Source organism: Helicoverpa armigera, chromosome 21 (genome assembly GCF_030705265.1).
Source record: "Helicoverpa armigera isolate CAAS_96S chromosome 21, ASM3070526v1, whole genome shotgun sequence".
Lineage (NCBI taxonomy): Eukaryota > Metazoa > Arthropoda > Insecta > Lepidoptera > Noctuidae > Helicoverpa > Helicoverpa armigera.
The window spans coordinates 191,791-480,148 of NC_087140.1; the positions used below are offsets into that span (position 1 = coordinate 191,791).

Sequence of the window (288,358 nt, forward strand, 5' to 3'; positions counted from 1 at the left end):
GTATGACGAGTGACAGAGGAAAATGGAAGAGGATGACATATTGCGCCGACCTCAAATAAAATTGGGAACAAGAACAAGGGGTAGGACGAAGAAGAATCTAGGTACCTGTAATTTTTGTGATATTAAAAATTTCTTTCCTAAGATGTACTAAGGAAAATGTCTAGTGGTGGAGAAGAAATCTGAAAAAACTGATGACTGTGAAATTTTTTTCTTGATACAATAATCTGGTTATACAAAAAAAGATTTAATATTAGATGTGTTATCGGATTACTCAAAAAAAAAATCAATATAAGCGTCGAGTATATCCACGTGCAAAAGTTACATAAGACACGACACATACATAAGTAGGAAATAATGTAATCTTTACATTATTCTAATTAAATTAATTGAAGCTTCTGAGATAAATAAACTAGTTAAGTCATTGCCACTTAATTGCTAAACAAGGTGTGCATTCAAGAAAAAATATATAAACATACAAACTTTTCCCGCGGCTTCTCCTGCGAAGTATAACACCCACGAAACAATTGTATGTTATTTGTTTCAGCTGCTTCTAAAATTCATCTTTTTTTTCTACCCATTTCTTCAAGACTATTTTCTAAAGCTTCTCAAAAGTTCTCTGGTGGATAAAAAGTACTTACCATAATGTATCACTTAAAGAGTTCTAAGGAGATAAAGTGCCCTTCTTAGCAGTCGGGTAAAAATACACATGGATTCTCCCATGTTATAATCTTATATCATAACCTTCTCACACATTACGCTACTTATCAGAGAAAACCGCATGAAAATCAGTACTTTTTAAGCTTATCGCGAACAGACAGACAAAACTTTTCGTTACAGTAAAGATCAATTAAGTATTTTTTGTGTTATTTTTATTTAGATTCAGATGGAATACTAGCTTGTTTGTTCGGTACTGGAACTAGTATTACTGGGTGTTTAGCAATACTTGTACTTCCCTGTTAATGTTTTAGCTAACTTGTTTGTAAGCCTTCGGGCGAAGCCGCTAATCTTTGTCTGTGTGAAACTAGCTTGAGATCGTGGGTCCACCTGCGTACCTTGTTAAATATTAAAGCATCTGAGTAAGAAGGCCTATGTTCAACAGTGGACGTCCTATGGCTGAGATAATGATGATGATGATGAAGAAGTAGCTTAGACTAAAAGCCCACCCCGCGGGTTAAGGTTTTTGTCTAGATACGGCAAGTAGTTTCCACGGGAGGGCTTGTTGACAAGAGTTACCGCAGCCCTGGCACATAAAGGGCTTAAGAAGGAACATGATGGGTTTTAGTCAGTAAGAGTCTGACTCTCCCCTCACGGTGCATCTACAGCAGAGGGGTCATTTGATGGGAAATCATCAACACAAAAAAACTGCGGGAAACCGCCTGTGATACTCTAATTAATTGTAAGAGCATTTTTCGTTTTGAGTGTCTCGGTTAGAAAACGTTGCTAAAATGTTATAAATAAGTAAAAAAACATAGGGTGGAACCGTTTGTAGGTCGACCACCCACTGTAAACTTTCAACGTCATAACAAGTCGATATTTAAAATTTATTTACCTACAAAATAAATTGAAAATAACAAACAGAACTCCGGAACTGCAGTATCGGAACAAACACTAATTAAATTAGGAAAGGTCGTGAATTTTAATTACACAGGTACATACGTCATAATCAAAACGTGTCAGGTGTCACCTCATTGTCAAATTCAAAATGTAAATAATTGATCACCGAATTATAATAATAATTCAATTAATTAAAAAAAATTAAAGGTTAAAAGCTTTTAATTATACCTATCTAAGTATATCAAAAAGTCTTGGTTATCTGTTTTGTTTATTTAAAGATAATACAAACATCAGGGCAGGACCTTTATAAGGTCGTCTATCCACCTTGTTGGTGGACGTTCTAAGCTGCACTTGCTAGTCCGTGGTCTCCACTCCAGCACTTTTCGACCCCATCGCCCATCTGCTCTGCGAGCAGCATGGCCTGCCCATTGCCACTTCAACTTGCTAATCCGGTGGGCTATATCGGTGACTTTAGTTCGTCTACCGACCTCCTCATTTCGGATTAGATCTCGTTTCAGTACCTACATTTAAAAAGTATTTTCCCAACTGTTTTTTTCGGCTTCCAATCCAACCCGATGCAGCAGAATGCCAGTGTTCTACAAGAAGCGCCTATCTGATCCCCTGAACCTAGTTTCCTAGGCAATCCCATTCCAAAATTTTCGATTCTTTAAAAAACGCAGATAGTAATCTAATATTTACTTAATATAGTTAATGAACATATGTTTCCGCGTGTTAACACGACTCTTTAGTCTATATTACATTTATCAATTCATCAGGAAACCAAATTATATGTTTATTCAAATACATAAAGCTTTTTGATTTTATTTACTTAATTACTAGGTGATGTCAATTTATTATCTCGTTGGATCGCCATGCTGATCCTTTGTCCGAGGTAATAGCCAGCCTTTTGGCCACGAGAAGCGTCAACCAGCCGCCTAGAGAGATCTTTAAATAGGGTGCTGGCATTGGGACCTCACGACTGCCAGCACCCTATTTTAAGAAAATATAGTGAAAATATTCTAATGTCTACTTAGTTCATCTCGATGATTCTCAGAATCCATCGCAAAAATCCAATTTATAAGGTGTAAATCCTACTAGGCACTATCTCACTGTGGATTCGGATATTATATTTAGCTGAAGACTTTGTTTGTGTTAACCTCAGGACTCACAAGCGCCAGCAGAGCCCAGCAGGGCCAAGGCCTGTCGGGGCTGCGGGATTGTTCGAAAGAGTTACCGCGGCCCTGGTACATAAAAGACCTACGACGGAACACGAAGGTTTTTAGTCAGTAAAGAGTCTGACACTCCCTCACCGCTGCTAACCCACAGCGGGAGGGGTCATTTGATGAAAAAAAAACAAAAGGACTCACAAGCGTGATTTCAAAAATTATTTGTTATAGTTAATTCTTAATACCTAGTATTAAGTAACTAAGGAACGTGGGACTGCATGAAAATACGAAACAACAACAAAAAGAAATATGAGTACTTGCTTGTTTATTCACTATCAAAATAAAAGTTTTTAATAGCTTTTACGTCATAAAAAGTCAAGTTTATCGGTAAACTGTGCGGTTAGTGTGCTAATTATTGCAATCAATATCTTCAACAATAATAACTACACCTAATTAAGTATGCCAATAAATATATACATTCTATTCAATGATGACTTTATACTACGAGTATATATAAAACATATTATGTTCTATTTTCTACCACTACTAGGGTAGCAACTTCTAGAAATAGGCTATCAGACAGAATTATAATAATCTAAGAATTTGGTTTAAAATATATTCGAATTAAACACATTATTGATAAATAATAGATTATTTTCGTCATTCTGTTACATAAATCGGTCTAGATTCGAATCGTTTCGATTCAAGCAACAGCTGATTACTATTTATCTGTCAGATAATATTAAAGACAAGAAGTTTGCAAAATGTTTTTTTTTTAATATAAAATGTGATTAATGCTTAATCCTTCTCCGTGTGAGAAGAGGCCTGTGCCTAGCAGTGGGACGATAAAAAGGCTGTAACTGTAAAATGTGAAAGGTCCAAAAACGACTGAATAAAGGTATGTACATACGGCCGCGGAACTAGTCCTAAATGGATTTTCTATAGAGGCTTACTTACACAGTACACGTCAGTGGCGGCCCCTTATTGAAATAAGTCAAATCGGCCTAAAGTGTAAACGCCCTTAAGAAAGATATAAACAGTTAATCTGTACCTTTTAAGGTAAAGTCATCGCTCTCAAGAGAAAAATGGCTAAAAACCCAGACTTCGGGAAACAAAAATTAAAAAGCCGGGTTTCTTGCAAAAATCTAATTTGATATTATTACTTAAACGAAAGACACACCTAATTTCTTAGAATCCGGTTATAAGGATACCAAATTGATTATTTTTTTGGATTTTATATAAAATGCATGTGCATTTTACCACAAGGTTCGATGTATTTCCTTGTGTAAGCAATCGAATTTTGGTATCATACTAAAACTAAACCTGCTGAACATAAAGCCTCTAAAATGAGGTGCTAGAAGTGGAGTGGATCCGTTACTGAACCGTACCGTACTGTTTTCTCCAGTGGTTTCATCCGCCTCCCTTCGGAAGTAGGTACCTATCTATTTCACAGCTTTCGAAATATGATTCGAAATATATTTTTTCTAAGTCTACTAACTACTCTTTACAATGAAAAACATAATATTAAATTACTAGTTGGTAGTTCAACAACACTGATAATTTATCGCCAGTAGGAAGCTGTCATTTAACCATTCGTATGGCAAATTGTTCCATAATTATATCATTATCTGTAATTTATTAGTTGATATATGTATATAACTTGAGTTAAAATACAATGTGAGCAAATCACAATGTGTAACCTTTGCACCTCCAACTTTGTGCAACCGAACAAAAAGTATCTGAGTAGCTTTCATCGATAAATGACACTCTTTTATTTTCAAATCTGACATTTATGCGATCAACTAAAAAACTCCTTAGCTTTGCCACAATGGAAACTTTGACGTAGTATTGAAAGAAAGAGTAGGTACCTATAGCGACTTTTTATCCGGCTGCGGGAGGTTGTAAAATATTCACAACCTACAATTAATTTTGCTTCGTCACTCTATGCTCCTATTTATTCACAGAACATTATATTCTACGAAATTTTCAATCTTGGGTGATTTAATTGGTTTGTCTGTGGGAATTAAAAAAGTACCGGCCATCGGCCATAGTGCAATACTGCCATGGAGAACCAAATGACTAGCCGAGATGTCATAACGCAAAATCTCCTAAGAAAGTAGTGTGCCAAAATGCGGGTGTTTGGGGAACGACCAACTCGCTTTCTATGGTACTCGTCGCTCAATATTTTCAAAATAAAACCGCCAATCATTGAAAACCAATCTTTGTCAGCTGTCCCAAAGAACCCGAACGCCTCGTTATTTTAATAGTACCTAACCAACTGATCATTTTGGTCACGCCTACCGTACGTTGCTTGACCTACAAGAAGACACCTGACCTACCTTCCTAATGGCATCTCCGCTATCTTTCCTTGATCCGTGGTAATACTGCATTCTTTATGCACATTGATAAAATGTCAACCGGTCATGAGTCACTAGGGTTTTTCTTTGTTTATTATTATTATGAATGAATGGACTGTTGTACGTCTCATTCAAGTTCACGATTAGTGAATAAATATTGACTTGATATCACATAAAAACTTTCTTGATTTATCCCACTTGAAAATTTTGGCAGTATGTATTTCTTTTTTGCTGTTAGCGTATGATCTTCCTTTCCTCGTGGCTTTAACCACTTTAAACTACGTCATTGGGCTTGAAACGGTAAATGTTGACGTACTTATATTTTGTTTAGATATCAACCAGGAATTTCACTTTTTTTCAACGCTCATGTATTGACGTCTTGAATCTCGGTAGGATTTCAAGACTTTCATTTGTTACACTAGCTACTGCTTCAACTGATTAAAGAGATGAGATGCCTGGCTCACCTAGGCACATAGGCCCCCAGAATGATCACCAGATTTGCTCTTCCCCCTGAATAAGTATACCCATCAAAAATCAAACCTTGCATGACCAACTTAGCCATGAGCCTTTCTAAACCAAACCACTTCATCAACTACAATCCAGAAGTAACATTATCACCTACGCACTAACTCTAACTCTCAGACTAATTAACAACAATCAATAAAATTGCTTCTAATAAGCAAAATGATCAAGTCTAGGTAATAAACGGCTTTTTTATGACGTCACAAGTTACAAGTTACCAACATTTACTCGTCACACATTTCCTGATCACTTACAATATTCTTAGAATATAAAGCTAAGTGACGTATGGACTTCATTGATTTTTTTGTTTGTATTTATTACTAGCTTCTGCCAGCGGTTTCACCCGCATCCCGTGGGAACTACTTCCCGTAACGGGATAAAAAGTAGCCTATAGCCTTCCTCGATAAATGGGCTATCTAACACTGAAAGAAATTTTCAAAACGGACCAGTAGTTCCTGAGATTAGCGCGTTCAAACAAACAAACTCTTCAGCTTTATAATATTAGTATAGATTTTGTTTTGGGTTTTTACGTAACTCAAACGGGAGTGCAAAAAAGTTCATAACACATTTGATTGATTTGAATCATAGTGAATGGGTACCTATTGAGGAAAAGTGTCATATCATACTTATGTGTAGAAAAAAGCAAAAAGTTCCATTTAATATTCATAATATTTGTGCTCGAATTTTCTTAGAACAGCTAGATACTTACGCGTACAATCAATATGACATTACAAGAACTGTTTTTCATTCATTAATTTGTGGTATTCCCTACCGCATGACGGTAAGTACAGTAATTGAACCTTGCACTCAAATATTGCATTTAACTGTTGCACTTTAAATATTGGTGTTACAATCCAGTATTTGTTTGCGGTATTGCTTGTGATAAATGAACATACCTGCTTTAAGAGTTAAAGCAAAAGTTTTTTTTGGTTCGAAATAAAATGGCATTTTGATGGTGATGGTGTAGTGAATGTTAAAAAAATATTCCCAGGTCACCAGGTTGAGTAGGTCAGATAGACGGTTGCTCAGTTTGAAACACTAGTGCTCAGTTGTATCTGCTTAGAGTGGAAGCCGATCCCGTGAGCCAGGGAGCCGAGACGGGAAAAGACGAGGCCAAAATGGGAAAGGATATTAAATTGGATGATTTTTTTAGGTTGCACATTGCCTAAAAACACAAATTCTCCACTTTGCATATGTATGTAAAACTAGATAAATAAAACATTGCATAAAATTACCATATCCCATACAACAAACAGCCGACGGTTAATCTATAAATAGCCAACTATTATATAAATACATAACTAATAAAAAAACATCGCTAAAACTACTACGGCCCAAGTTTTCCGACAAAATAAACGTCCGTTTTTCTCAAAACAACCGTTAAGTTTAAAAATTTAGCGTGAAAATTCATAGTCATCATCTCCCGAGCCTTTTCCCAACTATGTTGGGGTCGGCTTTCAGACTAACCGGATGCAGCTGAGTACCAGCGCTTTACAAGGAGCGACTGCCTATCTGACCTCCTCAACCCAGTTACCTGAGCAACACGATACCCCTTGGTTACTTAAGACTTCTGGCTTCTGACTACTCGTAACGACTGCCAAGGATGCTCAATGACAGCCGGGAGCTACAGTTTAATGTGCCATCCGAAGCGCAGTCATTGGTGTCCGAGATATACTTAGAAAGTACATACAAACTTAGAAAAGTTGCACTCGAGAGATTGGCTCTTCACCCACTAGGCCACCACGACAATGTCAAAATTCATTGTATATAGTTATCGGCACGAATCTTGAGCTCTGACCTACATCTGCGCAGAAGTGATTTATTAGCAAAAAACATTGGTTTTTTGTGTGCATGTTCAGTGGCACTGAGGGCCAATTACCGCTTTAGCCCGTCATACCACAAAAGGGACCAATAAATTACTTCTGCGCAGGTGAAAGTCAGCGCTCAAGATTCGTGCCGATGATTATATACAGTTCATTTAAGAAAACAGACGTTTACGTTGTCGATGAATTCGGGCCTAAAGAGTTTTTAATATTAGCTCAAAGTATGTCACCACGGTTCAAGAGTCGGAGAGCCTTGGGTACAAAGCATTGAGCACATCAGAGGGTCAAGCGACCAGTGAATAGTAAAGGTTGCACAATTTGCCGACCGTGGTGTATGTATAATCTACAAATGGACAGACTAAAGATGGTACATGTGTCTTTTACTTTCGCTCTATTTGTAATTGGTATTATACTTTTAAATTAAATTGGCTGAGCCGATTAATTTCTTTAAGTCAAAGTTTTAGTTGTACAGACGTAGTGTGCTGCACGGTGGACAAACAATAAAGACAGCTCAGTCGTTTTATAGCAGTAGAGATCTCAGGTAGGTACATCCAGCTGCGCAGGACATGCTATAGTGCATAAGAGATTGTGCAGACACAAGTGCACTCACTATACCAACGAGACAGAGCGCGTATTGAAGCCGGTGATAGATATAAATTTAGGGATAACTAATCAAGCCTTGGAGCTTCTACCAAGTCTTCCCTTCTGCCAGGACTATTTGTAGCAAACTTAGTTCTTTGCCAAAGATTTATAGATTTCAACACAAAACAAACAATTTTAATTATTCCAATTCAAAGATCATAAATCAATGATCTCACAATGATGTAATTCCCTTTAATTATAAATCATTAATAGCCGTTATATAATTATTTAAGTCAAGGCTTCTCACGCCACGCTGAATTCAACTAACTTTGAGTAAAAAAGGTAATGAAAAAACAGACTAAAAACCTCAAAAATCTAGATTGTAATCTAGATACAAATATGAATACTAAAGCCTTTTTTTACAGTAGATATGCATGCGTCTGTCTGTCCGGTTTTCACGCCAAAATGGCTCAACTAATTTATGTTAATAGGTGCACAGATGGTCCAGCTAGAGTCTTGAGAAGTTGCCTCGGGATGTAGATAGGACCGCGTTGAACAGGAATTAAATGGCTAAATAAATGAACTAGTTAATTAACATCGGTATATAACAATAAACTTTTACGATACAGTCGTTATCCTTGAAGTACTCTTAACAGGATTATCACGAAATCATGATAGTTGCATAGAATTTTAATTTGCAGAACTGCAGTTTAAGATTTTATATTTTCGTCATGTATTTGGAGTAAAGGGCTCTTTAATAATGATTATGGCCAGGAAAAGTAAGTGTTAAGACTTTTTTGTAGGCTGAAAGTAGATCTTAAGATCAATATCATCACTTATATCATATTATAGAATATAGGAAAAGGCGTAGCACTTTATGATATTCTATGGCGAATTGTAAAAAAATGACCTAATCCATTCAGTGGTTTAGTTTTCAATAGGAGAGTTTCAGTTACGTGGTGTTCTTATTCTCGCACATTTGTATTATTCTATTTACTTTATTTAAAAAAAAGCATTTTTTTGCATATATTTTATTTTAATATTTTATTTTTTCTTTGTGCTAATCGACATATATTAACCAGTATATTAACGTATTTAATTGAGCCATGAGCTCCTTCTATTGGCATTGTAAAAAAAAACATTAACAGAACAACAAAAATCTCCCCGGAAATACACTCTTACACGTGCCTCCCATTTTTTCTCAAAAACAGCTCGACCTAGAATGATAAATTTTGACTGCTACAGGAAATGCTGGCTCAATTAAAATACTTGGTCCATGTAAGTACTTATACGAGTACATTAATGTTTATGTACTCACACAAGTACATATAAGTTATATAACCTGTAGTGCTTAAAACCGGTAAGTATATACAACAAAATTACTTACTTATGTACTTGTTTTTATTATTATACATCTTATACTTAGTTCCTATTCCGGTTCCGATATATTTAAAATTCTAGGTTTTTTTTTTATTTTTATTTTTTTGTTCCTAACTGAGTTCTGAGAAGTATGTGGTGAACAAGCTTTTCTTGCGGTTTCAGTTGCCTTTAAATCATCATCTTCCTGCCCCTATCTCGATTTTTATTTCCATACTCTTCTATCTGCCATCATCTCACAAGTAACATTTTTATCATATCACAATCCATTCATCGTTTTTTTGGTCTTCCTCTTCCACTATACCCGTCCACATTCATACCTACTCTCATTCCTCCGCATCACATGTCTTTAAAGTTTTGTGTTTTTATTTATTTATAACAGAACCAGCTTCCTCTAGCCGTTTCACTCGCGTCTCTTAAGAGCTACATCGCACTTCCGGATTAAAAGTAAAAAAAATCGGTATCCTCTAAAAATAGGCTATATAGTATTGAAATAATTTTTCAAATCAGTCCAGCAATATCAGAGATTAGCGCGATTTAGAAAACAAATAGACAACCAATGAGCTAAATTGGCAACTAGTACAAAATGTAGTCATTACTTTTGACTAGAAGTCGGCACCATTCAGCAAATGATAGGTTTATTTAATAAATAAAAACAAAAAATATTAAAAATATGTAGTACTTACCTAGTTATCCAATTCATGTCATGGTCTGTCTAACCAATTTCGTATTCATTCAGCTATAAAACTGTGATTTGTAAGTTAATATTTACTGAATAAAAAAGGACTTCTAATAAGCTACGACATTATTTTTTGTCCTCATAGATTTAAATAAAAATCTGACAAATGGCATTTTCTAAAACGCGTGCCAAACGTTTTAGAAAATGCCATTTAAACAGTGTCTCCAAAGTTTGTTTTCATTCAACAGTTTTCGCGTTTTCTTCTGAACCGATATAAATGAAAGGAAGACACACAAAAAGTTTAGAGCCTGAAAAGGATATCTTCTTCCTCCTGCCCTGATCCCAGTTTTATTTAGGGTCGGCGCAACATGTTATCGTCTTCCATTTTCCCCTGTCACTCGTCATACTGACACTCACTCCCTGAAAAGGATATAGGGGACTATTTATCTGGATATTGCAGAATAACTCTATGAAACAGCTAGTATCTATAAAAGGCTAGTTTTAACCTGACTGCGGCAGTTAGATCCCTTAGGATACAGGGAAAACCTAACATCTAGCAAACACATAAAAAATAATGGCTACCATCCACTCAAACATACTCGTACGTGACCCACAGCCAATTTACCTAGGTACAACTCTTATCATTCCAATCTGGCTAGCTCAATTCTAGGTTCGAGGGTCCCACAAGGACAGCAAACTACCAACATCCTAATTAGTACCACAATTATATTGTTCCAACCAATCACAGCAATTACTTAATTTACTGGCCACTGTCCCTTTCTGATTCACAGTGAAAAAGCAAGACGAAAGATGTAGGTCGAATAGCCAATTTCAAAGATTGCTTTCAAGAGGGAACTTTTGAATTTGGTTTTTAGAGTCTGTTTCCGTGTTTATTTTTGGTTGTTGAGAGTCAATTAATGTATTTGTGTACTGAGATATACTTAAACTATTAATGTAACTGGATAATAAAGATATAGAACAAGGAAATCATCGATTTTTTTTCAACAGGCTACACCATAGACAACAGCAGTTTTCATACCTCGCCCAAAAAGTATCAACAATAAGGAAAGAGCTCTATGGTTCACATTTATTTTTCGCCACGGCGACGCCGTTTCCATAGAAACCACATAAACAGCGGAGCACCGAGACCATAGGCGATTTTTTAAACTGTTTACCTCAATTTTAGTTTTATTATTGTTTGTTAATATTTTTTGTGTCGTTTCAACAAAGTTTTAGTGTTTCTTTTCAAAATGGATGAAGAGGAAGAATTTGGGGCGGCGATCACTATCGGCTCGGAGACCACCGAGGCTGAGAAGGAATATGGAAAAGTAATTTTCTTTGTTATATGATTTTGCATATTTATTTATTTAAACAGCCTTATCATTCGAAGTGTTATTAGACTATATGTATCAAATGGGTAGTCATGAGAAACTATGAGTACCTACCTACCTATATACATAATCTTCTGCATAAATATCATTGGGCTATTTACTGTGCCACAGGAGGCAAATGTAGTTTTCTCTAGCAGAGAAGGTTGGAGAACTCAATTGTTCAAGTCAGGTTGGCGACAGCTTGGACCCCCGAATGCCATTGATAACTTCACCCAAACTTGCCCTGGACTGCATACAACAATACTGAAAAAGACTTTTTACCGTTAACTATTCTAGATAACTAGATAACGTAATACGGTTATCATGCTAGTGGGATTAAAACATCGTTAACGGGATTTGAAATTAGTCTCCTACATATACAGAGTAACGAATTATAGGTATTTTTATATTTTACCCTCGACACAAAAAAAAGGAATTTTATAGATGTCGCTTTTATGTGTGTTTATCTGTGGCACGATTTTTTGTCCAAGAACTTGTAGGGTACTTATTAAAAATTAAATTCTTTACCAATATTTTTTTCAGGTCCTGGAACAGCTACGCGATTCAGAAGGCCTAAAGTTCATCACCGATGTGTACACCAAGCTTTATGACACCTATTACAAGCTCAAGGAAGATAACGCACATCTGTGTGATGAGAAAGAGAGTCTTAGAGTATGTATACTACATTATATTACAGTTCTACCATAACTATTTGATACCATTACCATTTCACGAAAGACTGTACACGCTAAGCTTTTCAAGATAACTGTTTCACATACATTGTACATTCTAGACTAAAGTCCAGGTTTCCTCGAGACGTTTTCCTTCAACATTTACTTAGTTTTAGGTGTGCAAGATATTATTAGGATGTAGAAAATACACTATTATTTAGAAAAGTTACAAAATTGCCTTACCTAGGGGAGAGTTTTTAATAGAAAACAATAAAAAACGTTTAAGTAATACTTATTTATTTCAGAATAAACTCGGACGTTTCGATGACATGGTGACAGACTATATGGCTGAAATAGCTGAAAATCACAAGCAAATCGAAAAACTACGAACTGAAATCAGTAAGTCACTAATTTTATGTGTAAACTTACTTGCGGCGTCAATTGGCTGATGATTATATGACGATATATAAAATAGAATGCATCAAAGAACACGCAAATATATAGCCATTCCTACCAATTTATAAGACTAAGCTTTTCTTTAAAAGGTCTTTCCTGCACATGTATAAAAAGAGTCTATCTGTTATTCTGATATTTATACTTATTCATCAAAATCCATCCACTTCACACACTTCCATTTTTGCGTATAATATCTACAAATAGTGTATCCTTCCAGTTCAGTTGCATTACCTACTTGAAAGCATAACAAAGAAATAATGAAAGTTTAAATAAAAGTACAAAACCAAGCATTTGCAATTGCAACATTTAGGACAACTCCAATCCTGTGTTCTTAAATCACACGAATACTTGTATCTCGACAGAGGAAGCCCAAGCTCTGGCAGATGCCATGCACGCGAGAGAGCTCAGCAGCGTGGAGAGCTTGGAGACGATGAAGAAGCAGGTCATCCGCCTCGAGAAGGAGCTGGATGCTAGGAAACGTGCTGGTGAAGAAGACGCGTGAGTATATTATGAGTAATACCAGCGAGTGGGTAGATTTGGACGGTCAACTTTGTGACTATTGTAACAAACGAGTCTAAAAAATTAAACTAAACAGATATATATACAATGCTTTACAGCCGAGTCTAAACAATACTGAAGTATCTAGATATAAATAAATGTTTTAATGTACTAGGTTTTACCCCAAGGCTTCTTTTTATCCAACTGTGGAAATTGCTTCTGCAACATTGCATCAATGCTGAAGTTTTGGGGTCAAAGCCACATTGTTAGACAGAATTTATTTTCCCATTTATATTATTAGTAAGGATATTTCCGTCCAGTACTACTAAAGTAGAACTGACAGTCACATTTCCCATAACAAAACCTAACCTCCTTTTTCCTCAAGTGGTGCAACATCAGCCGCAAAAGAGAAAGAGAAATTCGAAAAGGAGAAGGCTCGTCTTCAAGGAGAGCTGGATGCCCTCAAACAGAGGCTCGCCAACTCCGTGCAATACGTCGAGGAGTTGGAAGCCAAGAACCATGATAAGGAGCTCAACATCTCCAAACTTGAAGAGCAGATTGAGGTCAGGACCCAAATTTTCTATAGGTCTCCTGTTTTGGGATGCCCTTGTATGCCGATGCGCAGATCTACGCGATCTAATTAGCTGCATACAAGAGGTTACAATTAAGGTGTAAGTTGTATTAAGACTGCAACTGCCAAGAATACGTATAGGTACTGTATGAATGATAAAATCATACTCGTAAAATCCATTTAATTACATCTAAGAAATATAATAAATGTTGAGGAAAACTTGATTAAACCATCAATAGACACAATGTCATCAATATACAATAAAAAATATTTATAGTTTAAAAAACTAAAAAACACGCCTTATACAACGTGTCTTAGTTAGTCATGTATATCTTGTCATCAGAACTCAGAGCGTGTGCAAAATTTCATCCTCATCGAAGACCGGGACATTTCCCGGTCTTCGATGAGGATGAATGATTGGAATCTTAATTTGACCAATGGGTCAAATTAAGATTCTACTACAGACCATTTAACAAATTATACATACCTAGATATGTACGCCTGGGGTAACTACTTCAAAAACTCAAATAAAAATGTCGGTAAATGCACATCTAACAATGAAATCGGACCAGTAATTCCTGACATAAGTGTGTTCAAAACAAACAAAAGTCGAAATCAAATCATTCATTTAGGCATTTACAAGCACTTTTGAACGTCAAAAATATAAATAAGTTTCGATTCTAGTTGCCCATTCCAAAAGTAGCTTCCTATGGAAAAGAATGGGCAAGAAATTCCATGGTTACTCTCAAAATCTACAGCTTTTTCATATTAACTTATTGTAGGAAGCAGAAAATAATGCAGTGCGTCAGAACCGCCTGGTAGAACACTTGAAGGCTGAGACCAACGGCCTGAAATACGAAGTGGACGTCAGAGGAACTAATATAGCACAGCTCACGGAAAAAGTAAGTCTTTCAATAGAAATACTATGTAGCTTTCACTAGCAACTTTATCTTCGACGGGAACTACGCACTCGAATAAAAAGAAGCGTATCTCTGGCCTTTAACGAAAAAAATCTTGGGCGAGAAGAAGTCTGACAACCAGGCTTACCAAGAAGTATTGGGTTTTCTGGTCCCTCTCTGGGTTAACAAGGTCAGATAGGCAGAAGCTTCATGTAAAACACAAAGATTGAAATTGATGTATGGCAGACGATGTATGGTCTCCTGTCAAATACATAAAGCTAGACCAATTTTTCTAGTCGCTGGTCCACCCTTTGTTTTTAACGATTTTTTATTATTAAAACACCCAAAATATAAAATTTTTAAATGCTTCATTTTGAGGATTTATTTCCGAAATTCCGCAAACCGTTGACATTTTGAATTTGTGAAACTCACGTGCTTCTTAGCCATCCCAATTATTTCTTCAAAGAAAATATCCCTCCATTCCACAGTTTACGAAAGCAGAGAAAGCGATAGAGCGTCGAGACCGTCAGCTGAACACCATCACGACCAAGCTGGAAACAGCTCAGGCTGAACAAGAGGCAGCTTTCAGTAAGAGTGCTCAGCTAAGGGAACAGTTGGAGACTGCCAACTCTGAGCTGGACAAGACAAAGTCACAGCTCAGTAATACTGCCAAGGAGCTTAAGGTGAGCATTAAAAAAATTGTGTTTATCATGCTACTGGCTTAGTATTTAAGTTTTATTTATTACTAAATAATAAATAAATGGATCATAGTTATCATAGTTTGTACATCTTTGGCAGTCATTACGGGTAGTCAGTCGGAAGCCAGTAAGTCTGACACCAGTCTTGCCAAGGGGTCTTGGGTTGCCCTGGTAACTGGTTTAAGGAGGTCAAATAGGCAGTCGCTCCTTGTAAAACACTGGTATTAAACCGCATTCGGTTAGACTGGAAGTCGACCCCACCATAGTTGGGAAAAGGCTCGGGAGATGATGATGTTACTATAGGTTCCAATCGTGTATCTGTAAGCCTAGAATAACGGAGCATCCTTTATAAGTAATCCGACAATACGCGAACCACCAATGCCTATTTTCTTATTAAAGTCAAGTTTCATGACAATCAATCGATTTAGCCGTCTTATCCTGCAGTTTCATATTTGTCTTACCGTCTTTAAAAGCTGCCTGATCTTTCTCCAGTCGTATTTGATTGAGGTAACATCGGACTATGAGAGCAAAGGAAACGCAAAGACTTAAGAAATTACTTCTGTGCCTATGCAAAGACTTGTGCACTATAATGATATATCCTGATCTCTTTCTGAAGAACAGCCGCCATGGCCTTCAATCGGTCTGGACGCCGTTATTGATCAAAAGCTGCTACTGACTTCCGCAAACCGCGATTCACAACTATCCATTCACAATTATTTATCGCAAAATCACACTTTAAGTTGCAAATTAGGCTTAAACATACACGTGTTGATCATTAATAAATTACAATATTTATCACCTACAGCTATAAAAAGTTATTTATGACTTTAGTTATTATAAGAGAGCTTTAAACTTCCTTAAATTCGACCGTGATTGCGAAATGTAGTAACTTATCGAAGCAACCAGATTTGTTTTTTGTTTGCAAATACTTAATTGATCTTCAAGTACTAATAAATCAAGAGACAGTGACTGCCAAACCTACGATACTTTATAAAGGTTAAAACACTCGGTTTTGTTTTAATATCTTCCAATGCTATATCAGTCAAATTTCATCCTGTCCACTGTAGGATGGATTGTTGTTTATCTATTGTTAAATCAGAACTTTTCAAACGTTAAAACCACTTGTTTCACCGCTTCCTTCGTCTACTTCACCACTTCCTATGTGTTTTTGCTGGGGAGTTCTATAACTTCAACATATGGGTATCGGGCTATTCAGTTGGTAGTCAATTTTCAACCTTCATAAACTACTAGCTCCCGCCAGCGGTTTCACCCGCCTCCCCTGGGAACTACTTGCCACTCCTGAACAATGAATCCCATAGCTTTCCTCGATAAATGAGCTACCTAACAACACTGAAATAATTTCACAAATCCTAACACTATTTCCTGAGATTAAAGCATTCAAGCAAAGAAATAAACTCTTCAGCTTTATAATTTAGTATACCTAGATCTGTCAGTTACGGGCTCTCGGTCTATAACTTGTTACTGTACTGGTTGTAAGAATGCTAAGCCTACTAAGGTCTCGTATAAGATTTGTTTTGCTCGACCTTGAACTCAAATGTTTACAAAAAAAACTTAGTAGGCTGTAGGCATTAGGCATGAATTTATTTGTGCACCGGTTCACGTTTGTGATCGCAGGCATGCCAAATGAAAATACATAAATAATGTGTTACTTTGCTCTTTGATCTTCAACAAAATTGACAATTACCTATGTAACTGACTGGTAAAAGTTTAAAATACTTACACTTGTGCTCAGAATTTAATAGTGGATTGCTATTGACTTATGCGAAAACTATACCAGAAACGACTGCTAAACTCATTGATCGAAACAATCAGATAACACTTCAAATAAAAATAGAAACCAGAAATCAGTAAGACAAAAATCTCAAGAAGATACCTGTCACCATACATGAAAATATACCCTTGCACTCGGAGACATTTAATGGTTACTTAAGCCATTCCTTAGTGAAGGATTTCTTGTACAAGAATGGCTAACCTATCGTGAGATATCTAGAACATCAGATACTCCAGTTCTATACTCAAAAGTAAAATTCCAAACTGCAATGTCTGTATATCTTATAATTTAACATATACCTATGTAAATAAATTCACTGTAAATTAAACTACATATAACAAATCTGATAAAATGTAAATTAGTTTACATTATGCTTATACTTTAAAAGTCTAGTTATAATTTAATATTTTTGTACTGTTTTATGCAATGCATGTTGGTAAATGAAAGTATTTGTACCCACTTAGTCATAACAATAATTATTATTGTATGCATGATGTGTCCTTCTGTTATTAAAAGAATACACGTGCTAGATTATTATCTTAGTTTTAAAACTGTGTTGTGTAAATTCTTTGTTGGAGGTCCTATAAATATTGTTACTGTTACAGACTTTTTTATCGTCCCACTACTGGGCACAGGCCTCCTCTCACACGGAGAAGGATTGAGAATTAATCACCACGCTTGCTTAATGCGGGTTGGTGATTTCAGACTATATAGTCCAGGTTTCCTCAAGATGTTTTCCTTCACCTTTTTATCAGCCATTGGTGTCCAAGTTATACCTACATAGAAAATCATACAAACTTAGATAAGTTGCATTGGTACTTGCTTGACTTGGAATCGAACCCACACCCTCATCCTCGAGAGGTTGGTTCTTTACCCAAGGCCAACACGACTATAAATGAATAAATAAATATTTTCCTAGAATACCATCGACGATAGCAACAAAATACGCAATGAAGCACAGAAAATGGCCAAGAACTTAGTTGCCCAGTCCAAGAGATATCAGCTTCTAGAACAGAGCAAAGCCGGCGTCGAAACTGATCGGTGAGACATTTGCAACTTTGATTACATACAGATATGGTTGATTAAAAAAGTATAGCTGTAAAGGTAAATTCAGTTGTAGATAGATAGTATTAATTTGGAAATGAATTTCACAAACAATTTAATTCCTATTCTACAGGCGTGCCAACATAGCTAAAAGTGCCAACAATGTACCCACATCCGAAAAAAAAGCATAGTTAGATCTGCCAGTAAAGGAAGTGTTCCTTATCACGTAAATTGTTCAACCCGTACTTATTTTCTCCCACAAACGAATAAATAACAACGGAGATACTAAGAACGGCACTATTTGTTAAAAGAAGATAAATTTGAACGCTATTCGTTAGGTACTCTCACTTTGAAACTCGAGAATGGTTGGACCGATTTGGCTTATTTTGGTTTTAAAATGTTTTGTAGAGATCTAGGGAAAGTACAAATGATACGAATTTTGTTGGGTCAGCTAGTTATTAAGAATATACTTTTTACATGTGAAGTGAGCGTCTCCGGCAACAAGTCTCAGTGATGGAGCGTGATCTGATGTTGAACAAAAAGCAAGCCGAGTTCGACAAGAGAGACATCGAGAACTTGAAGCGAGAAAAGGAAATACTTACGAAAAACTTGCAGAAGATACAGAGTGCGTATTTCTTGGATTTGGCTAAAATCGTTTTGTGGGTTTTAGAAACTTTCACTAAGCATCCCGGAGTTCTAAAGTTTGTAAATTCGGTGCCTCCGATTGTTACTCAGTAGCAGTCCTTATGGTGTTTCACATTTAGAAATAGTCATACACCTCAGTCAGTTAAAAACAAGGATGTAGTAAGGTATAAGTAGGAAGCTTCTCTAGTAGACGCATATTTTCTTCGAGATTTGATCTTATAATATACGGGAGATATGTTTTGCCAACCAAGAATCTACAACTCATAAAACTTAAAACCTAAAGGAATGCTAAGTTTTAAAGCATTCAAAATTCCTGTGGAATTAGCTATGCACTATTTGTGAATGTGAATCGTGAATAGTACCTACACATTTTAACCAACCATCCGATCTGTATATAAAAAGACATTGAAACTATAACCCGTCTAACTAAACCATTAACTTCCAGACGAGGCCCAAGAAAACCTGACAATGCTGGACCTTCAGGAACAGAGACGCAAGCAGCTAGAACACGAGCTGGAGATCAACTCCGCTCAGATACACAAGCAGCGCCTCATGATACGCACCTTCGAGAAGGATAAGGACAGGTCAGTATCGATAGAAACAGAAATGTGTAAATGATAGGTACAAGAAAGATGAAGTTACAAGATGAAGGATAAGAAAAAGGTAAAAAAGAAGTAATTTCTAATGGTAATTGACTTAATCAGGTAGATTAAAAAAATAAAATTGAGATAGAGGCAGGAGGATGATGAGGAAGATTAAAATGAATTCTACGTTTAATCATAAAGTGATGATAAGGTGTGTCGTTAAAATATCTAATCATAAACTTGAACTGCATATACATTTTTGTGGTTTTCTGATTTGCAATAATCTTACAGGATGTTAGAAGAGACGATCGCTCTAAACGAGAAAATTGATGAAATAACAGGTAAGTCCCTTTATCTACATAACATTTTTGTAAAAATACATTTTTGACACATAATAAGTTCTAACATGGTGATAAACGCTCATTCTTTTTATATTTGAGAAGAAGCCTGTGCCCTGAAGTGGGACAATAAAAAGGCCGATGGATGATGACAAACATAATATTATACAAATAGCTATAGGAACCTCTTGAGGAAACCTGGACTATAAAGTCTGAAATCACCAACCCGCATTGAGTAAGCGTGGTGATTAATGATCAATCTTTCTCCGTGTGAGAGGAGGTCTGTGCCCACCAGTGGGACTATAAAAAGGCTGTAACAGTAAAATAGGAACCTAGTATTTTGAATGACCCCAATGTAACGTCACCCAGAGGAGGTTCGTCTACGCACGGCTGACATCCTGGACTTGAAGAAGGCGTTACGCGAGGAGACCATCAAGTCCCGCAAGCTATCCGTCTCTCTGGACGCTACAAGAGCAGAGAGAAACATGCTACACAAGAACTATACCGAAGCTTTAGATGAGATACAGGATCTTAAGCAGAAGATGAAGGTAGGAGAATATTTCATAAGCCGGAGATAAACCATTAAATTAATGTTTCGAAATTGTGCAAAATTATATAAGATCTGATTGCAGATTAAACTATAGACACAATAAGATGACTACAGAAAATACGCATTGTAACATCTCGATCAATATACCTCTAGCCAAAAGTCCAACAAATAATGCCAAAAAATGTAGACTTTGGAATTGCGCTACTAGCTTTTTACGTTTCGTAACAACATAAGTCTATGTTTATAAAATAAAAAACTTTGACTGGTCTTTCATCCTAATGACCAATCTAAGGATCAAAACCTTATATAAGACCTCAATCACCCTCTACTTCCGAACAGATGTTAGCATATCAAATAGAGCAGCTCAAGGAAGATATAAGCGGCAAAGAGACAGGACTGAAGTCCTGCGAGGGCTTCCTCGGCAAGTGTAACAAGAAGAACGAGCAGTTGCGCGTGGAGATACAGTCAGGGCTCGTCAAGCTGTCTGAAGCGAGGGCCGATATAGCCGCCTTGAGGCAGGAGGAAGCTAGGCTTAATAGGATTGTGCAGGTAAGATCTAATTTGGTCAATGGGTCCTCTCTTTAATTTTGATGCCGCATTTAATCTCAGTGATAAGGCAGGCCAGGTAAGAATTACCACCATTCTTTGAACTTCCCTTTTTATAGGTAGCTCGGTTGTGGTATTGATATTTGAATTATTGCGCCTAGATTGACAAAATATAGTCGAGGCATGGTGATATACATAGGTCTGCAAGCAAAAAAAATACAGAGTTCCAGAACTATCTCATTTTCTCCAATGAATCTTTAAAATTGGATAACCCTAATCGCACTAAAACGTCTGCTTTCCTCATGAGTTTGCACCACGTAACTATAACGATAACCACACCAGACCGGTAGTCAAATTGAGACCATTTGTTCAAATCGGCGACTAGACGGGCAGTTATATCTAAAACAGCATCTTCTATTTAGGAAGGTGACGCAGCCCGCGCTAAACTGATGAAAGAGCTAGAAGGTCTGATGAACGAGCGCGACGTGGTGGGAGCTCAGCTAGTCAGGAGAAATGATGAGATATCACTGCTGTATGAGAAGATACGCATTCTGGAGGTTACGCTGCAGAGAGGTAAGTTTTAAATGGTACCTGGAAGAAAACATACCTTGAAGTTGATGTGAAGGGAGCAAATGGTGCAAATAAGGCAATAGAAACAAAAAACATCATAAAATAAAGCCTTTCCAGAGGCAAAAACAATTCTTTCATAATTTTTTCTTCCGTTTTTATCCCTCTCTGTGTGAGAGGAGGCCTATGCCCACCAGTTGGACAATAAAAATGGCCGATGGTGATGAAATCTGAAATGAAAAAAAATATTTAGTTGCAAGACCAAGTGTAGCCAATCTTTAAAAAATCTGAGGTGCCATGTCTTCCTAAATATATTATTTTAATATAACAGCATTTTTACATCTTTAATTTTTGAATCGTTTCAAATAACTATGACTTGAAGGTGAGCGCCAATATGAACAGCGCGTGGAAGACATCAGACTACTGCGGCTGGAGATCATCCGACTGCGCAAAGAGAAGAACTTGCTCTCTAAAGGAATTGAGAATATGACCGATTTGAGACTTGAGGTATGTTCTTGTAATTCTTACATGATTTTGTGCATCAGAAATGTCAATATAGGCACCCCTTTTCATAGTTCACTGCAAAAACATATATTTTTATTTAATTTCTTCTTCGCAAAGTTCATCGACATTGCTCTACCCATTCTTAATTTCAGTCCTAACTTTGAGTAAGTGTAAGTTTGTATCAAAGAGCAGATAATTTATATCCTGAAGGCGAATTGAAAAGTAAATAGAAAATGTGTGAGGACATTGACTTATGATACATTTATGCCTAAAAATAAGCGGTTGCACTGTAGGTAGCACTTTGTGAATGCTTAACCCTTAACAACCCACAAGTGCCTCGCGGACACATTTTTGCGTTTATGTTTTCATAAAAACGAAAGTATTTATTTTTACGAATTGGCCGTTTATCTAATTTATCTCCAATGTTTTACGAATCTAAATGTGTAATGAAAATATTTGTAACATGAATAGTTTATTATTTTTGGTTAATAAACGAAAATAGTACTTCATCAACCCACAAGTGTCCAACAGACACAGTAATATTTTGATTGATTCGAGTGTGAAGGTAGATTGTTTTTTATTTACATTTACTTATAATAATCTTATGGTGTTAAGTGCCATGCAAGATGTTGCAGGGTAAAATCGGGAGGCTACTCAATCATCTGAACCTGCTGCGAAAAGAAAGAAGCGTTGTTATATTTGCCCTTCGAAATTATCAGGTGCTTCTAAACAGTGTTGTGATAAATGCAATCACAATGTCTGCTCTGAAATTTCTGAACAAAAAATTATTAAAATGAATAAGTGTAACAAAACATTACTGAAATACATTATACTGTCTTTTTAATTCAAATTAACTTTCTTTTGCTTTGTCATACCTTACCTACATTTATAAAGTGTCTGTTGGACACTACTGGTCAGTTACGTCACAAAAGCATTCTGGATAGTTAAGGGTTAAATAAAACTTAACACCTAGCCTATATACAAGGTTTCATGAAATTCACACTACATTACGGACATAAATACATACTTGTACATAGGTATTGTCATTTTTGTCGTTCCGATTTTTTCAAAGTCAGAGTCATAAGTTAAGTATAATAATAGTGTCTAACAAGTGGTTAGCAGTTTCATTGATCTAAGTATGATTGCTAGGCTAGATGGCTTCAAGCCTTAGTTAATAATTAATCGTTGATATTGTACGCTGCATCATTGACCTCCTCTCATTTGGAACGCTAAACTAGTCAGGTATTGTGTCTGTTGTTTTATTATACCGGTAAAACTAACGTTCTGTTTATCTAAATTAGTAGGGTATATGGGCATGCCCACAATCTTAATTTACCTGCTTGTGACGTCTCAAATTCTCAATCATTTCTCCTTTTCATGTCCTCCCCTTATGTAAGTGCTCCTCTTATTTAGTCCGTTATGTACTGCCTTATTTACCTACTCTCCTTATCTACTCCCTTGTAAACTTTTTTATGTACCTACTCCCCTTATTTTCTGCCTTAGATACTTTATGTCCTGTGCTGCCCCTATGGACTCCTTTGTATACTACCCGTGAAAGAAATACTGAGCCGTCCAATCAGTAAACGAATGAAGATGAAAAAGAAATGTTCCTAAAATCAAGAGTCAAAACACCGGTCTTAGAAAGCAGTATTACTTTCGAACCAGCTTTTCAGCATTCAATATCATATAACTATCAGAAGATCAAAACACCAAGTCTAACCGAATTTCTTCTACCCAGGTATTCAACTTGGAACGCGAATTGGGTAGAGAGCGTCTACGCGTGAGGGCGCTAGAGGAAGCTCTAGAGACGCCTCTGAACGTGCACCGATGGCGCAAACTGCAAGGCACGGACCCCGAGAGTGTACGACTTACGCAGAAACTACGACTCACGCAGAAGTATGTATTAGTTCAGGTCAATTCACTAGATGTTCAAGTAGACTAGAAGAACCCCTAGAACTTACTTTTATCGTCCACCATTTTGAGATAAGTTATACATATATAGGTATTCTAAGTTGTATGTATTGTCTGCCGAGGCTATGGGATTAATGGGATTGAACGAAAGAGTTACGGCAGCCCTGGTGCATAAAGGGCTTAAGAAGTAACATGATGGGTTTTATTTCGTAAGAGTCTGACACATCCTCCCTCACGCTGCTAACCCGAGAGGAGACATTTGATGCTTTCCCATAAAAAAGGTAACTTATATGGTACTGTGAAGTAAGTGGGTTCCTTCCTACCAACTCGTGTATCTCTCATACCATTCAAAAGTTGCTCTGTCAACCTTTGTACAAGTTTGACGTTTCAATGTTCCTGCGCGAAGTCGGATACGCGTTAACGTCCGTATATAAAAAGCATGCGTTCCGATTATCATGACAAAGCTACAATCCAAAATTTTGCCTTGAAAATCTAGCCTTGTATGTAGGAAAACCAGCCTAACCTCTTGAAAGAACTCAGTATGTAGTACGTAGCTTAGTTTACGTCGCCGTAAAAAAAGTTTTCATTGACCTGGTTTTGTGTGACGCTTAGGTAAATTATTAGCCGTTCAGTCACAAAAACAACAAAAAGTTAAATCGATTACTAATAGATTTAAAATGAAATAAAAACTGTTTATTATTTTATTGATTCTAATGACGCAAGTAGACACATAAAACGGTAAGACAGGAACAATCATGCGCTTGAGTTGACGATTTCAAAACGTCAAAACAAATACATAGTCGAAGACCTTGTTTCAAGAAATCTCTACTTACTAACCTTATTATAACAAACACTAATTAATTATTAATGAGTAAGCTTTAAATCGCACGCAAATAATTTGAACAAATAGTACGAATGGGTATCTCCATTGAAAACATCGCATGCATCATACACACATAGGTAGCTTCGTTTTGTTTGCTTAACGCTAATATTTTGTGGATATTCCAATACGGATATTTGCATATGATTCGGTAGATAATTTATAAGATTCCAGTTAATCTCTAAAGTGTTTTAAAGGTACTTTTGAACGTCATTGGTTAATTTATAGTAATTCTTTCAAAGTAGGCTTTTCCCAAGATTTTCATCATAGTTTTCCCGGATGCTTAATACTAAGAATTTGTAGAGCTATCATTGATTGAAGTAATTGGACAACAATAGTCTTTGCTAAAGCTAATTTTATGAATATCCTTAAAGACTGACATAGATCTGCAAAGACAGACGTCATCTGAGGGTGGCCATTTTCCACAGTTGAACCTACAAGAACAAATTCATTACATAAAAAGAAATTAAATGATGATTCAACGTTAATAAAGATCATTAAATGAATCTAAAGCTACGTCATCAATAATTAAATTCAAAAATAAGTCAATAAAGTGATCGATGAGTATCTGACACGCATTGTATCGTGTCGCAAACACAATGGATGCTGTGATCAGTCAATTTAGACAATTACTAGTGACAGGTACGGCGCCGGTGACCGAGAAGTCAAAATATCCTGCCTTGAACGTTCTATGGTCAAGATTGCGCATAATTTGTTAACTAGGTACTTTTAATAAGGTCTCTTTACTTGTTAGAGAGCTCTAATGTATATTATTTATCTAGAGATATTTAGATTAGGTCACACATATTACCTAATTGTTAATTACCATAGTAGACGAATAGATATGACAGTGTAAGACGCTCTGTAGCTACCCAGATATGGTGAGATTTGTAAAGCAATTGCTACAAGATAGGTCTTAGCAAAGACTAATGATAAATTGATGATACATAGGTATGCTAAAGTTGTTCCTACGTTAAGTTTGAAAATTACCGACATTACCTAGATGACATTTCTGTGTGCAGTCGATTGGTACCAAAACTAATGTTTACATAAACGGTCAAATCATTAAAGCTATAATTTTCCTTATTATTTCAGTATCAATGCAACTTGTCCTCACTTCAGAAACACAGCAAAAAATAAATACCCCATCAGTGTTGCAAGTAAAAATAAACAATACTTACAATTTTATAAAACCTTATTTTATCCTCAAATGTCTAAATCAGGAAAATAAATAGTGAATGGAAAAATTGGTCCTTGGCTAACTGAACCACGGCTAAATTGATTTACTTCTAATCTGACAATAGCAACTAAATACCTATTTTAATTGGCAAGGAGAAATAACGTCTAAAATAATCAAGTTAGATGAAGCTTGACGCTACAAAACAACAATTATTTCTGTAAGACAATATAGTAAACAATGCTAATGAGGACTGTTTTGTAAAGAATGTCCGTTATTTATAACTAATTATAGTTTTAACATTGATCTTCGAGTAAGGTTTCAAAATGGTGTCGCTTGTTCAGACCTTATAGCGCTTAAAAACCTTGTAATTTAACTGAATATATTTTTTTGGGTTAACCTTCTCATTCAACAAATAAAAAGGTTCTATTTTGGTTCTCTTAACTCTTAAAATCCATATTTAACCCACGCTTGAAAGTGTTTCAGATCTCAATTAATTCGACCTTTCGCCGTTTTAAACTTGGATAAAAATAAGACTAATTATTTTAAATAAAAACAGACCTCTAATTTGGCGTGTAATACCTACCACTTTAACTAGCAAATCTACACTTATTATAAAACTGAAGAGTTTGTATGTTTGCTAAAACGCCTATTTATCTAGGAAAGCCACAGGCAACTTTTATCCGGTTGCGTAAAGTAGTTCCTTCGGGACACTGTTAAAGCAACTAGCGGTTACTAGTGAGTAATGAACGTATGTAAAATGACCCATCTTTACTAACTTGCGTTTTAATCAAACTTCTTACATTTCAGAAAAGTGTTAGCACAGAGTGAGATGCTGGTACTAAAGGATCGAGAGCTGAAGGAGACTCGGAACCTGTACACCGCCGTCAAAGACATGCTGGCATTGCAACCCAGTCCTGAAATACAGGTGACTCAATGACGTTACAGTTAAGCAAGTATCAGTGGAAAATGTAATCTATTTGTTGATGGATTTTGAACCATATTTTAATGGTATAAGGTCTTAAATTATATTCTTGGAGTCGTTACAAAAGCCAATAAATGCAAACCTCTTGTTAGACAATTTTCTAATAAAAGTTCCCATGTAACGAAGGACTGGTAATCATAAGAGTATATTTTCAGATAACACTAAATCGCACGCAACGTGCACTGTCACAAAGGACCACTAAGATGAAGTGTTTAGTAGCAGGTAAGTATAATTTCGACTTTCAACTAGGTACCTAAAAGATGACAATCATCTAATCATATCTAATACATACCGACAGAGTCACTGCTTCGAAAAAGCGAATGACTATTTCTATAGGTACAATAATTAATAAAATCCTACCACACCATTTCAGAGCTAAGCATGCGCGAACGTCAGGTAAACGACCAACGCCTAGAATTAGAGCGAGTAAACTCGGAGCTGCAATCCTTCAAACAAAAGTACTACGAGATGAAGAGAGCTCTCGACGCGGACGAAGCCAGGAGGCTGAAGGTAGCTACGCCACCTACGCCCACGACGCAGAAACAATAGGGACCTATAGATTCTAAGTGCCCTATAGGTGCTGCGATGGTACAATACCTATTTTAAATGTATTGAAATCTATCTAGGAAGATCATGGTCAACGTTTTTGTGGCCAGAATGGCAAGGTGTGTATGTTACAGGGTCGGATTTTCAGACTTATATTGCTTTATGTTGACTATACATCAACTTGGCTTGTTGCCTTATGTCTACCAATGAGGCCTTATTGTTTTTTTACAAATTGTGTATCCACCACTGTAGGGGTTTCCCTACAAAGATGGTGGTAGACACTTTTTAACCTCTCGTATGTCGCTGATTATAAAACGATAGAAAATCAATTGTGTCTCGCGTATATCTGCGATCCGACGTACATTGGGTTAATGCTGTATGTGACTAGACCTTTCAGAACAACATTTCCTAACAGTTCCCTTCCAATATTACATGTTTGTACTTATTTCTTTTGTTGTAGGGAAATAATTCGATTTTAACTTAATTAGCAAGAAAATTTACTTTTATAATAAAAGCAATTAGTGTTGTCGTAAACCGAATTTATCAAAGGCCTTACTTACCAAGTCTTGCATTTTTTATGTGCATAAAATATTCTAGTATTTTTAATTATGTAGTAGCAGTTTTAACTATTTATAAAATTAAGTTTCTTGTTTGTTATAGCCCCGAAATGTTAATTTATTTATTAGGAATAATATACGTGCCAATTTATACTAATGATCTCAGTACTGCATGAAATGTTATATTTGTAAAACTTGTGTTTTTAAAGTTACAAATGTGAAATATAATGCAAGTACGCCATGTTATCGTAGAAGTGTTTTAACGTTATAAGACGGTCGAGATATATCTCAATATTTTGTTATGTATTAGTTCTATATTGGTTGTATGTAGCGACGTAGTCAATCAGAACTGAAGAGACAGGTTGACATTTGTTTGATGATCGTAATAAATAAAACACCCAGGTAATTAATCCGAAAACAATAGTTTTATTTAAGAACTTTTCACTTTCTCATAAAATATACACATTGTTTTTGTCATTAAACTAAATGTAAGTAAATACTAATTTTTAAATACCAATTCTCACGATTGTCAAACGGGTGCAGGGCGGGGCGACGCCCCTCTATTGCGTTTCGGTTCTAAATTTTATATCATGGTGTTCTTTCATGTTCATGTACAAATTCGTCACTTAAACTCTATTTAAAAAAAATATTCAAATGAAAGGATGATTTTGTACATTTTCAAAGTAAAAAAAAAGAAACACGAAGACATCCGTTTTCTCGTTAATAAAGTGTGATGATAGAATTCTACAGTCCTTTTGTTGATTACTTAAAAATAACAGTTCGAATGCATGCGCTCGGGCCGCGGCCGCGTGGGTACAAACAAATGCGATCAAATGCTTATAGACCAGCTGGGACCATGCATCGAACGTATGCTAGTACACAGTATACTCCAGCGCCGACACTCTCCACGATACGTCTGAATAACGCGATAATATCTCACTGCGACACACTCACTGACAACTTATTTGCATACAACATTAGCGTTTAGTCCATTTGTACATTTTAGCTTGGTATCACAAGCTATTCTGCCGCTGACCGGGTCAGGGCAAACGAGGAAGCATGCTTTATTCAAGTTTACATTAACGCCTTACAAATATCGATAATTACACTAGTCTATTTACTTTTTGCACTATCATTATTAGGCGTTGATGTAAACGTGTACCTCTTTATTATGCAACAATAACTTATCAATCGACTTTAACTGTCCACTTGAATACATCCAACATTGTCTTTGAGCAAAAACTTTACAAAATGCCGATTACAAATTCGGCCGCTAATTTAACTGTGCGTGAAATATGATGTTACGCAAGCGTAATGAATCTCATGTACATTTATTTCTTTTTTTTAGTCTAACTATTGACATGGTGAAACTACTCCACACAGTGGTTCATTGCCTTTGTCAGCTGGAAACACCCTGTTTCACTGAACAACTGAGCAATGCTCGACTGCGTGAAGTAGGCTGTGGTATCGACATGTTATCGCATTATTTACACGTACAAGAACACTCTGCACATACACGCTTCGGCCCGCGATCAAAACACGCATTTTACCATAACAGTATCTATATATAGCTGTCCCAACTTACCAAATACAAACACAGAATCAAGTATTCGCTCATATCGCGCGACGTTTGCATCGAGACGCGCGTTTACAAGGAATCTCATAATCACACTGAAATAAAACTGTGTACAATCACACGCAACATCTCTGCAAGCCGTATGCACTAACTATATTATTTGTCTCATTTACCAGACGTATATAAAACATGTTCAGCGCTTATCACCAGTGCTTCTTATTCAAATAGTCGAATGTGTCGAAATCTTTTGCTTTCGTCGCTTTATTGTCAGTAACATGAAATCGACTATGAAACCACGAAGTTGAAAACAATTGGAGTGCCATAGTTTTCCTTAGAATCTAGTTTAGTTAATTAGTGAAGTTTTGTCACTGTGTATTCCTTGTGAATGTGTATCAAGGTCAGCTATTAGCATTCCACTTGTGCACTCCGTGACAGGAACATATTTGACTATAACAGATTGCAACAGGACAGACAGACTCACTCGCCGCGGATCGTACGGACGCACTAAGACTCACTAATTTACTATTTAATATAATAAAGCGTTGTGTCGCCTCTATGCAAACGCCGCGACTACAATATTATATCACTCGTTGGCTTACGACATAGGTACTTATGACATAATTGCGATGGAATCAATAAAACTATTGTTTGTTTGTATGTTTGTTTAGTCGGTCGGCGTGATCACGGTACTGTAACGTAGCGCATCGTGTCGCCTAGTGGACGTCGGAGCTCTCCTGCTTGTTCAACTGGTGGTTGGCCGGGTCCGACGTGTTGATTGGCTGTAACACACAAACATAACCGTTGATTATTCAATTCTTGTTAACATTTTACTGAACGACTTCATTAATTTGACAAAAGGTCCATAAAAATACTTTAAAATTAGGAAATCCATCGATAGTATGATAATATTGGAAACAGCCATAAATGTTAATAAATAATGGTGAAGATTGATATAATCTAGGAAATTTTTAATAAAAATAAAAAAAAAAATTGTTGCCTGGCTGCCCATACTATTAAGCTGAATATTTGATTGATTGTTTGCACTTAATAGGCTACGAATCTACCGAACCGATTTGATTAATTCCTTCAGTGTTAGCAAGCTACACTCTTATCGCTGGACGTGGACTATGTTTCATTTGGGTATGGGAAAGATACAGCGGTGAAATGAATGTGGTTAATCTTAAACAGTAAAGTAGTAGAACAGCGTAAATACCTGTCAATATGTCAGTGTAATTGCTCACTCACTGGGGGTTCACATAGCCGTTGGGGATTACTTACATAAGTATTCCAATCTCCCGACGCAATTGCTCAACGGTACCAGGATAGCACAACTTACGTGAAGTGAATCCCTAGGAAGGCGGGTTTAACATTGACAATGTTGTTTACGTGGTAAAAGTCGCTCTATTTTAAAATATTGGTATTTAGTATCACGTGAGATTGGAAGCCAACCGCAATTGAATTGGGAAAAGGCTAGACGGGTGATAAAAAAATAGGTTGTGGTTCCAATGACGCGAAGCGGGGCAACGGTGTGTCACGATTCACCAATCGCCTGGCTTGAAATACACATCTATTACCTACTCCGCTTCAAAGGAAAACAATATCTGGGTGAGATTTTTTCTCTCCGCTTCGCACAGCATCGCACGCGCGACGCTTGTCGGCGCGCGAGTTGCGAGTGCATCTCGTCGAAGGAATATTCAGTGGGACAAAGCACCTCTGCTAGACTCAGCTTCGTTTCGTTTCCCTGGAAACTCCTACCTTTTTACACAGCTCAGCCTCGCTCTGCTCTGCTCCGTCTGGATGGGTTGCTAGGTTCTTATGCGACATGCTGCGGGAGTATGTAGTTGAGCGCATTACCACGGCACTGACCAGGGAGATGGGCGGCTGCGGCGTGTGCGGCGCGAGCGGCGGGTGCGGCGCGTGCAGCGGCGCGGGCGCGGGCGCGGGCTCGTGCACGGTGGTGGAGTGCGCCGCCTGCGCCGTGTAGTAGCCGCCGTTCATGCCGTCCGCGTAGCCCGCGCCCGCCGCCGGCGCCGCCAGCCCCGCGCCGCCCAGCACGCCGGGCAGCGCGCCGCCGCCCAGGAAGTAGTCCTGCACCAACACAACACAAACGTTACACATCATGAACCACTACAACGCAAAGAGACAATCATACTTCTGAGCACAAGACTGACGGGATGACGTTACCTTGTTGACACAGTTGCGCAGACAGTCGGGGATGCGGCCGACGATGGCGCGTCGTATCTCGGACGCGGCCATCTCGCGCAGCTCCTGCGCGGACGCGTCGGAGTAGAACGCCGCGTGCGGCGTACACAGCACGTTCGGCGCGTCCTTCAGCGGACCCTGCACGTAATAACAATGTTACAATAAAATAAAAACTAAAAATACTCGCTTTTAGCACTCACTCATTGGTTTGAATTAATTGAATTTGTAAAGAAGTTTGTGCAAAAAATGTTATCCTAATCGACCGGGAAGTGGGCCAAATTAAGATTCCAAATTTTATTACATATATGTAGTTACAAGTGAAGCTAATATAAGTGTGTTAATGACTAGCTTTTTCACGGGGTTTCACCCGCGTCCCGGGGAAACTTCTTCCCTATACAACATATGGCTTCATGTATATAATATTGGTGTAGCGTGGGTGTGTACCTGGAACACGTTGAAGGGCTCGTTCTCGTGCACGTCGAGCGCGGCGGCGCGGATGCGGCCCTGCTTGAGCGCGGCCGCCAGCCCCTCGTCGTCCACCAGCCCGCCGCGCGCCGTGTTCACCAGGAACGCGCCTAAGAATGCAAACATACACCTTATTCCATGGACGATGGCACCAATAAAGCACCAAGACGTTGAAGAAGCAGCGCCGCTCGTAAAGTATGAATGAGATAGCGGCCTAAGGAGTATTAACCTTGTACCATGAACTCCAGTCACATAATAGTACAAACAATATGTACAGACAGTTGTGTTACTCGGATGTTTGTTCTTTGCCACTTTTTTTGCAAGTGGCGAGGTGTTTTTGGGGGTGCCATCCTTTTGCAACTTTGATGTGAAAAAGTGCTAATCTAACTAGCCTAGTTTCAATTAATGATTTTGAGCTTCAACTTTATGCTACATGCATAAAGTTCATCATGTCTCTCACAAAAATACTTTTATGTTTGAAGGGAGCAAACATTGATATTTGATTGAATAATTAAACGTTATTCACCTGGGCGCATCTGTTTGATAGTGAACTCGTTGATGAGATGGTGATTGTGTTCGTTTAAGCTGCAGTGCAATGATACACAATCACTCTGGAATAATAGGTCCTGGAAACAAGAAAATATACACGTTAAAACAAATCAGTTTCGATTGCATAGAATACCAACAGCATGTAAAAGAGCTTAAATAAAGAGCGATTGAAGTGTACAAAAATAACACATTTTCTCCGTGAAATGATAGTATTCCCAATATGATATGACGGCAGTTGGAAGTAAAAAAGATATGTCTCCCCTCCAATAAAATTGGCATAAGGGCAGGATGACGAAAAAGGTCGACACATCGACATGTATTTATTGTTTGTGCGTCGATTTAACGTCTAGTCTGAATTTAACTACTTCTCGAACAGGGTCTCCCCTTAATACGTCTTGTTGCTTTATCTAGTGCTTCTCATTTTCTCATTCACTGACAAAAATAGAAGCCTATTTTCCAAGGGGTATTTCGTGACTCTTCGGCGATGCCTTTGAAAATGGTAAGGTGTTCACCTGAAGCGTATAGACCCTGGTGAGGCCGAGCGACTTCTCGATGCCGTCGGGCAGGTAGGGGTCGTAGAAGATGACGTTGAAGCCGAAGGCCTTGGCCCGCAGCGCCACGGCCGAGCCGATGCGGCCGAGCCCCACGATGCCCAGCGTGTCGCCGCGGATGCGCGCGCAGCCCGTCGCCGCCTCGCGGACTTGCTCCGGACCTGGAATGTATTTTATTTATTTATTTAATACTTTGTATACATTTTGTACAATAGGCGGACTTAACGCCTTGGACGTTTTTTCCCAGGCTACCTTTGGGTGGTGGAGAAATAGCAGTGGTAGAAATGTACCATAGACTCATCAGCATTAGCAAGTTCAGATATCAAGTAAACATTATGACTTTAAAAGCAAACATGAACGTGTCCTCGGCACCAAGTCCCGAACTTGTCGGTAATGTGCCGGGCGCATTTCTTAACATTTATACATGACTCGTAGGACAATATATCAATAAAAACGTCAGTCTACGTTTTGTAATAAATGTCTCTTGGAAACGAAAGTGAGCAAGAAAATCAAAAAAATATTGAATTCACAAACAAAAAGGGAATTAGCGTAAGCGACTTGTTTACACTTAACCCACGTTACTCATATAACAAGCGAGTTTCGAAACCGCAAGATTATTATAAAAAAAATACATAATCTAGTTAACAATTACTACAACAATGTTGAACCTTAACGAGTGCTTACTATAAATAAACGTAGAGTAAATATAAAAATAGCTTGAAGAATGTCTATTTTAATAGCCAACACGTGTGGAGCACGTAGTAAAGTAATTCACAACAATAACGCATTGCCATTCCAATTCAAGGGCAATTTCTGTCACGCGCTGTCTTAGACATCGGTTTTATATCAAGTGTAAATAAGGATTATACATTATTTATTACGTATAGTCCCTATAAATATAAGACGAGTATTAAACTGTCAAATACAAACGACAACCAAGAACTAGTTCACCAATATCACCGTTATATCGTTTCCCCATGTATTAGTGAATTCAGTTAGTTTTCCCCCTGAAATACTGGCACACATTAGCTGTGCAGTTAACAGTAAAATTCTCGGATGTTTCAACATCGACACTATAGAAAGTGAGTGACTATGTTGATTGTGTAATTCATTTAATAACCTATCTATAATCTACCTGATTTGCTTACTGTGAATTATAACAAAGGACCCATCCCTGTTTAACGATTGGAGATTGAATTTTAACATTACTCGTGTCAACATTCTATCTATAATGAGCAAATCTACATAATAAATAAGGTGTACCTGTGAATTTTTTCCCTTCCCGCACCATGTTGGCGAGCCAGTACGTCCGCCGGTACAGGTTGAGTATGAGACACATGGTCGTGTCCGCTACCTCCTCCACGCCGTAGCCCGGCACATTACATACCGCTATGCCTGGAACATTTAAACAAGCATGTGTTAAAGAAGAACAAAGACAATGGATAGATTTGGGAAAAAGAGAAGTAGATAAGCTTAGCTCATAGTTGCCAGATTTTACATTGGCAGAAGACTAAATATTATTTGAAATATCGGTAAATATTTACATGAAACCATAATGTACTTGAAAATCTCCAAAGGGAAAAATACTATTGGATAAATTATTTCTCTGTTTGGTAGCCAAATCATCACTCCTGTCAGGTCGTAGATTATCCTTAATTCAAGATACAGTAATTATTTGACAATACATCTTTACAAGTAATCGTGCAGGACGTTAGATCAGACAAAGTTCTTCATTAAAGGAAACGCAGTTATTTGACATTATTCTTGAGTATTTTTAAATTATAACCATTTCATAACAGAACCTTTACACAATAAAATAAATGAAATGCAATTCCAAACTCACCTAATTCCCCAGCCGCTTTAACATCAATATTATCAACTCCGGACCCAATACGGACGATGATCCGTAACGCCTTGAACTTCTCCAGGTCCTCCTTGGTCAGTATGATGGTGTGCCACATGAGGGCACCCACAGCCTCGTTGAGCACCTTCTCGTGTATCTCCGAGGTTGACTGTGCGTCGCAGAACGCGACTGTCGCCACGTCTTTTAGTATCGGCATCTCGACTGTACAGTCGCGTCCGTCTAATAACGCCACTAGGGGCCTGGAAATTATAATAAACTTTATTTAGCAAAATCATATACATTCATAAAGAGTGAGAGAAGGTATGCTCCAGAGACCTCTAAAGAAATAGGGCAAGTTGGAATTAACCTTATATCACTTAAATAATTATTGGAAAATTACCATGTATCGTAGGAATTTTACGGAACTTTACGGAATAACAGCAGAACTCAGTCAATATTTTTAACAAAAACGGTTCAAATAGTTTAAGACAACAGCCAGGTAATATTAAAAATGTTTTATATAAAAAAACTTGTTATTTAACAATTTCAACATTATTCAAAACTAAGTTCCAACTAAACTAAAACCATTTTCAAAGATAACATAACATTCTTGAAATGTTATAGTTGTTTCAAGTTCCAAACTTTGATAAACTTTGAAAGTTTTCAGTTTGCTCAAGTTAAAAAATATGCGAGAACTAAATGCATAATTTATGATGCGGTCTCACAGAAAATGACTTTACCTGTGTAGTTCTTTCTTCATAGTATAGGAATACAATGTAGAGAGAAAGTATGTTGATAGCAAGTAACCCAAAAAATAAATAACATCGTAAAACTTCACAATGACGCAGATATTGCATAAAACGTAAAAGTGATAAATGCATACCTAGTACCTACGTAACGCTCGCGAACATTATCAGGCAATAATGTTTTACTGACATTAATAATGTAGCACGCTACCAACCAACCATTCATACTCATACTACGTTATACAATACATACGTACGTGATAAATTAGCTCACGACCAATACAAAGCAAAAATATAATAGGTACATAACTCCGTCAAATACGATGGTATTCCAAGAGTAAGTAAGTAAATTAAATAAAGATCATAAAAAACAAGAATGAGCTAAGTAGCACAGTGAATAGGAAAGACAAAACGGAAAAGAAAAGTCAGCAAACAGAACTGCAAAACTGAAATGCAGTCGCCAGAATAAACATCTTCTGAACTGGATGTGATAACGTTAGCTAGATTAAATAAGATAACTATTTTACGTTTCTTTGTTGAGAATGTAATTTTGTTTATACATATAAGTTGCGTAAATGTAAGTTTAAAATATTTCAGTTTGTTTACAACAACTTTCTCACGTCAAATACGGTAACCCATTTCAACTATCACCCCTTTCACGAACCGAACTCAAAAACTGATCAACAAAAAGCGTTAACAAACAGAATTCAATTATTTCCGCTCTTAAATCAATAGCACCAACCTAAATTGACCGTTGACACGTGCAAACGCGTTCCCATTCTATTTATAACGGGTCGCCATTGGAGCTTGGCCGTCAATTTCACGAACTTTTGCCGGTGGCTGGCAAAAACAAACGAAGCCAGCTCTTTACACATAGCTATTAACACTTTGGATTATGCCATGTTGTTTTACCGACGGAATGGTATTAGGTTTATAGGTTAAACAACTTCCTGTGAGGTCGTCTATTTTAATGCTCACATTGTAGATTTAAGGGCTGTGGATTCGATTGCTTGAACTTGGTACTACCTGGGTTTTTCTATATAGATTTTTGATGCTTTGCATTTAATATGGACAAACGTATGGAATAATCAAAGACATAGTTGAAATCTACTTGACTTTGACTTTCTTATATTTTTTTTAACAACCATGTTTATTGCGAAACATCGTAGGGCTATGATATTTTATGTACAGGAAAGAAGTATCCTTCCCAATAATAAATTATTCTCAAAGAAATTAGATTTCGTTTATCGCGATATATTCAATATGTAGGCGTACAAACAAATGCGCATTAGGAGTTACACAATGAATGAAGCGATATGGAACGAAGCTATTTCATTTGTAATTAACTAATTACAGTCATTCATTACTCGACGAGGTACTATAAAGAAACATTGTGATTCATTGTTAGCTGCTCAATACTTAAACTTATGACTTTTATTATCTTATTTTGTCTTTCATGCTTGTTTGATTGTATGTATCTTGCTATGTCTGACAGGACAGAACAAACGGAAGGTACGACAAAATCTGCCTGATCAATTCTAAACCTATTTAACATAATTTATGTATCTTTCTTGTGATTATGGATGGTATATCATTACATCAATTTTAAAATTAGATATCAATCTATTAATAATGCTCGTGTGCTGTCAAAATAAGCTGCGACTACAAAATAAATTACAGTATCGAATATCAATTACGTTTCAAAGTGGGATTTAATTAAAAGTTATCAATATAAAAATATTAGCATGTAAATGTTTACTAATCGGCGTGATATTAATGCAAACTGCTTTTTGTGGTTATTTATATTCTGTTATCGTTTGTATAATAATTTAGATGTCTGATTGACGCACGTCTATCTCAAAAAGTCACTTTCTATCGATAGCACGTAGTTTAATTAGAAACCAGAACAAGAATTTCAATGCTTTTTTCGAATACTGACAACTTTAAGACCGCTATCTTTTTGGACACTAAACATGAATAGCTTTTAGTAATTAAACGGAATAATACTACGAAATACACAATAAATCAATCGATAATACCTAGCAAGGAAATCTGCAACACTAAAAGCATTCAAGTTTAGTACTAAATAACTTGGGTACTCCAATTTAGATTAAGAGATACGCCGAACAGCAAAATTACAAGTTTGTAACTGCCAATTAGCTTTAGTAATAGACAAACCAAAATTAATGGACAAATTAAATTTCTAAGCAAACCGACAAATATTGGAAACTAGGAGAGATTGGGATAGCAGTCGGGGACAAGTTGGCTAATCACGACGAGAGGACGTGCCCCCGGCGTCGCCCGGACCCCGCCGCGAATAATTAAAGCACACCAGTACGATTAAACTAATAATTTAAACTTTCGTCATAGCGGAGCGGAATTATTATTATTGCCGGGGAAAGTTTCGGGCGGCGAAACGGGAAAGTAATTCCGGGCGGGTAAGGAGGGAGTTTTCAGAATTCCAACAAACTTTTCCGGGGGCAGACGAAAACAGATTTTGGTGGCAAACAAAGAGGTCGGGCCAGTGGTGTGGGGGCGGGGTGGCAACCCTTCGGGCAAGTTTTGATGGAAACCAAATAGGATTAGCGCGAGAAAAGAATAAGTGGAGTGAGCCCAATAGACGACGGACGTCGCTTTGTTAAGTTGCCACCCGCGTTCACTCGCGACGAGCTTACGAATTAGATGAACGACTCGGCTAGATTCGATCTTTGGTAAACTGTTTGAGTTTCTGATTGTGGATTGTGATTGAATTAAATCAGTGGCCGCTTCTACAATTATGTGATTTCATTATACGGAGTTAGTTTGGGTTGTATACTAAATTGTTATCTGTATTTGGGCATGTTAACATTGTTTACGTATTGAGGGGAACTAGTCTCTTGTATATTAGAATGACATTATGTATCTGATCGATGCCACTCGGCTAGTTTAATTTGAAATGAGTACGATATTCACCTTGACTGCAAGGGTCCGTTGGCGATGGGACCCCGCATGCTATCCATACGCGCTCTCTTTGGCAGCATCTTGCGTTTGTCCATTTAAAGCGGCAGAGCCGCTTTAATCACCGCTACGCAGCGCGTCACCTGGAACACACAACAGAATCATAAGCAACAATAGTAAAAGATAAGGAAGATAAATAATTATTCTTCGATATTACCCTAAGCAAAGGGACGAACAAACATATCAATGTTTTATTTTGCTACGGAATTCAGCCCCAAAGAGTTGTTGAGTTTACGATCTCTTTCATATTCTGCAATTAACATTATACACAATACTCTTACAAATCAATAACATTAAAGCGATGAACATACATGAACATTTGCTAAACATACAATATGCAACGATAACAATTATGGCACTTTTTTATATGTATTTTAAATGTTTTTTATTATTATAGTTTAATATTTTAAAATGTAAATAATATGTTGTAAAATAAATAAATGAACTACCTCATGATATTAAAAAGTTAATTGAGTCATATCATTGCATTTAAGGAAATGCATTTCAAATATTTTGGTGGACGCATTCTCTAGCGACATATCTCAGTAGCGCGAGATTTTGTGAGAACGGAAACTAGTATTTCAGTTAAAGTATTTAATGCGCATTCGTAACTCACTTTGTAGTTACTTACATGGACCTAATGTATTGGAACTAGAACATAGCATTATCGATAAGTTAGAATAGTTAATAACTTGTTAATATTAAACTGTAGCATCACTATGTATACAAAGTTAGAAACATGTTTTAAAAATGTCTGTTTTTACGATTATTATTTAACCGACGTATTTCATAAACCTTTTCATAACAAAATTCAAATGCATTCATATCCGTATAGACAACTATCAAAGGATCTCATAAAACTAGAACACAATTAAAGTATGTAAAATCAAATATTCTAAAATCGTAATTTATGTAGCATTGAATTGCTGTCCCCGCTTTTATAATATTTATTATGCCTTGTATGCACCGGTTACCGAGTCTCAATGCAAGGGTTAACACGATACGCACTAGCCTAGGTCAGTGCCGTCCTAGAGATACCTTCTATGCATACTTTACACTGCACTTCATACCAGTTAATACAATCATGTTAATCGTATACACACGACTACAAGGGCAAAACAATATCTTAACGTGTGAATAAAATAAATATAGTGTAGGTAAAGCTACCTATTATAAAATCAAAGTATTTCAACACGAATAAAGTACAAAATAAGTTAATTATTGTATAGGTCAACCATACAGTGACCTAAATGCGAAAATCAGTTAATCAATAACATCAAGCAACTAGACAATAAAATCGCGTTACAAAAAGTCTAGCATGGGAGTATGCCAGTTGGACTACACTGAAAGAACTCTTCAAATCGGACCAGTAGCTCCTCAGATTATTGCCTTCAAGCAGACACTCTCCAACTTTATAATATTAGTATCTAAGATGAGATTAATCACTCAAAAAAGTCCACTATATATTTACTATACCAGCTTTAATGGTGGCCATATACAAATTTTTGATTAGTAAATAAATGACCAGCAACCTGTCCGAACGCTATGGTTTTGAGTGATAAACTCGTCTAATGATAGGTTCATGCACATAAAAGCATGGCGGTTGTTGGGCAGTCATTAGCTGCCGGTTGGCAGTTAATAACATGTTATTAATAATGCTATGTCTATGTAATTTAGGATATTGATGGCTTGTAAATTGTAAACAAGATGAGCTATGAGATATGCTAGAGTTCAGTCACGGGTCATAATATCTGCATTAATACGTTGATTTCATTCAAGTTTTTTTTTTAATTATATTAAGCAAACCGTATCCGGTGATATTCTCGTTCTCTGACTACATTAAACTACAAATACATAAAAACAATGGAATATAAGAAGCCTATTCTATGCACTAGATTGTTCGTACCCTTGAAACAAAAACCAAAACACTTAACCGATGACATACATTGAAAATAGTTGCAATAAGTTGCATAATGGTGACAAGAGCAACAAAAGCATCCTACCCACGTTGAATGGCTCGCTTTACGTTTAAATACAATGCATTATTGGCAGCAGTTTGGTTTATGCGTTTTGTTTTATCGTGAACGCTTGACATTAGAATATAAAGGCGCATGCTGTGTGAAAAACCGGTATAATAAGAGTAGCATGGTTCTTTTGTAGTGTGGTCGATGGAATTTCTATGGGAAATTGGGTAAAACAGCTGGTCGATCGTAACAGCTTAGGAAAACATTCTATACAACATTAAGTTTACAGAAGTTTAAAAACTCTCGCTTCGTATCCAACAACAACAGTTTGCTGGCCAGATATCAATGATTATTTTATCTATGATCAAAGATGCCAATTGGATTGGACTGGATTGGAAAATTAAAGAGGAACTTTGTCCTACTTGTTAAGTAAAGGCTAATATTAATTCAAAACTTTTACAAATATTAGTTTCCATCGCGATCTGATCTCCGAGCTGAATTATACCAATTGTAAGAGGTTTGTACATATAACACTAAGAATTTACATACCTATGTAAACTGAGACACTAAACTAAGATATAAATTATAGATCCACAAATTATCTAAACACCCATTTAACATAGCGGTTAAGTGCTTTGCTCTATATGTATATACGATCGTAGCAACAAGGTTGGTCTATACATAAATAATACATCCTTTAACATGTGTAATATGCATACGCTTCTAGTTTAATAACTTCAAACACACAAAACATAACAAATCTCAGTGGAAAGGGCAACTGAAATCGATTGACCTACATTCGAAACTTCTGAAAGACAATCGTATATAATAAAAGTAAATAAATAAAGCGAAGATAGTGGAGTAGACTTCCTCACAAATTATATAGGCAAATCGAAACCGCTGAAGTTGAGAAAAGTTGATATCGATTGAAGATTGTTGAAGAACAACGACCTGGGACTATTTGACTTCTTTGTCAGCATAACCCAGTAGGAGTTGGGCAAAACAGTGTAAAATACCAAGTCACATAGATAAACAGTATTACAACTAAACAAACGTAGTAGCGATCAAAATGCGGAAGGTGAACGGAATGCCAAAGGGATTCAAACGAGTTTGTTTAGTATACAAAACAGCTGTTTACGTTCCGTGTGCATCGTTGCTGATAAAATATAATGTCGGCATTGCATAACTGTTGTTGCTGCATTGAATAACCGATTGTTTATTTCTGCATCATTGATGTTACGGTCGTGACCTAGCCAGTTGATGATCTGACGACTTCAGATCTGCCAATAAAACAGTTGATCTTATTGCAACTTTCTTAAACTTACTTTTACGTTACGACAATAAGAATAGATACAATAAGTTCACAAAGAGTTCTTCTTCAAAATATTTTTTAAGATTTAAATCCATGTTAATGAAATGGTATTACAGAGATTACAACTATGGTATGGAGACACATTAATTATGCGGCTTACAAAGTAGCTATAACTTAGTAACGTCCACATCATGTCGTAGCCTTATAACGAGCCCTGGCAGCTCAGAAAACCACAACAAAATAAAATGAACTGAACCGTGTGGGACCATCACTTTAACGGTAGTGTTACTAATGTCTTCAAGATCGATAGCGCCTGTAACCGATCACATTTATAATGATCGTGCGATCGCCAAAGGACCGACAATAATGTATCGTAAACTAGAGTAAAACTATCGTATATCGCACAAGGTTAGCCGATCTCGAACCCGGGGCGGCGCTAAGTGCCCCCAGCGTAGCCGGGGCTCTCGGCCACGCCACCACATACGGCAATAAGTTACATTTAACGATCGCAATACCACATATGTTGTAGGTGGCTCACTGGCTATGTACCGAGAGCTGTACCATCCACATTGCCCGAATTGATTTTATTACGCGAACGAGATGGTAGGATAATTCTTTGTGGAACAAGTTGAGCGGATATTTAGGTTGTCAGTTTATATTGATACACTTACTTTCAGACTTAGGTCTACGAGATTCTTAGGTAATTTTTTACATGTAATTACCACCGTCTATTAATTGTTTTGTGTGCAAGAAAACGTTACTTTAAATATTTATGAATTGAAACAACTTGAATTGAATTATAAACGTATACGTCTGTAAGATGTGTAAACTTTGTAATAGAAACACAAACCCTATTAGACACAGCGTCTACATCGTTTGTTATCATTCTGTTGAAGTCCATTACGCTGTAGTAGAGGCTAATATTAGAATTAGTTTGAAGTTTAATCATTGATCTAACTAAAGTGCATTCATCGATAGCACGCCTTCAATTCTACTTGGCCGTTGTATTCTAATTAATTTTGTTCTACACTATTCACATGAAATAAAACGTAGGTAAGTTCTTTTACAATTTATTGTACTTTATTGCACACTTAACAATAAATTCACAAGGATATACGCCAATTGGAGAAGTAGATTTAATAAAAACTGAAGATAGTTAAAAATAAAAGCTGCTGCACACCCTCATTCATACATGATTCAAGTCATATTTAACAGGTATTAATTACACAAATACTAGTATAAAAGAACTAATAGGCCGTATAGTGCAGTTGTCTCATGTCATGCGAGTGTGTGACTGACCTTCGAAGCCGTTGCATAACTCGATGCGTGGCTGATATACGTATGACAGTAGAACTTGGTTCACACAGCTTTTTAGGATAATTTGTTGTATTAATGACCGTGAGACCTTAGTTATGGTATAATGTACGTTGATAAATATGTTCAGAAATTATTGTTAAAAAACATATTTAAACGGGAAGGATATTTAGGAAAGAAAGTAGCTTAAAGGGAATATATTTCACATATCAATCAATTTAAAAGATCAAACACTCTCGCGAATTTTACCTCCACAAATGCCCACAAACGAAGCAGTTCTAACACTACCCGTTAAATCATCAATTTAATACCGATGACCATAAAATGCAAGCATATAAAAAGAAAAAAGGTCTTTATGATCATCAGAGCGCTATTTAGAAAGACACAGAAGGTGCCGCAGGACTTTGAAATTCAATTAACGTTTGATGGCATGAGGCGCAGGCACTAGGAGCTAACATTATTTATGCGAGAACGTAATCTATTGGGCCAACATGTAATTTTATGGGCTTTGAGGCGCCGACAACACGTGCTAAGTTGACACGTTAAGTAGATTGTGTTTTTTTATGTGAACTTGATGTGATAAACTAGATAGGCTGAGGTGTTGTGGCAAGAAATTAGTTTTTGGTTCAGAGGTAACAACAAAGATCACAGAATATTACTGACTTTTTAACAAGATAACAGGAGGATTAAGGAATATCGTACCTAGACTAAAACCTCCAATCGTCAAAGGTAAAAAAAGAATTTGGCACTATTGTTCACAAAACTATTGATTACCCTAGCAACTTTGAATATTTCACAACAACACAATTTATTTATTTTTTTCTTTAAACAAACCAACAGTCAGAGAAATATTCCTTAAGTAAATCGTATTTTTGATATTCCTAAGCCACAATAAACAAATCTGTCTACTGTGCATTACTACGACCATTTATCTCCGCTATACCTACTAAGACCAAACTTTCTACCAAAACATCACACACAATCTAGTACTTTCCTATCTAAGCAAGAACACCAAGAACCTACTAGCTATCGAAACAGTATCAGTTCACCGTGTAAGTAAACAATACCGAAGCACGGTGTCACATACAACGGCACATTTTCATGTCAATAAGGAAGCCACAGCGTTTCCCTATCGCCATGGGAAAGATAGGAATCGTGTCAGCTGCTTTTTCCCTTCGAGTTGCGATTGTGAGTCAACAGAGGAAATAGATTGGATTAGTTACTGTTTGTAGGCGAGAGAAGTAATAAGGACGTGGCACATTACAGCAGCACCGCAACAGCACGGCTCCACACCAGCATTTAAGTTGTCATTCAATTTAGAGCATTAAATCGTGTATATTATAATATATTTCGTAATGTCAATATGAAAAAGCCAACGGCGAGCAGTCAGCGTGCTTACCGCTTCCACACAACTCGACTCGCCGCCCGCGTGCTGCAAGCGAGCGGTCCTCATGCGTACAGCGCGCCGACGGCGTGCTAATTGCGCGCCGACTCCGAGCCGGCAGCGAAACAACGTCATTACGTCGTGTTCAATCATAACATCAATCATAATCGTCTTAAAATAATATTGAGTTTGCGGTGACAGCAAGCTTACACCTCGCGGCCGGCGCGCGGCCGGCGCGCGGCCGGCGCGCCGACGGCGAGCGGACGGCGAGCGGACGGCGCGTGGTTGGCGCGCTGTCCGCTCGCCGTAGTCTTAATTCGAGGCGACGCCGTGCTGCAGCCGTGCTGTTGCCGTGCTGCTACAATGTGCCACAAGCTTTACTGTGATATTATTATTGGGATTTGGAAAGTTCAGATGATCGTAAGAGAAAATCTTCAATGCATAGGAAATGCCTAGAATATAATATTGGTACTTAAAAAGAATGCATAACGATCATGCCAAAAGTAATGAAGTGTAATGGCAATGTTGTTCAAGGTCAACAAGCCTTTTTTAAAATTATTTACCCTACAACCAGCTTCGGTACTATCTCCGCTAGAAGGGTTGGTACTTATATGGGTCAAGGTCAAACAAATGCATTTTTAAAAAGGTATGATCTGGCGCATTACCTTTTAAATCGCGTTCTCAGCTGGAAAGAGTTGTTTAGAGGTCAAGGCGAGCTAGGTGAATAATAAAAAAGCAACTTTCACGATCCCCTCGCCTCGGTACGATACCATCTGCGCTATTACACCCAGACTATTGTGAGGTTCTAAGAAACTATTGGATCATTTGACTTGGTGAAAGCTGAAAGGTACGCTACATTTTTAAAAGAAATGAACCAGTTTAGTAAAAAAAGGTTTTATTACATAATTCTCGCCGAAAATTTCACTCAAATTACACAAAGTGATTAATAACTTTTACACTATTTTATTACTTTGACCTTGGTATACCTCCAAACCTACGAAGCAGGTGTTAGAAAAAATATAAAACAGCGATTTGACGTTTTTATAGTCGACCATGAACTCGGCCTCAAAAGTTAAGGGAACTATTACACGCTAAACGTTGTGGAATTAACTAAAAGAAAAACTCGACACTCGTGTTCCCACGCAGAATTTTTCCGTACATTTGTAAATTAATCTTTGCAAGTTCTAAACGAATGTGTAGTCTATGTAGGTCACCAAATATTTGTTCCGATGTCGGACGACATGGTGCAGAATGCGGACGTTCTAAAACTAGTTCAAGTGGTCGAACAAAGGACATACCAAAAACGTTTTAGGTCAAATATTTTATTTATTCGACTGTCATACTCAGATTCACTCACTTTTGTATTACAGCAAATATGGGGTAGTTCCAGTAATCCGTATTTAGCAAAACTATAATTTCTAACATAGGATAAGCGACCTTCAATTAAGCAAATGGAATTTACTCATTTTAATAAGACTGTCTTGTTAGTTCGAATTATCATGATAGTTTTGCTAGAAATAGAAAATAAGGACTACGAATTAGTTTTAATTAAATTATAAATTCATCATGGAAAGTGGAAATTCTTTAGCTAAGTTTTTCTATTTAACCAAGGTTGATAAAGCTCAATTGAATAAACCAACTTGTGAAATATAATTTTTAGCAAAACGAGCAAGAGAAGCTCTTTGGAAACTCATAAAGTATCGCAGAAATTCTCTCGTGTTTTATCATCAAAAATATAAAGTACTCCGCTCTTTGAACGTTAAGTATTTTTATAAAAGACCTGCCTTTGGCGCTTTGATGGTTTATACTTGCGATATTTTATCCCCCGTGGTCAAGAACGCCGTATAACCGAGATTTTTCTCTTGTATCTCATAAAGAACGTTGTCCTTGTATGTGAAATATTTAGAGAGCTCTCAGAGCGTGGAACTCGAATAAATTCAGGCCAGCGAATAGCGATGGGAAAATGTGTCCTGCAGAAATACACGAGATACTTGTATGTTGGTGAAATATTTTATCCACTGGCACTCTTGTTGATTATCACACGGAGTAGTTATATCGATATCGGTTAGCAACAACACACTGTACTTTATTTAATACCAATTATACAGTCACAGTCACTGATTAACGCATGTGATGTGAATATAAACATGAATGAAAATGTATAGATAGAACTTATAATTTATTACTTACTGCGCATTTATTCAGTCCGTTCACAAGCTAATGCGATATAAATAACTATCGTACGTATTTTGGATAGCACGATAAACATCATATCTTGGTAACTCAATTGAAATATTTATCAGACAGGATGTTAAATCACAGGTGCGGTGTGAACTAATTAGATTTGTATTCTGTCTGTGTTGGGCGTTATCTTAAAAAGTGTTACGAGTAATACAATGATAATTATGTCAAATGAAAGGGAAAACGTGTCTATCGGGTGCATACGCTTTAACGATTTGAACGAGAGCTGCCAACTCGTATTTGGCACGTGCTGTATAATAACGGTAATTGGTATTTAATAAACGTAATAACGTAGCACTATGTGGGAGTGTGATATTGTTGGATATTTCTGGCATACAATACATTTGAACGTGTAAAGAAACATTTGGACTAAACGATTGAGTTGTTTTCTTTGAATAGTATCAGATATTTTTGTCACACACACGTGGAAGCCGTATTTTCAACAAACCCTTGGTTATTTGTTGGCAAAGCCATAACAATAGTAACCATCACCGTTTTAAAACGTACTTGTATGTATAGAAATCTACATAATGATTATTAGACGATGGAACAAATCCAATAGAAACATTTCTACAACTAACTTCTATTGATTCGCTAGTAGACAAGGAGACTCCCGTAGGCACAGCCGGCTATCTTATCTCGACGCGATATTTATAGAGTACACGAATGCTCGTTAAATTGCACCTGTGTCGTCTGTTTATACGCCACGTTTATTATTTATTATGGAAAGGTCTAGTGCCAGTATCGGTCTTTGTACCGAGATGATGCATTCAATATTAAGGTGACTGCTTATACAAACATACCGAGTATACAGATGGTCGACGACAAATTCAAGCAATTTGTATGTTGCTTTTAAGGTACACGTTATTGAAGTTTTGCATTATGTATTTTTACAACGCGAACTGTTGACATGTACTTATGATGAAAGTATAATCAGTCAACACTCACTTTTACGTCAAACGCTTACATTTTACGATTCCGTAACAAAATATTTTTATGCAACCGGCTGTCAGAGCAACTCTCGCATTAGTTGCAGATTATTGCAGCCGTCATGCAATATTTGTCGACAGATGAAGCTATTTATTGTGCAATAATTTAATAGAATTGCACTGCATAGGACCTTAATGACTTTGCAGTCTGCTGCGAATATCACGTACCCGTGCTAATTAATGCAATTATCATTTAAATACAACACAGCTTAATAAACGATAAGGTTATTACAATGTCTCACAAGAAAACTGATAATAAGCTCATAGCGAGGAGACAGAATATAAACACGCCGTGTGTAATAAATAATAACACGTTTTTTATCGTGTGTGGTGAGCAATTGCTTCATTCAATATTATTATCGTTTGTACCTCGTGTACAATAAGTTATCGTTGTTGAGGCGTATACACCAGACTTGCCAGGTGGTACATGACTGGATGGGGCTGTTTCACAAAGCTTGGGTGAATGTAAAGAATGTAGGATTAAAGATAACAAGTGAATAATTTTACTGTCAATAATAAGAACCAAAATTGATTCTAGTGGAGCCGAAGCCACATTTAGCACAAGATAAAGAGGACCAGTTCGGACTAATGCGTTCGAAACATTTTTATTATTAAACTATAAGAAACGTTTAAAAGCTTATTAAAAATTTACTTCACATTGTCATTCATGTAAATAGTTGCCGTGACTCATTGTTATGACTTCACAATTACTATAAGGAAAGAATAAACTACGTTTCAGATATATCCTAATAGTGAGAACCTTTATTAGGAGGTAAGTAGGTACTCGTAAGCTCTTAACATTTTTTTCTCAGACTATCATAATGAGAAACTTGTTTTCTTTAATAGGGCAGCTAATCTTTTAGCCGTTAATGTGATTGATTAAGGCGCCTTCCGTTATGATAATATAATAAGTACGTAATGTGTCAATTAGCCGTGATTGAACGCCTACATCCTTAATCAGACTCGATAATGTTTTTGCCTAAAAAGTCGTTGAACTATTGGCTCTAATAACAATTTAGAGCTTAATCGAAATGTGTTTGAGCTTTTTAAAGATCTTATTTTGCCATGTGTTTCATTGCGCGTTAACATAGCTTAGATCAATTTACGTCAATAACTTCATTAGACCAAGAATTTGGCTTTTAAAACTGACTTTAGGATCACACACTTTAGGATCACCCATACCATAAATGATTAGGCTCTTAAGCCTCATCTCAGTTTAAAACGTGTAACTACGATAGTTACGCGGATACCAAAAGCGGGTATGAAGTTGTTTGAGTGTAATTTGATGGCATTAAGCATAATAGCTGCCGACAGGCGAGATAGTTAGTGGTCACCGCCGTTAATGGACATAAATATGCAATACTAGATGCATCGTAAATGCGTTGCCATTTCAGAGGCAAGCTTAAAAGGATCGGTATAGTGTTTTCTAGACAAATTCCTTTAATAGGTGTTTGGCTATCAACTTGGCAGCATGTTGATGTGGAATGCCAGATATCGAGTACGGTTTGGTTTTTTGTACGCCTCCTAACATGTCCTTATCCTAATCATTCAATGTCTGCCAATTCAAGGTTGGTATTGAAGACAACTATAGTTGCAACACTCTTTGCAATTAGATCTATTACCTAACTAAGCATCGGACTTCGGACGGACATCGTTTTAAGGGCTGAGCTAATCCAATAGCAATCCTAATTGCTTTGTTTGATTTCTGTCGTTCTTTACCCAATTTTGTACAGCAGTAAATAGGGGTAACTAAATTCCTAACTCAACAAGATTGAAAGTCCAACTAACCAGCGCTGCTCTTGTGATGTAGTCAGTCCGCGATCACCGCTCCATCGGCACACCGGCATTGACTTGACGCCTGCGTCGGCGCCACTTCGGACGCTCGCACGCACACACACACACTGGCACTGTCACTGGCACTAGGCAGCCGGCACGCACACACGCACACCACACTGTATGGACACACGGCACGACGGTAGCGGCGTTGCTTATAGCAACTTCACTGATCACTGCGTTTCAATGCTTTCACTGCACCTGTAACAAATGATAGATCTCGTTAGTTTTTTCGGTTATTTATTTGGAGGCACATATTAAAATTAATGGTGATATTCTCTCTGAATAGAGCAAGTCGAATCAAATTCGCGAAATTTTCTAGATGCTACAACGCTTTAGCTAACCGCGATCTGTACGTCGCGTCGTAAGCAGATCTTTTAAAACCAAAGGTAAATCCTACTAGATATATTTCGACATAAAGGATGCGTCATGTCCAAATACCTTCATGGGAAAGGTTAGCAAAGCGATACTAAAGGTCACCGCAGAAAGTATAAAATGATACATAATAACATTAAAGTACATTACGCTGGTGGTCTAAGTCGTTATTTAGTTTAACGTGGCCGCGTCTGGCCGTAGCCGGGATCTCGTCGACGTAATATTTTACGGTCTATAAACAGCGACCGGCACAACATTGTCGGTTTAGTGCCGCGGGGCATTACCTGCATTGTTTCCCTACAAACTTACACGTACAGTATTACGGCATGAATGCAAGTATGTAAACACGGTAAGCGATTTGGTGCGCTATAGATGGTGAGCCGACAAAAGGGGATAGGAAATGTGCGTCGTTAAAATGGGTCTTTAAATACTGGCAGACGAGCTGTCTTTCATGAAGACACTAGAACTGTCATACTTTATGTCCTTTTAACATTTTAAAGCCATCAAAACATTAAACATACAAAAGTCAGAATAGGACCCTCCTGAGAATTACGAAAACAGAAACATTTCATTAGCTAAATTAAAAACTCCGTCGGGTCTTTAATGTTAAAATAACTAATGAAAAGATATCTGACAGCTACTTCAACTGATATTTAGTTTACAAACATTATTCAATTACAAAATTAAAACCTTACGTTTCATCAATTTCGAAATTGAAAGACTTATGAGCAACATACACGAAACTATTTTTAATTACCACCCACGGCTATGTAAACATGAAAAACGAGCGCAAACTACAAAATTAATCAGGTCAAGCAACCAATCAAAGAGATCACTTCGTCCATAATCCCTCTAAACTTCGTATCAACTTCGCTTCGGAACTGAAAGTTTGTGTGCGCGACTGCACAACTTACGGAGCGGAGGCGAGCCGTTGTAACTTTGTAAGCCTGAAGTAATATACTTAAATAGCGTCCAAGCCATTTTACAAGCACAAAAACAAGTAGAAACTACTAGACTAAACAGGTCAGGGTAGCAAGCAAACTGCAAACAGATCACCGATTCATAAAATTCCTCGCGAAGTTCTCATCAACTTCGCGTTGCAACTGAAAGTTGTGAGCGGGAGTGTACTAGAGAGGCGTGTACATCTGAGCCAAATGTGCCGTTGTAATTTCCGTAAAAAGCATCTGTCGAGACGAGGGAACAACTCGGCTGAACATTGCAGGCACAACTGTACGACAAACTTTTAATTGAAAGGACCATTGATCGCGTCACGTGTCACGCCATAGGGTCACTGCGTAATTAAACTTACTTCTACGACAATTGGGATGATAACAGTCGTTTTTAGACATAACAAACGTGATATTACAATAACGTAGCGTACGTGTCTACCAATTAACGGTCTACAAATATAATCGCTTGGAGGTCATTATACGAATAAGATATATCACAAGCGTTCTACAGCACACCTAGATAATGATGTAAATTCACAGAAATGGCTCTTTTAGACTCATTTTCAATTCCGAATTCAGCGTTGTCTAAACGCATATCGCTTCCAGATTGAAAAATAAAACTGGATCTAGTGTAAAAGTTGCGAGTTTTATGGACTTTTTATTCAGTCCGATTTTATCTTCAGTGGAAACTAAAACTGCTTAGGTATCTACAGCTTATTTACGTTGTTTGGGGAATGCTAACATTAGCATACAATCATCTATCTTGAAGTTGATGCAGAAACGTATTTTAAAAACATTTTAGTGAACCTATTTAACAATGAGTTTTCTAAAAGCTTTCCAAAGCTTTCCTTTTGAAGCTAACAACATAACGTTTTAGAAACTAAGTGCCTTTTATAACGACTCATGTTTGCTACAGCACATTAGTGGAACATGACAACTTTGACACACGACTGAGTTGATCAATCAGAAACAGTTTTATATGGACAACCCTGAGCCATATGCGGTGTAAGATTACGTACCGTTCCCAAGATTTCAACAGTTAGTCAGTTAACTGTAAAAACATTACGTTCAATTATAAGATAAGTGCTGTTGATAAGGATATTGAGCTGTCAGTAAAGCCAGCTGGTTGAGTAATGGACTCTGTTATTTTCCAATTTTACAATGAATCAGTTTGAGTGGCCTGCCTTTTGTTAGATGTGAAGATAATAAGTACTTCCGTGTGTCGGTCTTAAGAGACTGGTTTTCTCAATTTCCGTATTGTAATAATTGTACTTTCAATTATCGCGGTAATTTGCGGTTGACGTACTTTCTTTTCGTGTCCGAGTTTATGAACAAAATAAAATTACTGTGAATGTGACTGTTACAAGTAATAAAATCGCGAGCGTTTTTGTTTGAGCTCGCCGCTTTTATTCCGTTACGTTTAGTTTTATTCCGTTCGTCAATCTCAGTGGAACCGCATCCTGAGGCAGTGTTTTATTTGCTGGCTACTTTCAAAGGAAAAGAAATCTGGAATGTAGTGAGAATTTCGAGTGAACTGAAAGCTGCAACTCTTCGCTCCTGGTCGCATAAAGAAGACCGCATGCATCTTCAACTGTGGAATCCACTCCGGCCGAATTGCCATCCCGGCAGATAGATGTGTGCAATCCACATCGCTATCTGTTTAATTAACGTTCGGAAAACGTTTTCTTATCGTCGAATGGCGATGGTTACTTGAAACCGATAAATTGTTATTGCACCTCGGGTCGTTGGACTATCGATTGCTGAGGTTGGCTTTGCGAACTTACTGTTCCAAGAGACAACGCCGACTGGTTTTGGCAAGGCTTACTCTGATGCTTGTGGCTTTCCTTTTATGACATCACATAGACGGATATTAATTAATAATATAAGATTATTTTACAATTAATATGGCACGCCAAAACGAGTATAATAAATAACGGTCGCAATAAATAATTAGAGCCATGTGGCTATCCTGTTAGGAACTTAGTTTAAGCAAAAGCAAACTAAACTGAACTAATAACTAAATTACACATGAAACTGAACTCAAACAAACGCTTACGAAATCGATCATTTTAAGCGAAGCCATTTTCCATGAACGTCAAATAAAACCCCTTTCACCGGCAACATCGGAGATATACGAGCGCTTTGTCCGACCACAGCGAACTAGTCGCCGATATTATCAGATGAGAGAGACACAGACCCGTTTCCGAAGTAGATACACTGATTCACCGTGTACGGCCCTGATAGCATTTTGAGGGAACACTGTACTGTAAGCCTCAGTTCGTTAATTGGAAAGCGATGTTTAATTACAGATATCTGTGTTCGTCCTTCCGAGGGTAGTCGCACAAACATGATAATTTACTGGCGTACGATAATCTTTGACAAGCGATCCCTTTGAGACGGTATTGATTGCTTTGCTCCCAGGAGTAATGTAGGCGGATAAGACAATGACCAATTACCATTTGATTAATTACGCTAGACAAGCGTACGTGCTGAGGTTTTATTGATTCAATACACGGTGGTGATTGACTGATGAAAATGTACTTTTTCTTGGAAATTCGCACGTAGTTTGAAAGGGTAATTATCGTAGTAATTAAGTACGTTAATGGGATAGTAACCAAACGAAGCTGTTTCACGGAAATCGTTAATTACAGTCCCATAATATCGTAGAGCAAATGTAAGTTCAGAATTACACACTTTAATTGATACAATCATTCTCCATTTCTGAGGTGAACCAACGGTTAACAATTAACGTTTTAATGCCACAGGAGGGCCAAAGTATGTACCAGCATTTCTACATCATTTGGGAATAAATAATATACTAACGAATTCGAGAAAGTAGGTCGAATTCCTAAAACAGAACAGGTAACTTTCCTGAGAAACTGTGTCGTACCTTTTAGATTGTCCAAAAATACAACTGCTCAAACCGACGAAAATTTTAATGTTATACAGCTCAGTACTCTTGGATAACAGAAAGGTGATTCCTTCCTGACAGAACACTCGAATCAAAATTCCGTACAGCAAGATCCCAAATTGGATAACACACATCAAATACTTTGATTACTGATCCAAACGGCACCATCAGTCCATGTACCACACACCTTTGATGAATGGAACATAATTTCTCACGATAGAGATTACACGGCGACCTATTTCCGAAGTTCCATCCGAATTTCACTCCATCACGGTAGGTGGATACAAGACGGATCAATTTGAATATTCAACGGTTAGCGAACAAGAGTTTGATAGTCTGGAAGCTTTCTGTTATAGACCAAGCAAAGATACAGGCAAACTTTCGCCTTAGCTTGTTAGTGGGTGCAGACGAGGTAATTCTACATAGTTTGGCAGTTTGTGGCGTGCATTCTTGAGATTAATGAAGTTACATATTGATGCATTGTGCTTGGTGCCAACAAGTAAGTATCATGGTTGAGTATAGAGGAGAATAGACGATAAATAGAGATATTTACTTTCGTTTCATGCTATAGCCGCATTATGTTATTCAACTGTTTTCGGTTAAAAAGAAAAAGTTTACAAAAAGCGAAAAATGTCATATTTTTCGTTACGTTAATGGATGTTGTTTAAATCTTTTGAGTGATTGTATCCAAAGAAAACAAAATTTGTAAAGAGGGAAACCAGAAAAACATTTTGAATAATCATCAAAATGAAAAACATAATTTTCTTTTGCGATACAAACAGGAAAAAGTCGAAACAATACGAATTAATTACAATAATAATCATTCATAATTAACAAAAAACCTCCGAACAAAACTAAAGTACCGCAAACTTCGTTCACGGAGACGTAACAAGAAAAAAGTTGTTTACTCGCTTGTTTGTGTAGGTCCGAAAGTCTCAAAACTCGGGGGTAGTCGGACCAAAAGTCGACACGCCAGGCGATAACATTATTTCCCCTTTACATTTACCATTCGCCTCCACAAGTTGAAACGGTAGTTCGATAGTTACACAGCGACCGACTAACTTGCGACGAGAATGGGCAGAAAAAACGTACTGGAAGCGGCCACGCAAAGAGAATTTTATTGGCTTTTTTGTGAAGGTAAAACCTAATAGATCAATTAGTTTTTGTTTTACTGGACTCAATAAAGATGCTATCGCTATAATACAAGATCAGTGGGGGCATAAAGATACTATTAAAGTTTCACGAAACTATTTAAGTAAAATCATGTTCAGCAAAGACAAACTACAGAATCGATTCAGTTATGTTATATTATGTATGAAGCTTCAAGTATTAGTGTAATGGTTAAGATATATCTTCAATACGTATTCATAATAGCTATAGAACTCGAACAAAACCTCAATACCAACAAAGCAATGAACCGTGTATCTCATCTAGCAACACAACATCATAGAATCTAGTTTGCCGAGTGCGGGGCGGACGAACTTGCAAACTGCGCAGACTGTAGGGCGAGGGGAGGCGAGAGAACGAACTCGCCCGAGTAAACTTTCTCCTCGAGGCCAACGGGTAACTTGTGACGTGTCATAATCTTACTGCTCCTTCCATACCACGAAGCATGAATATAGCAGAAAAACTGTGAATTTCCATCTGTCACTGTTGTCATGTTATTTGTTTTTCGGAATTGGGATTTTCACACGGTGGAATCCCCGTGTACAAAATCTGTCTAAAACCCATATCTGATAACAAATTTTCCTCCATTCAAACGAAAGCCAAGACGATTTAGCTGAATATAAACTATATGCTACTGATTATGTAAGAGTTACGCTCGATTGACCCTCAGCGGGGACATTGAGGCTACTTTTTATCAGGAACCGATTAAGTGGGTGCTCCAATGGCGTTGGGCAGAGCTCTTAGATTTGGCGGAGGTCCAGAAACACTTAGACCCTACATAGTAGTGAGACTGTAGATAAAACTAGACCAGATTAAACTTATGGTTATTGAGGGTAGTGTGGCCCGGTTGATTGGGTTTGCAGAGATCCTTCTTGATTAGCTTCGTCCTTACGATCGATGAGTTAATGCGGCTCAACGATTTTCTTGATAGAACTGTCAAATATCGAATTGAGTGGAATTTAAGACCGAGCATTGGAAATACAATGCCTGAGATGAAGCTGTAGCCTCATTCGAGTAAGAACAGATATTGATTTAAGCCCCGCTCCATTGTTTGCCAGTCGGTTCTGATGTATTGTTTTAATTAAATCGTAGTACTGAATATTTGGAAGGGAATAACACAAAATATACTCAAAATTCAGTGTGGCACAGTCTACGTTCCTCGCAATACATGTTCAATACTAAGCTTTTATTCTATAACTTGTTTGAAACTATCGGGAATCGCAATTACATTTCACATTTGTAACAAATTGTAGTTTGCAACTCAAGACGGTTCAACTTTCAAGTGTTCTACAAGGAAGGAAGCGGGCAATAAATTCTCAATATTCTCGTTAGCCGTATGAATGGTGACATCAGTCGTGTGACACGTTCATATTATGTGCATGCGCCGCGCTATAATGCGCCGGAATAAAAAGCCCAGTCATTCCAGATACTGTATGATTCACAGTGCGATTATGCTAATTCAGCTCTCAAATGGCTTCAATGGATCTTTTATGGCTGTGAAGTTCATGTGAAGAATGGGGTAATTTCAGAATCTTAAACTGAATGCTTGTTTTTGATACTCATTGACAGTTTTCCGAACCAGTGGTTAAAACAGAACAAACTGGAACATTGAACATAATGAATGACACTTATCATACACAATTTTTGACACTCCAGCGCTCATTTATTCATGTGTATAAATGTGTCATATTTTTCTTGACTAAACACTCTTTTGAGTTTAAAAAATAAATAAACTAGACCCTAAGCTCGTGGAGTACACAAATTAACATGGTTTGTGTTTGTTATTTCTAAGGTACATCAGACAATCAAATTATAGGTAAAACAAAAGCATATTCTAATACGTACGTGTTCTCATAACATCCAAGTAGTAGTCCCGTGAGGGAAATTCGACATAATTCGTACAAATTAGACAACAATCCTCGTTTAAAGGCATTAAGAGAAGAGAGAGCTTCGCAAAGTTATAATGAAATTCACGAGCAATAAAACTTCCCTTTTGACTAACCCCTAGATATACATTTGAGAACAGGGCTGTCTCTTTGCCAAAGATATTGCTAATTTACTAGAACTTGAACATCATTTTACTGTAGAAGATAGTGCTTATAAAGCTAAATTGATAGTCGAAACAAACCAAAAACATTATACAGCGACAACTAACACCAAATATGACAGGAATAAAAGTTTTTCACAAACGAGACTACACATACACACTATACATTACCTGCAACGGTCAAAACTCTCATATTTGCGCAGAGTGCACACGAAACGTTGCAACAAACAGTACAAATGTCACAAAAAGAAAATTGTTATTTATTGTCCAGCAGCCCTGGATTCGCGTTAAGTTATGAAACGGGAGCGGGGCGACCAGACGAGTGCCAAACTTAGACAAAGAGAGACTAACTTCCATTAAATCTTTTGCAACAAAGTTTACCGTCCCCGCTGACTCTTGTGTGTACCCTACCTATCTATGTACTTACTAATAACATATAATACAGGAATTTCATGAACTTTCCAGTAGTTGGGAACAAGTTTCTCATAAGGTTTCAAACAACTTTGTGCGTTTTCAAATGTGTTATTTAGGGGTTTCAAACTGCAGATAAGGGATTAGTCCTAACTAAAGCATTAAGGAGGAAAGGTTAGATGTATAATTGCCAATTTCGATATCTAAATTGGTACAGCGAAGGGTTAAATGGTTTAAAATTTGCATATTTCAGCGATCATTTCCGTCCTGAATCATTCCTAATGTTAATAAGTTGATAGGACACGTTAACCACATACGTAGTAGTATTTGTATTTGTATGTAGTATTTGTACGCGTAACCGGCATTTGTAATTACTTTTTTCGTACTTCGCGTGCTAGTTTCTTCTAAGGGTTTTTGTTCTGTTTATATTAAAACAATAAATGAGATAATTTATGTAAGGAAACATGGATATCCGCGCATTATACGAGAATTAATTATGTAATTCAATTTATATGCTGCCGATAAAGTGCGATAAGGCGGATGATTGGATAACTGTTTGCTTAACAAGCGCTTCAATATAAAACGTTTATCTATTTATAGTTATGACAACACATAAATAACAAGGAAAAATGGAGGGAGACTCTTGAAGATTAGTAATCGCTATGACCGTTGAGTTATTGCATGTAAATGTTATTATAAAAATATTGAAGTGCTTAACTAGTAGACGTTTTAAGTACATACTATAATTTAACTCTTCAAAGAATGTGTTTTATGCACTTTAACGACTGTCATAAAAAAATAACTATTTATATTCATTATTACATTCACACGTAAACAGCATAACTACTACATGCCCCAACAATTAAGTTGCCTATTTAAACATAATCTCACCTCTCTTAACATTAGGACCCCACTACGGATTTCACTCCACTAACATACATCTAGACACACGGCAGTGTGTCCGCCAAGTTCGAGCAAAAAAAGCGACACACCGGCCGTGGGTTATATTACACGAACCATTTCGGGCCAAATTCGACCCCCCTGTAACTCAAAATCTATTTTATTTACGCATATCAATTTTCTAGTATCTGTTGAGACCCCCTCACTTATCTAAAATATAAAATTTCATTAATATACCTATTGTAGGTCTTGAGATATTGACGTCAGAAAATCGCTATTTTTACTATACACTCACTGACTGACTGACTGACTGACTGACTGACTGACTCACTCATCAAAAACCTAGACCACTTCCAATGGTCGTATTGACTTGAAATTTGGCATGGAGGTAGGTCTTTATGTCAAGGTAAAGGGAAAAATCTGAAAATGGCCAAGTGTGAGTCGGTTTCAAAATAATGAAGGTATTTTATACCCGGTGTAAATTTATACCCCTAAGGAACTAAAACGAACTAAATTTATCTGTATTTATATAATATATCTTCGAATGGTCGTACCGATCTGAAATTCGTTACAAAGGTTTGTATTTAGTCAAAGTAAAGTAATAATCTGAAAACGGCCAAGTGTGAAACTTTCGAAAATAACGAATGTGTAACTTTGATCCACGAACATAATATATGATAACATGTCATGTCAGTCAGTTGGTAAATCTAGTCCATTTAGTTAATCTAGTTCATTTCTTTGTAAGAAACATAGTGCATATTAAAAAATCTGAAAGATAGTATAAATAAGACATTTCTTTAACTAACTTCATTATAAGAAAAAAATAAAATAAACAACCTTACAAAAATAAATGAAATCCCACCCAAAACAAAAATGTGAAAGACTGCCAAGTTCGATAATATGGGAATGCTTCGCCTATAAAAGAAGTGAGAAGTGAGATCTAAATAAGTACCAAGTTCCATACACATACCTCAGTTAAAAATAGTTACTTTTTAATGATGTTACTTGGCAAGTTTTAATAGAAAATTAAATACTTGATTCATTGCGTTTAGTAGGTTTATAACAAGGTGTGTGAAAACTTGCCAAGTAGCATCATTAAAAAGTAACTATTTTTAACTGAGGTATGTGTATGGAACTTGGTACTTATTTAGATCTCACTTCTCACTTCTTTTATAGGCGAAGCATTCCCATATTATCGAACTTGGCAGTCTTTCACATTTTTGTTTTGGGTGGGTAGTATAAACAGAATCAAACTCCGTATGTATAGAGCAAACTCCACATACAAATTCAGTGCAAAGTCTTAGCCGATGTAGCTCGGTGTAGGGAAGCTGAAATTTGGCCAAAACTAAAGTAGTTTAAGTTAGTTAAAACTGTTGGATACGTGTACCATGTTTTTGACGGATTACTTGTTCGTAGAGTTTCATAAAGTCGACTTTGAACTGGCGAAGTTGCGAAGTTTACGCCGGAGCAAAACTGTGTGCATGTGTATTCATTGTGGTGTGGTAATACACTAGTTGGGTATTTTGTAGCCTTGTAGGAATATGATTGCAGGAATTATGCAAACTAAACATTGAATGAAGACGACGATTAGTTTTAAAACTTAGAAAAAAGCTAGACAATTAATGTAATTTGCTATTAATTGCTAGAACACACTCTACATTTAATACTACAATAACAAAACAGTCTTCTAAACCCATTTCATAGAGAGAGAGGACAGCCATTACCAATAATACGCTATTACGTAGAACAATACAGCGAATAGTCGAAACGAGTTCAATAGTCGCGTACACGTAGCTATGAAACCTACGTACGTATAATATAATAGAGCATATCTATTATATGAAGTGTATAGGAATATAGAATATCTATTATTGCGCCGTTTGGACGAGGGCGCGCTTTAGATAGGCGCAAGCGACTGTCTGTCTGCAATTCTACGGCGGTTATCATACCACATGTTAGAAGGAATTCATAATATGCATTCGAAAATGTAAAGGCGGTTCTTCTGTTTTAAAAAACCCCAGATTTGATGTTCTTTGCAAAAAATAATATGTTCAAATCCAACTTTGTTAATTTGCTTATTGCATTTTATTAGAAGCTTAATACCGTTGAATGTATTAAAATGGTGTAGTGTGACGAAATTGTGGAGCCGGTCACTCTATGGGGTTCAACCGAACCTGGGTGTACAAAATAAAGGATAACACCTTCTAAAAAGCTCACCTTTAAACATTTGGCTAACGTAGAACATGCGACACGAAACTGCAACAACACGAATAAACAGTTTGCACAAACTTTACTACAACTTTGATAAATGAATTCGAAATATTTCGCACGGATTTATGCGGTGCAGTTTCCTGGTTCACTACCTAGTTTTTTTTTTTCTTTTTTCTTTTTTTGCTTGGACGCGAGACAAAATTAGGATAAATCGCTTGCATACTTCTACATTTATTTTGGTTAAGTGTTCCAGTGCGCTGCTAAAACTTGTTTTATGTCGCTAAGTTTAGCTTGCACGATACTAAACGGCTGTTTTCGTGTCAACTTCGACAACAATAGTCTTTTCTCGGCAAATTTTTGAAAGTTGTCGAAAAAGGTAATTACGGTAAAAAGTGGTGAAACAATCGTAGTATTTGTGCGAGTCTCGGCGGGTACAGTAATTTGTCGTGTAAAGTGGGACAGGGCGCTGGGCGATTCGAGCGGCGGCGTGGCGAGCGGTGAGCGTTCGATCGCGGGGACGCGCAGAGGTCGTTCACCCCGCACGCTCGCGCCGGACCCGACGGCCACGTTGCACTGCATTTTAAACGCGCTTCATTACTTTCCGATCTGTACGGCTGTTCAAGTGTTAGCAGATCAATAATGGTATTGTTATCATTATCACCTCGACTCGACACCCACTATTGTAGTTCAATAGGTATCTATTTGATAAAGTGCTTGTATAAGGCGCGTTTCGAGCAAATTATCATATTAACGACCTTTGTAGTCGGTTTATTCCACCTATATTTTAGCGCGTAGCCAGCAGAAATGCCACGCATAAAGTATGATTAAAATAGACGGCTATTTTAAAATGTGCGCAAAATATCATATTTTTAGCCTGAAAACGAAACTGTAGAGAGTTTTGATAAATTATAATTCTGTGCAAAATGTACGGTGTACACGAGCGAGTGACGATGATAAACTATTCAAGTAACCGTTCAAATGTACAAATACGTTTTACGCGTGTCACATTCACGTAATAAGCGGTAATAAAAACGCTCGCAAACGATTTTTCCTCATGGTTTATTTACACGTGTAGCCAATTATTATGGCGGAGGATTTAATTGTAACGTAGGGAAATACAAGCGTTACGGAGACATCGAAATTAATGTTTGCGTAAATACGTCCCACGTAGAGACGCGTGTCTTGGGCCCGGGGAGGGATCGGAGACGCTGAATATTCACGGTGGATGAATCTCAATGTAGATGCGATGAGATGGAAAACATCGCCAAGAGTCCTCAATTTAGATGCGTGTCACAATTTTTATACGGAGAAAGAAACAGTCCGTAAAAGACGAATAATAGTATCGACGACCCTCGTTTAAAATTGAATATCCACCCTTCTATTATCGAACACAGAAACAGCGCATTTAATACATAAAGGCTCCACAAACCCATTGATTCTGTAAACAATAGGCAATAATGAAAAGCGGGTCAGAGTCAGACAGGTGGGCGAGGGGTGATCTCGGTGCTTCCCCATCGATCCCCATCCTAAGAATGGACGCACGTGTACTCCACGCCCTATTTCAACTCTACATTACTTGAATGAACTTATATTTGTGTTCATTTGCGTTAGCTTCATATGAGGTAATATAGTTGTCGATGCGTTTGAAAAATTAATCGTGGATTTAGCATATTGTTGCTGTATTTCTGTTTAAATCATTTGTTAGATGGTCGAATTTGATCCAAAATACTGCAATGTATTTTTGGTTGGCAACAGCACCTGGCAATATTCGTTGGGTATAATAAATTATACAGTATAAGTATACCTCACCTCAGTCGCGTTGGTAGTTAAATAACGTGTCCAATTTTACGCAATCAATGAGTCAATTGGAAATACGTCGGTTCGTTCTACGTACGTGCCTATCGATGGACATTGGCCCCGTTTCGAAGGCTTTTGTGCCGGCGTTAAAACTTTTTTTACTTTTCCTGGTTCCGCGCGTGAAAGCAGCCGACCCGTTATTAAGGGTCTGCTAAAGCCGAGATGAATTGACCGGAAGGCGACGTGTAAAAAACCTGGCAATAGAAATAGTTAATCGATTTCGAAGCTGCTTAGAAATTTTCGCATGAGTTATTTTATTGTGTTTTTTAGAATCTAAACTAATTGAAAGGTTTGGTCTGAGGCGAAAAAGTATTTAAACGCCAGATTTTTTTAACAGAAAAAAGCTTTGTCAAAACGCAGCTCAAATTGCGAAACTTGTAAAAATAAACAAAACGCAACTAAAAAAATGTCATAGTAAAACTAACATTTATATTCGGCATCCGTATCTATATAGGTACAAGCAGCGCTGACACGGTCGCGTACGTTTTTTCCCGTGGCGTGTTGCGGCCAAACAAAACGAAGCCAGTGAATCCGGTGATTCCGTCCGCACGGACCGCACAAAGGAGGCACTAGGCGAGCGCACGCCATTGTTTGAAATTGACCAATTTTTTGTATCGCCGATTAGAGATAAATTCTGTGCTTCTGTGTGCTGTGCCTAATGGCACAATAAATTCGTGGCCAACAATTGCGTTGTGTATTGTCGGTCTATGCGGTAAATAAATGCACCCTTTTGTTTATTCCATATTAGGCATGCTATGCAAGAGTTATTGTCAAATGGAAAATCCCATATCTGAAAACAAACGAAAGTCGATGTATATTGTTAAAGCTTAAATGCTAAATTCATCTTTCTAATGATTCCGAATGCAGCAAGAGCACTAATGGACGTTATATTTCCACAATTTACACTTGTAGTGTGCAGTGTGGAGTTTGTTTGTGCAGAGTATTAGCCATGAACGACACAAAGCGGTGTAGTTTTGCTAGTTGCACTAGCTTTTTGCGCTAATTGCCAATGTTTACTACATAAAAGGCGTTGTAATGACATGCCTGAGAATCTTTTGTCTTCGTGCATTCTCACGTTTGTTAAAGATCGCAGCGCAGCAAAATATAAGTGTGCCGATATAGTTACAGTTAATAATGTTAATCTGTTATATGCGGTGTAATGTTCGAAATTGGATGCTAATGAATTTGAGCGGCACGAAAGTGTGCGTGTAAGCAGAATTCTTTGGAAATGTATTTTTTAAAGAGGTATACTGTTACAGAAATGGCTACGCAGGCATGAATGCTGGCTCAGCTTATGGCGGGCGTAAACAGTTATGGCCCTATCGGTTGCAAGGCCGGTTTTAGGGCGCACGTACACGTTCAATCTTATGGACGTGGCGTCACATCAATATTATGTTATTGCACCCGTGGGTGCGATCTAGTTTGGACGTTGCGCTGCTCGTAAAAACCTACACTGTCTCGTCTCTTGTATGCAGGCGAATGGAAAGTTTTGCACAAACTTAACGCAGTTAGGAAATAGCTGGAAGAAGTCAACTTTAATACATCAATGTTATGGCGAAATATCATGCTTCGCATTTCAGAACAATCAATAACTTGTTGATTAAATTTTAATAGGCTTTCGAGCTGTGTATAAAATGTCAAGCTAAATGGATTTAGATTGCTTTGAAACTGTGTTGGGTCGGAGTGCAATCAGAACCTGTTAGCTATTATAGAGATTAATGCGAAATTGCTTCATCCATATTTCGCATTTACAGTTATTTGGCATTTTGTAGCTATTTCTGAGTTTTAGACTGCTAACTATAAAGTTTTATTGCGGAAAACAGGCATTGAGCTATTTTGTCCAAGTTGAGAAGCGTCAGTGCGGAATGAGCGTGTGTAAGTGTCCTAAGGAGTTTCATGCCCGCGAGCAGTATCAGCATTCCTCTCGAGCGAGCTAAGCGGAAGCGGGCGGGCTGTCTTTCAATATTATTATTGCTTGGAAACTGACTGCGTTGGAGCCGTACTATGAATAACCGAGCGATTTGCAGCGCAAGTGAAATATGGGCAAAAAAATGCACAACCGTTATGCGGACTGCGCGCTTTTATTGATAGTTTGCAATAATGTACGTCCGAGTTGGAAGAAATGTTCTTTTAGTTTTACATAACAATGTATTACCTTCCATTGTTACAGCGTAGAATACTTCTAGCATTCCTGTGTGAAAGGAGAAAGGTTTTATTGAACGTCTGTAATTTGTAAGTGTTTTTGATAGAAATGTTTTCTTACACGATAATAAAGACGAGTGGGCGACACGGAAGGCTTCTAAAGTCGTTCGATCAAAACCGCTTTTTGGAGAGTGCAAAATTATCACTTTCTAGTGACGACGTTTGAGTTACGCAAGTCAGTATATCACTTTCGTAAATAGCCGTTTAAGATTACATGTAATCAGTCAATGATTTGGACGTGTAAATACTGGTTAAACACTTAGCGCAAATTAACTTTAGAGGCGGGCACTGGCGACTAGACTGCGGTCATTTACCTATGACCTGCTTATTATAAGTTTGTTAAAACTATAAAGATATGTTGGTAGTGCGTCATTAGCTACTGGAACTAACCAGAATTTTTTTTCCTTCCTTGTCATAGAAACTTTGCCGACCCCGTTCTAAGAAGCGTTCGTTGTCGTGCAAAGGTCACGATCGCGGCCCCCGAAACATGCGTTACTTGGTTTGGTTATGGTGAATAGCTTTTGGGAACATGATGAAAGTATTGGATAGTTATTTTGGTCCAGAAATTATGACTGATTAATCGAAATTAGCTTTCAAAGAGCTATTTGGGAGACGATAAATATGTGTTTCTCAAAATAACCATGAATGAAAAACATTATCACACCACAATCGAACAACTTAAACTTACTACAAACGTAAGTTTCGCAGACGTTCTCCGTCGACGCGATTACTTCCATTCATCACCCGCTTGTATCAACATTGTATCAGGGGTTCATAGTCCGTGATCTCATTTCACACACACACATGCATAGCTCGTTGTGACACACGCACACTAATATAAATCACGTGGTGTAAGTGGCGTGAATTATTATACAAGGCGCATTTATCACTGGCTATGTGTGCGTAAGTGAACTTGTGTAGAACATCAAAGGAGTTGCTTGTAAACTTATTTGCAGATAACGTTGATGTATTTTTTGGAAATAACGTTCACATTTTGTACCAGGTTCATTGAACGCAATGTAGAGCTCTACACTTATCTTTGATCTCTGACTAAAACCTTCGTTTAGTTACGTAGCCCCACCCACCGCTAATAAAAGACGAAGTATCTTCATTACAGTAAAATCTAACTACAATCTTATGGCCGGTTTCTGAGCACCTTTATCGGTGGTTTATCTATTCACTTTTAAGGAGACATGAATAGATACAGCAACGATAAAGGTGCTCAGAAACCGGCCATTACTTTAAAACATGAAGAGCAAGTTCGCAGTCCAGTTCTTTTACATGCAAATGCATTTGAAACTACAGAACAAAGTGCAAAGATCACACAACTCCAGCAAAATCAACACGAACTGCAAACCGGGTTCGAGTTGTAATATAATTTTTATATGAATGTAAAAGGCGCACTCACCCCTCGCATAACCCAGTTTCCACCCCAATAAAACACCCGCATATCTTGGTCCATACAGTACGTTGTATGAAACAGTAACAAGTGCTGAGAGCAAAGATCGCATTGGTGGCACCGGCGGCGCCAGAGGGCGCGGGCCACGGGTCAACGCACAGGTCACGCAAACACGACTAGCTAGGAAATAAGATGAAAGTACTGCAAAACTAAAACTAAGAGAATGGTGTTCGCTCGTTAATGTTTAGTGCTATTGTGAGGTTCATTGCGGGGTGAGATGGCGGTATTTGATGATAATTGTTACTGTTATTAGCCTTTTTGAATCTGTTCATTTGAAATTTTGACATATTATTTTGAATACGCGCTAGCTGACTAATCTGGCTGTAGAATCGAAGAGCCGTTCATCATACAATCCAAAAAACCAGACAGCATTAACAACCAAAAAAAAGAAAACAACACAAAATCGTCAATTTTGGACAAAAACCTCCGTAATCGCGTTTTAAAACCGTCCGATGTGAGGGAAATGACTAATAACTTAATGACAGCAGTGTCGCAACATCTTGCGGTACATCGAATTCGACCAATGGTGTGCGGCCACGGTCGCTAGTTGTTGCTAGGCGAGTCTGTTCACTCGTACGAGAAAGCAAATGAAAGCGGATCGCTTTCCAGCTGCGTTTGTTTGCCATACAACGGTTAGGGTGTTGCTGGTTCGATGTAAAAGGAAACATACTTTTTAATTGTAAGCCAACTTCGACTATAAACTCGTAGGTGTTTATGAGATGATTTGAATTAATGACGATATTTCTTGGAAAATTGAATTGGTCGGTAAGGAAAAGGATGATTGTTATCCGCCTCACGGCATCGACTCGACATCAATATTCAGTGTACACAATGTTTAATGTTCACGGCACACGTGGCAAAGGCATTGAAGTCGCTTGGGATTTCCCTAATTCTCTCCACAAAAGCACAAACAGCACACAGATCATTAATCTGTCTTATAACAAAGTTGCCAAACGTATTTTTGTGAAGTAAAAACCTTGTCAAATGTATGTAAAGCCTCAATTTACATTGGCATTACTCGATATAATAATGCCATGTTTATTAATGGTGTCCCAAATAATTAATGTGTACTGTCACTTGAAACCTTAATTAGTAAAACTAGTTTGCGATTGACGTCAATGATCCGTGTCAATGCAAACTGTACAAAGAATTACACACGGGTGGTATCATGTACATACAATATTATGAAAATTAGTGCCATATCTAACAGAGTAAATGTTACTTAGCATATTCATCACGCAATTGATTGCTCACACTATGAATTATTTATGTCTCTTTTACGCAGAAATCAGTTTTTATTAGTTGCTGTGCTATCGTAATGATATCGCAACAAAAGTTAATTTCTCGTCATTTACTGGGAACGACCCATTTCGCTAGAATTGAAATTAAAAGCGCACAGAAATAGCTTAGGTATTAATTTGTTAAGTAGTCATTGCCATTTCAGGAAAGTCGGAAATGCGGAAAGCTTTTAATGCAAGTAAAATGTAACAAAGACGCAAACGTCCTCGTAACTCTGTTTTCCGTTCAAATATTCGAGTCTTCAACAAAAGCCACTTCAAATAACCCCAAAATATTCCATTCAACGTGGTTCCTTTGTAAGCTGGGTCAGTTTCAGCATAATCTCATCGCAAAGGTAAACGGCCGAGGCGAGCTCTCGGCACGGCGAATTATTTTACATATTCCAATCCGACGTGTCCCCGGAACAGGCGAAGCGTACTCGTGTTCAATCGCAAGGAAAGCCCGCGCAAACGACCTGCAATTGGACTCGTTCGAATTTTAGGGTTATGTCAAAATTTAAACCCCATTAGGGCTTTTTCCGCGATCCAAGAATCACTCAACTACTGAAACGTGCTTTGAGCATTTCGTCGAATTTAATGCCGGGCTTGTGAATTGCGATACGAGTGTGCCGACACTGTAATTGCCAATTTCTCTGCCTGTGCCATAAAAATCAAGCGAATTTATGGTTCAACATAACGATTTTGTAGTTGGAGTCGATGGTAGAGTCACGGATTGTTTGAGGGTAACATTTTACACAATGATAAATTCTCAGACTCGTTGTCGCCAAGCGTACATTTGCAACAGCAAGCAAGACGTAACCGATGTTGCTGAGCTCGTAAACTGGGTTTATCCGAGGCGGCCGTCGGAATACACAATGCGGACACACCTCGTGGCCAGAAAACGCTCGGACAAACATCTGCCTACGTAATGGTCAATATGTAAAGAGAATATAAGCACGCGCTCAGCGTCAAGTCGGGATAATTAAGTTAGCACCGTTCTGCTACAAGCTGACTCAACCACGCTGACTAGAATTGATAATCATGGATGTATTGGATACAGATTGGATAGCTGGACATTTGCAATTAAGGAACAGTTAGGAAAACGGGATTCGAGCTAAAATTAGGACGCTTCAAAGAAAACGCTTTGATTCTCTGAATATAAAATGTCTGTCCAATCAGTTAATAGAGGTGATTTGTAAGACCTTACGTTTAGTTAATTAATGACCGTTCTGTGGTCGCTCCCTTTAAGTTTTTGTTGTAACAGAGATTGACAAATGTGTATAATTTATGGAATTTATGAACACACACAAGACCTCAAGCTGTGCACCGCTGAATTTATTAGCTTCGCGCTTGTAAATTAGGATGACGAATGGTCACATGTTGGAAGCAGTGTCCAAGCGCTACGTACAATAACCCCGTCGTGCATTCGTGAAAAAAGGCCATGACATTAAAATGATAAGTAGTCCGAGTCTCCTTGTAGGAACCGGTTCCGAAGAGTATCTGCATGTAATCAGAAAGCAACTAATCTGCCTGAAGGAGGTAATTGGAATTGTTTACTACAGACAGGTACATTCTACGTCGATTACTCGGAAGTTACGTGTTCGGGGCGATAACAATGGATAAGAGGTGAATACTAAAAGCGATGCTGTTTTAAATGGGCACGCTTCCATTTTGTGTTCGAATTAAGCATCAAAAATATTGGTCGTGGTTAAAACAGCATTCATTCATACACAGGCATTGTGTCAGATTTTATTAAATGCGAAATCCAATTACACGACACACGTTGCATAAATATTCATTGAGTTTTTTCCTTGAAACAAACCGACGAGCGGACAGGAAAACATCAACATACGGCGGTAAAACTTCCTCTAGTACTAGTCCGTTTGCCAACATCCGTCGGAGAGTATTATGACTTACATTTATTATTGTTCTTGATAACGACCTTATAAATAAGAACAAGTTTCGCTGAAAGAAGGTACTTTTTCTGTATTACGCAACAAGGATAATCTTGTAGGGATGGGAACATTCCAAAAGCTAATTATTTATGATCCTGAAACCTAATCAGGAGTCAGATTTTCTGTAAGAATCTTTCCACGTGTCACTGCTGAGTTCCCAGAAATGGTGTTTATTATAATGGAAATGCTTACGGCACTTATAATCATGTCTCCGTGTTTACAGAGCTCTCATCTGCGAAGCGAAGTAGAAAAGATTTTTGTTGAGTATTCGTCTCTCGCGTTTATTTGCTTTGAAATATTTTTTAGACAAACTTGTTGATCGAATTAACGTTTCACGCTTTTAGTAATACGAGGAAAAAGTTATGTTTTGGTTGAATAAAATTTCCCTAGCAACAATTAGGTACTGACTTGAAATAAACAAAGTGTTTGCCTGTTTGATTACTTTAATTTAAGTATACTTATTTTCCTAGAATAAGTTTTACCAGTTCTCCTAAACCTTTAACGATTTAACGACGATTGTATTTTTTGCAGCTAACCAAATTCACCTATAAGCAGGCAAATCAATCAATATACTCGAAGCCTTATCTTCGTATGACGCATTTCACCAGCCGTTATCAAAACAATTGGTCACACCTTTCTAGTTCTAACTACGGGTTATTTCAGCTCGCAATCGGCCAGTGACGTAGAACTTGACATGAACGTTTAGAAAGTGCGTTCAGACACGTTCTGATCGACATGCGATTGTAACTCTGTAAGGCGTTGTAGAACAAAGGTTTATCGAGCTCAGTTGGCTACAAATAAGGAAAAATGAAGCTTTGCTTTGTGAAAGTCGGTCATAAAACTGTAGTCTTGATGGGTCAAGTTAATTAATTTGCAAGTTTATGAGTCTTGATTTCTAACACATTTGCGTAGAGACAGGAAAATAATTTCACTATTGTATTATTTCGCAAACTAAATAACAATAGAAAAGTAGTTATCGTTAAATTAAAGTGTACCAAGAAACATTACATATATTCACAAACTCCGTAAAAACTGTAATGAATCAGGTGTTTATTTTCCTGAACAATCGGTGAGTCATTGAGAAGAAAGTACTTTACCGTGATTCATTGTATACCAACAACCACTTCTGTTGCTACTCGGCCATTATATACTTACCTGAGATAACTTGAACGACTACAGAGCATTAAAGTTACTATAGCGATAAGTCTAGTACGTAAATGTGCGCAGTTGGCAATACGAGTTTTAGAAGCCACGAAAAATGTCTGCAAATATTTAGCCATGTCAGCAAAAAGGCTGGAGCATTATATACTTTACAGAGCCTAACTGCAGCACTAAGTGGTAGTTTTTTTTTTAGCTACGTCACGATGGTATCATCAGGAGAACTCTCATTTACATGCATTCCCGCCCGTCGCCGGGACCCGGTCATTCACTCTGCAACGCTCTAACCACCGCAGCGCAATTAATAAAATATTTACCAGTAGTATAACTTTAATGAAATGTGCAATTACGATTCTATTTTATATTACGTTAATGCTTATTTGATATCTTAATGCCCTTTAGACAGGTTACAATCTGGTGTAATTAAATAGGATCATAATTAATTTTTAAATAGTCAGTTACGTCAGTACATAAACTAATCGTAATTTATCTCCTAGTAGATTGAATAAGATGGAGGTTTACACGAATACGTAGTCTGAGAATCGGATACACCTCTATAAATTGATTTAGTATGACGATGTGTGGAAAAAACTGCCTATTAGCTACCGACCGTCAACCTGTTGCTAAGGAAAAGATCATTCCAATAACAAATTACTTTTAAAACTTCAAATTCAGTACCCAAAAGATGTTAAACTTGGGTATTTAACTCTCGGCAAGCGTGTCAATCGATTTGCTTGACGACGCATTGCGAAAGTACCGTTGGTCTAAACTTTTTGTTCCGACTCGCACTACTGTCTTTGCCGTGTTATTGAACCGCAGCTGGTACACAATTTTGCTAGACTTAGTTCGTATGTCAATCGGCATGACCTCGTTTCTCATACACATGTATGTGCGAAGTATTTGCTTTAAAACTATTTACTGGTACCGCTGAAAAACTGGCAGCAGTGTTCTAAAATTATGAACCAATTTAATGGCTAAGTACTTGTTATAGAAAAAGTCATTGTAAAAGTATTAAAACAAAGTGAAAGCTAATTAAAAGTTGTAAATTGTTTGTAACAAGAACATAAATTGTGGTGTTCTTTTATTTAATTACGAATTTTTACTTGGTTGTTTATTTCATAGAATTTTGTGACCATTATTATGAATATAATGAAAGTCAAACATGATTGTTTGTGTTTAACTTTCTCGATAGAACATTCTTCTTAATCTTTGAAAGAGAATTTAGAAGAAAGAACATTTAAAAAGTAGCTGCACAGTGGGTGAAATGTGGTTTCTTATTGACAAAAAACGAGTTTTTATAGAAAACCGTCTAAATGATATTTATTCTATAAAACACACAGAACTCTGACCGTCCTCTAAACACGACAATGGCGTGATGACGCAGGTCATATCAATAAAAATCAATAGGTACACAAAAGGTCGGTCTTCATAGATGGTTAAACAAGTGATCAACGCGGCGTCATATAAGACACATCATGCATGACAAAATGTTATACTGAGAATATCTTTTTATAAAACAGGTTAGCAAGAATTTTATACGAAGAAGGTATTAAACAACGTTAAAGAGATTCATTTTGCAGTTACTGTAAGGATATAAGTGAAATTTCGCTATGAACGTTCAGCTATAAATAAAGCAAGCTGTTGAAGCAATCTAATGATGTTCTATGTAACGCAATTTAAAAGCCATAAAGCGCAATATATGCAGACTCATTAAGTAATATTATCAGAGCTGTATAACCCTCGGGGAATCGGTCTGATTAAAGATATGTAATAAACGTCAGTGATGCTAACATACCGCGTATATATCTGTATAATTTATTCAAATTATATTTATAATTACCTTTTAATGGGCGGCATTATTATGCATGTGTGGTTATGTAATTAGGGCTTTCAAATACCGGATTTTTTCAATTCCGGTATCAATACCGGTATTAAAAATTTCAATACCGTGATCACGTGATCACGGTATTGTCGGTCATGCAAATATTGCAATACTCCAGATATTAAAAGTCGTCGCTCCTTTATGCGTCTTCGAAGTGCTTTTGCAAGATTTAGGCTTAAGTATAAGATAGTAGCTTGACCATCTAACTTCGTCAACATACATTTTAGCGCAATATCCGCTTTTAGTAAATTGGCATCCCGTTTACAAATTTCTAATACAGTTACTTTTACTACAGAAAGGCTGTTGTAAATATTTTTTAATATTGTCAAATCGAATTCGTCTAATTCGAAATCGGAGTTTAATTTTAGAGCATCCCGTTTACAAATTTCTAATACAGTTACTTTTACTACAGAAAGGCTGTTGTAAATATTTTTTAATATTGTCAAATCGAATTCGTCTAATTCGAAATCGGAGTTTAATTTTAGATCGATTAAAGGCTCGAGCAGACCGGATGCGTATGCGTAACCACGCGCGTAGTCACGCGCGTTGTTACGGCGTAACCATGAGTTGTAATGTATGGAAATGTATGAGACAGGCCACACCGCTTGCGTAACGTAGACACGCGCGTCGTTACAACTCATGGTTACGCCGTAACTACGCGCGTGACTACGCGCGTGGTTACGCATACGCATCCGGTCTGCTGGAGCCTTAAAACTTTTAAAACACAATCCTTTAGTTTCAAAAAGCGTCCAATCACGTTATGAATCCGACACTATGACTAAAAATGAGATTGACTACATCATGACGAACAAGAAGCACATAGAAACGTCTCCGTGATCAATAGGTTTAATACCGGTAGCGATTACCGAGTTGTCCGAGGCTCTCTGACAAGTCGGTAACTTCAAGGCCGAACGTTTCCGTCTGATGAAGGCCAAGCTCCGACCAACACTGCTCCAAACCATTTCAGGATCTGAAACGTTCCAGTCAAATTTGGAGAACCGATTTGCCGCCGTGGAAACCACAGCAGACGTTAACCAGAACCATGAATATGTGGTTCGGATCCTCAGGGAGGAAGGTTCGAGATTCTGTAACATGCAGCGTAAGGGCAAGAAATCAAAGCTTTCGGAAGAGACTTTAGGGCTTATGAAGAAACGACGTGAAAACCCGCCTGTCACTTCGTCAGCTAAGCGGGCTCTAAACCAAGAGATCAACAAGCACGTACGACGCGACCTCCGGTGCTCCAATACTCTAGACATTGAAAGAGCAATTGAGCTGAATCGGGGGTCGGGAAGAAGCCACTTGACGAAGCTGACCACAACATGTGGAGAAGTCATTTCTTCGGTGCCGGCAGTCCTTTCGGAAGTGGAAAACTTCTATGGCCGGTTATACGCATCGCATGCGTCTCGACCTGATCCCGGAAATGAGGATTCTAGAGCCACATTAACACGCCATTTCACCGCCTTCCAGAAGTCAGCGAAATCGAGATCGCTCTGAGACAGCTCAAAAATGGAAAAGCACCTGGCGAGGATGGCATTACAACAGAGCTACTAAAAGCAGGAGGTAAGCCCATACTGGGGGAGCTCCAGAAGCTTTTTAACGATGTCCTGTTTGAAGGGAGAACTCCAGAGACGTGGAGTAGGACTGTTGTCGTCCTGTTCTTCAACTTCAACTGTGTCTAGCATTTGTGGACTATGAGAAGGCCTTTGACTCGGTTGAAATCTACTCTGTTCTGGAGTCCCTGCAGTGTTGCCAAGTAGATTGGCGATACATCCTAGTGATGAGATGTCTCTTTACTACTGACTATCAAAACTATAACGTCGTTTGGCTCGCTCGATCGATTAAGAAACCAGTTGTTTAAGAAAGGTGGAGGTATGCTGGAGATAAAAGTTGGCGCTTAATACACAAGTGTGAAGTGTGAGAATAATATTACGAGTACATCTTACGAGTACGTAGTTATCTATCTTATTTAATACAACTTCCTCAAACCAAAATAATTAAAATTATAAAAAAGATTGTAATACCGTAATCACGGTATTGGCTCGTCAATACCGGTATTGAAAAAAGACCAAAATATATCCGTGATCACGGTATTACGGGATCCCGTAATACCGGTATTGAAAGCCCTAGTTATGTTATACGACTTGCTAGATATACACGATAATATAGAACTGTGTCGGTCGTATGCATAAATGTTGTTATGTCAAGGTAATTGCCATTGGTCTGCGATGAAACGAGTCTTGTGTCTGAATATTCAAATGCTTTGATATCTCGTGTATACCAATAAGTCAATAGACGTGATTCTCTACGTGTAGCCACGTTTGCAGACGAACTTCTGCGGAGTTTAATAGAACGGACTCTGATATCGCAATACGAGATCTCCAATATAACTTCGATATGGAAATTATATGCATCAGTTTATCTAGTGAGGTTGGACAGTGGAAACAAACGTAAAGTGTATGCAACTTCTATCCAATAAAGCTAAGAAGCAGTTTGAAATTCGAACATGGAACTCTTACAGTCCTACATGCTTCATTGAGCCCTACAGAAATAGGGGTATTATATCGTATAATATAAAGAAAAAGCTGTTTTATAAAGGTATATCTTTATGGGACTCGGGAACACGTGTAGCATCAATAATACAAATCATAACACCCTACGTCACCGCTTCAAGGACGTGAACACGAATTTATCTGACAACTCCCACACACACGCACTGTTTACAATCATACACACACACACACAAGCACACCGCAATGAATAAAATGGAGGCGTTTTCGCGATATTTCACTCCGTAATTTACAACTCATATTTAGACGAACGGCTTTTCAGCATTTGAAATCCGATTATGTGATTTGGGAATACAAGACGTTGGAAAATATCTTGTATATTTGTGATGTATAGGCCGATCGTCCTTCGGATATAAATCACTTGAGCAACTCCGCGGGGATTTGGTAAAACATTTTTTTCGTGTAATAAATGATATCAGATACAAGAATATTTTGTTACAAACTAGAGACCACCAGTAAGCTGCGGGGAGCAGACATAGCGCAACAAAAACTTTCGTCATTACTTTCAAGTTTTATAACATAGAACAAGCAAACGAAAAATACATCTGTCGTTATTATTTTCTTACAAAACTTCGTTTTCAGTTACATCCAGACTGAAAGAAAGCAGCTCGCAGCTATACTTTTAATTACGAAAAAATGTAGGTCAGCTACATTAACAAAATCCAGACTATCCTTATTACAGTGGAACGCGAAGACAAAACGTGCAAAAAGTTTAAACAGGCATTGCCGCAGAACTACGCAATTTTGTAACACCTAAGCACGTAAATCACACGGTCTGTAGTCTGGGGGACCGGGCGAAACTTTACTTGGAGAGTTTTTAATTGATTCGCTCAGTTATTACATCCAGTTTGAAACTGAGTTGGCCCACAGTGCGAGCGTCGCCTTGCGTTTTGTATGAACAACTCGATATTATTTATTGTTGTGGAGTTTTTGTTTGTGATTTGGTTATTTGTTCTGAATGGTATACGCGAACACTATTGTGGCGATATACTGGTTTTGTATAGATGAAACTGGAAAGTTAAGCTATTTACTGGAATTGCTATCATATTCACATTATGAATTACATTGTTCACACTTCCTCTTAGGCTTTATCATGTTCAATTTTGGACACTACATAATGACATGTATTTTAGCAAAACAATGCAAATATAGTTACAGTTACAGCCTTTTTATCGTCCCACTGCTGGGCACAGGCCTCCTCTCACACGGAGAAGGATTGAGCATTAACCACCACGCTTGCTCAAATCTTGCAAATATAGTAACTAAACAATAATTTTGCTTATACATCCAACAGGTATCTATGGAGATCTAAGGGGGAGGCCTATGTTCAGCAGTGGACGTCCTATGCCTTAGATGATGATACATCAAGAGTGTTTTAATTTCAGTTTTGAGTCACAAACCACGTAATAAATATGAACTAATCAAAAATTTAGATAAGGATAAAATTGAAAATGCGGAAACATTTACAATAAGGACACCACCGCAGGCAAACAAATTAATTCCCGAAATAAGGAAAGCCGAAGTTCCGTGTTCCGTTAAATGTAATTCCGTTTTGAAATTGGCGTCAAGAGCTTTTTGTATGGACGTCAAAATTCAAACGTTTTATAAACGCGCAGAATTATTTCATATAATTTTGTAGACTAGACATCAAACGGTAATTTGAGCGATTAGAATGGACGCGTCATCTGTGTTCGCAATCAGAATTAATTCTGATGGCGTAATGTTTAAATTCCAATATTGAATGTTATCGTGGATAGGCAGCCCTGAGCATTTTCCTGTTTATCACATTTCTCTCTTACAAAGGGCCCTTGGTAACACGACACCGCGTGAATCGAGGCGTAAGGGCGCGAGACATCCCACCCTACATGTTACTATATTATACTACTAAGGGACTACGCTCCAATAAAACAGCCGTGAATATTGGAGGTTTACTCAGAAGGAAAGCGTGGTTATTTTTTATGGTGTCGTAAATGATTCCGACTGGCTTAGTTCGGTGTTACGGCAAGATTTAGAAGTTTGAAGCTGTAGAAAGTTGATAGCTGTGTAATGTTTGCTGACGCAGTTTGTATACCGTATGTCAATAGAACACTTGTGATGGCTATCGTGAATTTTAAATGAAATGGTAGTAGCACAGTGTTGTTGAAAGTCAAATAACCGAGGCGCGGTGGAGTGAGTCAACGCGGGCGGCACGTGCGATGAAAAGCGACATGCTATAGAACGGAGACGGGTGGCATGCCATGCTCATTTAACAAGATCACACTGCAGCAAATGTAACGTAGAAAGTATTATTATTTCTAGGCAACCAAACCACATCTACCCTTACAGATTTGGGGCAGTTACGCAACACAAATAGAAACTGTGTTATCTATTGTGATTCAAAACTTAGTACGAAACCCTCAACAACAAATGATTTACACAGAACAAAGTTGGCAATATCCGTAATTCATGACCGACCTATTTCCCCTGGTCATTTACACATAGTGCGTCATTAGAATTAGCCGGGATCCGATATGAAGCCTTTTACATACAAAATCCAACGTCCGATTAATGGTTTTACTGTTCGCAGTCTAATTCTATTCAAACTAAATTGGATTGGATTAGGTTTTGTTGAAAGGCAAAGTTTGACGCGGCTTTTGATGAAGAAATAATTTGGTAGAGACTTTTTGTTAGAAACTTGGAAGTTTTGAATAAAAACAACAGTCAAGTTGTTTAGAAAGTATACGTGTTTAGTGTTTTAATAAGAAGTCAGTCTTGGCGCTTAACGATTATTTGCATATCATAAAATAAATAAATTGTAGACGCTTTCTTCAAGAATACAATTCGGCTATTAAATAATGCATCTTATATATATGCAAAAATCAATGTAAAGGCAATAGAAAAGAAAATGAAACATAAACACCGCTCTCACTAGTGCTTTACGACTATCGACCAACTCACATTAAACAAGCCGATACGTTATCGACAAACAGAATACTCGAGCAAGTGTTGCGAACAACTATTTGATTAATCGATTAAACAGCCACACGTGTCATATCGATATTCCTACTCGATAACACAATAAAGAGTCGAATTCCTTTGACCGTTGGCTTTATCGACTCGCGCATACCGATATTAGTGCTTGTTTCTCGGTAGACGACACTTCGGCATAAAGCTCAGGGTGCATCGGAATTTAGAGGAATCGGTTTCAAGTGTTTCAAAGAACGTCTGCATAGTTTCATTGGTTGAAATGTAAGCTGTTTCCGTACAAATCTAAGTCAGTGCGCCTTTGATGGTGAATAATAATGTTTATAGAATGAACCGTGTTAACTTTATGCAAACTGTCACCCGCAGGCAACTAACACCAAGGTATTTGCTAGTTGCTAAGTGCGAACAGTAATAATAGTAGACATAAAAATGCTTATTTATTTATTGCATGAGCGGTGGAATGCGCAGTAATTCATTGGAGAACGACATGACAGTCCTACGACCATATATTAACGGAACACGCAACTCAATACCCATATGGAAGTGCCATCTTTATTAATTACTTTAAAAGCTATTTGAATACCCACAGAAAGGCATCAGTTAAGTACATGTTTCATAAAACTTAGTTCTCTCATAAAAATTACTATTCAATAGTCAAATAATCTGTTAGATAACACCAGAAGTCTAAGAGCAGGTCTTGCAGAATGCATTGTCATAAAAATTTTAGTGGTCGTGGTGAGATCTCTCTCGAAAATATTGATATGGGAAACAGCAGACGTATCACCCAGACAGGCGATGACGTAAATGCATTAACAGCCGAGCGAAATGAATGTAAATTTTCGTATTGTTTCGAAAACTTGCTAGTAAATATACACATTGCGAGGGAATTAAAAATGCCTCGTTTACTGTTATATTGCTGAATGTAAGTACATGTGTAGTTTATACATGTTTCGTCAACAGGCAGGGTTAGTTGGGAAGTATCGTGAACGCCAAGTGCATTGACACCGAGGTACCGAGCTTCGAAAGTCGCAACGGTGCATGAGTAATGACAGATAGTTAACCTATTGTGAAGTCCCATGGTGAAACCCGTTTCGTTCTGTAAGCCTGTGTCTGGGATCATTCCCTAAGGGCAATATAACTCGAGGTATTTAAATAATCTTCATGCTCTGTCCAATAAAATAGCTATCCAATAAAATCTACGACTATACGTTTCTAAATGTAAATTATGAGTCCTTTTAATTGAACACCGTTGGGAATAAGAGAAGATTAATTCAACTCATTAATGTACATTGATGATCTGTTGTGTTGTCAACTTACCATATTCATACATCACTAATGAACATGTTATGTACGAGAACAAAAGAGCCGTCCGAATTCACTTGAACACCGAGTAAAACCACGACCCAAGGCTGCATTTCTCTCACGTCCAACACAATACGTTATCAAAGTAACGAAGAACATTTTTCTTGTCACACACTTACAGCAAGTACACACACACACACATGTGGGCACGTGTGTACAGCAGTTATTAGCGAGTCGGGGAGCGTCGCAGGAGATCACGTAGGGACCGGTCGTGAGAGCCCGACGGGCATCGGGCTCTGCTGTGTTAAACTACCGCCCGAGCCGCATCGAGATCGTAAAAATGTGCAAGCTAACGGAAAAACTGTAACATGTGCTCTATAATGCCTCGTAAAGTGCGAACATGTGAATTATTGGGTATAAAAGGTGGAATTTGTAGGCTGGTGTCCAAATGGTCTGCGAATGATCGCTGAGCCAAAGTTCGCACTAAAATGTATTTTTCTTTCCGTGTCTACGGACATTAAATCGCTTGCCTATTTTTCCTGTCCAGTTAAGCAGAATTTCGGTTTGCAAAAACAATTCTTGGTAAAACATAATCTTAGTAATATACACTTATTCGTCATCAAAAATAAACATTGTACTGTGTTGCCCAGTTGTACAGCACAACATTGAGCATTTTAAGTAATAATAAGATCTCAGAGTTTGTTTTTTAACCCCCGACGCAAAAACGACGGGGTGTTATAAGTTTGACGTGTCTGTGTGTGTGTGTGTGTGTGTGTGTGTGTGTGTGTGTGTGTGTGTATGTGGCATCGTAGCTCCCAAACGGATGATCCGATTGTAATGCGGTTTTTTTTGTTTAAAAGGTATGTCAGTCGGGAGTGTTCTTAGCTATGTTTGGTGGAAATCGGTTCAGGTCTTCAAGGTCATCAGCTCGTTTGCTAGATGTGATAGGAATGTTACACGCTCTGTTTACTTGCAAGTATATGTGGGATCTGAAATTTGAAACACTAATGTCTTTTGGAACCACTGAGCTGGTCTGCTGTTAGGGCACGAAGGTAGGAGACGTAACCCTGAACTGCCTTTTAGGAAACCCATCGAGTTTGGGCTCGTTGAATTTGTCTTGACGAGTTCTCTTCATGTTTCTGATTGACGAGAGAACCTGATGCTGGAAATGGGATGTGGCGGATGAAACCCTGAAATGCCGGAATGAAACGGATAAACCGATTTATATTTTTGCTGAAAATCTAGAATGTCCAAAGGTTAATCTTTATTGTTTCTCAGTCTGTGCAATTCTCCCAGAGCCAGTTTGCCATGAGGATTGTTAAACAGCTTCCTTTGGCCGAGATCGCATATAGCGACCCCATCTTAAGATAAAATAAATTAAATGACAGAAGGAAAAATTAAGGAGCTCCTTTAAAAAGCATGAAATAAAATTAAATTATAAATTTAAAAAAACCCCCGACCCAAAAAAGTATGCAATAATTATGACAAAAGTTTAAAAACGCTAAACCCTATAAAAAGCAAAAAATAACTTTTAACACTACGTAAACTAAATTTTGACGTGTCGGGGGACCGCTTTTTACCTTCATAAATACTTACATAAATAAAATGATACCTACCTAATTACAACATTCGTTAAAAAAAAAAACACGTATCTAAAGTAATGAATTAGAGCGGTCCCCCGACACGACAAAATTTTGTTTACGTAGTGTTAAAAGTTATTTTTTGCTTTTTATAGGGTTTAGCGTTTTTAAACTTTTGTCATAATTATTGCATACTTTTTTGGGTCGGGGGTTTTTTTAAATTTATAATTTTAACTCGAGATGATCGCTTCTTCGAACCGGCCAGATATCAGAAAATATTAACCTTTTTGGGAAATTGGTTGAAAATAGTGACTTGTCAAGGGTTATCTAACGCCAATTAATTAGGAACAAAAGTTTTCTCTTCAAAACTCTCTGATGATATTAATCAAAAGACAACATTGGAACAACTTTCGTTTAACGTGTTTTTACACGGCTGTATAGATTGGAAATACATAATGTATTCAGTCTATGATCACGGCATTTTTTTGGTAGGTCATGAGTCATGACCTCTGTGTCATATTTCAACACATTATTGGCGTTGCGAATACTTGTCTTCTTATTATCAACAAGATTATTTAATATAGTTTTTTTCTCCTGGTAAGATTTAATCTAAGTATGTCCATGTGAATATTCCAGATGTAGGTGTATGCTTTAATGCATGTATTCATACATTCAATACACACACGTATTCGCGAAACCGGGCGCCCATTCAACCGTCACAAAACGAAACTGAATGCCATTTCATCTCAAGATGCGCCGCTCGCCGCAGATCCGAGGGGTCGGCAGTGGGTGACTGCGGCGGGGGAGGGGGTCTCGCAAACCGCCCGGCAACTGCGCCATAACTCGGTGCGCACGTACAACCAGACAATCGCAATTATTATTAACAGATATACGTTTAATGATCGTGTGTGCCGCGCACAACGGCCCAATGTAAGTTGAACATCGGCTGGCGCACGCGACTATGGAGTTTACGTCATTGCGGCGTTCGTGTGATATTCGTCCGGTGCGAGGCGGTGAATGTTTCGTTTCGGGGTGAGAATTTGTGGGAAGACGTCGGCGAGGTCGGCGGGGCGTCGCGGGGGCCGAGCCGACGTTCTTGCGGAGTGAGTTAGCAGAGCCGATGATTTGTGGCGCGGTTAGCGTTCATCTAGCGGACCGGCGGGACGCAGGGCATAACTCATCGGAACAAAGACAGATCGGCATGTCATGCGATATGAAAGCTATGTGTCACTCCGCGTGTGACACGAAGCGTTTGCATTTTACGACTCGGCTTGACGCGCGCGCCACCCGCGCAAGAGTCAACGGACGCAGGAATTCTCGAGTTGAAATTCCGCAAACAGGCTCAAAGGAGGATAAAATTAGAAATACTGAGAATTTTTGGATCCTTCCTGGCATCCTCGATAGCGCTAAGAATCTTCGAGGTTCCATTTAATGATATGGCCGTTAATATTATTAGAAGTTCATGTGGTTGTTAACGCAAGTAATTCACGGTTTAGTAAGCGCGGCGAATTAGTAATTAGCAAAAATACCTGTTTGACGTCGAAGACAGAACAAATTACGTGGGTGCCGACTGCCGTCGAGCAATAAAATTATTATTAGTCAATATTTGAATTTCGCAAAGTCGTAAATTGTTCGTGCACAGAATACGAACACGACGGGCCATTGTGTAACGGCAAAGCTCAAAGAATAATACAACAGGTGTGTTCATTACTTCGAACGACAACGCTGATTTAATTCAAGTTTGAACACTTATAGACATCGTAGACACTTCGCGAATTAAAATGACAAGCTTCAAATTCAACAAAACATGAATTTGGACCCAAAGATCTCTTCTATAATTTATGTAAACATTAACATGTTAAATATTTTAATTATAATACTCGTTTTGAATGTCAAGAAAATGATAAATTGCTGTCTGCATGCTTAGACCACGTGGCAGTGTACTCAAGGCAAACATGAATCCGCAAATTCTTATTTATCTAACTTAATTTATGCGTTTACGCAATTTTTGTGAATAGATTTAACAAAAGAATGCAGAATAATTTTAATTAAAACTTAAGTACTTAAGTAAAGTGGATTTCACTTGTCCCTACATTGCAAATTGCTTTCACATTAAAACAAACTTACTTTTATAGTATAAAGTAGTTAGCTAGGTGATCTGGCAGTCCACACTTTACAATCTGTAACAAAAAAGAGAAATAAATTAGTTAAACCATTTTGACATTGTGAATTTAGATGCTTGCTACTAACGCCTACTTTTTTGACATCTAGTCAAGAATGAAGCAGAAGCAAGACTTGTGCCTGTCCTGAAAGATCCAGTAAATATGAACCTACATTATTTTGTTAAAATATCGTTACTAATCTAGAGGGAAAATAATTCACCGGTTCAATAAGATCCATACAAAAGGACTGCTTAAATGCAAATTGTGTTGAGAAATTCCACATGAGTAAAGCCAATAACTGTCATGAACATACCAACGCTGCAACCGCCCAAATATTGCTAGCCAATTCTCATTGTTTCACGTTTAATTAATTACACGCATTTTATAATTAAAACTTGAATTACGGACGTCTATGAAGAATCGTAAAATAAACGGTAGAAAAGGTGTGAAGCTCATTAATAGAAAAGAGATAATTTGTTTTGTACATGACAATGTAAAAGGCATTGGCTTCGAAACGACTGCAGTTATTGTAACGGAAAGAGTACAATATTATTTGAGGAGAAACATAAAGTACAAATGTTTTAAGTCACAGCAGAAATTAGAAAATAAATGCCGACTTGACGTAGCGAAAACTAGCAGAATCATAAAACAGAACATTGAAGATAAAGTTTGGGCATAATTTGAAGGTCTCCCTTTTGACTTGTCGCCTAAAGTTTTTACGAGTGGAACCGAAGTCGTAAACGATTTGCCCAGTCCCAGTAAAAGGTGATATAACTACGCATACACTACGGTACGGTTTAGTTACGCCCCCGGCGCCAATATGAGAAAACATAAGTAGGTTAACACGCGGACAGTTTAATGATAACACAACAACTATAAAACTTAGTCGTTTTTGTTTCCCCTTAGCACATAAATGGATTATGTTTACGCATCATATCGCTCCGCTATCTGATATAGTGTGGTCTAATATCGGCGTCAGGGCTAATCATAAATGTGCTGCTGGCATAGTAATTTCGGGTGACAAATATAGGTATCGCAATTCGTCGCTTGTGGGCCAGAGCGGGCGGGCGCCAGGCGGGGGCGTAGGTACGAACGAAATGGACAATGCGCATAAAAAATCAATAAAAGCCGGGCACGGCCTTCGTGGAGGTCGAGTGACGCTCACGGATCACCGGCCGGCCTCTCGCCACATTATAAAATATTGAACGGCGAGATGTAACAAACTTACCAACTCGATCCCACTTCCAAACTTTGTCAAAGAGGATTTTTCAAGTTCTCGTTTAATTTTAAAGGGATTTTAGGGGAGTGAGAAGCGGTACGCCGCGCTTGGCGCTCCCGTAGTTTACTTTTTCAAACTTTTGACAAAGGACAGAAACGATAGCGATTAAGACTCATTCAGGGTGGGAAAATGAAATTAGGTATTCCCAAAGCAAATAATCTTCAAACAAAAGGTAGCTCCGGCCTAAATAAACAATAATTTTTCGGCAGTCGAACTAGTGCATTAGAACTTAACCGCTACTCCATACTTTTTGTTGTTTTTGGAAACGGACCTCAATTCCCTTTTAATTTCTCGGAATAAAATGAGTTTATTTCAGCGAGGGAGAGCGCAATATAAAAATCCCAAAAGACCATAAAGAAAGTGAATTTGACGACTAGTAACAGCGTATCAAAACCTGCAAAACACTCTTATCAATGCGCTATCTACGTAAATACTTGGTATCAGTACCCGAGATAACGCTGTACAATTACAACTCACAACTTGGCCATAGTTCAAACAGTTAAGCCGTTTTATTCAGTGCCAAGTACAATATTTTTAGATGCCGAGTGACGGGGTGAGTTTTAAATCGCGTAACCACTAAATCCGTCTCGAATGCAAATGCTTTGGGAATAAACAAAAATGTATTTAATTTATCGCATTGACGGTTGCGTCAGAGATTTGGCATACTTTGTTCACGCGTTCAGACTGTGACGTGACTATGCATCAGGCCTAGACGGTTATTTCAGAATCCGTTCGTAATACATCAGTTACTTATTGCGAGTCGCTAATTGGCAGCGCTTTGGAATTGTCACCTCGGCAGCAAGTCACCGGTACTCTTCGTCCCACGCTTTTGGTATTTGCTTCACAATTCCGGCTTAAATACACGATATAGAACTACTCTAAAAATAGTTATAGCCCACTCAATTCACACGCCTTTTGTCGTATTAGCGAGGGCCCAAAATAGAGTACTTTCATCGTCTCATTGGTCGTGTGAAAACGATTGGCTAACAGTTTAGGGCTGCGTCCTTGCCACATTTCTCGCGAACGCATGAAAGCTTCAAATTGTTTGGAAGTCGGCCACAACGGCTAGCGTTTCGTCAAATACGAGACAACTTTGTCCATTTGTTATTCTGACAGCCGACTTGTAACTAAGTGGGTTGGGAGTATTGAACGGTTAACAATAACCGTTTGCGGAAAACCATGCCTATACATGTATTGTTTTTAGAAATAGCTGTTGTTAACTGGCTTAGAAAGTTCTCTCAACAAATGGTTCTAACTTTAAGATCAGCGTATTTACTTTCCGGTACGTGACTCAATATCCTCACTGTGTCCTAATTTGATATCGATTTGAGAATGAGTAACCATGATATCACTTTCCTGCTTCATATCTTCACTAAAGATTAACAATTTATTTTATCAGATAGATAGACAGACATATTGTAAACGTCAGAATGATCTATCGTCGATATAAGTCATGGAAAAAAATAACAATTAGCTGTTATAATGTAGCCATTTCTTTGATTGCGAGATAAGTCCGTGGGCGCAGTATAGACGGACATTTTCCATTAGTAAGGTTCGTGGAGATTACTATAGTTCAGCCACGCGTAGCCATGGCCGACACGACCGCAGGCCCGTGTCACTATTAATCATTCCCGAACCTTTTCCCGTGGACAGGAAAATATATGTGATGGGATTATTGTTTTGGGGCAAGCCGTCATTTTTCATGTGTTTGCGGCCGTTAATGTGAATGGATTGTATTGTTATTATTGATGAAGACTTTCCTATAAATAATAATTCCATAGTCATTTATGAGCATTTTGTTTTCAAATGGAATTTTACCCTAGAATTACGATGAACAAAGGAATAGTGTGGTCAGATAAAATCTACCCTCGACGTATGTAAAGTTAATAACTTCATTAAAAGCACATAAATGTAATGTTTGTTTAAGGAAAGTTTCGTGATACATATTTAATACTAGCTGTGCGGGGCAATTTCACCTGCCAGTGGTTTGCGACGGAAGTTTTTCCTTAAACAAATAAATATTTTTTACAGCTGTACTATATCAGACGCACTTTGAATTAGTAGAAATCGCAGCAGGCAAAATAATAATGCAAGTACAGAAGTACTTAGTTACGGAGCAACGATCACTTTCCCACGACTCGTCTTCTAAGAGTAAAAGCCAGACCAGATCCAGTACATCGAAATGTCACAGGGGCATAGGTTAACTGCGTCTAGTGTTTACAACAGGCCTAGGAAGTATACAAGTTGAGAGGAGTTTATACACTACACAAGCAAAATTGTGTTAAGAAGACTTGACTAAAATCTCTGACAGGAATTTTTCAAGTGCCACGTAATTCCGAAATACTCGGAACTTATAATTAAAACCATAACGAAAAAGATAAAGTACATACGATAAACGTTCGTTATAGAATTTAATATGAATATTTGACATGAGTTACAGCTACGCGATGCGATGCGGTGCGGAAGCGGCGGCTACTGCATGCGATCTAATTTTGTACATTTCCGTAGACGACAGCACACAGAATATCAAACAAATGCTTCGGACTTGCATGCCTTAAATAGACACAACACTGTCATATGTTTGAAGACTCCATTTATGGCCACGGTCTTATGAATTACACGAACCATATTTCCCAGTTGAGACAACATGTTGAAATGTGTAATTGCATTTCGTAATCACGATTCCGTGACGAAACTCTTTCGACAATAAAACAAACAGCGACAATTCAGCTATAAAAAATAAGGCTAATAATACGAACAACAATAAACTTATACTTAACACGAGACCTTATTTTAGTAACAGGACCATAAAATATTTCGCTACAAACGACTTGTAAGAAAGTGAACTGTTTTTTTTTTGGAGGCGACTGTACGAGCCTACTTGGGAACCGGTTAGTCAGCCCACAGCATAGCCAAACAAGTCTAGAAACTGCTATAGAATATAAGATAAGAGTGTGTACGCCGGTTGGAGTTTAAAGAAAGTTGCAGTGGCGTAGGTCGAGATGAACGCTGGCCTGTTACACGAGAATGAAATAGTTTAGTCTAAACTACGAACGGAGAGTTCCGTGCGAATAAATTTGCACACTTTAGTTTTTGATTCGTTTAGACGTACTGTGAGAAAAGTTATTTGTAGATGTGATCAACTTTCGCAACAGTATTCGTTTCTTTTATGCGGAGCGCGACTTTCAGAGTTGGGAAGATGGTACCAGATGTTCTCTTTCAGCTATATTCTTCTTGCTTGTTTTACAAGTTCACGGGAAACAAATGAAGTCTCATTAATTAACTAATACGAATCTATAAACGCTTTCTCCTACAAAGGATCTAAAAGAGTGAAACTGACACAATGTTTTAAAACATTTTGGAAACACAGAAGAGGTTTTCCGATTCTCGCGATTCCGACTACATACAGCAATTGATTTTATAATTCACGTGTTAAATAATTCGTGTATTAACGTTAAGCTTACATACATTACAATAAAAGCGGTATCAGGCGACTGTCAAGCACGCTAACATGTTCACTCGTTAAGCCGATTGCGGGCCGCACTGATTAGCCAATCAGCCGCATGTTGACATTATGCGAATAATATATTACAGAATTTTGGCCGTATGTTATAACAAAGTACGAATGTACGTACGTACCTATAGTAATAGGTTGCGAAATGTTTTCGTAGACTTATCTGTTTTGGTAAGTTGAGGTCAAAGATCCGGACCTGAAGACCGATCTATTCCAGTTGGAACCAGATATTAGCAAATAGCAACAGTACAGTCTAATTTTTCCACTAGAAACATCGCAAAAATACAGCGTAGTGCATATCATACTCATATTTAACCTCGTTGCAATCTATCAGCCATATTTATAGTGCACCATTAAAGTGTGCAGCGAAACATCAAAATAAAACGTCAACACGAGTTCCACGAACCGTACGTTGCAGAATTATATTTATCTAGTTGCCATTCCATGATATAATATTTATCAAAAAAAAAGCGCCGACACTTTCGCAAATAAAACCGCACACGATACAGAATGACATCAACGTTGAAATATTTATGCTCGATTATAATATGTATTATGGACACGTCCGCATATTAATTGTAATAAGAATCACGTTTCGAAATAGTCATTTTCACACAGTGTAAGCGTTATTTTCTACCTCTGCTTTTCCGCATACCAGTCTGTTTTATTTTACTTTCTTTGAATTTAAACGTTGCAGTTTTAGTTTGTGTATGTAGTTGCTATGTGTTTAGCTGTGAAAGTTATTCGTGTTACGATTACGTTTCCGTTAACGAGGTCAGCAAAGACTACCTGTTTTGAATTAAATGTAATGTGACATTGAAACGGGATTTCGTACAGATTGCATCAGTTTTAGTACGGTTGACTTTTAGCTCGTGTGATAGCTAATTTAAATAAGTATTATTTTTAAAATTAATATAATTGAGTTTCATTAATTATGCTAATTAGGCGGTACGATCTCAGATTTAAATAATCCTTTAACCTTTAAAATTATGTTTGTCGAACTTTAGTCCTTTGCCGCACTCTACGTAAACTAAACCACATAACGTTCCAAATTTTAACCATAAATTGCTTTACATTACATATTAAATTAACTTAGGTTATCAAAGCAAACAAATTCGCGTAATCCAAAAAGAGTGTTATACCATTCACATTAGAACTGGCAACAACAACACAAATAGCAGTACACTTGGCAAACTCCATACGTGTAGGTTCACAGCACTATCACAAAGGGAGGTTTCATAAATTCCGTTCAGACGGACGTTTTTATTCCGCGCAGTGGCCAGGGTTACATCCGTCAGGATTTCCCGGAGCGATCAGCCGCATCAATCGTGGACGTGAGACGGGCGTTGGGCGTGACGGTATTTATATTAATGTACACTTGCACTTAAGAAGGCGAGGCGCCGAGGGAGTATTTGAATAAATTGAATTACTTATACCTTTTTTATTAGGAGCTTGGGGAGGCGTTGTTACACTTTAAAATGGTCCAGATTCTGTTACACGGTGTTATCCATCATTAGTCCCCATTCTTCTTCAGCAGTGTATTACATGGCTTCTGTATGATATTGTACAAAAATATCATCGGGTACAAATACGTGTTTTGGTTAAATATTATTACTGTAAATACTTCCACATATAATACACGTACTATAAAAATAATTTAAAAAATCACGTGGCACCAGTGACAGCCCTATTTCATTCCCAGATTTACGTTAGTCGCGTTTCTAGATGCACCGCATCGATCACGGAGCTTCGCACGTGCATGGCATTCGATATCCGTTCGAAGCACATTTTAAACTTGTCATTTGATAAAGTAAACCAAAATGTGGCCATGTATTTGTACGACCGTTTTATAAATGAGATTGTGTAGCGAATTCCTTCTAGAAATAGTGTAGAAATGAAAACAATCAATCTTATTACATATCTAGATAGATTTATCGCAATATGTAAAAGGAATGCTATAACCTACCTTACAATAAAAAAATAATTCCTACTTCGAAGGCATAATTATGCCGCGCTCGATAAACTTAGGCATAGCAACAGCAGTAACATTTTCTATCTACCTGATGATAATTATCTGACGTACGTATGTAATGCATAATATTTCAAAGATTATAAAATTCTCTGACATATTGACATAAGCCAATAAAACAATCTGGAATGTAAGTGCTGTTATGTAGATACGAATAGAAAATGGCGGGCGGGCAGATAACGCCACCAAAATATTTTATTCGATACTGATAAACGGCTTTGTTGTGTCAAAGTTATCTGAGTAACGTGAGCAAGGCTATAATTTGTAGGTAAATAATTGGGTATAAGTGGTATGTTGACTTAGAAGTAAAGAGCATTAGCATTTATGTCAAACTAAAGTGAAGGCACAGCGGGCCACACACACGGGGGTAAAAACATAAAAACAACAAGAGTTAAAGCAAAACAAATATGTAAGCAAGCAACTAGGAAACAATACAAGATGAGGGGGTGGAATGATGATACACCCAAAATATTTCGAGACCGTATCAAATTGCCTGAATGTTATTCCGTATATTAGTGTTACAGCCTACCAAGACCTAGATCACCAACTTCTCTTAATGAATATGTCATGAACACAACCTATTAAAGTTGCAAAACAAACGCTTTCAGTAAATTAAAGTTCAATAGAAGTTGGCAGATTCCGGCCACGCTGTGGTATGACATCAACACGTCATGTTATCTGAACAAGATTGGCTAGTTAGGAGGCTATTAGCGATCAGTTTACTTTCAATAACCTCCTACTGAGCGGCCAAATGTAATACACAAACATGTCGCGCGTGGCGTCACAAGGTCACTGAACGCTTCGCCCTACAAACCCTCTGGAGACAGGCACTCGGCGCAGCGGACTTTGTGTACACAGTTAACAGAAATCGTGTCCATTGTTTACGATACAAGTGAAGTTTACTCAGCAAACGTACCTACCTGATAGAACGGTCCGGTGGTGTCGAGTCAAACAATCCAGTGACTACAATCCGGTAGCCAGGCAGAGTAGGTACACAGTACAACTAACAACACAAAGGGAGTATTTCTCCTTGTCCGGCGATAATGGCAACAATGGTGGCGAGCACGCCGCGAGAATCGAACGCGGCGGTGTCTGGTCGCGCGCAGCGGTTATCTGTCGGTGACAGCGAGCGCCGTCGCCTCCAATAACAATAATGAGGCGGCTAATTATTATTATTACCGCTGAGCGGACGTACTCGCGCTCGATGCTTGTACGTAGGTAGGTGGCGTAATCGCTGAATTCCATATAATCGTGTGGCGCACTCACACAAGCGCGCGTCCCCGCCGCGCCACGTGTGGTGACGTCGCTCGGCGGCTAGGCGCAGGTAAGTGTATACAGAGCGCGTTGGCGGGTATGCGCGCGTATCGATCTCGCGATAAATTCGATACGGTGAGCGGTGAATGCACCGGCCGGCTGGCAACGGCGGTCGCCTTTCACGCCGGCGAAAACGCAATTTACGATCGGTGCACGCCGCTGTGAGTCGCGACCGCCAATATACGAAACGTGTCGAACTCGCTTCGTCCGTTCGCCGGAATCGTTAGTAGCTAGTACTATCGGGCGCGGGCGCAATGCCACGCGGACGCACGAACATTCTCGAACACCGAGATAACACGTGTATTTCTTAATGGCGCGAATTGCGCAATAATAATGCGTAGTGATAAAGCGGGACGCCTCACTTGGCGTCTGCTACACCGTCACAGAGGTGACATGAGGTCGCATGTCGAGGGACCATAGCGTTTCACGGGCGCCACATAATCTAATTTGGCTTCGACCGCGCCATTTCTAATCGCCCTAATTGGGGAACGCCCCAGCTCCAATTACTGCTATCGTCACTTGTTTTGCCAACCCACGTATTGTAGTAAAAACATAAACAATTAAAACTACAAGATAATCACACCACTTCAACATAATTGACCAAACGCAAATGACTCATGACTCTGCTTACGCAAGAAAACACAGCAACAAACGATTTACAAACTCAAACGACCGGAAACTTCTCACTAGTTCTCGTTATAGAAGCGAAAATTGAACGACTTGTCTAAATTGGCCCTCGTCTGAGGACGCCGAGAACGGCTGTCATCTCGTACGCAATATGAATAGGCAAACCATTAAACTGTAACGTGAGGAAACAACGTGATTGAGAGTCGCGACGCGCGGATCCCACCTTGCTCAGAACAAGGCGGCGCCTTTACCAACAAAATATGGGGTTTAGAGCCGGCTAACCTCGGAAATTAGCTATTTGAATTTATAAACGGAAAAATGTCGTTTGAGTTTACGTGGTACCCTCGCAAATTGGAGCGCTCAAAATTTGATTGGTTCGATTTTTTTATAGTTTGGGCAGTGGGCTGTAACTTGCACGGAAATCGTAGTGGCCACTGAAAAATGACAAAGCGTCTGGCTGTATCAAACCGAGAGGCACAAAAACGTCAACGTCAACAGAACGAGCCGTCTGTCGAATGCTAGCACTCGCTGCAAAAAGTGAATAATGGCGAACGTCGGCGAGCGAGTCGACGTCGCGCAATTGCGCTATTTCGAGATGTTTTCCTCTTAGCAATAATAATACCTACTGTTACTAATAATAATACGAACTGAGCGTCCCGTACAAACAACAACCACATAATCAATGTTTAAGAGGACGAATTGGAATTTTTGGCGCCAAGGATGTCAATTTTTCTCAGTAAATACAAAACGGATCAAAATACAACTTGGTTACCTGAAAGTTCATGATATAAGCCTTATTTTGTTAGTTGTAGAAACATGATTAGGTAACTTTTATAACAGAGAAAAATATATCAAACATACCTCTTTTTAAAAAGAGATTCACATATTATGGGCAAACGGGACCGATTTAAGCCTCTTAACTTTTTTAGTAGTTGAGTATATACATACTCTTTAAAATGGTAGTAGGAATTTTTATTAAATTATCATTTCTAAATATTAAAATTACAAAACCATTTTGTCGCTTACGACTTTTAGTTATAAGCTAGCGCGCGTATTGTTATCCTCGCCCCGCTCAGACGCTCCGACCCCTTTTGGCGCCTTAGATGCGCGTGCCGGTTATGGAATTATTGTTGACCACTTCCTCGCCTTAACTAAAATGGCTCTAGATTCACACAATCGTCATCTCCTGAAATAAAAAAAAATATGGAAGAACCCTACACGTGGCACTTCTTGCGTAGAAGGTGAACGACTCGTTGTCGTATTAATGTGGGGGAATTGCAAACAAGAAGCTCAGGACATAATATGGAAACACACATAAGGCGAACGCGTAACGCAAATTAGAGCGGCATTAGCGACAACTCCAAGTGACATTAACGGAGTTTCTGTTATTACCGCACGCGACAATGTGAGCGACTCGATGGTCCAACTTAGAGAGTTGGGAAAGCGCGGAAGATTACATAATACACAGCGACTTCGGAGCGCGAGTTAACGCGAACTTGTGTTTTATGTGCACACATGCATACTGTTTGATATACGTAGTGTTATGAGAACTGTTCTAAACTAGAGTGGCTGGGGGTGGGGGCTCAACTTGGTGCGTCAACTTTCCGGGAGCAATTCGCGCGAGTGTGCACTAAAATATAGTTCAAAGTAAGTTGGAGCGAACGGAACAGAGATGCAACTACCAGCTGTGCGGGACTAGCCATGAAACTTGTATTAATCCTAGAACATTTTATATCTAAACTCGTGTCTTAGAAAATTAATTGCCAGCCGTTAAAGACTTCCGAAGTTATAATAAAAATCTATCTTTTCACATGGACGATTTGTGGTTGGAGATTAGTTGCGTGAAGGTTGAACTAAAAGTAATTTATGTCGACAGGAAAACTTCTATTAAATCGCAGCCATATTAATGAAACCTTGTCAGTCAAGGATTAAGTAACATCCCGTATTAAGATGCCACGGAGAAATAGATCTTAGTAAAGTATGACACGGTTACCCTTATGTGGTGTTAAGCAATTCGTGATATACGCAAGTCATTAAACTAATTGCAATCAAATCTGTAAGTTTGCACGTCAGTGTACGAGTGCACGGCCGTACGTATCGTGGCTTAGCGGGATATTACACAATTACTGCAGCGAACTAGGACCAACACCGAGCGCAATCATACAAATTGCAGCGGATTGAATGGGATTGTGTGAAAATTAACCCAAAATTGTAATTAGGCATTGTATTCAATTATAAACCCATGTTACTGTGTGAATTGGATATTTTAATGAGACAATGTACGTGCGTGCATCATTGTGAGAAATATTCTTGAGATCTAGACAGCAAAAACGTTTATGCTGCATGAAAAACGTGTCTGCAATAAATTGGTGTTATCTGATGTATTAAAATCACAATAGGGCAAAATGTGTGCAAATAAAAGTAAGATCAATTTACTGGAACTCCGTACGAGTAGAACAAATAAAGCGAGATAGATTTCAATGCAAGATGAACTTTAACCCTGTTATATTAGATCTCGAAGATATTAATCTAATGTATTTACATTGAAATATTCGTGAGCTTGGATCTGATGAACCATTATAAACGTAGACTATCAGATTATCTTATTTGGTAGACGGAGTAATATTCTTTTACTAACTCTCAATTAAGACCTTTTAAAAACATCTTAAGGACCAAAAAATGGACCTTCTTAAATGTGTTCCATGTGAATTCTGAAAAACGTAACTTCCATTGCTTCTAGAAGCTTGGCTACTGCAGTAGCGACCAGACATAATCTTAAAACCACTGTCGTTCAATAAAATCATTAAAATGCCAAGTCACTTCAGGATAGCCCGTATCATTGAAACGATTAAGCGCTGGGGCGTGCAAACAGACTCAACTACCTAAAGCATTTAAATAAATAAAAAAAAACCGTTTCATTACTTTAAAAGGCCAAAATGACTCACTCAATTACATCGAGGCGAGGTCTGTCATTTGACTTAGTAAACGACTCGGCTTTGCATGTCTTTAATAATCTAACAATTTTTATTTTTATCTTTTTGATGTCGTGTAATCGTTGAGATAAGAACGACGTGTACAATTGAACATGTAATACAATTAGAGTATGCCTAGGATCAGGTCAGTGTTATATGTGTTTTTCCATGTGGAAATTTTCAGTAGCACATGTCATTTACATTTAAGTTTCAAGTCAATAACGTCGCCCTTTATAAAATAAGGGTGAGAAACATAACTGGCGTAATGTAGGTGTCCTAAATATCACCCCTTTAGCTGACCCCTCGTGATGTTTAGCGTTGACTGTCTTTTAATAATACCTTGTTCACCCTTGGTTGTTTATTGCGTAGATAGACACATCAAGTTACTGTTTTAACTCCACTATTTCGCATGAAATGAGAAGTCGGGAGAACTGCACGATTCCTAGCGACTAGTGAATATAGTTCTCCTACTAAATTCCAGTTTATTTAGATACATAATATGTATGTAATGTACATATTTGCTTGAATGAGTGGGGAGTGAAATCTAAGCTCTCAAGAAAAATACGTAGTCCGAAACATGGAATTCATGGAAATAAGTGAATCACAGTATTAGCCGGCTGTGACGCAGTGTTCAGCTAATTTATGCTGGGTTACTATACTGATGTGTAAGGAGGATAGAAACATCCATGTTGTGGTTACTAAAGATAGAGCTCGATTTTAGATCCAAAACCTACTCTATCGGCACAAAAATAAGACATTGCTTATTCTTTATTACTAAAAGGTAACTAACTAATCCCATGGCACTTTTTTTTCAACGCCTACTTACGCGAAATCCAAAATGCCAGAAAAACACTGGTTGACAGAAATTTCCCTCACCTGAAACAAAAGAAAACCAGCCATTAGAAATTGACAAAACATTACACGTCACAACAACAGCGTTTGCACAATGTTACATAGTTGGGGAGCTAACCGAAATCTCATCGATTCTTCTAGAACCAATACGTGTATAGATGATAGGTACTTGGTAACAGTCAAAGGAGTAGGTTCTCAAAAGTCAGCTCACATCTCGTCCCGGGAGGGTGCACGAGGGTTGTAGGCGGGAGGGGGCGGGGAGGCAGCGGGGACAAGGGTGTTTCCAAGGTCGCCGCCCTTGTCTACGTAACCTAACTGCGACCTAGCTGTGTCGCCCGGTCTCAATTCGCTTTAACGATTAATATTGAATGATTCCAGTTCTCTTTGTTCGTACAAAAAAGATTTTATATGAATGAAATAATTTTATACGTACGTTTAGCTTCAAATTGTTTAGTGGTGATTTAGTTTAGTGTATACGAGTGGGTGTGAATGAAAATAGTTTTATAAACGCTTCGGTATCCGCGGTATGAACGCGAACACTTGTTAAACATGAATATTTCACGCTCTATGATCAACTGTACAAATGGTACGTATGACAAGAATTTTAATAACATTTCAAACACAAACAATTCGGAAAGTTCTGAAACGTTAGGTTCGAATAGAATAACAACTAGGAAAGTTGTCGAAGCTGTTATTCCATTATGTAAAATATACAGTAACGGTGCTACAGATATAATGTAATGAATACGGCGCCAAGACACATTATACATAGATAGGAAAGTAGACTACTCCGTTCGTAGGTATAGTTTACAAAAACCGCTACACAAGAGACAAAGTGATACTATTAGTATTCCACTAGCTAGGAGCGAGCTATTCCACAGCATTCATTTGATAGTGCAGTCGAACGTAATTCGGCAAACCGCGATGCAGCTCGGAAATTGCTATATCATGCGTTGGCTCTTAGTGGAGCTAATTCAGTTGCAACACGTGCGCATACGTGATAATGCATTCATGACATCTTTCTTTATGACGTTTTCAGTGGACGGAGGACGTGTCCACTGGATAGAATATATCTGGGGAGGAGATGCGAAGTCTATTTTTAGCTAAAGCCTATGTCTACGACTTATGTTCACTGGGCAGGATGATAAACTCCTTCGTCCGCTACGGATATAGTTAATTTTATAATTGGCTTGGGAACCTTACTATACTGGAATTCACTGAGAAACAGCCTTCTACATAATTCATGTCATGGTTTTCCTGTATTTAACCCAATTAATTCTTTCAAACTTAAGATCTCATTTCATTCGCTTTTCAAAATAAGAATTTTATACAATTAGAATCCGAATAGTAGGGCTAAACGTGTACAAAAACATACACGTGTGCTCAGAAGTTATGATTCATTTTTCCTGCCGCGTTACCATTATATTAGCTAGACTCCGAGCAAATCGATTCAGCAACAGTGAAAATAAAATGAAATAACATTTCTACGTACGTAATCCTTATCGTATATTTCGTTATCGCTCTTGTATTATACACAGATATGAGTAAATACAATAGGTATGACGACTGTGTTGGTAGGCAACAACAAGCGACAATTCAGCTTTTGTGCTTAGCGTTAATAATTTGTACGTGTTTGTTAAAAGTTCAGTCAGTATCAAGGTGTGTTTAAATACAGGGGGGAGGTTTCCAGTTCAGGACACGGGACATGAAAAATTCACTAGAAAACTTTAAAAAGACGCTCTTGCCATTTTGATTCAATTTGACTTCATTATAAGAAGTGCCATAGTTGGACATCTAGAAAATTGGAAAGTTTTAAAACTATTAATTAATAAAATCATTCATTTAAAACCAAATATCCAGTTAAATCACCAGCTGAATACAGTCATTATTAATAAATGCTAACTATTCCATAATTACTGTGTCAAGCCGTCAAGCTGTCTGACCTTTAAGAAGTCGCCAACTGTTTTTAAAACTTTACAAGATAAATTAAACATTCAACTGCTTATTTCAGAGACAGTTTCAGTTATTTTAAAGAAAGTGGTTTAAGAAAATAAACTGTAAGGTAATCATGAAACAATAAAAACATTTATTGTACACTTTTTTCTATGAATTCATAAAATTGATAAAGATTGAGAGATCAAGGCAATATTATTTTGTTCTAAAAGACGCCTTATCAACTACAATTTCAAAGAACACTTCTCTACAAAAGTAATCTTGATATTTCCACAGCTAATTTCCTTTGGCAAAGAGTAAAAGCAGCTGAAGACCATTCCTAGTAAAATAGAAGAGCGAACCAAACTGCGGCCACAATTCGCGGAATACCAACGTTTTTTCTCGGCGTCTATAAAACGAGTAAAATTCTTCAACAAACGGAGGATGCGACCGCTTCATTCGCGAGTTTCATGACTGGTTCTCAACCGACCAGGTGGCTTTATAATTACCGTCCGTGGCTCTCGTCAATGTCAGCCGCGAGAAAAAGTCTAGCACTGACGATTAATTAGCATAGTTAATATAATTTACACGGCTTTATATACTCTGAGATAAAACTGCACACTAACAAATGTTAAAAATGTTAATTCGAAACTCACGCACGGTAACCTAGATAGAAGTCTATCCTATTCGATGCTGCTTTATAATTTTTATTATTAATAATTCAGATGGTTAAATATTCATATGGATTCAGACAAATTAGGACATAAATTAGATGCGTCATGCCACGAGATTCGGCCTGAATAATAATAAATCGAGCTATCTAGAGATAAATAGATGTATCATAGTTATTTTGCGCCGGACGACATAATTAATTATGACTAAGAAATATATGAAATCTATTCTTGACACAAACATGTTTTTGCTGAACTTGTGAATAGACATCTGTAACAAATCGATACAGCCACGTATTCGATTTAAAATGTCCGACACGCGCATCTTTAGCTCGATTAACGTTTCGTTCTAAAACGGAATCATTAATTACAAACGTTTCACATACAGCTAATGTATACACATGCGACTTTTTTGCCGAGTCTAGTAAACCGGATCGGTGAAGTCAGCTACTTTTTACTGTCGCGCCGAGGCACGATCTTCCACATAAAAGAAACGCCATCTTAGCAAGATTTCCGATGACGCCGCAACGCTGTTTTATCGGCTTTCAGAAGTTTTAATTTTCCAATATTAGCAACGGATATTTCTGAACTGGAAGGGGAAATTAAATTAGTGTCACTTGATCGTATCTTTAATTTATATTATAACTGTTAAAGAATAAGTAGATAAATTATTTGAATTCATTTTTAATTAAATCTTTGCTGACGTATTTCAATCATGTAATAAATACATATAATTCGAAACAAGGTTAACAATCTCATTTCAGAAATGTGTCAATTAATACATAGCTACGTTCTCAGCATAGATTAGAATCGCACGTGAGAAATCGCCATTTGGCCACAAAACCGCGCTAAGGTCACCCGGAAATTGAACGTGTTATTTGTGACAACATCGCTAGTTTCCTGTTGCTATACAATTTTTTTTATAAAACAAGTTTATTACTATACATTAGGGCCTATTAAAATATTAATTCGAACACCAAACGGAGAAAGGAAGACCCTTAATGAATTCGAAAGACCAAAAATGAGATTTTCACTAGAACAATCCGGGTGGGGTCGCTTTGGAAAACAATCTCCGGTGGAGAATCGACATCGTTTAGTTTACGTCAGCCGACTATGGGGAAGCTACTGGCCCCTCTCTAACACGTAAGCAGAATAAGACGATTTATTTATCTGGGCCATAAATACACGTGACAGCGACAATAGAATATTAATTACATAGAACTTTCCAGATAAACCGGCCATAATACAGTCTGTCTTATATTATGACGAAGTTACGATGCCCCGAGATTGTAGTCAATAAATAAAATTAGTGATCTAGCTATCTGACATTACAGTTAGGTTATCGAAGTTGGAATCGTGGCGTGAGCATGTCGCATTTAGTTAGTGCCTTATTATTATTTAGTTGGAGACTGATACATATTTAAATGTCTCGATAAAGTGGTTAAGATAATGACTTAATCAAAGAGGCCGTCATCGTGGACATGACTGAGCAAAAAGGCAACTTTTAGACTTGCCATTTCAAACGCGCCAATTACAAAACGTCGGATGTTGTGGCGAGACTGTCATTTCGATAGTGAGTGATAGACTGACGGCTAGCTTACAGCGGTGATTGAAAACTCCCTACTGGAGATGTATTCAAATGGTTTTAGCATACCATGTTTTTCACTTCATCTGTTCCTGCCCTAATGATGTGGAAGGTTTTAATTTTATTGTATTAAGCTAACTGAAATATCAATCATAATAAATATTCAACAATATAGGCGTGAGAACGGATGGAGCTGTGACATTTAACTCTAATCAAGCTCCATTTATACACAACGCAATAAAATGATTTACATATTCATGCCTAATGGTTATTCAGAAAAAAAAAACTTCACATGGCTTTACGTAAGAAAATTATATCATTAAAGCATGGATTTTAATAACTACGTAATATTGCCAGGGTAATTAATTGTATACAATGTATGTGTGTTTTAATATGCGGGAGATAAACTTTTATAACGGCGTGCGTTATCAGGATCGGCTCAGAGTTTATTTTTCTCTGAGTTACTCCATTTGAACAGTGATAACCCGGTGACATCAATTGCCAGTATATACTGGTGTTGTAATTTTATCTGCATTCTGTGAAACTGTGACTAGTAACAACACAATTGCGGCACTCTGTGCTAACTAATTAAATACACAAATTATGTTGCTGACTAATTTAATGTTAGAATCACAAATGTTTCCCCGTTGGGAATAGGCGGTTTCGGAATTGCAAATAATGGTCATTAGTTAATTTGCGAAATATGTATTTATTGCAGACTTGTTCAAATAGTTGGCGTTCAAACATTATAAATAAACAGTACGGATTTTCAGGCTGACTTCAAAGGCATTGTAAATAGTCGAATTATTTGGTGATACATGGATAAATTAAGCTAATTTGATGTTACGGAACAACGAACAGAACTGACGAGTTTTATATTACTTGAAGGAACCAAATAAATCTAAGGAAAACGTCGATAAGCACAAAGTAGCGAACAAAACGGAAAGTGCAAACAAATAAAACAAAATGTAATTCGGCACAAACAAACAGTGCAAAATATAAATGAAACAAATGTTAGCGAGAACGATAAAAATGAAAATTGTCCAAACAGTCAGCAACGGCTCCCAGTCGCGTCGTGGCGACTTGCGGACTAAGTAATTGCCATTTACAGTTCGTCGCTAGCAAACTTCCCAACTGACTCATCTTGCATCTTCCAAAACGACTTTTCCCACTTCACTGCTAATAAAATGTATACCCAACGTTGTTTAATTAACTAACGTCTGTTTTTTTTCTGCATCGCGTTGAACCGATCTTGAGTTTAGAAAAACATTTCTACGCCCGTTGTTAGAAGTGGTCCAACTTTTTATTTTCGGGAAGAGATCCAAAAGATAGCCTTTGTAAAGGGAGCCTGGGATGAGACCTATTAAGTCTTTATTTTTCTTTTATGTAACACTGCCATCTTGGGTTGGGGTCGTTTTGAAACCTTATAGTTTTGTTAGACAAAAGAGTCGTTCACTTGCAGAATGTCATCAACAAAGCGACCGCATAAATTGTCTAGCTAGACCTTTTGAAACGAGTCGCGTTCTCGTTCAAGCCTAGTTCGCCACGGCCACGTCGGCTTACGTCCTGTCGCTGACACACCACTCTCCGCAAAAACAACGTGCCTCCACAATACTACAATAGGTGGCTGAGCTGAGCTGTTTCCTCCCCCCTCCCAAACACCTCCCCTGCCCCCCACAGTCGCCACTTGTATGACTCAGCAGCGAGCCTTAGATCAAATTCGACGTCGCACGACTCTAGTGGCATGTTTTTCGCAGTAAATACCTGTTTTTTGTCGATAAAGCATCGGTAATGGCGATACCGGCAAAGATAAAGGTGAGACGCGCTTGAGAATAAATTATAGACAAGTAGCTGGGGAAAGTTATTTTATTGTTTTAATAAAAGTTAGGGAAGACTTCGAAGAATGCTCTCGGCATTCACGGGAAAGTTTCCTGAGGTTTCGTCCGATGTATCTATCTATCCGAGAATTGTTTCGTAAGTATAATAAAAACGGTGGATTGTTAAAAGTTGAAAGAAAGTTAGAGATAAAGATTGTCTATCAAAATAAAACTTGACAGTAATAAAAGTTATATAAAACTATGGCTGAGGCTATACGATAGCCGCTAAAGCGTGTCATTTTGTTTCTAAAAAATTACCATGACAACGAACACGAAAGGTGAATAACACCGCTCGGAACGGAAACGCAGCCGCGCCGCTGGCTTCCGATACAAAACGGAATCCAATTAGCCATCCCATCTCGTCGGCTTTCATTAACCGTCCGAATAACCGGGCACTGCGAAAAAAATACCCGGGGAATGTGCTTTGCGAAAACAGCTTACACAAGACGCCATTAAATACATTTTAATGATCACCATGCGGTAGAAGCCGTGTGTTTAATTACGTAAAGTGTACGATAAAGCACGTATAAAGCCAAGCTGAAAGTGGTTGTATCCAACTGTGAGAAAAGTGGCAAACGGACGGACGGGGTAGGAATTTAAGTGCGGTCTGCTTTGACGTTTAATTCTTATTTTTAATGGCTATAGCTTTCTTGTAATTAAACTTTTTATTTCTAAGTTGACGAGTAAGTATCACAGAGAATAGTGAAATTCTTGTGTCTTATAATTTTGAACAATGCTAAAGTAAATTTCGTCTCAATTTGCTGCGGTGTCATGCCAGTTAAATATTTACCCAGACATGAACGTATGGCAACAGCTATCTATGTATAGAATTCGCAGTATCGTTACAATATAAGTACTGTAACCTTCAGTTTCGCACGTGTAGCGTTTTTATTTCCACATTACATAATGGTTTTACGTGTTAGTCAAGAATCTAAGCTTTTCATCCGCGTGGCTATAAGTATGTAAGTACATTGTGAAATGGTTCTGTAAATATTCGCTGAAACCAGGTAGATTCCGAGTGTTATAATAATAGGTATTGATAAAAAAGGTACACTACATTGAACATAAAACTGTTAGGTATGGGAGCACTAAATTGAGCCATAAATCGAGTATTATGGGCGCGCGTTCGGCTGCAATAAACAACGGTATGATCGCATCCAAATGGATAACACTCCATGTTTATATCGCGTTGGGAACACCTATCATATTGTTCGTGTAGACTGCTCAACGCCCACGAATAGTTTTTTGGTGCAGACGTAATGCGTCACTTTGAGATAGGTTTTTAATTTAAGTACCAATCGTTCCGAGTGGTAATTTGCTAATGCAAACACGACGATTGCTTGTGTTTTTTGAACAGATTGATAATGTCGGTTACACAAATAGTAAGACCACACACTTCACAAAGATATTAGGTATCTTTGTAAATTCTTTGAAAAGTAAATAACTGAAGAAAGATGTAGCTAGCTGATGCTTTATTGTCGATAGACGCATATGTCTGATAAATAAAAATAAATCACGAACTGAAATGATGACTAACAATTTAAATAGCTAGAGTTAATTTTCCCTAAAATACAGTGTTGTAAAAATTTATTCCCACATGGATTCACGTATCAGTGTATATTTTTAGACATGTTTGAATATCTGCCACTCGCGCCCACGACTCGCGAAACGGCGAATGGATTGTAAATACAATTCGTACTACACTACCAAGCAACTTATTGATAATACATTTTTGTGAAGGACTTGTTTCTCATCTAAATATAGGTACGTCATTTATATTGAAGAACGGTAAATTTGAGATGTCAGAATTGTGGAGATGAAGTTTATCTTTATTAAAAACAAACATTTTAAAAATGTATCTACGACAGAACGGCCTACGTAAATAATAATCGAAAAATACGGCAAATTCTATGGCACACTTCATACCTTCATCAAATAATTCACCCTCAAGAAGGAAACTCAACATAAATGAATGACAGCGCCACAATTTTCTCGAAAATTCTACGAATAAAAAAAGGCATTTTTGCTCGAGAACGCAATCAAAGTCAGTTAAAATTGTGTGATATCATATTTGCGAGTTCAATTTGGGGCACTCGTGTTCTCGCAATAACATCAAAGCGACGAAGAATAAAGAGGCCTTGATAAGTGAGTTACTATCGGAGGGGACATGACAAGGTCATATCTCAAATCTTGGGATGTGCCGGAGAGACGGCCGAGAGGGGAAACGTCCCTCGACCGGCCCTCCCCGCCTTTGTGTCAAAATCACATTAACTATTGTTCGACATAGCTTTGTCGCCGTTGTGTGCGAAATTAACTGTGCTCTGATATATTACGTGAATATTATATTCGGTTAAGATCACGTTTAGGAATGCGTGGGTATAAGACAATGAGTGATATCAAACATTTTCATGTCGGTCTTGAAAAGTAATTCTGGAACTAGGTACTTAGCTGTTGTTCCAAACTTCTGGTGGAGATGGTGTTTGGCTTCGTCCCTCGTAGGTTTTGTCGCAACAATACCTAAGTAGTTATCTCAGCTTAATAGTACTACTCCACTAACTAGTTTGAAAAGCTATAGCCGTTTCCTGTGTACATTAAAACTTTTTTATCTGCGGAATCCTTTGTAAAGTTTTGGAGTATGAATGAAGTTCTTATTTGCTAAGTTTTTGAAGATAAGCCAACTACTTCAGGCATACGTTTTGTCCATTTGGCACATCGCTGAATCTGGAGAGCTGTTTTTGTGTGCTTCAAAAACACTTCTGGAAAAATGGTCGGGAAAAAACGAGAAGCGTCAGTCGTTACGTAAGAGATTTTCAAATAGTAATAGAAAGGATATTCTGAATTCGATTATCGTCCATTTAAATTCCGCAAAAAACGAACTCGGTAGATATCTTTATATAGCTAAAAATGTTACCGCATTTCCACGTTTCATGGAATCAATATGAAGTCTTTTCGGCAATAACACACAAAGCCGGTCGGTAATTAGAATTTTAATAGGTCGGTCAGCGAGTGGGGTGGGTCGGGGGTGTTCACCACCCTCGCCCGGGGATGGGGAGGCACAATTAACGAGCCGTTGTACAATAGAACTGTACGTAACTTAAATAATACAGTTTTTGACAATGCTACTGAGCGAAAATTTTAATTTATCTTGCGGGAAGTTGGTTTCGTCGTATAGCTGTTTTGCCAATTATTCTGTACTTTGTGGCTTGATTTATATTTCAGGACATTGACCACCAAATTATTCTCTTAACTTTGACTTTTTAGATAATACAATTTAGAATTTTTAAAACATAAAACTAGTTCCTGGCTGAATTTCGTACATAGGTTTAATATTATGAATAATGATCGTTTATTTACGAGTATATTGTAGATTAATGCAAGTGTAGCGTGATCATGTCATGGAAATATCCTAGTTTCCAGTTCAAGGCAGATAACAAATTAATAGGACAATGCGAAGGCATTAAAAAACAACATCGTGTGCCTATGTCACATTGCGTTACCATCTTATAAATACCATAAATGCTTACTTATAACTAAATATTAATATCATTCCAGTTTATTAGCTCACACAATAGGACGATATTATTCTTTTAGAATTAATATAAATTCTGTTATTTATGCGTCTACAAAAAGATGAAAGATTTGACTATATTTGGGCACGAGCAAACCTGCCTGGAGTCCGGTTTCATTTAATTCGCATAGATTATGGCTATAAAAGCAGATCTACATAAAATAATAGCAAAATTAGTCAGACAGATGCCGACAACATTTTACGAATTTTAAAGTTCGATAATCTATCTACATAAATATAATAAAGAGGAAACACTTTTAATTTGTACCCTAAAGGAGCCGAAACTATTAAACCAATTTTGAAAAATTCTGTAACTGTTGGAAAGCTACACTTTTCCTGAGTAACATATGCTTATATTCTATCAAGCTACGCGTACAGGACGCGGGCGAAAACGCGGGATAAGGCTAGTATTGCATAAACCACTAATATCTAGCAACAAACAATAGTAAATAAGTGTCATAGTAATAAGAATGAACTGACAGAGACGCTTATTATTCAAGAGACATATCACGTGCTTAGTGATTGTGTCATACATAAGGAAAATTACTATTTCTATTACGCATAAGCCAAGTCGACCCTCGAATAAAGTAATTGGACAATGCTAAAGACGGATCCATTATGTTATAAGAATATTTTGTAAGATTATAGTTATAATGAGCCTATTTGTTGTTTACTATCATTATAAGAATGTGGTTGTTTGTGTGAAGTTTGAACGCGCTAATCACAGGTCTGATTTGAATTATTTTTCAGTGTGATAGCCTAATTAACGAGGAAGGCTTCATAAGCTTCTTTTATCTCGGTGAGCGAATTGGTCTCACCGGACGCGGATGAAACCGCTGGCAGAAGTTAGTTCAGAAAAAAGATACTAAGATAACACGAGAAAGATTATTAAGTACTCCGAAGTTCTTCAACTTACCGGGTACTACAGCATTTGTAACATGAAAGGGAAACACAATTTATCGTGAACTATTTGTATGCTTAACCTATCTTTCCCAGAAAGCTAAAGAGTTGTAACAGTAGTTAAACCTACAAAGGCAGATATTTCTCAAGAAACAGCCGCACCTACTTACTCGTACTAAGAACTGGGAACTGTGCAGGTCAATAAAATGCAAGTCGTTAAAAATATAGCTTAGCAACAGGATCTATTTACTGGTTTTTGTGATCTTGGATCTAAACAATTCAGCTGCATTAGTAATCTTGCATAAACAGTGACGCATCGTTGGCTTATGCACACCGTGACCTATATATCAGATGACTAAATCAAATAAAAAAACATCTCATATCCTATTCGTTTTCTTGGCGAAAAATGCACTAAAACTTTTCGCTTGTGATCTGATTAACCCATATCCGTCCTGAATAGAAAATTGTAAGAACTCCAAAAGAAATATTTTTCAACTATCCCTGACCACAAGTTCATCATAAATAACAACCAGTGATTATAAAAAGCTAATAAAAAAAATATTAACCTATCATGAAAGAGTCATTAACTTTACAGCTCTGAAATCATGCTTAACAGTAGTGCTTGCTACTAGACCAACGCAGACAGGCTAAAAAAATACCTAAGCACCTATTTATAAGCTAGGAAAAACCCAGATGTCATGTAGCAAGCGATTTAAGTCTACAGTTGCTCTATAGAAAAAGTGTTATAATTATATGCGCATACATTACAGGTGACGATTCACCGCTTTTGGAAAAAGATGGCCGTCATTCTATGCTTAATTTGATGAATATTGCATTACCGTTATGGCTTTATTTGTTTCAAACAAAAAACAGGTTTGATAGGCCAATGAAACTATAAATTCACACTCGACATTTATGTATCATGAAAAAAAAACACGTTTGCAATTTTGCATCCCATGAAATTCAAACCCACTTTGGTAAACAATAAATTGGAATTAAATTTAATCCGGAGCGCGTTCTATCCCTTTATTTACAGTTATGGAATTTTACTGAATATAAAACTAATCGATACTTTCACTGTTATGTATTTAACACGATATGATTCCAAGTAAAAACTTACGATAGTATACAAATCCACAACATGAATTGATATATCAGCTCTATAAGTGTCAAATTCGATGAATAAGGAAAGTATAGAGTATCGGGGAAAGTGCGTAGTGTGGTTGCTTGCGGGGACATTCGATACTTTGTATAGAAACCCCTCAACAAATAACGTATTGATATAGAGGGGATAAACACGACGTGGAACCGAGGCAGTTTGGTCACCCGCCATCACGTTTTTAGGAAAATTATATTTATTTATCCACCCCTTGTATATTCTTATTCTCGTATGGGAAAAATGAGTCAGAGAGAATCTATAATACGGAGTTATGGACGACTTATGATTTTTATTTATTCAAAGCAGTTTCTTACACGTGTAGATCATAAAAATGCATAAATGCATATCAATTTAATATTATCGCTACATTAGTATACATAATTCTTGTTAATTAACATATTAAAGACCTGGTAGGAATTATGCACAAGAATAGTGAATGTAAAAGCACCGAAAATATAGTCTGGCCTTATGTAGAGTAGCGCGTGTAGACGATGATTTGCATACAATTGAGATATACTTTATTATAGACTACCTAGTTAGCTTGAAGTATTACCTAATCAAACCCGAATAGCATTAATTAAAATACAAGGAGTAACCATATCAGTAACAAATCGCCCATGCCATGAATCCAACAAGTTTTATGATAACAATAAAACAATTACTAAAGACAGTAATTATAAAAGCGTCCCAACGATATGAAACCCATAAAAGTTACTGACCACAAGTATAAAGACGAACATCGAGATAATAATAATGAAAAAAAAAAACACGTTTTACGACGAAGACACCTTTCCACGGCCTCGGGCAAGAAAACAAAGCTAAATAAAATCGTGGCGATGATTGTAGGCGAGTATTTAAAAGGAACGCGCAATCGATTGCCGATCGACAACCCGCCTGGCCGGTCGTGTGGCTAGTGTGTGTGAGCGTTCACACACGCGCACAATCACACCGGCACTAACGGATGTGGTCTGTCCGTCCGTGTATTTACCGACAAGTATCTAAGCGAGCACTATGGATGTCATATAAACGATTTATAATATACACCGACGTTGAAAAATGACTGGGAAAAGTCTAGTGTAACGGTACGGTGGGCACGCGCGGAAGAGCGTGTGATGTGAGCGTTACAACTTAGATAGTAAGCGTCATTACGGTCTTATCTGAAATGGAATGTTTCGAGTAATTAAGGAAAATTTTATGATGCAGTTTTCATTCATCATTAGTTCTAATTCGTAAGACGTCACGGCAAAGTTTTTAGTATACCCAAAAAAAGTTTTACGTTTTAGTTTTGGCCAACCCTAGTGTGGAAGGCAAGGCAAGCGACGTTACTCTATCGTTATCTGCGCTAGCTAGCTAGATATAGACTAGACTAGACTATACCTAGTTACTTCTTGACATAGCGTGTAAAGATAGGTCGAGGCGAACCGATGCGCTACACTACGTCCTCTTTGTTTACGCCACCGTACATACGTATAATAATATGTTGCTATGCGACATCTAAGTACACTGCTAGACGAGCCGTTTCGAAACAAAAGTTATTATGATTACGTACTCGCTTGAACAGCGAACACAATTAGGATTTCGATCTCTTAATTAAGACTATTGATTTGAGAGTTCGTGAACTTTTAGTGGAGGCAAGTCAAGATGGAATTAACTGCGATTCGTGTACAGAGTACATAAATCTCGTTGGCTATAGCGTAGTAGGTATACCTACGTGAATATGTATGGGCAAGCAAAGCCAACGTTCTAGACGGGTGCGCATTATTCATTTAGGTGTACGAGAGCTCTGGTCGAATTTAGTTTGCATTTTTGGTGTTATGTTCCCTGGAAATGTAGGTAAATGAACCATTAAAGAAGTTTATTGAGACGATAACAGTTTATTTTCTGTTAGTAGCTTGAATTATTGTGATAGCAAACACGTACTGCGACATAGATAAGTTTAAGGATTACCGACGCACGCGTTTACGTCATCCGCCGCCGGCAAAGCCAAACATTTTTATTGGAAACAGCAATAAAACTTTCTAGCTGAAAACGAAATAGCAATAAATCGACGAAAAAACTTCTTTCATCAAAATTATCAAAACGGGAACGTACAAAACATGATACCAATTCGTTTCGGCATACTTTTAATAAAAAATGAAATAAAAACTTTTGACAAACAAATTAATGAAACTTGCGAAGAATTCAAACAAGAGCAAAACTGAACAAATGAAAAAAGCTAAATAGGTAAATAATGAAAGGTGGAAAGTTTCCAATGAAATCCATTGAAACTTTTTGTGAGAACAAAACCAAGTTTACTGGGTATGTACTAATTTGTAATTTAACTTTGAGTTTCAACAATGTTATGTGAATGGTTTCTTAACATAACGATTATTGTGTATTGTATCAGAGAATACATAACATATTGTTGCATTCATTGATTTGTTCGATTCTAATAAGTTTTTAGCTATTTTTCCCAAATTACGCAGTTAGAGTAAAAACACGAGTGTCATGAAATAAGAAAAAGAATTGGGTAATAGTGGTGAAATGATAAAGACCAGAAGCGATGCACTTTTTTAATAGAAAAATATATTTGAAATAAATAGGTTATTAAAAATATGTACTTTGTTCCTATTGTCAAATTTGCTACAAAGGAGATAGTAACAAGGAAAAATGTATACTATCGAAAAAAACTTACTAAAAACTCGAAATGTACAGTTTTAAATTAGGTAATTGACATAATTTTTAACGAATACGCAGTTCACTTGTGAAAATGATTCACCCAATTGAAATTCAATAAAACGTAATATTGGCCAGTTTTTTTACAGTTTCAAAGAAACAGGTGGCACGGTCAAATATTGATTTTTATTTCGGACAAAGTTTAAAATGTTATCTTACCTGAAATGACGTTGTGTGAGCGCGTTATCAGAAATCCATAATTAGAACACGATAGATTCAGATTAGACAGTTAACTCATTGGAAAGCACCTCCCACAATTTTCAGAATTAGGGTCATAACCGTTACGAGCACATGTTAGGAACTTTTCAAAAACTCGTCAAACTATCTCAACTATTACACCGAATTCGGGATTAGCAGAGATTTCTAGAAAAACCAATTCACCACTAACACGTTTTCTCACGCGATCAAGAGGTGACGCGTCGGCGTCGCCGCGAGAATAATGTCGTCGGCCGCCAGCCACCGCCACAGCAAAGCAATCACCGCGCCGCTACAACCGCATCAATGACGCCAACACATTCTTGCTAATAACGCTCTCACATTACGTTTTTTATCACTAAAACTTCTCTGAGGCACTGGTAACTCACTGAAACTACTCTATTATTAGTAAATATAAAGAAACTCACCGTAAATAAGCCGATTCCAACAACAAAGAGTCACCAGCCACGCGCTCCAATTATAGGGCACACACAAATCACGAAAGCACAAGAAGTTGAAGCTATGTAACTTCACAAAATTGTTAGTTATATTCACAGTCAGTTTACAAAGTCAAATTGAACAAAGTTTCCCAGTTTTTCGTGGATATAATCACTGAACCGAGAAAGTATACCGTGAAGCACCGCCAGCTACATACAAAATGGCGGATTTGCGTAATGAAAGTGACGCGCTGACGCGCCGAAAACGCATGGACTAAATCGTTGTCTATGGTCAACGCCTCGAAAAAAAAGATGATTATAAGTTTTAAAATAATTATAAATTGTAAAATGAAAAAAATGTATTATAATTCAATTCAATAGTTTCTTATATGGAATTCAGTTAAAGTTTTTATTTAGTTAAATCTAAGATTGCTAATTGTTTTATGGGGCAGGGCTGAAATATAAAGGACGCAAAACTCAAACTCGATTACAAAACGATTTATTAATAAAATGATATTCTTTTTTCGTTTAAATAGGTTTAAATTAAATTATTTACGTTTTGAAAACTTTTTATGATGCACATTTCTAAAAAATAAAACTGAATAGTCTATGATAGGGTATGTTCAAAAACTGCAACTACATTATTTTTAAGTTGTTTGATGTTATATCTTTATTGACAAAATAAATAAACATCAAATCGTCCCTTTAAGTAAAAGATGTTTTCCTCATAATATAAATGGCTTTTTTATTAAAGTTAGTTCGCAATGCTTGGATTAATTAAATATTCGCCTAAGCACTTTCAATCATTCAAAACAATTCTGTACTGAACGTACTGTACAAAACATTTTTCATCTCGCTCATTTTCATAGGCAAAGAAAAAGACAAAAGAATGTTGCTTGCATTTTGTACGAACTCATGAAAAGACGTCGTGTACGCCACAAAAAGGTTTCGTATATTTTTTTCTACCTTACATTCTAAAATTATTGTTGTTGATATCATGATTAGATAATAATGTTAAGTATTTTTACAGTTTAGTCTTAATTTTGTCAGAAGTTATGGCCACTGTTGTAATTTTAGTTGATTCGTATACCTACGTATGTTTCGTTTAGTAATCCATTGATCAATCAGCTGAGCTTTGTTTTCATTTCTCAGGTCTTCAGAAGTATTCGTGTGCCTACTATAACAGTGTGAACGTGTATTTCAGGATATAATACAAGTTTACCTCATCGATCGAACATAAATATGAACGAATTGAAGTCTCTAGAACACGCTACGTTGAAGGTAAAGTTGGCCATATTACTTTGTATCGTTTGTAACAAGATCATACAAAATGGCTATTATTTACATCGACAAATTAGCTTTTCACATTACTAAACCCTATTGAAACTTTATAATTAGTGATAGTGGCAAGACAAGAAGAAAGTTTACTATAATCAACAAAGTAATAGCATAGTTATCAATTAAAATTAGCACAATAATACAAACAATAAGTTAATGAGGTTTTTGACTCTCTAGATTGTCCTATATTATCTTTAAAACAATGTAGGTCAGACATTGTATTACTTTGCAGATTTATTAGTGTAAAATATAGTAATGCACTTCTATCTATTATAATAATATTTCTTGAAAATATTTATTGGCTACTTTCATTCATTAGAAAATGCAAACATATCTAAAGAGCACTCTATATATTTACATCTTTTGTAGAAAAGATTATATTAATAAAACTTTTGACTATAAACTGTATCCATTTTAGGTACCGTATGAGGTGTTCAACAAACGCTACCGCAATGCCCAGCGAGTGCTAGACGTGGAAGCCCGTCAAGTGGGCAGCGGGGCTGGTGAGCTTGACACCGCTACCAGGAAGCAGCCAGTCACTACTGGAGAGATCGATACACTTCTTGGTGGCATGGTGAGAGGAGATAGATGTATTTTTTTGTTTATGTGTTTTTATGTATGTGCTTGATTGTATTTGATACAATGATTTCTGTAAAGATAGAATGAAATTCATTTTGAATTGTTATAATTATCAACAAATCAAGTCAGTAGGTAATAATCAAGTAGAAATAACTTATTATTGTATTTATTAAGAACAAATGCTTAGTTTTTCACATAAAGATATTCTATTTCTGCCTTGAGTAACAGATTTCTGACATTACACATTATAATTTCAGTTCTGCTTGCATTGTATTTCCATGAGATTGCAACTCAATAAACTTGAAAACTTCTAAATAATGGTTTAAAATTTACATAATAATGTATATCAGGTGGAGAAGCTAACAACGATGAAACGCAAGGCTTCTGAAGCTATCACGGAGGAGGTGCAAGCCGCTTACGTGTGTAAGAAGAGGCTGGAGCACCTGAAGGAGCAGGCCGCAGCCCTGGCTGAGCCCAGCACGCCCCAAGTTAAGGTTAGTATTTATACTATCTACAGGGACATCTTATCATTTCTGAACTATGTTGGGGTTGGCTTCCCGTCTAACCAGATGCAGCTGAGTGTCAGTCCTCCTCAATCCAGTTACCAGGGCAACGCTATAACCCTTTTTAGGATTGGTTGTCTGTCAGTCTTCCTGGTGTCTGACTTTTCTACATGACTGCCAAAGATGTTCAGAACCAGGACAAACCACTCTAATGTGCCTCCGAAACACATCAGCAGTTAATTAGCCTTAAGCTCTGTACAGGGTCTCATCAATTTTTTTGATTGTTTACTATCAGAGACTAGTGTATTAAAGCTGTTATTTATTTTGGATACAAAAATATTGTAATATAGATAAATACTATTAATCCTGGTCAATCCTGCACATCCTGTCTAAAGAAGCTACTTATCTACCACAGACCACACTGAACCAGTGGCGCAAGGTCCGTCTAGACCGCATGCTGGTGGACTACTTCCTCAGGAACGGCTACTATGAGTCTGCCAACAAACTGGCAGATGCTAGGGGGCTAAGGGACCTCACTAATGTTGGTATGTAACACTTTTACTAGATTACAAACTAAGTATTTATGGGGAACCTGTTTATAATGTCAGATAATAAGAAAATCTTGGATACTTCTCCGAACCTCTGATAATTTAATTAAGTTTCAGAAGTAGACCAAATTTTTCTTAGCTGTTCAAAAAATACTCAGTGGTAAAGAAACTTATAATATTCAGAGTTGAAACAACGAGACTGTCTAATTAAAGAGGCTAAATTTCACGGAAAACATTAAGTAAAATCTTAATCTGCGCCATTATATTATCCAAAATCTTATTCTATATCTTTTAACTTTCATCCCAAAGTACATAAACCGACTTTTCCTCTCTATTTTAGTACTATCCCCACAACTTTTTTAAAAGTGATTTTTCCTAAATTCTCTTCAACAAATCAGACATATACGGCGCGGCGGCTGAAGTGGAGGCGGAGCTAGTATCGCGTCGCACGGCGCGGTGCCTGCAGTGGTGCGCAGACAACAAGTCCAAGCTCAGGAAGCTCAACTCCAACATGGAGTTCAAGATACGGATACAGGTCTGATTGTGTATTCAATAGAGTAAAATACAAAAATACCCACCTACAAGTTAAAAGGGGATTTTTACTAGTCTGTGATATGAGAAGTCATATGCTGTATTTTAATTTCTTGCCTTGTTGCTAGAATTTTGAGAACCATTACATACTCGTAATTATGAAGACATTTAAAAATTTTTCTTTGTCTTTGTTGTTTCTGCTAATGCTTTCTTATCTTGTATTTTTATTCCAGCAACAGTGATTAATTGTTCAATAATTGGAACATGTTTAAATCACCAGTAAATTAAGAGAAGTAATAGTTAGAAGAAAATAGAGAAAAATGGTCCTGGGTTCATCATATCATAATATGTCGCCTTTTTAGTCAGAATAACAACCCAACTTTTAACTTATTTAAAACTTAACTATTATTTTTCTCTATTAACTTATTTATATTTGATAAATTCCAGGAGTTCATAGAGCTGGTTCGCGAAGACAAGCGCCTGGAAGCAGTACGCTACGCCAAGAAACACTTCTCCACGTACGAGGAAGATCAGCTCAAAGACATACAGCACTGTATGGGCATGCTCGCCTTCCCTAAAGATACAGGTACCTTAATTTATTTGATTAATTAGTAGTTGTAGAGTCAGAGTATGGTGTAGTATGTTTTTGTCTCATACAGTTCTGACGCTTAAAGTAGGCTGCAAAACAGACGAGTTTTGCAGTCTACTTTGAGCTTCCTATTGATTGATATGTTGATATTTTCTAGGAAATAGATAGTTTTTTTGCACAAATCAAACCAAGATGTGCATTTAGACAACGAATTTCCCATGATTTCAATGACAACTCTGAGAATACAATATAGTGCACCTTTAGGATAAATTTAACAAATGATAATTTTAAAAAAATTGAGTTTTAAGGTTCAAAATATTCTATGGTTTCAACTGAGTGTCGATCAGCCAGCCAGTTTCTTACTTTATATTTTATGTAATTTATAAACAGATTTTACAAATATAATTATTATACTCCACTAACACACAATTTGTCGTTCCAGAGGTAGAACCATACCGCTCGCTCCTGCAGACGGGTCGCTGGACGGGGCTGGTGGAACAGTTCCGCTGGGAGCACGCGCGGCTGCTGCACCCCGCCAAGCTGCCCGCCCTGCCCGTAGCTCTGCAGCTCGGCCTGGCAGCACTGCATACTCCTCAATGTGGAGCTGCTAGGGTAACTAACGAATTTTTTATTACCAAACTACTGCTTGTACCGGGAGAAAATATAGCTTATGTTACTCGAGAAGAGTGTAGCTTTTCATCAGAGAAAGAATTTTTCAGATCAGTTGAGTATTTTTGTAAACAAACGACCTCAACGGCGCAATGGTTACCATGCCGGACTGTCGAAACTGAGGTTCCATATTTGAAAGAAAATTAGTTTTATTGCGAAGAATATAAGACGCATAAATACCCTTAACAAAATGAGCATATAATTCTCGGTTCGGTCGACATTTGTGTAAAGTATGCTTGTATGGCCGTGATCTGGGCGTTACAATATGTATTTATAAATAAATATGTGTATGTGTAGCTATATGTAGTTTATCGGTTGTGCTAACACAAGTTAATTAATAACTTACCATGGGGCTAACCGACCGTGTGTGAAAAGGTGTCCCGACATGATAAGCATTTATTACATGTATTTATTTTATATAGCAATAGTGTAATCAAATGTCGGTAACTCTAAACAAATAAATTCATTAAAAATGTTTAACAACTTCAGGTACCAGCATGCCCCGCCTGCCAGCCGCCACTGTGCACGCTGGCACGAACCCTGCCCCACGCGCACGTGTCGCACTCGCGGCTGCTGTGTCGCATATCCAGGGCTCCGCTCAATGAACACAACCAGCCCATGGTGCTGCCTAATGGACAGGTTTATGGAGAAAAGGTGAGATATATTTTGTGTAATTAGCTAGAATAAATGTTGAACAGCCGTACTGAACTGAACTGAACTGAAACATTTGCTTGCTGGCTTACTGATAGGTGGCCTACGCTTGTAAATCATGACGAATATTCACATGTAGTTTCAGAAGGCACGTTAGATGGTGGGTCCCCACTGTCGTTTGAACATCTCTGATAAATCATCTAAGATTGGCATCAGATTATACTGAAAGTCACCCCAACATTTCACCCCCACAGAACGAGTTTTGTAAATCAAATTATAAGGTTATCGTTGTAAAAAGTCGTTACTATATTTGCATTTATAAAATGAAAATCACTTTATTTTTTCATACTTTGCTTTTTGCTTATTACACTTCTTACTATTTCAGGCTCTAAAAGAAATGATGAAGGAACACGGCTCCATCATCTGCCCGAAAACCAAGGAGGTATTCTGTATGAAACGCGTCGAGAAAGTCTACGTCATGTAAAAACCTATTTACTATATAATGTATATACTATACTGCATCCGCTATATTATGTACATGCTAGCATTTACGCGACGATTAGTATGTCTAATGTCTTAACTATAAAAAATAAAAATTATATGGAAAATCTTGTGTTTGGGCGTAGCTAAAGAAATATTGGTATAAAAACTTCCAAAATGTGTCCGTTTTTAGATTTGAGGTAAAAAATATGGTGATTTGTAATCATGGGGCAGCTTCTATTTCAAATATCAAGTGCAAGAAATACTGATTTCATGATTGTTAGTTTCATTTGGTTTTAATAAATTAAAGAACATTGAAAAGTAACCTAGCTACGCCGCTTATATTTAAACCTTAGTATTATTTTTTGTGTTTATTTGAAAAGTAAAAAAATATTATATTGTATATTTTAAAAATGCAGGATGTTTTAACCTTTTGAACGCCAATGTCGGCTATAGCCGACATGAGCAAGCGTGCCCTGTGCGCCAACGACGGCTATACTCGACAAAAAACAGGTCGCAGAAAAATACAAAATAAACCTATTAAATCATTACTTTTATGTATTTTTTAGTAGATATTTAATGAAGATTTTCGGGCTTGGCGTACAGGGCATAGGAATACCGATATGGCGTGGCGGTGAAAAGGTTAATAAGCAATATCGAACTTCAAGCAAAAGACATATTATAGTGAAATGTGATTATAAAACTTATGAGCAAAATTAAATAGACAAATATAGGTTATTTTTCAAACAAAACATTCTGTATTTTCAAGAAGTCTATGGAATCTCGAAATATCTTTATCTATGCGTGCAGTAATTAAATTGGAGTATTTATAACTTTTTAGATAGGGATGGTCCATAAACTTCAAAATGTGTTCTTATATTCAGAATTTAATATATCTCGAGATGAAGGATAGTCTGTATCTAATATTAATGTGTGTCGATAGATTCGTAGTTAAACGGTAAGTTTTGAACTTCTGAACGGAGTTAACTATATTATAACACACATTAAAATAAAATATGTATATATTTTTGTGCCATTTTAGTATATTTATTTGGCACACTTCATCTCAATAAGACAGAACTTAAAATCTTAACAAAGACAGTCAAACTTGCTTTTCGCTTAGCACGAAAATAAACAAATCTGTCTATTTAACTGAACCCTTGTGCACGTTAGATCACTACTGTAATTTGAAACGCTATCAATAAAAATATTAAAAAAAAGATTCTGTAAAAGGTTTGTATGTAATGAATCAAGAATCACTGAACTGATTTTAGAAACTCATTGCTCGAGAGCTATATTATCCCTGAACAGGGCTATATTTTATAAAAAATACGAGCAATATTGTGTGCAGAACTATGAAACTACAGTAATATGTTTTATTGTGATTATTTACTTGTAATTCGTGTAAAACATTAAATACCTACCGCGGACTGTGTCATCACGAGTTTGTTTAATGTAGAAAATAAATAAATAAGCTCATTGTATCATTATTGTAAATTGTTACATTGGGAAATAAATGCAAATCAAAATAACAGTGTTTTATTGATGCGAGGACGAAAGACATAGTATCAGCTATAGCTACATTCAATAGGTGTACACAAAGAATAAAAATCAAAGGACTGCTTCTGATAATTTTATTGACTTTTAACACTTTCTTAATAGTAACGTCGTTCTCACGACTAAAATACTCGTAAATGGCATTATTTATCACAATATATTTTAATGGCTACTCATTGTAGATACATAATTGTTTATATATCAAGTGCAATTAGCGAACAAATTGAAAATCTTACGTATCATTAGAGAACGTACAAAAAATTGATACAAAATTAGAATTGACGTAAGTATTTTAGATTTTAATATAGCTACTTGTCTAAATGCACTCGCTAGCAATATTTTTATTAACAACTAAAATGCATGATTACGTGTATAGAAACGGGCGAAAAATAAATTGAAATATAATAACAAAAACGTCTGCACCTCTAAATGTGGAAATAACAAAAAATATATGAAAAACTAGAAAACTATCACAATATTACAAGTGGAGTTTGTACTATTTGCTAAGGGACTAAGTTATTTATTGTTTACACGGACTGTTTGTTCCAAAAGAGTTATTAACTGCAATTTAATCGGTTTTAAACTTTCGTAACTTGTACAAATATTTATACAAAATTGGGACTTAATTGCGACATATGTATTACTGTAAAGAAATATGACTTAAATATTACTAATAATATACCTTTTTGTTTACTAGAAGTTTCAGCCGAATTGCAACGACCGTAGTCATTAATTTTCATCGCAATTAAGTCTATTACATCCTAAAGACAAAAAAACAATGTAACTGTCGAATATTACATTGCGCCCTATATTTTCTTGGTATACTTATTTGACCTGCAATCGAACCCGCACTCTCATACTTGAGAGGCTGGTACTTAAACCACTAGGCAACTAAGTCCTTAACTCCTTAATATTTACAATAATTTACATGTTTTTTTTTATTGATTAATGTAATTTTCAAGTGTTAGAGACCTCAATGACAATTTTATAACTTTTTTGTATGTAAACTTTTAAAAGTATTCTTGTATTTTCTGAGATCGTATAAAACTCAAAATTAAACATTTAATCAAAAATGATAGCTTAAAACTACATAACATAATGTGATTTGGTTTTAATAAGTGATTAATATCTAAATACGTTTGTACATTTATTTAGTGGAGTACAATTCGATAGATAGCTATTATCTTTATGTTTAGCAACCTTTATATTCGAATAGAAAGTATAATTTCATACATAGTTTAGGGAATAAAGTAAAATGAATAAATACAATTAGTTTTTATGATATTTTAGACGTTTAGTTTAAAAAACCTGTGTTTTTGCCTGCAGCGAGCAACACTGGGAGTGTTCCTAGTACAGAAAATATATAATTTCAAAATATTTACGTATCACTTAGTACGCTATCGGAGTATTATTTACTTAACATACTACAGTTGTAACTTAACTTCCACTTACTCACAGTCTAAGTTAAATTCAAAAATATTAATACTCATTTAGTGTCCTATGGGACGATTTATCTTAAGAATATAAAAATATATGATACCTAAGTTTATAGCCACTGATGACAGTATTTACATTTACAACAACTTTTATGAGCTCAGATATTTAGCGATATCGAGCTTTAGCGTTTAGTTGTTTAATATTATATTTTTTTACATCTCTGAAACTGATGGTCTCTTTTGAACAATGCAAGTTATATGTATATAGTGGAAAGCTTTCACTGTACGTACTTATAAATTGGTATTACGCTTTTCGAATCTTATCTGCGCTCGAAAAGTGTTTATTTTTTCAGCCTAATACCGTTTATGCAATAAACGGTTTTTGTTACTGATTTTGCGATTGATGCCATCGCGTCCTTGAATTTTTTGCGAAAAAGCTTGCCCATTATCACCATCACACTTCAGGGCAACTTTGAAATAAATATTCCCACACATCAACACCTCACAAAAAATCTTATCACCAACACAAACACACAACACAAATTCCTGTTTCTTCTTTCATAACTTGGGTTGCTCTTCATCATATCTTGGGATCCAGTTCATCTTATCCGAAGTAATAGGTCATGACAGCCATGATGAGTATCCCAGAGACCAGGGCTCCGAGATGCTTGAGGGATTGTATCTTGTCAGGCTCTCGGAGGAGGTCGGGTAAGACAGTGACCAGAGCAATGTGGAGGAAACCGCCCGCTGTGAAGGGAACTATCCAGGATGTTTTTGCCTCTGAAAGAAAAAATGAGGGTTTTAATTTTAATATAGGCATCTTTTGACAGTATGTAAATTGGTTTAGTTTCTATTTTTTACCAGAATTATGCAATTTTTCTTATACAAATGTATTAACCGTAAAACTTTTTTTGTACTTTTTAGTTTGGAAATAATAATATAATGTCATCTATCATACTATACTTATTATTTGTATCTTATACACATTTTAACATTAAAACGTTACCATAGGTAACTGGCTCGCATTTTCGCTTTTGTTTCCAGTTCAATAGATACATAGGACTCACCAATCGAGTTCCTGGCGCCGCTGAATATAACTGCCGTCATGGCGCCGATCAGACCTGCTGCCGCTGTCGCCTGCACATAAACAAATGGATCTCAAACAATGAGGGTTTTCGATATTTTTTCTGCCGCCAGGCGGCGCTTCGTATGCGTCAGGTCCAAACAGCTGTCAAATAGTATGGAATTGTAGGTGCCGAACTTATTCTTTATTGAAATTCTGTTATATTGGAAGTGTTATTGATTTTATTATGGACTACGGTCAGAATAAGGTTTCCGAACTAAAAATTGAGCTAAGAGAGAGGGTGCAAAAGTCACTGGTACTAAGGAAAAGCTTGTTGAAAAATTTGTTAACACAATATGATTTAGTTTTTTTTATTTACTCAACCGCAATAGTAAAACAATAATGCAGTGCTTTAATTATAAAATAAAAAAAAAACACTAAAATCGTTCACTATTCATAGTAAAGATAAGCACTTTGACAGTTACCTGGACCTGACGACTCGGTGCTGCCACCTGGTGAACGCCATTTTTGAAAACCCTCATTGATACTTATTAATCATGTCTAAAAAGCTAATTTTTAGGCCAAATATATTTTTAAACCGATATTTAACATGCATTCTAGTTTATTCCTGTTTATAATATTCGATTGTGAAACTCACCAGTTGCGCCTTCGCTGCTTCCCACCGAGAAAACCCGCTTTTCAGTAGGATAGCGAAATCACCAACTTCATGAGGGATCTCGTGAACTGAAACAGCCAATTGAAAACGTTTTATATATTTAACAACAATAAAAGCTTCCTAACATACACTCCCCAATTCAGGAGGCAGCACTGAATAATAAATAATTTTTGTGCTGGCTACTTTATACGGTTTTTTTTCCACGGCTGGAAACTTGGAGGTAGCTTAGAACCAGGTGACGATCCGAGCACGAAAAGTAGTTCCCTCAGGATGCAAAAATGATAATTACCGAGTATAGCGAATGTAGTAAGCAGTCCGACTCGGAAGCCTACGAGGAAGGAGCCTCCCACAGCCAGCCCGTGAGTAAAGTTGTCGATGGAGTTAGCCATCAGGTTCAGGTAACCTGCCACCTGGAATATAGACATTATTTGTGTTAAGCACATATTTTTACACGCACGATTTGTCTGAAAAATACTGATAGCTAGTAACGGCGGCGTATTCAGTAGGGACGGCTGGGGTGATCCGCCCCGTACGAACTAAATGGCGTATTGTCACCCCTTGATGTTTGCCTTTGTATATTTTTGAGGACAAATCTTCGACCTAGGAGCGACCGCGAATTTTCTGTTAGTTTGCGCTCTCTTGTCATACTCTTTTCTTTTTCTAAAAATCCTCAAGTTAACAAATAAATTTTCGCGACATTATCGATCAATAAAGTTATTGTGTAGATTGTATGAGGGATGGGTGTTGTGGAAGGGGCGGCACACGATTGACGTAGAGCCTGGTATCACAGTTAGTCTGATAATAAACAAAGTAACTCACGTCTTTCTTGTTGGACTTCTCCTTGGTGGCTTTGAGGGCCTGCTCCCGCGCCTCGCGCAGCAGGCAGCGTCCCATCCATCTGTTGCCCTTACTGTTGCACCGAGTGTTGCCGTTCTGAGTTGCTACCGAGTTGCAGCATACACCTGGAATGTAGTACAGTTATGGTAAATTATAAGGGGACGTCTTGCAGTCGCACTCAATCCATGTAATGCAATGGGTACTCAGCTAAATCTTATTAGACTATAGCTCGACTACAACATTATTGGGAAAAGACTAGGCAAACTTACATAAAAGAGAGCCTATAGAGTGGGGAATTGTGGCAAAAATATGTCTGTCTGCTTCGTGGGGCCTTAAAAATTGATGTAGACCCTAGCTTTACACCCAATCGATCGTAGGATCCCGGGCAAGTGTCTATTAGACTAATACAAAATGAGACCCTGGATATATCACGTCTAGCAGCACAAATGATTAAAATCAATACTAAAGAGTATGTTGAATCCCACAGAAAAAATCTACCAGTCATTATGACAAGTTATAATCACAATCAATAACAACTACCTCTACTGACCTTTAGTATTATTATTGAAGACACAGGTATCATACAGCTCCTTCGCCGTCACCACGCCGTTGCTATCACAAATCCCTTCTCCTATACTCTTTCCTCTCTGTCTTCTTTCCAAGTTAAGAAGCTTCTCAATCTCTTCGATCTCAATCTGTTTGATTTTGGTCCCGTTTTGCTTGACGGTGTCTTGTTCCTCGGGTGATTCTTCCTCGTTCTCGTCCTGTTCTGTGGCAGCGAAGAGTTTCTCCACGACTATGAAGACTAGCATACCGCAGAGGCACCATAGTCCGCTTTTTAGGGATACGTGCTCGCCCGCTGGGGGTGGAAAATGTGGTTTCGTTAAAATGGATTGAATTATGTAGGCAGGATGGTTTCAAAGTACTGTACTTTTCTGGGGAGCTTCCTAGTGTTTATTGGTATAATATTTTGATTAAAGTGTGACAATAGACTGTGGGTATTGGCTATATGGAAATTGGCGAATGTTGGGCAATTGGCAGGGCCCTACAAGTCACGTAATTAATCCGTATGGTGGTTTTCGACTGTAACTGAATAAACTACAACCCTGATTTGTACATGACTTGCAAACTTAGGATGATTCACGATACCATTCTACAACTGAAAATATGACATCAGTTTTTGGATGAACCAGAGAGGGGTCAGCCAAATATACGTAATGTCAGAAAGTTGTGCAAACATTGTGTAATTTTACGATCAATAAGTAATCTGTAAATAGCCTACTACGTAAGCAAACATAGATTAACTGTAATTACTATTGTATTCATTTTCATTGTTGTCAGCTAGTTATTTATTTACCGTGTGCATATAAGTGGGATTAGTTTGCTTTTTTATAAAAGAACCTGAGTGTTACGTTTCATGATTGAGGCCAATTTCCGCGACTACATACTAAACTAGTTAAACATGATTAAATTAAATTATTCTGTTAGTAAACAGCCGGTTTCTGATGACCTCTATTGGTCTTTTATCTATTAAATTTCACCTAAAAATGGAATGAGCAATACGTATCTTCACTAATAATAGAAAGAAGATTTGTTTTTTTTTTGTTTGTGCCTAAGGCTCCGAGACTACATACTTAATCAATTTGAATGATTCTTCCACTGTTGGGATACCACACAATTCATGGTGACAGGCTATACTTTATCAGTGTACGGGAACTAGTTTCCATGGGATCAATAAGTGACAAAACGGGAAACAGGCATTTATATTTTAAAAAGGCCATATAATACTGAAACCGACCATTCATGGGACACTGAATTGCTAATCGTCTTTAGTAGTTAGATAAGCAAGCCCTACAGATTTATTTTTAACCCACTGAGCAAAAGTTGAATGCGCTCACATTCAGCCTAGAATAACTGTAAGAATACTCGTTATAGAGGTCAGATAGCGTATCAGTCTTATCTAGGCAGACAAACATCTATGTATGTCTTCTGGTTAGACTGGAAGCCGATCTTGAACAGTTAGTCTCGTCAAGCTTTGCTCCTTTGAAGTTGGCTGCCAATGATACAGATTATAAAATTGCTACTGACTTCACTATAGTCAGTAACGAAGAAACACTACTGCCCATGCGCGAGGCTAAATTCAGTTATATAGCTAGATTCAGAGGATCAAAATTGTTTGGCTTATGACATCCTCCCTCGGCACTTCGATTTGGGCACCCCGATGTCCTACGTATTAAATACAATATTAAGCATATACCTAGCAATAACCAAGAAGTTCCTATTGATTGTGGCGCCTTGAGCATAGAAAAGGGGGCACAGGGAAAGTATCACAATTTTTAATTTTGAAAATACTCACAAAGAAGTATTTTACTTTGTAAAGTAAATAATACAAACTAAGTTAGCAGTTTCTATGATTGATCGAACAGACAGCATGATTCACAATGTTTACTTTTTGCTACCAACACCGCGTACTATCGCTTGGAACACAAAACTTCGCGCTAATCCAAACGATTTTCTACTTTAAAACAATACCGTTAGAGTACTTATTGAAATGACTTGCGTGGATGACGACACAAAACCTCAACCTCAGTGTGTGTATAATATAAATGAGTGCGCGTGCGTTTGTCATTGTTATGTATCAGAAATTAGTGGAATGCCTACTTCATTACAAGTGATTATGCGAGTCAACTACAATTTGTACTTCTTGCTGATTATGTTGAAGTGGCTTTTGACTTGCCGCGCTCAGTGTTTGGATGGGCTGCTTTTTATTTAGTAAATTTGGAGTACAATACTGGCGTTTATCGGAGCCTAATTCTGATATTTGTACTGGATTGAGTCTGATTTTTATATGATAAATGATGACAGTAAAATACTGTAGTGCATCTGTGTATGTTTGTATTCTCATGCTCGATACTTAAATAATGTTTCTAAGACGATGTTAACCTTATTTCAAGTACATATGTATGTTTATGTACGTGTTAGTTGGAAGATTTTATATTTTTCTTGTGGTCAAAGTATTTAAACTAACAACATGTGTATAATAAATTAATAATAATACCCGATATGGACCTACTGTAATATGCAATCAATTGTTGTTACCTACATCTACTTATTATGTACATAGTTGATGCAATAAATAAACCACATACCTACCAACCACATACTATTTCAAAAGTTTCTAAATAGCTTTTCTTTCACTAAAACAATATACATCGCGAAAATATCATTACGTAAGTAAGCAGCTGTGTTATTTTTAGCCAGTAAAACTATAAAGTCATGTCGGTGACCGAGTAACACACTACTGGTAATAAAAATATTAAAATATCTCTACGTAAACCTATAGTATCTGACATGGTAATCTTAATTACAAAACATTGTTTAATTACCCATCATTGACTATAATTGTTATGTAAACATTTTGATAATGAAACGTAATTATAACACTTTGAAAATGGTACTTTTGTTTAATTTTATTTTACATTTTCTGGTTATTTACATGTTTTATATGTGACTAGCCGTTTTCTCGCGGTTTCACCCGCGTCACGTGGGAACTACTTCCCGTACCGGGATAATATATAATAATAGCCTATAGCCTTCCTCGATAAATGGGCTATCTAACACTGAAAGAAATTTTCAAATCGGATCAGTAGTTCCTGAGATTAGCGCATTCAAATAAACAAACAAACTCTTCAGCTTTATAATATTAGTATAGATAGTTATATTGAGTGGTTACTGTTGCAGTCCCATTCATGGTCAACTATGAAGTTCTAATAAAGTAGTTTCGGCCACTACTATGCTAGTTTCGGCATGCGCTTTCAGTTTTAGTTAAAAATATCTCTATGAAGACTGACACAATATGTCTACATAGTTGCAAGCCATTTGATTGGTTATGCAGTCCCCCAGAAGTTGTCACCTACAATTTAGTGCTATTACCATTAATTGAAACAACGTGCAGTGATTCTATCCGCTTTGTTTATTTATATGTATGATTGTATAGGATTTAAACTAATTGGCTCAGTTAGTCAGTCAGTGATTATTATAACCATCATTTATTTAAATGTAGATTTTTAAAGCAAATTCTGATTGAAGCTCACTTAATTACAAAGTAATTCTTTGGAAATATTGGAAAAATTGAAGAGAGTTACATTCGGATTTTTTTTAAACGGTTTTATTTAGCTTACCCTGTTTGTTTTATTATTTATTCTTGGGTCAAATTTAGTAATTCAAATTTAAGTACCTTGCTGTTGTCAGATTGATCTGAAATTTGGTACACACCTTTAATTCCGATGACAATACAATATACTAATATCAATAACATTGTAAATCCAAGATGGCCGCCGGTACAAAATGGCGGATTATATATTTTTCCACAACCCCCTCAATATGGGTATCAAATGAAAGGGCTACTCAAGTAGAATACTGTCAGCAACCTCAGCGGGGCCCAACAGGGCCAAGGCCTGCCTGGGCTGCGGGATTGTCCTGGTACATAAAAGGCCTACGACGAAACACAACGGTTTTTAGTCAGTAAGAGTCTGGCACTCCCTCACCGCTGCTGACCCATATATAGAATGAGGTATATTCGGTAGGCATTTTCATTAAATACTAAAAACTAGAAAATAAAAAAACGGTAAAAAAACTTTTAAGTTAAACGGTTTTATCTTATGTGCACTGAAAACTAGAAAATAAAAAAAAACTGTTACTTACCTATAAACCTACCTAGGTGGTCCCGGTCATATTAGACTAAAATAAAAACGTGGGGCCCTCTGAAATCCTACCTATGGCAAAGCTTATCTTTATACTTTGGTAGATCGTGAGCTCGGCTTACGCTGGTGAAGCCGCTACGGCTGATTATTGATTGTCAAAATGTCCAGTTACGATTATAGTAAGTAGAAATCCACACCTATTATACCTCTAGAAGAAAGTATTACAGCAATAGTTAGGTAATGGGCCCCACGTTTTTATTTTAGTCTAATATGACCGGGACCACCTAGGTAGGTTTATAGGTAAGTAACAGTTTTTTTTTATTTTCTAGTTTTCAGTGCACATAAGATAAAACCGTTTAACTTAAAAGTTTTTTTACCGTTTTTTTTTGGATCAATAAAATACTACACATGTTTAGTGAAAATAATAGAACCACAATAATTAAATGACCATCATATCTAATACTAGCTCTCAAAACCACAAACCACAGCAACAAATGAACGAGGCTTGGCGACACAAAACCTCAACAATGTAAACCAACCAACAATTTATAAATAGGCCAGCAATGTTTATTTACATAAATAATAATGTGCATCCGTATCTTGAGGAAAACGGCCTTTTTCTTTGAATCAATGTCCAGTGTAACTTGGCACTTCATTGTGGTCTGCAACCTACGGAAATTGTTGTAGTCATATACCGAAAATATACTTTCGAAGTAATATATTAAAAGCTTTCTACTACTGTATACTATGCATGGTCTTCGGGAAACCTATCACCAGAGATATAGAACTTAACTATCTCAGTACGCAACTGCAAGCCGACCATACACGAATCGGATTACTAGGTCTGCCGGAAAGTGCCTGCCAAATGACTGGTGTGTGGTGAAGACAGAGATTGATTAAACCGAATTATCAGTATTTATATGGCTGACTATAAACAACTAACTACATACCTAAGTCCAGTAGGTCCGTTCCTACTGGAAAACAAAGGGCTCCAGAAGGAACATTCAGTAAGAGTAGTGTCATCAAATGAAGTCCACTTGATGGTTCAACATGCTGTGGGATTGTTGGAAAGAGTTACCGCGGTCCTGTTACATAAAAGGTTTCAGAAGGAACATACAGGATTTAGTAAGTAAGAGTCCGACACTTCCTCATGCTGCTAACCCACAGCGGGAGGGGTCATTTGATGATTTCCCATCAAAGCATAAATCCTGAATAGTCCCGAATTAAACGGTATCATAAATTCAATAACTTCGTGGAAAAAAAAGCTGTTCTAATCACTCCGTACTACTTTTAGTTTCTCCAATCATGTTTAAACTTTCAGTGCATGTGGTTACAGCCATATGAATGAATGCACTATTATGCAATACTAGGTTATCGTCGATACAATGACATTGCTCGGGTCATTCTCAACATGTTTTGAGCAAGCAAATCAGTAGGAAATGTGATACGGAAATCAGATAGTCTGTAGCTTTGTTTGTTTCTATGAATTCTGAGTTTATTTTCTTTGTTGTTCAAAACTAGTTCGGTCTTGTGATAACAATGTCAACAAGTATTTTGTTATTTTATTGTTTCCATTATCTATTCGTTTGTTTTCAGTACTTATTGACCATCTTTGATCTTCCACTGTTTTTTAATATGATTTGTTCAAGTTTTCACGTACTTATTTCAGTACCCAATATCCCGAAGGCTTATTGTTAATCCTATTTTTTACTTTACTCTTCACAATTGTTGCTAGATGAATATAAGACACTTTATTGGGTGAACCTTTCTGTTCCGTGGGCACACCGATTTATAAACGACGGTCTTAAGGCTTATGGCTACGCGATCTCTTCAAGACAATCTATGGATGGATTGAGACCAAAAGCAGGAAGGACATACATCTATATAATCCTAACAATATACTTCTGATTAAAAAATGTTTACATTTTCATAAAAATTTCTTCCGCCAAAAGGTTAGAAATACGGAAAAAGTCATTATCCGCCCGTCAGCATTGACAATGGACTTACCGCGTTATCTGCTTGCATAAACAGCTACATTGTACTAAAACTATGCTAACTATGCATATTAGCATTTTACACATTGTTTTTATAGGCGGTTTGTCCCTGAAAATTGTTACTCCTGAACTTTGGCCGTGACTTCTGACGCAATGTCAATGTAGTTATGACGGTCATTTTTACAAAAATCTAATTAAGAATGAATTTTAATCAATATTAACTTGTGTTTATCTATACTTACATACATATAGAGGAAAAAGGCTCGGAAACTAGGGGGCCGATTTGAAAAATTATTTTACTATTGCAAAATTATTCCCGAGTAACATAGGCTATATTTTATCATAAAGATGAAAATCAATATACTTCATACTTCTACAATTCTAAAGTTATTCCCCCCCCTATCAACTTTGATATTAAAAATAAGTATTTCTGTTAATATTATCGTCATAATAACAATTGTTTTGTAGGGGATTCACGGGCAAAGGACAATAAGTGACACATTTAATACAATGTATTGATACTTTTCTAAAAACATGTCATGAAGTATGTAGTTTGATAATATAGGAAGAGCTTAAAATGCGGTACGGAATGCTGATGTTGAATTCTTGACATTGAGCTAGTATTACGCGGTGTAACTATTTGTTTGGTAATTTGATATGTATTGTCATACTATGTCAGTAGCATAACTATGGAAGTCTTCCTTTATAATTTAATGATTGGAAATGATCATAATGGCTTCTGTGGGACATGGGACAGGGGGTGTCAGGTCTGCAGATTTTTTTTCGGATTTTGTATCTAGTAGCTATAGATGTCTAGGAACCGAAACCGGTTATTAAAACATTACTATACTGCGTGTTTTGTGAATACTTAGTGCTAGTAAATAAAACGCTTATTCAGAGCATCTTATATACTTTTCTATGTCAGGCAGAGATTACTAAATAGAGGCGAGTATTACAATGTCTAAACCACTAAACCAAACACTGTTATATTGTAAGCTTAGGAAGCGACAATTTGATTGTACCCAAATCCATTGTTCTGTAACATAATGTAAACTTGTTGATGTAGAATCAGGAAGCAGTAAGCTATTTACTTCTTCTTTATTTCGGTATAAAAACTTGAAGTATAGAAACGTTTTTGTTTACAAGTTATAAAAAAAAATATGTTGCAGAATGAGTCATGTTTTTTTTTTAAACACGAACCAGATAATGTGTCTCGACTTTTAATCATCGTAACACATACATATAGTTCATTGGCCGTATCGTATTCTAGGCTAGAACAAAGAACAAGACTTAAGAAGGAGACAGAGAAAGAGAGGGAGAGAAGAGGCGAAGAGAAGGAAACAGAACTCTTGTTACTACTACTAGATTAAGCTGTTCAATGAGGCCATGAAAATGCCTAGGTATAAAGGCAAAATTATTCAAATAATGTAACTTTTTATTTACGGTATTTATTGATCGATGGCAAAAGGCTAGGTTAATTACATGCCTGACGGAATTAAAATAAGTTAAATAATTCACAAGCCCTTGAATATGTGGCGAAATAGGTCGCAAACGTAATCGAAATAATACTTGACGGTCTGATACTCATTTATATGCAAATGTAAGCATTTGTACATTCGTCATAGTCGTTATAAGGAACAAATAAATACATTGAAGATTGTACCGACGATTATCGTTCTTATGTATCGAAATACTGATTGAATGTAAAAGGAAGACTGATACAGAAATGGGTACATTTTGTGACGTTATGGAGTATATTGCTAGAAGCTGAAAAGATCATTAGCTGCAGACATTAGATATTTATTGACCCTAAATAAATAAGAAATCTTATAATTAAAACCTCAGCAGTGGACGGCAATTAGCTGATATTATGATGATGAAATAAGAATTCACAACCAAAGCGCAGATACAGGTGCACTCTCTATTTCCTCACTCGCAAAGTCCGATAGGATAGGACGGCAATCCGACACGACCGACCAGAGAAAAGTCACGCCTGCTTTATGATATAGAAGTTATACCGCCTATGGTCTTGACACTGGTAAGCCTTAACCTAGACTTGACAAAATAAAAAAAAACTTACGTTTAGTATTATTGAGATCGTTCTGCCAGGCTTCAGGCAGCAGATGTAGGAACACGTCGCCCAGTAGACCGCCCACTGCGAAGCTCAGCAGTATCCTCAGCATAGACGCTCCAGCTGAAATGGAAAACAATTGAAACTTAGTGCATGTGGAAAGAAATATTAGGAGTTTGGGAAATGGCTGATGACTAAAGGATAACACACATCTTCTTTAAAGGGGAAGTTGATAGACCATAAGTAGTGTTTTCAAGTAAATGCCTGTTCAGAAACTGTCTATTTTAAAATGATTTACAATATACTAAGTACAGGTAAATGTACTTTTCTGAGGGCACGGCAGTGTCCCAGCCAGTTTATTTTCATGGGATGTGGTATGGGGTATCCAAGCCCGAGCCGAGTCTGTCATTGTCAAGAAAACACAAACATGACCTAAACACAGGCTCAAACACGACCGAAAATATAGACGCCAGGAAGTTCTAGCTATCTATCTTTTAGGTTTTTTTTTCTCTCTTTAAACATCAGTTTTTTTAAGATTCATCACATTACTACAGCTAAAACCAAAGTCCATATATTGCACTAAAGTAAACGAACTATCTCAAGGTTATCAAGTTTTCCATCAGTCTGTAGTGCTGCTAGCAACAATAGGCTGTCAATATCACGGGATCGACTGTATCTAATCTGTGCGACTGATACGCGAGGGTCACCGCTTATAGGATTTGTGTAACAAGCTTGGACGAATAGGCTGTATGAGTAATTATTGCAGCAAAGAATAGTTCTGTTCTGGGAGTTACATACTGGGATGCTAACTACATTTTAATTTAATGTAATCTAGCATCCGAAAATGCAGTCAAGGTTGTTAAAATGTTTGAAAAATATCATGTTTCTAAAACATTTCAATAGTTGTAAGTTATCATCAGTTTTGCTCGTTGTGACTCTGCGGGCCTATGATTTTTCTCCGAAATTGGATTTTACGATCACAGCAGAGGTGCGCAAACAACATTTTTTTCGATGGCTTAAATTAAGAATTCCTGGCGGAGAATTAAAACAGAGATAAATGTAGATAAGTAGCAGTTTTATTTACGCATTTAAAATCTGCAAAAAACTCACGTGGAAAACTGTTAATTAAAGCTGAGGTCATAGATAACAGAGTGCATGAAGTGATTATTTATTAAATATCACTTTTCAACTCGTCTACCGGATTTGAGATAATCACATATCAAGAGAAACCAAATAAGGAGATTTTTTATTAAAGTTCTCGTCGTCGGGTCATCGAGTGAATGGGTCTTTAAAATTGTTATGAATGCTTCATATTCGTCACTGAAAATTACTCTAGTCTAGAGTTTGACTTCTTCAGTTATTGTAAGCGTTTTTGTGATATGTTTTTTGGCAAACTTGTAAACTGAATCTAGTCTACTACTCCAAAGCAATTGTGAGATGCAGAAGATTTCCTGCTCTTTTGAAAAGTTCAGGATTTCCTGAACGAGTACCTACTTGAGGTCTGAGAGTACTCATATATTTTTCTTTATAAGAATCACCTGTTCAATTTTACAATCTCGGTAGGTCGAGGATATTTGAAAGAGCCTGCTACTGAGATGATCTTTTTTTTTTTTTTTATCGACGTAAAAAATCATCAAATGACCCCTCCCGCTGTGGGTTAGCAGCGGTGAGGGAGTGTCAGACTCTTACTGACTAAAAGCCGTCGTGTTCCGTCGTAGGCCTTCTTATGTGCTAGGGCCGCGGTACCTCTTTCGAACAACCCGCAGCCCCGGCAGGCCTTGGCCCTGCTGGGGCTGGGCCCCGCTGGGTACTGAGATGATCTGCGGCAGTATAAAACTTTTGGGAAGTTCCAAAGTCTGAAGATGTAAAATGATGATAGATGAATGCTAGACAGATGATGACACTATAATCATTGCTAAACACTACTTAATGCCTATTGTTGATTCATTATTCAAGTTGTCAGATAAGCACGCGCTATATCACGAACTATTTAAGTTTACATAAGATACGTTATCTATAGTATTATTTGTTAATTGCTTGTCGATTACCGCTGTGATTGCGCAGATAGGACTGTATTGGTCTTATCAGCAATAAGGTTTAATTTTTAGGTAACTTCGTAAGTGGCTTATCTTGTTGAACGAATGTATTGCTCATTCATGAAAGTATAATATAGGAGCTGCACAGGCACAGATATTAATAGTTTCTGTATAGGTAATAAATATTATTTATGAAAGTGTCGGAAATAAGTATTGAGGAAACTGGCCGATCTCACTGAAGATTTACAAGTCAATTGTAAAATTTAAATACATATATTCTATTTATTGCGATTCAAGCGTTGTTTTGCAGAAATCATAAAATTATTTATGTACCATTTGTTTCCCGCGGGGATTAAATATTTTATATTCTGTAATTTCCCAAATAGGTATATGAAGAAAATTCCATTCCACTTTTGAACCGCTCGAGATAAATATTCAGACACTCCCTTTAGATACGTCAGATATTAATAAATAAATAGATACCTAAGTATATGTAGGAGATAGACTGCGTATCTGTCGAAATACTTGTTATCGGACACTTTCATGAAACTGATATAATCGAACCATCAGTGATACCGCGAGATGGATCTTAGGGAAATCCGAAAATATTTCTTTTATTGAAATGATAATTTATTTTCACTTATAGCTTATATTGTAGGCTAGGCAACATCTGAGAAGCCATACTTATAAGCTATTAATATACCAACCGAGAAACATATTATCCGCTTCAAAGCGGTCAAAGATGATTTTGAAGGATTGCGGGAGTTTGAAATAATCGAAGCCTAATAACGGAATGATATCACAACGTATATGCAAGTTAGTAAAATGCCATCCCAGCCAGACCGGTATAAAGCAGTATGAGGATTATTCATCTTAAAAAAAATGAATTTCAACTTCAAACAGTAATATAATGCAATAGATACGTAATCTTATCAACAAAACTACCTACCTACGCATATGCAGTTCACACGAGCATGATGGAAAATATCAATAAAACGAATTTTTAGACGGCTCCAGGCTGACCTATGACGTGTCTGTCACAAGTGTATCTCCAATTGTCTTTATCTTACGAGCTCTTCATCACGTAGAGATAAGAGGTGATAAAACAACTAAGCGGTTAAGACAACCTGCTACTTTGTAAGGGCCAATCAACTTACCGAAACATAATTTTCCGTGCGCCTTCCGTAATCTCCCGTAAGACATGTTAAAATGAATCTTACGCGACCAAAGCGAATGCGTGTGCAATAATTAACATTATATACGGTTAATTAACATTGTTCTTCGAGTGTATCGGTTGTAGTTAATCGGTAATCAAATAGGCAGAAAAGCATTGCAAAGGCTGATATAAGATTGTGTGATCAGAAGTAGCGGTAGTAAATAAATAGCTTAGAATAATCGTCTCTCTAAAAAATACCCATGGAAATATCCAGTGTATTTTTGAGAGTCTGGGATTAAAAGCCTTTAGAGGACGGCTATAAGGAAGTACATATGTGCTATATACAGGATTGTTAGTAAATTGCATTCAAATAGTGTTTCGATGCCCGCTCCTCAGCAATTCACAAGATTTAATATTTTCTGTTTCTTCTTTTGCGTAATATAATGTGGCTAAAAGAAAATAGAATACAATTTTTATTGTGTTAGTACCGGGATTATCAACACAATATAAATACTGCCGCATACGGCATGTGGTCACGGCAAACCACATCAGACCGATAACAGACGTTCCACAATAAAAACATTGTGGTTTACTAAGAAACCCGTCTGACCGAATGATAAGAATGCAAATAAATTAATTTCAACAATTGGCTTGCGGTCCGCTGTTGCATACCATACAATCTGCTTGGCTAACTATTGGTTAGTTTTGTTTCTTTTGCGTTATTCCTTTTTATTTATTGACAGGATCACAAAATAAGTTAATCCAGCAAAAGACGTTATAGTTATCGGCACGAATCTTGAGCTCTGACCTACATCTGCGCAGAAGTGATTTATTAGCAAAGAACCAATTCCGAGTGACGGCTATGACGCGATGCTCTGCGGGCCAATCACCGCTTTAGCCCGCCCCCGCGCCTCACTTCATACCACAAAAGAGACCCAATAAATTACTTCTGCGCAGATGAAGGTCAGAGCTCAAGATTCGTGCCGATTACTATAATAATAGCATTGATTGATCTTTGTAGTATTAGTTCTAGAGACTTCTTCTAAAATGCAGTTTTTTCTGCCGATCTAGGTGGTAATTTTATAAGTCGTGTAAGAGCTCGGATCATTAACAATGTTTATCGTCACGTAAGTATATTACTCGTTTGGCTTTTCCTCAAGTTGATAAGGGTCACTCTAGATTTACTTAGCCCTTGTATATAATGAAGAGTAACAGTACTGTTGGTGATCACAGACACAAAATTAGAAGTAAGAACCTACCTAGGGATAAAATTCGGCAAATAAACATTATGTTCCTACTTAATAAGTTTTGAAAAGAAACCTCTACGAATTCCAATACATATATTTTTTCTCTGTTTTTTCCTGAATATGCGGATTTTCGTTACAGTTCGGACTCGCGGTAACAATGTTTGCGTAACATTAAAATTTCACGTTCCCCTGAAGGTCGTCTACGAAAACCGATCGATTATGTAAAAATAGGTACGTTTGTACACAATGTTTTGTTCGAAATCTGTCATATCATTGGCATTGGTTAATACCAAAATAGAAATTGTAGGATGCGTTGAATTTTTTAACAGCGCGATTCTGTTTTCAGCTTGTTTTTGTAAATAGGTGACAGAACGCGGAATTTTTAAAGAATGCTCTCCTATGTAGATGAATGTAGAGGCAGAGGTAGACCAAGGAAAATATGGTCTGATTGCCTGGAAGAGGACTTTAATAAGAAGGGAGTGGATGTTAGTATAACGGCTGACAGAGAGGAATGGAAGTAGAAAACATTGCACCGACTCCTAATAACTTTGAAACAGCGCAGTAAGATGATGATTATGCTAGTCTACGCGAAAGTTAAGTTACTTAGCTCATATTTTAGAGGTATTTTTTATATATAAGTACCATAACTTGACGAAATGGCAAATGGGGATCACACAGCATGTTCTCAAATTAGTCAAGACTATATTATCTTTAGAGGTTTGTTCGACCTTCAGTATGGTGCATGCCCCGTGTCATTTAGAACTCACTATCTATCTACGTGTAAAGTGCATTCTTATCAGAATACGTGTAAAGTGCAATATAATCTTATATCTAAGAACGTGTTAGGTAGAATTTGGCTATCAAGGTACGTAGATTAATCTGCGCTTTAGGCTGAACACGTGTATGTATGGATTTATAAATTACTGGCTTTCATTTTCAGTATGAGAATGCAGAACTTAGGGATCCGTTAGTTCATTCTTAGTAAAATAACTGTCAAAATTTTACCCATGGATAAACTAGAAGTCGAGAAAACGATAGAAGGAATATTTTCAATAGCTGAATAAAAACTGTAAAAGAAACCTTGTTTGTCACCAGACGTGCCTGAATCGTAACAATTGTTGTTTGAACTATAATACTTTTTTTTATGGCCATTTGGCCATTTTTTACGAAAACAAGACAGTCGCCATAAGATAGAAGTACCTCTTTTTAGAAATAAGCAAGGCTATGTGTAAAATATTGATTACGATGCTTGTTTTTCACGGACACATAAAAGGTAATAAACGAGGATACATTACATGTTATCTCGAGAACGCAGATGGAGTATAAATACTTATTGAGCTGTGAAATTGATATCAGCCTCACTTGTAGCTTTGCTTCATACTACATATGTTTTAGTAACATTTCGACATTAAATTAGTGGTCATTTGATAGACTGTCCTAGTTTCTACAAGTTACTTAGTTTGACCCTAAACTATTCATATGTTTTTTTTCTAATTTTCGGTAGCCCCTAAAGTGTGACACGGTGAGGCAGATCAGCAGAAAAAACATATCCTTCATCATACTCCGTGCCTTTTTTTCCCAACTATGTTGGGGTCGGCTTCCAGTCTAACCAGATGTAGCTGAGTACCAGTGCTTTACAAGGAGCGACTGCCCTATCTGACCTACTCAACCCAGTTACCCGGGCAACCTTGGTTAGACTGGTGTCAGACTTACTGGCTTCTGACTACCCGTAACGACTGCCAAGGATGTTCAATGACATTTCCTTCTCTAGTTACTTATCCTTTTAATTATGACAAAATGTCCTTAGCATACCGGCGGTGACGTGTTACTACAATTACAATGCCAATTGTATTGTTATCGCATTGTGTTTGACATCAATGTAACGTGTCCGGCGAGGATTGCATTTGTGCATTATTGCTCGTAGGTTATTCACCTCTGGCGCTGCAATTGACCTCTATTTCTAGGATTCCGGATTAGAAACAGGCATAAACATAAACCTCTTTGGCTTATCGGGAATTTGTTCTTAGCAACAGCAGTATTTTAAAATATGAATCTGACAAGTTTCCAGCCAGCCACAATGCATAAAAAAAATGTATAACGGAATAACTTTTTTGTTTCTTAGATCACAATTTTCCTCATTGCCAGAATTTAGTCTCCAGAATTCGCCAGATTTCGTCAAAAGAATATAATCTCGAGTGTCTTTTGTTAACAAAACCAGTCAACTGTCAAGCATTGCTAAACGGTCAGTTTCACAACACACCGAACGTTAGATCTAAAGTCAACGAGATTGGATGCTGTTGATCTAAAATAAATCGTGTTATCTGCCAGCTACCGATAAGAAGGTACCTGAACTATGATCAATTGAGCGTTGAAATAAACTAAATATGTGTTTATTATCTCGTTTAGAACGAGTGTGAAAAACCGAAGATAAGGTTACATTGTTGCACAAAATATATTTTTTGTACATAATGCAAATAAATGATGAGTCATTTGTGTTCATGTATTGGCATGTCGAAAAATGGTCTTATCAAAATATAGGTTCTTGATTAAGGTGCTAAGTATAGTGAGTATACAAAATATAAGCTCCATAGTGGGCCCTATCGCTCCTTAGCACGCAGTTATTTTTTTACCATAGTTTTGACCGTGACTGTCTCGTTTCCAAGGTCTGTATATCGATCTCGCATATCAAAGCCTATTCAGAACAAACTACGAATTAAAGAGCCAAATGGTTTTTCACAATTAATGATCTTGTTGCTTTTTGTTGCTATGGGCTTCATACTCTTTGTAAAGTCAAGGGTTTGGAGGAATCATTGTCATTCGATCAATCACCTCTTATTGACGGCAAATGATGAAAAAGTTCAAGTCTTAAAGAAATTACAAATGCCGACAATTTTCCACATTTTATGACTGGTTTGTAAATTGTAACTAAGTAATAGGTGTTGAAGTAGATCTTTCTTTCGTTTCTTCTAGTTAGCATTGCCACGTAGTTAGGCCGCCGACGATCTGGCTTAGGTCGCCACAAATCAGAGGTTAGGTCTTGAAGATCGAGCAACATGACGAATCTTGGGGGAGGCCTTTGTCTAGCAGGAGACGTCTTTCTTCTGAGACTACGACGACGAATTAGAATTTTCCTAATCTCTCGCAATTTAGGCACAAAGGGGACTGCAACCGCAATCTTTTTTGGCAATCGGAAAAAAGGCAAATCTATCATATTCAAACCGAGATTTTGGAACAAACAAGAAGTCTAGATAAGATTGAAGAAGTGAAGAGTGCATTGCAGACATGCATTCAAAGCATGGCATAGTTGTTTAACCGATTGCTTTCGACGACCCTGTTCTATGTGTCAGGATTCAGGATGTGACCGTTTTGCCATTTATCACATCGGCAAGTGGGGTGGTTTGAACGTGTGAAGTTATGCGGTCCGCGCTTGCAGTTTCATAAATGGTATCAAGGAAGATAGAAGAGAGACATTGGTACTATACACTATGATGTTAGATGTTACAGACTTTTTATCGTCCTACTGCTGGGCACAGGCCTCCTCTCACACGGAGAAGGATTGAGCATTAATCACCACGATTGGCGATTTCGGACTTAATAGTCCAGGTTTCCTCAAGATGTTTTCCTTCACCTTTTTATCAGCCATTGGTGTCTAAGATATACTTGGAAATTACATACAATTTTAGAAAAGTTGTATTGGTAAAACAAAAAAAACAACTTCAAAAAACACCTTTTTTTGAAGTGTTTAGAGTTAAAAAACATTGTTATTGCACCGAAAACTTAATAACGTGCAAATATCATGTCCAATTAAGTGGAACAGTTGATATCATCTCGTGGTCAATGAAGCGTGCAGTTACACAAATTGTCGCGATTGGTTCAATCAACTTTGATCTGAGTAATGACTGGTCCATTAAAATGCTTTCAGTCGCGATTTTATGCACCTAAATATTATGTCGATTTTCTGAATATTTCTGTAACCACTGTTTCAACATTTCTATTACACTTATAAATAGTTTGCTTTAGGTTTAAGACGAATTATAGTACACAGTCAAGTCACAGTTGATTTTTTCATATCAAATAGACTCGAATACAGATTCTTATGAAAAGTTAAGCTAATTGCACAGTTCCAAAGAGCTGGTCTCGTGAAGAAGAACTGGCAAGAAACTCTCTGGATGGTTTTTAAAATAACCAAACACACACAAATACTACATTGGGATATCATTGCCAAAATAACTTATCATCTCCCGAGCCTTTTCCCAACTATGTTGGGGTTGGCTTCCACTCTAACCGAATGCAGCTGAGTATCAGTATTTTTTTGCCATTGCCAAAAAACTACCAATAAGTGAATAAGTTGACAAACAACCATTGGAAAGGAAGGAAGAGAAAGTTGAATCAACTATAATGAATAAACAAAAACGCATCGTAGATATGGCGGAGACAAAACAATGGTTCTCACGCAGTTGTAAACAGTACAAGTCAATAGCCTTCGAACAGTGTGTGTTGTGTTGTAAACAGAATGGCAAGTTTGTGGGTTAAAATATGTATTTCTTTTTTTATCTTTTTAAATGTGTGTTGTAGATGTTTATAAGGAGTTATGGGCTAGGTATATGTTTTTGTTATGAAATCAGAATGAATAACAAGGAATATGATAATTTACATGTATGTATATTGGATTGCGGAAGGTGGTATACAGTTGATGGATGCGAGCTGATCAAGAACAGGATACTTGGCACTCTATGGGAGAGACCTGTGTTCAGCAGTTCCATTATGATATTCCTGATATTCCTTGTGATTTTTCGAAATATGTCTGAGACATAATTAATTACATATTTTGACGAGTAGCTTCAGGTATTTTATATTTTCTTATTCATTTAAGATAGCCATTTAACTATAGATAAAGCTCAAAAAGTAATAACAAGTTGTACACATGAGGTGAAGATTTTAAAGTATCATATTATAGCTGTCTTAAATGGATTTTTATTAAATTTAGTTTAAATAAGCAGAAAGCTTGCATATACAAAGGTAGCATTCTGATATAATTCTTCAAAAAATACTGGTTTATTTGATTGTTGTTTGTGTATTATTCTATCCATATATACAGGAAACCATTTTTATCAACTTGAATTTTACCTTGAAGTGATGCAGTAAACATTATTATTACACATTACATAGGTGTATGTTAGATTAAAAACTTTTTTCTAAATATTCCAGGAACAGATGATCTAGTGAAAATGTATAAAGATTATTTTTTAGGTATAAAAATAACTTGTAAATAGAAAAGGAAATGATTTTTGAATCCTCATTGTAATAACAACATTTTTATTAAGATGTTTCTAGAAAACAATGGATGATAAAATATCTGTTGCAATTTATGTCAAAAATAAATGTAACAACTCAATATTAGTAGTAAATAAACCAGTTTATAAGCAAAATATTACTTCTTGTTACATACAAACAAAGAGAATCAAACATGAATTTTAATTAGATTTTTGTCTGTATATCTACTTAATAATTTTGTTGTGCACTACAAAACTTGTTATAGATCAAGTTTCTGTTTATTGAATGGGATAGACAACAAAAGACAATATATAAAACAAATGAACCTTCCTACTTATTTTTACTCAGTTAGAGATAAGGTTTATTACACTAATTTAATTTTAAACTCAGTTGCAAAGGTTTGCTAGATATTATAACCCAGTTCTTTATTATTCTCGAGAAATTATGCCAAACGACACGACGCAAGCGGCTATCACATCACACTACCATGAATGATGACTTGAAACATCTAAAAATAACAAACACATGGTCGAAAAAATTATAGCAAGTAAACAAAAATACTCACGGCCATCAGTGAAGGTGTCTGTCGCGTCTAGAGGAATGATGAGCAGTGGGAAGATGCCACTGAGCCCCACAAGGACTGATGCCAGCCCTGCGAAGAGCCACGGGTGCTCATCAAGCTGATCCACAAAAGTGAACATATACTCCGGTAAATAGCCCGCCATTACGACTAATTCCCGCAATAAAAATACCAACAAATAAGTGTTCCTTTTTCAAAAGTTCACAGACTACTATTTTTTTTCTAACCAGCCAGTGCTACCGATACATAGTCAAAACAACCGGCGGATACTGTTTCGCGCGATGAACTGAATATATAATCAGTACACTGGAGATGTTCGCATTTCCGAGTTATTGAGATAAAGCAAGATGCCCGAGAGCAGACGAACTAATCTTCACTGAGACTGAGAACGTCCGACTGATATAGTCCTTATCTTTCTTAGATATTTTTTAAACAAAGACTGTAGTGGGTCGCCAACGTTTCATAAATAATATTTTGTATTATGCGCACTTGAGATATTTTACGAATATCATTGACACCCCGCCAACGAACATTGCAAACAATGCACGAGCACGAGCAAAATATGAACTGATGAATGATTAACCGGATGAACGGAACGTTCGGGAATTGACATAACGTCAGATTGACAGTGACAATCTCTATGACAGAGATGGAACTGAGTGAACGATCAGCCAGCATTCAGCGAGCAGCATAATGTTACTAGGAAATTAAAAATTACCATACTCAGAAGTTTACTGCATTCAACATTTCTACTATTATGATTATCAGTTATATGTATAACTTATTAATAAACAGTAATTATATAAATATGTATAAATTATCTACAAAGCTTTAAGTCGTAAATATTTCAATTTCAAAGCGGGACATTAAAATGTTTCTTACTATGCAGCCTTTGCGAAACCTGGGATTTATTTATATTTAAGAGCATATTTTAACTAATCAATGAAAGTTCCTGCGGCCCGATTCTCCTAATTTTACTTAAGCGCCATTCGATTGACGTTCGACTCGATTCGACTGAGTTCCAATCCCGACTCGATTACGATTGAAGCGTATGTGGCATTCCGCTATTTTTTCTTTGAAATAAACGTTTTTATCCTTTTCTGTCATTCAATAATGAATCATTTTGTCTGCAAATGATTTACGATTGCAAAATGATTGTACAGCAAACTACCGTATAGACCAAAATCATCAAAATAGCAGACCAATCGCACACCAATCAAATGTCAATCGAATTCGATTGGTCTTTTATTAGTAGCAGAATGCCCGATATGGTTAAAACTGCTATTACGATCATATTGCGATTCGATTTCTACTCGATTTTGACATTATTAACTTAGGAGAATCGGGGCCCTGTACGCACACATCTATATCGTGTTAATAGGGTAGTGTCCAGGGTCGAAATAATGAAATAATATTTAGTCCGCTTTTTAGATAATCAAAAAATATTGGATACGTATTTTTTCTTTTTTTAATTAAACATAAAATGACAAAGATAATACACTTCAAAAATTAGGAGTGGGGGCCTTTTACGTCACAGTGTCCTGAAAATTGTAGCAACTTGTGACGTCACACTCAACTTTAACACGCTATATCTTAACAAGTTCTGATCCAATTTAAAAAAGAAAAAATACGTATCGCTTAATTTTGGACAATCTACAAGACGGACTAATTATTATTTTTTAGGAAACTAGCCTATTAACACAACTTCTAATGATTTGGATATCATCCAAGGGTAAAGTAAAAATCGACCAAAACTAATACTGTTTGATTCAGAAGTGTTAACGCAGCCAACAAATTGACATTTAACTATTAACATTCCTATATTTCATGATTTCCTTCAAAATAAAGACACCTAATTCTAGCGTTTACGATCATATTGAATCAGTAGTTAGATGATATTAGCCGGTACCGAACTCACGCAGTTTGTGACACGATTGCAATACGAGTCTTCTTGGCAGCCGCGCCGAGCTACTGCGCCCAGTTGAAGCAAAATGTCGTACTTATTTTGGCCTGCCAATTTAAATATCTGACAGCATATAGGTACATCTGCTACAATATAACTTTACAGAGCGGTTCGCATTTGTACCGGGCAGTTAAGACGGATAGACAGACGACATGACAAGGAACCGAGTTAATAGTAACTAGTTCAAAATTGGTTGTATGGAGTTTTCGCGCCAACTGGATTTGTGTGTGTTTTCAAGGATAACAGAGTGAAGGACCTTTTTGTTTGTGAAAAGTTTGAATTAAGGAGGAACCATGGATTCCTGGGGCATTTTGAACGTGGACAGCGCAGCTATGGCGATTACCAGAGACGATATGGGATCTAGTTTTCGCCGGAAACAAATGATGGTAGGTAACTAACTTTTTATAGCTAGGTAATTGTTAGTTCCAGCTAAATATTTCTCCAAACAGGCTGGCTGAATGGACCCAACCTCTTTAGTGAAATAACAAAAGTGGTATACTTAACTAATTCCCTATTTATTTTGCTATGCAATTAAAGAGATCGACGCAAAAAAATCCCTGACTCGGTATATCTTAGACACCAATGACTGTGTTTCGGATGGCACGTTAAACTGTAGGTCCCGGCTGGCATTGAACATCCTTGGCAGTCGTTACGGGTAGTCAGAACCCAGTAAGTCTGACACCAGTCTAACCAAGGGGTATCGGGTTGCCCGGGTAACTGGGTTGAGGAGGTCAGATAGGCAGTCGCTTCTTGTAAAGCACTGGTACTCAGCTGAATCCGGTTAGACTGGAAGCCGACCCCAACATAGTTTGGGAAAAGGCTCGGAGAATCATGGTGAATGATGGTAACTGACAGTCAATGATTCATTAGGTTGTAATTAGATTGACTGGGTTGTAAGCAATGACTGGCATTTTTTATTTTATCCATTGATTCATCTTACTTCTAACGCCATAGTTAGTTAAATAGGAATCTTAACTTTTTATCTAAATATCATAGTGACTTCGTTCCATGATTGGCTTTGGGATCTTAATTTTATCTAAATACGTAGAAGATAACTCCTTTAATTTTTTCATCGTAATATACCAGGTAGGTATACCTACACTTTTACAATACTTGCTAAGATACCATTGTAAACCTATGCCTAGGAAAAAAGAAAAATACATTTTCCATATACAATAATATTGCCAAAATGAGCACATTTCTTTGTCCTTAAAATAAACGAAAAGTGGAAAGTCATATCCCCGCATTAAGCTTTGACGAAAGCGTGAACCGCGTCAACTAATTGACTTGTGATTGCCTTTAATGTTTCGGCTGTTTACCTTACTATAGATAGGAACAAAGGATATTAACTAGATGAATCTAATTTATACGTCTACATGCAGAGATTTTTGCTTTTCAAAAATGAGCACTTGTCTCTCAGGGATTAATTTAAGAGTACGCCCTCCGGTCAAAACAACAGTCCATTAATCTCCTTGCTGCGGTAATCAGCACATTTATTCACATTATATACCTACAACTAATACCATGTGAGTTTTTATAAGGTGCACATATCGCAATGGAGAAATCTACGTTTTATTTTATCGACGTATTTCTCAATAACTGAATAAGTATCCTTTTATAGTCAACTTGTTATTATGAAAGTCATTAAATAACTTATTGACGTTAAATACCCTTTTACAACCGCTTGTAAAAGTCTGCTCATATACGATATTACTGACCAGCGTCACTCATCAGCGTATTAATAACTCTAAACCGCAGAGCACCGTGTTTTTATGTAGGTAATTAAAATTATAATGTCCTTAGTTTAGCAAACGATAGAGCCCCATTAAGTTACATACATATTTCAAAAATTAAGGTGATTCTAACGGTCCCTACATTATTCTACATAATTAATGAATAAGAGGGGTCAGAATAGCAATCATAACAGTGATTTAAGCTCTAAATGCACGTTCGTCGTTCATAGCCTTTGCCTTTTTTTATGGGAAATCAAATGAATTTCCCACTCGGGTGCAGCTTCAAGGAGTGTCAGACTCTTACTGACTTAAACCCACCATGTTCCTTCTTAAGCCCTTTATGTACCAGGGCCGAGGTAACTCTTCTGAAAAATCTTGCAGCACGTTTATTAGCCTTAACTTGAAATAATTTCTCATGTTGATAAGGATTAAAATCTGCCTATTTTATAATCTAATAATATCTCATTGAACAGGTGAGGGATTTAAAAGTAGTGAACACATGGCTCCATTATCTATCTTCTACCTACTCCAAATCGTCTCTATAAATCTCTAGTAACGTATATTGATTGCTATGCCTTTGATATACAACTTTTACAAATCTTATAAACAATGGGCACTGTATTTTTCAGCAATGTTTGTTCTTAACAATTATTTACATCGCAAAAGAAATTGGAATCCGCACTTGGATGTACCTAATCTTGCTATCAATAAATCGGGCGGTGAGTGCTCAGTTTGGATCTTAATTTAAATAAAATGGCATTCGATGGATGAAGTCAAATCATTTGCTACATGCAGTTTCGCGTTAGTAAAACAGTCTAACTATATTGCCTGATAGTAATTACGTAAGGCATTACACGGCTACAACGGTGCAATTCAAAGCGAATTTCTAGGAGGCTAAAATTTGGTGCACAGGCATATACGTTGCTAACCATAATCAATATAAACAAATCATCGATTCCTGTCATGTTAATAAGTACCTACTTTTAGTACATATAGGGGAATGCCCTACCAAACTATACATACACAGCCTAAGCTAGGCCAGTTCACACCCAGAATTGCCAAAAATAATCCCAGTGACAATGACAGACGATTGATTAGTGCCAAACAATTACTTGTTGTGATTATAAGAAGGCAATCAGTCGTGTGCAATAAGGGAAGTGTAAAAACAATAAATTATTTATTCGAGAATGGAAACTGAAACTTCTTCAATGGCCGAGTCTCAGTCAGTGGAAAGGGAGACTCGAACGGACAAAGAGACGCAAACTTTGGGTTCTTTTACGGTTAAACGGCCGCCGAGGAGAAAGGTAAAACCAAATCTGTATGATTAGAAGGTCCATTCATATACTTCAGACTGTTATAAGTGGAAAGCTCTTCTCATCTGTCCATATCTCCCGATAAGAGAACATTTAGTCACTACTACTATTGCTGATGTTCTGCACGTATCATTATCTGCGGTAAATTTCCAAATATTTAAGTATAGAAGAATTGAAGTACTTAATACTCATTTGAATTCCGCATTCAGCTACTTCAATTTATTAAGCCCTGTTCTTAGAGTCTCTCTTAGCTTATCTTGATGGAAATACCTATCCCCAAAATGTAACTGTCATCATTCTTCATCAGTTTCAAACACTACGTCATGATCATCTATTAGTAGTTGTGGAGACTATTCTAAATTCGTGTTAACATCTGTTCGTTTCTAAATGGACAGATTAGGTCGGCGCCACTTCCATTACACCTTTGGCTTTGGACGTCATGATTCTGACGTACATTGACAGACTTGGACTGCGAAATTGTATTTAGATCGAGATGTGCTGTCGTAGATATAGATTGTCATATGTCACGGCAGATCTTACGTGATTGTGACGTATTAATGCATTGTTACTTCCGTTGTGAAGGGTCGATGCTATATGCTTAGGTGTAGCTAATTCTCTGGATGGTGATGAGATTATTATTAGAAACTTCATGAGCAGCTGCATGTTGCATGTCAGAAGTCAAACTAGAGAATAATTTGCAAAATAATTAGTCGCTCATATGAAAAATATTAATCTAAGTGTCTACATAGATGATCTGATAGACGACCTATGTAAACGAATCAGTTTAGTAAAGTTAAAAGAAAAAATAACGACATCCTCTTCGGTATGGTAACTTATGGTATGTATAATGTATGATAAATAAAACACCATTCTCTTCTGTACTTCTATCTAACATACTTTTGATTGATAAATTAGTTGGAACCAAACCATTGCACGTGGCAAAAACAATAGAAATTCAGGAATTATACGTAAACAGATCGACGGCCTGACTCACAGTCCAGGAAATACCACTTTCCTTGCCAAGATATATCTGCAGACGGACAGACAACGACATACGATGTGTATATGTATTTATTACCTCGACACGACGCGGGCCGAGGATGCAGAGCACGCGGAGTGATTGACAACAAGATAAAAGAAAATATTGAGATATTAGACGAGTGTTGATTTACTTGAAGGGTATTATCAAGTTTAGATTGAATGTGTTTTGGGAGTATTCATTTTGAATTTGAATAGTTTACAACTTACGGCTGGACGGACATATTGCTGAGGCACGCCTGGGGCTACGTCTATGGATAGATATCAGCCTTTTATTTAAGGCCCAGTTTTCTTGAGACTTTAATTTCCCCTCTTTGATTATGACGATTTTAACTTTTATCACTTGTCGTGAGTACTGATACACTCTTCCAAAATCAAAAGGTTTCTACTTCTGGAGAACCGCCTATTCCAATAATGTGGCTCATCACATATGCTATACATGTACCCGACCAACGTAAGACCTTTAAGTACAGCAGAATAGTTTTATAGCACCATCAAATATCTAAATGCTGACGTCACAACACAGACTTCAAATTTCCCGCGTACCAAAATATTATGAACACGATAAAAATATCAAAAGCTGTCACCATTAATTTTAGAAATAACATCGACATTAACAGATGTCCGCATTTCTCCAGTCATGTCATTTAATATTTTAAAGAGTAAATAATCAACGGAATATTTGAAATATTTCGTTCATACGCGCTTACTTTCGCCCAATCCCGGATGGTTCCAAAATTAACCTGAGCGTTCCATTTACGCGCTCGCGTCGCTTCGTGCGTATCAAGTAAATCTGGAAAGAATTCGTCAGAAAATTGTATTTATTCATGTATTTTTTGTGATTTGAATAGTGTGTAATATATAAAATTCGTTATGGATATCCCCACGGACGTTTGGGGACAGTTGGCTCTGGAAGCCAGTCAAGTATATTTGACCGAGGGAGGGCAAGTGAGGAGCCCGTTCGCCAACACGGTAATGTTATGTAAATCTGTTCTTGTTATTGTTTAGATTACGATAATATTTTTAGGGCCTTACTTTACGTTCATCTTTCAGTTCACTAATTATTTCATACATATTTATGAGAGTAACTTACTGTATTGTAAAGCGCAGGGTAATTAATCATAGCAAATTATGTTATTGTTCATTTATTTTAAGAAATAAGTGCATCATTAAGAAACTGTGCCCACGCTGCGACTGCACCTGTCTAAATCCAATCATTAATTTCCAATAGTGCCAATATGCAGTCAGAGCGCTTGCCACGAGAATGACAAATGAATAGGAAGGAAGACGAGTAACGTTGCTCCATTTTATTTGTTTCAGACTATAGAGAAGCTTCCAGACAAAGTATTATTGAATATATTTTCTTATTTAACACATCGAGAAATATGTCGAATGGCAACGGTATGCAAAAGGTGGCGCATGGTCGCGTACGACACAAAATTGTGGACCCATGTCAGTTTACGACCAGAAATATCAGGATTACATGTTGGTGAGTAAACAAACTATCAATATGAAGCTCAAAATTAATATCACAAGTCATTTATAACAAATGACCTAAAACATGTTTCAATTCCTACCAAATGGAACATGTTTTTGGTATGTTGCAACTCTCAGCAAGGAAATGTCAATTATAATTCAAAAAGTTGGCAATAGATGGCGTTGCTATCAGCGTAACAAAAATAACTTAGTAATTGCGCTACTTTTAAAAATGCATTATGCATGTCTTCAATTTAACGTATCGGATGGCAAAAACTACTTACTTTTGGAGTTATCAAATATATATATGTAGATAGTTCAAAAAGGAATAAAAAGACAGTTTCCGAACATAACACTATTGTTTAACTTTTTCAGGATCTTTGGAGTCCCTGTTAGCCCTAATTTCGATAAGATTCGGTCCATCGCTGAGGTACATTGAGCTGCCTATAGAGTTGATCACTCACACAGTGCTACATGAACTGGCGGCTAAGTGCCCCAACTTGACGCACATGCTGCTAGATTTTAGTACCGGTAAGTTAAGTTTTTTATTAAATTATATAAAGTACATGTCTTGGATATGCAACTAGTATAGCATTTACTATGCAACATTAATTTATCCAAGACAATAGGTAATTATCCTGCTGAATCACTGATTCAATGTAAAGTATGGTTTTAAAATTGTGGTTGTTTATTTTGAAGGAATTTTTATACACTCAAAGCAGATTTTTTTGTTTAGGCGTGGTCCTACATATTTTACTTTATCATAAAACGTGTTGAAAACAATACCGGCTTAGTACTAGGTTTAAGCCATTGTCTATGGTCTAAATCGGTACTAAAGTAGATACTAATTAAGACTAACTTTTATTTTATCAATCACAAACAATTTACTTTAATGTAACATACGGCACAGAACTTTTACTTACCTTATAAACTTGCCATTAATTCTTCACAGCCATGCAACTGCACGACTTCTCAGAGATGCAGGCGTTCCCCACTAAACTGCGGTACCTCTGCATCTGTCTGTCTGAAGTCATCTTCATGGAGGGCTTCATGAGGAAGATCTACAACTTCATTAATGGCCTTGAGATTTTGCATCTTATCGGTAAGGGGTGTACCTAAAGTTTATTTTTGTACTTACTAGAACTGCTGCTATTTCTGATAATGTGATGACAACCGGGTATTGGTAAGGAAAGTTAGGTGGCACATTTACGATATTCCTAAGGTAACGACAAAATAATAAGAGATCGAGATTGTCGTATCTACAAAGATATAGTGGCTTATCTTATAATCAGCAGATGCACTAAAACGAGATGACCAGGTTTTGGGGAAGTCATCAAATGATCTTTACTAATCGTTACAAATAAACTTAGGTGAATAATCCCACAGATTTAACAACTTCCATTAACGGCTTCTTAGCTGAATGTGTACATAGTATCTAAATTAAAAAAATGTACCAGAACTCTCGTCATCTCTTTCAGGCACATACGAAAAGGTAGAGGAAGAAGAAGAGGAAATATACGAGGTCATCAACGTGCATAAACTGAAGTCTGCTACTCCGAACCTTCGCGTTATCAACTTGTACGGTATCAACTTCGTGGATGATTCCCATATTGATGCTTTCAGCTCTAATTGTATTCAGGTAAGAGGTGATGGCGTGGTTGGTACCCAAACATAGTAAAAAGCCTATACGCACTTTAAAGTTGTGGCCCAAAAGCTGAAACGCATATAATACAAAACTTTTTAACAAAATAAAACCTTTGACATGGCTGTAGAAGACGGTTGCAAAATATACAAAGTCAGTAGACCTGCAGAGCTGCTGCTTTTTATATAACAAGAATTTGTAACGCCTAGCAAATTGCTATCAACCTCTAAAATATTGCATTGCAAGTAAAAAGCCCTTAACAAAATGTACGATCACGTTAAATCCCTTCTTTACGATGTACGTTAACTAAATCCCAAATACAAGTCGTGTATAACATCTCTTGCAATTCCCCTGTTCCCAGCTGGAGTGCTTGGCCGTGAACTTCTGCAACAAGGTGACCGGCTCCACCATGAAGACGCTGTTCCAGCGCTCGCGCAGGCTCACCTGTCTGCTCATGAACGGATGCAGTATGTACACTGAAATTATATTTACCGAGTAGAAACTGAGCGGGTACGCGCGATATAGAAGTTGCTGTTGTGTTGCAGAAATTGTCTGAAATAAATTGCATTATGCGTGTTATATTGGAAAAATTACATGTTTTCTTGTAAACTTAAAATATTCTAAACATATCAGATTTGACTGCATAAACCCAAGTAAATTCCCTATATTAAAACAACACTGTTCCATTTCCAGGTCTCCAATCAGAGCACGTGATGCAAGTGGAATGGGAGAAGTCATCCATCCAAGAGCTGGATGTCACAGCCACTGATCTATCCACTGAGTGTCTTATTGACATGCTGACGAGGATCCAGAACTTGAGGTTCTTGAGCGCGGGACAAATTAACGGGTTCAATGATTCCGTGCTTAAGGCTTGGATGGAAGCTGGCACTGCTAGGTGAGTGCTTGATGTAGAAGGAGTTTGGGGCGCAGAGTGAACTTCAGACGTTTTGGAAAAATATTTGTGTGTGATCAGGTTTATTGCTGTTGATGAATGATCAAATACGAGACATTTTATGACTTTTATAACGTGACTTAGTTCTTATTAGCACATGCGCAAATCACGAATGCAAAACGAAGTAATGCATTTTCGTGTGTGGATTTGTTCGAAGAAGATTGGCTACAATTTTATTAGGTCACGCTGTCATGTGCAACGGGCCATTTGACAGTTTAGAAAAATAATTGTCTTGTGTGCCCAAAATTATACGGCTTATTATATTCCTGGTGACTAATAACTTAAAAGTCGACAAATGTTGGCAACAAATAAAATAACTTGCCAGCGATTAAATATTTTCGCGACTATTATAATATGTTAGGTTCAAAATTAAGGGTGTTATAAAAACTAAAAACTAGCAGCTGCGTTTGGGTAGCAAATAAACTATACCAGTCAATTGAAATATTAGGTGAGGAGCTATTTATAATGACTTGGCGACTAATAATGTTAGTTGGGTGGCAAAAATAATAATGTTACCAACTATTTCATGCCGACTAAAAACCCAGTTTCAGGCTTCGCTTTGTGGATAGCTCTAAATATTAAAAGGAGTACAATAAAAAGGAATAAGAGTTAATTATTAATATTGTGTATCATAATTTCATGAAAACGGCGGAAGGTGCGGTGGTATTATCTCACTTGGCGCACTATGAAGATGGTAGAATTTAATTTGGATTCATTTTATTTAGCATATTGCCATTTATAACCTTCAATTAAAAAAACATTGTATTAAAAATTGAATTTAGTGACGAAAACGAATCGCTGCAAAACCGACTCCACGTAGTCTTGTCTGCCCTACCCCTAGAGTGCAATTCAAAACCGCGTAGGCGCGGAGGGGCGAGGCGGCCTGCGAGCTGAGGCGCAGGTAGTTTTAACGCTCGCCGCCGCGGCTGAGGCTGGCCGGCACTGCCGGCCAGCAAGCCGAAGCTGCGGTGGTGAGCGTGAAAACCATCTGCGACTATAAGCTCGCATGGGACCGCCGGAGCCCCGCAGCGCCGGAGCCGTGACAGAAGTCATGCTTGCTGCATGTTGCATGCTTACTTCCATGCTATTCACCTATAATTTTGAAAATAACAGCCGCAAAATATTTTTTCTTCATGCCATTTTAGACTTTATTTAAAGCTATTAAAAAGTCGCACAATATATTTATAATAAGAGCTAGTTTATATTTATTCTTAATCCAAACAATTTTAAATAGAACCTGATTTGTATTATTTATGAATGCCCATTTTTTATTTTATTGACATCATTAAGTTTTCGCTTAGATATTAATTCAGTTGCCAAAAGAAAAACTTGATGCCACTTTAAATTAAAACGGACCTCATAACTGATATATTAATATGCTACCTTTGACTTATTATGATACTCCTTTTTAGCTGCCAACCCATTATAAATGGTACCCACTCTATTATTTTTTAAAACCTATATTCGTTTTACTTAGTCGCCGCGTTAAATACATGCCAAATTATACCAACTCTTCCTCCATAGGCAGGGACTTAGCTTGACGAAATCTAACCCAAATACTCTTCCCATTCCAGGAACCTAGTGGGTCTGGACGTGGACTCATCCGACAACCTGACGGACGAGGCGCTGCACCGCTTCCTGTCTCGTCACGGGGCTCAGCTGCACGGGCTCGTGCTGTCCGGCATGCCGCACATCACCGACCAGCTCTGGCAGAGTGTGCTGCAGCTGCTTGTTAATGCCAAGTACGATCATCATCATCTTCCTGCCCTGTTCCCAAGTCATTTGGGGTCGGAGCAACATGTCTTTTTCTTTCATTCCTCTCTGTCAGACGTCATACTTGCACCCACTCACTTTTGCTTCATGTCCTCTGTCAGGAAATCAATCCATCTTTTCCTAGGTCTACCTCTGCCTCTCCATGCTTCCACATTCATACTTATCAAACTCTGTGTAACGTTTCAGACCATCGTTAATGCCAAGTTCGATATGATCATGATATTCCCCCAAACTTGAGGTCCCAAGGAGTCTGACCTGCATAATTCATTATAAAGCAACAATTTTTTAACGGTAACTAACATTCTCCCTTGAGGAAACCCATCATTTTATTCAACTTCCAAGTCTTTTCCTAACTATGTTGGGGTCGGCTTCCAGTCTTACCGGATGCAGCTGAGTACCAGTGTTTTACAAGGAGCGACTGCCCTATCTGACCTGCTCAACCCAGTAAACTGAGCAACCCGTTAGGTAAGACTGGTTGTCAGACTTACTGGCTTCTGGCTACCCGTAACGACGGCGACGGCCAAAAATATTCAATGACATTATTTATGGTTATGGATTACGCAACAAAGCTTTAACGGTACCCAACATTCTCCCTTGAGAAAACCCGCACTTGATTTTATGCTATTTTAGTAATCTCTCTAAAATAATTAACACTGTTAGTATATTTTCATAGTTACATTTCGTAAACTTATTAGCACTTGAGTGCTAAGCTACTAAGCTATGTTGTAATATTAGTCAAATGCTTTACCTAAGTGAGAATTAACCAGTATGTTTCTCATTACAGAATTCTTATAATGGGCACACAGGAACGTCTGGGCGTCAACATTCACGTTGATCAAGTAAGTTCATTTCTCTATGTACGCGGTTGGTTCCTCTAATCTGAGAAACGAGAATTTCTGGCTATTGCTTGATTTGAGACTTTGTAGAACTTGAAATAGGATAAATATTTACTTTGTTGGGGAACCGTGAGCGACCGTTCATTTGCAAAATTATCAAAGTAACAATTCGCACAGTCGTCACAGTGCGTATTATTGCTATGATAGTTTCGCAAGGAGGTAAAATTTTTAACGTGTTAAGATTTCTTAATTTTAAGCCTTATTTCGTTATTATCACTAAACATAATAAAATCAATTCTACTATTACTTTAGTGAACGATGTTAAGATTACTTTCCTGATCTAGAGATACAATTTTCATAAATGCGACTTCAAATAACACAAGCATCTGTTTCTTCCAGTTGATGGATGGCATAGCAAACAGCTGTCCCAACCTGGAACGCCTGGAACTGCGCTGGGATCCTGAAAACTTACGTTTCAGTGACAAGAGCCAGAAAGCCATTGATATTCTACGTGTCAAGTGTCTGAAACTAAAGTGCCTTGTGCTTAGGTCAGGAAAACTTAAATAGATTTCATTTTAGCAATAACATGTTTCTACTAGAAATGTGTTGCTCATGAACATTATAAAGTTTTCTTTTAAGATATAAAGTTGAAAAGATGTTTACCTATATGTTTTGTGTGAAAAATAGATACATAATTAGTTATTTACTTATGAAATGGCAAAAAATGCGGCAATTTAACAAAATGGTGTAAACACTTTTTTTTTTCTTTTTTTGATGCCACCTTTTATTAGTCAGACGCTAACTGTTAGTGCTGTTAAAGCTGTGTTAGTGTCTTATAGCATATTTTTTTGTAAACCAATGCCCTTTAAAGTAGGTAGTACATATTTATGTAAAACCTCAATTTTCTTCTCAGTGACGGTCGCTACTACGAGATCGTGAAAGCTAACTTCGAGCGCGCCGACCGGACCACTGTCGTCCGTACTTCTACCAACTGCCGCGTATCGAACTACTATCTACTGTCAAACTACAAAGACCTTATATTCAACTGAAGCCTTCGAGTGTGTACGCCATCTATTTATAATGTTTATTGTTTCAAAAATAATGTTTAATTACATTAAACTTGTGGTTTTAGTTATATCTACTTTAATCTGTGATTACAAAAGATTCTTTCAGCTACTGGTTGTAAAGACTGGTGTTGGTATTGCAGGTCTTCTGCAGGGTGATATCCTAGGTCCCATTCTGCCCGTAACATGGACGAACTCGGTGATTTTACGTATAACATATTGATCAATAAGAAAAATATGTAGGTACAATTAAAACAAATATACCAACTTCATGAATTTACGTGAGTTCAATGAATCTACAGCCTTTTTGCGGAGAACGGGTCAGACAAACAAAAAATATTTGAACATAAGAATGACTCGATAATAATTTTCTTACGACCTTCAAAACAAGACTGATATGCAGCGGCGGCCCTAGCCATTGCGAGGCTACGTGCGGCAGGTCTATGCGAGGCCCTTTGTCCTACGTGAAAAGTCTGTTGTGAGCTAGGAGTTATTTTCTTGTTAATAAGAGGACTTACAAGCGGCGCTACCTTCTAGGTTCGGCTAAAAAAGGATGAAAAAAATAAAAGTAGTGGAGCACCCGCGAGCACAGCGAGCGCGAAAATTTTTGAGTTTTGGGACATAAAAGTACTCTAATAATGTTAGAATGAACGGTACTGACAAGCGAACAGCCGCGAGCGTAGCGAGCGCGAAAATTTTAGAGTTTTGGGACATAAAAGTACTCTAATCATGTTAGAATGAACGGTATTGACAAGCGAACAGCCGCGAGCGTAGCGAGCGCGAAAATTTTTGAGTTTTGGGACATAAAAATACTCTAATCATGTTAGAATGAACTGAACTGACAAGTGAACAGCCGCGAGCGTAGCGAGCGCGAATTTTTTTAAATTGTTTGTTTAAGGACTCTCAAATTAAACTCGGAATTAAGCACAAATAAAAAGAATCCGTGACTGGATTGAGAGCCAGTTGTTTTTGTTACGTTGGTGTTCCAATTTTTTTGTTAAATTGAGAACTCAAAAAGTAAACGCAGAATGAATAAGAAATAAATAAAGCAATATATTTTTTTTCTTGGACCAGATATATATGTATTTTTTAATTATATTTTTTTTATATTAGTGTGGGTTGTAGCGCGAGGCCCCCCCAAGCGCGAGGCCCTGTGCGAAGGCACAGTTCGCACACCCCTAGGGCCGCCACTGCTGATATGCCCTTGCTTGAAATACTCTTAACATAAAACGAATAAAAAAGACTAGACCGGTTGTAGGTCAGCTGATAAAAATAAGACTATGGTTACGAAATACATGGTAATCATTTCGAAGTATGATTATTGTTTTGTACACAGATACAAGTAATGTAAATTTTGAACTGTTGTCTATAAGTTAAATTCTCTAGGCTATCAAGCTTAAAAAAACAAGGGGGTACCGGGCTACCCGGGTAATTGGGTTGAAGAGGTCACATAGGCAATCGATCCATGCAAAACGCTGGTACTCATCTACACCCGGTTAGACTGGAAGCTGACCCCAACTTAGTTGGGCAAAGGCTAGGCAGATGATTCAATTGATTATATGTAGGTATATAGTTACACGAAAATATCCAAATACGCACAAATCAATAACTGGAAACACGCCACTGTTGTTAATTTGTTTTTAATACTTCTCAGGGTATTTTTATCATGGTTGTTTCGGAGAATCCCGCCAGTGCAGTCAGACTTTCTGATTCACACTAATCCGATAAACCAGACTATTTTAAGGATATGTGTTGGAGTTCTTAGTAAGATACCTATTTAACAAATAAAGGGAAGATGGTATAGTCTATTTGTTCTTTAAAAAAGGCATTACGAAGGGGGAAAACCGAGCAAAAATATTTATAGGTGCAGTCAATAGGATGGAAAAGTATACACCTACTAAACTAGAAGAGGTGATGTTTCCTGACGTAGTGGCCATAATTTTGCTCTGTTTTACATACGCACACAAGATTAACTATTGACGGCCCATCCCAATATGCTATCCATCTGCTGTTTTGCTAGAGATAGGGGTTTGACCAAGGGGTATTGCCCATTGGATTGCCTGGGTAACTGGGTTGAGGGGTCACGGTCAGATAGGGCTCCTTGTAAAGCACTGGTACTCAGCTACATCCGGTTAGACTGGGAGCCGACCCCAACATAGTTGGGAAAAAGGCTCGGAGGATGATGAGATAGGGGTTTGACACAACTTATATGGGGCTGATGTCAAAACTATAACTCTAATAGGCAAATGGAATAATGTCGGGACACCTTTTCACACACGGTCGGTTAGGTAAGTTATTAATTAACTTGTGTTATGGGTGCTAACACAATTGATAAACTACATATAGCTACATAATATACATATTTATAAATACATGTAACACCCAGACCACGGCTAACAAGCATGCTCATCACACAAATGTCGACCGAGCCGGGAATCGAACCCGGGAACTCAGGTTCGGCAGTCCGGCATGGTGACCATTGCGCCGTCGAGGTCGTCAAAAATGGATGATTGTCGTCAAAGATGGAATATTGGGAATATAGCCGTAATACGAATACCATGGTGTTTAGGGACTTTACCCAAACTTCTACTAACAACATTAGTCATCATAAAAATTATTTGTATTAGCGATGTACGATAATTGTTTTGCCAAAACGCATGTTTATTTTTGTGACACCTTCCTATAATACGTCTCAAGATTTTGAGGAAAAATCGTTTATTAATCGATAAAGATGGATTTGTTTTTTCCTCATTTTTCTTTGATGTGGAAGTACATATTATAAAATACACACTTCAGTGGTTCTCTCCAAGTTTCTCGTGACTTCATAACAATGAGTTTCTCAGTTTGACCAGTATCTATGCGTCTTTGCGTGATTATCTTACGTTTGGCTTTACCAATTTTAATGCGGTTTTCCTAACCTGTAGTTGTAGGTACCTACTGCAATTAGTTTAGAAACTCCGTGATCTATATTCCATGTTAAAGATTCCTTTATATTTTTCCTGTTATAATTTCTTTTCTATTCGTACTAACCACACAACTAGAGTGTTGGTAAATGATAAAGTTCAATCGGCAAGGTTAACGACATGCGTGCGAGGTCAACCGTTGACACTACTGTTTTGATTTTTTATCGTTAACACTCAACTGATGACGTTTTTGTATTAATTTGTAATCATTGATAGACATAATGGTATTAACAAAATGTTTTCTATCAATTCTTCAAGGAAAAGTCTTAATATGCCGAATTTTGACTCTGGAAATGATTTGAAAATCATCATCTGCCTAGCCTTTTCTTTGTCGGGGTCGGATTCCAGTCTAACTGGATGCAGCTGAGTACCAGTGTTTTATAAGGAGCGACTGCCTATCTGACCACTTCAACCTAGTTTCCCGGTAGACAATGAGATTGACTTAATTTTTTCTTATAATTCTTCAAGGAGAAGTCTTAATAAGTGGAATTTAGACTTTGTAAAACGGTACAAAAAATTATGCACATAGGTTACCTAAGCATTATCAAGTTTTGAATTTTAAGTGCCTTTAGAAATATTTTTGTTCAAAAATGGCTTTTTTAATGCATTTTTGGTATAGGTTTGGCACGACCGGTTTTGTTATAGAAACATGTTTTGTGTTGTCACGGTTTGGATTTTTGGAATTTGGTCTTTAAATTAATATTGTTTTAAGGCGCATTAATTTTGTCACCGTGCACGAAGATTATCAAAATTAAATCCTTGAACATATTACTTTCCCCAAGCATTATGATTTCTTCTCAAGTTCCATTATAATTAAGAGTGGTGTCTGGTGGTATTCAGTGAGCAAAAGTGGGAAAATGAATTGGGTAGAAAGAGGACGCATATAGGATCTGGAAATGTCTTAGGAGCCTGGCAACACTGCCAGAAGGATGACGTGAAACAAAACAGATTTCACACAATCATCGACATTTAATGCAGAATCGGAGTCTTCCTTAATTCCATAGACAAACAAATTACATACTAAACTGTGTAGCTCATTCACACCGAACGATATCCGTAATATCATCAATTCATTAAATATGTATGTACGTTGTACAAATAGAAAAAACACACTTACTACTAAAATAATAGTTTATTTACAGTTTATTATGGGAGAAAATTACTATTTTTATATTTTTTCATTTAAGTTACCTCCAAATATCATATAAGCTATTTCTAAATACCTTAACTATTTACAAATAGCTTCGTATTTTTTTCCTCTAATACCATCAATAAATATTTCCAATATTAGAATTTTTATCGAGTACTTGCAATTTTAAAGTCTGGAACGTGTACATGACAGGAGACGTCGACAAATTAAGCATCGAGTATCCACTAAGCTTATACTAAGTAACCTCACGCAGCATATTGAGAAAAAACCATGCATCACAAGACAAAATTTAAACCTTAAATCACAGGTATATCGATCTGATTTATAATATATAAAAAAAAACAATAACTTACTATACAAATCGAAAAAATATACCACTCCAATAAGTCGGTTCGCAAACTGATAGTGAGTTGTAACCTAAGTGGTACGCGTTCTCGTGGCTTAGTCTCGAGCGAGTCATCTGACGCCCTCGCCCAGTAGCAGCTCTGGATCCTCCTCGAGCAACAGGTTCTGATTGTTGGTGTTGTCCTCGTTACCCTCATTGTCTTTGTTGCCGTCTGCCTCAATCTTGTACAGTATGTCGTGGCACAGTGGACACCTGTCTTGTACGTACAGCCACTTTCGTAAGCAGACACCGTGGAAGTAGTGGTTGCAGCGGGTAATCTTTGCCGAGTGCATTTCTTGGTAACATATCGCGCATACGTCGTCAAGTCTGTTCAACTGGTCGGGGGAAGCCTCGCGTAACGAATTGATCTTGTTGACGGCAGTTCGTCGCTTCATGAACACGGACCAGCCGGCTCGCGCCTCGCACCATATGTTGAAGTAGGCGTGAATGCACATCATGACCGCACGAATAGCTCCCCCAGACTCGAACAATAAGATCCAAGCGCCGTTGAAGAACAAAAATATCCCGAAACAGAACTCTATAGTGTTCCCGAACGCTCGAATGTAATACACATAGTCGTCAAGTTGCTCCCAAAATGTACTTCGGTAGGCATCGATAAGGAATAGGGAGTAGATCATGAGACTGACAATCACTTTTACTATCACCTCTATGCTGAACGCGCTCACAGCCAAAAGCCACGTGGAAATAGTATGTTGGGACCACAAATATACGAGCAAAGAGATCGGGAACATTATGAGGAACGCGCATACTCCCAGAGCTCTGATGTGCCGGTGTGTACTTGGATTGTGCGATGCGCTCAGAGACATCAGCATAGGATTCACAATGTTGTGCAAAAAGTGCAACAGAGCAGTGAACAGCAAACAGAAGTTCCTGCAAAGGCGTATAAACCTCTTCTCAGGATTCAATGATGTTAGGCCTGTCTGTAAGGCTAGTATATAGAATAGTATTGCTGACACCGTTCCTATACTTTTGTCTTCTTCCTCATCCGTTAACAAAATCCATTGGAAGAAATTACCGATGTAGTGGCAAAAGAATGAGATCACAGAAGTCATGCCGAGCACGGCAGTGATAGTTTCGCAGCCAGTTACTAGCAGCGATTTTGTCATGGAAGCGAGAGATTGTACCGCTAGTAAAGTGGACACTTTCAGACCTTCTTCGGCTTCTTCGTCATAGTTGTCTACAAGGAGCATCAGCGCGTGTTCAGCGACGCGCAGCACCCAGAACACTCGCAACACGCACGGAACATTCAACCGCATCCACTCCGTCTCTACGAGTGCTGACAGCCCGTAGTTACTGACGAACAGCCGGCCGTGCTGGTAGCCGGCGTACACCACTTGTATCACATTATATGCCGACGACCATAGCACGTACTTCACTAACAACAGCGGTAACAGTGCTGAGAACACTGGCGAGTGGTGCAAAAGATTTGGAGGAACTGGGAGCATCGCCAGAAACGAGGGCGCCATGAAACTGATCGGCAGAAGCTTCTGTATGGTCGAGTACCGCGGCCCGAGGTGCACATACTTGAATATGACGGCCAACAGGAACTGTATGGCATAATTTTGTATGACCAGAATGCCTGGTCCATCGACGTCGATGAGATTTTTAATGTTTAAGTTTAAAATGTCTTCTAAGATGCTGGTGGAATGGTGAGGTGAGTTTTCGACTAGCGTTAAGGCCTGCACCTGCTTGATGGCCGACACATTGGTCCAGTAGGACACGAAGACTAGGCCGACGGACGTCAGGTAGAGGTACACGATGATTAGGTGTTTCGTGTACAGAACGAATATGCAGAGTGCTGACATGCATCCTGAAACAGAACAGAATAAACCAATCAGAATCAAGAACTTGAATATGAATGTTTTCAGGGAGATGTGTTTACTGAATTTAAATTGGTTGTTGTTATGGATGGATGGTCAATTAATGCACTTTATTGTTATTGATTTAAAGTTGTAAAATAACAATGATTCATATATTTTACAAGCTCGTAAGCTATCTAATCAAGGTATTTAATTAATTGCTTCATACATTAATGGTTTTCCCAAGGTTTAGACTGTATCTGAAGACTTATGATGTGTTTTGTCCATACAGAGACTTTCCTTAAGAAATATCATGAACATCGGGGCAGGTAAGCTGCGTACAATGCATATGGGATTCTTTTATCAATCTAAGATGCATTGTATTAAGTCAAATAATTGTATGTATTAGAATGGCATTACAAGAAGTAGAATGTTTTAATTACATCTCAATGTAGTCTGGCAGTGACATACTTTAGTGTTTCATAACTTGATGTTCAAAATTCATTGTAAACGTCGGTCAAGGTTAGTGCGGAACCATATTTTTTTTCTAACATTTAAAACCAGTTCCGAATGATTAGATTTTAAGTTTTTATAATTAAATTGATTTGCTTTGAGTGCGTAACTAGTTCATGGGTAGAAATCCTTGTTGTCGAACTTTCTAGAAGTTTTGGGCAAGCAAAGGACATCATTTCCTAATTTGAGATCCTAAATGAAGATAGTGGTAACATTTAAATTACCTAAATTAGTTTTTTAATGGGTTAAGGAAGAAGGAAGTACAAGGAAAATTAATAATTTAGTCAAGCGAAGTATGAATTTCTTTATGACATGACTAAGCACTTACAATTAATTTTATCTGACAAGAAACAGTTATCGTAGACCACTTTTATTTCTTTTATGTTTGATATGTAAACAGAAGAAGGTAAATCCGGTTTCAATTGTTTAGATTTATGACTCATAAAAGTGCCCAAAATGTACGAGTAGACTTCTAGAGTTAAATCTAGTATGATTCAGAATTCAGTGGATAGTTATCAGGATTTTACGGTATTGATGTGTGAAATCTAATGATAGGCTATATGGTACAAAGTCCAATAAAGCAACAAAATAAGAACTATGACATTAACAAAATAACACAATAAACATAACAAAATAAGAATTATGACTGTTAAACTTTTAAGGTAGTTGGACATTGGAACCATATAACAGAATTGAAAGCTAGTTCGGATCAAATTATAAATGACGTCAGAAATAGATTTTAGGAATATAAATCACACAGGAATGCCAAGATATTTTTTTATTGAGTCAAGATGTAACGCTTTAAAGTCATTGGTCTGATTTTGGTGTCAGTCAGAGCCTTCTATCATGGGCTCGGGTAAAAAAAACTCGTTTGGCACACTTAGGAACCGGAAGCGAAAACATCACCCATTACCACAGACAATAAACTTTTAGCTAGCCATCATTCTCTCTTTGGTTTATGAATCTTCATTGCTAAATGCGATTTCAATGAAACTTATTTTCGGGTTGCCCGGGTTACTGGGTTGAGGAGGTGAGATAGGCAGTCGCTTCTTGGAAAGCACTAGTACTCAGCTGAATCCGGTTAGACTGGAAGCCGACCCCAACATAATAGGGAAAAAGGCTCGGAGGAAGAAGATTCGAGAGAAAATCATTTTTGCAACGTGGTAAAGCAGAAGTTACAGACTGTTAATGGCTAAAATCCGACTATGTTTTTTCTGGAGCCTATCTGGGTTCCACTTTTGAGAAACTCCTGCAGCCAGATATATGGAACCTGGGAGACGGTTTAAATTCCGACAGGCTATTCGGAAGCAAGAAGTAGTTTCATTTCTGTAAATCAAGGACGCAGGTAAAGTGAAAATTAGCTTGTTATAATTTTTATTTGATATATTTCATGATGTTTTAACGAAGTTTAAATCAGTTGAACAGTTAGACGCAAAAAGTATGTACCGTAATTCACATGTTGTAAGATGCCCCGTTACTTTGAGCTCTTCATAACAAACTAATATTTACAGAAAAACCACTTTAGTGAGCACTTAGCAACAAGTTGAAGCAAAAAATTTTTTTTTTGTATATTTTGGTACAAAGTTGATTGATACCTATCTTAATTATTCATTGTAACGTTTTACGTTTTTGTACTAATTATCATGAATCGAAGAGAATTGTGATATTAAATTCTAAATATAAGATAACTTTAATTGTTTATTGATTAGGAAAATAAATGGATGTATATTTGGAAATAAATGGTTAGCAAAAAAGAAATTAAATGTACGGTAGACCGCACATCAGTGGTAACTGTCATGCACCTTAACCCAATAGTAATAAGTACGATTTTCCTATAAAACTGTTACCACTGACCTGCAGTTGACTGTACTATTGACTTTTGATTATTTGTTTGTTATGTTATGAGTAGTTTAGGAATGAGTTCCGGTAATATTTGAACAGACTTGCTGTGTTTTCAGGCAAAGTAATCCAAAATGTTATTTTTTCTCAGACTATTATTAACCGAACAATGTACATGTAATGTCCTCTTACTAATCCTAAATCGTTTGAATACTCTTGCGCATCGCGGTCATTGATCTTTCCCATTAGGCCAAGTGCAATGTGAAATACAAACATTATTTGTATAAGTTCATACTCAAATAACTAGCCAAAACTCTTGATATTTAAAAGTCACGATGCAATTACATATTATCTTTGTATATCGGTAAATGTCAAAAGGGCTTAACATAAACCACGAACAAAGTATACTTGTGATGTTTTTTTAATGGCTGCGTAGGCGTTTGTAATTCTATTGTTTTAAAACAATACTGTGGTCACGAAAAACTACGCTATACCGACAGAATATATCGTTCCCTACATAGTGTACATATAGACAATGATTATTATAGGCATTGATTATAGCAACGACTGTCAAGTGAAATGTAGCAACAGTTTATAACATTGGGGACCCTACTGCAAAAACGACGAAGGGGACTAAAAGAAGTCATCACGCGTGCAAAATTGCAAACCGACTATAAATTGATAGTTATTTTATACATGGATGATTTGAAATGTGAATTGAACACATAATATGTAGTCAACATCAGGTCAGTGATAACAGTTTTATAGGAAAATCGTATTTATTACTGTTGGGTTTAGGTGCATGAAAGTTACCACTGACGTGTAGTCTACCGTACGTATGAGCCTGGTAAAATGTTCGTCTCATATTCGGATACATCCATGACCTACGTCGTTTGCCTGAACAAAACTTTATTGAGTACCATTTTAATATAGGACGTATGACGAGCTGTAATTAAAAACACGATTCTCATGACAGACATTAATAAATAATGTCAAAGATGGATGACAAACCTTTAAAACAGTTGTAAGTAAATCTTTTTAGAGGTCACAGTCAATTCTTTACAAAATACTATCAAAATCGGTTCAGTGGTTTAGCCTCGAAAACATGACAGGCAGTCATTAACATAATTTGATAATACATAGTAGTTAAGGTCGTTCAACATGCTGAGTTTATAAATAAATCAAGTTACAAGTACAAAAACCTACGGTATTTAGTTGATAAGATATAAATAGAAACTAATAGTGAAGACAGATATACAATGTTAACGATGTTATTTTTTGTCTCTCACGTATTACATAACTGTATTAACCTTTTGTCAATGATAATGTTTATTGGGTTTTATTAAGAGTAAACAAAAAAAACTTGGGAAAAATGTATAATCAAAGTTAAAGTCAAAGTATTTATTATTTGTAAAACATAGGTATACATAAAATGTAGATCTTAAAATTAAATAAAATAGTGCGCTATGCTAATCGAATTGGTATATTAACGTAAGATGCGCAAAAGACAAAAAATTACAACGTACTCCAGACACACACTAAGAACCGAGTCCCAGACTGGGCGCCATCATTTACTTTCAGCGAATTTTGTTGCAATTTCATAATATTCATCTACTATTGGCCATTAGATTGAAGCAACGGTCATTTTCTTTGACACAGTTATGACGGCGACATACCTAATTTCGAATGAGTTGATTAGATTATCCTCAGCTTTATCAGGCGTGTAGATCAAACGGACCCAACGTCTATACTCTCATTGCCTATAATCAAACCCCACTCGTATTTGAGAGGCAGATTTCTTTAACTAATCCACCAGAACATAATATCATCAATGTAAAATTATTTATCAACGGGAATTCGCCAGTAATCCAGACGAGAGTCAATCAATACACGGGTACTTAGTGACGTCACATCTTTGTCTAGCCACGCTTCCAGGCGATCGATAGCTTCCAACCTATCTACAGAGTACACGTATATACCGCATGTCTGCGTGGCTGTAGCTAGAATATCTAGACCTTTCGTTGTATGGGATGTGGGAACCAAGCCGGTTTGAGTTTATATTGGTTTTGGTTTGACTATGGGTATGCAGGTTTACACGTCATAAGAGAGGGTGCGTTGCAGTTTTGGTATGATTGCAAATGGGGCAGATTTTATGCAGAATATTTATGACGATGAAAGAGTATTTATGGACTCTAAGTACCTAATATCTTAGGTGTTTGACGTAAATACAGTTAATTGAGTTATTCGTAATCGGTCCATTGTTAAGATTTAGGAGATTGTTTTAAACAATGGTTCCAAAAATAAATCAAGTTTCTTCTGTTACGTCAAAATTTAAGTTAGTTTTTTTAACTACTGCTCTTTGGACTAACAAATCCGGATTAAAAATCGATCCTATAATCGTGATGTTCGGTGTTACAAATTCATTACATATTCGGTAGATAGGGTCATTTCGCCTGTTGGCGACCATTTAGTGCAGTTGGCAAGTTTGACGGCGATAATAAAAATGCTCCAGCACTCATTTCCATGTCAAATTTGTGTAATGTATTCCTTATATACTCTATTTTAAGATTAACTTTCAGTTGTATTAGAAATATCTTACGTTTTCTATTTAAATCGATAAACCTCAAAATTAGGCGTTTTACCCAGTTTGCGTCCACAAAATCCAATTCGCGTCCACCCATGGTCCAGTTCGCGTCCAGTAGCTTAGAAAAGGAATATAGGGGTGATTTTTTTAAGAATTAATAAAGAAAGATTGTATTAGATCAATTTCTTTATTTAACAATAAACTTAATTATTAAAAGTCAACATTATCATCATTTAAAATTCACTTTAAAAAATAAAAATAAAACTTCTCAACATTGGTTTAAGTAACTTAAAATAAGATTAAACAGTATTTTTTTTTATTAAGATATATACGTGGTTATAATTAAATTATAATTATAAATTAAATATTTAATTATAATTTAATTATAACCACGTATATATATATATATATATATATGTAGGTATATATATCTCTTAATAAAAAAATAGAAAAATTATAATTTAATTAGAACCACGTATATATCTTCATAAAAAAAATATAATTTAATTATAACCACGTATATATCTTAATAAAAAAAATGTACTGTTTAATCTTAATATATTAAGTAATTTCATTTAAGATAAGTTCTTCGGATACAGGAAAAAAGAAGGAAAAGACAACATACACAGAAGAAGACTTAAAGAAAGCATTAAATGATATTCGAGAGAAGAATAAATAGATAAAAAAATATTCAAAGAATATGCCTTGTCTGATAATTTATTGACTCAACAATTCTTTTAGTTGTATGTTTAGACAAAATTGTTATATTGTTTTGTTAATTTAATATGGCCAAAAACTTACTATAATCAACGCGGGTCTTTCCCTGTGATTTTAGGGTAAAATTAACAGAACTGATTACTGTTTATTTTTCAAGTTGCAAAATTAATTGCCTAATTTTAAGTTACTTAAACCAATGTTGAGAAAAATTATTTTTATTTTTTTAAAGTGAATTTTAAATGATGCTAATGTTGATTTTTAATTTAAAATAACAAAAAAAAATTACTGTTTAATCTTAATATATTAAACAGTACCCATGTTTTAATTATTTTTTATAAGCAAGTATTTAACGAAAACAGTGGACGCAATTTGGTTTATTAGTATAGAGGATAGTTTTAGTTCGCGTCCATTGTGGACGCAAAGTGGAAGTTTTGTAAAATTCGATGTAGTAATTCGCGTCCACCTTATTTTATTCGTTAAATATAAAAAACATTACCAAATTCATAAAAAACATTATACCTTTATTCATCATTAAACTGTAGAAATAGCTATCTATCCTAAAATTCACATAAAACAATATAAAACTTACCATCAAACACGCCGCTGCACACTAATTTTTATCTAAAATTCAACGTGTTTGCGCTTTCTTGTTGAAGAGCCTAGACTAATTATTTTTTCTAAAAGGATTGGTTGGACGCACAGAACTTTTGTCTATCTGTGCGTGCCTCTTATACATTAACGTATTAGCGGTAATGATCTTTCGTTTGATTGGTGTGTTAATTATCTTGTTTTCGAAGTTTTTTTAAAGGAGATCGGCAAAATGGACGCGAACTGGGCGATGGTCGCGAACAGGCGAAATGACCCTATATTGGATTTTGAGAATGCACATCGGCATTACATTTCAAAATTAGTTTGCCGATTTAATGATAAAATTAAGGTTATTAGACGTTTTCCTTAACATACTGCACAATAAAAAAACATGAGTTTCGAAATGTCAAAATTAAAGTAATTTGGAAGGAAATTGTGGCCTTGCTGTGGCTCATAGAATGTTATATTAGCCGTTCAGATTTAAGAAAGACTTCTATATTTTCATATCCTGATCGCCTAATCATTTAACACTTGATTTCTAACTTACATCCAGTGTTCTTTTTAATATATCACTTTCTCCGTCTACCATTTTGAACTAAATCAATGATCTCTATAGACCGTCTAGTCTAGGCAAGATACGAATCTCAGAATGTCAGCTTAGCTAGATAAAAAATGGTCTAAGAAGACAATGACCTTACAAACCTCAGTTTAGTCTACTAACCACCACGGCCAAACTTATAAGTACATAGATAACCTCGATCGATATAAAAAGTTAAAATATATAAATATTTACGCTAGGTACACAGTTCAAAGCGGTAAATAAAATAAACATATTTAAATGTGTATAAATTCTAAGTCAAGATTTTAAAGAAAAAACGTTGAAAAGAGTTATCGTCATTATTGTTGACTTAGCGGGTCTATTGGAGTGCACCAATTTTGGTAATTTTGTAATATTGGGGTCAAAGTCCAGTGGTCCAGTCGACTTTAAATTTTTTGGCGATTTTAAGTTTTGAAGATTAAAGCTTGATAAACAGAAATAGGAAGACGCAGCCATCGAAATAGCTCCTGTTGCCATTGTCACAATGATTTTTTTAGACAGGTGGGTTCTCCTTATTTTTAGCCTCAAAACTTGTACAATCTGGTTTTTTACTTTATTTATTGTTCACGATGACTTGTTAGTTTTTATGATAATCTTTGTCGACGTGTAATAGTTTACGTGTAGATAATGGCCTTGCAATGTCATCGTTCATATCAAAATCAAATTAACCTATAAAGTGCGTGGTAAGACAAAACACAGAAATTATGATAGGCAAACATTCGCATTATATGTATAGTTTGAAATAGGGTTGAGAATAAATAAACAGGTAGGTACGCATCAAGTGATTGACGCACGCGCTTGAATTAATTTGAGCCGAAAATTAAACAGTTCATTTCTAAACAGGTTTTCCGAAAAGAGATTTTACTGCTGCTGATTACGTTTCTCGTAATTACGCGGAAGTCTAAACAAAAGAATTGGGCCTTACAATATGAGGGAACTCCTTGACTCATCCAGGCCTAACATAAACCCAAAGAATCACGGGGCTATCCTTGCTTATTTATAGCACTGTTTAGTTGTTACTGAGATTAGCATGTTGAACCAAACAAATATGCCCAAATTAAATGTGATAGAGCAAAGGTCCAATCATTGTCATTGTGTTTCTATAGTATCCGGGTATTTTGTCTTTAAAACTATCGTTTACCGGTACAAACTAAAGGCTTGGTTTTCCAAATATTGACTTAACTGGTTATTTATCTCACCTCGAATAAGAGTTTACATGACGTTAAAACGTATTAGAAACATGCTGATAATGAATTAAATACATTTGCAAAATATAAATCAGGTAGCATTTTGCGTGTACTGCCATTTAATCTAATAAAACCATCAAATGCACTCCACATTTCGGCGTTGATGTTAACGAATCCTTTGCACTTACATACATATGAAAGAAAAAACGTGAGGACCGGGTCATCGAACCTAATTGTACCTTATGTTTTCCTCTTACTTGCATGCTATTATACCGCTTAATCTTTCACAAGAAACTGCAATCGCGCCTTCGAAAACCGGGGACGGTATTTGACAAAATACTTCATTGTTAATCAAGCATTTTAGTACCAGACCATGGCCATGTCAATGACCATGATATAATAGATGAAGGGGATATGAAGTAGTGCCAGGTGTCCAAGAGCGAAGTCGAAGAAAGGCGACCAATGTCTGGAGTCCATAGCAGGAATCAGGATAGAGAGATTAGCTGACTGTGCCAATAACTTCAAATAATGCCCATTGAACGACGCAAGGGTGTGGCCCTATTACACCATGATTAAACCATCACTGTTTATGTACCGTGGCTCTGAAACTAATCTAGATACACCAATATCCTATAACTATTCAAAGATGATGATTCGCATACTTAATAATTTTACTATACTTACGTCTCTCATATACGTTGTGTAAATTGTGCTAAAATATTTTGATTCCAAAGTCCACTCAAATACTCCGAAAATTAACATGGGGAATCCCAACAAACTTTGGCCGAATTCGTTGTTTAAGATCACTAAACCACGAGTTAGTCAAAATTTTGGCATATATATCTTATCATCATACTGTCAATCCCTTATCCCAATTTACATTTGTAATCGGCGCAGCATGTCTTCTACTTCCGTACTTCTGTCTGATGTCATCTCACAAATAAACTTTCCTGCCATAAATATTCTCTTTCACATGATCCATATATCCATCCTTTTTTGTTAACCATCCCCTTCTATGACCTAGTGAATCTATGCTTTATTATATTGTTGACCACTACGAAAACATTATTATCCGCTTTCAGAATTTTACTTCTCTAAAACTACATGTTCCGCTGACGTCTTGTAACTTCTAGACCTTAACAATACCAGTTACGTCTAGTAAGTTCATAAACCTATTATTTAACAGCCAACAGACAGTCGCCGGAACAGTGGAGGGAAGTACAAATTAAGGGGAACGCCGGTCAAATTGTAAGTAACGCGATATTTCAGGATACGAGCGGTAATCGGCGCGGTTTCTTTGAATTAACATTGTAAAATTAAACAGTTTATTGAACTGTTTGGGTTGGTTGTTGAGGCATGAAAGGCAGCTACATCACTTTTCTTGGATCTAAATCTATACTAATAAGAAACATTTTTATATGTTTATACACTAAGGGCTCCAAACCTACTATAAGGACTTGAAAATTTTTATTGGCTGTTGGAAAGATACATTATCTATGAGTAACTTAGGCTATATTTTGTACAGAAACAAATTTCTACAGGACACAGTTAAACCAGGAGAAAAAGCTAGCCTTCAATAATTAAGTCTATTCTAATGATTATTGCATGAAATGTAATAATTTTGATTATTATTTTGTGTAAAAATTTGAAAGTATTTTTAGATATTAATTTAAGTTACCCTTGGCATTTGAATAATGTATGAAACTTACATTTTGGATTTGAAAGTAAAACGCAGTAAATACACATACAAAAATCTGACTCTTTTTCAAGCTGCATGATGAATCATCATTCAAAATTAAAGTTTGTATGTTATTATGTTTATGGTGCCACAAGTTTTGAGATTACTAAGAATACTGAACAGGTTTTATATGTGATTAGTGGAATTTTTATTTCTACGACTTAGGTATTTCAAAACAAAGTATAAATTGGTTCAGATTGATTATAAAGACAGGTGAGGTACAAAATATTAAAGGGTTTAAGCATTTATTTATGCCCAGTTCCTATAAAAAGATATGATTTATCTTGCTTATATATGGATGGCAGTTTTTTCTCATAGGCCTCATATCAATATTCTCAAAGTTACCACCCGTAAGCAAAACAAAGTGTTTCTTATTTATTTAAACGGGGCATTTGTGTTTTATCAGTCCTATATATAATATTTCAGGTGTTACATCAGCTTCAGCTATCAGCTACACTTTTTAATACACTTCCCAAAAAGAAGGATCTCAAATGTTCTTATTGTCATCAGGTATATGACATAGATTATGGAAAGTCTGATAAATAGAGGGCAACTCTTGAAAGTTATATGGACATGCATCTAGAAAAGCAAGGTCTAGCAAGTGTGAGATAAAAATATAAATTTAGTTTATAGTCTTTGTATTTCTATGGGAATGAGGTTAGTGTGGTTATGCAGATTTAAACGGTTTTTTTTTTTGCACCTTAGGCTGAGGATAAAACATGTTTTATACAATAGAATGTTTGTATTTGTTTAAAGTTTCATGAAATTGTATTATTTGTATGAATGTCTTAAAGCTGGAGAGTGGAGAAATTGCCTGAACGCCTAAGCTCACAAGTGATTGGACTAATTTATAAAACCAAACACTTTGGGATACATGGACTATTCTTTTAACAAGGCGGGTATAAAATCAAAATCAAATATCATTTATTCAAACTAGGCTGCAAGACAGCACTTTTTAAATGTAAGGAATTTACAATAGACAGCCAACACTTCCTATGTGTTTTTGCTGGGAAGAAGTGGCACAACAAACTCCCAACAACCTTAAACATTGTTTGATATATAAATTTGTATACATAGTTCCATGTATATTATTTGATATATAGTTCCATGGGAGAAGTTCCTGGCAGAAGTTTCAATCAATTGTAGTTTCATTCTTACATTTTATTGCTGTGCTCAAAAGGTTTAACTGTAAGTATTTTAGAATAGGATATTTCCCCAAAGACATAGGGCCTAATTTTACACTAACGTTAAAACAAAATAACTTGCAATTACTTAATTATAATGTATATTTATGTATTTCTATGCTTCAACACTTGGTATCGAGTGTTTGGACCGCATTGTATGCTAATCAGCTAAACTATGTTTAACGTACATACCTATGAATTGGATAATAGACATTTTTCAACACGTTTTCATACTGAAAAATTGAAAGCGGAGATTACGTATTTCAGGTAATTGTTGGAAATAATAGCGTTATATAAGAATTTTGGTGGGTTACCACATTTAAGTGCAGCAGCAATTTATTTTAAAGTGTTTTGATTCATATCTTATAGATGGGTTATGTAGTGAACGTTTTTCATAAGTGCATTCACATTCACTGCATATTTGTGATAATTACAATAACCTACTTCAAGTTTATTTTAGTAAGTTGAAAATTCAAACCAATTTTTTTTTATTTTGATAATATTTGAAATACATGCTGTTTTTAACCTTAAGTTTTATCAATGGTATTATCAGTATGAAGTAAGTATGAAGGTAAATATAAAAAGTCTGTTCAATGGTGGGAACTTCATTATTTTCTTGATTTCTGTTTCTATTTTGAGGTAGTGTTTAATTCAGGTTATCAGGAGAGATCAGAGGACATTGCATAGAGGGCTTGTGGTGTGGTATTTTTTTGTATGACAAAGGATTTAGGAACCTTCAAGATTCAAGTCCAACCTTGTTACAAGTTTAACAGTACAAATTTAACAAAATAGAAACCACATTCTGTACACATTGCCACGACAGAATAAACACAACAATTTCGAAAGGGAACCTCAAGTTTCGAAACTATTTTAAAGGCTGAATGTTGCAACGCCAGTGCTCGCAAATAAAACGTCACTTACCTAAACAGCACACGAGGAATTTGACGATAGTGAAGAAGAACGCGTTGTAGAAATTCGCGTCGTAGTAATTGACATCTGGATCGGAGATGTCGACCGCCACTCCGTCCACTGTGATGTTGCTGAGCACGGAGCCCTCCTCGCCCGAGGACACCGGCAGCCCCAGGCTGATCTTGAGGAACTCATCCACCACAAACAGCGGCGGCACCCGCAGCAGCACCTCCACTAGTGCCAGGGCCTTCGACCTCAACGACATTATTCATTTATGCAGACCTTTGCACACGTTAACACTGATAATTTAGCACTCACAGCCAAAACAACGGGCTTACACTGTAAACTTTCACGGGATGTTTTTGATTGATTTATTTTGTACCTTTATAAACTTATTTGATGTCACCAATAATAATGCGAAAATAATGACTGAAATTTTTGCGACAATAAAAATTTGACATTACAAATTTAGATGTTGCCAGACTAGTGAGGTTGCCAGCACACGTAGTGCGACCTTTCTACTAACTGATATAAAAACTTGAAACTGATTGCAAAACAAAAAATAAAATACAGATTTACAATGCGCGACCTTAATTCGCACAATATGAAGAAAAAAAACTAAGCACGTTAAAATGATAGCGCCGCATTTATTGAACTCATTGAGGTGTGCGTATAGCTTTACTGATCTCGGGCGTTTAGTTATCTTGTTGTAAACTTTGATATTTTGGTTTATTGGATCGTTGAACTTGTGATTTATGACTATGACTGATACTTAAATTAAAATATTTTTTGACAGGGGAATAATTATATATATATATATGTATATTAGTGGACTGTCCTTCACCTGGTGTATTTAGTTGTGGCTCTTACCGGTAAAAAAAAATCACCTCGTGTTTCCTTCTACTATCTTTCATCGAGGGCACGGGTATTATCAAAGCATTCTTGCATATCCCCACATATTTTCGCCCGTCAGATGTTCTCTGCGGCCTTCACCCAGCGGCCGCAGTAGACTCCACTAAGAGGGGCATGCAACACTACCCTGTATCGAGGCTTGTTTCTGTTCGACCGACTGACGCATAGGTAGTCGCGCACGTCTACTTAGCAGGGGCGCGATTCTCCTAATTTTACTTAAGCGACATACGATTCACGTTCGACTCGATTCGACTGAGATCCGATTCCGACTCGATTACGATTGACGCGTATGTGGCATTCCGCTATTTTTTCTTTGAAATAAACGTTTTTATCCTTTTCTGTCATTCAATAATGAATCATTTTGTCTGCAAATGATTTACGATTGCAAAATGATTGTATAGCAAACTACCGTATAGACCAAAATTACCAAAATAGCAGACCAATCGCACACCAATCAAATGTCAATCGAATACGATTGGTCTTTTATTAGTAGCAGAATGCCCGATATGGTTAAAACTGCTATTGCGATCATATTGCGATTAGATTTCTATTCGATTTTGAAATTGTTAACTTGGCAGAATCGGGCCTCTGATGGAGTCCCCGATAAGGAACAGGACTCTTGTTCCGGGGATTCCTCGATCATACACATTAAATGTAGGTATTTAGGTTTACTGTTATCGTTTGCTACCTGTCTTTCTATTAACAGATTAAGTATATCTTACACTCATCGTCGTCCTAATCCCGTGCCAGATAGTATTATATGTAAAATCATTGCTTATCACATAGTTTAACATACTTTTTAGTAGTTGTAAGTAGTTACGAGCATTTTTATTAAATCCAATAAAGATATTTTCTCTTCTGCTTCGTATCCCATCCCACACTTCAAGTCGCTATGATGGATCATTCACTGTTCGTGCTGTTAGGCTGTGGAATACCCTTCCGCATTCTATACGCGAGAGCTCATCATTGGATATGTTTAAGAGACGAGTTAAGGAACATTATTTATCAACATGACCTTTGTATATTTGTGTATATATTATATTGTATATATTATATTGTATATATTTCATGTAATTATAAAAGGTATATATTTAATTTATTATAAGGAATTATTAATATAGATTCTTTTTATTAGTATAAAGTTGCACATTTGCCCTACCCCATCAAATCACTCTTTCACTCTAAGGTTGGCTGGAAGAGAACCCAGCACTGGGTTAAGCTCGCCATTGTACGTTATCTCTCTGTATTCAGTGTGTCTCTCTGTATTTATGTGTGCAATAAAGAATAATATTTTATTAAGTATTTTAATTATTTTTTTGACCTTCCTATTATACTTAGTAGAGACTGCCTTGGTGGTCCTGTGGTCGCACGCGCTACTGCTGTGCACCAGGTTCCGGGTTCAATTCCCACACTGAAATCGTTATATGGTTTTTGGATACTTTCTCAAAGCAGTTTAATGTCGGTCAGTACGTCAGCACGGTAATGTCGGTCGCATCGGCTTGCCGCCCCATCGAGCTATGAGAGTGAAGGAATAAAGAGTACACCTATGTTTTCCCATATGCTTGCACTATAATATGTCGCCGCCGAAATCGGTCTTGCCATTACTACTAGGAGCTATTTTCCCTATCCTGAACACCGCCGTTATACGTTATAGCTATTCTGTTAGGTAGGTAGTGTAGGTACCTACTAACTAGAATTTACATAGAACTGTTGACTAAATAACGAATACAGAGATTCGCATTTGGCCGGTATTTTTTTCCATATCAGTCAGTGTCCTAGATTAAAAAAAAATAGGAAATGGGCTGTTATTTACTTATAAGATTAGTCTATCAGTTCCAATATCTTATGATGATAAGTCTAGAATTTAATGATTGTTTATTTTCTAAAAATAGCGGAGCAGTGATTCAGAAAATAAAAATTGTGTCAATACGTAAACGTTTAGCTTCTGAGCTAAATAAATCTTTATTTCATATTATTGCATAATGTTTATTAATGCTCCAAAATGTCTTCTAACAGTAAGAGATAGCGAGACGTCCCGTAGCGAGCGAAGTGAAATATTGACCACCACAATGACCACTATCACTCTGTCCATAGGTATAAACCTAGACCTACAGCAAAATTAGACGCACAAGAAGGCATATTGGAAAAATGTGGGGTAGGTGGTAGAAGCTAGAATAATGAATTCAGACAACCACTGCTACGAAATTCCTGATTCCGATGACGTAATACTGGCGACTCATTTTATAAAACCTCATTTCTCTTTCCATAAACAAACTGCTATAGAATTAGAAATTATTTTAATGAAAACGTGCAAAACTTTTTGAAAGTGAATAAATAAAAAGCTTGGAAAGAAAAGAAAGCTAACCGGTAAAGTTTGGAAAAGCGGTGGAACTGAATCGATATTACTTACAGGGTTTCCTCTACGGCTTCGTCAGTTGCGAGGCAAATTAAAAAGATCGTATACCGTTCATGTATTGTGGTATTGTTGGAAGCTTTCGAAGCTTTCTATATTTTCTTTCTATACGATCGCCAGTCGAGGAAAATATTTGATTTTATGATATCTACGCGAGTTGAAAACGATTTATTTCACAAAACATTCATGTGGGTAGACTTTTGATTAAATACGATTTGGATAGAAGGAAAAAGCTTCTTCATATCTGTAATTGGTTTGATGGAAATAGGTCGGTTCCTATTTTCCCCATAGGTTTATTGAAATGATTCAATTTAAAGGGATAGGCGTATTGATAAATTGTATGACATGAAGTCTTAGGATATAAGGGATTGAAAAATAGTAGGTAGTGTGTGAGATAGGTGAGTATGTAGTGGCACAGATTATCTTCAAATACGTAGAGGTACAGAATCGTGTGAACTGGTTTCAATACTTTCTTTCTACTGAATATGTTGACCCTTCGTGCTCATCAATCATATTCCCATTAACGACCTAGTATTTTGAAAAAGTGGCGATTAAGTTCTTAAAAACTAAAATAGCATATAATTTTCACACATCAAATCCAAAAACGCACTCATCAAAAGATTACAGTTCAGAAAATTACAATAATTACATTTCTAAGCGGTTTTACCGCCATTCTCGGAAGCGCGCGAAAAAGGCAAAATGGCCGCTTATCTGTCAGGCACGCGCACGGCACGCGTTGCACCCCTCAACCGATTAAATGTAAATCAATCGTAAGAATGGACGAAAGAGATCGGTAGCATCGGTAGTGAATCCGCAAAAACATATTGAGTTACAAGTTTTATCTTTTATTTGCGTTTCCGATTGAGACGTATCGTTTTACAGATGATGATTGCTCATGTTATTGTGGTCTGTGGGATTGTTGTTTTTGCAAATGGAATTTTATGTAGCGTGGTGAGTTTAGCTAAGTAAATTGAACGGTATTTTGAGTAATTGCTTTTGTTTTGTTTTTGCAGATGCGGAAAGACTAAAGAGAAGAATGCTAGATGATATTTTTATCCAGACATGCGCCCAATTGGAATTAGCCTTCTTAAACTACACCATGAAATGCAAGGATTGTAATAACTTTGATATAAAAAAAATATTATAGAGTTTTTCTTATATCATGTGATAATATTCCTATATTTTATTAATTCCAACAAAAATGGCCAAAAGAAGACCTAAACAATAAAACACATTACAAACAAATCTCCCCACATTATTCAAAGCACCCCTAAAATTACCCGCTAAGTAAACACGCGTTACCTGTCAGATAAAACGGTTACAATACCGCCACACTTGCCACTGAGCCTGACGGCAAATACAGGTGGCAAACCATGGCAAACTACAGTCAATTGTTATGTTAACTCAAGTAGTTGATGCATGATATCAATGATCATTTCATTTGCCGTTTCAAGGGGCAACAATCGGGTATGAAAAGGGAGATGGGAGGCGCGTGGTGGCAGATTTTTATCGCGATTTTTTGGTTGATAGTGTAAAATTAAATAGGTAAGTTGTGAGAATTTTTTGATTGAGTGATGTCGTGGGAAAAAACTGCGAACATATTAGAATGATACACTTTGACTCGCGAGTCTTCTTTTTACCCATCTTCCAAGAAATTAGAGATACTTGCTGCAATATAAATAAGTAGCCGCTATAAATGATTTTGATATCAAAATTATTTGAACTACCTTCTTCTCGATACCGAAGTAACTGCTTCCCACACCTGGATAAAACTTGTCCCTTCATCATAAACGGGCTTCCTAACACTGGAAGAATCGGATTGGACTGGTATTTACTGAGATTAATGCAGAAGCAAACGAATATATTCCTCAGCTGTATAATATTAATAAAAAAATCGAATGAAGCAAAACGACTTTTTACTAATTAGGAAGTTAGGAACTGGGCATGAAAGACTGCATTTTCCAATCCAATAAATTAATTGTCTAACTTATATCCTGTACAAAATATTCACAGAGCAGCGGTGTGACGTTATGTCAAAGGGAGTTCATCCTTGGTGTCCGGTTACCGGACGAACGGACACGATATACGACACTTCCGTTTCCGAACGATCGACTTTCCGACAGGTGAGCTCCGCCCGATCGATGGATTTGAATTTATTATCGAGGTGTTAAACTTATTACAATAGATGTAATAAAGGCTTTATTAATGGTAATACCTCTTTTATTTAGTATTAACTGCTAAAATTTTGCTGTTCTTGAAGGAGAGATGTGGTGAGCTAAGAAAATCTTCATATGCTTAGCCACAATATCATATACTTAGCCACAATAACGCTTAAGACAGTTAGGTAAAATTAACCGTGTTGTTTCATGGCGTCCGTCATTAAATGGTTGATCAAACGGGATATACTTTATAATATATTTGCACAGAGATCAATGCAGTACGCATGGTCGACAAGGAGGCAGAATCAAGGGATGGGGAGTTGCACGTGGATGAATCAAAAACCAGTCCTAATAAGTTACTAGGTGGGTACGCTAAAAAGAACAATGAAAGGCTTCCCAAACTTTTATAACGGCCAAAAGTCCTCGATAGCAGTGCAAAAAAAAATTAAAGGCTCAGCAGCATCCGATTGGGCTAGAAGCCGACCCCAACATAGTTGGGGCAAGGCTATAATGTCGATACGAGTACAAATGGTACTAATGTCGATACGAGTATGTACCTACGTTTTTAGGAAGAAACCTCCCGAAATGTTATTTTAATGCGTATCTGAAATATTAAAAACAAAGATAACGAGACTTCTTGAACTTACATAACGTACGAACTTTTCAGGTTTTTACTAACTCGTATTTTTCAGATAGATAACTTAGCAAAACTGCAAGCTTTTCCAGAAAGTTCTACCATACCAATCTCCCTGTGTGGGCTGGACCACCTCACCGGCCGGCAGCTCGGCATCACTGTTCAATGGGCCGTGTGCCACTGCACGCACAACCTGACCAAGGAGTTCTCACGGTGTGACTTCCCGCGAGTTCGCGCCAAAATATGTTCGCCATTTTTTGTTGGCAACGCCATCCGTTAGTGTGAGGTTTCATTGAATTTAGGGAATTTAGGCTTTTATGTGTGAAGTATGTAATTTTAAAGCAGGTGGGTAATTATACTAAGTTCTAAATATATATCTTTTTAATAAAAGTTTGTAAATTAGCGGACAGTAAATCATGGTGTACCTACCTACCACGATGCTCTGCACGAATACGAGCACGGACAGAGATATAGAAAGAAAGATTGACGAGATTCTGGAAGTAAAAAGTTCCCTTGGGTCGCAAAACAGCCAGCCTAACAGCCTAGTAAGGGGTCTAACTTTATGCATACGATTAGGACATGGCTAAGCTAAAAAGAATTCTAACGTGGTAGGTACCACATTCAAAGACCAGTAAACGCCAAAGTAGTCAAACCCAAAACGGTCTCACGCCATACTCCCAATCTACCTGCAAATAATCGTTGTTCAATCAATTTGAAACAACAGGCGTGCGAGACTGGTTGACTCCGAGCCACGTGACAGCTACCTGGGTGGCCCCTGTTGGCTGATCGCTAATCCGAATGGATATTCTGTATCATGTTCGGAATATGGGATGAATACGTCAATAACCATTTTGGGGGGAAAATATTATTGGTGTTTGATTGTGTGTTGATAGAGGTGAATGAAAAAATGTCAAAACATTATTCTAGGTTCAAAAAGATACAATAGAAAGAGAACAAATGGTACAAATTAAGATACCGTTGGACTATTTAGGCTAAAAACTTATGTTCTTGAAGAATAGGTACGTAGTTAGGTAGGTACGTGGGTACTTTTAAGACTGCTATCGACGCAGTCGTTAAATTATTTTGTCAAAGATTTAAATAGAATTTAATGTAAAATCCTATCTATATTAAGTAAGCAAACTTATCGACACCTACACTGAAGTGCTGAAATACTGAAAAGCGCTAATCGATAGTCGCAACTGAAAACACAATACATAAGTCTAGTTACTAGACTCTAGTAGGTAGATATAAGCATGCAAAAATACAACCAATGAAGAACTACAACAACTCTAAACGTATGTAAATATAATTAATTAGCTCGTTACTTATCTAAACATCTCGGGACCGCTAAACGCTGCTCACCACAGAGACAAAAGCTTCCGCACGGCCGGCCATGTTAACCCGATACGTTGACAGCCACTTTCCCGCGCACAATATGTCATGTTTTTTTTTCAGACGAGGGGTTGGATACAAACAGCCAATTACGGCAGGGGCGGGAGTGCACTTAGCACACTTGAAAGATAGTTTAGTCACCATCAACGTGGTGTAAGGGCTCGTCCTCCGCCCGAAATGTAATTAAAAAATATTTTTCTAATTTTTAAACGCCCGCCTGTGTTGCCATGGCGCATGCTTCGACCGATACGTTTAATTTAATTAGTGAAAGGAGGTTTGGTGTAAAACTGTGATTTGTGATGTGTTCCAATATATTTTCGTGTTGTTAGTGGCAATTTAGTGAATTCTTTTGGATATTTCTTTTTTAAAAGGTGTGTATTTTTATTTTATGATGGAATATAGCGTAGGCGTTTCTATTTCAAATGAATAGCTGGGTAATTCAATTAAAACTGTCAGTGGTAGCACGTACACAGTAAAAAATATTTATCGGAAAATAAATACAGTGTTTCACAAAATCGTTCCCTAATGAACATCGAATTGGATAATATTTGATAAAAAAAAACCATTCAGTGAATCGCATTGCTCGTGTAAATTATAATTTCCTATTAAACTGCGCAAGTTTGTGTACCTTTTATGAGATTTTCAAGTGTGCGTTACCTACTGAAAAAAAAGGAAAAATTAACGTGTAACAAAACTATAGAAAACGAGGTAAAGTAAATTGTTACCTATTGACTGCCAAATTGTATTGCTTTTAAAATATCTCGGTTATCAACTTTATCGGAAACAAACCGCCCCTTTACTGATCGATCGTTATCGGCTTTGAGTATCCTGTAGACTGTCCGAACACAGCGTGAATTCTAAATAAGCGCGGATGTGATATTTTAAAGTCCATATTATATACTTATCTGGAATAGGGGGGTCAGATAGGGCAGTCGCTCCTTGTAAAGCACTGGTACTCAGTTATATCCGGTTAGACTGGAAGCCGACCCCAACATACTTGGGAAAAAGGCTCGGAGGAAGATCATATATCTGGAATTTTTAAAAAAGTTAGAGTTTTAAGTACCTACAGTAGTGGCAACATATCAATCCAATCTATTAAAACGAAGATTAAACGCGAACATATTTTCAATGGGCTGACCTACGCCATGCTGTAATAGATTTTCCTTCCATTATAGGGTTCTGTACCTCTAAAATAAATAGCTCTGAAAAGCCGTTGCTTCGTTGTCTGAGTTCTTCTGTCGTAACAAAGATACGTTTAATCATCGATACATATAATAGAGTTAGCACTAGGACCATTATGGTGACATTGATAAATGAAAAATGATTTCATGTTTATCGATAGCTTGTGCCTAAAATAACAGGGGTCGATCGATCATAAGATTAAGGTCTGAGGATCGGTGACCATCTATGTCATAACGATTTGTACATAGGTATTAGGCAGACGTTGTGGGTGGTCAGAAGACTAGGTACCCAGAAAGTGTGAAAAGCGTTATAACCAAGGAGTATCGTAGGGTTGCCCGGGTAACCTGGGTGTAGAGGTTAGATACAGGCTGTCGCTCCATTTAATACACTGGTATTCAGCTGCGTTTGGCAGCAGGAGTAAGGTATTCTTGGAATGCTTTGGAAAAACGTACTTCATTTCTTAAAAACGTTATGCTTGTCCTTAGAAAAAAGTTTTTACATACAACACATTGAATTGAAAGTATTTACATTCTTGGATTGTAACTACATACAACATAAGAAGAAAACATAAGAAATTAAGTTACATCAAATTTCAATGTGAAAAATTGAAACTTGGGCATTGAAACTATATGGTGTCCTAATTTTTGCACATTTTTATTCCATTTACTTTGAAAAAATCATTTTTTTATTTTTACTTATTTTTCTTTTATCTTTGTGTTAATCGACATATATTAACCAGTATATTAACGCATTTAATTTAATGTGATTATGAACGACACACCCGATATAAAAAAAAAATGGTTAGGTTAGGTTTTTTCCGTCAGGCTTTTCATAAATAGTCCAAAGTAATTTTTTAGAGACAGAATTTTGAAATAAAGTGCCATGCACATCTATCTGAAGATTAGAAAAAATGTTTTAAGAAAGCTATAGGCTTTTGGATCCCATTTTTCGGGAGCGTAGAAAGAATCCCATGAGACATAGGTAAAAACACTGGTAAAAACTAGTAGGTATGTGATACGCATATATAGAGGTAGAACTTTAACATGATTACAAATCGATACTAATATTTTAGCAAAATAAAGTTAATTTACAATTGGAGAAAGGGTCTGAGTCTACATAAACTTGGGTACCTCCAATCGGCTTACTCCAGTCGCGAGACGGATTATGTGGCTAATAAGATAATATCACGATTACACACCAATCAAATACATAATACGTAAGTACAGCTTGAAATGAAACTATTTATTGGTGGATTATGTAACGAAGAAGCGATTTTTAAATAGACAAATCGATGTGGTCGTAAGTATTTAGATTATTTGTCTTTAGAGGTCTGGAACGCTAAAAAACATTTCAAATTCTCGGTTTTGCCCGATTATTTATATTCTATAACAACATCGGTAATACATACTTCGAAACATTCTAGTAGGTACAATCAAAAAATTATCTCATAGTACTTGATTTTATTTCGCTCAGGACTCGGGACATTACAGAAAATATAATCCTATCTGTTGCAATCTGTCTACAGGCAAAATAAACAATTTTAAAATAAAATTGTAATAAGCACGTGGATAATAAAGGAATATCAGTTACTAGCTTGCCCTGCACAGAGAAGGCATAAGATGAAGTAGCCAGTCGATAAAGAATATTGATTACAATAGCATGAGTGTTATTCGGAAGTAGATGGGAATTAGATACCAGCTTACTTGTATTACATAAAAGTTTCATCAAAAACCGTATCTGTTGCGGTTTGAGGGTAAACAGTATCCGCCTTAAGAACTGTTCCAATAAATAAAGTCTGGACTCAGGAGATCCAGAAGATATTCCAACAATCTCGCATCCTTTGATAATTTATAATCAATTGACCTAACTCTAAATAACAGCGATATCGTATTATTTCCAGTTAGAATCCATCCAGATCCTTTTAAATCTAAACGAGTACAGTTTTCCATAAGGTAGCGATCTTGTGGTTGTGAGTATTAAAATGTAAACTGATACGGGATAGCGAGCGAACTGAGGTGTTTTAAAGAAAGGACAGCGTGTTTTAAGCGTCGACTACCTATGCGTAAATACCACTACCTAGGGCAGGTATAATCAGTATCTATAGACCTACTTCTTTTTAAAGATTTATTTAGAAAATTATCAGATTGAACCTCCAGCTTTGACGCACCGAGATGGAGAGAGTGCCATATTTTCCCTGACTAATGTGAATTTTACTAAAATCCACATTTGTTTCATGTAGAGCCCTCTTTATATCTTATCCTCCTCGAAGCACCATTAAAATATACGGCTTGTGATCTTACACCTTGATTGGATGCTTATTGATAAACTGATCTTTGATTGATATGTAGAGGTACTAATACCGAAACGTATAATTGCATGATAGATGAGTTCAGACTTTATTTTGATTTAGAACTCTAGAGAAACAGTAACAATAAGAACGCGTCCTACTTTTTACTATACCTACGTTGCCTTTTATGAGCTTTTGTGGCGAACTAGTAACCCGTTGACCTAAATAAGCTTCCAGCAATTTTAAAATGGCCCTTCCTCTTATTTCTTTTTTTTTTATATTTATGCTTCAAGTATTTTATTCTTAAGATAATTAGAAGGATGTTTCGTAAAAAGGTAGAAAAGTGTTATCTACGCATCTTGTATTTGATTAGAAAACTATATCATGGTGGTTTAGGACTTCTTACTTGTAACTTGCTTGAACACAATCAAGAATATACAAACTGAAAGTCTCTTGATAGGTGTATTTTGTGCAGCTTTTAATCGACTTTGCCGATAAAAGTACCTAACATTTTTTCAATTTTATAATGAAGTGGGGTGTATGTTATTGTAGTTAGTAGTTAGTAAAACAGAAAAAAGAGCACCAGCTCCCCACACCTCAATAACATACTTTTCTAAAGTAACACATATATTATGTTCCTAAATTATTACCTACCTAGTTACACTAAGACCAAACCTCCAAATTCCAGCATGCCAACCCGCGACTACAAACGTCGGAAACTGAGCATCTGTTAGAGAAAACAATGCTATCAATCTCCGCCCCTGCGCCATAGAGATGCGCGAAAGGCGGGGCCATGGATTGCTATGTGCCGAACAACCCCCAGTTCGGGCTCGTGGAGTACTGCGCGGACCACGGGCTGTGCTGCGACCCGCTCCAGTGCTCCTGTGTCGACAACTCCTTGAGAGACTTCCCCGAGGAGTGTTGTCAGGTGTGTATTTGGGTCATCATTATTAATCAACCTGATTTTATGTGTAGGTTCCTGGATGTCTTCAAGTGTTTGAAAATGTTTTTTTTTGTGTGTGACTAGTTACTTAGGTATTGAAAAGATCTCTAGCTCAAAATTTTAATATGCGACAGCTGTGAAGTAAAAAAATCATGTCCTACGTTGGGCGCCAGATCAAGACTTAATGATTACAACTTCAAAATGCGTGTAAAAACAATCAACGATCGCAATTCTCTATTTATAACAATAATTGCATATAGACAAATGAGATATCAATTCGTATGAGAAACAAACTCTCATCATGTGTTGTTCGGATGTCGAACCTATTTACTCTTTTCCACTAGACTTACTTACGACTAGGGCTGCCATCTCGTATTTCCCCAAACCCGGACAAACATTAAAAAAACCCGGACATTTGGCGTAAATCGCAATTTTCCCCGAACGAGTACGATTTTGTGTAAACAAAATAATACCTATTTTGTAATCCATTTACTATTAACATATACTTAAATTCAATGCGGTGCTTTCTTACATGAAAAGTGTCCGGGTTTTCCCCGGACGCTTCTAGAAAACCCGCCCGGACGTCCCCCGGACGGGGTCAAAACGAGGACAAATCCGGGGAAACCCGGACGGATGGCAGCCCTACTTACGACCATTAAATAAATGCCGATAACATGAAAACTAGAGTTCTAAATCTATGTTTAAAGCCTTTCAGAAATACATATTGCTTATGTTGCAAGACAGTATGCAAGTAAAGATAAATAAATAGCTAGGTAATCACAATTAAATATTTAGCTAAGAAATTCTAACAAGTGGTATGATTTTTGTTTAAAATGGATTATAACTTCGGATTTTCATTTCAATTAATGCTTTTCAATCAGACCTCGATATTCATCATCATCAGCATTTCACAAGACTCATCTCAAATAGATAGAGAAGAAAAGATAACCAACACATATTTGCATGAATGACCTGCAGAATTAGTCTGTTTGTAATATTTATTTAGAGGATATTGTCCCGCTTCTCGGCAAATGGGGTTTTTTATCTTCGTCCATCATATTTTGAGACATATCTTAGTATACAAGAGCTCAAAAGATTGTTTGTTTGTTGGAATGCACTAATAATCTTAGCAGTTCCGATTTGAAACATTGTTAGATAGCCCATTTCTCGAGGGAGGTTATAGGCTAATTAAACCAAGTTGTGCGGGTGAAACCATTGGCAGAAATGAGTAAATAAAGCATACTATACAGCCTGACTATGTACACGCGGGATGGCGAGAGTTGACGTGATCATCCCGCGCGCACCTGTAATCAAACCAGCTGTCTACGTCCCACTGTTCGAGTGGACCATGGGAGTGTGACTGAGTTGACGAATATACGTTACTGGCGACCCGCCCGGCTTTTATCGTATACTAGCTTCTGCCAGCGGTCTCTGCACGAACCCGGATAAAAAGTAGGGGAACAAATATTAGGGGTTAAAGTATGAAATTGCCGTTTTATTCTAGTAGGTTTTTGAATTGCCATAGAGTCTTCATGGTTTGAGGTTTTCGAATGGAACTTTTTTCACGTGGTTTCTGTGATGTTCTTCTTTTAAAAAATGTGAAACATTTGATTATCGATGTTCAATTGTTTTTGTTATTCAACTTAAACAAGAAAGATGGATACTGCGAAAATTTGAGTAATTTTTGAATATGAGTTCCGACGCGGGATTGAACGGCAGAAACACCCCGCAATATCAATGCTGCATTTGAAGAGGTGTCTGCTAAAGAACGCGCCGTGCGATTTTGGATTAAACGCTTTCGTGGTGGAAACTTCGACTTGAAGAACGAGCCATGAGAAAGACCGCCTGACAGGTGATTAACGAGAAATTAAGAGAGACGGTGAACGCCGATCCTAGTCAAACTACCCAGATACCCAGCCGAACACCGAATAATGTTGAAAAAATTAGCAGTAAAACAGCCACGACTCATGAATCGACCTTCACCGCTATTGCTCCATGACAACGCGAGGCTTCATACAGCAAAATAAACCGTTTTAACTCTTCAGGAACTGCAGTTGGAAACTATTCGTCTTCCTCCATATTCGCCAGACCTTGCTCTAACGGACGACCATTTTTTTTTGTGATTTGGACAATTATCTACGTCACAAGAAGTTTCTTCCCAGGAGGCAGAACAAAATTCTTTCACACTGTTTGTGCAGTCTAGATCCTCAGAGTTCTATCGTAAAGGCATAAATGACCTTCTTATTAGATGACCGCAATGTATAGATAATAATGGCAACTATTTTGATTAAATAAGTTTGTTAAAAATTTAAAAAAAATACAATTTAGGTTTTCAGTACAAATCGGCAATTTCATACTTTAACCCCTATTATAATGACCACCATAACATGCTTTGATACCCTAAGTTTTGTAACCAGAAATATCTATTGAACACCAGAAAAATAAAGTCTAAAAATGTAATAGTAGGTACCAGCTATTTTAGTCACGACTTCACTTTAAATTGTATTCGACCACCAAATTTAGTAAATGATCACCAACTCTTGACGACCAAATTAATGTATTATTTTTGCCTAAATAAGTCACTGTGATTGCCATAAAATGTAGGCTTATCCTTACTAATATTATAAATCGGAAAGTGAATTTGTTTGTTTGTTTGTTTGTTTGTTCCGCTTTCACGCCGTAACTACTGAACCGATTGCTTTGAAATTTTGCAGACGTAAAGTTAGAAGTCCGGATTAAATAATAGGGTACTTTTTATCCCGAAAAAAATAGATATTCCCGAGGGAAAACATAAATATTGTTTGCTTGATGGATGGATTGTAGATGGCGCTGTGTGTCGTTTACAACAAGGTAATATATTGCAAACGAATATAAACATGGACATTTAGAAGCTAAATGAAACGATAATGAATCCCCGAAAATGAGGAATTCCCGAGGGATGATGTACAATTTGTTTAATCGTCTAAACTGTTTTTTTTACATCTACTTATATATTGCATACGAATATGAACATATAAATTTATAAGCTAAATGATACGATAATGAATCCTCGAAAATGAGGAATTCCCGAGGGATGACGTACAATTTGTTTTATCGTGAAATAACTATAATTCAACGAATTACTAATTGGTATAAGTATTAGTTAAGTTATTTAGTTCTTGAGGTATGCGATAGATGGCGCTGGGTGTTTTTAAAACGTGGTAACGATGTGTTTTTAAAATACGTAAGAAGTGGAATGATAGCTTTTTAAAACGTGGTGCCGTTGTTTTTTTTAAGATACGTAAGAAGTGCAATGATATCTCGCGCTTTAACCTGTAGCTCATTGTTCAATCGCGAGCTTCCCGATAGCTCGATAGATGGCGTTGTGCTTTTCTATATCGCGGTGTTAAGGTTCGCCGCGAATTAGTCTTAAGGTGTTTTGAAATCAGTGGGGCCCAGTAGGGCCAGGGCCAGCCGGGCTGCGGGTTGTTCGAAAGAGATACCGCGGCCCTGGTATATAAAAGGCCTAGGACGGAACACGACGATTTTAGTCAGTAAGAGTCTGACACTCCCTCATCGCTGCTAACCCACAGCGGGAGGGGTCATTTGATGATTTTACGCCGCTAAAAAAAAAATGGTGTTTTCAAATAAATATTTTTTTTTGTACTCGCTCTGGAAGCAGTGTCTAACACTCATACACTTATTCGGTGCACTTTTCGACTCATTTACTTGCTGTTTTATCTTTATTCACTGATTTTCGCTTTTTTTGGTTCCTACCATTTTACATTGAATTGTGTATTTTATAGATTTTAGGTTTTAAGCAGTAGCTGTATAATAGTTAGGTTTAGTTAGTTTAGTGCTTTTTTTCTAGGTCTTAGATTTTTCCGTGGGAATGAGAAGTTTTCTTATAGTTGTGATTTATACCGCAATATAACCGAATTCCACGCGGGCGAAGCCGCGGGCGGAAAGCTAGTTACCAAATAAAGTATTATGATGCCATATTAAGTTATGTGTCCGGCTTGCAATGCATGCGTGAGTGTCAGTATGACGAGTGACAGGGGAAAATGGAAGAAAATGACATATTGCGCCGACCCCAAGTAAAATTGGGAACAGGGCAGGAGAAAGAAGAAGAAGAATGTGTTTCTCAATACACTCCCTCGAAAACACACTCTTATCGCACTGTTTAGAGGCATGCAATAGACAATTTTCCACCCTAGTGCAGGAAAAGGGTCCCCATAATGTTATAACTCTTATTGTATCAGGCCGAACTTATTTTTTTGGAGTCAGTTTACTTAAACAGGGTAGTAAGATGTAAAAACTTTGATTTTCATTTTATATTAAAACGCTGGTATAATTTTGATGATCATTTACTACTTTTGGTGATCATTTACTACTTTTGGGATAACAATGATTTATTTAGACTCATTTTGCTTAAATAGGATAGCAGAATTTAAAAACTTTGGTTATAATCTTACTTTAGAATGGTGGTATAATTTTGGTGATCATTTACTATTTTTGGCTTACGCATGATTTATTTTGGAGTAATTTCACTTAAATAGGATAGCAAAGTGGTAAAACTTTGGTGATAGTTTTACATTAAAATGCGAGTCTCATTTTGGTGATCATTTACTATTTTTGTCTGCTATTTGTTACTATATCTGGTGATCAGTTAAACATAAGCCAAAAAGTAGCCTATACTTAGCCTTCCTCGATAAATGGGCTATCTAACATTGATAGAATTTTTCAAATCGGACCAGTAGTTCCTGAGATTAGCGCGTTCAAACAAACAAACAAACAAACTCTTCAGCTTTATAATATTAGTATAGATAATTAGACATTATATGTATATGCTTGCGGCAGGACCTAATGAGCGCATCCGGCCGTGCTCTCGCTGTGGCGGCATATTGGGCTGACAAAGTGTAGTCTCACTATAAGACATGTCATCGACACGAAAGAAGAAGCTACATTATAAACCTTACTTTTTATCACTTTATCTATTAAAAACCGGATGAAAATCGGTTGAGTAGTTTCAAAGATTTACGCGTGCAAAGGAACATAGGGATAAAGGGACACAGGACAGAAAAGGGACTTTGTTTTATACTATGTACTTAGTGATTAACAAAGATGTCTTCTTACAGCAGGAAAACGAAAACTGCTGCCCAGAAAATGGCGAAGAGCTAAACGCGTTAGGCGATACCATCGCTTGCTCGGCGCTGTCGCCGGACGAGGCCTGGCCCCCGGAGGACATGGGGTCATTCTCTCTGCCTCCCCTCGACCTGGAGCCGCTGCCGTCGCTGTTCCCCTTCTCACCATGCTCGGGATACAAGTATGTGTTCAGAACTATAGGCTAGAGATACCATCGCTTGCTCGGCGCTGTCGCCGGACGAGGCCTGGCCCCCGGAGGACATGGGGTCATTCTCTCTGCCTCCCCTCGACCTGGAGCCGCTGCCGTCGCTGTTCCCCTTCTCACCATGCTCGGGATACAAGTATGTGTTCAGAACTATAGGCTAGAGATACCATCGCTTGCTCGGCGCTGTCGCCGGACGAGGCCTGGCCCCCGGAGGACATGGGGTCATTCTCTCTGCCTCCCCTCGACCTGGAGCCGCTGCCGTCGCTGTTCCCCTTCTCACCATGCTCGGGATACAAGTATGTGTTCAGAACTATAGGCTAGAGATACCATCGCTTGCTCGGCGCTGTCGCCGGACGAGGCCTGGCCCCGGAGGACATGGGGTCATTCTCTGCCTCCCTCGACCTGGAGCCGCTGCCGTCGCTGTTCCCCTTCTCACCATGCTCGGGATACAAGTATGTGTTCAGAACTATAGGCTAGAGATACCATCGCTTGCTCGGCGCTGTCACCGGACGAGGCCTGGCCCCCGGAGGACATGGGGTCATTCTCTCTGCCTCCCCTCGACCTGGAGCCGCTGCCGTCGCTGTTCCCCTTCTCACCATGCTCGGGATACAAGTATGTGTGGTTCAGAACTATAGGCTAGAGATACCATCGCTTGCTAGGCGCTGTCACCGGACGAGGCCTGGCCCCCGGAGGACATGGGGTCATTCTCTCTGCCCCCCCTCGACCTGGAGCCGCTGCCGTCGCTGTTCCCCTTCTCACCATGCTCGGGATACAAGTATGTGTGGTTCAGAACTATAGGCTAGAGATACCATCGCTTGCTCGGCACTGTCGCCGGACGAGGCCTGGCCCCCGGAGGACATGGGGTCATTCTCCCTGCCCCCCTTCGACCTGGAGCCGCTGCCGTCGCTGTTCCCCTTCTCACCATGCTCGGGATACAAGTATGTGTAGTTTTGAGTGAATATATAGGTCACATTATAGAATTACAACTTTTTACAGGAGTGTACCTACATTTTATTATAACAACCTGTTCCATACATTGTCAGAAATATCAAATACCACATTAGTTTGATGGGGCTCCTAAATGGAGATGGAAATGCCGCGCACATTACAACGATCAGGGGCCCGATTCTTCTAATTTTACTAAAGCGACATACAATTCGAATTCGACTGAGATCCAATCCCGACTCAATTACGATTGAAGCATATGTGGCATTCCACTATTCTTTCTTTTAATAAACATTTTTATCCTTTTCTGTCATTCAATAATGAATCATTTTGTCTGCAAATGATTTACGATTGCAATATGATTGTAGAGCAAACTACCGTATAGATCAAAATCACCAAAATAGCAGACCAATCGCAAACCAATCGAATGTCGTTGGAATACGATTGGTCTTATATTAGTAGCAGAATGCCCGATATGGTTAAAACTGCTATTGCGATCATATTGCGATTCAATTTTAACATTATTAACTTAGGAGAATCGTGCCTTCCCTACAATGTAATATTTTTTCAAATCGGTTCAGTACTGTTCGAGTTCGTTCATGACAAAAGTGCAATTCTCGCTTCTTTATAATATTAGTGTGAGTAGCTGAAACACTAACTAGGTACTTGCTAGTACCTGAAAATTCAAAACTCACAACGTCAGTATTATGAGAACTAAACAGCTCATCATCCCCCGAGCCTTTTTCCCAAACTATGTTGGGGTCGGCTTCCAGTCTAACCGGATTCAGCTGAGTACCAGTGCTTTACAAGAAGCGACTGCCTATCTGACCTCCTCAACCCGGGCAACCCGATACCCCTTGGTTAGACTGGTGTCAGACTTACTGGCTTCTGACTACCCGTAACGACTGTCAAGGATGTTCAATGACAGCCGGGACCTACAGTTTAACGTGCCATCCGAAACACAGTCAATGGTGTCTAAGATATACTTAGAAAGTACATACAAACTTAGAAAAGTTGCATTGGTACTTGCCTGACCTGGAATCGAACCCGCGCCCTCATACTCGAAAGGTTGGTTCTTTGCCCACTAGGCCACCACGACTTTCCTATAAACAGCTGTCCTAGATATAATCATTACCTATTATAATCAATACCTACCTGAAAATAAGCATTCGCGATACCGCGAATACCTACTCAATCCTTCGCCACGAGTTTCGTAAATAAAGATTGATTCCACCATTAAGATAACAGAGAGTTAACAGTTGAATCTCAGTTTAGAACTCATTCAGACTTTTACTGACTAAAACCTACTTACTTATATTACTCATGGAGCCCTTTTTGAGCCTCCTTTTGGGCCCCGGCACTCTTTCGAATAATCCTGCAGTTTGTATAATACTTATGTTTTATTTTTACGATTTGAATGAAAATAGATAGGTATAGGAAAGTTGATAGATGTGTGAATAAATAGTTCAAGATAATGTGCTGCTTTACCCAACTACTATATTGGTTAATACAACCATACGCCATTAGGTATCTGTGCTAACATAGTTATGATTAATCTGAGTTTAACAAAACGATGCAACCCAACACATCCCGTTTCACCAGCAGGAGCGGCGCGGGGGAATGCAGGGAGCGGGGAGGGGGCGAGGCGGCGGACGTCCTCCTCTCACTCAAACACGCCGTCGTCCATGGCGACTGCGCCTCCGAGGCCGTGCACCCACAGGTACAACCATCCCTTTCTCTCTCACTCAACTTCCCGACTAACAAAACAAGGACGGATGTATTTATCACTGTTCAATTTAGTTAGAATATCCCATCTCGTTCGTTCTTGTACGTTTTTGATTCGCTATTTCTGTTGTACAAAAGGGGTGTTTGGAAGGAAAATCTTTGTATGGAAAACTGTGGAAACGGGGGTTCCGCCCTACAAGGGTTTCGATATGAAATAATTGTAATTAATACGGCATCTTGGATTATTATCGGCTTCCCTTTATTAATGTTCCTGTGAGGCTTCGCGGGATTTATTGAAATTAGAAATTTTGATGAAATTATTAAGTCGATGTATTGACATAGCGAATCCTAATCTCTCAGCCAGTTCATTGAATATTATTATGCAATATCTATTCCTGTTAACGAAGCTTATTAATTAGGCTACTGAATTGATTGTTCAATGATAACATTGAATCTATTTCTGGGTAATAAATTGGCAATTACATAAGATGTAGACACAATGAGATGAACCCAAATATTTTGTTGATCAGACTTTTGGTTGGATCTGTTATTTCAAACTAAGTATTACATATTATGTACTTGATTGAGAAAACACTCACAATAATTAGGGGTTTAAAAACAATTTGATTAATGATGTCCCAGTGTTTACCCATATCCTAAAAATAAATAAGTTTAAATATTCATTTGCAGATTGAATTTTTACATCTCCACGATCATTACTTATGTTGAAAAATCATCGTGAATAATGAATGGGAATTAACTACGACGGCTACGCAATCGCCGTAGCTAGGGCGCGTAGCAACCATTGTAGCAGCGTAGTCTATTGTGCTACAAATACATACATTATGTAGCGACGGTTTTCCCTTCAAATACATAATAATATGTTTTTTTAAGGGTGGAACACATTTATTTATAAATTAACTTATCCCTTTACCGACTCCTTTACCGTAGACTAGTTAGTGATATTAATTCAATGAAAGTTACCTAAAGTAAAATAAAGCAGGCGGAGCGGAGCCTGACTTTAAAGTAGGTACAGCGGTCGGAATTCTTTAGCAGTCTTTTTAATCGGAATCAGTTATTGATTTACAAAGTGCAAATAGGTTTCATGTACACGTTTTATTTATTCAGACAGCACAGACAAAACATATTTCCTTCGCAGGCATTATTTACTGATTTTCACACATTCAGGTATCCTCCTCATCACATTATTACTTTTTCAGTTGTTAAGTTGAATTTTTCCTCGTTCTACTAACTAATCTTGAACCCAGATGATGGTGAACAACGGCGGGTACCCGTACTACGAGCACTACGGGGGCGCGCCACTGTTCCCCACCATGAGCGTCAACGTGAGCATGAACATGACCATGCATGGGTGTCCGCCGGAGCAGCTGTGCTCGCAGGTCAGTTGGAGAAAGATTGAATGTTATTTAATGAAGGTTAATTTTACATGAGACACAAAAATGCCTTCAGTAATTCGCCACTTACTATGTGTTTTGTGAGGACTAAAGATGAATCAAACTCCTCCGTCAAAAGAAAATTAAATCGGAAATCGGAATCGGTTTTTCTTTGAAGATACTTATTCTTTTCTGTCGAGAGTTACTAAATGGCCTATTAATAGACTTTTTTAAGTGTTGTTTATTGATGTCTTTTATAAATAGATTGATGACCGTTTCAATTACTTAACATTGTTTAAATTTTCATAGCAAGGTCTACTTTTATCGAACTGTAGTTAATGCCTTTATGCCGAATGCTGCATATTATTTTACAATCACAAGAGAAAAGAATAGGGCTATTTCAGAAACTCGTGGTGAACCTGAACACGGCAGGTTAAATTTTTAATTTAATCATTTATTCTAGATGCAATGGAACCAGAACGCATCAACGCCATCAGTGAACGTGGTGTACCCTCAAACGCAGAACGTGATCAGCTCGTCTTCCTACCCTTCAGCCACTTACTCCTTCACCGCCGACTTCCGCGCGCCTAATCAGAGCGACCCCCTCATCACTGCCACATCGACCTTCAAACCATTACTGCAGAACCCTCAGAAACCGAACCCGAACTACTCGTTATTTCAGCAGAAACCTAATTTTGCTAATCAAAAAGGTTTAGGTCAGAGTCTAAAGAGGCCTCCACCGAAGTTGTATGCGCAAGAGACGCAGAAAGAACAGAATATGGGCAGCGGGTATATTCTCAATCAGGGCCAGATGCATCCTCAAGAGTATGGATATGCGGCTTGTGTTAATTCTTCGGGGAAAGTGCCGGTAAGTGACGAGACGTGTTTGTATCTGTCACCGTAAGATTGTAAATAGCATTAGATATAATCTATCTCGCGAGATTGTAAATTGTAGAAATATTGTAAACCTCACAATATACCCTTGTGTACTCCCCTTATATACTACCTTATGTACTCCACTGATATGATCCCTTATATACTCCCTTATATGTAAACACACCCTACGTAATTTCTTTTAACTTTGGTATGTACTACTTTGTTGTGTAATAAATGAATGCATTGAATGTGGAAGAACTACCTACGTGGATACGTGGATTTTCGGCCATACTGGACGGATGTGCCGATAACCTTTTTTGATCCGGCCCTGCTAACATTACCTTAAAGGCAATCCTCATGTTTAAGATATTCTTTCCCAGGTGGGAGCACTCAGCACATGCTCAGAAGACGACGAACAGAAGCCAAACCTGTGCCGTATCTGCGGGAAGACGTACGCCAGACCCAGCACGTTGAAGACCCACCTTCGGACCCACTCTGGAGAGAGACCTTATAGATGTGGTGATTGTAACAAGAGCTTCTCGCAAGCTGCCAACCTGACTGCCCATGTTAGGACGCATACTGGTCAGAAACCTTTTAGGTGAGTAGATTGTGAAATTTAGGGGTTTTTTGTTTTGCGGCAACTGGCTGATAAGATAATCATGATAGATGGGGTTTTTGCATTGATGATAGGCGTCGATGTGGTTGAAGATGGAGCATGCTTGCCTAGAAGTAGCAGATTCAGTCTTGACTGGAATACTTACAGGTTGTAGAGATTGAAAAACACAGACTCAGACAGGGTGTAGTGGAACATCCTTAGCTGGTCATAAAAAAGTGTTTCCAAAACTTTTGAAAACTGTTTCTTTTGTGAAAATTCCTTATTTACAATTCATCTTTTTTATCAATTCCTAGGTGTCCAATATGTGACCGTCGGTTCAGCCAAAGTTCCAGCGTCACCACACACATGAGAACACATTCTGGAGAACGACCCTACCAGTAAGTTTTTTCGCAAACTTAATTGTTGAAGATCGTGATTAATTTTTTTAGTAAATAGTTGAAGACAGCAGCGTTCAGCAGCTACTGTCTCCTTAATATACGAGTAACACCAAGTTTCCACCAGTGGAAAAAAGCTTATAAGCCTTTCTCGATAAATGGATTATTTAACACTGAAAGATTTTTCAAATCGGTCCAGTTGTTGCTGAATCTATCTCTTGAGCTTTATGTATTAGTAGATCAAGCAACTGATGGTATTTACACTTGTTTTCTTTGTCTTTCTCTAAGTTTTCTTCTTTGTTATCAACAGGTGCAGATCCTGCAAGAAAGCCTTCTCAGATAGCTCAACGCTGACGAAGCATTTACGTATTCACTCCGGAGAGAAACCGTACCAGTGCAAATTATGTTTATTGAGGTAAGAAACAAAAACTTTGTATCTGCCATTCAAGGGTATGAAAACTAAGAAATTATCAAGGAACTAGCAATCATCCATATCTCCTTTCTTTCCTTTATTCGTGTAGTTCGTGCTAATATATGCCAGGGCTATGAAAAATCTCAAGTAACATCCCCTTTACAACTACTCCCAGATTTTACAATCAAAGCTCGTAATACTAAGGTCATTTCGTTTGTGGTCCCCAGGTTCTCCCAATCCGGCAACTTGAACCGGCACATGAGGGTTCACGGCAACATGTCAGGAGGCATGCTCGGCTGACACTTGCAGAGGTGCGGCCTCTCCGCCGTCTACTATTGAACTGAAGCAAAACTGTCATGGCGCCCACAAACGCCATGTTGAATCGGAAGAGACTTAAAAAAAAAGTGTTTTGATTTATTGAACTAAGTAGTCAGAAAATATGAACCAATATTATATATAAGGATTTTACTGTTAGAACTGCAATCCGTAGTAAATCCGTGAGTAGATCTCAGTATTTTTTGTGTTTCAATAAAAGTTCTGCTATAAAAACGTTAGGTGTAGTGAGAGCATTTATGTTTGTATGCACACATACACAGCAGATATGAAAAGCCAGAAACTATATTCCCTTAGACAAACATGGAGTATTGACCATCATATTTTAATTGCTCTATGCATTGTGTAAAAGTACCTTTTGTGATTGACATAACAACAGAGACTTCATTGATTTGTGTGAAACGGCCCTTACACATCTACGGTTCGATAGATCTGCGAAAGAAGTCCAATAATGTGTAGATTGTGTAGATATGCCATGACAAACCCCAGTCATTGCATTGTACAAAAAAAGTTCTAGAATTTTCTGTCGGTCTTTTTTCGGGGCACTATAATGTATCTTGTGTCCAATTTTGAAATGTTAACAATTTGTTGTAAATATGACGAAATTATGTGAAAATGTTTGTACATAAATATTGTTAGTTTATAGATATTAAGTAAATATTCCAATATGTCAGTATTAAAATGTTCTAGTCATTAATGATAGCACTATTGAAGTTACTTAAGTGATGAGAATTTTTGAAATTCTGTCCTACCTATATTATACTGGTATTGTGAATAAATATGAATAATTTTAGATTTACAGTTGCACTCATCAGTCACCTCTATCAGTATTATTGAATCTTATCTTTGTAAATGAAATTGTGAAATATACATAAAATAAACGAATACTTCAAATGTGTGCATTGTTGATTTAATTTTAGCTTTACATTTTAATGAACCCTGAAATCGTACAGCATTTTCACCATTTTCATTTATTTAAAAAAGGCGCTCTAGTTTCGGGTTGCCAGCCATAGATTCAATGTTATTACCATTTTGTAAAAGTTTTTAGTTTTGAGTGAATGTTTATTATATTAAACCTGTAAAAAAATCAGGGTCCAACTCAATACTAATAACAAATTAGATTAATTGTCCTGCATAATAAAAAAGTAGTAGTAAAATATTAAATCTGTCACCACTAGTATATTATTTTGGAACGCAATAGAAGCGTTCACAAATAAATTAACGTCGTAGGTTTTTTATACGTCACGTACTCACTTTCTCAGATTTGGTTATTTTCATAGAACAATAACGACATCGAATTTATTAACCATCTATCTCATTTAATAAATAGCGATGATAAAACATGTTCGAGTAATTCAGTCGCTTTATTAAATGAAATCTATAAAAATAGAAAGTTTTTAATATAGCACAAAGCAGACACTAAACGAACCCATCCGTTTGACACATCATGATAATCTCCGAGAGATTTCTATTCGGGAGTAAAGTAATTCAATAATTTACGCCTGTTACAGGTCAACCGATGCTCTAAAGTTAAGAAATTGATAATACAGTTATTTACACTGCCGCTGTCTGTTAGTGAGACAGTGCCAGACGTGTAAATATTCTATTATTACTTCGAAAGAAATTTTATCAGTAACACTCTTGCATTTTGCGAAGTAAATCTCTAATTTACTGGTAAATATGACTGAAAGTTCGCCGGACGAGCCGAGTTCTAATCGAAAGGACTTCATTTGCGGTGTTGTTGAAGGTAAAACTAGTTATTTTGACGAGTAAATATGTAATAAGTACGTTGTACGTATTATACATTTTCTATATAAGTTTGCAATGGAGTGAATGACCTAAAACTTCACTATTACAGGCTTTTACGGACGACCGTGGACTACTGAACAAAGGAAAGATTTGTTTCAAAAGTAAGTATTGTTTTTGATAACCTATTTACGTTAATGATTAATATGTCAAAGGCTTTTCACAACATTTAGAAAATCATAAATATTGCTGTTAATTTAGACCACCTGCTGTTTTAAGTCACAATAATGAATGCGCAAATCTGTATTTATTTGATTACTCTCTATAATTCTTGCCTTAGGAACAAAATAAGCAAAGAATTACAGTATTTATTGATGTCAAATGTATTTGGGATACACATCAGTGATAACATAAACAACCTATTTATAGCCAGGATATTCTATAGAAATTCTTTCTAAAACCAATTTGGAATTTGGAAGTTCCAACAGTGAAGCTATTGGGGCTTAAACCTTGCTTTAAGAAATTGGTAAATCTATTGATACTGAATGACTGTTTGCCAGAGGCTAAGTTATATTCTACTAACCATTGTTATGATAGTTTTCACTTCATATAAACTTAATTATCTATATCAAAAGATAAAGCAATATTGTTATAAACATAAACAATTTATGAGTCATGTTAAATACAAAAGTGAAAGTGTATTCTGCATTCCTGCTGAAGCAAGTTGACATACTTTTTAATTTTGAATGCTTATCCAACCTGATTCTTACAAGTAGTGATGATATTTCAACATACTTTCAATATACAGTATAGGTTTTATTGTTTGAACATGGAAACCTACATCCTCTCAGCGTACCAAAGGTGTACCTTACAATAATATGTTATAAATTATCAAGCTAGTTTATAATACAAAAGGACATGCTGTCATGAATCTCTTTTAAATTAGCTTGATGAATTATAAATTAAGATGATCTTATGTGTTGTATGACCGTCAACAGCTCAATTGACTTAAATTCAAAAAATCATGAATTAATTGTTGTTTACATCCTTTTGACATTCATGCTAAATTCAAAGATGACACAACAGGTTTACAGAATATTATCCCACTATATGTATACACAATTTTTTGTCAATAAGCTATTGAAAATATTTGTATAGCCAGGTGCAATTGCTTTGTGACTCAGTTAGTATTTTTACTTAAATGTTTTACTGCACTAATGTACAATGTATTTACATTATCTTTGTAAATGATAATGAAGTCAACAAAACACTAACAAAGTATAGGATACTAAACCACAGACATGGCTATGAATTAGTATTTTGTTACATGTTTGTTTAATAAGCACAAGGTTCCAACTTAACCTTGCGCAGCAGTCATCCTTTGCTTAAGCACAGCCAATATGTTGTTGCTTGGCATGGTTGATCCTTGGATGGGTGTCTGATTTTCTCCATCCTTCAGATGGGAAGGCATATTAAATTGGTAGATCTCTGCTGTCATTTTATCATCTTTGGCAAAGTTACCAGGTTAGAAAGTCTTACAACCAGTCTTACCAAGGGGTATACCAATTATCTGGGCAACCCTGAGGACGAGGTCCATCTCTCCATATAAAACACTAGCTGTTTTCCCGCGGTTTCTCCCGCGTCCCGTGTGAGCTACTGCCCGCACCGGGATAAAATATAGCCTATGTTACTGGCAGATAATATAGCTTTCTAATGGTGAAAGAATATTTAAAATCGGTCCAGTAGTTTTTGAGTTTATCCATTACAAACAACGTTTTCCTCTTTATAATATTAGTATAGACTGGTACTCAGCTTCGTCAGTTGAGACTGGAAGGTGACCCCCACAAAAAACCAGGTCAGAATCCCCTAACTTTTTCTCTGCAGGCTCAAAAAATGGGGCATGGACATGTACGTCTACGCTCCCAAGGACGACTACAAGCACCGAGCCTACTGGCGAGAGCTGTACACCGTGGAGGAAGCTGAACATCTCACCTCACTCATCACGGCTGCTAAAGACCAGGGGATAATATTCTGTTATGCTCTGTCTCCGGGACTGGATATAACGTACAGTAGCCAGAAGGAGATTACTACGCTTAAGAGGAAGTTGGAACAGGTGTGTAGATTATTTATAAATAGTCTTGTGGGGCTTATGTACTTACCTTCTTTATAATAAATAAATAAATGCGATATATTACTTGCCAGAAGTTTATCTTTCAAAACAATTTGTGTTACTTAAAGCTTATAAAACTAAAGCAATTATGTGAGGCAATATAACGAAAAGTTTCAAATCCCATAAATGCCCTAGATATGCAGAAATTTCTTGTAGAACATATCTTTCGAAGAACGTTTTGATACACCATATTTTTAAATACCTAACTAGCTAGCTTTTTGTTAAATTATATTTGTATTTGATTACTATTTCATTCCAGGTGTCCCAATTTGGCTGCACATGTTTCGCCCTGCTTTTCGATGACATTGAGCCAGAGATGAGTGAGGCTGACAAACAGATATTCCAGAGCTTTGCTCATGCACAAGTAAGTATAACTACTTTAGTCTTAGTCAACAATAATAAGTAACATAGCCGATAAGAGCTTCCTCTCTCCTATCCCACTTATTTTGCTGTGCCCGACAGGGTCCATGTGAACTATTTATAAGTACTACCACCTAAGAATACATGTGGAAAGCAATAAAAGTATTGAGTATTGAGTACATTCATATTGTGAACAATTGTAAAATGGTCAGCCTCAAAGATAATTCTGAAATAGTGGAGATGCCATAAGGCAGATAGGTCCGTCGCCTTCTTCTAAGTCAAGTACGGTGGGCATTAACAAAACAATAAGTTATGAGTGATCTAATGCATTTGGGTTCGAGTTTCACAAAATAATGGAAGGGTTCCAAAGAAGGCGTATGACGGTATAGCTAGTAACGTTCCTCGTCTCCCGAACACCCGCATTTTGTAGCGCTACTTTCTTTACAGATTTTCCGTTATGACATCTCCGCTCGTTCATTCATATCACACAGATCATTAACTTTTTTAAAAGTCTTTAATAAAAAGCCAGTAAAGCTAAATCAACCGATGGCGAATTGAAATCCACAGTTAGTCATTTAATCTTTTCACCATGCATGAATAAACATCTTAGTAGGCGACGTTGCTAGGCAACGGCCTTCATAATACTAGGCCGATTGAAACCGGTTCTGTTATCTGCAGTATCAGGTGTATTGATAGCAATATGCACTTGCTCTGGCTAGGTTTCGTTTAGTTTTATTTGGATAGAAAAAATACTATACAGGTCTTTGAACTTTTTATAAAATAATACTTGTTCAGAATTCGGAATCGCTACTATTTGCCATTGTGAAATGTTTAAGAAATTGGCCCATTAAAGAATTAGTTGTCATGTCTTTATTTTGGTACCTATCCCCGTTTTTTAATAAGATCTTTCGTACATATTTTTTTATTGGACCAATCAAATTACACCTCCATGTCATCAGTAACAAACATTCGAAATAATAACCTCCTTTCTGAGAAGTTAGTTAAAAATAACCTTCTTTCTCCTCAGGTATCAGTAACCAACGAGATCCACCAGCACCTAGGCTGTCCCCGCTTTCTGCTATGCCCTACACAGTACTGTTCAACCCGCGCCGTGCCTTCAGTCAGCAGCTCGGAGTACCTCAACACTCTGGGCAGCAAGCTGTCGCAGCAGATCGACATCATGTGGACTGGTGAGCTTAGAACCGCGACCAGGTGAAGGGCGGGCGTTTTGGGGGCTGTCTTTTGTAAATTTGACGTTCGAAAAGTGCTGATTTTCAGCCTACTTTGAATAAATAACTTTTGATTTTGAACTTGAAAAAATGGTTCAGGTGTATAAAAGAAATCAATAGCCCGTTTTTTAGATAACCCTAAAATAATGGACACGTATTTTTTGTTTTCCCTCATAAACAAATAAAAATGAAGATACAACCCGTTTGAATTTTGTGTTTTGACTGACTTTCGAGTGTCTCCCATGCTTTCCCAAGCTTGCGAGAAGTATATTGAGTCTTTGACGTGCTAAAAAAATAAGAGGCGTACCAATTAACTGTAATTTACCCATATACAGTCATAGTAAATAAATAACCTGCTGCTAATGTAATAGCCATGTGGGCGCTAACTGAATGGAAAAGGTCGAGCACTGTTCACATACTTAACATACGTCACAATGAAAAATAAATTATATAAATAAGTTGAGGCGTTCATATATGGACCGTATTGGCAAAAACATTGTTGCTGTTTTTATATGGCTTGCATTATTTTTAGTTTGGTTTTATCACTGCTTTTATCATAGAACGTTGTACCTATATAGTATTTCTTATCGATCAATCAATAAATATATAATGTATGACTCATAGTTTCATACCTAAATGCTTTGTAGTTTTTACTTACAGTTTTTTTTCTATTTAAATCTAGAATATAATAACTTTTTTCAATCAATATAAAGTAAACAAACAGTGACGTAACGTAAGCTTAGTATAAACTTGCCAGGTTTTCCATAGATTACTCATAGTTCATAGTATTTCTTATAATGTTTACAATGTTGCTACCTGTGGGTAGTTTCCGACTAGATTCTTATTGTTTTTGTATAGGTTATTGAACCGTGGTGGTGGGTTCATGACCTTTAGATTATGGTTTTATTGTCTAGGTGTGTTATGAGAATCCTTATAAGGTAACTAGTGTGTTATAGTTCATAGAAGTTCAGTTAATTCATAATAATACTGTTGTGGTAATTAAGATTGGCTATTATTTGTTCCAAATAATCCAAAATACAATTGTTTGTGAATGATTAGATTTACTTCTTCTACTATCTGGGCCCAATTCTTTACTACAAAAGACTACACATTGACCTACAAGTATCTGAAAACATTTTTTTTCTTGGGTCTGTAACTGTTCAATATTGGCTTTTGAATTAAAAAAAAACAAAACTAAATTCTTAAATTAAATAAACTGTGACGGGCGCAATAAACGAAATCAGAATACAGTTCCAATTCTTCAGTCTTTGTAAAGTATGCCATGTAAATAGAACTAATATATTTGGTTTTTCTAATATGCCCTTTTGTGATAACAATTTAGCTGGTGATGATGATGACTATAATTCTCTTCCAGGTCCCAAGGTGATATCCAAGGTGTTAACAACAGAAGCGATAGAAGAGATCACGCAAGTGCTTCGACGTCCGCCAGTCATATGGGACAACTTGCACGCTAATGATTACGACCAGAAACGCATCTTTTTGGGTAAGAACAATGTAATGAGTTGTATATAAATTACAGTAAATACTAAGAAAAATACATTATACCCAATATCTAATTACACACTGGAGAAATAAAAGTATACCAAACATCTATTGATAAAGAAATTACACACTTTGGAGAAATTTTCGTGATGAATTTATAAAAAAATATCTTACCTATATTACAACAGCGTTATTTATGAATCCTTATAATTTTTTACTTAAACGCAGTCATTATTGACCATAAAATTACTTTCGTAAAACATGGTTTTTGACTTTCGTTAATTTTTTTGGGAACAAATATAATGACCACCATAAAATGCTTTGACACCCTAAGTTTTGCAACCAGAAATATCTACTGAACACCAGAAAAATAAAGTCTAAAAATGTAATAGTACCAGCTATTTTAGTCACGACTTCACTTTAAATTGTATTCGACCACCAAATTTAGTAAATGATCACCAACTCTTGACGACCAAATTAATGTATTATTGTTGCCTAAATAAGTCACTGTGATTGCCATAAAATGTAGGCTTATTACCAAATAAAGTATTATGATGCCATATTAAGTTATGTGTCCGGCTTGCAATGCATGCGTGAGTGTCAGTATGACGAGTGACAGGGGAAAATGGAAGAAAATGACATATTGCGCCGACGCCAAGTAAAATTGGGAACAGGGCAGGAGAAAGAAGAAGAAGAATGTGTTTCTCAATACACTCTTATCGCACTGTTTAGAGGCATGCAATAGACAATTTTCCACGCTAGTGCAGGAAAAGGGTCCCCATAATGTTATTACATTTATTTTATCAGGCCGAACTTATTTTTTTGGAGTCAGTTTACTTAACGTTAAATTAAACAGGATAGCAAGATGTAAAAACCTTTTTGATGATCATTTACTACTTTTGGTGATCATTTACTACTTTTGGGATAACAATGATTTTTTTGGACTCATTTTGCTTAAATAGGATAGCAGAATTTAAAAACTTTGGTTATAATCTTACTTTAAAATGGTGGTTTAATTTTGGTGATCATTTACTATTTTTGGCTTACGCATGATTTATTTTGGAGTAATTTCACTTAAATAGGATAGCAAAGTGTTAAAACTTTGGTGATAGTTTTACATTAAAATGCGAGTTTCATTTTGGTGATCATTTACTATTTTTGTCTGCTGTTTGTTACTATATCTGGTGATCAGTTAAACATAAGCCAATTTTTTTTTACCCTAGAAGCTATGCATTTTTCTTCACTGACCCTTTAGCTCTGTTAATTTCATACCAGTTCTTAGTGTCCGAAATGTAGCATTTATGGACACACTCAGAAACATTTAATGGTTACTTAAGCCATTCCTTAGTGAAGGATTTCTTTGACAATCCGTCACTAAGGAGTGACTTAAGTAATCATTAAATGTCTCTGAGTGTGGGGGCACCTGAGTCTATAGTTATTTTTTATCTCGTTTCTACAGGACCTTACTGCGGCCGTTCACCAGAGCTGATTCCGTTACTCCGCGGCGTACTGACGAACCCCAACTGCGAGTACAACGCCAACATGATCCCTATCCGCACTCTCGCGCACTGGGCCAGCTGCAGCCTGGATGCGCCTGCGCATAGTGAGTTATATATAGTCTGTATAGACCTCGGGACGATCTTAGACACCAATGATTTTGTTTCGGATGGCACGTTAAACTGTAGGTCCCGGCTGTCATTGAACATCCTTGGCAGTCGTTACGGGTAGTCAGAAGCCAGTAAGGCTGACACCAGTCTAACCAAGGGGTATTGGGTTGCCTGGGTAACTGCGTTGAGGAGGTCAGGCAGGGCAGTCGCTTATTGTAAAGCACTGGTACTCAGCTACATCCGGTTAGACTGGAAGCCGACCCCAACATAGTTGGGAAAAAGGCTCGGAGGATGATGGCGCAATTTGGGAACATTTAATTGATAGAAGAAGTCGTATTTATGCCAAACATATCTGATTACAAACAAATAAGGGCGATGACATGTGCCCGACAGTATTTAATTGCCCTTGGCTTCAGAACTTGAAAATAAAAGTTATTCTAATATTAACAGGGAAAGGGTATACTAATTCGAAGTGTTGAAAACCCATTAAGTAATGTCAACCCTCGACGGCTTTGTTATAGACATATTTCACTGCAAACGTGTTTGCATTAATAATCAAAGTGTAGAAAGAATCTTATAACTGGACTGGACTTGAAGCAGACCCCAACATGGTTGGGAAAAAGGCTCGGAGGATGAGAAAGAATCTTATAAGTTTGACTAGTATTTCCAGATAAATAAGTTAATGTTTTTCTATATTCTAGTGGAAGCCGTCTCCTGGGACATAAAGTTAGAGCGAGAGAGCGAACAAGGCGTCTGTGAAGATGAAGCACCGCTCACACTTGGCAAACACGTTTATCATCACAGACAGGCTCTAAGGTAAATAAGAAATTATATCCGAAATACGGTCAATATAAAATGTTACTTGTGAAATGACGAAAGATAAAACAGCATTGAAGAAGAAAACATGCTGCGCCGAAACCAAATAAGATCGAAATAGAGGCAGGAGGATGATGATCACTATGTATAGTAAAATATTATTTGAATTACTTTTTTTTTACAGACAAGCAATTAATGAATGGCTTCCTGAATTTTCTATACCGAAAAATGCTCAAGGACCCGTTATTAAACCACAGACTACTATTACAGGTAAGTATTCAAACAACCAAAATGTAAAAGTTAACCTTTAGTTTTGGATAAAGCCTTTGACAAGGTTATTCATAATGTTCGAGTTGGGTTGTCTACAAAGTAGTAATCGATTTTATTTTTTCAGTTATTTGACAGTAACTTTTATATTTCTAACTTGTTTAAATGTTTTCTGAGCTCATAGCGTTAAAGTTCTGTCAGGTATGTGTAGGGAGTGCCACAGGGGCTTAAGCTCGGTCCTACGCATTTCAGTGACTTATAAATACCAATAGGTTACTTGACACCACCAATTATAATGACATATCATTATTTATGAAATGCGATTTTTCTAAAGATTTTATGTACTTTTTTTTTAAATCCATTTCTTTTGAATATGTATTTATATTTTTTTGGTTATTAGCGTCAACAAACCAATTACATTTCTAGTGTATATTATAGTGTATATAATTCTCAATAATGCTGAACCTTTGTACATACAAACTCAGCGTATTTTTTTATTGTAGCTATACTTTCAGTGCCGCCGGTACCTATCATACCGATCCTACCGTCAGTGAACACTTGTATGTCGCTAATGACGGCAACTTCCAACACGTCGACAACGAGCACGGCTGACATGGCGCCGGCTATACCCACTGTTAATACGTCGCAGTTACAAGCGCTGGCTGATGGCTGTTCGGCTTCTAATGATCGGCCTATTTTGTCTACTAGGGTGAGTTTTTTAAGGAGAATTTTGTTTGTTTTTGATTTGACAGTGTCTGCTTTAGAAATAATCCTAAAAATTATGATAACGCTGAACTTTAAAAATAATGAGTTACGTTTTCAAAGTGACGGGTCTAATGCATATTATTGTTCTTGTCAAATCATGAAAGCGAAAGTCTCAGCCATATGCAAGTAGGATAATGTCATTCCAGGAAAGTGCAAAAACAACTCAATACTTTTTACAAAACTAAATTCTTTAATTTATTGTGATACAAGATATCGTGGAAATAAATAAATTTGTTTCAATTTCAAAACCAATACTACTACTACTCAACAAATTCATATATTGATCTCTCCTTCCAGGTATCACCAATAGAAACCTTCAACCCCGTCCCCAACCCAGTCATGAATTCCCTAGTCTCCCCCACCAAAGTCATCCTCAACGAGTCCATCCCCAACCCCATCATCCCCATTGCCAGTTCCAACATATCCCTACCCTCAGAAATCCCAGTTTCCACTCTCCCAGTTCCCATTCTCGGTTTGAAGGCTTTAGAAGAAACGGCTAACAAAGATAGTATGGATAAAAGTGATAATGGTAATGATACGTTGTTAACGGATAGTATATTGGAAGGCAGTTTCGATATGAAAAAGGATAAGGATGGGGATGAGGATCAGATTATTGTGGATGATGTGGAAACTCCGGTTGAGGAGCAGCAGCGGAATGGCGATATGAGTGTTGGTGGTGAGTTTATTTTCAATATTTATAAAAATGTAAGGGGATCTGGGATTGTAGTTTGTTTCGCATTTCGTTCTAAAATAGAGCATAGAAAGTTGCAATCAGATACAGCATTAATACTAAGTATTGGTAAACCGCAAGTAAACGTTAATTTAATATGTTATTATTTTTTGGATTATGATGTAAAGTTTTTAATCTTCATTCATCATCATTGTAATCGATCGTATCCTTATTTGCTTTCGTAACTCTTGACAGGTCTAGTTGAAAAGCAGAAGGCATTAGCTGTCTGCCATTATTCTGAACTGGACCTATTTCAATTTGACACACACATCTTAGAATGTCTACTTTCAGTAGAGTTGTGGCTATTAATGAATCCACTGTTAAACGTGTTCCGTATCTTCAGCTTGACCTCTTAAATTTCTAACATTCGTCAATTCATCAGTCCATCAATCATTATATACCAGGACAGTATAATATATACAAAGCAGGCTACGTGTTCTGTTGTCCAGACACGCCGCAGACGCTGAGTCCGAGTCGCCCGTCTATACCCGAGGTGGGGGTAGAACCACTGGATGTCGACCCCCCGTCTACTGCGGCGACTGACCCTGATATCGTCATGAATGATGGTATGAGTGAGGTAAGTGAATAAAGGTTTTTAGTATTTTATCTGTTTAATTGAATGCACAGACTGGTATTTAATTAGAAAACCACAAAAATCGCGGAATGTACATAAGTTATCTTCATATAAGGAATAAGGATGAGGAATCTATATTTTGCGGCTTGACGTCGCCTTTTGAGCCACAGGGCCACTCGATATTTCCACGTTAGCTATAAAATAATTTGTCGTGACGGAATAGTGTGTGACGCTTATCGTATAATAAACATTATTTTGAACTGAAGAACTAAATTCATTACTGAAAAACATCACATTATTCTTCAAATAAAATATGATCAATGAAAAGCCAGAAGAAAACAGACAGAAGTTCATACCTTAAGTTGGTTGGATATCTAAATCGATATTCTCATTATCATGTGACTACCAACCCTAAATTTCAACGTCATAACGCAGCTCTCAAATCATTTCAGTAACAATGGTATAATTAATATCGCTTATTACAGAACGGATCGATGCAAGTGGAACCAAGTCACAGTCCGCTCAGTACTGACATGATGGTGGAACCGACAGAACCTTCGGACGCCGTTGACGAGTGAGTACAATAATATACAGACATTCTACTTGTTTGTCTGTAGGATACGATGATATACGGCGTCTTAAGCTAGTTTAGTTTTCGTCATCGATTTCTAATAACAGAATATGTTTTATCAAAAAAAGAACTTATTTGCAAAACCGTGTCCAAGCCCCATTTTTAATCATTAAACATCTCCTACATAAAAATGTTAAAATTCTTCCTATTCTGTGTTTTGAAACTAAAGTACTTTTTCATGTCACCCATAATTAAAATTCTACTACTCTTTGCAGTGTCACCTAAAAGTAGGTATATAACCCCTTCTCTGACCATTATAAACAATGATATCGTCGCGTAAAAACTGACAGCTGTCAACTGCACATAAGACGCAGTGGCACTTTATTATTATTTTTCTTACCAGCCCCGTAGACAACGAGGACCCATCAATAGACTCAAACGCATTAGTAGCCGATGATCTACTGCTACTGTGCGATCTATTCTACTTGCCGTTCGAGCACGGGTCCCGCGGTCTGAGGCTGCTGCATGACTTCAACTGGCTGACTACTCACGCTGCTAGTCTACTGCCCAGAGGGAATAAGCCTGAGGTATGTGGATTTTTAGATAAATTGTAGTTTATATTTAGAATTGATATATGATTTTTTTTGGTCGGAAAAGTGGAATTTCGCAGGTATTTGCAGGTCTCATTACAAGTTATTCGCGTTCAGTTACCAGAAAATGCGTTTATGTAACAAATACTACAGAATACTGATTTTAAAATACCATTGGTCCTGTATGTGTACCTTGTGGAATGCCGCCGTAATTCAAAGAATAATACTTGTAAATTATTAGAGTGACTTGTCAAAGGCTTTGTAAAGGTCCCTTCTTTTTATTTACTTTTATTATATCGTACAGGTATTTTATATATAACACGGTCAAAATAGGAACAATGGCAAGTTGCTAGTGCATTAATCACCGTGATTGTATATCCCAAACGTGTATCTCATATTTCCAACCGCTGAGTTCGTATTCGCTCATCAGACAAGCGAGTGGCGCCGTCGCCGCAGTCGCTTCGCGTGGTGGATGTCCCGCACCAGACGCGTCGCCCGCCGCCTTGCTGCCGCCGCCAACCGCGAGCTCAGAGCCGAGCTGCAGCCCTACCTGTGGGAGCTGTGTGCCGTGCTGGCGCTGCTCGACGCCTTCCTCAGGTGGCTAGGTGAGTGTTACATGCTGTGCAAGCGCCGAGCTGCAGCCCTACCTGTGGGAGCTGTGTGCCGTGCTGGCGCTGCTCGACGCCTTCCTCAGGTGGCTAGGTGAGTGTTACATGCTGTGCAAGCGCCGAGCTGCAGCCCTACCTGTGGGAGCTGTGTGCCGTGCTGGCGCTGCTCGACGCCTTCCTCAGGTGGCTAGGTGAGTGTTACATGCTGTGCAAGCGCCGAGCTGCAGCCCTACCTGTGGGAGCTGTGTGCCGTGCTGGCGCTGCTCGACGCCTTCCTCAGGTGGCTAGGTGAGTGTTACATGCTGTGCAAGCGCCGAGCTGCAGCCCTACCTGTGGGAGCTGTGTGCCGTGCTGGCGCTGCTCGACGCCTTCCTCAGGTGGCTAGGTGAGTGTTACATGCTGTGCAAGCGCCGAGCTGCAGCCCTACCTGTGGGAGCTGTGTGCCGTGCTGGCGCTGCTCGACGCCTTCCTCAGGTGGCTAGGTGAGTGTTACATGCTGTGCAAGCGCCGAGCTGCAGCCCTACCTGTGGGAGCTGTGTGCCGTGCTGGCGCTGCTCGACGCCTTCCTCAGGTGGCTAGGTGAGTGTTACATGCTGTGCAAGCGCCGAGCTGCAGCCCTACCTGTGGGAGCTGTGTGCCGTGCTGGCGCTGCTCGACGCCTTCCTCAGGTGGCTAGGTGAGTGTCCTATATACTGCGCGAATGACACCCACCATTTTAAGACGAGTACCTACTATACAGTCAAGAAAATTATAGAAAATATGCCTCAGAAATTCAGATCACTCTCCTGAGCAAAATTCGGATTCGTTAATGTGTCTTTGGGGTGTTTAATTCCCAAGAAAATCGCAAGCAAGCAAAAAAGAATTTGTTGGAATAAAATGCCATCATCTTTATACGTTATTTCTTTTTCAGAACTCGGCAAATACCCGCAAAACATTGCTGCAAATACGCAAGGAAGTTATACGTGTAAGTATTTTTTTTCCTTCCCATTTAATAGTACCCAAATTAGTATATCATACTCCAACCGCTCAATTAAAATTAACCGAAAACATGTGTTGTGATCTTTTGTATAGGTAAGTGAGACAACTTCTATTTCTTTAAAATTTCAATAATAGCACCAAATATAATATCCATTTCCTCCGTAGGGTTCTCAAAAGGCTGGCGGGAAGCCTTCGAGAGCGGTTGCCAGGAGCCCTGGGTGTTCCGAGGTGGCCTCACAGCGGACCTGCGTCGCCTACTGCCGGTGGAGTGCACCAGTGACGCGCTTAGGACTCTGCCCCCGCCCACGATACTACCGCTCACTATAAGGCCTTATACTCCTAGTGATGAAGAAGCGGTGAGGATTTGAAGCATTTTATGTGTAGTGGATCTTTTGGGGGGATTTGTGTGCTTGTTGTTGAAAAAACGTCTTTGAAATAGTTTACATTTATATTTTTTCTATTTCAATAGTTCTTGTGCATGTATTTATTCACGAATAAGAATTGGTCATATGCCACAAAATTTATAGAAACAATACTCAAAAAGTTTCTTATGTCGTATTTTCGACCCCAAAAGGGCTTCACTGTACTTCTACAACTCGACCTTTATTTTCTTCCGAAACTTCGGAAAATTAGCATTGGCTTGGATGTCCCACTTCTGTATATGATAAAGAAGATCTTCTTCTGATAAAGAAGTGATAGTAAATACATGTTGTATTCGTCAGGTATGCGCGATATGTCACAAGACATGTCGAGACGGCTCCGACTGCAGCGATCTATTCCCTAGCGATCTACAGACATTGCCGGCTGACAGGTTAGTGATATTTACAGTTATTTTATCCCAGTATTTATGTGAATACAATACACTAAACTCAAAATAAGCCAACTTGAATGAAACTGTTTTTTTATATCTAGGCACCTTGCACCTAGCAAGGTTCTTATTGATCCACTATGACTAATGTACTAAATATTGATCTTACTGAGGATCTTAATTCTGTATAAAAATATTGAATACGGTATCACAACCACCTTAAACTTTTTCTCAGTTTAATTTGGCATCTTTGAGGAACTATTTTCTCGACTTTTTAGTGTCTACACTAAATTACATAAGTTGACTTTTCACTACTTGTGAATGCACTGTATGTTCCCAACATTCTATATGTTTTTTGACCATAGGCTAGTGGCACCATTCCTGACTCTAGTCCCGGAGTTGTGCATGGTGATAGAAGATGATGAAGAGTGTGTTCCGCAAGACGTGACCAGCGGTGATGATGATGACAAGAAAACTGAACCTAGAGTTAATGGTAAAACTTCCCTTGTAAACAGTAGATGTTCTAATGTATTCGTCATAATCAAGGTATGTAAGCCAGGTAAAAAAACGCTATCCCTTGAAAACTACAGTTGTCATTGCACATAAGATGCAGTGGCACTGTGGATCTACATTCAAGTCTTAACTGCAACTGTCACGCGTCTTGTAAAAAAAAAACATGAATTTAGTGTAATTTACGTTCCGTTTCTCGTTAGACTGAGTCAATTCAAAAATATATTTTTATGTATTTCGTCACAGCTCCGACCGCTGAAATTCCATTGGAGGGTCAAGACCACCCTAACACTTACAACTGCCTACAAAAACAGATTCTTTTGATTTCTGCTCCCGATTTTTAACCGTGAACAATTTACTTCAGGCATGAAACCCGAGATAGTAGGGTACGCTTGCGCGGTCCTGAACAGCAAGGAGTTCTACAAGCGACAGGAGATCGCGTGGATCCCGGAGATGTGCACCAAGTACCCGGAACAGCTGACTGAGAGGCAAGACCTGAGTCAGGCTGCTAAGGTAAGGGTGTAGGTAGGAAATAAGCGGGTTTATTTATATCAGGAAGAATTTCAAGGATAATATTGGTTTGCCAAGCACACATTTCCGAGTTTTGATAACTTTCTTAGGAAAATCGCGGAACAAAAAAACCGATAAAAATTGGGGAACAAAGCGCGAAACCGCGAAGAATATGCGAAACGGCTCCACACTTGGTGTTCGCGCCCTTTCGCGGCCATCGCGCGCGGTCCGCGGGCCAAGTGTAGAGCGGGCTTTAAGCGGGCATTAGACGTTAACGTCACTTCGGTCGCGCTCACTCGCAGTCGCATGGGTGTGAATCTGCGAGTTGTCGACAGCGAGTGAGCGTCGTCCGTACCGTTAACGTTACTCGAATCGGATGGTCTCTGCTCATTCATGATCATCCCTTAATGTTTTCCACCTGGTTTTTAGCTATAATAGGCTCTAAAGCTTGAGCCTACCTCTCCTCTAACATTAAGTGATATATCAATAGAAAGCTTGTGTTACCTATGTAGAGTATTTCTTGTATGGCGGCGATTGTCATTTGTTAGTACTTAGGGAGTTAGAACGTGTTTAGTGAATACATGTCTAAAACTGCTGTAGCTTCTAAAGTACTGACAATTTGTTAGAGGTCTTTTAGTACGAAATTTTATATTTAAAAAGGCCTTTCCAGTGATATATAATTCATTATTAGAGAAGGACCTGAAACTGACTATCGATAAAAAAAACCTTAAACATGTTCTAACATCTAAAGTACTAAGAATTGATAAGTAGTATGTTAGTACAAAATGTAACGCTTGAAAAGACCTTTCAAATGATGTATGACTTATTACTAGAGGGGGAGTAGACCAACATTCAAACATTTCGCCCATTGTCCTTTGATAATATTGTATGATATCTTTCGTAGGAGTGCGTCCGCCACTTCCACCAGTTCGTGGTGTCGGAGCGGGCGCCGGAGTCGGTGACGCGCGCGCACCCCGCGCTGCTGACGTGCTGCGTGCTGCCCGCGTGCCGCGACCCGCTCGCGCCGCCGCGCCTGCTCACGTGCCTGCTCGCCGCGCTCAGGGCACACGGTCTGTATACTCAGCCTTGCGGCCGTCACTTCCACCAGTTCACATATTATAATGGCGTCCAAGGCCGATTTTTGGCCACGGAGGCTTACGCTCTTACCTCCGTACTCAGAGACATTTAATGATTACTTAAGTCACTCCTTAGTGCTGCGGGTTGTTCGAAAGAGATACCGCGGCCCTGGTACATAAAAGGCCTATGATGGAACACGACGGTTTTTAGTCAGTAAGAGTCTGACACTCCCTCACCGCTGGTAACCCACAGCGGGAGGGGTAATTTGATGATTTTTGACGTCGTTAAAAAGAAAAAAGTCACAAGTCGGGACAGATTCTCATATAAATTCTGCACTAAAGAACGTCTTATGTAACCATTAAATGTCTCTGAGTGTGTCCTAGTCCACTAAGCTCGGGTCCACAGCCGACTTCATAAATATTGTTTTATATATGATATAATGTGTCCATATTTTCAGCGTGCCCTGACTGCCTTTTAAATAAGGGAATAAATAAAAGATAAAACATCTACCTTCTTACAGGAGCGAGTGGCGTCCACGCATGCATCAACGCAACCGACCACTACTTACACCAGTTCTACAGCAAGCTAGGCTTTACAGAGGTGACGCGTGGCTCATGTGGCCGGGTGTATCTCGCCCGCTCCTTCTAGCAGCCCCCGCTGCCGGCTCAACGGCATCGGAACCGCAAGTGAAATGATCTAGCACTTAATTCTTCATGTATTAGGTCCCAGTTCACCGACAATATAAACGTCAGTTTTCTTCCTACGAATTCCGACGTTTAATTTTCAAAGTCAACAGTTGTTTTTAGAAATTAGACGTTTATCTTGTAGGTGATTTGGGCGTTTTTACTGACCCGATTCATATTTTTACCGACCCTCAATGATCCTGAATTCATCACAAAACGTTATTGTTAATTGGCACTTTGCTACGAGAAAGGTAGCAGACGTTACCTTGCAGAAATCATATACAATGACATAAAATGTTTGGAAAAATATGTAGCATAAGTACAGTTACATACAAAAAAAAAATAACTAACGCCTGATGACATTCTGCAATACCCTTATTTCCTATTTTCAAAGAAGGTTTAATTAAGTACATGCATCGCATACAACTGTATCTTTTAAGTTCCCATTGAAGACGAAAGGAAAACTGCCAACTTCACATTATTTTTTTACAATAGCAACACTAACACTTTATTTTTCTCATATTGCAATGATCTGATGTTCATATCAAACTATTTTGAAATATAATGTTAAAAGATTCTGATCCCTTTTGTATAAGTAGTATAAAACATGTATTAAAATATAAATAGTTGTATATTAATTGTATATTTAGCTTTTTGCTTTATAAGTATCACCGCGATTCGCGATTCTATTTGTTTTCAATAAAGTGACTATTCAATTATTTTGTTTATGTTTTATCTTATAGTAAGTTCAGTTATTTTTCAACATAAAATTAAAAAGAAAAAAATATATTTAAGAAACCATCTTATGATATTTTTTATAACAAAACAAAATGGCCGCTCTATATGCGTTTGCGCAAGTCAAGTGCTAATTTATATCACTAAGCTTTCAAACCACTCGGATAACTGCCAATCATATTTCGGTTATTAATTCAGCTAAAAAGTGCAAGTAAAATTATGTAAGCTTTCAATGTGGCTACAGAATTAGATAAGTAGATTATTGCCAATTATGCTATCCAAATAATTCTGCCTTCCATTTTAATGGCTAAGTAGGTAGTAAAATCTACACACGATATGCTAAGTTGTATGATTGAATTTGAGAAGCTACTGCTTTTTGGAGACTTTCTAATCTATAAAAATAATAATGAAAATGTGTTTTTTCTATAAATAATAATCTTTTCGCAAAATTGGAAGAATGAAGTTTGAAATTGTAATACACAACCTTCTTAGTTGAAGTAGGTTAGAAAAACACGCGGGCGGAGTTGCCACATTTTACAAAAAGACAAAAAACTTTTTTGTCACTTGTTGACATTACATCCCTAGTCAAGTGTTGGGAAAGACTGAGATAATGTGAATGGAAAAGTATTGGCATGTGTTTAAACTTAGATAGTATGATTGTAGCAATCTCTGAAACTGCTGTCGCACGAATGTTAAGCAAAGTGCACCTTCTTTTCTGCATATAAACAAGCTATATAAGAGTTTGCATGTTTGTGAAAAAAGATGGAATTAAAATCATATTTCTTTAAATATTTGATGGCTAACTATTATTTAACAATTTCATTAGGCTTCAAGAAACATTTATACAATACTGCGATAAAATTGAAAATATTCTGGCAGCTAATAAAAATAATTTTCAACAAGCAATCATGTTTTCGAATATTGTGTTTGTCCTATACCTACTTACTACATAATTCTTTGTATGCTCGTCACACATTATGGTGTCTTCCGTAGTACTGTAATATCTATCATTATATCGATTTTTGGAAATTACTAAAACAATCAGTTTCTTTAGAATTAAAGAAACCTGACATTAGCCAAATGAAGCATACTTAAGGCTTATAATAAGACATCATTGCAATTTGCTAATATAAAATTGGTAAAACACCTAGACATAATTTATATAAAAAATTCCACTGCATAACGCTAAAAACATTCATAAAGTTACAATAAACCAATCACCTTTAATTTCAAGTTATTTTATGATCACAATTATATTTAATTTATATAAATATACTTCTAGTGAAATATTAAGCTGTCTATAATATGTTTTTTGCACAATTTTGCATTTAATTTGCTTTCTATATCTTTAGATGTAAGTATGATTTTATATTATTAAACCTTTTGTATCGTCAATTACTTTATGCTTCAGTATTAAAAAATAATTTTGAAAAATTAAAAATGTAGAGACCTTCATCAATTTGTCTAAATTGCAGAAAAAAGTAGTTTTACAACCTAAATGATGTAGTCATTAGTTAAGATAAATTAACAATTTTATATGTCTAGATATATATTAAAAATTATGAATAATTCAAGTGTAATGTTCCTTTTGTTATATTATTTTAGTAGTCCCTGCTTTGTCAACATTGCCCAGTTTTACTTATAAAAATTATAGTATCTGGGCTGAGGTGGAAAGCTTCTTTTTAATAAATGGCAAGTACTTTTATAACAGCATATTGTGTAACCATTATTATTTTAATTATAGCATTAGTCCTATATTGTGTTGTTTATATATTATGCGTTTTTTCTATGGTGCCGGCCATCTTGACGATAAATCGGTAATAAAAATTGTAAAAATCGAAATGTGTATTTTATTTTCTTAAACCTTGTGTAAATATTGGCTATACCACTATACCAAACCTATATAATTTAGCGTTGTTTAATCGGTCTCCACCGATTTAGTGTTTGTGGTAGAGAGTTCCATTAGCTTCTGCTTTATTTCAGAAATCTGGAAAGAAATATACTCAATAGGTAACTCTTCATATGTCAATATTAATTTGATAGAGGAGAAAGATATGATAGAAAAGTCTTCGATTCTATGGAATCTTTAAAAAAAATCATTTAGTATGTTTCAACAATCAATAATTTAGAAAATATCTACTCCCTTCATATTTTTCAAATAGGTATAGTTATCGGCACGGATATTGAGCCCTGACCTTCACCTGTAAGGGATTTATTGGTTTATTGCCTTATGTGTATAGTGCGCGAAGCGACCCACTCTTCCGCCTAGAGCTCAATATCCGTGCCGATAACTATAAGTGGAAGTGTTAATTTGAATGCAAAAACATACCTTTTGTATCTCATTCATGAGCATTTTCTGTTCAGTTCTGGGTGTCATGTCCTTTCTATTCAAATCTATGGCTTCTAAATTTTCAAACAGTTGTTTTATCTTCAAAGCCAAATGGACATCGTTATTACTCTTTCTAGGCACAGTCGGCTTGCTCCTTCGAACCAACTTCTTTCTATACTTGTCGGGTAAATCTTTCTCAATGTCATCTCTAGTTAGAAGCGTCATGTAGTCTGGGTGAGTGTCATAAGGATAGTCTTTGCGATCCAGTTTGTATGAACTTTTGGCTTTGCCTTTATTAATTCTGTACTCTGTTCGCCAGTTTTTGAGCATTTCCATGTTTCTGGAAGATGGTATTACAGTCAGATATCTACTACTTATATGAAGATAAAGGATGACTACAAATCAACAAAATGGGATGTGGCTAAGGAAAAGTACCTATGTAAATAACATTCTTAACAATATTAAATTAAAAAACACATTTGATATTCCTTTTCCACGAAAAAATCTATTTCTAGCCATGCAAAAGTAAAGGCGCAAAAGTAGGCAAGTACTGAAAAAAGCTCTCTGAATAAAAAAACAAACTTTCTTCCTTGCAGTATCTTGTCCCTCGTCGCTAATAATTCTTTGTGCTTCTTTACGGCTAACTCTTTCAAGTAACTCTGTTTTACTTTCGCCTCAAAAGTATCTTTCTCTTCTGACTTTGATGGTCTAACATATTTCGAACTCTGATAATATGGCGGGATGGTACAGCGGCTCTTTGCCAACTTTGGACACTTTCCTTTAACTCTCGTATACAAATCTTCTTCGGAATCTTCTGATTCTTTCTCATTAAACTTTACCAACATAGCTTTTTTCAGTTTGGCCTCGTCAATTACTGAATTGTAACTCAAGCCTTCTTGACTATACGATTCGCGATAATTCCCACTCGTGCTTACCGTGTCCTCGGAAATATCTGATTGGGAGGCATCGACGAACATTTCTTCAATGAATTTGCTGTTTAAAAACTCCTTGATTTTTAAAACTCCCGCATTTATAACTTCCCTAGGCGGGTACATTAGCGGGTTCCCGCCTAATTGCAAAACTTTCAAATTAATGACAGTTCCTAATTCGTTCGGAAGCGAAGTCAGTTTGTTGTTTTGTAATAAAAGGTGCGTGAGGCAACCATGATGTTTGATAGATTTTGGTATATCGGTAATTAAGTTGTCTCTCAAATCTAAGTACATGATATGTGGTAAAGTAACAAAGAAATCTTCTGGTATTGTTGTGATTTCATTGTTTTGTAAATAGAGTACCTGCAATACAAACATGACCCAGTTGTTAATGATTTATTTGATTCCTAGTCTGGGACAGATTGCTGTTTTTTTAATTAATGAAATCATTATCATAATCAGTAAACATTGATATGAAATTAATCACTACAACTTACACTTAAATGATAATTGTTTATTTCAGGCACACTTTGCAGACTTTGAGATGAGAAGTCCCACGTAGTATCTTGGTTAATGTCTTCTTCATAAATATTCAACGCCACGGGCGTATTTGATGTTTCAGACATTGTCAGCTGTGAGAAAAATTCCTAAAATTGTAATGTTTGATCAATAAATGTAAATAAAATTTAAGTATGACGCGGAAAAATATGACTCCTGAACTCCTCTATGGTTACTGGGTTGTCTATGCCAGCATGGTAATTTGCTTTTTTTAGTTAAAGTACGAGAATATCTACCGTAGTAATTCTAGCCACAGAGTACATTTGGTTCTCGCTAAATTCTCGTAAAACTCTAGAACGCTCTGTAGTTTAATTCAAAATAAAAAATGAGCTCGCAGCCCTCATTTATTATTTATTACAAAATAATTACAGACAACCTATTTAAAAAGATGTCGTTTATATTTGCGAGAATGCCATTTTATATTCCTAGTGTTGAGCTGTACAACTCGCGATCAAGATTATATCGATATATCAAGTTTTTAGGATAAAACAGGATTTTGTGATAAAATTGACAAAACTAACATCTTTTTCAAACAAAGTCAAGCAAATCAGTTTAATCTTTCTTAATTTAACATGTTTTATATCCTTAAAAATGATTTTTGTACAAAAAACATATTTTTATCGATCTTCATTTACGAGTTCGTTCAAAAGACACATGGCGAAAACGTCACTAGTTCAGTTGCAAGATGGCGAACGTTCGGGATAGTGACACATCTTTGTGGCTCCACAATAAACTCGGTACTTCGAATGATTCGTGGACAAGCGGCTCAATTTGCACGCAATTAAATGCTGAAGTGTTGAAAAATATCAAGGATTGTTTTCCAGATTTGCAAACGCAAGTGAAATTGAAATTATTGCTAAGTTTCTTTCATATCCCGCGCAGAAATGTTGAGGAGGTAACTTTTCTCTTTGATGTTCTATGGTTTTGCGTAACTGTATTGTGTTTTTTGTCCCTTTCATGTCATATTAATAACGATGAGTACGAATGAGATGCAATATTACGCATGTATGTAGTAGTTTTATTTGTTGTCATCTATTGAATTTACATGCTAACATTTTTGTTGAAATTATTTTAATTGGGATTTTACAGCAAACCAATTACAGGTTAGCTAGCATTTTACATGGGCGGTAAATTTTCTCATGCCTGGTGGCATTAGTTTGGTGTAAATCATGTCTTATGACTTGGATATGTTGTCGTGACTATTTACGTTTCTAAATTACGAAACAAATCAGTTTTATTAGTTTTGTTCTACGATAAGAGTGTATTAGAGCCCACAATGTATGGCTGTGTCTATGTTTACATAAAGCCCTCGAAATAGATATAACCTTTATGTAATTTTAGTCTTGTATTGTGAAATGTATTCAAGGACCTTGCTGTTAACTATTGGATTAGGCAAAAGCATACAGGTTGAACAGCCTACAGGGCATAAACAACGTTATTATTTCAATTTTGTAATTGGTTTTGAAAGAAGTATGGTGGCACTTGATACTATATGTATTAGAATTTTTAATTTGATATTTAGTTTCTATAGAAGAACACTTTACATACTAATATCAGGTCTTACGATAATATACTTGTATCTAGAGAATGATATAAAGTCTTTAATAATAAAAAAAAACATTTCCCTCCATTAATTTTCATGTTAGGACAAACATGTTTTGAAATATTTAATGGTATTCTTGAACTGTGCTTCTGATATTCTTGGATTATTAACAATATTAACCTAAGTATAAGGATATTTAACTGTTGAAGTCAGTCCAACAGAACTGGTCTTTGCTATGCCCTTCAATACACACAATATAAAATGCAGAATATACCTACAACATAAGCTGTTCGGTAGTACACACCATTTACCCATAACCTTTCACACTTACACCTTTTAAATTGCCTTTCAAGTTCTCCTTTGGTCAGCATTGTCATCATCTTCCTGCCTGCATCTCAATTTTATTTGGGTTCAGCATGTTTTCTCCTTTCAAACTCTTCTATCTGCTGTCATCACACAAATAACATTATTTCTAAGCATATATGACTTTCACATAATCTATTGATTGTTTCTTTAAAAAAGCTAAAGGCTCAAAAACTACTGAACTGATTTAAATGTTTTTTTACTGTTGGAAAGCTCTATTACCCGGGATATTTTACCCCAGTATGGGCAACAAGTCCCACAGGGCACGGGTAAAGTCACAGGAATACGGCTAGTTTGTGATACAATATCTTATAGTCTGTTTTTTAATCTCGTAGACTAAATTGACACTTGCAAAATGTCAAACTTCCAAATAATTTTGCTAGCTCTGTGGTGCAGTGTTGTACTTACAATACCGGTTCATTGAATCGTAACTTTTTATCTATAATAGACGCACTAATAGACGCGATTACACATGGCTTTGCGTGGTCAGATATCCCTGGCAGTTTGTAGCACGTCGTACAGCCATGTGTACGTACGTGAATTTTAAATATAAAACTTTGAATGAATATTAAATTCGTCTCTTATAGATAAAAAGTTACGATTCATCGAACCGTATCGTAAGTACAACACTGCACCACAGAGCTAGCAAAATTATTTGGAAGTTTGACATTTTGCAAGTGTCAATTTAGTCTACGAGATTAAAAAACAGACTATAGTATAAATACTTCTTACATTTGATAGGCTGTTCATGTGTCACCAATTTCGAGTGTTCTATTATGATTCAATTGATCAATTGTAGGTATATTGAAAAATTGCATCCAACTCATATCAGAGTCATGCATCTGTAGTACTAATATGTATGTATTGATATGCTTTTTTATTTATTCTACTAGCATGTTCATCACGTTGCAAAATAAAAAATTTGGAATATGAGAAAAGTTCATTAAATATGAAAGTATTTTTAAACTACGACGTTTTAAAATTGTTAAATTAGTTTAAAAAAAACCGGCCAAGTGCGAGTCGGACTAGCGCACGAAGGGTTCCGTACCATTATTTAAAATCATGTTTGTTTATGGGAATCCCCAAAATATTTATCTTATTCTAGTTTTCAGTATTTGTTGTTATAGCGGCAACAGAAATACATCATCTGTGAAAGTTTCAACTCTCTAAGTATCACGGTTCATGAGATACAGTCTGGTGACAGGCGGACAGAGAAGCGAAAACAATAGGTTCCCGTTTTACCCTTTTGGGTACAGAACCCTAAAAATAATATTTTTTCTCATTCACTTAAGAGGTTGTATTGTGTACTACAATTGCTTTACTAATGTTCTATTGACCGTGAACTGTCTAGAATGATTGACACTGCAAATTGTAGACCAGTTGTTCTGTAATTACAAGTTAATTACTCTATGTAAGCTTAATTGTAGTCTGTATTGGACGCTGTAGTGTTTATAACGCAGCATAGAAAGTCTATGTTGGAGATTTATAACAATAGTTTTATTTATGACCTTACTATGTCTAATGTGGCAATCAAATATTTCAATGAATTAAGTAAAAAAAGTACTTGTCTAAAATTATAATCAGGAAACTGTCAAGCTATCCGCCAGCTATGATATTCGAAAGTGTAAAATTGAGGGTTCCCCTCCCAGGGAAGTTTTGAGGAACTAAAAAATAATACATTTATATATTTTATTATGCAAGTTATTTCTGCTCCATCAAAAGGTAGACTGGTAGTAGTATACATTGTGTGCAAGAACAATTAATCAAATAAATATGTGACTTATGTTTCAGTGGAGAAATGAACTGGAAGAGATCATCGAAGTCGCAGCCGTGGACTCAGACCTCTGGGTGGCCATGCTCGCAGAGACCCTCAAGACGTTTCCCTCAGCGGGCACTCTCAACACCGAGATAGCGGAGTTCGATGAGACCAGGCCTATATTCAGTGATATGATCAGCGAGCTGCGGAGGGCTTTAGCTAAACACTCGGATCTTGGACTGTTGCCGTTAGAGTGCCTGTATTTAAATAAGAATGCTTTGGTTTCTGTGGTAAGTAGTATTTTATGAAGTAAGAAATTTTCATAGCAATTTGTTGTATGGGTACGGTAGACTGCACGTCAGTGGTAACTGTCATGCACCTTAACCCAATAGTAATAAGTACGATTTTCCTATAAAACTGTTACCACTGACCTGAAGTTGACTGTACAATAATAATGATAAAACACTACACACGAAAGAAAGTTGTTGTCTATATTAAAAACAAGGCATGTTTTCAAAGACAGATTTACAGAAAACAACTCTTTAAATATAAATTTAGTCTGCAGGTGATTGATCTTTACCAAATAAAAATTCCCGAACTCTTGTTCTATGGTTATAAAACAGTTTTTATTTCTATACTCTTTCTTCTTACTTACCCTTAAAGTGATGCTTTATTTCCTGAATATATACAAAAGCTAAAACATTTATCCTATTTACTCAATAATTAATTACATTCCAGGTGGGCCAACAGCCGAACCCCGTAAAACATTTCACACTGAAACGCAAGCCCAAGTCGGTGGCACTCCGTAGTGAACTGCTAGCCAAAGCGACTGAAGTACAAGCTAACCAGAAGAAGGCTCAAGCACCGACCGTGCCTGTCCGCAGTAGAGGCATGCCTAGGAAGATGACTGATACCAGTGAGTTTAATATCTGTGTTTTAGTATAAAAATTGAGTTTCTGCTGGGTGTTTTAGGTACGTGAGGGTATGAAGGTGATTTAGTTTTGATACAGTTACTATCCTACCTACCTTGTAAACTGAGCGTAAAATATGGATGGAACATAGGGGCTGTATGTCGCGCGAACGGCACTGCATTCCTATATTTGTTACTATTTACTCATCCGAAAGACGAGTACCTATCCTGTATGTTATTCTTGATATGCGTTAAGCTGTAATAGTAATACCAAGTTTCATCAGAAACCCTCTAGTAGATTTTGTGTGAAAGAGGAACAAACATCCTTACATACAAACTTTCACGTTCACAACATTAGTAGCAGTAGCATTCGCGCCCGAGAGAAAAAGATCTTCATCAAAAAACCGAAGAATTTGAATTTAATCTTCATACGTTAAACTGTAGGTCCTGACTGTCATTGAACATCGTTGGCAGTCGTTACGTAGTCAGAAGCCAGTAAGTCTGACACCAGTCTAACCAAGGGGTATTGGATTGCCCTTATAACAGGATTGAGGAGGTCGCTCCTTGTAAAACACTGGTACTCAGCTATATCCGGTTAGACTGGAAGCCAACCCCAACATAGTTGGGAAAAAGGCTCGGTAGATGATGAGTCCATATCCATAACCCTTAGTTTTATTCCCCCACAGCACCCCTAAAAGGCCTGCCGTCTCGTTTCGGCGGCGGCCGCGGCGGTACGTGGCGCGGCGCGGCTCGGCCGCCGCCTCGCGCCGGCATCAAGCTGCTGGATATAGCGGAACAGCCCGCCACTCATGCGCAGATCAAGAAGAGGAGGAAACTTGGTATGAACAAATATATTACCTGAATTATTAACAAAAAAATAAATAATAAACTGCTCTTAATTTATTTTTGCTCCAATTTGCGTAAAAATGGGTAATATGTTATTTTAAGAGTTATTACTCTTGCTAGCTAACTTTATTTAAATAAGAAAATCAATTATTTGCTTAGGTACAAGCTGTCATCTATGTATATCTATGTACACTGTTTCCATCTGTCGTATGTCTTTCGTAAAATTTTGTATTACAATCAAAACCTTCTCGGATCAGCCAGTAAAAGAAATAAACACGTTTGAAGTTAGCTTAGCAGCGGAACAAAATATTTTATCATGAAGAAGGTTCCAGTTAATTCTAGTACATGAAACCATCCCAATTTCTTCCATAAGTAAGCAAAATCCATATAAATAATTCGACTTAATTACATTTATTTGCCCATGTACCTACAGAAATGGAGGAAGGTGCTAAGAAAGCAGCGGCGGCCGCCCCGCCGTCGCCGCCGCCGCCCGACTACGCTAAAGGACTCAACAACTATACCATGCCCAAACCTGAGGAGAACACCAACCGTATGTATATCACTTATATCTGTTAAACAGTTTACTGTTAAAAATTCGAATAAGTGATGTGTATCATATTATTGTTGGATTTACGGGAGAGATTCAGAGTAGCGTATAATTTATTTCCACATTTGGCTTTATCAAGTATCTACCCTCTGTTGAATATGTGGTGGATTGGTCACTATTTAGACATGAAAATCTGTATATCATGTGTATTATTTAATGCTTTGAAAGTTGCTTTCTTTTCTATTTGGAAAAATGTTTATCAACCCAAATTGTAGTGATATAAAAATACCTAACCTTAAATAATCTTTTAAGATAAACTGCGATTTTTCTGTTGTATATTACTTTATAGCCACATCAAAGTTATCTACAAACTAAAAACAGCAGCTGAATACCAGCTCACTGCACTTTATTTACGCAAAATACAAAATATTTACATATAAAATCTAACAATTACATTATACAGCGGAGCCGAGCACGCCAGCGCCAGCGGCAGCACCCGCGTCTCCCGGCGCCGCACCCGCAGACACGCAGGACAGCGCCGACACCGCGCCGCCCGCGCCCAGCCCACTGCTTGTACATGTATGTATACATAGCTATGAGTTTTATATGCCCACAGATCATGTTTAACTAGCGACCCGCTGTGCTTCGTATGAGATACCAGTATTTCCCCACAATTTATTGGGGAAATACTGGTACACACACACACATATAAACCCCTAACCTAACCTCTTCAGTTACTCTATGTATTAAAACAAACGCAGAATCGATTGCGTTGTTTTGAAGATTTAAGCGTACAAAGGGACATAGAGACAGAACAAGAAGTGACTGTGTTTTTAACAGACTTCCCAAAAAAGCGGAGGTTCTCAATTCAACCGTATTTTTATACTATGTAGCACTATTCTTTAGATGTTCATCGTTAATTTGCGCTTCACTTCCACAGGGTACCGGTGCAAAACCAATAGTAATAGGCCAACAACCCAAGTTACTGATAGCCGGCCCAGCAGGAGGCAAACCTCTACTGCTGTCCACACAGAACCTGCTCAACACGTCCACCGTGATCCTGCAGCCCGGCGGCAAGGCTGTGCTGCTGCAGAACATCAAGCCCGTGAGTATTACTGCACAGTAGCTACTGGTAGCCGCTACTGCTGACACACAGAACCTGCTCAACACGTCCACCGTGATCCTGCAGCCCGGCGGCAAGGCTGTGCTGCTGCAGAACATCAAGCCCGTGAGTATTACTGCACAGTAGCTACTGGTAGCCGCTACTGCTGACACACAGAACCTGCTCAACACGTCCACCGTGATCCTGCAGCCCGGCGGCAAGGCTGTGCTGCTGCAGAACATCAAGCCCGTGAGTATTACTGCACAGTAGCTACTGGTAGCCGCTACTGCTGACACACAGAACCTGCTCAACACGTCCACCGTGATCCTGCAGCCCGGCGGCAAGGCTGTGCTGCTGCAGAACATCAAGCCCGTGAGTATTACTGCACAGTAGCTACTGGTAGCCGCTACTGCTGACACACAGAACCTGCTCAACACGTCCACCGTGATCCTGCAGCCCGGCGGCAAGGCTGTGCTGCTGCAGAACATCAAGCCCGTGAGTATTACTGCACAGTAGCTACTGGTAGCCGCTACTGCTGACACACAGAACCTGCTCAACACGTCCACCGTGATCCTGCAGCCCGGCGGCAAGGCTGTGCTGCTGCAGAACATCAAGCCCGTGAGTATTACTGCACAGTAGCTACTGGTAGCCGCTACTGCTGACACACAGAACCTGCTCAACACGTCCACCGTGATCCTGCAGCCCGGCGGCAAGGCTGTGCTGCTGCAGAACATCAAGCCCGTGAGTATTACTGCACAGTAGCTACTGGTAGCCGCTACTGCTGACACACAGAACCTGCTCAACACGTCCACCGTGATCCTGCAGCCCGGCGGCAAGGCTGTGCTGCTGCAGAACATCAAGCCCGTGAGTATTACTGCACAGTAGCTACTGGTAGCCGCTACTGCTGACACACAGAACCTGCTCAACACGTCCACCGTGATCCTGCAGCCCGGCGGCAAGGCTGTGCTGCTGCAGAACATCAAGCCCGTGAGTATTACTGCACAGTAGCTACTGGTAGCCGCTACTGCTGACACACAGAACCTGCTCAACACGTCCACCGTGATCCTGCAGCCCGGCGGCAAGGCTGTGCTGCTGCAGAACATCAAGCCCGTGAGTATTACTGCACAGTAGCTACTGGTAGCCGCTACTGCTGACACACAGAACCTGCTCAACACGTCCACCGTGATCCTGCAGCCCGGCGGCAAGGCTGTGCTGCTGCAGAACATCAAGCCCGTGAGTATTACTGCACAGTAGCTACTGGTAGCCGCTACTGCTGACACACAGAACCTGCTCAACACGTCCACCGTGATCCTGCAGCCCGGCGGCAAGGCTGTGCTGCTGCAGAACATCAAGCCCGTGAGTATTACTGCACAGTAGCTACTGGTAGCCGCTACTGCTGACACACAGAACCTGCTCAACACGTCCACCGTGATCCTGCAGCCCGGCGGCAAGGCTGTGCTGCTGCAGAACATCAAGCCCGTGAGTATTACTGCACAGTAGCTACTGGTAGCCGCTACTGCTGACACACAGAACCTGCTCAACACAATTTTATTTTACAACCAGTCACGCAAAGTCCAGTCCGCCAGTCTAGGCAACTAAGTTGGGATCGGTTTCCAGTCTAACCGGATGCAGCTGAGTACCAGTGTTTTTACAAGGAGCGACTGCCTATGACCTTGACCTGACCTCCTTAACCTAGTTACCTATCAGTCTTCTGAAATACGGAAGAACTCGTTATGACAAAATGGTCATCCATTCACGGACTGACCGTGCTAAGCGTTGCTTATCCTCATGGTCGATCAATCCACGCGGCTTTGATTTAACCACGTTCACTCTTTAGTCACATAAATATTATTCAAAATGTAATATTGTGTATGTTTTGTTCCAGATGACACAATCAGTGGTGCAGCAAGCTGCGCGGACGGTGGTGCCCGCCGTACATACGCAACCGCCTCTGCAACACCAGATCGCGCAACCTGTTAGTAAAATTTTGGTTTAGATCTTGAAAATCGATGGTAAAGTGCATAAATAGGGTATTTCTTTCAACTTAAGTATATTTAACAAAGTTAATATCCTCGAAGTACTCCAACGTTACTTATGTATAGGTTCTACTTGAAAGAATTTCTGTCGTAGAAACGTAAGTGTGGCAGAGATAGAATGATGTCGGAATAGTGCTTAAAATTTAGTAGTACATACCTTTTTTTTTCAACTTTAGATACTTCATTTTTATCGCAAAAAATTTTTATCACGAAATTTTCCCACAGGTACAGATAGCACAAACAGTGCAACAGCCACAGGTAGTGCAAGCGGCCGCTCCCGTGCAACAGCCGCAGCAACAAGCCGTGCAACAGCCGCAACAGAACGTGCAACCCGCGCAGCAGCCGCTGTTGCCGCGTAGAGGACTCTCGCTTACGGTCAGTTTATACATCATCACGTGTGTCACATATAGTGCAACAGCCGCAACAGAACGTGCAACAGCCGCAACAGAACGTGCAACTTGCCGTGATCTCATAGAAAGATGTGCAAATTGCAAGATATAGTTTATATTCTTACATATTATTTATTACATAATTACAATGAAAACCATAACAAGAAATCGGTTCCTGAAGTATTTATATTAAATAATGTGTTTTTAATAAAGTATTTATTGTTTCTTTTGTTAATTAAATCTGTTTGTTTCAGCGCGAACAAATGTTGGAGGCACAAGATATGTTCCGCAACGCGAATCGTGTCACGAGGCCGGAGAAAGCGCTTATACTTGGTTTCATGGCTGGCTCCAGAGGTAACCACTACATACATACGTTTATTTTTATCTATCCAGCTTTTTCCTTGATTATCTTGCAGTTACTCCGAAATATTAATGGCCAGTTTCACCAAATACTGTTGAAAGTATTAGGAACTTATCTGACACATAAATTATAATTTGATTTAACAGGTTTCCTATAGATAGCACAATATCTGGTTGGAATTGTAAGGAGCCTTTATCTGGCAGATAGGATTAACTTTGGGATAACTAACTGACACTTTATCGGTAACCAGCAAAACCAGGCTTTAGTGACAGAATTTAAAATATGTACCTATTTCTATTTCTTTCGCAGATAACCCGTGTCCGAACCTAGGTAACATAGTAACGATAAAACTATCAGAAAACATCGAGAACGTTCTACAATCAGACGACACATACCTCACCATGTTATCTGAAATGCACTTCCAAATGAACTATAACAACGGCCAGTGGACGAGGCTCAAGAAATATAGGCATATAGACGGCATGGTGCCTCAGAAAATACCCCCGGGCTCCACAGTCATCTCAACCAATAACCAACAGCCTATAGTGTCAATAGCCAATCAGAGTGTTAGTTAAGTGACAGTGTGTGTGACGTTCAGTGATTCAAAAATGGAATATGTACTAAAGAAAAGTTGGAGGTTTTATTTCGAAGTAAGTCTGATTTTATTTTTTTTCGTTCTTTTTTTAAATAGTACTGGATGATGTGTCAATTAGGTTTTTTTTTGTGTAATGGCTGGATTTTCTATTTGCTGCCTAGAAGATATTTACAGAGAATTTTACATAGATTTCTTTAAACCTAGTTATGGGTAAAGAGAATTATAATCGTGTGTATAAAAAAATGTCGGGCAATCAGATTTGAGTTATCGTATTGGACATGCAAAATCGAAGTTAGAACGTCGTTACACCGCCATATTGGAAAATGACTTTTAAGTTACAAGTTACTAAATGAGTTCTATAGAGCATAAAATCGAGATAGAAGCTAGGGATTGCATCAAGAAACTGCTATTTTGCAAAATTGATATTTTTGAAAAACTGTGTTCACAAAGTTAACTATAAACTCAGGCTGTGATTTCAAATTATATTACCACTTATTGGTTCACTGTTCGTCCCATTTCTGTGTTCTAACGAGTTTCTTATTCGATCATCATTTAAAAACCCAACAAGATTGACCCAATTCCCATTAAATGATGCCCTATAAGAAGTGTTCGTAAAGAAATATTTTTTGTAATATATCATGATAATTAGTAATATATTGTTACATTAAATAATACGAAAACACGAATAAAAAATATACACATTTATTATGTTTATGTGAATTCTTATAATTGTGCAATTTCAAATGAGATGCATTTTGAACTTTATCGTCGATGAACTAAGGTTTTACATGGAATTATATGGTGGGTTTGTAATACATAGTCATGGAGAACAAAATGAAGCGGAGATGTCATAACGGAATATCTGCTAAGAAAGAAGCGTATCCGAAATGCGGATAATGGACGAGGAACTTTACTGTTTCCGCCCTTGTTCCGTCGTAGGCCTTTTATGTACCAGGGCCGCGGTATCTCTTTCGAACAACCCGCAGACGGCCACAATCCTCCGTGTACCTACCTAGTACAGTCGAGTCATAGTATTTGTATCGTTATGTAAAGGAGATAAAGTTCAAAATTGCTGTCATTATGAAGTTATAAGACAGAGCCAGGATAATTTAGCCAGATACGACTATTTTCTTTGTTTTACTGTGTCACTAATGACCTTTTAGGTCTGATACTGTATTCAACGTGACTTTATTTTAATTGGCTTAAGTCAAGCTTTAATTATATCAAGCAAGAAATACTGTTAAAAATTACGTGACAATTTACTTATAGAGATGGCGATTAGAAAAAAAAACAATTAAATAATCGACTAAATACAAGTCAACAAAGTCGAATATTTAGAAAACTTTGAGTTCCTTCTCTAAATAATTTTTTTTCGACACACTTCGCGCATAAATGTATCATGAAATATGTATGTAACTGTGGATTTCTATAACCTACTTATTGGTTGATTTGCATACTAGAGGTAGTAGTTAAAATAAGGATATTTTGACATTAGCCCCATACAAGCAATGTAAAACTTCTACCTCTAGTAAGCTAACAATAGATAGTTTATTGGAATTCGGCGTAAGTGTTGATGTATTCACGTGTTACAGTCGAAAGATTTTGAAGATAACTTTAAGTTGTGATCTCACTGGGATTTGACATAGAAATTGGACATTATTACTTTTCAGTATAATTTCTAGTGCCAAAATAAGTTTCGGTAAATAAATCTTGAGTAAAACTATTTGTGAATTAGTTTGTATCGTAAACTTTTATGTATATTTAGATTAGAATTTTGTTTTCTGTAGAATTGAATAATATGATAAATAAATATATGCCTACAGAGCCTTTCTATGTAACTAAGGTTAGTTATATCATAAATAACTTGCATTGTTTCGATAGAGCGGCAAACTTTATGCCTCATATCGGTTTGAAATGAGGCAAATAGATATTTTCAGCTGTTCAAATATGTGTGTGTAACTATTTCAGTTTTAAGGACACGTTTTAAATAGAAGAACTTTGTTAATGTGAACCGGTAATTTAATATAGGTAGATATTGATAGATCTTTTCGAAATGCCTGCTTTATTAAAATAATGCAAGAATATGAAGTTCGTGCCAATTAACTTCGCTATTTTGAAGTCGGACATTTGACGTTTTAGGCATGGTAGTGTTTTGTTCATATTTTTGACCATATTGGCTAACTTTCATAAGAATCGGAAGATTTAGATCCGTACGAAAAAATGCGCAACGTCAAATTCTTAAGGGTGCGTCTACACGGTGCGTGTAGCAAGTCAACACGCGCAAGTGACAATTGACAAGAGCACGCGGGTGGGCATTTTGCTTTTGGATGTACCAAAGCGCGAGTCGCTGGATCCGCACGTTTTTAAGATGCATGTAACCATGCGCATGTGCTTAACATGCGCAAGCTACTGGCACCGTGTAGATGCACCCTAACTTCAGAAACGCAAAGTTATTTGGTGTGAACTGGCGAATGCGAGGTGGCATGAGTCTGTAATTCAATGTGTAACATGCTTTAGATGTTAAAAGTTTAATAAATGACCAATTGTGCGGAGTGAGATTGTTAATGTTCATATCGTGTTTATTGTAATGTACGTTCAATGACGCGTCAATTCACGCTGTGTTTTTTATGTCAGAAATTGTAGTTGACGAATGAAAATATAAAATGAACTTTATTAGCCTTTTTTGTTGATGGGAAGTCAACAACAAATGACCCCTCTTGCGGTGGGTGCAACGCGAGGGAGTGTCAGACTCTTACTGACTAAAACCTACCATGTTCCTTCTGGAGCCCTTGTCCAGTCTCGATAGGGTTTGGCAAGTTAAATAGCCTACTAGCGGCAACAACAGCGAAAAAATCATCGTATCTGTGTTTTTATAAAAAAATAAAGCCATTTGCATGATTTATTGTATATTCTTTTCATGGTAAGTAAGGAACTTAAGCGTTGTTTTGCCAATAAGTAGTTCAATGAAAATTATGCCTTGTACCTCGAATGGAGGTTGAAATAACCGCGTATGCCTCGGAACGAGTAACGAATTTTATCATGTTAAATTTCTTTTCCTACAGCCTATGTATTCCTCTGTGAAAACAACAATAATAGTATGTAAATGATTTTCTAAAACAATGTCAGAAAGTACTTTTAGTAATAGATGCGATATTTGTATCGATTTTGTATGTACCAAAATAATTGTTAAATAGTGGAACTGGGTCGAAGTTATTTTGATGCGGGCATCGTGCCTTTGTATTATAAGCCTTATAGATAGATTCTGATCGACTGCGACAGTAATTTTTATACATTTAACTACCACTTTTTATACATTGATGAATCCCAAGGTATTGTCGATAAGTCATGACGTTTGGGTAGCCTGACCATTGTCGTTTTAAAGTATAATTTGCAAATATTATCGCATCGAAATTGAACTTCGATTCAGTTTCACAGCTTTTGTTTCATATTGTTTTGGGAGCTATTTCAATATTTTGAGGTCAAAGCTTTTGAAATTATCTAGAATAGACAAAATTTACATTTATTAAGCGACTTCCCAAAAAGGAGGTTCTCAATTCAGTTGTTTTTTTTTGTCTTTGTTACTCGATTTCTCGAAGACCTTCTTTCTGTTACCGATTTGCAAATTTTCATTCTAAATGATGGATTTCGAGAAAACTATATATTTAACCATGCTGACTGATTATTTGGTGCAATAACAAAATGTTCTTTGAGTTTATCATTTAGTCTTGCGGCGTTCCTTTAAATGTAGATTAGTAAGACCTAATGAGCGCGTCCGACCGTGCTCTCGCTGTGGCGGCATATTGGGCTGACAAAGTGTAGTGTTTCTGTAAGACATGTCATCGACACGAAAGAAGAAGAAGAAGTAAGACTCCAATTTTTTCGAGCATAAATATAAAATAGCTTCCAAAATGTTTGGTACTGAAGAAGAGTAAGCGATTTAGGTTTTTTTTTATATATAAAATAATTAAGTAAATGTGTGTATGCGTTCAGCGGGAACCGTGTTATTTTAGTATTCGCGTTAAATCTAAGTTTTGTTGTACGATGTTTTTTTCTATAGATATTTAATATCCACATTGTATATAGTAGATAGTACAAAAATATAAAATGAAAAAGTTAAAAATTATTTTGTGATTTTTTATTAAATTTTTTACCTTATCTATCAAAGTAGTATAAATTAGTGTTATTTACACGCTATGATGTTATGGAAGATTCACCGCCGATGTGCTTTCTGTAAGTATCCACGAGAGGTAAGCAACGAAATATTACTGAAAACAAACAAAGTAATATTATATATATATCTAAAAATATAACCCAATGAATTCATTCATTATCCACTCGAGGTTTTTGGGTTTCTTCACGCGCAAACCGCTAAACGGATTTTGATGAAGCTAAGTGGTAATACAGCTCATCGCACGTGGATAAAAAGACGACTTTTTATCCAAATGCGATGAGTAGTTTCCTCAGGAAGCGGGTGAAACACCGCAGAAGCAAACAGTGTATAAATTGAAAGCATTGATTTAGTATTTCACTACTGTTTGCTAGATTGGCAATGCGTGATAGATGTGGAAACACACGTTAGGGGCCTGTAATGCTCACCAAATAAGAAGCAGACTTCAGTGACGAACCCGACGATGCAGGAGTTGCCTTGCGTCTTGTACTTCAGCAGAAAGTCCACGACGTTCACCACCAGACCCATGATCACGAACGCCAGGGTGTACCACACGTAGAGCTGTACTAGGACTGCACTTTCCTGCGTTTGTGAAAAAGCTATTGTTACGTAAATAATTCAAAAGTCGACCTTTTATGTCGGTATGTTTCATGAAAGCGAGTGAGCCGTACAAGTCACAAAGACATGCACATAAGTATCATCATCATCCTCCGAGCCTTTTCCCAATCACGTTGGGGTCGGCTTCCAGTCTAACCGGATTCAGCTGAGTACCAGTGCTTTACAAGAAGCGACTGCCTATCTGCACATAAGTATAATATAACTTTAATCTTTGTAATATTGTATAACCTGTTTGCGATTGAGCTACATATATTGACTGAATGTTCCTGAGCTTACGCAAAGGAAGAAAATGTGCATTAGCATGAGTAACGCACAAGTATGGCTCAACCGCTTTCGTGAAATAGAATGTATAAGTAAGTACGAGAATCCATAAAAAGGTTTTATTGCAGCCTGCATTCAAGCCTGAAGTCGTCTCGTGGAATATTTTGTAAAGCCTTATTCCATAATTTGGCTACTAATTTGTTTAATAACAAATACTTACAACAATAGAAGCAAGCAGTAACAAAAGGTTAGCCATCTGAAACAATGTAATGAGCAGCTGTTTGGCGCACTCCACGTATGAAACTATCATTGCGCAGCTCGCAGGACATTGCGTGCACGTTTCATTCGTCACCACATCTAGGATACAGGCTATCTGTAATAATAAACGTTCTGAGATTATAGTTCACTAGCTGTTTACATGCGGTTTCACCCAAGTTTCCGGGAAACTTGCCGTTGCCAGACAAAATATAGCCTAGTTAGATAGTATAGCTTCCCAACAGTAAATATAGCGTATGTTATGTTACCACGAGCTTCCCAACAGTGAATGAATTTAAATGTTTAAAAGTCCCAGTTACCTGAACATAATACATAAATGAGTAAGGTAAAGTAGGTATGTAAAGTGGCTGAAAATTTTCAGATCAATGTTTCATTTGTAAGTGTGTTTATCAAGAATTGTTTTTGTTCCTAAAGGCTGATTCTTTTACTTTGAAGGTTTGCTATTTGGGCAAACCCACTGAGGATGGAAGGTCCTTAGACCACAAACATCCGCTATTCCTGTGTATCTACAGGATCTACTTGGCCTCCTATAGTAATAGGATCTAATAGAATAGAATAGTACTTAGATACGGTACATTATAATGATATTAACTTACTAAACTAATAATAGATATAAGCGCGATCCAGCTCCTGTGAGGAAGGCAGCAGCAAGAACCGTCTCCACACCGAGACATCACAGTCAACGAATCCATTATCACATTTACCAGGTAACTATTCCTACACTGTTATAAGTTATACGTTTTACATAGGAACTAAGTTTTTATTTCGTATATTTACTTATTAAATGTGATTCGTAATAGTCTTTTGAATACTTTTTTTGATTGGTTATTTAATAATACACAATGTTTCTTCTTTGCTCTTTGACAAAGATTCTGACAGACTCATGACAATAGAAAAATGTGTGTGAAGGACCGCGGGACCTACCTATTATGTAGATTCATGAAATGATACCTATGATATGATTTTTATAACAGATTATTTGACTATTCTGAAACGATTAACTCCCTTTCTAACCTACTTATATCGTTTTTTAATTATAGTGTAGGTATTCTAACTTCTACTTATTTTAACTTTTTAGACGAGCGGCAATCATCCGTCCATAATTACATATAGTTTATGCTACAACCAACCTTCTTTTGAACCAGCAAATTCTCTTTGAATTTTCCTTTATTCTTCTGTCAATAAAAAGGACATGGTGATTGTAAAGATGTCCCGTATTTTAAGTTTAATTTGTGTTATTACACTTTTGCTGGACACCGTTAGCGGTGAAGATGTTACTAAAGCAACCATAGGATCAGGTATACAATACTTTTTTTCTTATTTAATAGTGACCCTTTAAGACCAGTTTTCCTATAGTTTTCCGCACCTTTCTTTAGGTTTTCTGCAGTAGGTAGGTATATGTAACACACAGGCAAACCTACTTGTGTGTTACATTACACATCAGTTAATCAAAATATTTTCAAAAATGTTCGGGCTAATTACATGCGGCTTCCCGGCAACGGTAAGAGAGGTGTCAAGGTGAAGGTTACAGTACCAGTTCGTTGACGCAGTCAGGGGTTATGTTAAGAGAAACGTCGCCTATCTGTAGACATACTAGACATAGATGAATAGTGTACCAAAAGTTCCCTGAAAAGTAGCATTTATTGAAATAACAACTTAACTTCATTTCAGTGGAACCTCCGAAAATGGGTAGCCAAGACCTCAATCTCGAAGATCTCATCAACCCCGACATAGAAACTGCGATACAGAAACTAGAAAAACTAGCAGAAACGCTTGACCAATTGAACATCGATGATTCCAAGTTGATAGCAGACCCTGAAGAAATAAGCGAAGAGATGACTAAACTAGTTCATTACATCAACGAGGCTGTCAAACTGAATCCAAATAACGCATACAAATTCCTTAAAGCGAAGGGATTAGATAGAATCGTTTCTCAGGATCTCAAAGTAGACGATGACAAGCTTAAAGTTCACGTCCTCATCCTTTTGAAACTTCTTTTTGAAGTAGCTCCGACCACCACTTCAGCTGTAATACCCATAACTGTAGTTGACAGACTTCTAGACATTTTTGAGATTGATAACTTAGCGTTAAAAGCCCATTCTTTGGATGTGCTTTATCTTTGGTTACCGGACAATCCTAAGGTACAAGCTAGAGTGATGAAGCTTAAGGGTCTAGTACCTTTTTACGAGCAAGCAGCCAAGTTAGACACATCAGGAATTAAGACCCTCCTTGACCTTTTCAACAAGATACTAAAAGAGCATTTGATAGTTAGGGAGGATCCGCAGAAAACTATCGTTGAACCTGAGAAAATGAAGTTTTATATTCGAACAGGGTTGTTAGAACATATGGCGACTCCAGCGGTCTGTAACGGGCTTCTGAATATATTCATAAAGACCTGGACATATAGTACGGATGAGAATAACATTATTGCAACAGTTTTTGACATGCTGAAAGTAATGAAAAAGTTCTGTTTGAAGATGTATCGTGGAAAGGTGAAGGCTAAGAAACTGTTCGCGGCTCTACAGGAATACGTGAAGGAACCTGAAAATATTGATTATTTTGAAGCAAACGGTTTGAATGTGACCGATGTTTCGCTGGTGGTTGAAGAGTATGTCGATAAAATTAGATCTTCTGTCAAAGATGAAATGTAGGATTTGCTTTCTTATGTTATAGTTTCGTCATAATATAGTTAGTTATTTACGTATTAAATATTATGTTTTACTTTTTGTTACTGAGCCTTTCTCTTCTCGACAGTTAAGTACGGTATCATACCTACTAGTAATTTGAACACGTTCCGTCTATATTGCCTCAAAAATTCAAAACCCAACCTTTTAATTACGCGATCTCCATACCACCAAAACTTAGGGTGGTGCACCCCAAACCCAGTGGATATAAGCCCAACCCCACGTGTGGTCTACCACAAGCACGCTAGTACTCCGGGGTGTATTGTACCATCCCTCGCATAGGGGTGCCGAGTGCAAGCAACAAAAGCCAGCGATACTTTGAAATGCGTCCTTACGATTGTTAGCGAAAATTTATAGCTTTAGCTTGTTGATAGAATGTTGTATTTAATTCATTTAATAGGCCCTGGTTATTGATACTATTGCTAGTATTATAACGTGATAGTGAGTTGGAAAGGTCTGTTTCTTTGTTGGTCTCTAGATTTTGGAAGACGTAAGTGTTCTTCATAACGACGAGTGGAACGCTTTCAAAGTTTTTGAATTATGTTAAAGTTAACCTTCCTCATTTCAGCGACACTCCCATAAAAATATAGGTATGTTGATATTCCTCATGCCCTATAGAAAGATTTTTTTGCGGACAACAAGTGTGATTGTTATATCAGGTACCTAGCTAAAAATTGTTCTTCCGGAAAATAGGAAACTTGATAATTAACATTTAAGTATATTTCTAACTTAAGCAGCTTAAGTATTACCTATGTAAAAAGTGGCGAAAAATATTTTGACAGCGAAGATTCAGTGATTGACACAATATCTTTAAACGTCTTCAATTAATTTATCAACGCCGTCAAGAAAGGTCCCATATAAATCATTCTGTATCCACGTATCCCAATCAATTGATTTGCCATCAACATTCACGCAATTATTAAACCTATTTCATTTAAATCCTAGTCGGTATGTTTTCGAAATAACAATGCGATCTTCATGCAAGTTGTGCCATCATTACCGCAGTGACAAATCACGCGCCATGGGTGGCCGCCATGACAGTTTGTTGTGCTTTCCCGCGCTTCCGTTTGTGAAGGAAGCTGTCATTAGCGTCGATTTTTTTATTGCGTTTGAGGTTGGATACGTTGTTTATTATTATTTATTATAAAGTGAGTAGGTAAAGTCTGTAAAGTTCTACTTTAAACTTAATATTTACCTTTAAACCATATTTCATTATCTATCTTTGTGACTGTAACCACTGATTACTTAAAACATATTTACTACGTATATAACACTTTCAATATAGGTAAGTCAGACAAATTCTATGCTGAAAACCGCATAAATCAATTTAGCCAAACACGAGGTAATCGCGAGCAAACATACAGACATAGATCGGTCAAATTGAGAACATGTTTTTTTAAGTCTGACAAAAATATTGCGTGGGAGTCTCAAAAAGGTGTAAGTGTCAAAAATTACAAGCCAAAGGTCGACTAAACAAACACAAAAATCGCATCAAATCGATCACGGGGTCTAAAAAAGGGGCCTTTTCGAAATCTGTCAAATTTTTTGAGGTGCAACCTGATTTGGGCCGCAGCGAATTTGCGCAAAAGTCAAGTACTCCGTGGGAATAACAAACTCACAAACTCGTATTTTTTTTTGTGGATCATGAATGAGTATTGTAGTGTAATGGACGCGGTAAATAATCCTATTTGTATTGTTGGTGAGTCTTTAGCGAATTGTAGGTGTCATGTAGGGTGACCATGATGTGGGGAGTGTAATTGATACTCATGAATTTACTAACTTTAATTTGATAATTTTTAAGAAGATATGTAGCCTATGTAGGTAGGTTATGTTATTACATAAATTGACGATATGTACGAGCTGACGACTAATTAAGGTAGGCCTAAAAAAAGGTTTAATGTAAAGAAATTTTGTTACATACATTGTACCTGTGTAATATAATAACAAACCCCGTTTGAACACCCTACCTCACAAAAATACAAACTTTAACTACTTTTAAATCCGAGCTAATCTAACATAATCAAAGTTCTAATCACACTGGTAAAACAAACAGGCGAATAAATTATTTGTTTATTATTTAAACTGTCCCAAACAAACCCAAAATCATGGTGCTCCTATCCACAATAATCGCTACTTACTTCAGGTAGCCATTATCTAAAAAAAGCTGCATTGAGGAGGCGTGACACCCACCTGACCGATATTCCCATGGTCTCCACCATTGTGCTATAGTTAGAGAAAGGCTAATTTATTGCTCTGGGTAAAGAGTCAATTATCCCGTAGAATACGGAAAAAATACTTGGTAATTGCTTGAGAAGTATGCGGATAATAATTACGTCAAAGTCCTGCACCCGGTTACTGTATCTACCAGCTACGACTCTCATTTGTTTAGTTAGAAGCTAGATACATACAGGGTCGCAAGCTTTGTACATATTTTTTTTTACTTAAATCGGTTAAAGGTCAATGTTTTTAAGACCTAATTGGTATCACCCACCCCAATGCGCATAGTACTAAGGGATAAATCTTACTGTATTATACTGATACTACTGATAAATATTCTAGGTTTTACAATAAAGTTCGCATTTCCAACCATTAATTCAGTTTAGCAACAAAATCTGGTTTCTTTTGGTCAATAAATCAAAACTGTCGTATAATTCGCAGAGCTAATAATACTCCCTCATTTGTCGAATAAAACTCCCGATGCATAACAAAACCAATTCATTCAAACAAAAAATGTTTACACGGATTCCATCATTAATTTCCCAGCTTTGTCGCGGAGGTTTCATTCAGGCTGTATCAAATGCCACCTGTGCCTAAAAAAAGTATAAATCGTTTTTTTAATCTTGCAACACTGGCCATATGATATTTGGCCAATAAATTTTCTATTCATCGAATTTGTTGAGATTGTAGGCGGGTTATAGTTATAAATATCTCGGGATTTCTTGTGTTTGCCGAAAGAATTAAAAAGGTTATGCTTTACAGTTAAAAAGTAGGGTCACACCTATGTTGGCGATGTTGTCCAGTTTTTTGGACGTGGGAACTATCGGAGGATTTACAAAGGGTCGCGAAATAGTATCAGTAGGAGTTATAGATTTTTGAATGGATTAGCGTTTTGATGTTGTCCATTATTTATCATATTTCTTTCTTCTGTGTACCTTGTGTCGTCTTCAGAGGTTTAATTTAGAAGCTTAGTATTATGTACTTAGACAAAGTTTATAACAGACATGTAAGTAGTTAGTTTCATATATTTTATGTTAGGCTAGCAAGATACGGTTTGCCGTGGGTGGTAATGTAAATCAGTACCTCCCACGGCAAACCGTATCTTGCTTCTTGATGAAGCCACAAAGGCAACCTTGTTGAAAATATACGAAACTGCAAATCAATATGATTATTTCTGACCTACCTAATACAATTATTTCTTTATAACTGCACAAAAAAAAAACTGAGTAAACCTTACGTCCTGCCTTTTACTTTACAAAAAATATACTTAACTACTGATCAATTTCAAATAGCAAGTTAACAGCTCCAATTTAAATAACGGAAGTCAAAATGTAATAAAAGATTTCCCGCGGCGCGCAATGACAACACTTCATTCATCCAATTAAACCAGTGTGACCAGCGCAAAAATATCTCAATTTCTTAGGAAATATCCTGCTGTGTACACGGACATCCGAATTGTACGTCTTTAATACTATTTAGGGATTATTTAGGGCAAATATGTGAACGTGGGAAAGTAGCTAATTTGTTTGTTGCGTTGACGCAAAATGGGCTGTCTTTAATTTATTGGGTTAGTGTCTGTTCAGAGAAGGTGTAAAATGTAGTTGGAAATAATTGATGGCAAATAAATATTAATAAATAAACAGAAAGTGCGAGGATCTACTAGTTAAGTATGAGTGTTGAAATAAACCATAATTACTTATTTCTTCATTTCAAAATGTTTACTAGGAGAATAGTGAAGCTGAAGATGCAATTTAAATGAGAAGAAAAGAATACTATTACTTAGTTCAATAAAATAAATTCTGAATCTCTTGCTTTCAATTTGATACGCGAATACTTATGTAATTACCTACACCGAAGAGCATACAAAGAAACTATAATATTGCAACACTTTTGTTATCCTCATGCACTTGTTAACTCACAACCAGTTCGAACAATCAGCCATCCATCATGTTCAAGTATGATATAACCCTTTGTTGATACTGAACTTTAAAATTGTCCTGTGATGTCAAATTGAGATCGATCGGGGTTTTTCGTGAACTAATTTGCGCATTTACTCTAATCACCTTTGACGTAGAAAGCGGAGAAAGGATCACTTAACATTCATAGGCCTCTTTTTTTATAAATAATATTCCCAATCGGTCCATGCATTGTCGAGTATTAGCGTGGCATGGATAAGAACAGTACAGATGAATTGATATTATTGAGAACTGCATTTTCGGGAAAACATTTTCAATTGGTTAGCAGTAATTAAGAATATCTAAGACTGGGATCTTTGGCGCTCTTTGAGAGTAATCAATATTCATCAGTATGCAAACTGTTATAACTGGTTCAAAGGAACCAGTTATAACAGTTTGCATACTGATGAATATTGATTTTATTGATGAATATTGCATACTAGTTATAACAGTTTTCTAATAAAATATAAGTGCCTAATAAAACAATCGCTTTAGATAAAAAACATAAGACTTGGGTATTCTTTCTGAAATCCAAACATTCTATTAACTTAATGATAAATATGATTCGATAGATGACAAGACTTACCTTAATCTTTTGCAAAATTTTATAAAACTTTAATGAGTATTTCTCAAAAACCTTTTATACGCCCAAGTGTGCATCCTTACAATCTCTTTGATGTAAAAGTCAAAATATTTAGGAATAACAAATTGTTTGTATGTATGTATGTCCATTCACGTATTCATGACGCCGGAAGTCCGCACTTCAATGCTCAGATACATTATTTGCGCAAGTTTTTTCGTTTCATATCTTTTTTGATTTCTATGAGTGATGTATTGATTTTAAAATACTTTGGAAGGAGAATTTTAGTTCTGATCGCTTTGTCAATTGTGTTTCTAGAGGCTCGTTTCTATGATTGTGATTTTGCAATACTTAAGTGTTTCGTCCGAGGGTTTTTGATAACTTTTTGCTCGGCTATTCCATACTTTTATATTCTCTATGGGCCGTTTACGTTATTTATTGGTGTCTTTATTGTTTATTTTGAGAGTTAAATGGCGAAAATTGCATAAAAAGTTCTCCTTATAGCATTATTTGTTTAGAGTATTACCTACTTAAACATACTTACATACCTACATACATACATACATACATACATAGCCCTTTTCTATGGGTCTAACTGGGCTATATTTCCGTTAACTGTAGGTGCAGTCTGTAACTGCTGTAATTTCACTGGCTCTAAACAGAAACGAGAGATTAAAAGTGTAGTTATTAATTCACTTCAATTTGTAAAATATTAAGTTAAAAGCAAAACTCACCGTGCCTATCCAGTAAAATTTAGCTAAATGACTAAGCTGTTTAGTTTACTAGGTATTTGTTTTGATTAGATTCAGTATTTTCGGTTCCGAGGGGTTTTTGTACATACCTTTCAAGTATCTAAAGCATGTCTAAAGAATAATATTCCTGAAAAAATATGCAATATTTTATTTTAGAAACAGCACTAATTTAAATTCAAAACCTTTATTTCGACCAAGGCAGGTATAAAATTAAGGATCTTATAACCAGGTACGTTTTTAGAACTTTAAATGCAAATATTGCTATTAGGACTTCTAAGTCGAGATTTTCACGCGAACATTTCATGCGAACATATCTAGAATGTTAGCGACACTGCCGCCTTTGCGCTCGAACGGCATTAGACGCTCGCCGACGCGACGCCGACGCTCGGTGAAAACGAAATGCGGGAACAATTTTGGTTAATTAAGAATCCCAGTCCAGGATTCAGTCACGAGTAGATAGGGATTGAACATGTAGGTAATTTATGTACTTGAGTAGCGAAAGAAGGATCTTTTACTATTATATACTCTCTTTATGTATGAGCTGAGACAAACTACTGTATTTGGTTTTAAAAGATCGTTGTTTGTGATCGTTTGTTGAAATCAGATTCTAGTACCTTTATAACTACATAATATTATGTAGTCAGTGTTCGAGGCTCGGGGTCTAGTATTTAGTGCAGGGATACCTATTGCTATTTGTGTAAAAAGGAAAACAAAATAATTTCAATAAAATTCCAAATATATTTTATTTCTTATTCTCTTATTCACAACCATTGCTCATCTTAAAATATACAATTGACGTATGTAGAAAGAATTACCTCTACCTATTATGTACAAATTGTTATCTACACTAGAAATACCTATTACAAAAATATATCGCATTTATATAAAACTTTATTATTTACAAGTATACTATATCCTGTAGCGTTTCGTATTCAAACTATTTACTTTATTTTATACAATAAAATATTCTGACCTGTTAGCTAAACCTTTGATCAAATATTAAAGTTAGTTTTTCTAACAATTTAGACACAGTTGAATACAATGCCAGTTACAACTCAATCTCCTGAATTTCTTCATAAATTTTCCGCCGTTTCTTTCGTCAGTAACCATACAAATACGGAAAGCCAGCCATATGAGGCACTGCAGACAACGGGACGAAAACTGGCATCATCCGATCCGCCTGAACAAAATGCGTTCGCGTATGTTTTTTCAAATGATCCCGTCTGCCAAATTTCTTGCCACAAGTAGAACAGGGATATGGACGAACCCCCGAATGGATCCTCTTATGTCTGGTCAACTCCTCATTCCTCGTAAAAGTCTTGCCACAATTCTTCTCGTCACATTTGTAAGGTCTCTCACCAGTGTGAATTCTTATATGTCCTTTTAGTTGCCCATTGTTTGAAAACCCGACCTGACAGTGAGGGCATTTGTACTTCTTTGGTCTTTGTTTCTTCGCGTTTATTTTGGCTTCGTTTTCTTGGTGAAGGATTCTTGCGTATTCGAGCTCCATGGCATAGCCTTGGGCGAGGGATTCGAGGAGTAGTGGGTCTGTTGGTGGAACGCCCAGTGCGTGTGCTATGTCGGCCGTCGGTAAGTAGTCTGGCATATAGGCAGGGTTGTATGCAGGCATCTGAGGTAGCGGTGGATAAGGCTGAGGTTTCAAGTCAATCTCCGTCGGTTTTTCAACTTTTTCTTTCTTCTCTGGTTCTTGTAAAAGCCTATCGCAGCATAAAGTCAGCTTTTCAACAGGTGAATTCAGTTCAGTAGCAGGTTTAACGTCGTCATCCCCATCACGCGTCGTCGTAGAGACAGTAGCGTCTTGGTGACTCGTATCTGACTTCTTAAAAGTCCCGCGAATTTTCCGCAGACGGTTTTCTCTCTTAGTCTCATCTATTATCCTTTTCTTTGCCTTTATTTCTGTAGCTGTACTAATATCACAGTTGGTCTGTCCATCATTCTTACTATCACTCACATCCCAAGGCCTGAAAAGCCTGGAGTAACTTTGTTCAGAAAACATATTGGAACACTTGTATCACTCACGATCGAAATGGAACTGAGACCCTTTTTCATTTCAACAACTTTTATATACATTCCTTTGACAATAAATTTAATAAAAGCTCCCAAAAGTAGAGGGATTGTATCTATTGAATGGACGAAAGAGACGAAATATTTTTCAATTGTTGCACACTTGACGTTGGCTTAACTTTTTTCGGTAATGGCGGGTGCGTTTTCGCGGTAACTTGAGTTCTGTGTTCGGATACACAAGGGAGAGTTTGGGTTTGAATATTAGAAGGCTGTTCGACCTTTTTTGTAGTTGAAGGTGTCATAGTGTCTGAGATAGGGGTGTGTATTGTTATTTATGTTGATTTTTGTGCGTGGTCGGGGGGCGGGCCCGAGGGCCGAGCGTTCCGCTCGAGTGGCATCGCTCGCAGCTGCAAGCCTGTTTGTTTTAATGGTTTCTGCAATTGTTGCGGTTCCCGATTTATATTAATGTTATATACGCACGCATGTGCTATGTATGTAGGGATATTGTTAGCGGTTTATGGGAGACTTAGCAATTTTATTTCGTTATAATACCACAGGGAATAGTTAAAATTTGTTGTTACTCTACAGATAACTTAATTGATTACTTAATTATATTATGACTGAAGCTAACGTTATTGAAGCAAAGCTAGTTCTTATGATATTTTTTCATTCAGGCATTATCTCACCTTCAAAAAGATAAAAATTCCGGCTGCTTAAAAAAATCTATTATATTTAAGTAATGCAAGCTATAAAAACATGGAACTATTAAAAACTCTACCTACATAAAAAGTAAAGCCTATGTTACTCTGATGCTTCATTTCTGGAATGATTAACCAAAATCAGTTTAGTAGTTCTTGCGCAAAAAAATACTAAAACAAAGCAAATGCAATAGGAGCATATCGTAAATACAGCCTATCGTTCCCAAGGAGGCAATTTTCAAATAGATAGATGGCACAATCATCTTGATCTTATAAAATCAGGAGATATGTATTGAATTCAATATCCAACCTAAATCAATAAGAATTAAATTGAATAGCAAGATTAAAATTGTGTTTCCTGGATTCCATATAAAAAGCTAACTGTCCGCAACCACAAAATGGATGGGTCGGATCAATCTAAACAAATCCAGTTACATCAATTCAGATACAATAGACTTGATTGGACTGCCTTTGAAACATTTTAGGAAAATATCCGAACGTACTTTTGGGATTGGCGCGAACTGTCAAAATTTGGCGCGCGTGATCGATCGGGAGCGTTCGTTTTTGATTTGATTGTACAAAAATTGTGTTTACTTATAAAAATGTTGTTTTTTTTACAAAACATTATTCTACGTTTTTTTTTTTTTGGCTTGGAGTTTCGTGAGAATTTTTGCTCGTCTGCAACTTTATTCAAACACAGGTGTTCGAGGTGGACAAGCACTTGTAAATTACAAGAAGTAGCTAGATAAAAAAAGTTGCTAAGTAACTTAAAAGTTCATGAAAGAAAAACGTTTTTTATTTTTTAATAAGCTAGATTTTCCTCAAGTCCCGAGTACTTTAAAGCCAAGTATGTTACTCAGGTCATTTTCTTACAACTACTTACTGTTTTTCGCGGTTCCACTACTATATGTGTACCCATTTAAATAGTTTAAATAGTTTTAGCATGCAAGCTGGACTGCTGGTTACTTTCGCAATTCTTAGACAAGAATATATTTATAACGGCCCGATTTCTTACCGAATGCCAGAAAATTCAGAAATCCGTTGCAATTACAAAGAGGCTCGATTCGTCAATATCAGACAAGGCATACATCTTGGCTATCTGTCAAGGATTGCAGTTATTTTGATGTTTTGTGATCTCGCGCCTCAAGGACTGCGGATGATCGATATGCCGTTACTCTGACAATATCTTTGATAGGTGGAGAGGGCAAGATCTTAATAAGTGTAAAATATTTTTTTTTGTTGAAAATGGATAGTCCATTATGTATGATTTTACTTTTGGAGAGACTTATTTTTTGAGTTCGTTACTCAAGTATTTCACCACTATCATGCTGATGTAGATTTGTACTATTAAACAAAAATTAAGTATGTTTCGTAGGCTACAATTCCTATGAGATTTAAAGATTGTAAGTGCATACAATGGTACACACTTACAAGGCAACAGTTTAATTTAATTTTTACAATACATGTTGTTTGTCAGATATCAGAATGTCATACATAATATTATTTCTATAGGGTCTTTCCTCTGGCTTCTTTCCAAAATATTATCTTTTAAACAAAAATGAATGAAATGCATGGTATCCAAATTTAAGAAGTTAGAAAGTATCAAATAGTTCTTTACCTATGGGTATTTCATTGTACCCGTGTATAAAAAACGCGACAAATATGCAATCCATTCCAATTTTAAAAACCGTAGCATCTACCAATGAATAGGCATAATCTATGAATGAATGAAGATCGAATTATGTCATCCACTTCATACATTTAGTTCGATCATAAATCTTTCACAATAATCCTAATAAAGTTAGTGGTTTGCCTCAATGTCTTTATGAAATTCATATAAATCTCTTGAAGAATGCTAAGGGATAATATTCGAGTATCGTTTAGTAGAATTTTCGGGTAACCGTGAAGAATCTATGAGTATTTTTTGGTATGTTTCTTTGTGGACAATTACTACGGGTGTCGTAAAAATGTTGTGCACTTGTGAATGGAGCGCGACCCGCGTAGGTGTAAATGGGGTGTTTTAATTTTGAACGGTGGCCCTTTTTAAATTAAATTTTCGTAAGTGTTAAATGCCTAACTTACTTTTTTCGTGTTTGTGGTTATAGTTTATTTAATTTTAATTTTTAGAGATACAAAATCTTATTTGAGGAATCATAATATGGCCTTTTATTTTACCGTTTTGATTATAAATCCAAAGCCATCAAGAAAAATTAATCTTTTTCCACCTATCTATGTATTTATACATATTATATTTACCATTACAAGTAAGTAGGTAATTAGCCAACAATATTTTAATGTCTAAAAAGTATCCACAACTAACACATTAACTTAGGTAATACGGTAAACGATTTATCCAAACGCTCCTCCTATTATAAAGTACCTACTTACCTATTTATATACTTGTTTAATAAAAGATATATCCATTATTTTGAATACTTACATGATATCTACAGCTACATTCATACTTACATACCTAGTCTTTCAGATTAATGAAACCAAATTAAAACGCACAAATTACCACACCACTATTCCAAACACCCTGTACACTAATATTTGCACCTTCCGTGTGGTCCTACCTATGGCGCAACTGTGGCGAAACCTCATAATCGTGGCGCAAAACAAAAAGCGCCATAAATCCCCCGCGCCATTGTGGTCGCCATCCATTCATGTTGGCGCAGACGAACTGACGCCTCGCTATGTTTACGAACTGGTTCACTAGAATAACTTGTAATAACTTAATACGAGTAAGTTGTATGAAAATAAGCTTTTATTTAGATGTGTGTTTGTTGTAGCTGTAAGTTATAGGTACCTACCACTGATATGCTAACAAAGTAGCGGATTTTCCGCTCGGTTTTTCAGTAAAGGTGTTCTAGAGTCTAGAGCATTTAAGAGCGACGCTACTAATCATCTACTGTAACTAAGAGATTTCACTTCACATTTACAGTTAGCGCCAGACATAAGTACTCCAAATACTTAACTTAGCGTTCTTTAAGTTAGCTATTCGACTCAATCAATCAATCAATCAAAACATTTATTTGTGACTTCTCGCGTATTTTTTCGTACAGATAGCGTCGCTTTGTATGTTCGTGTATATTGGTGTTCTTCAGTCAAAAATGACTTTTAGAATTTAATGTACCTAACAATTTATAGAAAATCCTTAAAATCTAGACACACGGCAGTGTGTCCGCCAAGTTCGAGCAAAAAAAGCGACACACCGGCCGTGGGTTATATTACACGAACCATTTCGGGCCAAATTCGACCCCCCTGTAACTCAAAATCTATTTTATTTACGCATATCAAATTTCTAGTATCTGTTGAGACCCCCTCACTTATCTAAAATACAAAATTTCATTAATATACCTATTGTAGGTCTTGAGATATTGACGTCAGAAAATCGCTATTTTTACTATACACTGATTCACTGATTCACTGACTCACTCATCAAAAACCTAGACCACTTCCAATGGTCGTATTGACTTGAAATTTGGCATGGAGGTAGGTCTTTATGTCAAGGTAAAGGAAAAAATCTGAAAATGGCCAAGTGTGAGTCGGTTTCAAAATAATGAAGGTGTAAAATACCCAGTGTAAATTTATACCCCTAAGGAACTAAAACGAACTAAATTTATCTATATTTATATAATATATCTTCGAATGGTCGTACCGATCTGAAATTCGTTACAAAGGTTTGTATTTAGTCAAAGTAAAAATCTGAAAACGGCCAAGTGTGAGTCACTTTCGAAAATAACGAATGTGTAACTTTGATCCACGAACATAATATATGATAACATGTCATGTCAGTCAGTTGGTAAATCTAGTCCATTTAGTTAATCTAGTTCATTTCTTTGTAAGAAGCATAGTGCATATTTAAAAATCTGAAAGATAGTATAAATGAGACATTTACTTAACTAACTTAATCATAAGAAAAAAATAAAATAAACAGCCTTACAAAAATAAATGAAATCCCACCCAAAACAAAAATGTGAAAGACTGCCAAGTTCGATAATATGGGAATGCTTCGCCTATAAAAGAAGTGAGATCTGAATAAGTACCAAGTTCCATACACATACCTCAGTTAAAAATAGTTACTTTTTAATGATGATTACTTGGCAAGTTTTAATAGAAAATTAAATACTTGATTCATTGCGTTTAGTAGGTTTATAACAAGGTGTATGAAAACTTGCCAAGTAACATCATTAAAAAGTAACTATTTTTAACTGAGGTATGTGTATGGAACTTGGTATTTATTCAGATCTCACTTCTTTTATAGGCGAAGCATTCCCATATTATCGAACTTGGCAGTCTTTCACATTTTTGTTTTGGGTGGGATAAGTATAACGCAATAACTCCCTTGATATAACCTTGATTTCAAGCTGGAAGAATATTGAAACATACTGAGTTTCTTAATTATAATCAAATGAAGGTTACATACATACAAACATCATGGAAACATTTCGTAATAAATAAGTCTCCGTGGCTGTCTATCTAGCTGTTCTCCGTGGTTTCACCCGCGTTCCGAGGAAATTGCTTCCCGCAACCGGACACAAAGTAAGTAGCTAAATAGGATGACCTTTCTGTCCTTCTATAATATAAATTGTCCTTCTAGATATTCCCTTGCGATTCTCCTAAGTTAAGAATGTCAAAATTGAATAGAAATTGAATCGCAATAGCAGTTTTAACCATATCGGGCATTCTGCTACTAATATACCTAAGGCCAATCGTATTCCAACGACATTCGATTGGTTTGCGATTGGTCTGCCATTTTGGTGATTTTGGTTTATACGGTAGTTTGCTCTACAATCATATTACAATCGTAAATCATTTGCAGACAAAATGATTCATTATTAAATGACAGAAAAGGACAAAAAATATAGGATAGGATAAAAGATAAAGGTTTATTTCAAAGAAAAATTGCGGAATGCCACAGACGCTTCAATCGTAATTGAGTCGTGATTGAATAATAAAATAATAAATAATAAAAATAGTTTATTGACTCAAAAACTCTCTCTCTCAGAATCTCAGTCGAATATGAATCGTATGTCGTTTAAGTAACATTAGGAGAATCGGGCTCCAGACATACAGAGTTACTTTCGATTTTATGTGTACCTATTAGAAAATTAGGATCGTGTGAGCTAAAGTTTTCCTTGAAGCAACTAACCAAATAAACCGGGGATTGACGGCCAAAAATCATTCTGGATCGCTGCCATTAAACATTTTAATTCCCCATGCCATGGGTAACCGCGACACGGTGTACCCCACCAAACTGTGGTGGGTTTGCACGAGGGTCAGCGGGGAGACGCCCCTAGCTGCCAGTTAGCGTAGGGTTAGTTTTCACTATTATTATTGACTTTAACTTTTCAATTTTGGTGATTTTGTGGTTTAGGTTGGGTCAAATGAGTTTGCTCTTTTGAAGTTAGTCTTTTGATAAGTGTTTTGAACTGTATGTTTTGACAGTTTCGCATTTACTAGTTGCCTAATAAAGATCGGCAAAGTTGTGTAACGTGTCTAGTCTAATTTCACATAAGGCAAATTACTAGAAATAACAAATAGGAAACAAACATTAAAGGCTTTCTTGAAAAAAGTTAAACAGACATTAGACACGTAAGAAATTCTCCAGACAAAATTTTCTTACACACGTGATGATCGTCTGTTAATTTTTTTTGTAGTAAGAACTGCTAAATGTAGTTCCTGTGATGTCTAAGGGGATTAGCAAACCTATCTCTGTCGAAAATTTTACAGATAACTGATACAGAGAACTGCGATTTTGAAACCGTCACTTCCAATCCTATATGTAATACAAAACATCTACATAAGTTATCACAAAATCCTGCCAAACTTTTGTGCCTTATTGTATAACAGCATATTTGCCTCAATCCTTCTGATACATCTGTACAAGCTGCCGACGCCGACAAACAAACAAACAGACAAACATGTCTCTTCACTGATGACAGATCCCCGCCCCGCCCTAAGATGTGAACTTGTAGTAGCGGCCATCATGCGGTTGTGAATACTTTTAATGCTTGAAGCTTTATTGTGAAGAGCATATGCGATTTTCCAAGTTTTAGGAGCTGAATAGTCTTATTAAGTAATTTTGATGAAAAAAGTAGTAATTAAATTCATACTCATCATCTTGACTTCTTTTGAGTAGGCGCTTAAGGTAAACAATTTTAAAAGAACTTTTTAAATACAAGAACGTATCGAATGTTATCATAATGATTCAATTGATTAAGTAAATGTTTATTATTATTATATTTAATTTTATTTTTAGACGTATTTTATTTATAAACAGAGTGTTTAATAAAACGTATCTATACTCAAATGAAAAAGGAAGACCAGGAAAAAGATGGAGAGACGTTTTCAGCTACAAATGTGGTAATCACTGGATGCAAATAGCCAGAGAGAGAAACATCTGGAAAGGTTTAGGAGAGGCCTACGCCGCAGAGGCGACTACTACCAGTACAGAGTGAACATATTATCAACAATATTTATTTATTTATCTAAGCTTTTTTTTGGTAAACGTAAAAAGTTGTAATGTAATGTAGTAAGTAAATAAAGGCTATTTTTATTTTATTTATACTCAAATGCAGTAAAGTTCGGGGCATAATGGCTAATTGAAATGTTTTTGACATTATAGTGAAATTGAAGGCAAACAAGCCTGTACTATGTCATACTTCATCAAAGTGTCCCATTTTTGTAAGTTAAATAATTGAAGTTGCAACTTTTACATTACTGTTTTCAAGAATCAAACTACTTATGTAGCATAATTCTTATCTTTATTTAAAGAAAACTTACGAAAGCCAAAATCAACCGAAAAATTGTGCCTCTAAACACACGCAACATCGTTCTGGCATTTAACTACTTACAAGCACACCTGAACACAAATGTCACCTAAAAACCAAACAGAAATTCGCCACATCAAACCGACCGACGTTTTTAATTTAATTTAGAATCACAAGACTACAGTTGTCACACAATATAAGCCATTGTGAACAAATGTATCAATATCTTCGAATAGAACGCATGACAGTCGTGGGCGGAGCGCGGTGACTTTGTAAGAGCGGCATCGGGGCTCACAAAAGTCACAAAACTTTGTCGGCAAAGTAATCGTTAGTCAATACCTTTATTGGGTGATGTCAAGTGACGTGTATGTTTGTTAAGTGCGAAATCTCTTTATTCCATGCATGTTTAAAGACTTTAAACATACCGACGGCGGTGAGATGAATTGGAGCAGCAAGTGGCGAAATATTTTGAATGGAGTTCATGTCAGCAAGTTCTTTTTGTTGTGAGTTATGTTAAGAGGTTTGTCCAGGGTAAACCTTTTAATTATTGACGATGCCGACTGATAAAAATTGAGGACTATTGTGTTGTTTAAATTAGGTGTTGTGTGTTCTTGTTTCAAAATAAACATATGAAAATATTTCAATTAAACGGGGTTGCATCGCAAAAGCTTGTGTTATAGGTGTAGCTTACTAGTTGCTTTTGATTTCACATGGAGGTCTACATAAGAACGAATAGGGTTCGTTAGTAAAGCCTTCTAAAATATTTCAAATTAATTAACAGCAAAATGTGACAGACAATATTCATAAGCAGCTTTCCGTACTCGGATAAACGGTAGCCTACACCTAATGCACCAAAAGTATTAACTGCAAAGTTTCAGCAATACGTGTTCGGTAATTTTAGCATAAAAGATTAATATTTGTGTAATGTTCAATGTAACGTCTTCCTCCGCAGAAAACTGGGAGCCAGACTTTTACACCATTTTCTCTCCACTCATTACAAAATTTAATTTCCCTTCCAATATCAAACTTTTCCCCCACGATTCGATAGAACAAATATGTCCCCTCGATGCGGTCAGCCCTTGTCACAAACCCATAGCGAATTTACGCGCCACTTCACCGCGTCTATGGCGGATACAAATCATTTGTTATCTGTGCTCTATTGCTTATATACTTTATGTTATAGGCTGAATGAGCGGCGCCTTTGCCATCTGGTGTAGAAGAAATTATTATTATTTATGATTATGATTTTTAATTCAAGTAAAACCTTGGGTAAAACGTTTTAGATTGAAGAATTACGATGTATTATCATAAATGAAACAATTTATTTGAGAGCTGCTCAGTGCCTACATATGAAACTACATCTTTGATCTTCTTTAAATCTAATTTTGAAAGATGTAACTTGTTCACATAGGTACTGTAATTCGATTTCAACTTTTATTGTTGTTTTGTTTAATAAAGATATGACGTATGTCAAAGGAATACTATTTAAAGCTCCTGACACCAGCTCCTTATAGGTATATCAAAACACTTTCCTGCTTTTCTATTGCAGTGTTTCAAGCAGATGAAGTGATATTAACAAACAAATAAATGCTATTTTACAGCGTCTGCTGGTCATCCAAGCATGTTCCAAGTTATTTACCGTTACCGAACCATTGGAAAAGCATAAAGCTCTATATACATAACCGTCGACCGGCGGCGACTGTCACATGTGGTAATGTGGCCACAAACACAATACAATATGAGATATTGGCTTTTCAACGCACAGCTGCCATTTCGAGCCAAAAAAATATCGTATAAAATGACTTTGACACGGGCCAAATTATAATAAGCAGCTAAGATCGTTGGATCCAGAATTTTATTGAGACAGACGAAGGAACAACATGAAAAATGGTCTTCGAAGTATATGGTTTGGCTTCTTCCAAAAGGTTCGATTAAATTGGTTTTGGTGAATTAAAAAAAAACTTTTCCTAGATATTTCAGATATATATTTCATAGGTACCTATTTCTGCCTTACCGAAAAAATAGACTTGCATTTGTAAAGCTATTTATTAAACAGGAGTGCATACTGAGGACAACATCAGCTTAAAAATTGAATTGCATTTTGAATTAGGGAATTATACAACTCGAATCTGAATTTCAGTCTGACCACTGTTCCCATATTCATAAAAAATAGTACCTACATCCCTACATAATCATCTGCCTAGCCTTTTCGCCTTTTTAGTCTAACCGGATAATATAAAAATAAATAATCCGAATACCCCTCGATAATATCTACATACTTATGTGCTTTTAGTTAATCATAATACTCAAATTTAAAAGATTTCCTCAAACACTAAATAAATATTGCAAAGATTATAACTTAATAACGTCCAATCCTATTCGGAACACCTGCTCATCACGAACTAAGTCAAGCTCTCACTAAACAAAACAACAAACATTGCTAATCGGATTACAAACAATAAGCCTAAACACTCGAAACTCTTCAATTCAAGTGTCAAATATAAGTTTTAACCCAATTTACTGAACGCAAACCCAAAAAAAAATCTATACAAACCATTCTTTTGAAATACCAACTTACATAATACACTTCATATCACCCTTACAGCTTTCATAATAAAGTCGAGTTTTCTATGTTTTGTGACTACAGTAAGTTGGCCGTCCCTTTAGTACCGTTGACGTATATCATAGAAGATATCCCTTTGTGTCACCACAATGGCTAATGCACTCATGATCCTTTCAACATTGTCATCTATACTAAGTACTTTAACTGACAAAGTTTATTTGCAATCACACTTTTACCTCACAGCTTCTAAAACTACGCAATAAGGTTGACAATCGAGTGGCAATAGAAGAAATAAGTGCAAATAAAAGTAGGTGTAAGTGCGTAATTGAAATTTTGACTTTGGTAAATCGTGTGACGGGGCTGTGGTGTGTGTCGAATGCACGAACATTTTAATTGACAGCTCAGCTTGACACCGGAGAAAGTTGTGAAAAGTGACACAGAAATTATAACAGATTAGCACGAATTTATTGTTGGAGCTTTTTTCTTTGGTGTTTCAAAATATTTGAATGGATTTTGTTATCGTTTCGCGACAAGAGACAGTAACTGTTAAATATTTAATCAACTTTTTTGTAATGTAAATTACAAATAGATTCTTAAGCATTGATTTAATTTCTGTTAAATCCTATCCAATGAAAAGTTCAGTTATTTTATAAGGCTTTGGTCAAATAGATGTATTTTCGATTCGACTAAAGAAAAACTTATGGATAAACCCGAGAACTCCTAATGATTAAAGACTTTCTCCTGGATTTCAATGTTTTGTTACTTGTACCTAGGTACATCCCATACCCATATATTATTTTTTAATTTTTTACAAAACTTTTATCTCAGCCACTTACAAAACTAACACATAAATTGTACAATTGATATAAAACCCACATCTGTTCCGCCACACCCATACATTTAACTATTGACATTAAATCGTCACCCCGCTGCTACAAGGTTAGTGCGCGCGGACAATTGTTGCGTTAACCACGGTGTGAATCTGCCTATACGTGAATTAAGGGATGGGCTAATTATTTGTATTTTTATTTCTAGTAAAAGAAGGGAAATAAATACTTATGCCAATGAATTTTTAGTTGATTCTATCTCATATTGAATCTGGTAGATTGCATAGAAAAATTACAAGGTATTTCATTTTTGGTCATAAAAAATCTAAGAAAATAAAGTTTACATAGAATAGTTTTAATATAGTATCATCGAAATCAAAACCGTATTTTGTGTTCACATAGGTACCCAAATGTGCAACTAAACTGCCCACTTAGTTTTTGTAAATTTTATTGCATCCTATATGAATTGCCATCTAGAAGAACATGTACGCAACTCTAGCATTCCAAACACAAACCTACGTCACTTGATGGACTCGGATAAAAAGTTGCTACCCCCCGCTGGATGGCGCTGTTACCAATTTTAGTAAAATGTAACTTAATGTCACAATGCAAATATTGCTTGTTTGGTTTTTCTAACTTCCATATGTGAGCCGATTTGTATAAAACGTCGGAAAGATCTGGAAGTAGGTATTTTCTCCATGTGTGTGAATTAGTAAAGTAACTTAGGCAGACAAACACATGGGAAGTGGTGAAGGGTGGGCGTTTTTGGGGGCTGTCTGATGTAATTCTGACGTTCGAAAAGTGCTGATTTTCGGCCTGCTTTAAATAAACCACTTTTTTATTTTGATTTTGAGGTACTACATATAGAAGGTGGAACCACGAGAAAAAGCTAGTTTAATAAAATATTAGGTAAAAGTTAGAGCGATGGGTCACTCAAAGTTTGTTTGTAACTTATGATAAGATGGATGATAATAACTTAGTAATGGCTTGGAGGTCGACATTATTAATAGTCCTGACGCTTTAGTTTTTGTAAGTAGATATATTTATTGATTACTTGCAGATGTGGGTGGGGTACCTATAACATGTAACTTACCAATATAATAACACAACAAGCTTCTCTTATAAAAAGAGCTTTTCCGCACATCCGGATAAGGCCTATAACTTTCCCCGATAAATGGGCTATCTAGCACAGTTTTTTTTTGTTATTAGTCCTGTAGTTCTTGAGAGTTTCGCTTTAAAAAAACAACTGTTTATTTATAATCATCCACAACTACATTTTAAAATAGGTATTATATATTTGTTAAGGAAATAAATATAATAAGATCTTCTTAAAATGTAGTTTAACAAATACCGAAGGATTTACCAAATAGAACCAAAAACATAGGTACAGGTATGAGGTATTTGTACAACTATAACACTCCAAGGATAGCATTTTCAAGTTTTTAAGTAAAACAATAAATTCGTTCCAGTCGCTTGGCTCTTTGCCAGCAACTAGTAATAACAAACAATGCTTTCAAATATAAAACACGATTCTACGAGCTATGGATAAAGAATAACGAATGTCTTGAACTATTTTTTTAATTGTAAGGAATTTGTGAATTTTTTTAATTGTACAAAAGAGTTTGTTTAATGGAAAACCTCCTTGTTAAGGTTTACCAATATTCTGTAACAAAAACGTGTTGCCAACCTGAAGACATGGGTGGTGTAAGTTGACTATAAATCAAATCAAAACATTTATTTGCTTAATACAAGTATAGAAGATGTTACAAATAGACATAGAATAGAGTGCACTGTATCAATACCTATGTAAATAGATGTGCAAATATTTATACAATCAATATTTTTTTCTAATAACATTATTTAATTTTATAAGTTATATAATTTATAAGTGGACAAAGAAGCTGCTATGCCTTTGATATTATAGAAATAAGATTCTGATAATGGATCTCTAAGTGGAAATTAATGCTCTTCAGTTTTTAAAGTCTTATATGATTAAATACCATAAAATTAAATGAGAAAATGTAATCTAATTGCCCTTTCTAACTAGAATGGAAGCATATTAAAAGGAATTCTAAGCAGATTTTGTAAAACTATATTCTAGCCTTTTTTCATTGCTTTCATATTTTTTAAACGCTCAAAGGACACATTTTCAATATTTCCAGAAACTAATTAATTATCAAAGAATAAAATTCTCTTTGCAGTTTCATTCGATATCTACTATTCCAGGAAATTAATAATAATGTCGCGTTGAGCTTACGTAGATAGCTTTATCTTTACAGTCCAGGTTTTTCTGTATTCAGAGAGAAATACTAACCTACTCTTGCACAGAAAAGATAAACTTTTTTTAATTTTTTACTGGCTAATTACCCCGGTTTCACTCGCATCCCGTGAGAGAAACTTCCCATACCCAAAAAAATAGAATCGCTTCCCAACAGTGAAATAATCTATCGCCCCATGCCGCTGTCACTTAGAAACGAGTCTCTTTAATACACTCCTCAGCTTTTAATTAACACAAATATTTAAGCTAAACCAACATTAACTGAACAATTGGTTACCAAGGACATTGCTGAAACGGTTTCAATGGAAACCTTACAACAAATAACCTTAGAACTTTAACAGTAACGCGAGAACTTAACTAATTGATGTTAACTTTTCCTATAGTAACTGATTATAAGACCTTATTACTTACCTGCGATTTGCGTACATAATATAACTTTCTAATCTTAGGCATCTCTCTACAAAAAATGGTGATCATATTGAGAGTCTATTTACTAATGTCACAACAAGAAAAAATAAGTAATGATGATGATGTCCTCCTAGCCGGCCGGTTATTATCGGCCGAGGCGGCTGATCTCATATCAGGAGATTAGCCAACTGCACTAGACATATAAAAGTTCACAAGCATTTGCGCAGACACAGGTGCACTCACTATTCCTTCACTCTCATAGCCCGATGGGACGGCAATCTGGCACCATCCCTGAGAGATCAAGCTAGTAATAAAATCTTTATCAGCCTTATTCTCCCTATTCTCATACACAGAAAGAAGGAGATATAAATAAAAATTATCCTTATACTAGCCTATAAAGAAATCTAAGTACTTAAAAACGCTTTCAAAAACAACAAATCAGTCTCAACTCAATATTATCAGGTTTTCCAACAAAAAATACTGCTTCCAAATTCGACAGCGCACTTAATATTCTCTCGGGTCCCTGCTAATTAAGTGGCAGTCCTCTGTGGAGGGAAGTTAGAGGGCTTCGGGACTTTCACGTCACCCGACTGTTACAAGTTGGGTGTTTGAAAAAGTGTTTATTTATTGAGTATATTTGACAGATTTTTATTTGGTTTAGTAATTTCTGTCATTTGAATATCTTTGACAATCATTACGGGTAGTCAGAAGCTAGTAAGCCTGACTACCAGTCCTACTGAAGGTTGCTCGGGGAAACTGGGTTGATTAGGTCAGATAGGCAGTCGTTTCTTGTAAAGCACTGGTACTCAGCTATTGCATCCAGTTAGACTGGAACCCGACCTCAACATAATGTAGTTGGAAAAAGGCTTGGGAGAGGTTGATTCTTGTAAATAATGTAGAGAATCTACTATACATTAAAAATGAAATTACGTGTTACACACACACGCTTAAAATTAACTTCAAATAATTAGATTTTGCGCCCTGTAAACTTAAAAAGTAGTTTCAAATTAACATTTCCCTCTTCTTATTCTTTTTCTATTAGGCAAACGTAACAAAAGTAGTTTTTAAGCTTCTCAAAGGTTAATTAGCTGGCTTAAAACTGAGCGTAATTTGAAAACAATTAGATTATTCCACGGTGGGCGTCTCGAAGTTTTTTGTAATTAAACTCCAAGTCGGACCAGTAAGGTTTATTTTTAGTTTCTTTTGAAGTTCCAGGAAGTTTCTGCATTAGATTGGTTTTATAATTTGATTCCTGTTTTTTTTTATTTAAAAATAATGTCGTAAACAGTAAAGCCTGTTTTCTACATTCGTGATTCGTTCATAGTTTTTTTATAATCTAAGTTTCGATTTTATATTGATTTAAATGTCGATAATTTATAAATATGTGTAAAAATTATATTTTTAAATCCTTGTTGATATTTTTTTCCAATAAGCTTTAGTGCGTAAATGGATATTCTAGTTACAATTTTTCTGTTTCATATTTTAATCAAATCAAACTAGTGTTTTAAATACATTAATACATTGCTTACAAGATGCAAAATACCTTAAGATACGCAATATCTGTTGTCATACAAAATATTAGCAAAAAACTAAAATCTAATTAAGATTTTTTTATGCAGATATGAAAACTTTGTCAGAAATTAAGATTTTACACTTAAAGCAGGTCTAAAACTTTATAGAGGTACATATAATTAGGGACTCGTAGATATAATATTAAATGATCCGCAGCTAATTCTACAGTTGACCTACCTCTTACATATATTGTGACGTCATGACCTGTATTTATCTTATCTACGTCATCGTATGTGCTACGAAATTTCGTAGCGCTACAATTTGTTCACCTTGCTACGCTTTGACTACGAGGGCTACGAAATTCTAGGTATGATTTTGTTTGATTGAAATAAGTGTTACAGCCCATTGAAAAATGAATAAATGTGAGTTGTAAAAATCATAATATTTTCTGTATATAAAAAACATATACATAGTTATAAAATACGTAAGTACGTTTTGGTATAATTAAAATTCCAAAAAATCCATTACACGGCCATTTACCTAATTATAACAAAACCTGCTTAAACTGATACCTATCTCGAAGGTATTTAAAAACACAAGAGAATTAACATTAACCAAACAAAAGCGATACGATGAATTCATTAAATCAAATGTTTTGACAAATGAATGAAAAATAGGCGCCATCATGTCTATTCTTCCGTCAGTACTGAAACAATGCTTGCTTAGAACATAAAAGCACTTAACACCATTTCTTCCAAAAATCAACCTTATCACAACGCAATAAGGTCTACACGTCCTGAAAGAAAATGCCGCCCTGGATTTGGAACGACTGCTAAGCGAAATTGAACTTTATGCTAGTGAGAATAAGGTGCAACGGTATACAATGTGGTTAGTTTGTATGTGTGCGTGAATCGCGCAGTCGCCCCGTGAAACCGGCAGTTTGCTCGGGGGCGCCACTGAGCATGGTTGTATTAAACCTCCGCGGAGCCTACACCACAACGGAATCACAGTAAAAAATTGAAAATCGAACGAAAAAAAAAACCCTCTCAATTCCCGCCTTCGATTTTTGATTCAAACTTTTTTTTTAACAAAAGTGCGTTCCGTTTTACCTCAGTGATTTTTTTTGTAATTTTAAAATTAATCTGAGTATTTTTTATTGGTATTAGCGTAAGATGTGCGTTTTATGAGTGTAACAGTCGACGGCGAGGGACGTTTTGGCCGTGTCGTGTATTACGTAACTGTTCCGGGGAAAATCGATACCCTGGGCGTATAAATAGCGGCGTGAGGTTGACACAGCTGGCCAGTCGCCAGCATCATGCAGCCTTCGGTGAGAACTCGCCATCTTTTATATTATCTGTGGTTGGATGAGCGTCATGGATTGAATGATGATTGATGGAGCGTTGCGGGTTGATTTGTCATTTTCGATTTTAATTTACCTATTTTTGGTGGAGATGTGTCTTTTTAGGACTCAAATTAACTAATTTAAGCAGTATATTATTATAATAGGAAAAAAATATTGAAATATTTTTTATTCTCGTATAAAAATTAAACGATTTCATACGATACAACATTTATGGAAATTCCGGAAAAATCAATCGCAGCGTATTCTTTTCTCAGTCACAATTTTGAAATACTCATAGATGCAATTATTAGGTACTTTAATCGGCAGGCTAAAAAACAATTAACAAAAGCGTAGGTTAGCGCACCTTTCGAAAATTGAAACGATGTTCACATAGGTATATTATGTAAAGCCCATATTTATAAGCACACATTTTAATACCAATCAATTAAATTACATAGTTAACCCAAAATCAATGTCTTGAACAAAAGCTCGCAAGACAATATCATTGTAACCTTGATAAAGCTGTACAAATGTGTAACTTAACTGATTTTCGAAGGCATCTCCTACTTATATATAACTATATGGAAAAAAACCGGGCTCTATATAAACCAGTCCAATAAAAAAGCAAGAAATGTCATAATGAAACAGGATATCAGTCACAGAAAAATACATTAAGTAAAATCGGCCTCCTCTCACACGGAGAAGGATTGAGCGTCAATCACCACGCTTGCTCAATGCGGGTTGCTGATTTCAGACATTAAAATTACACATACATACTGTTGCTAAAAAGCTGTATCAAACTTTAATTAAGGTAATAGAATTCCGTTTTCACAATACGGGGTGAGTTAACAGACATAAATACCCCATGAACAAACAACTACTGGGACCCGGAACAAACTATTTGTACGCTTTGTAATAATATTTGTTAGTACAAGCACACTGCAGACTAACAGTGCTAGCACATTGCAGACTTTTTAGTCGGCCGACAGTTGTATTAAGCGTTTGATAAGCACCTACCGAGATTGTCTTTAAAATCTTGATTCATTCTTGATTCATGCCCAAACCACGGAGGAAGAAAAGATAGCGGATATGCCATAAAGAAGGTAGGTCAGGCGCCTTCTTGTAGGTCACCGGTAGCGTGATAAATAACTAGACCTAACGAGAAGTTCTGGTTCTTTGGCAAATCAAAACCAATCTTTCAAAGATTGGTCAAAGAGCGGATCTAGCAACGCTCCTCGTTCTCCGAATACCCGCATTTTTGCTGTGAGATGAGATCACCGCTAGTCATTTTGTTCTCCATGGCCCAATCATACAATCGGCCAACTAAAAGTTTGCAGTGCGCTCTTACCCGGAACAAACTATTTGTACGCTTTGTAATAATATTTGTTAAGCGAATCAAATTGTACCACCCTTTGTAACAGTCAAACATTTCGGTAATAAGCCGTTCAGTTGCATGACGGTAAGTAATTTTATCGTAAAGTTAATTGAATATTGCTATTTCTGTTAACTGTTTGAAGTTCAAAGGTATAAATGTGTTTAGTGTTTTACAGTAATTGTTGGTACCTAACCTAACCTAACCGTATGAGTGTTGTCATTTACTGAATTAAACAATGGTCTTGCGGAGGTTGAAAAAATTGAGTCAGAATAAAAATTATATATTTAAAAAAAATGCTTTGTACTACACTGTATTAGGAGGCTTTTTACTTACACAATTTGACCAGAAACTAACAAGGGTTTATTAAACTATTTACATTAATTTTAAAAACTTAAAATAAACTTATATACATATACAACTTAAAACTAATATATTGCATCAAAAAATTGCTCCTCGTCGCTGTTTCTGGGTAATGTACCCAAAAGGCTGGCAGCATTAAAGGAACCAGAAACTTAGAACATTTACTTAACGGAAAATCGCTATCCTACATTTCAACACCTGATACCCTTCTTACTTTTATATACATACTTCATCCTTATCCTCCTTAGAAAAACCTCGACCAGGAAATGTATTTTTTCAAAGACATACATGAAAATGTGTCCCTTTGATGTTATTTTTCCAGTGCTTATCGTTTCAAGGAGGTTTCAAGGCAAAGACGTTGAGGGTTGATCCCTCAAAAGGTTGGCAAACTTTATGTCGTATGTCGTAAAATACGTGTTACGAATGCCCACGTCCAATAAATCGTTGACCGATTTTTTGTAGGAGAAAAAAAACACACAGACAGCTAGTGTCCTATAAAAAGACCTAGAAAAATCGATCCGATTGTCTGTTCTACAAAATGTTTGACGTGGGCAGACAGCGTCAGTCTCTTTTCCTTTAAAAACTTAAATAATTAAAAGATGCATTGGCGAGCGCCTCTTTCAAAGGACTAGCTAATTTTGTATGCGAAAAAAACATACAAAAATCCTGTCTGATATTGTACGCTTCGCTTCAGTGTTATGGGAGCTTCAAAGTGATATGGACTTTGCAATAAAAAAGATAAAAATTGTCGTGATCTTTTTCCTAGAAAACGCTGTTTTTGAAAAGAATGAGGATGATTGGATGAAATATATCTCCTAACCTGAAGAATTCATTTATTTATACAAGTACTTAACCTAAACTCATTCCAATCATAAGATAAAACTTCATAAGATAAATTTGGTGTCCAAAAGCTCTAAAATCAACATTGAACAAATTCTATTGCTAGTTTAAAAACTGCTTTGCGCCCCTGGCAGAGCCATTTTCAGCCATGGTTACCTCTACCAAAATAATATTACTGAAAGAGACAGACAAAGTGCTAGGGAGTCTTGCCTCACTGCTTCTTCCGCGTGGACGTTTTGGGGCTGGTTTCTTAATTTTTTTTAGCCCATAAAGTGCTGTTCTGCGGCCAAGTTTGAATAAATGATTTTGAGATCTGAATCACAGCACTGCTTCTTTGGTCCGTCAGTGCTGTCAATTCAGCAACACGAAGAAGTGCGTTCGCTTCGTTGATTTCACGCCTCATATCTCTTTGCGTGTGACCCGCCTTCAGCTAGTTATGAAGCAATCAATAAGGCGAAGTTCAAAGGCTCACCTTGCAGTCATGGCGGTCAACTGTCAAGTGGAACCACGTAATCCGATTGTGTGGCCTTCTCAGCTCAACATACTTTGTGGGATTTCCTACCGTTTACTACCAATTTACTGTACTAATTTGTAAAATATTTCTTTTCACTAAAAAAACATTATGTGGTCCAAATTTTAAAACCGTTTTCCCTAAAAGATGGAGGTTCTCAGTTCGTCAAAAACTTTTTATTTAGTTTTTTGACCGTGGTTTTAAAATGTCATGAAACCGTAGTCGAAAAACTTCAACGTATGTGCTTGGCCTGCAGTTTTATTTTGTAAGGTAACTAGTATAATGAGGTATGTGTTAAAATAAACATATATTCCTTCTAACATATACATGTAAAGGTGACCCATATATTCATCAGCCTTCTTTTGGTCCCCGTCAGCCGTACAAAAAGTCAAAGCAAGTTAAAAAGCATAAAATTCTCTCTGGCACAGTCCCAACGGTTTTAATTTCGACTCATATCTGTTATGTGCGAACGACATCTACAATTCGGCAATTTTGTGCTTCACCGTACATTGGATATTTTGGGGTTCAGTGTACCTATATTGACATGACTGCCTCGCTGGTCTATGGGTGGCAAGCGCGACTGCTATGATTGAGGTCTCGGGTTCCCGGGTTGGGCCGAAATCGCTTTGTGGTTTAATAAATTATCACAAAACAGCACAAGATAGTTGGTGATTGATTCACCCGTGCATCGCAGAGCACATAGATGTCAGTCCTGCCTGATCTCTCTCCGGTCGTGTCGGATTGCCGTCCCATCGGGCTATGAGAGTGAAGGAATATAGAGTGCACCTGTGTCCGCACAAACGCTTGTGCACTATCATATGTCCTGCGCAGCTGACTTATCTCTTGATATGAGGACAACCGCCGCGACCGAAATCAGTCTTGGACACCATTAGTAAGTGAAACCTGGAGTAAATACTGTGCCTATATTAAAAGAGGCCTTTTCCTAACAGTTCAACATATTTTTCACAATAATACCTACCACTAATCTTTTTAAAACTCACGTAAATAAATCAATAATCCTTCTGCACCCACAACCATTTGTACACATCTACACTTGTTTGTACCACCGGTACCACTAAGTGCTCCGTCAGAACTGGGAACACGTATATCGGTTTATCGACTTTGTACACTGCTGTGCACTTTTAACGGGACAGTTTTACGAACTGTACTTACAGCTTTGAAAATAAGGAAAGCTGGTCCTATCACCATTTGGGATATATAGAAGGAAAATAAGGTTTAGTTTAGAGCCTTGAGCCTTGAGTCAGTGTGAAATATATTCTCAGAAGTGTAATAATGTGTCTAGCAATATATTTCCTAGTTCAGCTAAGCTGTTCCCCTCAGTTTCAACTATAAAACCCCTGCTGTACATAGAATTGCTCATGAATTCTTATAATGCCTATGAATAGAACCCTGGTACATAAGGAACTCTACACAAACGGATAAAAAGTAGCATCTATCCTTCTTCGATGAATGGTCCATCTAACACTGAAATAATTTTTCAAATCGGACCAGTGTTTCCCAAGGTATGCGCGCTCAAGCAAAACCAACTCTTCATTATAAAAGCTCTTAAGCTTATTCTACTCATGAATATAAAAGTGTAATTTGCAATCAACACGAGCTCACAACATTTACTTGAGACACAAAGCCTCTTTAACATAATAGCGTGTCACGAAATCTTGTACGCATGTCACATCACGTAATTCAGACAAGCGGTTTTTAATGACTAGGTTTAGTAACAGCCGTATAAGTCGAATATACCTATAAATCAAATGTTAACCATCGCTTGTTGCAGTCGGTGTGTCAATGGATCTTGGAAAGTACCTACGCTAAAATGTTGAGGCTGCCATTTGTCCATTCAAGATACGTGTTACTAAGTAGTCAGTTGCCGGTTATATTTGCCCACCAATCTTACCGAGGAGTCTTGATGACTTTAACTGAATTGGGAGGTCACCCAGTAACCCAGCTTACCCACTTGGGCTGAAGTCTGCCGGGGCTGCGGGATTGTTCGAAAGAGTTACCGCGTCCCTGTAACATTAAGGGAAGAAGGAACATAGTGGGTTTTAGTCAATGAGAGTCTGAAACTCCCCCACGCTGCACCCACAGAGGGAAGTGAAAGATTCATTTTTCACATTTCTCACTAAGAAAAAAATTGAGGAGGTCAGAAAAGCATTCCATTGAAAACACAGGCACACACAAAGTCGCAACCGGTTAATACTGACGGTAACATTAGCTTGAAGAGCACAAACGTCAGTCTGAAACCTCTGTAATGACACGTCCCCAACTCATTTAAGTCACTTGACACACAGGACACGTAACAAACGCTTCATTACTTCAATAGCACGTGTGTTTATTCTTCGCACTTTATGCTTAAATACGTGTAATCCCTGGTTTTTTGGAAAGAGAGGATGTGTGATTTAAATTGTGTCAAATGTGGAAGATGTACATTTTTGACTGATTTCAGGGGTTTAACCAGTATTTAAAGGGGAGACTATAGCGCTTAAACCTATTGAGGTGGGTAGAAAAAGAGTTAGACTATTGTCTTTCTTCAATGATAACTCTAAAACTCGTACTTTTGTAAGACCATTTCTTGTTGGTAAAGGGACTATATGAGTATTAAACCCAAAGGCTTATATTCCAGTAAAGGCCCAAGTTCACCGACATAATATACCCCAGTTTTTTTTAAACTTCTACTTACTACAAAATTTCATCTACAATTTTCACTGTAAACACTTGTTTTAAGAAAAACGCACGTTTATATGGTTCGTTAGCTTGAGCCTGAATCAATAAGAAGCCCAAGTACAAGACTTACACCTATACCCCACTATCATACTAACTATTAGTAGTAAGACGATGCAACTCCCTCTCGGCCAAACTATCGATTGAAACCACCACCCTGGTACATAAATAATACAAGTTTACGGAACTTAGTTAGATATTCCAGTGGCACCCAGATTCCGGTTCTGTAGCCACTAATTAGTTTACTACAGGCTATTATTAATTCTGTTTACGTTTCCTTGGAGACGATACTTCAAGTTGTTCTGTTTAAAGTCTTTGATTTGTTCGATTTGTAGTTTTATGGATAGATAAGTAGTCATTTTGTAATTTTGTATACAGAGTGTATCGTACCTAATCACGTTAAATAAAAAAAAATTAAACAAAGTAAATAGAATAAAAATGTGCCAGAATTAGAACACCATATAAGAGTCAGGCATTCCAAACAACAGAAATTATCCCTTGAAAACTGTCCGCTGTCACCTGGTCAAAACATTCGATACTCCTAACTTTATCTCTGCTATACACATGACGTTGTAAATTATGAAAACAAAAAATATATCGCTAAACCACTAAATGGATTAGCGATATATCTGTGTAGATATATGTTGACCAAAAACATTCCATGTTATTTAAAAAAACATCGAGTCTGAGACAGCATACAGCCCAGCATACAGATAGATGAAATTGTGTCTGGTATGTTTACCTAGTCTAATAATAAAATTGACCCAAATCTCAAACCTATTACCATTTTCATCTTAAAAAAACATTCTGAATGAATAGACCTTTTTAGGTCTTCAGGGAATAACTTAGCAGACAAATATATTGCTATCGTTATACTTAGTATGGAAAACTCTAGACGCCGTCTAGACAAACATGATATAGTGATTGTCGTACAAATGACAGACGAGGTTACCAATGGGTCATGGGAAAGGTTTTTACATTATAATAATGGCGTTCTAGGCTGAATTTCGGCCACAGTGGCTGTTCTCGAAAGAGGTCAGCCAGCTGCGCAGGATATATTAGTGCACAGGCATTTGCGCAGACACAGATGCACTCTCTATTATTTCACTCTCATAGCCCGATGAGACGGTAGACCAACTCCGTCGGAGAGGGATGTCATTCTTTTTTTTTAATTTAAAATTATTTTATCATCAAATATAAACCCACCAATGATCTGTAGAAGAAATAAACTAAGAGATAAACTAACTTTAATATAATTTTCACTGTTTATTTTGGTAAAGAGAACATGATTCAGAATTCTAGCAACATTAAAATACATAGATTCAACCAATAAAATTGTCAAAAATCTGCTTTCCAAAACATACTGTCCACGATTTTATAATACGTGCCCAAAATCCACTAACCCACTCATATTCATAGTGCAATAAAGCGGTTAAAATTTAATTTAAATGGCATAAGTTCAGACATAAAACAATTTATAGTCATGCTGAATATATGGGCTGGTCATAAACTATTACACGAAGTATGTACGAAGTAGTTCTGACATAAATCTGGAATATATTGGCTATTATTTAGCATTCAAAAATATGTGTCAAGCATATGAAACATGGTATATTATTATTCATTTGTACTACTATTTAACATAACTGTATCACTACAAAATAACGTAAGTTCTGAACTTGGAAAAGATGGAGAGCTATCAACAATGATGAACAATCAATTTTTCACACGTGTCAAACGTCAGTTTAACTTATTGTAGCTCAGTATTTTGTAGTATAAATACTTAGATGTTCCTTATTCAAATTGGATCCTGTATCTATTGCAAGTATGTTTCGTGAAATCCAAATACCTAGTCAATCTTGGATATTTGGATTTGCATAATTTCCCAAAGTTTTCTAACATGAATGTCCTTTTAAAAATTTGGCTTCAGCGCAATATCAACAATATTTTTCAAAAAGTCAAAATCAAGCACTTGTTCTTGTTTGAACAATGTGTAGCAATTGGCTTGCCTGTATTGCCTGTCATCATCTTAATTTTACAGTAATACAGATAAGTATAATTGTGGCTTAGGGTGCTATTTAAAATAGAGCATAGACACAGAGGACAAAATAACTAGAACATAGACAACCACATAACTTTTAACCTAATTCCCCAAGCCATAACCTATTAAGTCCTTCATTGACCTCTAATTCCATATAACACACTCCATCACGCTATTTATCCCAAAAGAAATATAATACGTACTTATTTTTGGCAAAAAGCCCCGACCTACAAGCAGGGCAGTCTAGTGTCATCTTGGCGCCAAATGGTCGCCATTTTGTTACGTCATCAGTGATGTCATGGAATCCGATACGTGATGGTTGTGTGAATACTTGCGAGATTTTTATATGGTTTATTTTTATAATTGTGTTCACGAAAATTAGGTCGTTGGTTTATTATTTAAGTTATCGGTATGTTTAGAAGAGCTCGTGATGAAGTGATAACCGTACGAGTCGATTGATCATAGGCTGGGTACTCACTTAGCAGTGTAGCACGTAACGTATCAGATACGGTATCAAGTGAGTACGTAGGCACGAGCCCGCTGCGAGCCGCTCGCGCGTAGAACGCTGTAAGCTCGCAGTGATCCGCCGAGTGGCGGTTTCGCTGCGAACACAAAGGTGGCTCGCAGTGTGCTCGTGAGGACCGTGGACGAGCCGTACCCACTTGCAGGTTGATACCGTATCTGATACGTTACGTGCTACACTGCTAAGTGAGTACCCAGCTATAGACTAAAGCAACGCTTGACGCGGTCAGTCTGTGGATAGGTGACCATCTTGTCATGGCTATAAGTTTTCTTTATCTGTAACAAAAATGACATGATCATAGGCATGTTAGCTTGTGCGTGCAAGCCTAGAGCCCCGACATAAATCACCATCTAACAATGATGATATCATACCCAAGAGTGTTATAACATTAATAGAGAGGGGAATCTTCTCACGAAAATATAATTTAACGACGACCAATAAAAAATCTCTCTCGTCACTAAAAAAACAAAAGAGAATCTCTCATAAATAAAAAATATCTCGTCAAGTAAGCTGAGCTCAATCCTACTGTATTTGTCCCACGGAGAACAAAATGACTAGCGGAGGTGCCATAACGGAAAATCTCCTGAGAGAGTCGCGCGCCAAAATGCGGATGTTCGGGGGACGAGGAACGTTACTGTACCCGCCCTTACACGCCTTCTTTGGACTCGAAAATTTTTGTAATACCAAAAATCGTTGATAGCATCTCAAAGAACCCTAAACGCCTCGTTACTTCATTCGTGACTAATCGTTTTGGTCATGCCCACCGTACGTATTTGACCTAGAAGAAGACTGACCTTTTCCTTATGGCATCTCCGCTATCTCCTTACTCCATGGTCCCATTCACTGTATAGCAGGGTACAGTTTCGTCCGTCAAACGGGCGGTACAATCACGAACACTAAATATTTACGCGCGGTAATGGACGGAGGTACAGTCGCGTCCAAAACTGCTTGGTCGTCCGGAAATAAACCGATTTGGCTTGCCGTGTCAATAATGTGTGTGTGTAAAGTTAGATGGGGGTAGACGGAGGTAATATTTAGTATGGTCGGTTAGATTTTATCTTGTTAGGTAGGTTGGGGTAGAGATTTTGCCCGTTCAAAATCTCTACCCCAACCTACCTAACAAGATATGGACAATCTTATATTAAATGGGGTTGTTTTGATGTAGTCTCGTTATCGTATGATAAAGATTAAACAGTTGTTTGTTTGTGTCCTAATTTTACTCTCTAATTGTACCCTAATTTGGCTCCGAAACTACCGAACCGATTTGAAAATTCTTTCACTGTTGGAAAGCTACACTCTTCCCGAGTAACACAGGCTTTATTTTATCCCTATGCGGGAAGAAGTTCCCCAGTTACTCTTGTCTTACAACTAGTATATTATAAAATACATTAAACCGAATAACAAACGAGTAATCCGATAAGTTGTCCGATCATCCGGAATGAATCGGAGTCCGGCGCCGTTGTCCGAGACAAATACCGGAGAACAAACACAGGTGGGATTCAGCACATTATGATATGTATTATGTGTATGTTAGGGGCGATTTAATTAATGAGATCCTTTGTAATCTATGTATACCGTCTATTCTATACTAATATGATAAAATTTTACCCCCTAATTGTACCCTAATTTGGCTCCGAAATTACTGAACTGATTTGAAAAATTCTTTCACTGTTGGAAAACTACAGTCTTCCCGAGTAATATAGTCTATATTTTATCCGAATACGCTAAAAAGTTCCCCAGAGACACGGGATAGCTAGTATATTATAAAATACATTAAACCAAATATCGAGCTCATAATCCGGCAAGTTGTCCGATCATCCGGAATGAATCGGACGTCCGGCGCCGTTGTCCGAGACAAATACCGGAGAACAAAGACAGGTGGGATTCAGCCCATTATGCTATGTATTATATGTATGTATGTTAGGGACGATGTAATTAATGAGATCCTTTGTAATGTAATATAGGTCGGTTAATTTTGATTAAATTGCAATAATATGTATATGACGGCGCCACCGTCGATGTGTCAACCGTCGATCTGTCAACGGTGGACCTTATATAAAGCGGCGCGCGCGCACGACTCGGGTCATTCGTTCACCGACCGTTGCCGAGTGCACACCTCCCACAAATTCGTGATAAATAATTGTAGTGACTAATATTGTGTTAATTGGAATAAACCAAGTGATTGTGTGAGAAACCCTTTGTTTTATTTAACGATGCCGGATCCTGACGCCGACATATACGTGAGTACATATGTAATTATTGTGCTATTTACTCCACTACCAAGAAGGGTTATGTGTAATGCAGTGTCTTTAGTATTTTCAGTTCACATAAACATATTTCGAGATTTTTTTGTTTTATTTCGAATACCTTTCGAAGAATTTATTTGGTTAATTAATCAATAATATTCCGATAAGTACGAAGACAAAAAAAAAAAAGTCGTGGTGGGTAAAGGACGAACCTCTCAAGTATGAGGGCGCGGGTTCGATCCCAGGTCAGGCAAGTACCAATGCAACTTTTCTAAGTTTGTATGTACTTTCTAAGTATATCTTAGACACCATTGACTGTGTTTCGGATGGCACGTTAAACTGTAGGTCCCGGCTGTCATTGAACATCCTTGGCAGTCGTTACGGGTAGTCAGAAGCCAGTAAGTCTGACACGATTCTAACTAAGGGGTATCGGGTTGCCCGGGTAACTGGGTTGAGGAGGTCAGATAGGCAGTCGCTTCTTGTAAAGCACTGGTACTCAGCTGAATCCGGTTAGACTGGAAGCCGACCCCAACATGATTGGGAAAAAGGCTCGGAGGATGATTACGAAGATAAAAAAATATTTAACAAATAAAGCATATTGGAGAAACATCTGCAACATGCAAAAAATATACAAAAAAATCCAAAATTTCCCATCAAATAGGATGGGAAATTCAATATATATTTTTGAGAAGTCGTTAAAAAATATTAGCTGCATACGCAGCTTTTTGCAAACAAGAGTAATGGCCTTTTCAAATACTAATTAATGATATTAACTGCCTAGATTTTAGCACTGGCAGGTACAAATGAGTTTAACCTTTTTTCTGTAGGCTTCATTTATCATGGGTTTCAAATGTCCTTCGTATAAATAGGGACAGTTAAAAATTTTCAAACCTTTGATTTAATGTACATAATCATTATGGGGGTATTTTTCTGTTGAAAAAGAAAAGGAATGAGTTTAGAGGGATTAAAATTAAATAATTTTATGAAAGAGCTACATTATTTTACGCTGTTATTATTTTAGGTAGTTGTTTAAATCTTTTTCTTAGATATTCTCAGATTTATTCACACAGCAAAATAACACTATAAATACCAAGATTTACTTCACAAAATAAACAACTAGAAAGATTTAAAATATCACTATCCAAGGATTTCCAAGGAATACCTACGTGCTACAAAGATCGTAGCCTCGTAGTCTTGCTACGCCGTAGCTTACTACGAGCGCTACGAAGTAGATTTAGAGCGTAGCAAGTGTCTACGTGAACCAACTTACGGTAGATCGGTTTATGCTCAGTTTAAGCCGTTCTGTTTCTGTATATGTGTATATGCTGAAAGTTAGTTTGTTTGTCTATATGTATTACATATACATGATATGCTTTTCTTTTTTTCGTTTATTCATTTTAAAACATATTGTTTACATTTTTAAATATAAAAAATAGTTGACCGCCGATACCGGGCACAGGGTCCAAAGTACCGGTGGTTAGGGTCCCAGATACTGAAACTTCCTCACAATACGTGCCGTATCAAGGAGTACTGCCTTCTGAATCAGTCCCTTGATCCAGCCGCCCAACGAGAGCCTCCTGAGGTGTTCGTCGAGGCTCTTGGCTATTAAACCATTGGCCGTAACGACAATCGGCACAACAACAGCCGTGTCGACACTCCACATGGCGACAACTTCGTGCGCTAAGTCGAGATACTTTATTTGTTTCGTCTTCTCATATTATTATTATATAAGCTTTTCTTGATATTAGTGCTATCAAAATTTCGAATCGAAAAGGCTTATCCAGACAGAATTATACGGTTTACCCAGAGGCATCATCATCTCTGACATATAATATCTAATGTAATAGAAATCCAATCGAATGTAATGGACTCGATTGCGGGAAAAGGTTCTCCCAGAATGTGCTTGCAGCCGAGGGACTGGAATAGTTTTCAATATTTAGAAAACAAAATACACTACGTGGGCTTCACAAAAAACTTTTTATGAAGTACTGTTTGAAGTAGTTCTATTTTCACTATTTTGTTCGTCTGTATTATGAAGTACGCCCACATCCCACCTACAGGCTCTCGAAATATTCCAAGAACAGTTTGTTTTGAAACCAGACGACCAAAGGAACTAGAGATAAAAAAAAGAATGGAAAAAAATATGTGATTAATTTTGTAATAGCAGCCTGCGGGCTTTGCTTGTATTCTGAGGTAGAATAGAATAGAATATCATTCATTTCTAACTATATGGTACATTGAGATGATGTTTGCATAATTATTAATAAAAAAAAACCTCATGTCATTATCTGCCTTTTCTCAAGTTATGGGGGTTGAGTACCTACCAGTGTTTTACATGGCGCAAGTGCGTATTTGATTTTCTGAACTCAGTTTACCGGGCAACCCTACACACCTTGATAAGACTGGTTGTCAGGCTTTCTGGCTACAGACTACTGAAGATATGCAAAATACACCAGTACCTATGCATCCACCTATAAAATCAGAATGAAGGACTAATTGAATCTATAATTGAATAGCGTAATAGCATTGAATAGTATTATTTAAAGCAAGAATAATATTCTATGTTATCTTTAATTTACAACGCAAGAAGAGGTCGTTCACAGTTTATTGAATTTTCGAGTGGTCTGTGGGGTCAAAGTTCAAAGCTCCATACACCATCATGAGCTTCAAAGATATTGAAAGCTGCAGACAGTAAGATATCATTATTTTAAACAAACGTCTACCAGCGGTTTCGCTCGCGTCCCGTGGAAACTACTTCAGAAAGGACACAGGCCACTTTTTATTCCTGGTGTGGGTATTAATATAGGTGGAACTGCATTAAACAGCTAATCAGGAATAATAATTTTAGTATGTGCTCTAAGGGTTGCGGGATTGTTCGAAAGAGTTCTTGCGGCACTGGTACATAAAGGGCTTAAGAAGGAACATGATGTTTTAGATAGTAAGAGTCTGACACTCCCTCACTCACCCACAAAGGGATCATTTCATGATTTCCTACAAAAAAAAGTACCTATATGCTGTAAACCTCTTTAGTATATACGATTATAATTTATACTCATAGCGATCAATGTTGACAAGACTCGTACAAAACCTTTGACTCAGATTAAGAATCTTTCCACAGATAAGGGTTAAAATATGAAGTTATAATTCACCCCTTACAGACCCGGAACCGACCAGTTATCTGTCCGGAATTATAATTAGCCTTATTAATATGCTACACACAGTTTTCTCTTGAACGAAACGATTGCGAGTTTGTGACGATAGTAATAAAATGTTCGCATAATTTTTATAGGTTTCTTTCGTGATAACCGGTTATAAGAGTAACCTTGAAATGAAAATATGTACTTAAATACTGGGTTGTAATTTTAGAGATTGTATTTTTGTATTTTTTAGTTGAGGTAGGCTTCCAAGCTACAAACGCCTCAGCATGGTTTTACCTTCCTCTTTTTCCCGCAATTGGATAAAAATCCAGTCTATATATTTTTCTGATAAACAAGCTATAATACTGCCAAGTTTCAATAAGCTCCGTCCAGCAGTTTTAGCGTGAAAGAGTTACAAACAAACATACAAATTATCGCATTTATAATATTAGTAGAATGTTTATCAGACTTTCAAAACCCAGTTACTAAGACCCAAGAAAGGACTGAAAAATCAATACACAGCAACAACTGAAAATTACGAAAATAGAAAAAGAAATGAGATTCGCGGAACTCCTTTCATGAAATATATCAAACATCAACTTTGCTTGGAAACTCGTTCAGTAGAGTACCGTCAAGTGATTTCTATACCGTTTCTAACTCAATAGGGATTACTTTCTCATGAAAAAATTCACAATTCATCCTTCTTCTATTCTATTCGATTGTGTTTTGTTTTTAACGAGGATAGCTGTACAAAGTTCTATGTACCTATTGTTATAATATATTTTTATGTGAATATTTATTATTTAAAATGTTCTTTGTGTTTTTTTTCTTGATTACCTAATTATCAATTTGGAATGTATATCGGATTACCCATTATGTAGGGGCTGATTTTATTTACTCCGATAACAATAGGCGCATCTTAATATAGAAGATATGTAGGTACGTGCCTTCTTCTATAGAAATATTATTTTAACTAAGACTGGATTTTTTTGTCAATTTTTCACAAACTTAGCCATGAAAGATCCCTTTTGAAAATTAAGAAAATCATCTGCTTTATTCACTTATTTATAACTTACTATTCATTATTTACTAATACACTAGAACTCAGGTCCAGTTAGACTGGGAGTCGATCCCAAAAGTCTAGGTAGATAATAACGAACTAACTATTCTAAATTATAATACAAATTATGTCGCAATACTATATTTCTCATTTTCCCATCTCCGTTCTCAGAAAATGTATCGCATCAGGCTACTGTCACAGATTATACGGGTCAATGGCACCAAGGGTCTATTGTAATAGAGAATACGAAGGGTTTCCATACAAACTATGTTATTGCTGTTTATGAAAATCTTATAGGATTGTGTGTAAGATGGTATTTATAATAGATATAGCTACTGGTACTCTGTACTCGTACTGATATTAAAAAGCTAAATAGTTTGATTGGTTGTTTGCTTGAACGCGTTAATCTCAGGAACCATTGGACCGATTTCTATAATTTTAGATAGCACATTTATCTAGGATGGCTTTTTATCCATGTGTAAAATTGATGTCTCTGTGAAAATTGACGCAATTCGTATGTTGCTAACGTTTGTAAAAAAAGCCTTTTTTGAATCAGTAGCAATACGAGCTATCTCAAGAAATATAGCTTACAAGAAAGTCATTAATCTATCAGCTTTAGATTACTCTCCGAAAAAGTATAATTTATTTCTAAAAACTGCCAATTCATGCTGACGTTATCAAAAATGGAAAATCAAAAGATCAGATTACCAAAATCCTCCTTCATAATAATAATTGTCAGACTATTTTCCAACGCTTTGAAAAGTGGAAAAATATCTGTCATCTCATCTCAAACCCCTTGGAGTTCAATAAAACTGAATAAAATCCTTCGAGCAGCCAATATTTTCATCTTCACTCCGCAAATCGTTCACTCCGTTCATTCACATCATGGCCGCCGAAGCGAACAACGCATTCATTCCTTTTGAAGTGCAGTGTAAAGGACCGTCACTGTATTGATCGACGATATCTATGTGTGCGTGGAACACCGTTCACACCAACGTAACTTGAGCTCTCAATGTGTGCAACGTTCTATCTGTGTTAACAGATTTCAAAGGGGCGCGGGAGGTCTACTTAAATTGGTTTATTTTAGATTAATGTTCTTGTACGCGATTTGAATGTGTGAAGTTATCGCGTGGTAGTTAATTTATTTTTGAAATTCGAATTATGTTTCGTTTTAGTATTTTAGTTTGACGTGTTTTGAATGACTGGCTGGTTTGCGGTGACTGGTGAAAAAGAAAATTGGATGACTAGAAGCAGATTACTTATATGGTGGTAAGCGGTCACCACTGATTTATTAATTTAGGATACTTAACGTAGGAAAAAAGATGGTTGTATATTCAAAATACAACTATTATTATCCCGACTGCTCATCTTATTAGAATTTGAATGACCGCCGAAAGATTCTTTGCTGAAAGTACTTCCTTGAAAAGGGTCATCATAATAGGCTTTACCTACCTATTAGCTTTAGCTAGTATTTTTTATAGAATACGTTTTTCTATTCTACACACAGTCATATATCTATGCATCAGTGCATATTTTTTATTCAAAAAGTCCTGTAACGAATATCCACCGTAACGAGTTTTTCACCAGAAAAAAATCTTGCGTTCATTGAAATTGCATTCCAAAAAATATGAAAAAATTCGAAACGTTCATCAAAAATTGAAAAGGAGACCAAAAAATTTTGATTAAAAATAAATACTGGACACTTTTTGAGTTTCCCTGACGTCAGCGAGATACCTACTTAGATATTTCTCGAAAATGTAATCAGCTGAAAGTGAAATATTTCATACGGCGTTGATGATGAAGATTTTAAATGAAAATATTTACGTTCTAGTAATGCCGCAAAAATAAATGCACTTTTCCAAGAATAGATTTATAAGAAAATACACGATGAGTAGGTTGTTACTTTTACAGCCTTTTTATCGTCCCACTGCTGGGCTGCGGCCTCCTCTCACACGGAGAAGGATTGAGCATTAATCACCACGCTTGCTCAATGCGGGTTGGTGATTTCCGTGGTGATTTCAGACTATAGTCCAGGTTTCCTCAAAATGTTTTCCTTCACCTTTTTATCAGACATTGGTGTCCAAGATATACTTAGATGAGTACTATGAGTAGGTACTAGATGGTATATAAAAGTCCGGCTCGAACTTGTCAAGTTTTTTTATGTATTCCCGTCGCGATTGGTGGGGCTTCCGTAAATCGATAGGAGGACCTACAATTGATGTGTCAATCCTTATCCCGGTGGCTTTCCATGGAGGGTAGAGCAGTAACTCTTGTTAGTCGTTATAGCTAGTGGAAAGGTAATTTAGGGATTTTCAATTTCAGTGTTCGATTTTGAGTTCCCAAGAATTTTTAAGCATTCTGAAAGCGAGCTGTGTACCCTAATACGGACAAAAGTAATTTCTTAGATTTTTCTGTTAGGTTGTGGTGACCTAAAACCCTAAGATAGTTTTGTATTTGTCTATAAAAGAACTTACTGCACGGCCATAACTCCATGTCATAGCTACTATAAAGTCTTTAAATTACAGAATAATGATTAAACGCTTTTTGTCGTCGATAAACGTAACAATATGTCTATTTTAGGTCGCATTAGAATCCGCGTCAAAACTGCTATTAATTTACTATGTAATCTAAACAATACATAATCAAGTTAATGAAACAACTATTACCATAAATAAACTTCATTTAATTTAATGTGAAGGTTATATATGTTATCAGGAAATTAATTATCCATGTTTCATAATGAGTCGCCATTTTGGATTTCAAATATTAAACGTAGCTATGTATGTATTTCGTTGTTAACTTTTCAATAAATAACTGTCCGGTATTTTGCAGTTTGTGGTTGATTTCCATATTGGTTATTCATATTTAATATGTTGATAATTTTAAGTATTTGCAACGGTTGTGTGTATTAATTAATGTGAATTTGGTTAATTAAGTGATTTGCTCGGAACTTATTTGGTAATAAAAGTTTTTTTTCATAGATTTATTAAACACTACCTACTACATTTTCAATGTAAGTTCATTTTTACGATTAATTTTAACTTATTATACCTATATTAGCCGTTTTTCTCCAGTTTCACTCGCGTCCGTGAAGTGTGAAGGATTTTTCAAATCGGTTCTATAGTTTTTGCGTAGTAAGTAGCCTTTACAAACAAAAAAAATGTTCTCTTTATTATATTAGTACCATTGGTACAGATTTGCACGTTAAAACAAACATAGATTACTAACTTCACTCCAAAAATCACATACAAAAACAAACGAACACCAATACACTTCAAGACAAAAAAAGAGACCAACACAAAAATCTTAACACATAACACGTTCAACGTTCAATAAAGCCGACAATTGCAAATATGCCGTGAAAGTGGCACAGCGGGTGTTTGTACAGTCTGTATTGGATCGGTTTTTCGGCACTGTAGTACACTTGCGGACCGAATGAGGTGAACGTAAATTTTTAATGTGCACACATAATGTTTGGTTAGCTGACATGTTCGTTTTTTGAATGTTGTTTGCATTGAATGGAATGTGGGCGGTTGTTTAGTTAGTCCTGTTGAATCTCAGTTTATGTTTGAAAAGCATATATTTAATTGATTTAAAATTGGTATCGTCGAAGGTATGGCTTGAATTCACGTGATTAAATTATTATATCTCTACAAGAGCCGTAAATATATCTACAAAAATACTAAGCGAGAAGATGCGCCTATTTTTTTAAAAACAAAATTGCTAGACCTTTTCTATTAGTTGGATTTTTTTTCGAATGACTTGAAACAGCTTCTGAGAAAACAAAACAAGACATGATTAGAGAAAACTCTAGCAAAATCAAACCAAAAATTCTTCCAAAGGGCTCTCGGAAATCTTGTATTAAAATCACACTGTGTATTTTACCTTGGCCTCAAGTGTATGTAAGTCATAATCCCCAATGTTCCTCTAGAGACGTGTCATGCTCAGCGATAACATGCCTACCCTGAAGGCATTACTTTTAACTTGGGCCTAAGAACACCGACAACATGTATATAGGTCCGTTTTTCTTAAAACAACTGTTAACTATGAATTTTCATGTTCAATTTACAAAGTGGATAGTTGTTTTAATTATGTTATCGGTGAGCCCGTTGTGGGAGACGCATACCTTGCTGTCCACTTTGCTAAAGGTATAACTGCGCCAATAATACTCGTTATGCCTGTGTTTATCATCAAAATTAATTCAGCAGTTTTAAAGTTATTGCCTGTTACCCAAACAGCATAATTATGGCACAAAAAATACCATTGTGGTAATTTTCATTACCCCACCAACATGGAATTCACGGCCATTACATTCGCTAACCGGTTCAGCCTGAAAACTGAACTCTCCTCTCCTTAGTCCCTAGATGGATAAAAACCGGCCATGTTTAAAGAATTCCGGACCATGAAAAAACACGTTTATTGTTCGGGAGTTTATATTTTATTCTCGTGTTCAATAATTGTTTCTGTCTAACTACATATATGTGAAACAGCTCTTTAAATTCAGCCTGCTGACAGACAACGAAGTCTTAGTAGCATTTTACCCTTTACCCACAAAATGCTAAAAATGGTACTCCATCCTAAGGCCTTTTAAATATGAACGAAGCGTAGTGTCAGATGTACTAGCGGCGACATCAAACGGATTACGTAATCAGATGTGACTGAACGGTAATCTTGTATTGCTCTAACTCATTTTACATATATTTCGGTCCTTTTGTACGAGACGATTTGGTTAAGGATTTGTGGAAACGCGCTGTATTTTATTTATAAAGATTTACTGACGGAAAAAGTGGTTGTTTTTTGCTTACTTGATTCTGAAAACGGCGATCGGTGAACTGGGGTCTAAAGTCATCATTATCATCAGCCTTGTTACTGTCCCACTGCAGAGCCCAGACCAGTTTATCGCTCTCGCTTGCTGAAGCCGGATTAGTGATTTCGGACTTTTAAGTTCAGGATTCCTCAAAATATTAGTGGTATAGTGGTGTCTAAACATGTACTTAGAAAGTACACATACTTAATTTAGAAAAGTTATGTACTTGTGTATTATAAGTACTAGCCTGACCTGGAATTGATTCAACACATTCGTACTTAAGAAGTGTGGTGACATAATGCGCTAAGTTCATACTAACATTACAATAATTATGCTTAAACAGACCACAATACATTTTACAACCCGACATAAAAAGCCCTTTCACACGAATCAGTGACTATCGTCAATCGATGTTCAACGTCAGAGCGATCGATTGACGCGACGTCACGACGTCAATAAATTGTGCTGTCTGTTCTCGCCTTTAAGGTGGGTTTCCACTCCGCCGTCATTTAGGTATAAATCGATCGATGTAGGGTTATGTAGTTAAAATAATTAATTTATATATGACAGCACGCTTATCTATCGTCCAAATAGATCTACATATAGATGCAAAGGGTAGTAGTAAAGAGAACAAGAAATGAATGAATTTTATGAATTCATAGAAGAATGGATTAACTCGTTATCGCAGTCATAAGTAGTAATCAAGTACGTCCTAGTTATTTTGTCCTCCGTGAGTACGTCCTAAATTAAAATAGACGCTGAAAAGTGTTAACTTTTATTTCAAAAATTATGAAGAATGACAATAATAAACCAATGCAGATTATTATTTTACACACACGTTTTTGAGAAAATTCGGTGGCATTACTAGTTAAGTGAAAATACCAATACGAGAAGTAATGAAACGAGAAAATTTTCATTCAACACCCGATTATTTGAATTCAAACGCTATAAAACCAAGTGGTTCTGATCACAGTCTTTATTCAAAAACCTATAAAATACCACTCTAATATTAATGCTTGCTTGCTAGACCGAAAAGATTAAAGGTACAGTCAACTTCAGGTCAGTGGTAACAGTAGGTATTATAGGAAAATCGTATTTATTACTAATGAGTAAAGGTGCATGACAGTTACCACTGATGTGCAGTCTACCGTACATTTCCACAGGAACGAAATGTCGTCAGACGATTTGTTGAAACACGAGTTGTTAAAACAAATCGTCCCACGATAAACCGTTGCCATGGAAACGTGCCTTTAATCTTTTATCAGGAACATCTTGCTGACGTCAGCGCCAGTGATTGATCGGGAGCCAAAGGAAGTGTCGTGTCATTGCTGCGTCTACGTTTTTGTAGAAAGAAAGTCTGTAGACGGCTTTATATTGTACATGTTGTAGATTAGGTATTGGAAAGAAAAAACTATTATTTACTAGCGGTTTTACCACGGTTTCACTCGCCTCCCGTAAGAACTTCTTTCCTTATAAAATAAATAAAATAAGAAAGCCTTTTATTTCTTAACTTAATTAAATTTACAGTTTTCTATTTATCTAATTTATATCTAATGCATGTATGTAAATAACTAACTTCTGTCCTTACCGGGATAAAATATAGCCTTGTCACTCGGAAGAATGTAGCTTTCCAACAGTGAAAATAATTGTCAGATCGGATCAGTAGTTTCGGAGCCTTTAGGGTACAAACAAACAAAAAAAAATATTATTTTTTATCAATTGTGCCCATGGGACACGGGTGAAACCGCGGAGAGTACATATTACCATCATATATGGCTATCAGTGCTAATTTAACCCGTATTGATTACAATGGTATTTCTGTTCGATTGTACAGCCCGAGCTAATAAATTAAACGTTTTAATTTCAGAAATGATTGCCTTGACTTTAATATAGCAATGACTTGCAGTTAATTAATTTCAAAAAAAATTCAGAAAAGTAGGTTTTACCCACATTTCCGTCAAGGTCTTGAGCTAAGTACTTCTCGTACTAATAAAAAGTAGCATTTTTCTTACATAATATAACCCATAGGTAATCAAATCCGTTCAAAAGTTTTCTCGTGAAAATGTAAACATCCACTCATCCAAACCTTAGTAGGTATATAATAAATGTGTGTGAAGTTATATACCTTTAAGGAAGGTAGGTATAGTTATCACCACAGCAACGAATTTTACAGGCTTCACGGTTATTTTCACAATATTTTATAATTTTAGGGTTCCATACCCAAAGGGTAAAACAGGATTCATTACCAAGACTTCGTCCGTCTATCAGTCACCATAGACTGCACTTACCTCAAGAACCATAATATATAGACAATTGATTTTTTTACAGATGTATTTCTGTTGTCGCTTTAACTACAAATATTGAAAACTTAAATTAGTTAAGACTTTTAGAGGGCATACAATAAACGTGATTTTTTTGCTCGTTTTATAAATAATAGCAACGGAACCCTTCCGGCACAAGTCCGATTCGTACTTGGCCGTGTTTTATCAAAGAGTTTCGCCATCCACGTGAAAAAATAACCCGAAGCGTGGTGCTCACTAGCGATATTTTCGCAACATAGTTAATTCCCCAACGTTTTTCAATTTATTTGCAAAGCTTGCATAAATACGGGGATATTTTGTTATTTCAGTTTCAGTGTTTGTACGCGAAGTTTTATATAAACTACTAGCTGATCCCGCGAACTTCGTATCGTTTAAACCTTCCCCGGACCTCTACGAACATTTTAAAACCAAAATTAGCTCAATCGGTCCAGCCATTCTCGAGTTTTAGTAAGACTAACGATCAGCAATTCCTTTTTATATATAAGAAGATGATGCGTTATGTTTGGTCACGGAAGTCTTATTTACCAATTCCTACTGTTGAAAACTTATTGGAAAATAATGCCATTGAATTATTCTTGCTACCTTTGAATCGGGTACTTTCTTCCCAGTGTTTGATAAGACAATCCTACTAATGTAATAAATACGGATGTTTATAAGGCTATATGTATGTATATGGTGTGTTTCTTACTCTTTCACGCAAAGACTACTGAATACTGAAAACATAACATATCAAAATAGGCTGTTTCTATCCATATGCGAGACATAATAGGCTCCGGAAATGGGTATAATTGCGGGCCTAAGCTAGTTAAAATGTAAATAATCTCAATTGATACCTAAACATTGTATAAAGCACAAAACGTAACTCAACATAATTGCCAAAATCGTCCCCTCGTCCCCAATTCACTCAAACTGCTCGACCTTTATATTTACGCAATAAAATCAATACACAACATAAAAACACCGATAATTTGCCACTCGATAAACTCCAAATTTTATTACGGTAACATTTTTACGGAGAGATATCATAAAATTAGGGTTTTTTATCGGAAAACGGAGTACCTATTGCTGTGAAAAGCGATTCCGATCTAATAATGTCAATAAAGAGGTTTAATATAGGCTGTATGACGAGATGCCTTCGTCACGTCATTAGAAATTGTAATGTCATGTTAACACGATTATTTATTTTCAAAGGAAAAATGTAAAAACGTATTTAAGGTGAATTGGAGCGTTTATTGTTCGTTTGATTTCCGTAACAATTTGATTTTGTGTTGAATTATGTGACAAAGCTTTATCTGTAAGCAGATTTATAATGATATCTACGTATTTTCTAAAGCAGGAAAAGTCTCAATATTTTAACGAACTCTTGAGTGGGTTTCTGAAATAAAGTATAATCGTTTTGACTCAGAATTCAATCAAACAACCCGAAACTTCTGCTTTTTCTTCTAATCAGAAATATGATCTAATCATAAAATATGACCTAGTAACTTTTTTAACTAAGAGTCATAGTACGGAGGAAGGAAAGGTGAGCAGAGATGCTATAAGACAGGGTCATGCATCTTGTTCGAATCCGATCAGTTAAGAAACTACAGTAGTAGAGTAACGAGGCGTGCGAGATATTTCCAAAATTTTAGTTTTACAAAAAATGGGTGGATACCAAAGAAGGCGCATGAAGGCAGGGCTAGTAACGTTCCTTCGTTACCTGAATACCCGCATTTTGGCGATCCTACTTTCTTAGGGGATTTTCCATTTTTTTTAATTTTTGTCCTTTTTTAGGTAACTGGAGCCATAGCAAACATAATACATAAATAATTAACATTGCAATACTTATAAACTTATACATACAAACATATTACAATTATGGCACCACCCGTTATTTTGTTAAATTTACGGTAGCAACAAAACTCTAACCTTAATTTCGTTTCAGAGGATGAGAAGACCCCGCCGGCACCGATGGCTGACCGTATCGGTCTTCTTCATCGCGTACTCGGTCTTCCAAGCAGTATACAGCCCGTCGAACGCTTCGGAACCTATCAACAAGGCTGAAGAGGTTGTTTTCGGACCCTCGGAGAAACCTGAAGTTACGCCTAAACAGGGGACTACTATTGGTAAGTTTTTAAGCCTTAATGAGCCTAAGACTGCCCACGTCCGATAATAATCGGCGACTGATGTTTTGTCGGAGAAAAATATAAAACAATAATAGCAATAGCGCACACGTCCTACAAAAAGTCGGTCGGAAAATCTTAGAAAGAATGTCCTACAAAAATCGGTCCGATTATAGTGTCTAACAAAAAGTCTGACGAGGACAGGCCACTTACCATTTTGTCAAATAACTTTGCTTCTGTGTAGTCAACCATTTGATGCTCAAGCAGTCTTTTCTTTTCATTATACTATGACTACATTCATTAACAACTTACTGCACTCGTAATTTTTTACGGTACCTACTTAACTCTTTTGGCAAATCAATGCTTCTTAATTTTTCCACTCTTGCGCCTATCCCCGTCATTTTTATTATTATTTTTAGTTTAAAACCAGTGCTATAAATATGGATTACTTCAAATTCGCAGAAGACAAGCCGATATCTGCCGCGCCGAGTACACCAGCCACGAATAAGGACAAAGTGGACGAGGCACCTCCGGAGGGCGGCAAGAAAGGCATGAAAGGCCTCGAGGAAGATGACGAACCGGATAAGAAGGGACAGAAGGATGCCGGATATGTTGAGGTACTTGAAATAAGACGAAAAATAATATAACGTATTTGAAAACCTCATAATCGACTGCTACATTTTCTTGGGTTGATCTTATAAAGGGCTCGTGGCTAAGTCGAAGCCACGCGGATCGATCGATATAAAGTTAAACAACGCGGTCGGTCTGTGGATGGGTGACCATCGTGTCATAACGAAATCTTCCGTGCTTCGTAGGGTACCATCAACATCAACCATTGAACATCTTCATCGTCGTACGGAAGCCAAAAGGACTGATTAGGTACTAGTCCTATAAAGGGATATCAGGTTGCCCGTATAACTAGGTTAAGGAGCTTTGATAGACAGTCGCTCTATGTAAAACACTAGTGCTCAGCTGCACCCAGTTAGACTGGAAGCAAACCCAGTAGTAGTTGAGAAAATGCTCAGCAGATGATAGAAGCCAATAAGACAGGACCTCATATAGCAACAAAATACATAAATCAACATCAAATAATACCAAGCACCACACCATTTCCACTTTCAATTGACGACGTACCAATCTAAACGTCGTATTTCAATCATGACTTCTTAGAAACTTAAACATGAACAGAAGTTTTGAAAGACTTGACATCCCTCAGGTGCGCAGATCGAAATTGCGAAGGAAACTGTCGTTTATATTGAACCAATGTGCTCTTTGTAAGGTACCTTGACTTTGTACAACCTTTCTTTGATGTAATTTTAAACGTCCTTTCCTTGTAGTTAAGAATTGGTGCTAGTTAGGCTCTTGAAGAGCGTATTCCGGGAAAAGTTATATAGCGGTAATTAATGTTTGTACCTAGTTGGTTGGTAACTGTCGTATTTAAAGTAACTAGGAATTGGTTTATTAAATGTACATAGGTATTAATGTAATGTATGTAAAATGTCTTTTGTCCTGTTCCCATTTTTACTATAAAGTCGGCGAAATATGCCTACAATACATTACGTCCAAATAATAAAGACATAAGCATAAACAGCAAGTTTTCCAATATTCTCGTATATTTTCCCTTTACATTTACCATTTACGTTTTATATCCAAGCAATTCATTTTCTTTGTTACAATTTCAGGACAGCGAAACGGATGAGATGAGAGAAGAGGAAAGGTCTAACTGGAAATCGAACCCAACCGTCAAACCTTTACGTGTCAACTGTTCACCACCTGCTATTGAACAGGTAATGTATAAAAATATCGAAAAAACATGAAGGAATATGATGATCTGATGATGATAGATAGATATAACGTTTATTCAGCTCAAACAAAAACACAACAAAGACAAGAAAATGGGTAGAAAGAAAAACATAAAAAGCAAGCAGAAATTAACGGCGCGGTGTAGCATGTCTTAAGTTTGCACCGAATGCAATATCCATTTAGGCCTTAAAATTAAAATTACAAACAAAACTTTTGTGATGAATTCATTGCAACACTACCTTGGTTTTAACTATATTTATTTTATGAT

At 37.0% G+C, this 288,358-nt stretch overlaps 14 protein-coding genes across 28 annotated transcripts in view; 8 read left to right on the plus strand and 6 right to left on the minus strand.

Annotated features, from left to right (window-relative positions):
- The first annotated feature begins 11,191 nt into the window (after positions 1–11,191).
- Positions 11,192–28,100, plus strand: LOC110380915 (cilia- and flagella-associated protein 58-like). The gene is made up of 19 exons (XM_064040168.1): positions 11,192–11,388; positions 11,974–12,102; positions 12,407–12,500; positions 12,920–13,055; positions 13,441–13,618; positions 14,409–14,528; positions 15,014–15,208; positions 17,935–18,056; positions 18,545–18,684; positions 19,150–19,288; positions 19,580–19,629; positions 19,996–20,174; positions 20,516–20,725; positions 21,145–21,295; positions 21,672–21,796; positions 23,532–23,689; positions 26,572–26,689; positions 26,902–26,968; positions 27,120–28,100. Exons 1-19 carry the CDS (start codon positions 11,311–11,313, stop codon positions 27,293–27,295), a joined length of 2,565 nt encoding a protein of 854 aa, XP_063896238.1. The 5' UTR covers positions 11,192–11,310; the 3' UTR covers positions 27,296–28,100.
- A 152-nt stretch (positions 28,101–28,252) lies between these two features.
- LOC110380909 (C-terminal-binding protein) lies at positions 28,253–111,035 on the minus strand. Of its 4 annotated transcripts, none has more exons than XM_064040171.1 (12): positions 110,770–111,035; positions 83,118–83,170; positions 49,771–50,016; positions 38,734–38,861; positions 35,036–35,295; positions 34,456–34,587; positions 33,154–33,353; positions 32,619–32,718; positions 32,072–32,202; positions 31,610–31,765; positions 31,292–31,513; positions 28,253–30,204 (listed from the first exon to the last, which is right to left on the minus strand). In XM_064040171.1, exons 4-12 carry the CDS (start codon positions 38,814–38,816, stop codon positions 30,139–30,141), a joined length of 1,350 nt encoding a protein of 449 aa, XP_063896241.1. In that variant the 5' UTR covers positions 38,817–38,861; positions 49,771–50,016; positions 83,118–83,170; positions 110,770–111,035; the 3' UTR covers positions 28,253–30,138. The 4 variants fall into 4 exon arrangements, with proteins under 4 accessions (XP_063896241.1, XP_063896239.1, XP_063896240.1 ...); XM_064040169.1 differs by having other exon boundaries at positions 31,280–31,513; XM_064040170.1 differs by lacking the exon at positions 110,770–111,035 and adding an exon at positions 110,306–110,613 and having other exon boundaries at positions 31,280–31,513.
- Positions 111,036–111,568: 533 nt separating this feature from the next.
- On the plus strand, positions 111,569–118,198 carry LOC110380910 (E3 ubiquitin-protein transferase MAEA). 3 transcript variants are annotated; one of them, XM_064040173.1, is made up of 10 exons: positions 111,569–111,723; positions 111,931–112,059; positions 112,535–112,690; positions 113,046–113,189; positions 113,614–113,743; positions 114,145–114,281; positions 114,725–114,863; positions 115,309–115,478; positions 116,025–116,189; positions 116,572–118,198. In XM_064040173.1, exons 2-10 carry the CDS (start codon positions 112,021–112,023, stop codon positions 116,668–116,670), a joined length of 1,179 nt encoding a protein of 392 aa, XP_063896243.1. In that variant the 5' UTR covers positions 111,569–111,723; positions 111,931–112,020; the 3' UTR covers positions 116,671–118,198. The 3 variants fall into 3 exon arrangements, with proteins under 3 accessions (XP_063896243.1, XP_063896244.1, XP_063896245.1); XM_064040174.1 differs by having other exon boundaries at positions 111,599–111,723; positions 111,983–112,059; XM_064040175.1 differs by lacking the exon at positions 111,569–111,723 and adding an exon at positions 111,773–111,791 and having other exon boundaries at positions 111,983–112,059.
- Positions 118,199–118,286: 88 nt separating this feature from the next.
- Positions 118,287–141,903, minus strand: LOC110380912 (zinc transporter ZIP13 homolog). Its single transcript, XM_064040172.1, has 8 exons — positions 141,282–141,903; positions 131,013–131,126; positions 122,786–123,094; positions 122,218–122,360; positions 121,688–121,808; positions 121,381–121,466; positions 120,727–120,796; positions 118,287–120,439 (listed from the first exon to the last, which is right to left on the minus strand). Exons 1-8 carry the CDS (start codon positions 141,439–141,441, stop codon positions 120,264–120,266), a joined length of 1,179 nt encoding a protein of 392 aa, XP_063896242.1. The 5' UTR covers positions 141,442–141,903; the 3' UTR covers positions 118,287–120,263.
- A 1,339-nt stretch (positions 141,904–143,242) lies between these two features.
- Positions 143,243–155,163, plus strand: LOC135116652 (F-box/LRR-repeat protein 2-like). 3 transcript variants are annotated; one of them, XM_064040167.1, is made up of 11 exons: positions 143,243–143,645; positions 148,664–148,832; positions 149,195–149,350; positions 149,772–149,921; positions 150,298–150,458; positions 150,823–150,928; positions 151,155–151,356; positions 152,988–153,155; positions 153,971–154,025; positions 154,422–154,570; positions 154,936–155,163. In XM_064040167.1, exons 1-11 carry the CDS (start codon positions 143,553–143,555, stop codon positions 155,069–155,071), a joined length of 1,545 nt encoding a protein of 514 aa, XP_063896237.1. In that variant the 5' UTR covers positions 143,243–143,552; the 3' UTR covers positions 155,072–155,163. The 3 variants fall into 3 exon arrangements, with proteins under 3 accessions (XP_063896237.1, XP_063896235.1, XP_063896236.1); XM_064040165.1 differs by lacking the exon at positions 143,243–143,645 and adding an exon at positions 146,100–146,296; XM_064040166.1 differs by lacking the exon at positions 143,243–143,645 and adding an exon at positions 148,030–148,315.
- A 4,346-nt stretch (positions 155,164–159,509) lies between these two features.
- On the minus strand, positions 159,510–173,691 carry LOC126056307 (protein TRC8 homolog). The gene is made up of 2 exons (XM_049848945.2): positions 173,274–173,691; positions 159,510–161,415 (listed from the first exon to the last, which is right to left on the minus strand). The coding sequence occupies exons 1-2, from the start codon at positions 173,524–173,526 to the stop codon at positions 159,656–159,658; spliced, it is 2,013 nt and encodes a 670-aa protein (XP_049704902.1). The 5' UTR covers positions 173,527–173,691; the 3' UTR covers positions 159,510–159,655.
- Positions 173,692–180,962: 7,271 nt separating this feature from the next.
- Positions 180,963–197,267, plus strand: LOC110383472 (protein glass). The gene is made up of 10 exons (XM_064040210.1): positions 180,963–181,142; positions 184,929–185,168; positions 190,301–190,488; positions 193,060–193,177; positions 194,451–194,582; positions 195,040–195,444; positions 195,833–196,050; positions 196,362–196,445; positions 196,753–196,857; positions 197,082–197,267. Exons 2-10 carry the CDS (start codon positions 185,034–185,036, stop codon positions 197,152–197,154), a joined length of 1,458 nt encoding a protein of 485 aa, XP_063896280.1. The 5' UTR covers positions 180,963–181,142; positions 184,929–185,033; the 3' UTR covers positions 197,155–197,267.
- A 1,231-nt stretch (positions 197,268–198,498) lies between these two features.
- Positions 198,499–217,866, plus strand: LOC135118345 (protein O-GlcNAcase-like). Of its 5 annotated transcripts, none has more exons than XM_064040105.1 (22): positions 198,499–198,934; positions 199,046–199,097; positions 200,818–201,046; positions 201,363–201,467; positions 202,491–202,653; positions 204,068–204,196; positions 205,655–205,798; positions 206,504–206,618; positions 206,803–206,888; positions 207,389–207,594; positions 207,948–208,323; positions 208,806–208,957; positions 209,440–209,528; positions 209,929–210,112; positions 210,546–210,720; positions 211,634–211,687; positions 211,867–212,057; positions 212,424–212,512; positions 212,875–213,002; positions 213,384–213,532; positions 214,434–214,599; positions 215,127–217,866. In XM_064040105.1, exons 1-22 carry the CDS (start codon positions 198,868–198,870, stop codon positions 215,252–215,254), a joined length of 3,177 nt encoding a protein of 1,058 aa, XP_063896175.1. In that variant the 5' UTR covers positions 198,499–198,867; the 3' UTR covers positions 215,255–217,866. The 5 variants fall into 5 exon arrangements, with proteins under 5 accessions (XP_063896175.1, XP_063896173.1, XP_063896176.1 ...); XM_064040103.1 differs by having other exon boundaries at positions 198,500–198,934; positions 207,948–208,326; positions 208,809–208,957; XM_064040106.1 differs by having other exon boundaries at positions 198,501–198,934; positions 207,401–207,594; positions 207,948–208,326; positions 208,809–208,957.
- Positions 217,861–219,999, minus strand: LOC126056322 (uncharacterized). Its single transcript, XM_049848980.2, has 4 exons — positions 219,780–219,999; positions 218,936–219,645; positions 218,354–218,693; positions 217,861–218,011 (listed from the first exon to the last, which is right to left on the minus strand). The coding sequence occupies exons 1-4, from the start codon at positions 219,906–219,908 to the stop codon at positions 217,943–217,945; spliced, it is 1,248 nt and encodes a 415-aa protein (XP_049704937.2). The 5' UTR covers positions 219,909–219,999; the 3' UTR covers positions 217,861–217,942.
- Positions 220,000–220,501: 502 nt separating this feature from the next.
- Positions 220,502–234,411, plus strand: LOC135118333 (negative elongation factor A-like). Its single transcript, XM_064040004.1, has 11 exons — positions 220,502–220,735; positions 223,538–223,792; positions 224,241–224,418; positions 225,099–225,251; positions 225,692–225,808; positions 226,269–226,384; positions 226,746–226,910; positions 228,793–228,882; positions 229,169–229,318; positions 229,587–229,686; positions 230,003–234,411. The coding sequence occupies exons 1-11, from the start codon at positions 220,526–220,528 to the stop codon at positions 230,266–230,268; spliced, it is 1,800 nt and encodes a 599-aa protein (XP_063896074.1). The 5' UTR covers positions 220,502–220,525; the 3' UTR covers positions 230,269–234,411.
- A 4-nt stretch (positions 234,412–234,415) lies between these two features.
- On the minus strand, positions 234,416–280,462 carry LOC110374313 (uncharacterized). Of its 2 annotated transcripts, none has more exons than XM_064040006.1 (4): positions 280,109–280,462; positions 235,556–235,708; positions 234,885–235,038; positions 234,416–234,553 (listed from the first exon to the last, which is right to left on the minus strand). In XM_064040006.1, the coding sequence occupies exons 2-4, from the start codon at positions 235,643–235,645 to the stop codon at positions 234,480–234,482; spliced, it is 318 nt and encodes a 105-aa protein (XP_063896076.1). In that variant the 5' UTR covers positions 235,646–235,708; positions 280,109–280,462; the 3' UTR covers positions 234,416–234,479. The 2 variants fall into 2 exon arrangements, with proteins under 2 accessions (XP_063896076.1, XP_063896075.1); XM_064040005.1 differs by lacking the exon at positions 280,109–280,462 and adding an exon at positions 236,208–236,482.
- Positions 236,800–238,342, plus strand: LOC135118383 (uncharacterized). Its single transcript, XM_064040232.1, has 2 exons — positions 236,800–236,909; positions 237,283–238,342. Exons 1-2 carry the CDS (start codon positions 236,804–236,806, stop codon positions 238,260–238,262), a joined length of 1,086 nt encoding a protein of 361 aa, XP_063896302.1. The 5' UTR covers positions 236,800–236,803; the 3' UTR covers positions 238,263–238,342.
- Positions 244,899–245,838, minus strand: LOC110374314 (zinc finger protein 358). Its single transcript, XM_021331977.3, has one exon. The coding sequence runs from the start codon at positions 245,814–245,816 to the stop codon at positions 244,899–244,901; it is 918 nt and encodes a 305-aa protein (XP_021187652.3). The 5' UTR covers positions 245,817–245,838.
- The window catches only part of LOC135118332 (probable sodium/potassium/calcium exchanger CG1090), a 40,505-nt gene continuing 13,976 nt past the window's right edge, over positions 261,830–288,358 (plus strand). Inside the window, exons 1-4 of one of the 3 annotated variants that reach the window (XM_064040001.1) lie at positions 261,830–262,213; positions 286,110–286,290; positions 286,750–286,904; positions 287,970–288,074. In XM_064040001.1, coding sequence (XP_063896071.1) covers positions 262,202–262,213; positions 286,110–286,290; positions 286,750–286,904; positions 287,970–288,074 — 453 coding nt within the window. In that variant the 5' untranslated portion in view covers positions 261,830–262,201. Of the gene's footprint in view, positions 262,214–278,044; positions 278,327–279,857; positions 280,071–286,109; positions 286,291–286,749; positions 286,905–287,969; positions 288,075–288,358 lie in introns of those variants that run through there. The other 2 variants (XM_064040002.1, XM_064040003.1) reach the window with 2 other exon arrangements.

Bases quoted from the DNA above. Each gene is read 5' to 3' on its own strand.
- LOC126056307 (XM_049848945.2), bottom strand. From the start codon at position 173,526: ATGTCGTTGAGGTCGAAGGCCCTGGCACTAGTGGAGGTGCTGCTGCGG. The intron at 161,416-173,273 runs GTAAGTGACGTT...GTTCTGTTTCAG, and splicing joins ATTCCTCGTGTGCTGTTTAG to GATGCATGTCAGCACTCTGC.
- LOC110383472 (XM_064040210.1), top strand. From the start codon at position 185,034: ATGGATTGCTATGTGCCGAACAACCCCCAGTTCGGGCTCGTGGAGTAC. The intron at 194,583-195,039 runs GTCAGTTGGAGA...CATTTATTCTAG, and splicing joins CGGAGCAGCTGTGCTCGCAG to ATGCAATGGAACCAGAACGC. The intron at 195,445-195,832 runs GTAAGTGACGAG...ATTCTTTCCCAG, and splicing joins ATTCTTCGGGGAAAGTGCCG to GTGGGAGCACTCAGCACATG.
- LOC110380912 (XM_064040172.1), bottom strand. From the start codon at position 141,441: ATGGCGGGCTATTTACCGGAGTATATGTTCACTTTTGTGGATCAGCTT. The intron at 123,095-131,012 runs GTAAGTTTTTTT...TTCCACCCCCAG, and splicing joins CGATCTCAATAATACTAAAC to CGGGCGAGCACGTATCCCTA. The intron at 122,361-122,785 runs GTCAGTAGAGGT...ACTACATTCCAG, and splicing joins CTTCAATAATAATACTAAAG to GTGTATGCTGCAACTCGGTA.
- LOC110380910 (XM_064040173.1), top strand. From the start codon at position 112,021: ATGAACGAATTGAAGTCTCTAGAACACGCTACGTTGAAG. The intron at 114,864-115,308 runs GTACCTTAATTT...TTGTCGTTCCAG, and splicing joins CGCCTTCCCTAAAGATACAG to AGGTAGAACCATACCGCTCG. The intron at 115,479-116,024 runs GTAACTAACGAA...TAACAACTTCAG, and splicing joins CTCAATGTGGAGCTGCTAGG to GTACCAGCATGCCCCGCCTG.
- LOC110374314 (XM_021331977.3), bottom strand. From the start codon at position 245,816: ATGTTTTCTGAACAAAGTTACTCCAGGCTTTTCAGGCCTTGGGATGTG.
- LOC110374313 (XM_064040005.1), bottom strand. From the start codon at position 236,303: ATGGATTCGTTGACTGTGATGTCTCGGTGTGGAGACGGTTCTTGCTGC. The intron at 235,709-236,207 runs GTAAGTTAATAT...TTATTATTACAG, and splicing joins TTATATCTATTATTAGTTTA to ATAGCCTGTATCCTAGATGT. The intron at 234,554-234,884 runs GTGAGCATTACA...GTTTGTTTTCAG, and splicing joins TGAAGTCTGCTTCTTATTTG to TAATATTTCGTTGCTTACCT.
- LOC135118345 (XM_064040105.1), top strand. From the start codon at position 198,868: ATGACTGAAAGTTCGCCGGACGAGCCGAGTTCTAATCGAAAGGACTTC. The intron at 201,468-202,490 runs GTAAGTATAACT...CTTTCTCCTCAG, and splicing joins AGAGCTTTGCTCATGCACAA to GTATCAGTAACCAACGAGAT. The intron at 206,619-206,802 runs GTAAATAAGAAA...TTTTTTTTACAG, and splicing joins CATCACAGACAGGCTCTAAG to ACAAGCAATTAATGAATGGC.
- LOC135118383 (XM_064040232.1), top strand. From the start codon at position 236,804: ATGGTGATTGTAAAGATGTCCCGTATTTTAAGTTTAATTTGTGTTATT. The intron at 236,910-237,282 runs GTATACAATACT...ACTTCATTTCAG, and splicing joins TAAAGCAACCATAGGATCAG to TGGAACCTCCGAAAATGGGT.
- LOC110380915 (XM_064040168.1), top strand. From the start codon at position 11,311: ATGGATGAAGAGGAAGAATTTGGGGCGGCGATCACTATCGGCTCGGAG. The intron at 12,501-12,919 runs GTAAGTCACTAA...GTATCTCGACAG, and splicing joins AAAACTACGAACTGAAATCA to AGGAAGCCCAAGCTCTGGCA. The intron at 13,619-14,408 runs GTCAGGACCCAA...AACTTATTGTAG, and splicing joins AACTTGAAGAGCAGATTGAG to GAAGCAGAAAATAATGCAGT.
- LOC135118333 (XM_064040004.1), top strand. From the start codon at position 220,526: ATGGCGAACGTTCGGGATAGTGACACATCTTTGTGGCTCCACAATAAA. The intron at 223,793-224,240 runs GTAAGTAGTATT...ATTACATTCCAG, and splicing joins AGAATGCTTTGGTTTCTGTG to GTGGGCCAACAGCCGAACCC. The intron at 226,385-226,745 runs GTATGTATACAT...TCACTTCCACAG, and splicing joins CCAGCCCACTGCTTGTACAT to GGTACCGGTGCAAAACCAAT.
- LOC135116652 (XM_064040165.1), top strand. From the start codon at position 146,180: ATGGAAACTGAAACTTCTTCAATGGCCGAGTCTCAGTCAGTGGAAAGG. The intron at 150,459-150,822 runs GTAAGAGGTGAT...CCCTGTTCCCAG, and splicing joins TCAGCTCTAATTGTATTCAG to CTGGAGTGCTTGGCCGTGAA. The intron at 154,026-154,421 runs GTAAGTTCATTT...TGTTTCTTCCAG, and splicing joins TCAACATTCACGTTGATCAA to TTGATGGATGGCATAGCAAA.
- LOC126056322 (XM_049848980.2), bottom strand. From the start codon at position 219,908: ATGTCTGAAACATCAAATACGCCCGTGGCGTTGAATATTTATGAAGAA. The intron at 219,646-219,779 runs GTAAGTTGTAGT...TTTGTATTGCAG, and splicing joins TAAACAATTATCATTTAAGT to GTACTCTATTTACAAAACAA. The intron at 218,012-218,353 runs GTATGTTTTTGC...ATTTCTTTCCAG, and splicing joins TCATGAATGAGATACAAAAG to ATTTCTGAAATAAAGCAGAA.
- LOC110380909 (XM_064040169.1), bottom strand. From the start codon at position 38,816: ATGGACAAACGCAAGATGCTGCCAAAGAGAGCGCGTATGGATAGCATG. The intron at 35,296-38,733 runs GTGAATATCGTA...TATAATTTCCAG, and splicing joins AACGGACCCTTGCAGTCAAG to GCCCCTAGTGGCGTTATTAG. The intron at 31,514-31,609 runs GTAACGTCATCC...GTGTTGGTGCAG, and splicing joins TGCGCAACTGTGTCAACAAG to GACTACTTCCTGGGCGGCGG.